This window comes from Anomaloglossus baeobatrachus, chromosome 5 (genome assembly GCF_048569485.1).
Source record: "Anomaloglossus baeobatrachus isolate aAnoBae1 chromosome 5, aAnoBae1.hap1, whole genome shotgun sequence".
NCBI lineage: Eukaryota > Metazoa > Chordata > Amphibia > Anura > Aromobatidae > Anomaloglossus > Anomaloglossus baeobatrachus.
In genome coordinates this window covers 489338217-489615196 of record NC_134357.1, presented here as the reverse complement: position 1 = coordinate 489615196, position 276980 = coordinate 489338217, and the positions used below count along the sequence as shown (strand labels likewise).

General features: G+C 48.9%; 3 protein-coding genes and 1 long non-coding RNA gene across 8 annotated transcripts; 1 reads left to right on the top strand and 3 right to left on the bottom strand.

Annotated features, from left to right (window-relative positions):
- Positions 1-320: 320 nt before the first annotated feature.
- On the bottom strand, positions 321-21269 carry TEPSIN (TEPSIN adaptor related protein complex 4 accessory protein). 2 transcript variants are annotated; one of them, XM_075347909.1, is made up of 13 exons: positions 21199-21269; positions 20686-20758; positions 18827-18918; positions 18653-18746; positions 16973-17040; positions 16366-16444; positions 16213-16275; positions 15310-15504; positions 15063-15240; positions 6168-6281; positions 5814-5892; positions 1214-1348; positions 321-981 (listed from the first exon to the last, which is right to left on the bottom strand). In XM_075347909.1, exons 1-13 carry the CDS (start codon positions 21232-21234, stop codon positions 526-528), a joined length of 1662 nt encoding a protein of 553 aa, XP_075204024.1. In that variant the 5' UTR covers positions 21235-21269; the 3' UTR covers positions 321-525. The 2 variants fall into 2 exon arrangements, with proteins under 2 accessions (XP_075204024.1, XP_075204025.1); XM_075347910.1 differs by having other exon boundaries at positions 15361-15504.
- A 19318-nt stretch (positions 21270-40587) lies between these two features.
- SLC38A10 (solute carrier family 38 member 10) lies at positions 40588-118407 on the bottom strand. 3 transcript variants are annotated; one of them, XM_075350706.1, is made up of 17 exons: positions 117403-118407; positions 114792-114909; positions 112143-112188; positions 111741-111834; positions 111341-111484; positions 107803-107927; positions 89302-89404; positions 88365-88547; positions 86710-86821; positions 70710-70816; positions 69428-69581; positions 66156-66326; positions 64107-64544; positions 49369-49458; positions 48184-48207; positions 42583-42732; positions 40588-42068 (listed from the first exon to the last, which is right to left on the bottom strand). In XM_075350706.1, the coding sequence occupies exons 1-17, from the start codon at positions 117490-117492 to the stop codon at positions 41065-41067; spliced, it is 3153 nt and encodes a 1050-aa protein (XP_075206821.1). In that variant the 5' UTR covers positions 117493-118407; the 3' UTR covers positions 40588-41064. The 3 variants fall into 3 exon arrangements, with proteins under 3 accessions (XP_075206821.1, XP_075206823.1, XP_075206824.1); XM_075350708.1 differs by lacking the exon at positions 48184-48207; XM_075350709.1 differs by lacking the exons at positions 112143-112188; positions 114792-114909; positions 117403-118407 and adding an exon at positions 112018-112132.
- Positions 77803-79117, bottom strand: LOC142310385 (uncharacterized). Its single transcript, XR_012754147.1, has 3 exons — positions 78994-79117; positions 78675-78854; positions 77803-78414 (listed from the first exon to the last, which is right to left on the bottom strand). It is a non-coding gene; the product is annotated as an uncharacterized LOC142310385 (long non-coding RNA).
- Positions 118207-242448, top strand: LOC142311890 (protein unc-80 homolog). Of its 2 annotated transcripts, XM_075350710.1 has the most exons (3): positions 118207-118687; positions 211326-211546; positions 242167-242448. In XM_075350710.1, the coding sequence occupies exons 1-3, from the start codon at positions 118682-118684 to the stop codon at positions 242300-242302; spliced, it is 363 nt and encodes a 120-aa protein (XP_075206825.1). In that variant the 5' UTR covers positions 118207-118681; the 3' UTR covers positions 242303-242448. The 2 variants fall into 2 exon arrangements, 1 of the variants encoding a protein (XP_075206825.1); XR_012754313.1 differs by lacking the exons at positions 211326-211546; positions 242167-242448 and adding an exon at positions 173439-174079.
- The last annotated feature ends 34532 nt before the right edge of the window (positions 242449-276980 follow it).

Here is a 276980-nt window from a genome sequence, read left to right as displayed (position 1 = left end):
TCTGGGTCTCCCAATGGAGCGACAAAGAAATTCCATTTTCCAGTGCGCACATAGCCTTAAAGAGTATTTTATGTATATTTTTTTTCCTTGTGGATTTTGGAGTAGAATTCACATCAAAATCCATGTGCTAAAGCAGTGTGTGAACTTTGGCTTGGGGAACAGAGTTGTTTTTTTAATATGGATTTTGAAGTAGATATATTTAAAACCCTACCTCAGACACCTTACTCTATGTCCAACCTTTGCAACTTGACAAATTTTTTTTTTTGTTTTTTTTTTTCTTCAATCCTTTTACCTCCCCCCGTAGGACATCCTCTCTGGAGTCTTGTTTGAAATATTTTAATACTGTCCGCACTGTAAGATATCATGATTTATACACAGCCTTTAACATATTAATACTTGGGCGTGCTAGTGCTTGCTGGTTTCAGCTGCATGTCTTGAACATCTTCTCCCGGTCCAATAGGCAGACACCATGCATCACCTGGCACAGGTACCAGCACACTCTATGGCACCACGTCACGCTCTAGACTAACTATTCAAGAAAGAGAAAACTGATAGACCGGGCTTAGAAGTCCTCTCCTGTGACACTGTTTGTATCGAGGGTGTATTAGGAGGCTTCAGATTTGGCATCTCACCATCCTTTCCAAGTCTCCATACTGGCGTCACCAACTCCATGCCATCAAAAAGCGATAACGGCCCATGCGGGTCAGTGTGGGCACAGTCATCCATGTCAATGGCAGCAGCCTCTGCTCCGTCCGCATGGTTTCCATTGAGGACAAGTCCGCAGCAAGCCGGTTTTGAGGGATCTGCCGCAATGGGGGAAGTAGGGATGTTTGAAGGGGTCAGTAGATCTTGGCCCCCAGTTTCTAGGAGGGAGTCCGTTAAAAGGTCCAAAGGGGTGGGTTGGTTGGAGGGCGAGGTGGGTAACTGGACGGGCTCTTGCTTAGAAGAGGTCTGCGTCAGGGCTTCAAACTGGAGGAGAGTCTTTAAACGAAAAAAAACAAAAACAAAATAAAAATGGTTAAATATGACGCAAAAAAAAGCCAGATGTCTTATATTCCAGTCACATCCAGAGCTGCATTCAAAATTCTGCTGGCTGCCTGAAGGCAGCTTTGATAGAACTTAATTTTACCACCAAATGAAAGAGGGCCAATTGTTTAAATCCCCCAATAGTATTAAGTGGCCCCCACAAATTCTATAAATCACAGCCCCCTACCTTCCTGGCTTTGTCCTTCACTGGTCCTGGAGGTCCTTGGCTCAGCTTCAGCAGATTGTTCCTGACCACCGCAAGCATGTGGTCATGTGACAGAAGGTCAGAGGTCATGAGGGAAGCGATAGCGCACATCGATCGCTGCATGGATACAGAAAGAAAGAAATTAGAATACACTATATTATTCCTTTACATGAACCTTTGCAGGGGGAGATATGTGGCTATCACTCATCTGTGCACCACTTATCCATGGAGATAAAAATACACTGGCAGGAAAAATACATTGTTTTACCCACTAACAGACCTGGGACAAGGATCTGCCACCCCCATGCACTTCAGATTGCCAGAGGATCAAAACACTAATGTCCATCTGCTCCAGGTGCGAACTCTACATCTGCTGCACTGCTCCTTCCCTCCTGCGGTCACCACTAGGGGGAGCTCTCTGTATAGGATTTATGTAGTACAGTGATAGCAAACTGGACAGGTGGCTGCAGTTGGGTCCTGTCCTTCTCTGCCCTTATTCACACTGATGTCACTGATGGGATAGGACCGATGGTTACACCTTGTCGTGGTGTGAGGGCTTTTACGCTCTTTGATCAAACAGTATTAACCAAGTGCCCTATCTTATTTAAACGTACGACTACTATTTACCGTATTTTTCAGATTATAAGACGCACTTTTCCTCCCAAAAATGTGGGAGCAAAATGAGGGGTGTATCTTAAAATCTGAATGTAGCTTACTGGGAAGTTGAGAATGGGGCGCTGTGCTGGCTGCAGTGGGCTCTGTGTGGAGCAGGGCAGTGTGGCAGGTTAGATGCTTTGTTAGTGGTGCAGGGCTGTGCTGGCTGCAGGGGGTGAGATGCTCTGTTGGCGGTGCAGGGCTGTGCTGGCTGCAGGGGGTGAGATGCTCTGTTGGCGGTGCGGGGCTGTGCTGGCTGCGGGGGGTGAGATGCTCTGTAGGCAGTGCGGAGCTGTGCTGGCTGCGGGGGGTGAGATGCTCTGTAGGCAGTGCGGGGCTGTGCTGGCTGCGGGGGGGGGGGGTGAGATGCTCTGTTGGCGGTGCGGGGCTGTGCTGGCTGCGGGGGATGAGATGCTCTGTAGGCGGTGCGGGGCTGTGCTGGCTGCAGGGGGTGAGATGCTCTGTTGGCGGTGTGGGGCTGGGCTGGCTGGGGTGGGGCACTGTATGGAGCAAGGCAGTGCGGGGGGGCGATGCAATCTTCAAATAATGCTGCCAAAAGTTGGCGCCTGCGCAGATGGAGCTCTTCGCTCAACGACAATCCGAGAACTCCATCTGCACACGCGCCGACTCGTGGCTGCATTATTTGAAGATCGCACCACCGACAGAGCATCTCACCCCCGCACTGCCTTGCTCCACATGGCCAGCACAGCGGCCGGCCATACAGCGGTCAGAATTGGCCTACTCCAGCACCCCCCCGCCTCCTGTGACCCCGCTCCACCACCGCTGTCGCCCCCCTACGGTAAGACGCCACCGGATTATAAGATGGACCTTTTTTATATATTTTTTTTTTTTAACCTCTCTATATTTGGGGTGCGTTTTCTAAAACGAAAAATACAGTACTTGTTATAGGGTATATGCTCATTTTGTGTTTTCTCTTAGTCTCATCAGTGATACCAAAGTTGTATGTTTTTTTTTTTTTTGTTTTTTTTTAATACTTTAACCCCTTCAGCCCCGGGGCACTTTCTGTTTTTGCGTTTTTGTTTTTTGCTCCCCTTCTTCCGAGAGCCGTAACTTTTTTATTTTTCCGTCAATCTTGCCATATGAGGGCTTGTTTTTTGCGGGACAAGTTGTACTTTTAAATGAAACCATAAGTTTTACCATATGGTGTACTGGAAAGCAGCAAAAAAATTCCAAGTGTGGAAAAATTGCAAAAAAAGTGTGATGGCACAATAGTTTTTGGGATGTTTTATTCACGGTGTTCACTATATGGTAAAACTGATGTGTGGGTATGATACCTGAGGTCGGTGCGAGTTTGTAGACACCAAACATGTATAGGTTTACTTGTATCTAAGGGGTTAAAAAAAAATTCACAAGTTTGTCCAATAAAAGTGGCGCACGTTTTGCGCCATTTTCCGAAACACGTAGCGTTATTTTTTGGGATCTATGGCTCAGTGACGGCTTATTGTTTGCGTCTCGAGCTGATGTTTCTAATGGTAGCATTTTTGCGCAGATGCTACGTTTTGATCGCCTGTTATTGCATTTTGCGTAAAACTTGCGGCGACCAAAAAACGTAATTTTGGCGTTTGGTAAACGGCGTAGTGGCAAAAAAATTCCAATCAGATTAATTGATTTTATATTTTGATCGGGCATTTCTGAACGCGGCGATACCAAATATGTGTATATTTATTTATTTTTTAACCCTTTAATTTTCAATGGGGGGAAAGGGGGGTGATTTGAACTTTTAGGTTTTTTTTTTTTTTTAAATTTTTTAAAACTTTTTTTTACTTTTTTTATTTTATTTTACTAGTCCCCCTAGGGGGCTATAGCGATCAGCAATCCGATTGCTGATCGCTATCTGCTGATCACAGCTATACCGCTGTAAACAGCAGAAATAGTCACTTTCTTTCTTCCTCTGCTCAGTGCCGAGGAAGAATGAAAGTGAAACTTCGTAGCAGCAGGCGTCATCACATGACCCTGTGCTACGATGGCAACCACCGAACGTCACGTGATCACTCACGTGACGTCCGGAGGGGGCGGCGGTAAGTAAAAAAGATAGTCGCGCGCATATAGATCTCGCTGCCAGACTTTGGCAGCGAGATCTAAGGGGTTAATGTTCCGGGTGGAATGCGATTCCACTCGGAACATGTAGGCACACATGTCAGCTGTTGAAAACAGCCGATATGTGTGCCGATCCACGCCGCCTGCCCGCGGCAGGGGGCGGGGTTTACCGGGACACGATCCATGACGGAAAGATCCGTCCATGGTCGTGAAGGGGTTAAAAAGGTTGTTTTTTGAGTGAGCCACCATCTTTTTTTTTTTTTTTTTTTTTAAACACGTTTTATTGAAGGTTAAGTAAATCATCATTACAAGAAAAGATAATTCAGCAATTTGTACAGTAAAAATATGTGTAAATTGGTTAATAGCTAGATTAATAATACATCAACAATCAGGACAATATCTATTGCTTTCAGCATGGCATTAGTACAGTAGATGTTTCAAAGGTGTCAGTTCGCGAGCCATATCCAACCTGGGGCAAAAAGCCCATATTGACAAGGAATGTACAACCCAAGTGTCAGGGACCACGTCACATTACTGATACAGAGTTTCATGAATTACATATTTCTCCTCTCCCATCACTGGAGCAATATCGAGTATTACTGCGACAGTAATGACTGTAGTTTATCGGTCAGGGAACCGGGTGATCCTCCGGTCAAGGGCGAACCCAACCATCTACCCCATATTTTGTCAAATTTATGTAAAGAACCTCTCGTCTTATATACAAATTGTTCTAACGGAATTATAGCATTTACCAATGCAATCCAAGAGGCTCTAGTTGGGGGATGAGTGCTCATCCAATTTAGTAGAATGCCCTTCCGGGCCAAAAACAGGACCTTTTTTATTAATAGATTCTCATCTTGGGACCAGGAGTGTACATCTACCACCCCGAATAAACACAGGATTGGGCTCATAGCAACCGCTTTTTGAAGTATGCTGGAAAGAGTCGCTACAACCTCACCCCAATAGGAGAGAATGACCCGGCAATCCCATATCATATGCCAGAAATCAGCACCGTCTCTCCCGCATCTCGGACAACCCACCCCCACCAAATTATTCATCTTTTTCATCTTTTTCAGTCTCTGGGGAGTGATATAACTCTGGTGTATTATATATAATTGGATCAGTCTATTATTGATTGCGGGAGAGACCAAAGTGTGGGATTCGACAATGTCATCCCACACTACTTTATCAATTTCAGAGATCCTGGTACTCCACTTCTCCCGGACAGAAAGAGGACTGTTCATGGCTTTGGCCCGAATGAGGGAGGAGTATAGTTTGGAAATAAGACCGCCAGGGCCCTGTGATCTGATAATTCCAATGACTGGGAAGGAAGAAAATCTAGCCCCACGACCAGAGAACTGAGCCCGAAAGACGTGCCTGATCTGGAGATACTGAAACCCATGAGATTCCGGCAGATCGAATTCCGCACGCAGTTGCGCGAAAGGGCGGAGTTCACCATCACGGACAATTGAACCCAGGGAGACTATTCCGTGATTCCTCCATTCACCAAACCCTGGCAACCCACAAAAGTGTGAAAGGTCCAGGTTATCCCATAAGGGGGTCTCAATTGGTATGTCATGATGAGCCACCATCTTTATTGATAGTACTTTGGAGAAAATTTGACATTTTGTTTGCTTCTTATTGTGTTTTTTTTATTTTATTTAGTGGAAAACCCTTGGCTTTTTTGTTAATTAAAAAATAAAAATTCTTTACTCGGTCCCTGAGATATTGTAGAGTTGAGCTCCCTCTGGTGGTGGCTTCCTAATGGAAGCTGATGCAGCATCGACCGCGGCCTTGCTGCGATACACAGTACATCCGCTTCACCTATGGCATTTTATAAATGATGATTTGTATTTGCCTCTTTTCTCACCAGTTGGACGCATGCGTCTTCCCCTTCCAACGATCGGTTTAACATCGCAAAGACGACTTCACAGTTCAGCAAGGAACACCTGGGGTGGAAATGCAGAGGTCAGCACCAGAGCAGCATCACAGGCAGCCTGACTATAATCCACCTCCACTGCTCTGCACGGAGCATGCGCCGCACTACGGCATTGTGGGGCATGTAGTGTTCCCAATAATTTTATGCAGCTTTGGATGTGAATAGAGTATAAGACGAAAGTGTTCCATCTCCATCATTTAGTAAAATCCTCCTAGGTCATCTTGGATGATTGTTCTGAATCTGGGACCCGATCGTGAATCAGTATACGCCCCACCTTGTACTCACCCTCGGATAAATTGCTGCACCTCCTCTTGGGTGAGGAACACTTTGTGCCCCTTGGTGATGGTCAAAACTAACTGCGCCTCCTGTAGACAGTCGCCTGGATGAGCAGGTTCCACCCTGTACGAGAGAGACGCACGGCCGGATTACTGAACAACTTACTGTATTTGCAGGATCCCTGCTTGCCGTCAACGACTAAGAACATTCTTGTTCCAAATCTCGAGACTGAGAACCCATACGATACCCGATACTTCAGATTCATGGAAAAGACGGGGTTTGGCGCCGCTCATATCAGCGGTATTTTCCCATAAAGCCGAATCCAGCACAAAATCATTACAGTTCCATTCCACGGCAAGATGCGGTCACGTGCATCATACACAACCGCATGTGACCGCATCTTCCCGTGATTCAATTGGAAAAGAATGGAACTAAAACGTATCTGTGCCGGATTCGGCTTTGCGGCAAAATACTGCTGATGTGAGCGGCGCCTTAAAGCTGCGCTGCCGTAATAAATTTAATAATAATGCTGGACAGTGATTTTACTCAGTCATCGAGTCTCAGAGATTCATTCTACTGAAGACACAGGCGCATCCAGACAATGCCTTAATGATGGGCGCACATATTTGGGTAAGACCCCATTGCGCTCTCTATTCCAGTTTTTTTATCCTGATACTTAACACAGATGGGGATTTGGTACAAATGCACCGGCTCTAGGAAATCTTCTGTGGGTGAAATACAACAGCGGCACAAATCCCTCCCTCATCTTGATAGTTTGTTACTATGTATCAGTGCAGGTAAAATGTAAGATGAATGCAGACTACTCAGTTTAAAAACAAAGACCCTCAGATTTGAGAAGTATTCGGTCTGTAGTTGTAAATATACACTGTGTGCAGAATTATTAGGTAAGTTGTATTTTAGAGGATTTTTTTTTATTATTGATCAACAACTATGTTCTCATCAATCAACCCAAAAGACTCAAATATCAAAGCATAATATTTTTGGAAGTTGGAGTGGGGGGGTTATTTTAGTTTTTTCTATCTTAGGAGGATATCTGATTGTGAAGGTAACCTACTGTGCAGAATTATTAGGCAACTTAATAAAAACCAAATATATTCCCATCTCACTTGTTTATTTTCACCAGGTAAACCAATATAACTGCACAAAATTTAGAAATAAACATTTCTGACATGCAAAAACAAAACCCCCAAAAATTAGTAACCAATATAGCCACATCTCTTCATGATGACACTCAACAGCTTACCATCCATAGATTCTGTCAGTTGCTTGATCTGTTTACGATCAACATTGCGTGCAGCAGCCACCACAGCCTCCCAGACACTGTTCCGATAGGTGTACTGTTTTCCCTTCCTGTAGATCTCACATTTTATGAGGGACCACAGGTTCTCCATGGGGTTCAGATCAGGTGAACAAGGGGGCTATGTCATTATTTTTTCATCTTTTAGACCTTTACTGGCCAGCCACGCTGTGGAGTAGTTGGATGCATGTGATGGAGCATTGTCCTGCATGAAAGAAGGGAATTTTGTTACTTACCGTAAATTCCTTTTCTTCTAGCTCTTATTGGGAGACCCAGACGATTGGGTGTATAGCACTGCCTCCGGAGGCCACACAAAGCAATTACACTAAAAAGTGTAAGGCCCCTCCCCTTCTGGCTATACACCCCCAGTGGGATCACTGGCTCACCAGTTTTAGTGCAAAAGCAAGAAGGAGGAAAGCCAATAACTGGTTTAAACAAATTCACTCCGAAGTAACCTCGGAGAACTGAAAACCGTTCAACATGAACAACATGTGTACCCGCAAACAAACCAAAAATCCCGAAGGACAACAGGGCGGGTGCTGGGTCTCCCAATAAGAGCTAGAAGAAAAGGAATTTACGGTAAGTAACAAAATTCCCTTCTTCTTCGGCGCTCTATTGGGAGACCCAGACGATTGGGACGTCCAAAAGCTGTCCCTGGGTGGGTAAAGAAATACCTCATGTTAGAGCTGCAAGACAGCCCTCCCCTACGGGGAGGCAACTGCCGCCTGCAGGACTCTTCTACCTAGGCTGGCGTCCGCCGAAGCATAGGTATGCACCTGATAATGTTTGGTGAAAGTGTGCAGACTCGACCAGGTAGCTGCCTGGCACACCTGTTGAGCCGTAGCCTGGTGTCGCAATGCCCAGGACGCACCCACGGCTCTGGTAGAATGGGCCTTCAGCCCTGATGGAACCTGAAGCCCCGCAGAACGGTAGGCTTCAAGAATTGGTTCTTTGATCCATCGAGCCAGGGTGGCCTTAGAAGCCTGCGACCCTTTGCGCTTACCAGCGACAAGGACAAAGAGTGCATCCGAACGGCGCAGGGGCGCTGTGCGGGAAATGTAGATTCTGAGTGCTCTCACCAGATCCAACAAATGTAAATCCTTCTCATACCGATGAACTGCATGGAGGACAAAACGAAGGCAAAAAGATATCCTGATTAAGATGAAAAGAGGATACCACCTTCGGGAGAAACTCCTGAATGGGGCGCAGCACTACCTTGTCCTGGTGGAAGACCAGGAAGGGAGCCTTGGAAGACAACGCTGCTAGCTCAGACACTCTCCGAAGAGATGTGATCGCTACCAGAAAAGCCACTTTCTGTGATAGTCTAGAAAGTGAAACCTCCTTCAGAGGCTCGAAGGGCGGCTTCTGGAGGGCAACTAGTACCCTGTTCAGATCCCATGGATCTAACGGCCGCTTGTACGGGGGAACTATATGGCAAACCCCCTGTAGGAACGTGCGCACCTTAGAAAGTCGTGCTAGACGCTTCTGAAAAAAGACGGATAGCGCCGAGACTTGCCCTTTAAGGGAGCCGAGCGACAAACCTTTTTCTAACCCAGATTGGAGGAAAGAAAGAAGGGTAGGTAATGCAAATGGCCAGGGAGACACTCTCTGAGCAGAGCACCAGGATAAGAATATCCTCCACGTTCTGTGGTAGATCTTAGCAGACGTGGGCTTCCTAGCCTGTCTCATGGTGGCAACGACCCCTTGGGATAAGCCTGAAGACGCTAGGATCCAGGACTCAATGGCCACGCAGTCAGGTTGAGGGCCGCAGAATTCCGATGGAAAAACGGCCCTTGGGACAGTAAGTCTGGTCGGTCTGGCAGTGCCCACGGTTGGCCGACCGTGAGATGCCACAGATCCGGATACCACGCCCTCCTCGGCCAGTCTGGAGCGACGAGTATGACGCGGCTGCAGTCGGATCTGATCTTGCGTAGCACTCTGGGCAAGAGTGCCAGAGGTGGAAACACATAAGGGAGCCGGAACTGCGACCAATCTTGCACTAGGGCGTCTGCTGCTAGAGCTCTTTGATCGCGAGACCGTGCCATGAAGGTTGGGACCTTGTTGTTGTGCCGGGACGCCATTAGGTCGACGTCCGGCCTTCCCCATCGGCGACAGATTTCCTGAAACACGTCCGGGTGAAGGGACCATTCCCCTGCGTCCATGCCCTGGCGACTGAGGAAGTCTGCTTCCCAGTTTTCTACGCCGGGGATGTGAACTGCGGATATGGTGGAGGCCGTGGCTTCCACCCACATCATAATGCGCCGGACTTCCTGGAAGGCTTGCCGACTGCGAGTCCCTCCTTGGTGATTGATGTATGCCACCGCTGTGGAGTTGTCCGATTGAATTCGGATCTGCTTCCCTTCCAGCCACTGCTGGAAGGCTAGTAGGGCAAGAAACACTGCTCTGATTTCCAGAACATTGATCTGAAGGCTGGACTCCTGCTGAGTCCACGTACCCTGAGCCCTGTGGTGGAGAAACACTGCTCCCCACCCTGACAGACTCGCGTCTGTCGTGACCACCGCCCAGGACGGTGGTAGGAAGGATCTTCCCTGTGATAATGAGGTGGAAAGGAGCCACCACTGCAGAGAGTCCTTGGCCGTCTGGGAAAGGGAGACTTTCCTGTCCAGGGATGTCGACTTCCCGTCCCATTGGCGGAGAATGTCCCATTGAAGTGGACGCAGATGAAACTGCGCAAACGGAACCGCCTCTATTGCCGCCACCATCTTCCCGAGGAAGTGCATGAGGCGTCTTAAGGAGTGCGACTGACTTTGAAGGAGAGCCTGCACCCCTGTCTGTAGTGACCGCTGCTTGCTCAGCGGAAGCTTCACTATCGCTGAGAGAGTATGAAACTCCATGCCAAGATACGTTAGTGATTGGGTCGGTGACAGATTTGACTTTGGGAAGTTGATGATCCACCCGAACGCCTGGAGAGTCTCCAGTGCAAAATTCAGGCTGAGTTGGCATGCCTCCTGAGAGGGTGCCTTGACCAGTAGATCGTCCAAGTAAGGGATCACAGAGTGTCCGTGAGAGTGCAAGACTGCTACCACTGCTGCCATGATCTTGGTGAACACCCGGGGGGCTGTCGCCAGACCAAATGGCAGAGCCACGAACTGAAGATGTTCGTCTCCTATCACGAAGCGCAGAAAGCGTTGGTGCTCCGTAGCAATCGGCACGGGGAGATAAGCATCTTTGATGTCTATTGATGCTAGGAAATCTCCTTGGGACATTGAGGCAATGACTGAGCGGAGGGATTCCATCCGGAACCGCCTGGCGTTCACATGCTTGTTGAGCAGTTTTAGGTCCAGAACAGGACGGAAGGAGCCGTCCTTTTTTGGAACCACAAAGAGATTGGAGTAAAATCCTCGACCCCGTTCCAGAGGGGGGACAGGGATCACGACTCCTTCTGCTCTTAGAGAGTCCACCGCCTGCAGCAGGGCATCTGCTCGGTTGGGGTGTGGGGAGGTTCTGAAGAACCGAAGTGGAGGCCGAGAACTGAACTCGATTCTGTACCCGCGAGACAAAATGTCTGTTACCCACCGGTCCTTGACCTGTGACAGCCAAATGTCGCAAAAGCGGGAGAGCCTGCCACCGACCGAGGATGCGGAGGGAGGAGGCCGAAAGTCATGAGGTAGCCGCCTTGGAAGCGGTTCCTCCATTTGCTTTCCTGGGGCGTGAGTGAGCCCGCCAGGAATCTGAGCTCCCTTGTCCTTTCTGAGTCCCTTTGGACGAGGAGAATTGGGGCTTGCCCGAGCCTCGAAAGGACCGAAACCTCGACTGCCACTTTTTCTGTTGAGGTTTACTTGCTCTGGGCTGTGGCAAGGAAGAGTCCTTACCCTTGGACTGTTTTATGATTTCAGCCAATGGCTCACCAAACAGTCTGTCTCTAGATAATGGCAAGCTGGTTAAGCATTTTTTGGAACCAGCATCTGCTTTCCAGTCCTTTAACCATAAGGCTCTGCGCAAAACCACAGAATTGGCGGCCGCCATAGAGGTACGGCTCGTAGATTCTAGGACAGCATTGATAGCATAGGTCGCAAACGCAGACATTTGCGAAGTTAGGGACGCCACCTGTGGCACTGCTGGATGCATGATAGCATCCACCTGTGCTAAACCAGCTGAAATAGCTTGTAGTGCCCACACGGCCGCGAATGCTGGAGCAAACGACGCGCCGATAGCTTCATAGACAGATTTCAACCAAAGGTCCATCTGTCTGTCGTTGGCATCTTTAAGTGAAGCGCCATCCTCTACTGCGACTATGGATCTAGCCGCAAGCTTGGAAATTGGGGGATCCACCTTTGGGCACTGGGTCCAGCGTTTGGCCACTTCAGAGGGAAAAGGATAACGGGTATCCTTAGAACGTTTAGAGAAACGCTTGTCTGGATGAGCGTCGTGCTTCTGGATTGATTCTCTGAAGTCAGAGTGGTCCAAAAAAGCACTTAATTTACGCTTGGGATACAGGAAATGGAACTTCTCCTGCTGTGCAGCTGCCTCCTCTGCTGAAGGAGCTGGGGGAGAAATATCCAACAGTCTATTAATCGCCGATATAAGGTCATTAACCATGGCGTCACCATCAGGGGCATCCAGATTGAGAGGGGCCTCAGGATTAGAATCCTGATCACCGTCCTCAGTCTCATCACAGAGAGACTCTTCTCGCTGAGACCCTGAGCAGTGTGATGACGTGGAGGGTCTTTCCCAGCGAGCTCGCTTAGGCTTCCTGGGACTGTCATCTGAGTCAGAGACTTCAGCTTGTGATGCTTGAGACCCCCTTGAAGTACGGATTAGTTCCAACTGAGGGGGACCAGAGAGCATAGCCACAGCAGTGTCCATGGTCTGAGGAACTGGCCTGGCCTGCAAGGTCTCCAGGATTTTTGTCATAGCCTCAGACATTTTATCAGCAAACACTGCAAAGTCTGTCCCCGTCACCGGGGCAGGGTTCACAGGCGTCTCTGCCTGGGCTACCACCACAATAGGCTCTGGCTGACGAAGTGCCACTGGGACTGAACATTGCACACAATGTGAATCATTGGAGCCTGCCGGTAGATCAGCCCCACATGCAGTACAAACAGTGCACACAGCCCGTGCCTTGGCAGCCTTGCGTTTTGCGGATGACATGTTGCTGCCTCCTCAGAGCAGTACAGGGTGTCCAGCCAAGAAGCGACCTTACAGTGCAACTAAATATATATATGGTACCAAGAAAAAAGTACACTAATATAATCACTGAGGCACTAGTGGGGCCAGCACTACTGTGCAGCTTACCGCCCGCTTAGGAGCGGTGTGTGGTCGCCAGAAATCCCTCTAGTCTGGGTCTCCCAGAGCCTGCTGCCTTTCCCCAGCCAGATCGCATGTGTAATGGCTGCCGGCGTCCTTGTGGAGAGGGGGGGGGGCGGGCCCTGGGCGTACACCGACGAAGAGCGGGAAGTCTGCTTCCCCCTGTGCCTAGTGAGAGGGCTGGAGCATGTAAATAAAGCTCCAGCCCTCGGCGCTGCCATTGAGCAGCGTCTCTCCCCTACCCTGATTGACAGGGTGGGGGCGGGAACGAAGCGGCGCTAGGCCGCAGAAGCCGGGGGCTAAAGTTAGAAGCGCCGCCGCCGTAAAAGCGCGGTCGGCGCAAAGCCCCCGGCGCACCACAAGTCGCAGCTGCGCCGCCGCTCCAGGAGCGGTCGGCGCAGTAGTTCCCAACACACAACGTCACTCAGCAAAGCTGCAGTGACCTAACCCCCAGCGTACAGCGCCACTGTCCCCGGCGCACTACAACGCTCAGCAAGCCCTGAGAGTGTCCGTGCCTGCCGGGGACACAGAGTACCTGAAAGTTGCAGGGCCATGTCCCTGAACGGCACTCCCGCTCCCAATCCAGCAGGTTCTATGGGTCTGTGGATGGAGCCCGGCCCCAGGGCTTGGGGGCCGGCAAGATCCCACTTCCACAGAGCCCTCCAGGGGATGTGGAAGGAAAACAGCATGTGGGCTCCAGCCTCTGTACCAGCAATAGGTACCTCAACCTTACAAGCACCACCGCGGGTGAGAAGGGAGCATGCTGGGGGCCCTATATGGGCCCTCTTTTCTTCCATCCGATAGAGCCAGCAGCTACTGCTGACTACAAACAGTGGAGCTATGCGTGGATGTCTGACCTCCTTCGCACAAAGCAGAAAACTGGTGAGCCAGTGATCCCACTGGGGGTGTATAGCCAGAAGGGGAGGGGCCTTACACTTTTTAGTGTAATTGCTTTGTGTGGCCTCCGGAGGCAGTGCTATACACCCAATCGTCTGGGTCTCCCAATAGAGCGCCGAAGAAATCATGTTTTTCTTGAACAATACCGACTTCTTCTTGCACCACTGCTTCGAGAAGTTGTCTTCCAGAAACTGGCAGTAGGTCTGGGAGTTGAGCTTCACTCCATCCTCAACCCGAAAAGGTCCCACAAGTTCATCTTTGATGATACCAGCCCATACCAGCACCCCACCTCCACCTTGCTGGCGTCTGAGTCGGAGTGGAGCTCTCTGCCCTTTACTGATCCAGCCTCTGGCCCATCCATCTGGTCCATCAAGAGTCACTCTCATTTCATCAGTCCATAAAACCTTTGACAAATCAGTCTTAAGATGTTTCTTGGCCCAGTCTTGACATTTTATCTTATGTTTCTTGTTCAAAGGTGGTCGTTTTTCAGCCTTCCTTACCTTGGCCATGTCTCTGAGTATGGCACACATTGTGCTTTTTGATACTCCAGTAATGTTGCAGCTCTGAAATATGGCCAAACTGGTGGCAAATGGCATCTTGGCAGCTTCACGCTTAATTTTCCTCAATTCATGGGCAGTTATTTTGCGTCTTTTTTGCCCAACACGCTTCTTGCGACCCTGTTGGCTATTTGCCATGAAACGCTTGATTGTTCAGTGATCACGCTTCAAAGGTTTGGCAATTTCTAGACTACTGCATCCCTCTGCAAGACATCTCACAATTTTGGACTTTTCAGAGCCAATCAAATCTCTCTTCTGACCCATTTTGCCAAAGGAAAGGAAGTTTCCTAATAATTAAGCACCCCTTATATAGGGTGTTGATGTCATTACACCACACCCCTCATTACAGAGAGGCACATCACCTGATTTACTTAATTGGTAGTTGGCTCTCAAGCCTATACAGCTTGGAGTAGGACAGAGTGTATAAAAACTGTCATGTGATCAAAATACTCATTTGCCTAATAATTCTGCACACAGTGTAGACATTTTCATTCACTGACAGCAAACACATTTTGGAAATTGTGAGAAATTGAAAATAAAAAAATAAGTAACTGCACTTTCACAAAACTTGATCGGCCTTAGGGACAAGTCAGAAGTTTTGATCAGTGAGGTCCAAAGCAAAGACCGTGATTGCTAAAATAAGGGGTCTAACCCCACCTCACTCCTTCATGTCAGTGATTTTGGGGGTCCACAGGCTGAACCCCCCCATCTATCAAAAAAGTTTGTGAATGTGCAGACACTTTTTAATCACCAAGTACTAAAAAGTTCTGCAACTTTCTAGAATATATTGCATTTCAATTCCTCTGCTTGCTGTTAATGAATGAAGGCAGTAATATTAGTCTAGTGTCAGTCCAGTGAGTCTACCTTTCAGAGTTCTCTGTGCTCTCTCGGTTGCTGCTGCGGGACTGCCCATCGCTGCCTGTTTTGCTCCCGGCATCCGAGGATAGGCTGCGTGGAGACTTGTTAGGAAAGGAGTCCTGGGAGCTATGACCACTGTCGCTGTCGTCCCATCCTCCCCCGGGGACCCCTGAGCGGTGACTGCCTGGAAGGAAAGCTACATGAGAATATAAAGCAGGCACGACCCACCCCACACCAATCAGACGTCCTTTACCCCTGTGAGTAGCAGTAGGCACCGGATGCCCTGCGGATGCATGCCGCTCACCCATGGGTACCACCACCGGCCTGTACGTGTCATCCGCCTGATCCCTGAGACAAGGGGATGGCGACCCTGCTCCGATTAGCACTTTCTGTGTCACAGCGATGGCTGCCCTCTGTATGCCGCTCAGCAGGGCTTCACTCGGGGTCCCTGGGAAGAGATAGTCACCGAAGATATAGCTTACACTGCTTGCTGTCAGTGAACATGAACTTCTCACAGCTGAGGATTTGCTACAATTGTAGTACATTAAGGGACCTGTACTGAGGATCTTCTGGTGGGAACACCCCTTTAACTGCATCTCATACTAATTGGATGTTAGATCGGTGGAGGTCCTACTCAGCCATGACCTTCTGGATGGGCAAAAAACAAGGACCAGGGTCCCTCGTTATTGCGATCCGCGAAGTTCCCATCTCTACGATAATGAATCTACCACTTACGTCATGAGTACTTCTGTCTGAATTACCCCTTTAAAGGCATGTTTTGATACCAAAAACATAGTATGTGGCAGATGTGCCTAACAGAGGGCCATCTGAATGATGGCATAAGATAGCACACATAATATGCCACATGGCTCATCCAATCAGCTGGCAGGGATCACATGACTCACATTATTTGCTTTTTGGGAAGTTTTCCAATACAATGGCGCCATCTAGTGTTAGAAATCGTGAAGGACACATATGACAGTGCAGAAGCAGCAATCAGTCCAAGAAGTTACAGGCCGAGCCTCCAGAAAACTGCACTATGGAGGTCCCAGGACTGCATGGTCCCCAATATGATGGACTATGGCTCTCTAATTCTCTGTGAGAAGAAATTCTCCCCTTTAATCTGTAAATATTATAAGAATATGTGAGAAATTACCCAAATTCTGCTTCTCCCTGGTGTAGCCAAACCCTTGGGAGCGGGACAGCTGAGACCCCATTCCTGCAAGAAATTGATAGTAGAGCAATTAGCAAAATAGGCCATTTAATTACAGAAAGGGTAACACAAATACCAGCAGTCCTCGCACATTACCGGGCTGGCACCTCTCCTTGTTTAGCACCATACTGGAATTGCGCGGTGCAGGATCTGTATACAAACTGCCCACAAGTTCCTGGACGGAGAGAAGATAATATGAGCCTGTGACTAGTCTGTGCGGCCCCCTGGAATAGATCATATCTATATAGAGTCGGACTGGCTACCGGAGGATCCGCCAGTAATACCACGCCTGGCCACGGTTACCTGCACTGCACCCCAGAGCTCTCACCTGATTTTCGGAGTGCAGCCTGGACTAAACTCGGGTTTGCAGGACTGAACCGCAAGCGCCGACTGATTCCCTGGCGATTGCGGTTCAGTTCATGACAGCTGCGGACAGGCCAGGCTGAACTCCAAAGCAGTCACCTGAGCTCCGGATTGCAGCCCGGCATGTCCGCAGCTGTGACATGAACCACAATCGCCAGGGAATCAGTCGGCACTCGCAGTCCAGTCCTGCAAACCCTGAGTTCAGTCCAGGCTGCACTCCGGAGCTCAGGTGAGCACTCCAGAGTTCAGTGCAGTAACCGTGGCCAAGGCTGGTATTACTGGAAGTTCCTCTGGTAGCCAGTCCGACACTGTATGTATATAATAAAGTGTGCAGACTTACCTGACCGGCCGCCCGCACCCTCTGGTACAGGCTGATACCATGTAAGGGGTCTGGGGGTCCACTAACAGCTATAAAGAGAAAGACAGTAAGGTTAAGGCACATTTACAGTGATGTGTACCGAGAGAGGAAATCTAGGTAGAGCCCTGCCGGGACCTTCCTTCCCAACATCACCAACTACATTTCCATAACTGCTTTGAGGGAGAGGAGAGGTGTCATGGCTATTCCTGTAGTGCAGTCTCGGCCCCCCTCGCGCAGTGCAGTTTCGGCCCGCCTCTCTGCACTTTATCAAGTCGAGAAAAAAAAACATGCACAGTAAGGCCCCTTTCACACATGAGTTTTTTAGCGTCAGTCACAATCCGTTTTCTCGACGGATCCGTCGCAAATTGTGGCAAACCTGATGCGACAAATCAGTTTTTTGACAGATCCGACTAGCTGGAGGCTACATAATAATTGCAGCAGGCTCAGTTTAAAAAAACGGAATCTGTCGCCGGATTCTGTCATTTGACAGATTACAAAGGATCCTGCGCCTATAGCATAGGCTTCCATTCTACCAAACAACGGACGACGTAGACAAAAAAAAACGTTAATTTGTTTGTTGTCTCCGTCCAACAGAAACAATTTTCGACGGATCCGTCGAACGATGGATGAAATGTGAGGCCATCTGTCACAATCAGTCGCTAATACAAGTCGATAAGAAAAAAACGGATCCAGCGGCATCAGTCGCCGGATCCGTTTTTTTTCAAAATTCGTTGGATTGTGATTGACGGCAAAAAACTGATGTGTGAAAGGGGCCCAATCACACAAGCTTGTAGGCTGAGAACAGTGGGAGACTAGACTGCAGCACTACAGATTCTTTAAAGGGGGAGATCTTCCAGGACTTTAATGTTGATAATTTTAGGATGACTCATTAACCCTTTTGCACACCTGGACATAACTGTACATCAATAAGGGAACTCTAGTATTGCATTACTGCAATAGGAATATTTGAAAAAAAAGATATTTATCTTATGTATTGGCTAAATGCATGTGAGCCCAGTCACCACGGCAAGGTGATCTCTGTATACCGGGAACCTAACAAACTATAACCAGGTTGTGTTCACTCCTCTTTATAGCTGGAATCTATCTGCCCAGACGTGGAGATTTTTAACCCAGATAGTGGCATTTTAAGTTAGGCTCCCAGTATATAGAGATTACCTTGCCGTGGTGACCGGGCTCACATGCATTGGCCAATACATAAGCTAAGTATCTCTTTTTTTTTTCTTCAAATATTCCTATAGCAGTAATGCAGTTCAAGAGTTCCCTTTTTCATTGTTAGAATTTTAGTGTGAAGCTGTATGTATTTTTGTAGTTATGTGTTTTCAGCTGGCACCTGTTCACACCTGTTGGATGTGTGGGTCAGTCTTTTTGATATAACTGCACATCAGTCAAGGTACATGTATATGGAAAGGCTCAGAAGCCTGGGAACGCTGGAAGGGAAGAGATTTGTGGCCTCCACTCTAGCCCCAGGTACCACTGACCTGGACACTGGGCCACTGCTGACCATGACAACACTTATATCAGCCTGAGTGACCTCTATGGCTTGTGACTTAGGGATTATGAATGAATCTATGATAAAGCTGAGAGGGCACAGATCACCAACAGGGACAATGACACGGGCTCCTGTATGTAGCATTCTCCTACCTGAAGCCTCCTGTATGTACACCGCGTTCCGTCTGAGATCTTGGACAATCTGATCGGAGCCGTAAGAGCAGAGATAGAGCAGGATCTTCAGCACCTGGAGACGACACAACATTGAGAGGGGCCGGAGGTCAGCACACTGCGCCCATGTACCTCACCCCACAACACTGCACCCACCTTCAGCTTCACGTGACACGAGTTGTTCTGCAGACGGTTCAGAAGATATTCCAAGAGGCACTGACAACTCCCAGAAGACTCGTGGGAGATCTCTGAATACCGGGGTTAGGGAATCAATATCATATACCAAATTATTACATGGAGGAGATGAATGGGAGCAAGTGAAAAACATGTGACCTCCACGAAAGGGTGGCCCCTGGTGGGGGAGAAAAGGGACAGAGAGGGAGGGGGAAGGGAAAAGGGACGGGGGGGGGAGGAGAAAAGGAACAGAGGGGGGGTGGGGAAAAAAGGGACAGGGGGGGGGGGGAGGAGAAAAGGGACAGAGGGGGGGGAGGAGAAAAGGGACAGAGGGGGGGGAGGAGAAAAGGGACAGAGGGGGGGGGGGAGGAGAAAAGGGACAGAGGGGGGGGAGGAGAAAAGGGACAGAGGGGGGGGGGAGGAGAAAAGGGACAGGGGGGGGAGAGGAGAAAAGGGGGAGAGGAGAAAAGGGACAGAGGGGGGGGGGGGGGAGAGGAGAAAAGGGACAGAGAGGGGGGGGGGGAGAGAGGAGAAAAGGGACAGGGGGGAGGGGGAAGAGGAGAAAAGGGACAGAGGGGGGGGAAGAAAAGGGACAGAGGGGGGGGAAGAAAAGGGACAAAGGGGGGGGAGGAAGAAAAGGGACAGAGGGGGGGGGGAGGAAGAAAAGGGACAGAGGGGGGGGAGGAAGAAAAGGGACAGAGGGGGGGGAGGAAGAAAAGGGACAGAGGGGGGGGAGGAAGAAAAGGGACAGAGGGGGGGGTTAGAAAAGGGACAGGAGGAAGGACGGGAGGAAGGAAAAAGGGACAGGAGGGAAGACGGGAGGAAGGAAAAAGGGACAGGAGGGAAGACGGAAGGAAGGAAAAGGGACAGGAGGGAAGACGGAAGGAAGGAAAAGGGACAGGAGGGAAGACGGGAGGAAGGAAAAGGGACAGGAGGGAAGACGGGAGGAAGGAAAAGGGACAGGAGGGAAGACGGGAGGAAGGAAAAGGGACAGGAGGGAAGACGGGAGGAAGGAAAAGGGACAGGAGGGAAGACGGGAGGAAGGAAAAGGGACAGGAGGGAAGACGGGAGGAAGGAAAAGGGACAGGAGGGAAGACGGGAGGAAGGAAAAGGGACAGGAGGGAAGACGGGAGGAAGGAAAAGGGACAGGAGGGAAGACGGGAGGAAGGAAAAGGGACAGGAGGGAAGACGGGAGGAAGAAAAAGGGACAGGAGGGAAGACGGGAGGAAGAAAAAGGGACAGGAGGGAAGACGGGAGGAAGAAAAAGGGACAGGAGGGAAGGGGGAGGAAGAAAAGGGCCAGGAGGGAGGGGGGAGGAAGAAAAGGGCCAGGAGGGAGGGGGGATTGAGAAAAGGGACAGAAAGGGGTAAAAGGTGTAAACGCGGTCAAAGACTGGTAGAGTGGGAAGAGGAGAGGGAGGGGAATAAAAAGGGGTAGAAATGAAGGTGTAAAAGGTGGAAAACTGTGTGGTAAGGGAGAAAATGGAGTAGAAGGTGATCCCTGACCTCAGGAGGGTGCAGTGTGCCACACATGGAACAGCTTTGTATCAAACAGAAATCTTTGCTTTTATGGGGTTTTCCAAACAGACATAAAATCCCACCGAAGAGCACATCACTCTGATCTGTCTATTGCTCCACTGAGGCATATACACAGATCTCCGGCATTTCTCTTTTATCAGTCTGGGGAACCTATTTCGGACTGTGGGACCCCTGAATCATACATCAGGCCCCTATAACAGGTGAAAGCTTTGAATTGTATAAGTATTATAGGGTTAATACGGAATGTAATGTGCATAGAGCACAGATCCCGCCGCACCGCTGGCCATCGGCAGTAAAGGATACTGGCTATTTCCTCATACAAGTATCCAGGGCAGGGGGTGTCGTCATCGGAGGTCCCCTTTAGTAGCAATGGAAGCTGTGGGAAAAAGGAGAGAATGTTAGACAAGAGCTGCTGTCACTCTGTACAGACACCAGGGGGCGCTGCAGCCAATGCAAAGCAGAAACAGGCATTTATAGGAGTCATTTAATTAAAGGGTAAGAACATGAATCACAGGGAGCGCCGGAAAATCCATCCCCAAAGTGAGATGGCTCAGATTCCTGACAGCCCAGAACACAGACCTGAGAGCAATGTAACGTAGTGTATGGAAAACGCCCGTAGCTTAGGTGTAAGTACAGCAGGACCATTGGGTCCACTTTAAAACAAAAATGTAAATAAATACATGACAAATGTTAATGATCTAAACAACATTACAGACATGGAAGATCCCTTTAAGGAGAGTTCCATGATTTCACCCAGACAGATAGAGAGCCTAGGAGAAGCAGAGAGAAGTGACAGCTCGGTGCCGGCACACTCACCTGCTGCAGGAACGTCAGCCTGCCCAGCACCGCCATCCTCCCCAGCCACCGGGACCTCACTGACAGCCGGAAGCCTCATCCACCAATCACAGCGCAGACTCCTCCCCAGCAGCCAATCAGCGCGCAATTTCCAAGAGCACGACCAATAAGCGACACTTTAAGAAAACCACCAATTGGAACGCAGGCTGGACGTTTCTGCGGCGGTGATTGGCTGGCACGTCAAATATGGCTGCGCCCTTAGAAAAATAGCTGCCGGAGCTATAATGAGTGCGAGGACGGTGACTCCGGGGAAGTGGCGGCTGGAAACCATCCCTCGGCTCTTGGTGGAGTGCAGGGTGCAAGTAAGAAAGAAAATCCGCTCCCTGGCAGCTGTCGGTGGACGACGTACAGGGCACTGCTGGGACTTGTAGTTTCACAGGTTGCAGATTACTGTATACAATAGTACACGTCCCAGCAGTCCCTTCCTGCCTGAAATGGGTCTACCCCCGACTATTTCAGCAGTTTCCTGGAAAATATCAACGTTATGTGCAATTCCTCTGTTGCTCCTCCTGAAAATATAAGAGTGTGACGCCCTGGCAAAACCAGGTAGTCACAGAGGTTGTACAAATCTCTCAGGGCAGCTTTGCACGTTGCAACATCGCTGGTGCGATGTCGTTGGGGTCAAATCGAAAGTGATGCACATCCGGCGTCACTTTCGACATCGTAGTGTGTAAATTCTAGATGATACGATTATGAGCGCAAAAGCGTCGTTATCGTATCATCGCTGCAGGCTCCGACTTTTTCATAATTTCGCTGCAGCGACAGGTACGATGTTTTTCCTCGTTCCTGCGGCAGCACACATCGCTGTGTGTAAAGCCGCAGGAGCGAGGAACATCACCTTACCTGCCGCCGGCGGCTATACGGAAGGAAGGAGGTGGGCGGGATGTTTACATCCTACTCATCGCCGCCGCTATTGGCCGCCTGCTGTGTGACGCCGCACGACCCGCCCCCTTAGGAAGGAGGCGGGTCGCAGGGCGGGTGAGTGCATGTGAAGATGGCGTAGCGATAGCTACGCAAGCTTTCACAAGATATCGTACCTGCGACGGGGGCGGCGACTATCGCGTGCGACATCGCAGCATCGGCTTGCGATGTCGCAACGTGCAAAGCCCGCCTCCGGTACAAGACTCCATCCTCCTTGGCATACCAACACAAGCCCACACCCAGGTGCACAACACCAGCCAGTAAAGCCTAGTCACCCCCCATGACAATCGGGACACACCAGTGGACGGGACTAGGCGGATGGGAGCGCCAACCTAGGGGTCTTGAGGTGTCAGGGGCGGGAACCAAGAGTCTAGTCTAGGAGTTGAGTGCTGACAGTTGAAGTGGCAGCGGTGTCAGAAGTTGGGGCCCCTGGACTACCGGACTAGGTGGCAGACGGCAAGCAGGGCCACAGGCGACTGAGATCCGGTCGCGGGAGACCTGAAGCCCGACACTGCCGACAGTGGGACTCCGGTCCGGAGGACGTGCACAGACGGGGGTGCCTGGACCCTAGGACGAGGAAGGCTGCAGCCTCTTGTCAATTGACTAGCCGGGGAAAGGTTTCAGGCCTTGTACTAGAGAAGCCCAGAGAGCGAAACGGAAGCCCAACGCAGGGTGTCCGCCAGAACCCACTGAGATCCCAAGGGTCAGATTTCGCGGGCCACAGCTCCCATACACAGTACTGGGAGTGGGCTTCCCCGTTCCAAGCGGAGTTATCCCATTGAAAACACAAACACTGAGTGCAGGAGGAAGGGACCCGTTTGCTACACCAGGGTGTGTGACCCGAATACACCCGCCGGAGGCTACCGGTCACTGGCAATTTGGTTTACGACTGGACTTTGGTATACTTACAGTTCCAAAGAATTGCACACAACCATCCCCGGTCCAACCCTGCACGTCATTCTCAGCAGTCATTGCTCCCGTACACCTGGGCCCCGGGACTACACCTCCCCTACCCGTGGAGGGGATTCCATCCTGCTGCCCCGCTCCATCAGCCCCGGGCGTCCCATCACCAAGCAGCAGTGGTGCTACCAACTCTCACCGCAACCCACGGGTGGCGTCACTGACAAAAACTCTCTCCCCAGTAAATATTCCCCTTTCCTACGGAAGTGATGACGGACGGCTATACGAGCCCGGGTCCGGTTACCACTCGAGCGGCCCCTGCAGCGGCCCGGCCCCCGTCCGCAACAACCCCACATGTGAAATTGGGCATCAGCAGTTTTCTTGTCACTTGGTGTGTGGCTCTGACTACTTTGGGGACAGGTCAAGGCCCAACCATCTAATTATTCATCCATTTCCAGGAGGAATAACAGAGGGACATTACAATTCAGAAGTTTTCTGTATAAGTTTATGGGGTTATTTTCAGTGTTTAAAAAAAAAAGTTAGAGAAGGGGGGAAAAATAATTAACCCTTATGCTTCCAGGCAGCAGCCTATGGGCGATGTGTGTCAGCGGACGCCACCGGAAAAACCGAACTGCGGAAAGGGACGTGTGCAAAGGAGTTTGAAGAGTTAAAGCGGTGCGTCACTCAGGCGGTGAGTGGTACTGGGGCAGCGATCCACACTCCCACCCCTAATGAAGGGTGGGATGGCTGGAAATGTGCACTTTTCCACCTTTTTTTTTTTTTTTACTTGCATACATGCGCTTGTGGCCAAAAATCATTTTTGTCTTTGAGAGCAAAGTTTTTAAAGAAACTCATAGGCTTGGCCGATGTATTCTCTCTTCCTTAGGCTGGTTTCAGACGTCCGTGTTTCAGGTACATGCCACATCCATTTTTAATACGGATGTCACACGTACCCATGTTATTCTATGGTGTTACTCACACGGACCGTGTGACCCTCCGTGGCCCCGCACGCTCGCGCGCACAGACACACACACAGACATGTCTGTTTTTTCTCCGGCAGCACAGGTGTCACACGGATTGCACACTGATGTGATCCATGTGACATCAGTGTGACACGTACCAGAGAAAACACGGGTTTTTGAAATAGATTTTCAATATTAACCTGTATCCAGCGCTGTCTTCTTCAGCTCTGCTGCCTCCCACTCATTATATTCACTGAATATTCACTGCACTGAGGAGCTGGAAGCCGGAGCATCGCCGGTGACAGGCGAGCATCCAGCAACCAGTGTGTGAGCAGTGACGTTCAGGAGGTCATCAGAGTTCTCAATGAACTCTGATGAACCCGTGAAGTCACCATGGTGACACCCGCTGTAGTGTGGGGGTCATCAGGATGTCATCAGAGTTCATTGGGAACTCCAATGACTTCCTGTACGTCACTGCACACACACTGCTTGCTGGATACTCACCTGTCCCCGTGATGCTCCGGCTTCCAGCTCCTCAGTGCAGTGAATAATCAATGAATATAATGAGTGGGGGTCAGAAGCAGGAGACAGCAGAGCCGAAGAAAACAGCGCTGGATACAGGTGAATATAGAAAATCTTTTTATTTCAAAAATCCGTGTTTTCTCCGGTACTTGTCACACTGTCATATATATGCACACACAGATGACACACGTTTGATACATGTATGACCATACCGATGCATGTGGCTTGTACCTAATTAAAGACGGCTGTCTGAAAGGGGCCTTATTCAGAGCACAAATCCTGGTTCCCCCTGTTTAATCAGCAGTAGATTATCATTACAGGACTACCTGTGCTGCCAGGTAGTCCAGCATATTCATGAGCTCTGTGTAACTGATAGATCTGCAGCAGAGGAAACTGATTTTATCAAAATGACAGCAAACAGCTCAGTAAGTGACATCACTGGAATCAAGGTCTGTGTCTCTACATTTTGCTGCTTTCAGATGGGGAGCAAAAACCTGGTGACTGATTCCCTTTAATATGAAATAATAAATATTAATATTGAGCAGAATTAGTTTCAGAATATTGGTTCGGCCTCCACACCAATCTCTCATGTTGTTGACTCTGAAAATTAATTGCTCACCAATGGGACCCTGCGGCGTGCGGACGGGGCCCACGTCTGGGACCCTGCGGCGTGCGGACGGGGCCCACGTCTGGGACCCTGCGGCGTGCGGACGGGGCCCACGTCTGGTGACCCTGTGGCGTGCGGACGGGGCCGCGTCGGGTGACCCTGTGGCGTGCGGACGGGGCCGTGTCGGGTGACCCTGTGGCGTGCGGACGGGGCCGCGTCGGGTGACCCTGTGGCGTGCGGACGGGGCCGCGTCGGGTGACCCTGTGGCGTGCGGACGGGGCCGCGTCGGGTGACCCTGTGGCGTGCGGACGGGGCCGCGTCGGGTGACCCTGTGGCGTGCGGACGGGGCCGCGTCGGGGACCCTGCGGCGTACGGTTGAAGACTCTGGAGACTGTGGTGATGTGACGTCCATTAATAATTGTCTCTTGTTACAGGCCAAGCGCAGCACGCGGTGACCAGACAACCCCTGGCCTCAGCCCCAGCACTGCAGCCAGACACTTTCCGCTCTGCAGCTGATGTAATAAAATACCGTATTTTCTTAAAGGGGGAGATTGATGACAGCTGCAATTTCACTCGATTACGTACATCACATAAGTATTCCAGCCTCGTCTACACATGCCAGTTTAGGCTTAATGGGGTTTTCTCATGAACAGACTTAATTTTAAATCAATACATCTTTGCAATAATTGAATGTGTTTAAATAAATGTTCCTGTGCTGAAATAATTGTATATATGTGCCCCTGCTATGTACTGTGTAATGGCTGTGTCTGACCGTACAGGGACATGGTCTGATCATACCACATCTCCTGGGCTGGGGAGGATGCAAGAGTATACAGACATTACAGAATGGTATCAGAGATGATTCTTCTTGTGAGGTAAAACATTCCCTACCTGTTTTTAGGAAATGTTTTACCCACAGAATTACACAGTACACAGCAGACACACATATATAAGATTATCTCAGCACAGGAACATTTTCTTTAAACACATCCAATTGTAGATTATTATTATTCCAAGATCTATTGATTAAAATCAACTTTGTTCGTGGGACAACCCCTTTAAGGAACAACTACATGTACACCCTGGGTTTTAATAATCTCAATGTAAAAAAAAACAAAACTGTATAAATTATGTAAAATGGCTATAAGATTTTAAAGGGAAAATGTCTTTAACTATTAAAAAAACAGACCTTGATATATCATTCTGTGATTATAGATTTTTTTTCTGTCCGTCATTATGGGGGTGGCCATTTTGCCTTCTCTGCTTAACAGAAGCCCACTGGATATAGATGCGCCAAATATTGCTCAAGATTTATTATTTCACATCCTAAGTCAGTATTCCCATACCGGCCGCTGTCTAGGTTCAAAACTACAACTCCCATGGTACATTCAGAACAGTGTGCATGATGGGAGGTTTTGCAAGAGGAGTAGACCTGGGCTGTTCACGTGCCACAATGGGTAATCTCGGCCATCTATTGCTGCACATTTCTGTCTGTCGGAGGCCACGCTCGGCCGTGTACTTTCTTGTTGGCAAATCTACACTGGCATTATAAATCAAAAGTTGTGGTCACCCCGTACACAACGTATACCAAATCAAACAAGGGGGAATCCTGATTTTTATTTTTTGGGGAGGAAAGGGAAAGATCTTTAAAAGGACCAGGGACCCATATTTTCAATCCTGGGAGTATGGAGGACGACCTGTTTTGTGACACACTCTCTGTATGAGAGGGAGAACAACATTATCTCCAATATCTTCATTAGGAGGTTCTCCTGGCAGGGCTACAGCACGCTCACATGGGCGGTCATGCAGCCATATTGTAGCTTCCTTACTACCCAGAGCAGAATTCTACTTACCCCCTCTGTTATTCTACTACACGGGTCCAGTTCAGAGGGGGATTTATGCCAGTGTCCCTGGTAGTCTAAGGCCCCTTACACATTACATTCTAACCTGCGTTCAGTGGACTCGTCGGGGCTTCCGTCTGAATCTCCCTCAAAACGGGTTTCAGACGCATGCGCCAACGGGGCCATTGACTATAATGGTGCAGGCGGAGTCACCATGTGCTCTGTCATGCAGACTACTGGGTATCAGTCACCAGAAAGCATATCCCGAAAATGGTGCAAGACAGAGCACACTGTGACTCAGTTTGCTCCATTATAGTCAATGGCCCCATTGGCGCAAGTCAGGTGACTTAAGGCCGCTTTACACGCTACGACATCGCTAAAGTGATGTCGTTGGGGTCATGGATTTTGTAACGCACATCTGGCCGCTTTAGCGATGTCATTGCGTGTGACACCTATTAGCGATTTTGAATCGTTGCAAAAACGTTCAAAATCGCTAAATGGTGACATCCCCCCTAATCTCAATTACGATGTTCTTCCTAGTTTCTGCGGCAGCACACATCGCTGTGTGTGACACCGCAGGAACGCGGAACCTCACCTTACCTGCGTCCCGCCAGCAATGAGGAAGGAGGTGGGCGGGATGTTCGTCCCGCTCATCTCAGTCTCTCCGCTTTGATTGGGCGGCCGCTTAGAGACGTCGCTGTGACGCCGAACGAACCGCCCCCTTAGAAAGGAGGCGGTACGCCGGTCACAGCGACGTCGCTAGGCAGGTAAGTAGTGTGTCGGGTCCGCGCGATTTTGTGCGCCACGGGCAGTGATATGCCCGTGATGCACAAACAATGGGGGCGGGTGCGAACGCTAGCGAGATCGCAGCGTGTAAAGCGGCCTTTAGGCAATGAATCACCAGAAAAACATCTGATCACATTACCTAACCACTGCAGCCAGTCGCAGGGTGCACCAGTCCTGCTGCCATCAAAACAGTGACCTCTCTTCTTCCAGTCTTCCAGTCTACACACAGACCATGAAGCAGCCTGAGGTAAGTGCCAATATAAATCAGGGTTTTCTCTAGCGTTTCATTGGGGGACACAGGACCATGGGTTATGCTGCTGTCACTAGGAGGCTGACACTAAGTAAACAGAAAAAGTTAGCTCCTCCCCAGCAGTATAACCCCTGAGCCGGAGGCGGGCTCAATCAGTTTTTTGCTTAGTGTAGTAGGAGGCTGATGTGGGCCGACTGGGCCCTCTTCAGCCACTTGATTTTTTGCGTATATTTTTTCATTTTTTCTCTCGTCGCTCTCATCTGTGGTAATTCTCTTTTTCTACAGGTATCGTTTCTCTACCTCAGCTCTCGCAGCCCGTGTGGGTACCACTCCCCTGGGTCGCAGAGGCTTGAGTCGTCGGGCCCTCTCCCCCGTCCAATTCCACGGTACCACTCCCGGGTTGGCACGTGGGGCTGAACTTCCTGAGCACCCCCTATTCACCCTGCGGTATCACCCCAAAGGGTGCAAGGGGCATACAGCAGGGACTGGACCTCGCAGCGCGTCTGGACTGTTTGATGGGGCCCGCAGCGCTGCTACACTACAGAGGGGCTCCCTCCCCACCAGCGTCCACCTCCCTGCCTGCCTGCCTCATTCTTCTCCTGCTGCCCGCAGTCTCCTCCGGTGTGCGGAGCACAGGGGCACGGGTGCAGAGCTCCACGCCTGCACACTGGCAGATGCGACGCCGCCGTTCAGGTAGGACACCCTCTCCTACCTTCTTCCGGGCGGATGCAATCTTTAGGCCCCGGTCCGGGCCTACTCACCGGGCGCCCCCACGTCCCCATCCGGTCACATGTATCGGGCGGCTGCTAAAATTTAGGCCCCGGTCTGGGCCTAGTCGCCTGGCACCCCGGCCACGTCCGCGGAGCTCCCTGCCGACATCCGAGGTCGGGTGGGTCCGCATCACCGCTGCGCCGCCGGCGCTGCCTCTGCCCGCGGCGGCAGCTTCCAAATTTAGTCCCCGGTCTGGGCCTAGCCGCCTGGCACCCCGGCCACGTCCGCGGAGCTCCCTGCCGACATCCGAGGTCGGGGGGATCCGCATCGCTACTGCGCCGCCGCCGCTACGTGGGTGGGTCCGCCGGCGCTGCCTCTGCCCGCGGTGGCAGCTTCAAAATTTAGTCCCCGGCTTCGGCCCTGTCTTCGGCGTCCCAGGCCCGCCTCCCGCGCAGCGCTATTGGCCGCCGTCCTCTCTGTCTCCGCCCTCCGCTCTGCTCCAGGCATCACTAGGGGGGTGGTGGATAGTTTTTCCCGCTCTCTTGGGTCCGCCTCCAGCCCCCGCAGCGTCCATTTTAAATAAAAATAAAAAAAAAAAAAAAAGAGGATCAGGGCAGACTCCTGATCTGCGGATTGCTGAGGCTGCAGCATCCCTTATCAGGGAAAAATGGGCCCAAAAAAATAGCCACAATCTTTTAACGATAGTAGGTTTTTTATGTATCATGGGTTGAGTTATTACTATATATGTAGATTGAGTTTATTAACTCTTACAGGTCTCAGCTTGAGATATTTGTGTTTGAACCGGTAAGCTCAGGTCTACGCTTCCCTCAATTGTTTTTTACATCCACCGCAGCCACTGGCACTGCACGCCCCTGCTCCCCGCCCCTGCCGAATAGTTAGCGCCTGGCTCTGGCTAAATCCCCTCGCTGGCGTTCCTCGGGTTGGTGCGCATGCGCTGTGTCCCTGGCCGACGCTCTGTCAGATCATCCACAGAACTGGCGCAATACCCTCGGGGAGGTGAGTCCCATTCCAGGGGACGGTTCTTCTGCCGGAAGCGGACCCGACAGGTCTCATCTTCTGCGGCCCCCCAGGTTTCACCTTAATCCCCAGGTCCAGACTGCCTGTCCTTCGGTAGTCTTTCGACCTCTCGGGTGATGGCCCAGGCGTTCCACCTCTGGTGAACTCCGAGCAGGACCTGGATGTTTTTGGCGCATGACAAGTAGCCTGCTAGGAATGGTGAGTCAAGCCGTAAGGCTACGGACAGCCCTCTTCTCTCTGTGCACGCAGGTCTCCTTTTAAGACATTTGAAGCGGACCCTTGATGTAATCAGTGGACATCCAGAGTTCGCCGAGTTACCACGTGATCACTGACAACAACCGGACGTTTACCAGCGGTAAGTCTTGTCAGTATCATTATTCCTTCTCCAAGGGGGTTTCGGACAGAATGGGCATGCTACACTGGAGTCGCTGTTTGATCACGAACAGCACCTAGACACTACGTTTCCAGCGGTAAGTCATGTTATTGCCATTATCATTCCCCCAAGGGGCGCCGGAGAGAGGGGGCATGCCATCTTGAAGAGACGAATGTGGCGGGCCCCTGCGGTTTACAGGGGACATCCAGAGTTCGCCGTGCTGACTGCGTGAACATGGTTATTTCCCGGGCACGACGTTTACCAGTGGTAAGTCCCTTTATTTGTCATTACCCCTTCTCGATAGGGGCTCCAAAAGGAAGGGGCGCGCTACCCTGTAATCGACCCGCCTGGGTTCCTTCTGGCTTCTCGTCCCTAACGTGACGCGCCGCAGGGACTCCGCGGACACCCTACGCGGCGGACCACGTTCCACCTATGCCGACCCTGGACTGGTTGTCATCTTCCGTGAGTACCCTCTCTTCACAGACCTGGTGTCTGACTGCGGCTCGGCCTGAGCCTCTAGCATCAGTGTGTACACCCGTCGAGACCTCTGACTCAGGATTAGGAACTGGAATCGACATCTAAGGAGTCGCTGACTTCCCTTCCGACTGTACGTGAACGCCCTTCGGAGATGGGCGGGGCCAGTTGCTCCCTAGGCTACGGCAGGGTAGAGTACTTCTCTCCCCTAGGCTACGTAAGGGAAGAGTACATCTCTTCCCGGCATCGGCCAGACGCATCAGGATCGTCCACCTACCGCTAGGTCCCAGTCCGTTCACGCCGCACCCGTCAGGGCGCCTCTATCCCTCCAACAGTCCCTCCGCCTCGCGGGACAGCGGACCGTTCCAGTTTTTTAAGAGCGCTTGCAGGGATCACTGTCCCTGCGCATACTACGCTACAGGGCTGCTAGGTTCACTCCGCCCAGAAACGACCTAGAGGACCAGAGTTCTCCCTTCAAGGGCCCGCGCTTGAGGTTTAGACCGTCATCATCACTTTTCGCTACTAGAGTAGCTGAGCCACCGGAGGGAGTCCTCTCAGATCCCTACCCGGTAGATCATCTCTTAGGCACGGTATCGAGCCCGTCCACGGGTAGCTACTCCTCACGCAGGAGTAGTTTTCTACCGGGCACAGAGTCCCGCGTACCCTTTGCCATCCGCGCCCGTTTTTTTCCATCAGTTTTTGCTATGCGAGCCCTCGGCAGTCTGTGGCGGGAATAGCGGCGGTGCACTTACCAGATTCATCCTTGACTCTCCAGCGGACCACACTGAAGAACGGAGTCAGGAAGGTTCCGTCTTCGTGGGGGACTCGCCAATCCCCTCCTTGCGGACCAGTTTTCACAACCGTCCCTTGAAGCTCCCCTTTCCTCCTCTGGAGCATGTTATCAACCGTCACCAGTCTCCCGTGCTAGGGTATCCTTCTCCCCTCCGGTTAGCCCGACCTACAATTTATTCTCTTGGTCGGGGTGGCCCATTCAGGTTCCACTCGGACCATGCCACAGCGGTGACGTGCATCATCCTCCAGGGAGATGCAGGGAGTGTCATGGCAAGGGAAGAAGCCTAGAAGATCTTCCTCTGGGACAGGTCTCTTCACTCGCTAATCTCGGCTCCACATACCTAGCGTGGACGTTTGGACGGCCGATTCTCTCGGCAAGAAGGACCTCGCTTAGGCAAATGGCTCCTCAACAGAGAAGTCACCAGCCAGTTCCCCTGCGAAGGAAGATCTCCAGTCGTGGTCCTATTGGTCTTGCAATCCATCTTTCAGGTCAACGGTGCATCGTGGGTGCCACCTGCTCTGGACTAGGTGGCGATGCCCTCGACCGGTCGTGAAGCCTATTCAGGCTCTCGTGCGTCCTCCCGCGGTTTCCCATGATCTTGAGGGTTCTCAAGATGGACCAGGACAGAGGAAGGCTCTGGAGTAGCCCAGGTGAGCATAGTTCACATAACTTACTCAACTCCTCCCAGATGCCCCGTGACTCCTTCCAGACCGCCTAGTTCATCCGTGTCGGAGCCCCTCTCTTCTACCAGGACTCAGAAGTCCCAAGTCCAACGGGCTCACCAGTGGATCCCGGGTTCTGGCCCGGTCAGGTCGGTTGTCAAGAAGTTTGCAGACAAATGGTGAGGGCCGGGGAGTCCAGTTTCCTCGAGGATTTAATTCCACTCGTACAGAGCTCCCCCGGTGGTATGAGGAGCACATATTCCCTTCTCCTCTCTCTCCCTCCCCTCCTTCTTGCTGGCATTCTTCCAGTCAGATCTGGATGCGGCCCTCTCGCGTTTCCCTGTATCGACCAGGTGGCTGCTCGATTGTTCGGGTTTTCGGAGTCCTCTCACTTCCCGTCCTTCGATCACGGCCTCCACTCAGGGAAGCGTCCATCTGGCTCGGCGGTATCTTCGGTCACTAGAAACGTGGGACCTTAATCCAGTGATGGTTTCGCTTCAAGGTACTCTTTTTCCCTGCTCCCACCTGTTTTGATAGGTGGGCTCCTCGTGGCCGTCTTTTGGTTACAGACGGCATCAGGGCGAACAGCCCTCTTGTTGCCTTTTTCCCCTTTTCCGGCTCCTCTAGCAGGACAAGGGGGGGCTCCGGCAGAACCCTTCATTCTGTCCAAGGCAGCTTGCTGTTCCTTCCAGAAGAGGAGTTTCGGTTTCGGTGTTCGGTTCTAGTCTCCTCTCTCAGCCAAAATGAGGGCCTAGTTCGTTCCAGAGCTGGTACGAGCCCTCAGTTTTTTAGGTCTGCAGGACACCACTTTTCGGTTACACCGACAGTCAGTCCATCCTTCCACTCGTTCCCAAGAGGTGCATGCCGGCGCCAAGGGCCAGAATTTCACATTGATCCATTCCTCCATATGGTTAGGCTATCGCACGAAGGACGGACTTCCGCCGCGGTCTACCGAGCAAGGGATACCCCTTGGACGGATGGACTTCAGACGTCGACTGGCCAGGTCCCCTGGGTCGCCACCTGATCTAGTCGGCATACCTTTACTAGTTTTGACCAGGGTCACACCCAAGCTTCGGTAGAGCCCAGTCTTGGCGTAAGGTTTGCGGGCGGCAGTCGCACACCTGTATCAAGGTAGGTGCTTGTAGGTCTGGGTCAAGCCCGACAGGGGGAAGCGGCTCCTTCCTATCTCTGGGGATGGTTCTCTTCCCACCCAGGGACTGCTTTTGGACGTCCCATGGTCCTGTGTCCCCCAATGAAACGCTAGAGAAAGAAGGATTTTTATGTACTCACCGTAAAATCTCTTTCTCTGAGTCTTCATTGGGGGACACAGCACCCACCCTACTTGTGTTTTTTGTTATATATTACCTGCCGGTTACCCCAGTGGCCATATTCCCATGCCACTGGTCACACGACTAATGGTCATAGTTTTTACCTTGTTTTATCCAGGATTGTTTGGTTCTCCTCCTACTGCTTGTGCACTAAACTGATTGAGCCCGCCTCCGGCTCAGGGGTTATACTGCTGGGGAGGAGCTAACTTTTTCTGTTTACTTAGTGTCAGCCTCCTAGTGACAGCAGCATAACCCATGGTCCTGTGTCCCCCAATGAAGACTCAGAGAAAGAGATTTTACGGTGAGTACACAAAAATCCTTCTTTTTTCTCTTAACCTTTCTTTTTGTTCACACAATCCCTTTAAATGTTTGCATCCCTGGTGGTATAGGTTAGTGAAAAGGTTAATTTCTTATCCTTGGTGGTCTAGAGGAGAGAAGAGATTAATGTCTATACTCTTAGTGGGCCGTAAAACCAGAATAACTACAGTTCTCGATTTGGCCGCTCCTCTGATGCATACCAAAACCTGCATTATCAACAAGCAACCCTGGCACACAAGCCTGACTAAAGAACTTAGACAAGCCTCCAGGGTTACTGTACAGAGACGGAAGCGATCCCATTCAACAGAGCACTTCATAACATATAAACAGTCCCTCACCAATTTCAAGTCTGCACTCACTGCTGCAAAAGAAACCTACTTCACATCCATCATATCCTCCTTGCCTCACAATTCTAAACTATACAACACTTTAAAATCTCCCGGCACCTCCTCCCTCTCATCGAAGCTGAAGGCTTTGCCTCTTTCTTCAAACAGAAGATCAAAAACATCATAGGAAGCTTTGTCCCTCACCCCCACCCCCAGCACCTCCCCATAACTACTGAGCCATCCTCATCCATAACCAGCTTCTCCACCAAACAGAAGACCAGCTCTCATTTCTTCTCTCCAGATCACATCTCACCACCTGTGCATTTGACCCACTCCCATCCTACCTCACTACAGTCTTCATCCCAACCCTAACACCCATCTATTCAACCTATCACTAACAACTGATGCCTTCCCCTCCTGCTTTAAACATGCCTTGATCACACTCATCTTCAAAAAGCCCTCCTTTACCCAGCCTCAGTGTTTAACTATCAACCCATATCACTTCTACCCTGTGCCTCAAAACTACTGGAACAGCATGTCCATCTTCAACTGTTCTCTTGCTCCCTCTTTGACCGGTTACTATCTGGCTTCCGACCGCATCTTTTTCACTAAAACTGTCCTAACTAAAGTCACCAATGACCTACTAACCGCCAAAGACAAGCGACACTACTTTGTCTTCCTCCTCCTAGACCTGTCTTTGACACTGTGGACCATTCCCTCTTGCTACAGATTTTCCATCTCTTGGTATCACAGACTTGGCCCTATCCTGGATCACTTCATATCTAACGGATTAGACTTTCAGCGTCTCCCACTCTTGCACCACCTCCTCATCTCTCCCCCTATCAATTGGTGTCCCCCAAGGTTCAGTTCTTGGACCCCTGCTGTTCTCCATCTACATCTTCGGCCTGGGACAACTCAGAGTCCTATGGCTTTCAGTATCAGCTCTACGCTGACGTTACACAGATCTTCCTCTCTGGACCTGACATCACCTCCTTACTAACCAAAATCCCACCATGTCTGTCTGCTGTTTCATCCTTCTTTCCTACTCGATATCTAAAACTGAAGATGGAAAAAAACAGAATTCACCATATTTCCTCCACATCACTACCACTCCACCTGACCTATCCATCAATGTCAATGACTGCTCACTCTCCGCAGTCCTGAATGCTTGCTGCCTAGGAATAACCCTCGACTCTGCTCTCTCCTACAAGTCACCTAATCCAAGCTCTTTCCATCGCCTGTCAACTCCAGCTCAAAAATATTTCCCGGATCGTTACATTCCTTGACCAAGAATCTGCAAAAATACTAATGTATGCCCTCATTTTTCCCGCCTGGACTACTGTACATCCTGCTCTGTGGCCTAATCCACCTGTCCCCTCACTATTCCCTGGCCCCTCCTCTCTGCCAATCTCTTCGCTGGCTTCCCATTTGTTTCAAAACACTAACCAGGACATACAAAGCCACCCACAACCTGTCTCCTCCATACATCTGTGACCTAGTCTCCCAGTACTTACCTGCACGGAACCTCCAATTTTCACAAGATCTCCTTCTCTACTCCCCTATTATCTCTTCTTCCCACAACTGCATACAAGATTTCTCTCGTGCCTTCCCCATACTCTACAATCACAATTTGCCCGAAGGGCAACTAGAGGTACCCTAACTAAAGACCTAAATATAAACAACCTTTATTAATTCAAATCAAACAAGGACAACATTAAAAATTGGCCTGCAGGGCAATCAAGTCCATTCACTGAATAGGTGTCCTGCCGCAGACCGGCACCAGATTATTGGATAAAGATCCTACAAATTGCTTATGAGAGTGATAGCTGAATGTTTTTAGATAGGCAGTGTAGGGCTAATAGCCTCCCAGATATGTTTCACCATGACCGGCTTCATCAGGGGGCTGAGGCTATAACCCCCTGATGAAGCCAGTCATGGTGAAACATGTCTGGAAGGCTATTAGCTGAATGTTTTTAGATAGGCAGTGTAGGGCTATCACCCTCATAAGCAATTTGTAGGATCTTTATCCAATAATCTGGTGCCGGTCCGCGGCAGGACACCTATTCAGTGAATGGACTTGATTGCTCTGCAGGCCAATTTTTAATGTTGTCCTTATTTGATTTGAATTAATAAAAAAGGGAATTTTGTTTACTTACCGTAAATTCCTTTTCTTCTAGCTCCTATTGGGAGACCCAGACAATTGGGTGTATAGCTTCTGCCTCCGGAGGCCACACAGAGTATTACACTTTTAAAAAAGTGTAACCCCTCCCCTCTGCCTATACACCCTCCCGTGGATCACGGGCTCCTCAGTTTTGGTGCAAAAGCAGGAAGGAGAAAATTCCCTTTTTCTTTGTCGCTCCATTGGGAGACCCAGACAATTGGGACGTCCAAGAGCAGTCCCTGGGTGGGTAAAAGAATACCTCAATAAAAGCCGAAAACGGCCCCCTCTTACAGGTGGGCAACCGCCGCCTGGAGGACTCGCCTACCTAGACTGGCGTCTGCCGAAGCATAGGCATGCACTTGATAGTGCTTCGTGAAAGTGTGCAGACTAGACCACGTAGCTGCCTGACACACCTGCTGAGCCGTCGCCCGGTGCCGCAATGCCCAGGACGCACCTATGGCTCTGGTAGAATGGGCTTTCAACCCTGAAGGAAGTGGAAGCCCAGAAGAACAGTAGGCCTCGAGAATCGGTTCCTTGATCCACCGAGCCAAGGTTGACTTGGAGGCCTGAGAGCCCTTACGCTGGCCAGCGACAAGGACAAAGAGCGCGTCTGAACGGCGCAGGGGCGCCGTGCGAGACACGTAGAACCGGAGTGCTCTCACTAGATCCAAAGAGTGCAAATCCTTTTCACACTGGTGAATTGGATTAGGGCAAAAGGAAGGCAAGGAGATATCCTGATTTAGATGAAAGGGGGATACCACCTTAGGAAGAAATTCCGGGACAGGACGCAGAACCACCTTATCCTGGTGAAAAACCAGGAAGGGGGCTTTGCATGACAGCGCTGCAAGCTCAGACACTCTCCGAAGTGATGTGACCGCCACCAGGAAGGCCACCTTCTGAGAAAGACGGGAAAGAGAAACATCCCGCAGCGGCTCAAAAGTTGGCTTTTGAAGAGCAGTCAGGACCCTGTTAAGATCCCAAGGTTCCAACGGACATTTGTAAGGTGGGACCATGTGGCAAACCCCCTGCAGGAACGTGCGGACCTGCGGAAGCCTGGCTAGACGCTTTTGAAAAAACACGGAGAGCGCCGACAGTTGGCCCTTGAGAGAGCCGAGGGACAAACCCTTGTCCATTCCAGATTGTAGGAATGAAAGAAATGTGGGTAAAGCAAACGCCCATGGAGACGAACCGTTATCAGAGCACCAGGATAAGAAAAGTTGCCAAGACCTGTAATAGATTTTGGCGGACGTTGGCTTCCTGGCTTGTCTCATGGTGGCAATGACATCCTGAGATAACCCTGAAGACGCTAGGAGCCAGGACTCAATGGCCACACAGTCAGGTTGAGGGCCATAGAATTCAGATGGAAAAACGGCCCTTGTGACAGCAAGTCTGGACGGTCTGGAAGCGCCCACGGTTGACCCACCGTGAGATGCCACAGATCCTTATACCACGACCGCCTCGGCCAGTCTGGAGCGACGAGAATGGCGCGACGGCAGTCGGACCGGATCTTGCGTAGTACTCTGGGCAGCATTGCCAGAGGGGGAAACATATGGCAGTCGAAACTGCGACCAATCCTGGACCAGAGCGTCCGCTGCCAGAGCTCTGTGATCCTGAGACCGTGCCATGAAGGCCGGGACCTTGTTGTTGTGTCTCGATGCCATGAGATCGACGTCCGGCGTTCCCCAGCGGCGACAGATCTCTTGAAACATGTCTGGGTGAAGAGACCATTCCCCCACGTCCATGCCCTGACGACTGAGAAAATCTGCTTCCCAGTTTTGCACGCCCGGGATGTGAACTGCGGAGATGGTGGAGCCTGTGACTTCCACCCACTGCAGAATCCGCTCGACTTCCTGGAAGGCTTGACGACTGCGAGTGCCGCCTTGGTGGTTGATGTATGCGACGGCAGTGGAGTTGTCCGACTGGATTCGGATCTGCCTGCCCTCCAGCCACCGATGGAAAGCCAATAGGGCTAGATATACTGCCCTTATCTCCAGAATATTGATCTGAAGGGACGATTCTATTGGAGTCCAGGTTCCTTGAGCCCTGTGGTGGAGAAAAACCGCTCCCCAACCTGACAGGCTCGCGTCCGTGGTGACCACGGCCCAGGTTGGGGGGAGGAAGGATTTTCCCCGAGACAGAGATGTGGGTAGGAGCCACCACTGAAGTGATGTTTTGGTTGCAAGTGAAAGAGAGATGTTCTTGTCGAGGGAAGCCGAACTCTTGTCCCATTTGCGAAGAATGTCCCATTGGAGTGGCCGTAGATGGAATTGCGCGAACGGCACTGCCTCCATAGCTGCAACCATCTTCCCCAGGAAGTGCATGAGGCGCCTTAAGGGGTGTGACTGACTCCGAAGAAGTGACTGCACCCCCGCCTGCAAAGAAAGCTGTTTGTCCCGCGGTAGCTTGACTAACGCTGGAAGGGTATGAAACTCCATCCCGAGGTAAGTCAGTGATTGGGTTGGCGTCAACTTGGATTTCGGGAAATTGATGATCCACCCGAACTGCTGGAGAGTCGCCAGAGTGACGGTAAGACTTCGTTGACACGCCACCCGAGAAGGGGCCCTGACTAGGATATCGTCCAAGTATGGGATTAGCGAGTGGCCCTGAGAGTGCAGGACCGCCACGACGGATGCCATGACTTTGGTGAAGACCCGTGGGGCTGTCGCCAGGCCGAAGGGTAATGCGACGAACTGGAGGTGTTCGTCCCCGATGGCGAAACGCAGGAAACGTTGGTGTTCGGGTGCGATCGGCACATGGAGATAAGCATCCTTGATGTCGATCGATGCTAGGAAGTCTCCTTGTGACATCGAGGCGATCACCGAGCGGAGAGATTCCATCCGAAACCGTCTGGTTCTCACATGTCTGTTGAGCAGCTTGAGGTGCAGAACGGGATGGAAAGACCCGTCCTTTTTTGGCACCACGAACAAGTTGGAGTAAAATCCGCGACCACGTTCCTGAAGGGGAACGGGAATCACAACTCCTTCCATCTTTAGAGCGTCCACCGCCTGAAACAGTGCGTCTGCCTGTGCGGGGGGTGGGGAGGTTCTGAAAAAACGAGTCGTTGGTCGAGAGCTGAACTCTATCCTGTAACCATGAGACAGAATTTCTCTCACCCATCGGTCTTGAACGTGTGGCCACCAGGCGTCGCCAAAGCGGGAGAGCCTGCCACCGACCGAGGATGTGGCTAGATGAGGCCGAGAGTCATGAGGAGGCCGTCTTGGAGGCAGTGCCTCCTGCGGCCTTTTGGGGGCGTGACTTGGACCGCCACCCATAGGAGTTCCTCTGGCCTTTCTCCGGCCGGTTGGACGAAGAGGATTGGGGCTTGGCGGAGGGACGAAAGGACCGAAACCTCGATTAGATTTTTCTCTGCTGAGCTCTCTTAGGTTTGGACTGGGGTAAGGAGGAGTCCTTTCCCGAGGATTCCTTAATAATCTCATCCAACCGTTCGCCAGAAAAAGGCAAACCAGTTAAGAACCTTTTGGAAGCAGAGTCTGCTTTCCATTCGCGCAGCCACATGGCCCTGCGGACTGCCACGGAGTTAGCGGATGCTACAGCCGTACGGCTAGCAGAGTTTCTATGAGTGGATGTGTGCCTCCTTCCACACAAAGCATAAAACTGAGGAGCCCGTGATCCACGGGAGGGTGTATAGGCAGAGGGGAGGGGTTACACTTTTTTAAAAGTGTAATACTTTGTGTGGCCTCCGGAGGCAGAAGCTATACACCCAATTGTCTGGGTCTCCCAATGGAGCGACAAAGAAAGGTTGTTTATATTTAGGTCTTTAGTTAGGGTACCTCTAGTTGCCCTACGGGCAAATTATGATTGTTTGTTTAACACTACATTGCTTGGGGGTATAAATTGAGGTGTTTGTGTTTTCCCCCATACTCTGGCACTCTCTACCCTAACACAGCTGATTCTCGCCTACCGTGGAAACCTTCAAAAGTAACCTAAAGACCTATCTCTTCCGACAAGCTTACACTCTGCAGTAACTCTCAATCTATCATAGCGTCGCACGACCCGTTCTAACCTCACCTACTGTATCCTCACCCATCCCTTAAAGACTTGAGTCCTCGCAGGCAAGGTTCTCTCTCCTCCTGTACCTGTCTATGCCTTGAAATGTTCACGATTATTGTACTTGTCTACGAATGCCCCTTTTTCACATGTAAAGTGCCATGGAATAAATGGCATAATAATAATAAAAAGAACAGAGGACTGTGTGGTTGAGAGCGAATCATTATCGGGTGCTCATAGTAGAGGTGCCAACACATAAACCACTATAGCTATAGAAGACTGGTGCAGTCGGCGGTATGGACACTACTGTACTGCGTCTATCCCCACCCTGCATCGAATACTTCCACTGACGGACGAGTCAAAATCAGGAAGCCATGTTTAATATATGGAGTAAAAAGGACAAAGGTGGAAACACAGCACAGGCCGACACAAAGGTAAAGGCACAAGGTTATAACATGATCATCTCCTCATCCTGGAAAGTACATTTCAGTTCTGAATGCGTCACCCCACGAGTGACAATGTCCTGATGGATGAGACACCTCCTGAAAAACAGGACAAGATTTCTCTTGCAATTGATACATGACCGGCGTGTGAACATGCCTTGACTGGATAGACAGAAGGCAGGACACTGGTCCCGAGCGCCATTCTTTTGCTTTTTTTATGTGCTTTTCTTAAGATCCGACCTGGGAAGTAACAATACCTGAGACCTCCAACATTAGTGGAGTTTGTAGCATAAAAAACAAGTTTCCTAAACACCAGTCCTGACCACCATTACATTCATGACTTCTTGTAAAAGTCCCATCACAACCAAGTTCCCAGTGAGCTGCACATAATGTGGAGCCGCCTTCATCGTCTTTTCTTTTGTTCCGCGACCTGCTTGATCTGCCGGCTGTACACCGCCTGGAGACCAGCCTCAGCCGCGGCAGCGTTAAGATGCGTCTCCAGGGCGGCATGAAGGTCATTCATTCTTGGGTTGGGCACGTGGTTGAACTCAATTAAACGAGTTCCATCTTTTTCCATATATTCTTCTGCCCTGACGTCTCTCTTCTTTCTTCTAAGTTCCAAGTCATCTTGTAATTTCAAGTCCCTGTTCGGTTTCCCCAGCTCGTTTTCAGGTACAGCTCCATTTTCTGGACCAGCACCTAGTTTGGTGTCTCCAACATGGAGCATTGCCTCTCCTGGTCTGGCCACTTCTTTCTCCTGGTTCACATTTTGGCCTTGATTCTGTAGGTCCTGATGTGAATGCTGAACTTGACCTGGATTGTCTTGAAGTTGTCCCTTCTGCTGCTCTAAGGCATTGGCTCCTGTTTTTAAGATTTTCTCCATAGGAGGAGGATGTTCCTTCTCCTTGACCTCCTTGTCGGGAGAGGCCACTACAACACTGTTCTCTTTTGGTTGCAATGCCTCCACTTGGTCTCTATCTTGTGGAAGAACCTGGTCTTGGCTCTTCGGCACTTCCTTCTCTTGCTGTGCAGGTTTTTGTACATTGAGGTCCAGAGATTGCTTAATGACTGGTGCAGCTGCCTGATCCAGGACAGGACCTTCATTCTTCTGCTGCTCAACTTTCTGAGGGACAGGGTTATTGTCACCCTTTTTAACCTCAGGCTTTTGAACCTTCACTGCAGTGTCCAGACCATTGTCCTTCTCCTGTTCAACTTTTTCCAGTGCTGGGTTGGCAACTTTATCCACCTCCATTTTTGGTATTTCCGGTTGTGCATCTACAGGTGGGACCTTCTTGATGTCCGAGTCTTTGTCCAGGACCTTCTTGATGTCCAAGTCTTTGTCCACTTCTGCCTTAACATCCTCTACGCTCTTCGGATGCTCCACAGCTCGTCCTTCTGGTTTGTCTCCTAGGAAAAAATTAAGTTATAGTAAATTACTACAAACATTGAAAATTGAATTCCCCCCAATTCTTCCCATGTGTAGAAATGCTTGTTATAGCAGCCTCTGGACAGAGGAGAGCACTGGACTAATATCCCAGGCCTGTCCCCTCCAATCTATCCAAGAGGTATGATAAGAGGCACTATGGAACAAGCATTTTAGGAAAATTAGACAGGTAGTCAGTTGGAGTTGGAGATTTTTAACTTGTCCCTATAGACTACTGGATATACATACCCACTGCCTGCCAAAGATATGGCCATGGACTATGCCAATGAGTTTACATAGGCCGTGCTTGGAACAATTGGTGGCACAGGCCTTCAGTCGCCAAGCTGTCATAGTAAGAGGGAGGTAGATCCTATTGCTGGACCTAAGACTCAACTAACTAACCACCTCCCGCTTTCCTTAAACCTACTGTTATCATAGTGAATGGATAAAACTGGACATTGCACTGGTGACTTTGAACAATAACCTGCTCGTTCTCACCTTGCTGCTCCTGGTGAATCTCCATGTGCTGCTCCTTGATCACCTCCAGCAGCTTCTCCTGCTGGTCAAGTAGTCGCTTCTGCTGCACCTGCTGCTCCTTGATGACTTGTAACAGGATGGCATGGTCCAACATCTCAGCTTTACCCGCGTCTGTAATCCAAGCACAGAACATTCAGAAATGGAAGTTAATAAGATACGGGCAGCTGAATATCTGCCTGGTGTTAGGTCAGGATGTTACTGGGCTTCAGATGCCAAGAAAAGCCGTCTACAAACCACTGCGGATCCAGAGCAAGATCATCCTGCTAAATAACGTACCTACATGTCTATTCCTGTACGGCCAACCTATCGATCATACCCCAGCTCCCCACCCCTGTCCCCCATATAGCCCCCAGGCACTCCCCATCGGCCGAGCGTGCCCCCCAGCCACTCCCCATCGGCCGAGCGTGCCCCCCAGCCACTCCCCATCGGCCGAGCGTGCCCCCCAGCCACTCCCCATCGGCCGAGCGTGCCCCCCAGCCACTCCCCATCATCCGAGCGTGCCCCCCAGCCACTCCCCATCAGCCGAGCGTGCCCCCCAGACTCTGCCCATCAGCCGAGCGTGCACCCCAGCCACTCCCCATCAGCCGAGCGTGCCCCCCAGCCACTCCCCATCAGCCGAGCGTGGCCCCCAGCCACTCCCCATCAGCCGAGCGTGCCCCCCAGCCACTCCCCATCAGCCGAGCGTGCCCCCCAGCCACTCCCCATCAGCCGAGCGTGCCCCCCAGCCACTCCCCATCAGCCGAGCGTGCCCCCCAGACTCTGCCCATCAGCCGAGCGTGCCCCCCAGCCACTCCCCATCAGCCGAGCGTGCCCCCCAGCCACTCCCCATCAGCCGAGCGTGGCCCCCAGCCACTCCCCATCAGCCGAGCGTGGCCCCCAGCCACTCCCCATCAGCCGAGCGTGCCCCCCAGCCACTCCCCATCAGCCGAGCGTGCCCCCCAGCCACTCCCCATCATCCGAGCGTGCCATCCAGCCACTCCCCATCAGCCGAGCGTGCCATCCAGCCACTCCCCATCAGCCGAGCGTGCCCCCAGACTCTGCCCATCAGCCGAGCGTGGCCCCCAGACTCTGCCCATCAGCCGAGCGTGGCCCCCAGCCACTCCCCATCAGCCGAGCGTGGCCCCCAGCCACTCCCCATCAGCCGAGCGTGCCATCCAGCCACTCCCCATCAGCCGAGCGTGCCCCCCAGCCACTCCCCATCAGCCGAGCGTGCCATCCAGCCACTCCCCATCAGCCGAGCGTGCCATCCAGCCACTCCCCATCAGCCGAGCGTGCCATCCAGCCACTCCCCATCAGCCGAGCGTGCCATCCAGCCACTCCCCATCAGCCGAGCGTGCCCCCCAGCCACTCCCCATCATCCGAGCGTGCCATCCAGCCACTCCCCATCAGCCGAGCGTGCCATCCAGCCACTCCCCATCAGCCGAGCGTGCCCCCAGACTCTGCCCATCAGCCGAGCGTGGCCCCCAGCCACTCCCCATCAGCCGAGCGTGGCCCCCAGCCACTCCCCATCAGCCGAGCGTGGCCCCCAGCCACTCCCCATCAGCCGAGCGTGGCCCCCAGCCACTCCCCATCAGCCGAGCGTGGCCCCCAGCCACTCCCCATCAGCCGAGCGTGGCCCCCAGCCACTCCCCATCAGCCGAGCGTGGCCCCCAGCCACTCCCCATCAGCCGAGCGTGGCCCCCAGCCACTCCCCATCAGCCGAGCGTGGCCCCCAGCCACTCCCCATCAGCCGAGCGTGCCCCCCAGCCACTCCCCATCAGCCGAGCGTGCCCCCCAGCCACTCCCCATCAGCCGAGCGTGCCATCCAGCCACTCCCCATCAGCCGAGCGTGCCCCCCAGCCACTCCCCATCAGCCGAGCGTGCCATCCAGCCACTCCCCATCAGCCGAGCGTGCCATCCAGCCACTCCCCATCAGCCGAGCGTGCCATCCAGCCACTCCCCATCAGCCGAGCGTGCCATCCAGCCACTCCCCATCAGCCGAGCGTGCCATCCAGCCACTCCCCATCAGCCGAGCGTGCCATCCAGCCACTCCCCATCAGCCGAGCGTGCCATCCAGCCACTCCCCATCAGCCGAGCGTGCCATCCAGCCACTCCCCATCAGCCGAGCGTGCCATCCAGCCACTCCCCATCAGCCGAGCGTGGCCCCCAGCCACTCCCCATCAGCCGAGCGTGGCCCCCAGCCACTCCCCATCAGCCGAGCGTGGCCCCCAGCCACTCCCCATCAGCCGAGCGTGGCCCCCAGCCACTCCCCATCAGCCGAGCGTGGCCCCCAGCCACTCCCCATCAGCCGAGCGTGCCCCCCAGCCACTCCCCATCAGCCGAGCGTGCCCCCCAGCCACTCCCCATCAGCCGAGCGTGCCCCCCAGCCACTCCCCATCAGCCGAGCGTGCCCCCCAGCCACTCCCCATCAGCCGAGCGTGCCATCCAGCCACTCCCCATCAGCCGAGCGTGCCCCCCAGCCACTCCCCATCAGCCGAGCGTGCCATCCAGCCACTCCCCATCAGCCGAGCGTGCCATCCAGCCACTCCCCATCAGCCGAGCGTGCCATCCAGCCACTCCCCATCAGCCGAGCGTGCCATCCAGCCACTCCCCATCAGCCGAGCGTGCCCCCCAGCCACTCCCCATCATCCGAGCGTGCCATCCAGCCACTCCCCATCAGCCGAGCGTGCCATCCAGCCACTCCCCATCAGCCGAGCGTGCCCCCAGACTCTGCCCATCAGCCGAGCGTGGCCCCCAGCCACTCCCCATCAGCCGAGCGTGGCCCCCAGCCACTCCCCATCAGCCGAGCGTGGCCCCCAGCCACTCCCCATCAGCCGAGCGTGGCCCCCAGCCACTCCCCATCAGCCGAGCGTGGCCCCCAGCCACTCCCCATCAGCCGAGCGTGGCCCCCAGCCACTCCCCATCAGCCGAGCGTGGCCCCCAGCCACTCCCCATCAGCCGAGCGTGGCCCCCAGCCACTCCCCATCAGCCGAGCGTGCCCCCCAGCCACTCCCCATCAGCCGAGCGTGCCCCCCAGCCACTCCCCATCAGCCGAGCGTGGCCCCCAGCCACTCCCCATCAGCCGAGCGTGCCCCCCAGCCACTCCCCATCAGCCGAGCGTGCCCCCCAGCCACTCCCCATCAGCCGAGCGTGCCCCCCAGCCACTCCCCATCAGCCGAGCGTGCCATCCAGCCACTCCCCATCAGCCGAGCGTGCCCCCCAGCCACTCCCCATCAGCCGAGCGTGCCATCCAGCCACTCCCCATCAGCCGAGCGTGCCATCCAGCCACTCCCCATCAGCCGAGCGTGCCATCCAGCCACTCCCCATCAGCCGAGCGTGCCATCCAGCCACTCCCCATCAGCCGAGCGTGCCATCCAGCCACTCCCCATCAGCCGAGCGTGCCATCCAGCCACTCCCCATCAGCCGAGCGTGCCATCCAGCCACTCCCCATCAGCCGAGCGTGCCATCCAGCCACTCCCCATCAGCCGAGCGTGCCATCCAGCCACTCCCCATCAGCCGAGCGTGCCATCCAGCCACTCCCCATCAGCCGAGCGTGCCATCCAGCCACTCCCCATCAGCCGAGCGTGCCATCCAGCCACTCCCCATCAGCCGAGCGTGCCATCCAGCCACTCCCCATCAGCCGAGCGTGCCATCCAGCCACTCCCCATCAGCCGAGCGTGCCATCCAGCCACTCCCCATCAGCCGAGCGTGCCATCCAGCCACTCCCCATCAGCCGAGCGTGCCATCCAGCCACTCCCCATCAGCCGCGCGTGCCATCCAGCCACTCCCCATCAGCCGAGCGTGCCATCCAGCCACTCCCCATCAGCCGAGCGTGCCATCCAGCCACTCCCCATCAGCCGAGCGTGCCATCCAGCCACTCCCCATCAGCCGAGCGTGCCATCCAGCCACTCCCCATCAGCCGAGCGTGCCATCCAGCCACTCCCCATCAGCCGAGCGTGCCATCCAGCCACTCCCCATCAGCCGAGCGTGCCATCCAGCCACTCCCCATCAGCCAAGCGTGGCCCCCAGCCACTCCCCATCAGCCGAGCGTGCCCCCCAGCCACTCCCCATCAGCCGAGCGTGCCCCCCAGCCACTCCCCATCAGCCGAGCGTGCCATCCAGCCACTCCCCATCAGCAGAGCGTGCCATCCAGCCACTCCCCATCAGCAGAGCGTGCCATCCAGCCACTCCCCATCAGCAGAGCGTGCCATCCAGCCACTCCCCATCAGTTGAGCGTGTGCCCCAGCCGAGCGTGGTCCCCAGCCACTCCCCATCAGCCGAGCGTGCCCTCAGCCACTCCCCATCGGCTCCACATAAGCTGAGCGTGCCTCGAGCCACTCCCCATAAGCCGAGCATGCTAATGTGCTAGAGGTGGAATTCCCATCCATCAGTACTATACATAAGCATATGCCTTATTTCACTATGGTCATACTACTAGGAAGACCACATGGACTCAAACTCAAAAATATTTCCAGAATCCGCCCTTTCCTCAATTTGCAATCTACTAAAATGCTAGTGCATGCCCTCATAATCTCCCGCCTCGACTACTGTAACATCCTCCTCTGTGGCCTCCCTGCCAACACGCTCGCCCCTCTCCAGTCCATCCTTAACTCTGCTGCCCGACTTATCCACCTCTCTCCTCAATACCACCCCGCTTCTCCCCTCTGCATGTCCCTCCACTGGCTTCCAATCTTCCACCGTATCCAATTCAAACTTCTAACACTGACCTACAAAGCTGTGCATAATCTTTCCCCTCCGTACATCTCCGAACTACTCTCCCACTACACTCCAACACGTCACCTCCGGTCCTCCCAAGATCTCCTCCTCTCCTCCTCTCTCATTCGCTCCTCACGCAACCGACTCCAAGACTTCTCCCGAGCATCCCCAGTCTCCTGGAACTCGCTGCCTCAACACGTCAGACTATCCCCTACCCTTGCAAACTTCAAACGGAACCTGAAAACTCATCTGTTCAGAAATGCCTACAATCTACAATGAACTCGCTGCCGCCCGACCACCGTGCGGAGCTGCCGCCCGACCACCGTGCGGAGCTGCCGCCCGACCACCGTGCGGAGCTGCCGCCCGACCACCGTGCGGAGCCGCCGCCTGAACTACACCCCACCTATTGTCTCCTCCCCATAATCCTATAGAATGTAAGCCCGCAAGGGTAGGGCCCTCTTCCCTCTGTACTAGTCTGTCTACTGTAACTTGTATACGTATTTTGTATGTAACCCCCTTCTCATGTACAGCACCATGGAATTAATGGTGCTCTATAAATAAATAATAATAATAATAATAATGGACTCCTCTGCGGCACAGACTCATTCCTTAGCAATTTCAGGATTAACTCCTAATGTTTTCCCTTAAGTTTTGCTTTTTAAATTTAAATTCAAAATGTTAAAAAGATCTGAGGGTGGAAAAGAAACCCAACAGCAACAGAAACCAAAATGGAATTTAGACGGTAAATCAAGGACACATGAACATGAAATCACGGAGATTAGTCCTAATAGAAGAGGCTGACTAAGTCCTAAGAAGGAAAGGCTCACACAGCTCTACACTACACATACGTCAAGTAGCCATGCTTACGTTCTGCTAGCCTCCTAAGATCAGCTGTGGGAGATCCAGGAAAGCATGGAGGAAGGAGACAGAGAAAAGGCATCAAGGGACGGAAGAAGCAAAGCTAAGCTGCACACAAAGGCAATGAAAGCACCCGTACACAATATCCTTCTAATTAGGGGCAGCATTATAGTAGTTATATTTTTGTACATATGGGCAGTCAAAGTAGTTATATTCTTGTACATAGGGTCAGTACTATAGTAGTTATATTCTTGTACATAGGGGTAATATTATAGTAGTTCTATTCTTGTACATAGGAGTAGTATTATAGTAGTTATATTTTCAAATGTAGGAGCAGTATTATAGTAGTTATATTTTTGTACATATGGGCAGTCAAAGTAGTTATATTCTCATACATAGGGGCAGTAATATAGTAGTTATATTCTTGTACATAGTGACAGTATTATAGTAGCTATATTCTTGTACATAGTAGGCAGTATTATAGTAGTTATATTTTCAAATGTAGGAGCAGTATTATAGTAGTTATATTATCATACACAGGGGCAGTATTATAGTAGTTAAAGTGTTGTACATAGGGGCAGTACTATAGTAGCTATATTCTCATACATAGGGGCAGTCATAGTAGTTATATTCTCATACAGAGGGGCAGTATAATAGTAGTTCTATTCTTGTACATAGGGGGTAGTATTATAGTAGTTCTATTCTTGTACATAGGGGCAGTATTATAGTAGTTCTATTCTTGTACATACTGTAGGGGCTGTATTATAGTAGTTCTATTCTTGTACATAGGAGCAGTATTATAGTAGTCCTATTCTTGTGGCTATGGAGCTGTATTATAGTAGTTATATTCTTGTACATACTGTAGGGGCTGTATTATAGTAGTTCTATTCTTGTACATAGGGGCAGTATTATAGTAGTTCTATTCTTGTACATAGGGGGTCAGTGTCACACTACTTACAATATTGTACATTGGGCACTCAGACATATATGCCACTCAGGAGTCTAGAAAAGCTGATCACGCTGTAATAGTGGCCATATTAGTTGTTGGTAGGTAACATAAGCTTAGATCTTGACTTTGGAGCGACATCGCTGCGGCCCAAGCAGACCTGTGTGATCAGGAGCCGTGCTCGGCAATGCGGAAACCTCCTCCCAGGGCTGAATGTTTCATGGCAGGGGAGAGAGAAAAGCACCAACCTTCCTGGGTATCAACAGCCTTCACTTCAGCATTTCTCACATCGCGCTGCTCCAGTCCGGTGTCACCAGGTGCCTGCTCTTTCTTCTCTTCTGGAAAGGCAGTGAAAAGGTCACAATCTGAGCAGCTCTTCTCTGTAAAGATCTAATCTTGTTAAAAGGGAGCCAGTGCGCAGCGAGGGAGAAACATATGCAGACTGTCATAGGATACAGCGCCCCCTATTGATGGCAAAGCACAACTGCAGTACCTTTTAACCCCTACCAATTCGCAGCCAAATTTCCTTTTTGCCCTTAAGATTTTTCCTTGAATCTTATTATTATTACTATTATTATTATATTTCAGGTGTCTGTTTTAAAGGGCACCATTCATTTTGTTCCCATTTAATGTACAGGAAAAAATTTCAAATTAAATGCTGGAGAAAAAAAAAAAAGCAATCTCACCAAAATATATTCTGAGACCAGAGCCTTTTACTTTTCTGATCATGGTACTGTGTAAGGCCTTGACATTTTTATTGGCATCATTTTGGGGTAAATACAAGGTTGTGATCAGTTTTTATAGCATTTTTTTAGGGAGGTGTAGTGACTGAGAAACATCAGCCCTGGCGCTGCAAAATTTTTTTCTCTCATGTAATTTTCCATATGTGTTAAAGGATTCGGTCACCAGGTTTTTGCTACTTAATCACACAGTAGCATAACATAGGGGCAGAAATCCTGATTCCAGTGATGTGTCATTTACTGGGCTGTAGTTATAGTGTTATAAATATAGCTATAGTGTTATAAAATCACTGTTTAATCAGCAGGAGATTATCATTAGAGGACTACTTGGCGTGCTGCAGGTAGTCCAGCATATTCATGAGCTATGTATAACTGCTAGATCTGCAGCAGAGAAAACATTGATTTTATCAAAATGACAGCAAACAGCTCAGTAAGTGATACATCACTGGAATCAGAGTCTCTGTCTCTACTTAATGCCTCTCTCAGATGAGGAAGCAAAAACCTGGTGACAGTTTCCCTTTAATTTAACCCCTTTACAACCGAGAACGTACCAGTACGTCCTTGGTCATGTCTGAGTAATCACCACGATCCACCCACGCCTGTTAACCCCTTAGATCACACTGTTAAAATGTGACAGCTCAATTTAAATGACCACCGTTGCGATCACGGGGAGCTGATGGTTGCCATGGTAGCGACGAGTCATGTGATGTCTCCTGTCGCTATCATGACGTATTTCCTGTTAGTGCCGACAGAGCGCCGGCTCACACATGAACGGTGTATTTCTGCAGCTCTGATCAACAGAAATGAAAAAGAGATAGACTGCTGATCCTTATAGTCCCCTAAGGAGACTATTAAAATTTAAATAAAATAAATAAAAAAAAAAAAATTTCAAATCACCCCCATTCACCCCTTTGAAAATTAACCCCTTGACAACCACGGGCAGTAAAATTATGTCCCAGCGGTCATCGTGTTAATCCCACCCGGCTGGCGCGGGCAACTGGGGGGGATCCGCGCACATGTCAGCTGATTTGTACAGCTGACATGTGTGCCTAACAGGCATGAGCATATCCATGATCTGCCTGTACCTGTTAACCCTTTAAATGACGCTGTCAAAATATGACAGCATCATTATAATCGCGGTCGCCGTTAAAGTTCACTCACTCCCTCGAAACCGGAAGTCACGTGACTTGATCACATGGCTCCAATGGTTGTCATTGTAGCAGAGGGTCATGTGATGACTCCTGTAGCTCACATGGCTCACTTCCTGTTTCACCCGGCCAAAAGCTGTTTGAGATAGGAGATGAGCACATCTGGTGTTCACAGCTGTGTAGCTGGGATCAGCAGACATGGAAAAACGATCAGACTGCTGATCCTTATAGTCCCCTAGGGGTACTAGTAAAATTTCAAAAAAATAAATAAAAAACAAAAGTTTTGAAAAATAAAAAAAAAAAACAAAACATAAAAGTTCAAATCACCCCTCTTTCACGCCATTGAAAATTAAAGGGTTAAAAAAAAAATAAAAATACACACATTTGGTATTGCGCGATCAGACGGGCCCAATCTATCAAAATATAAAATCAATTCATTTGATCGGTAAACGGCGTAGCGGCAAAAAAAATTCCAAATGCCAAAGAAGGGAATTTTGTTTACTTACCGTAAATTCCTTTTCTTCTAGCTCCTATTGGGAGACCCAGACAATTGGGTGTATAGCTTCTGCCTCCGGAGGCCACACAAAGTATTACACTTTAAAAAGTGTAACCCCTCCCCTCTGCTATACACCCTCCCGTGCATCACGGGCTCATCAGTTTTGGTGCCAAAGCAGGAAGGAGGAAACTTATAAATTGGTCTAAGGTAAATTCAATCCGAAGGATGTTCGGAGAACTGAAACCATGAACCAAAAGAACAATTCAACATGAACAACATGTGTACACAAAAGAACAACCAGCCCGAAGGGAACAGGGGCGGGTGCTGGGTCTCCCAATAGGAGCTAGAAGAAAAGGAATTTACGGTAAGTAAACAAAATTCCCTTCTTCTTTGTCGCTCCATTGGGAGACCCAGACAATTGGGATGTCCAAAAGCAATCCCTGGGTGGGTAAAAGAATACCTCGATAAAAAGAGCCGAAAAACGGCCCCCTCTTACAGGTGGGCAACTGCCGCCTGAAGGAGTCGCCTACCTAGGCTGGCATCTGCCGAATCATCGGCATGCACCTGATAGTGTTTCGTGAAAGTGTGCAGACTCGACCAGGTAGCCGCCTGACACACCTGCCGAGCCGTAGCCTGGTGTCGCAATGCCCAGGACACAGACTGCTCTGATAGAATGGGCCTTCAGCCCTGCAGGAATCGGAAGCCTAAAAGAACGGTAGGCTTCAAGAATCGGTTCCTTGATCCACCGAGCCAAGGTTGACTTGAAAACCTGAAATCCCTTACTCTGGCCCGCGATAAGGACAAGAGCGCATCAGACCGGCGCAGGGGCGCCGTGCGAGAAATGTAGAGCCGGAGTGCTCTAACCAGATATAATAAATGCAAATCCTTTTCACATTGGTGAACTGGATGCGGACCCAAAGAGGGTAAGACGATATCCTGATTGAGATGAAACGGGGATACCTTAGGGATAAAGTCCGGGACCGGACGTAGAACCACCCTATCCTGGTGAAACACCAGGAAGGGGGCTTTGCATGACAGCGCTGCTAGCTGAGACACTCTTCTGAGTGATGTGACTGCCACTAGGAAGGCCACCCTTTGCGAAAGGCGAGATAGAGAGATCCCGCATCGGCTCGAAAAGTGGCTTCTGAAGAGTCGTCAGCACCCTGTTGAGATCCGAGGGTGCTAACGGACGCTTGTAAGGTGGGACCGGAAAGCGCCGAAACTTGTCCCTTGAGAGAGCCGAGAGACAAGCCCTTGTCCATTCCGGATTGAAGGAAAGAAAAAAAGTGGGCAAGGCAAACGGCCAGGGAGTAAAACCCTGATCAGAGCACCAGGATAAGAAGATCCTCCAAGTCCTGTGATAGATCTTGGCGGACGTTGGTTTCCTGGCCTGTCTCATGGTGGCAATGACATCTGGAGATATCCCTGATGACGCTAGGAGCCAGGACCCAAGGGCCACACAGTCAGGTTTAGAGCCGCAGAATTCAGAAGGAAATATGGCCCTTGAGGCAGCAAGTCTGGTCGGTCTGGGAGTGTCCACGGTTGACCCACCGTGAGGTGCCACAGATCCGGGTACCACGATCACCTCGGCCAGTCTGGAGCGACGAGGATGGCGCGGCGACAGTCTGACCTGATCTTGCGTAACACTCTGGGCAGTAGTGCCAGAGGAGGAAATACATAAGGCAGTCGAAACTGCGACCAGTCGTGAACTAGCGCGTCTGCCGCCAGAGCTCTGTGATCCTTGGACCGAGCCATGAATGCCGGGACTTTGTTGTTGTGCCGAGACGCCATTAGATCGACGTCCGGCGTTCCCCAGCGGCAACAGATCTCTAGAACACGTCCGGGTGAAGAGACCATTCCCCTGCGTCCATGCCCTGGCGACTGAGAAAATCTGCTTTCCAGTTTTCTACGCCCGGGATGTGAACTGCGGAGATGGTGGAGGCTGTGGCTTCCGCCCACAGCCGAATCCGCCGAACTGCTCGGAAGGCTTGACGACTGCGTGTGCCGCCCTGGTGGTTGATGTACGCAACCGCCGTGGCGTTGTCCGACTGAATTCGGATCTGCCTGCCCTCCAGCCATTGCTGGAACACCTTTAGGGCTAGATCCACTGCCCTTATCTCCAGAACATTGATCTGAAGGGAGGACTCTGTCGGAGTCCAGGTTCCCTGAGCCGAGTGGTGAATAAGACCGCTCCCCACCCTGCCAGACTCGCGTCCGTCGTGACCACAGCCCCGGCTGGGGGCCGGAAGGATTTTTCCTTCGCCCAGGAAGTGGAAAGAAGACACCACTGAAGAGAGGTTTTGCTGCAAGGGAAAGAGAGACGTTCTTGTCTAGGGACGTCGACCTCCTGTCCCATTTGTGGTGTCCGATAGAATCGGACGCAGACGAAACTGCGCAAGGGAACTGCCTCCCTTGCTGCCACCATCTTCCTTAGAAAGTGCATGAGGCGCCTCAAGGGGTGACTGGGCCCGAAGGAGAGATTGCACCCCTGTCTGTAGTGAACGCTGACTATGCAGCGGAAGCTTCACTATCGCTGAGAGAGTATGAAACTCCATCCCGAGGCAAGTCAGTGATTGGGTCGGTGTCAGTTTTGACCTTGGAAATTTGATGATCCACCCGAACCCCTGGAGAGTCTCCAGAGCAATGGTCAGGTTGTGTTGACATGCCACCCAGGGGGGTGTCTTGACTAGAAGATCGTCTAGGTAAGTGATCACCGAGTGGCCCTGAGAGTGTAGGACCGCCACCACTGCTGCCATGACCTTGGTGAAGACCCGTGGGGCTGTCGCCAGGCCGAATGGCAGTGCCACGAACTGAATTTGTTCGTCCCTGATGGCGAAACGCAGAAAGCGTTAAAGCTCGGGTGCGATCGGTACATGGAGATAAGCATCCTTGATGTCAATTGATGCTAGGAAGTCTCCTTGTGACATCGAGGCTTCAGAATGTTCACCGCCTGAAAAAGTGCATCGGCTCGCTCGGGGGGCGGAGATGTTTTGAAGAAACGAGTCGGAGGACGAGAGCAGAGCTCTATCCTGTAACCGTGAGACAGAATGTCTCTCACCCATCGGTCTTGGACATGTGGCCACCAGGCGTCGCAAAAGCGGGAGAGCCTGCCACCGACCGAGGACGCGGTCTTGGTGAGGCCGAAGTCATGAGGAAGCCGCCTTGTGACTTAGACCGTCATGCAGAAGAGTTCCTCTAGCCCTCCTCTGACCTGTTGGACGTGGAGGAACGGAACTTTGCTGATGACCGAAATGACCGAAACCTTTGGACTGGGGCAAGGACGAGACCTTTCCCTTGGACTGTCTAGTAACTTCATCCAATTGCTCGCCAAACAAACGGTCGCCAGAAAATGGCAAACCGGTTAAGAACTTCTTGGAAGCAGAGCCTGCCTTCCATTCACGTAGCCACATGGCCCTGCAGACTGCCACCGAATTGGTGGATGCTACCGCTGTACGGCTCGCAGAGTCCATGAACGGCGTTCATGGCGTAGAACGAAAAAACCTACGCCTGAGAAGTGAAGGACACAACCTGCGGGGCAGAGGTATGTGCAACCGCAATAATCTCAGCCAGAGAAGCTGAGATAGCTTGGAGTGCCCTCACGGCTGCGAAGGCTGGAGCAAAAGATGCGACTATGGCTTCATAGATGGATTTCATCATAAGCTTTATTTGCCTGTCAGGGCATTCGTGAGAGATGGACATCTGCCACTAATACTACGGATCTAGCCGCCAGCCTAGAGACTGGAGAATCCACCCTGTGACACTGAGCCCAACCCTTAACAACGTCAGGGGGGAAAAGGGTAACGCGTGTCCATAAGGCGCTTAGTAAGCGCTTGTCCGTAAAGTTCTGTGCTTCTGGACGGCCCCTCTGGAGTTAGAGTGATCGAAACACGCACTCCTGATGAAGTCGGGGAAGGTTCCCAGCGGGCCCGCTTAGCCTATCAGAGGCCGCGGTCCGTGACGGAGTTCTCACCGTGGGATCTGGGTGTTACCCCAGGAGCCCCTTGTTGTACCGACCCAGAGGGACCCGGGAGCGATGAACTCACAGCTCCCTGGCCCTGTGTTCTCGGTCTGGACTGCAAGGCTTCCAATATCTTAGCAGACCCTCTGTCCATAGACTGAGTCCTGGAATGTGAAAGCTACTCAGAGATTTGCTGTTTCCAACATGCAAACTCTGTCCCTGTCATCTGTGCAGTGGAAACCGGCGGTACCACCTGGCCGAGGGTCCCACTAGTGCCGGAGGCTCCGGCTGAGTGAGTGCCCTCGGGGCCAAGCATTGTACACAATGAGGGTATGTGGAACCTGCCTGTAATATGGTACAGGTTGCAAAATAAGCCAGTGCCTTGGCACCCCTACTCTTTAAGAGCAGACAACAGCATGTCGTCCGCAGAGTATTCAGTGAGGGTATACAGCCAAAAGCAAATAATGCTGCCGGACAGTGAGATCATATACCATATAAATAAACATATATATATATATATATATATATATATATATATATATATATATATATATATATATATATATATATATATATACACACTGCGGCACCAAGGGGGGTCAGCACCTGAAAACTGGTGCCCCACAGTGCTCAGTGAGGGGGAAGGAGGATACCAACGTATGCTCCAGCCCTCCCTGCCGACGTCCAGTCGGCCGTCCCGTCGTTACCCCTGACTGGCAGGCCTGAGAACGGGAGTATATGGTACTAGGCCGCAAGAGCCGGGGACTAAATTTAAAAACGCGGCCGGCAAACATGGCGCGGTCGGCGCGGTAGTCCCAGTCTCACAAACCACTCAGCAACCGCTGCGGCATTTGTAACACAGATGCTGCATGCACCGTCCCTCAGGGGACACAGAGTACCTTATGATGCAGGGCTCTGTCCCTGATGATGTCCAGTCTCCTGTCCGTCAGAATCCCCCAGGGGCTGCGGATGGAGCCCGGTCCCTGCATGGCGACCGGTTAGGATCCCCCTCTCCCAGAGCAGTGGGAAACCTTTGCAGATTCTGAGATCCTCCACCGGCAGAATTATAACAATGGCTGCCGGCGTTCCGAGGGGAGGAGAGAGCCGTGGGCGGCACCGCAAAAGTGCGGGAACCTGGTGGCCCATAGAGATCAGTGAGGGGGGCGGAGGACAGCGAAGTGTGCTCCAGCCCTCACTGTCGGCATCATACCGACCGTCCCGCCTTTCTCCCTGACTGGCAGGCTCAGGGGCGGGAGTTTAACACAGTAGGCCGCAAAAGCCGGGGACTAAAGTATAAACCGCGGCCGACAAACAGGCACGGTCGGCGCGGTAGTCCCAGACAAAAAATCCACACCGCAGTCGCAGCTGCGTCTGAGGCCAAGGTGCTTCATGCGCCGTCCCAACGGGGACACAGAGTACCTGTAGATGCAGGGCCATGTCCCTGACGATACTCCGTCTCCTGTCCAGCAGATTCCCCCAGGGGCTGCGGAGGGAGCCCGGTCCCAGTGGCTGGATGACCGGTTACGATCCCACTTCCCCAGAGCCCCTAAGGGATGGGGAAGGAAAACGGCATGTGGCTCCTGCCTGTGTACCCGCAATGGGTACCTCAACCTTAACAACACCGCCGACCTGAGTGGGGTGAGAAGGGAGCATGCCGGGGGCCCTGTTAGGGGCCCTCTTTTCTTCCATCCGATATAATCAGCAGCTGCTGCTGACTAAAATGTGGAGCATTGTGTGCATGTGTGCCTCCTTCAACACAAAGCATAAAAACTGATGAGCCCGTGATGCACGGGAGGGTGTATAGCAGAGGGGAGGGGTTACACTTTTTAAAGTGTAATACTTTGTGTGGCCTCCGGAGGCAGAAGCTATACACCCAATTGTCTGGGTCTCCCAATGGAGCGACAAAGAAATTACGTTTTCTGGTCGCCGCAGATTTTTCGCAAAATGCGATAACAGGCGATGAAAACCTAGCATCTGCGCAAAAATGGTACCACTAAAAAAAGTCAGCTCGAGACAAACAATAACTGAGCCAACACTGAGCCCCATATCCCAAAAAATGAGAACACTATAGGTCGCGGACAATGGTGCAAAGCGTATGCCCCTTTTTTTGGACAAACTTCAGAATTTTTTTTTAACCCCTTAGATAAAAATAAACTTATTTAAGTATGGTGTCTACGAACTCGCACCGCCCTCAGCCATCATACGGACACATCAGTTGTACCATATAGAGAACAGGGTGAATAAAATACCCCTAAATCAATCGTGCAATTGCACTTTGTTTTGCAATTTTTCCGCACTTGGAACTTTTTTGCCGTTTTCCAGTACACTACAAGGTAAAACTCATGGTTTTGTTTAAAAGTACATCTCGTCCCGCAAAAAAACAAGCCCTCATGGTAGCATTGAAGGAAAAGAAGGGAATTTTGTTTACTTACCGTAAATTCCTTTTCTTCTAGCTCCAATTGGGAGACCCAGACAATCTGGTGTATAGCTACTGCCTCCGGAGGCCACACAAAGTATTACACTTAAAAGTGTAAGGCCCCTCCCCTTCTGGCTATACACCCCCCCGTGGGATCACGGGCTCCTCAGTTTTAGTGCAAAAGCAAGAAGGAGGAAAGCCAATAACTGTTTTAAATACAAATTCAACCCGAGAAACAGCCTCGGAGAACTGAACTTGTTCAACATGAACAACATGTGCACCCGAAAAAAACAAACTTCCTAAGAAAACAGGGCGGGTGCTGGGTCTCCCAATTGGAGCTAGAAGAAAAGGAATTTACGGTAAGTAAACAAAATTCCCTTCTTCTTTGTCGCTCCTAATTGGGACGTCCAAAAGCAGTCCCTGGGTGGGTAAAAGAATACCTCGTGATAGGGCCGTCAAACAGCCCTTTCCTACAGGTGAGCCACCGCCGCCTGAAGGACTTGTCTACCTAGGCCGGCATCCGCCGAAGCGTAGGTATGCACCTGATAATGCTTGGTAAAAGTGTGCAGACTCGACCAGGTAGCCGCCTGGCACACCTGCTGAGCCGTAGCCTGGTGCCGTAATGCCCAGGACGCACCCACGGCTCTGGTAGAATGGGCCTTCAGTCCTGATGGAATCGGAAGCCCAGCCGAACGGTAGGTGTGAAGAATTGGTTCCTTGATCCACCGCGCAAGGGTGGATTTGGAAGCTTGCGACCCTTTACGCTGACCAGCGACAAGGACAAAGAGTGCATCCGAGCGGCGCAGAGACGCCGTGCGGGAAATGTAGATCCTGAGTGCTCTCACCAGATCCAATAAATGCAAACCCTTTTCAAATTGGTGAACTGGATGCGGACACAAAGACGGTAAAGTGATATCTTGATTGAGATGAAAGGAAGATACCACCTTGGGAAGAAATTCTGGAATTGGACGCAGAACTACCTTGTCCTGGTGAAACACCAGGAATGGAGATCTGCATGATAACGCCGCCAGCTCGGACACTCTCCGAAGAGACGTGACCGCCACTAGAAAGGCCACTTTCTGTGAAAGACGAGAAAGGGAAACCTCCTTCATAGGCTCGAAAGGCGGCTTCTGGAGAGCAATTAGAACCTTGTTCAGGTCCCAGGACTCCAACGGCCGCTTGTAAGGGGGGACGATATGACAAACCCCTTGCAGGAACGTGCGTACCTGAGGAAGTCGCGCCAGGCGTTTCTGAAAAAATACGGATAGCGCGGAGACTTGACCTTTAAGGGAGCCAAGCGACAAACCTTTTTCCAACCCAGACTGCAGGAAGGAAAGAAAAGTAGGCAATGCAAAAGGCCAGGGAGAAACTCCCTGAGCAGAGCACCAAGATAGGAATATCCTCCACGTCCTGTGGTAGATCTTGGCGGAGGATGGCTTCCTAGCCTGTCTCATGGTGGCAACCACTTCATGAGATAAACCTGAGGCCGCTAGGATCCAGGACTCAATGGCCACACAGTCAGGTTCAGGGCCGCAGAATTCAGATGGAAAAATGGCCCTTGAGACAGCAAGTCTGGACGGTCTGGTAGTGCCCACGGATGGCCTACCGTGAGGTGCCACAGATCCGGGTACCACGACCTCCTTGGCCAGTCTGGAGCGACGAGAATGGCGCGGCGGCAGTCGGACCTGATTTTGCAGAGCACTCTGGGCAACAATGCCAGAGGTGGGAACACATACGGTAGCCGGAACTGCGACCAATCTTGAACTAAGGCGTCTGCCGCCAGAGCTCGGTGATCGTGAGACCGTGCCATGAAAACCGGGACTTTGTTGTTGTGCCGTGACGCCATCAGGTCGACGTCTGGCATCCCCCAGCGGCGACAGATCTCCTGAAACACGTCCGGGTGAAGGGACCATTCCCCTGCGTCCATGCCCTGGCGACTGAGAAAGTCTGCTTCCCAGTTTTCTACGCCTGGGATGTGAACTGCGGATATGGTGGATGCCGTGTCTTCCACCCACGTCAGAATCCGCCGGACTTCCTGGAAGGCTTGTCGACTGCGTGTTCCCCCTTGGTGGTTGATGTATGCCACCGCTGTGGAGTTGTCCGACTGAATTCGGATCTGCTTGCCTTCCAGCCACTGTTGGAAGGCTTGTAGGGCAAGATAGACTGCTCTGATTTCCAGAACATTGATCTGAAGGGTGGACTCTTTCCGAGTCCACGTACCTTGAGCCCTGTGGTGGAGAAACACTGCTCCCCACCCTGATAGACTCGCATCTGTCGTGACCACCGCCCAGGATGGGGGTAGGAACGACTTTCCTTTTGACAATGAGGTGGGAAGAAGCCACCACCGGAGAGATTCCTTGGCTGCCTGAGAGAGGGAGACCTCCCTGTCGAGGGACGTCGACTTCCCGTCCCATTGGCGGAGAATGTCCCATTGTAATGGACGCAGATGAAACTGCGCAAAAGGAACTGCTTCCATTGCTGCTACCATCTTCCCTAGGAAGTGCATGAGGCGCCTCAAGGGGTGCGACTGGCCCTGCAGGAGAGATTGCACCCCTGTCTGTAGCGAGCACTGTTTGTCCAGTGGAAGTTTCACTATCGCTGAGAGAGTATGAAACTCCATGCCAAGATATATTAGTGATTGGGTCGGGGTTAGATTTGACTTTGAAAAGTTGATGATCCACCCGAAACTCTGGAGAGTCTTCAGTGCCACGTTCAGGCTGTGTTGGCATGCCTCTTGAGAGGGTGCCTTGATAAGTAGATCGTCTAAATACGGGATCACAGAGTGACCTTGCGAGTGCAGGACTGCTACTACTGCTGCCATGACCTTGGTGAAGACCCGAGGGGCTGTCGCCAGCCCGAAAGGTAGAGCTACGAACTGCAGGTGTTCGCTTCCTATAACGAAGCGTAGAAAACGCTGATGCTCTGGCGCAATCGGCACGTGGAGATAAGCATCCTTGATGTCTATTGATGCTAGGAAATCTCCTTGAGACATTGAGGTGATAACGGAGCGGAGAGATTCCATCCGGAACCTCCTGGTTTTTACGTGTTTGTTGAGCAGCTTTAGATCCAGGACGGGACGGAACGACCCGTCTTTCTTTGGCACCACAAACAAATTGGAGTAAAAACCGTGGCCTTGTTCCTGAAGAGGAACGGAAGTCACCACTCCTTCCGCCTTTAGAGCGGACACCGCTTGCAGCAGAGCATCGGCTCGGTCGGGCGGTGGAGAAGTTCTGAAGAAACGAGTTGGAGGACGAGAGCTGAACTCTATCCTGTACCCGTGAGACAGAATGTCTCTCACCCAACGGTCTTTGACCTGTGACAGCCAAATGTCGCCAAAGCGGGAGAGCCTGCCACCGACCGAGGATGCGGAGAGAGGAGACTGAAAGTCATGAGGAAGCCGTCTTGGTAACGGTTCTTCCGGCTGGCTTTTTTGGGCGTGATTGAGTCCGCCAAGAATCTGAGCTCCTCTGATCCTTTTGAGTCCTTTTGGACGAGTAGAATTGGGACCTGCCTGAGCCTCGAAAGGACCGAAAACCAGACTGTCCCCTCCTCTGTTGGGGTTTGTTTTGTCTGGGTTGCGGTAAGGATGAATCCTTACCCTTGGAGTGTTTAATGATTTCATCCAAACGCTCACCAACAATCGGTCACGAGAAAAAGGCAAACTGGTTAAGCACTTCTTGGAAGAAGAATCTGCCTTCCATTCTCTCAACCACAGGGCTCTGCGTAAAACCACGGAGTTGGCTGACGCCACCGCCGTACGGCTCGTAGAGTCTAGGACAGCATTAATCGCGTAAGACGCGAATGCAGACATTTGAGAGGTCAATGGTGCCACCTGCGGAGCAGATGTACGTGTGACCGTGTCGACCTGTGTAAGGCCAGCTGAAATAGCTTGGAGTGCCCATACGGCTGCGAATGCTGGCGCCAACGACGCTCCAATAGCTTCATAGATGGATTTTAACCAGAGCTCCATCTGTCTGTCAGTGGCATCTTTAAGTGCCGCCCCATCTTCCACTGCAACTAGAGATCTGGCTGCAAGCCTGGAGATTGGAGGGTACACCTTGGGACACTGTGTCCAGCCCTTGACCACGTCAGGGGGAAAAGGATAGCGCGTATCTTTAAGCCGTTTGGAGAAACGCTTATCTGGATAAGCGTGGTGTTTCTGGATTGCGTCTCTAAAGTCAGAGTGGTCCAGAAAAGTGCTTAATTTACGCTTGGGATACCTGAAATGGAATTTCTCCTGCTGTGAAGCTGCCTCCTCCGCAGGAGGAGCTGGTGGAGAAATATCTAACATCTTATTGATGGACGCTATAAGATCATTCACTATGGCGTCACCGTCCGGGGTATCTAGATTGAGAGCGGCCCCAGTATCAGAATCCTGATCAGTTACATCCGCCTCATCACACAGAGAGTCGTCCCGCTGGGACCCTGACCAGTGTGATGAAGTTGAGGGTCGCTCATAGCGAGCCCGCTTAGGTTGTCTGGGACTGTCGTCCGAGTCAGAGCCGTCACCCTGGGGTGCATGTGCCACCCCCGGAGCTAGGAAGTGTTCCAGCTGAGGGGGACCAGGGGGCAATGAATCAACAGTGCCCATGGTCTGAGTTACTGGTCTAGACTGCAATGTTTCAAGAATTTTAGACATAGTCATAGACAATCTGTCAGCAAAAGCTGCAAACTCCGTCCCTGTCACCTGGACAGCATTCACAGGTGGTTCTCCCTGGGTCACCTCTAGCAGAGGCCCCGGCTGAGCAATTGCCACAGGGGCCGAGCACTGCACACAATGGGGGTCAGTGGAACCTGCCGGTACAGCAGCCCCACATGCGGTACAGGCAGCATATAAAGTCCGTGCCTTGGCACTTTTGCTTTTTGCGGACGACATGCTGTTGTCTCCTTGAGAAATCTAAGGAGGGTATATATCAGAAATCACCAGCGACCGTACAGTGTAAAGTATTGCCAGCACAAAATACAAAGTACACTATGGCACAAGTGGGGGAGAGCCCTTGAGGGCTGCTTACCGCCCGCTGAAAAGCGGGTGTGAGGTCGTAGAATCCCTTGTCTGGGTCTCCCAGCCTCCCCTCTGCAGCTCAGCGTGCAGGCAGGAATGGCTGCCGGCGTCCTGTGAAGAGGGGCGGACCGTGGGCGTGCCACAAACAAAAGTGCGGGAAACTGCGTCCTACTGTGCCTAGTGTAAGGGCTGGAGTATGTAAAACAGACTCCAGCTCTTAGCGCTGCTGGTCTGTACAGCGTCCCGCCCTCCTCCTGACTGGCAGGTCTGGGGGCGGGAACGATACGAACTAGGCCGCAAAAGCCGGGGACTGTAGTAATCTAGCGCGGCCGTCATATATGCACGGCCAGCGCGGAAGTCCCCGGCGCACCACAAATCCCAGCCGCGACGCAGTAAACACTGACCCCCGCGGCCGGATCGGCCGATCGTACTAAGTCTCCTCACTCAGCAGAGCTGTAGTGAGTAACGGCACAAGCGCAGCAGCGCTGTTTACCCCGGCACACTAACACACCCAGCAATGCTGCAGTGTGCGTGCGGTAAGCACGGGGACACGGAGTACCTTAATGAAGCAGGGTCCTGTCCCTGAGGAAACTCCGCTCCGTATCCAGCAGGTCCTCCAGGGGCTGTGGATGGAGCACGGTCTCAGTGCCCGGAGACCGGTAAAGTCCCACTTCACCCAGAGCCCTAATGGGGATGGGGAAGGAATCAGCATGTGGGCTCCAGCCTCCGTACCCGCAATGGGTACCTCAACCTTAACAAACACCGCCGACAGCAAGTGGGGTGAGAAGGGAGCATGCTGGGGGCCCCCGTATGGGCCCTCTTTTCTTCCATCCGACATAGTCAGCAGCTGCTGCTGACTAAACAGTGGAGCTATGCGTGGATGTCTGACCTCCTTCGCACAAAGCATAAAACTGAGGAGCCCGTGATCCCACGGGGGGGTGTATAGCCAGAAGGGGAGGGGCCTTACACTTTTAAGTGTAATACTTTGTGTGGCCTCCGGAGGCAGTAGCTATACACCCGATTGTCTGGGTCTCCCAATTAGGAGCGACAAAGAAATTAAAAAAAAAAAAAAAAAAAAAAGTTACGGCGCCCGGAAGAAGGGGAGTAAAATACAAAAAAAAAAATAAAAAAAAAAAATCGCCCAATCCTTACGGGGTTAATATTTTGACTGGACAATATCATTTTTTTTTTTCCCCGCAGGTATTTAGCGTGTCAGCACTTCGTACCTTCTCTGAGCTGTTTCTCAAGGACTTTCTCGGCCAAGGCTAGATCGATTTTTGGCGGCTCTCCTGCTACAATCTCTATGTTCTTGAGGTCATCGGCGTGGTCGGCTTTGTTTGCTGGCTGCTGGTCTCTGTCTGCTGGATGGACAGCCGGCTCTTCTTTTATTTGGTCCTTCTCTGGCTCGTTAGGTAGTCCTTCCTGCTGTGGGGGCTGCTGGGGGGCCGCGACGTTATCCTTCACCATTTCTACTGGAGGGAGCTCTTTTAGTTCAGGTTTATCTTTATTTTCAGGCTGTTTTCCATCCTTTGGAGCGACGTCGACGTCCGGTAGGTTCTTCTGGTGGGACTCATCCTGGTCCTTCTGTTCATCCACAAGGACTTCATCCCTTGGGACAGGAGGTTCATGTCTATGCGCTTCACCAACCGGAACGGCAATGCCCGCTGACAAGAGAAGATGATGAGAGAATGATCGGGGTGACACCGCTGACTGAGAACCGTAATCTGTATTAATTCTCCTGCAGCACCTCCACAGGAAAACTGAGGCATAACACATCTCCCATTGGAATCAGTGGGCTATCTAATGCACGGATGTGCTGGGTTCTCCAGAGCAACCCCCACCTCTTATTTCCTATTGGAGCATTTAGTAAAAAAAAAAACAAAAAAAACTAGACATTCCCTTTAATTTTCAAGTTCATCTTTAAGGACCCCAATAGTGGACTCACTGCTTGTTTTTGCCATTTTTTTTTTCTTAAATCCTATTAGCTTTTGTTTTGGTACATACTTTTACAAAATTGGGCTGTTCCTCTACTATTCCTCCTGAAAACATAGGAAGAAACTTGACAACTAGACCCCTTAATACAGGGGTGGGGAACCTTTTTACCGCCGGGAGCCATTTGCAAATTTCTGCCAAGCTTCGGGGGCCGCACACAATTATCAACCTGAAAATTACCCAGCTACATTTGGTCAATTAAGTCAGCACTACTGTAGTGGCTGGAGCTGCTTCTCTTTGGTGCGGCCGTGATGTTACGTGATATTGATCATGTTGTTTCTCACAACTGGTTTTCCAGGTTTGTCTCGGTCTGGAAAGGCTGGGGGCATAGACATTACAGGAGGAGCTGGGGGCATGTACATAGCAGGAGAGGCTGGGGCCATATACATCACAGGAGAGGCTGGGGCCACATATATCACAGCAGGGGCTGGGGGATAGACAGCCAGGGCGGTGGCACGGACAGCACTGGACAGCTAAGGTGGGCACGGACAGCACTGACCATGACATGGACAGCACTGGCGGTGGCAGGGACAGGACCGGGGGAGCATAAACATTACCAGAGTGGCACAGACAGCAGTGAGGGTTACACAGCACTGAGGGGGTACACACAACTTGCGGGCACACAGCACAGGGGGTGGCACACAGTACTAGGTAGTAATACACACAATACTAGGGGTTATAGAGCACTGGGGGGAGACAGCACTGCGTTGCGGACTCACAGTACTGGGGGGGGGGGGCGGGGAGGGAGGAGTAACACAGCACAGGTCCAGGAGGCAGGCTGGTAACAAGCCAGGCCAGTAATACTGCTGCTCCTCTTCTTCTGTGGGGCTGAAGGGCACCGAATCACAAGGTAAGCCCTGAGCACGCTGACACAGGCGTAAGGACCTTACAGTATGCGCACACAGGCTGTGTGTGCGTCCTCACATCATGCATTGGGATTTAAAGGACTGGCAGCCGGCAAAAGCGTGGCTGTCGCCCGAGTACTGCTGTCCAAAGGAATGTGTACGGGGGCCGCAGAAAAAGTCATCACGGGCCGCAAACGACCCGTAGGCTGGAGGTTCCCCTCCCTGCCTTAATAGGATGTGTCTCTACCTGGTCACACACTGACTGGAAACATTAAAAAGGAAATGGTTGCTGGCTAGTTATACATTTCCAGGAGGAATAACAGAGGAACAGCACAATAAAAGATCTATGTAAAGATGCCCTGGAATTATTTCATAGCAAATACAAATATTTACTAAAACTAATATGTCAGGAGAGAGACGCCGTCTTAGGAAAGGTACCTTGATCAGGTCTGTCCAGTTGTACTTCTTGCTGTTTCCTCTTTCCCTCCTCCTCCTTTTGTGGAACATCAATAGGTCCTTTAATTTGAGGCTGCTCCACCTCTACCTGTTTTGGAGGGAGCTTAGGTTTGTCCCGGTCATCGTCTGCTTCTTCCACAATTGGTTTCTGGACTGTAGATAGAAGAAGGGGACAGTTTTGAGATTGCAGCTGTGAAGGCAGCAGAATAGTGAGTGCAGCTCTAGAGTATAATACAGGATGTAACTCAGGATCCATGCAGGATAAGTAATGTAATGTATGTACACAGTGACTGCACCAGCAGAATAGTGAGTGCAGCTCTGGAGTATAATACAGGATGTAACTCAGGATCAGTACAGGATAAGTAATGTAATGTATGTATGTATACAGTGACTGCACCAGCAGAATAGTGAGTGCAGCTCTGGAGTATAATACAGGAGGTAACTCAGGATCAGTACAGGATAAGTAATGTAATGTATGTACACAGTGACTCCACCAGCAGAATAGTGACTGCAGCTCTGCAGTATAATACAGGATGTAACTCAGGATCAGTACAGGATAAGTAATGTAATGTATGTACACAGTGACTCCACCAGCAGAATAGTGACTGCAGCTCTGCAGTATAATACAGGATGTAACTCAGGATCAGTACAGGATAAGTAATGTAATGTATGTATACAGTGACTGCACCAGCAGAATAGTGAGTGCAGCTCTGGAGTATAATACAGGAGGTAACTCAGGATCAGTACAGGATAAGTAATGTAATGTATGTACACAGTGACTCCACCAGCAGAATAGTGAGTGCAGCTCTGGAGTATAATACAGGGAGTAACTCAGGATCAGTACAGGATAAGTAATGTAATGTATGTACACAGTGACTGCACCAGCAGAATAGTGAGTGCAGCTCTGGAGTATAATACAGGGAGTAACTCAGGATCAGTACAGGATAAGTAATGTAATGTATGTACACAGTGACTGCACCAGCAGAATAGTGTAAGGGAACGCATTGCTAAATCAGTGCATTTTCTCCTTCAATCTCAGGATGCCCCCACAATCATAGTGATGGCAGCTCTTATCGATCTGCTGTCAGCAGGGCAGGTATTCAATACACACACAGTACAATGGCAGCGCTGTTTGCAGTGTCAGAGGATGAAGGGACTTGCCTTATTAAAGAGTAACACCAGTTGTCAATGTATTCCTATATTTCCATGAGTAATACCAGAGGAACAGCTTACTATGTGAAGTTCTAAAATGTTACAATCAAGATCCAATATCTATAGGTTTGCCATGTATGTCCAAGACCGATTTTACCATCTTATGCCTCCGTAGCAGCACTTTTGGGCTGTGGTGCCATACGGGCCAGTAGAACCAGTATACACACATATACCGGTCCTTATATAGGGAGATATATAATAATTCACCAGCCTGAGATAAACTATCTGGGGGAAAGGGGGTAAACAGGACACCGGTGATTTTCCCTGGTGTTCTCCACAGCATTATTTGAGGATATCCAGGTAGCAGCTCTGACCTCCGTTTCCTCGCTGTATTCTGCACAATGTCAGGAAGCAGCTGGAAAGCCCTGATAATAAACACTGATCTGAGAGCAGACCAATCCCCAGAGCTCCTTACATCAATGCCGTGTCCTGCTCCCATCGCACACAAACCACATTATAGATCAGCTCGGGATATTTTAAGACACAAACAACTAAACGATGTCCCCGTCCCACGGCGATCGTCTGATAACTCTATGACAACCCGACATAAACAGGCAGTGTGTCCCCGACATAAACATATGTAATGCGGACTGCAAGATTACACTACATAATAAAGCCTGTTGGATTTCGGGGATGCCCTTGAAGTTTAAAAGAGCTAAAGTACCTAGAATAGGATATTACCGATTCGCTGCACCCCATCCCCAGGGGTTTACCCAGGAGCAGCACCATCCATTACAGTTATGGAAACTAAGCGTAGAAAGTAGCTGGGGCGCATTACATCCAATGCAATTCCATGCAAAAAATGTTCCGGAACACAAATGTTCCAATAACTGCAGAGACCACCAGAGAATAATATATAGAACCCCCCAAGACCACCAGGAGTATGAACCACCACCATATACTAAAAGATCACCCGGGAATATGAAACTTGTAACGCTCATAGCCGGTGTAAGGGCAGTGAGCGGGATTAGTAGACCCACTGGACCACAGGGGTAACCCGGGCTTACCCTTTAGTGAGAGGGGCTTAACGAAGCGCCTACCATGATGCGAACGCCAGGTACCACTTCCAGGGCAGTGACCGGGACTGTAGCAACTGACCACCAGGACAGGAGACGGATGTAGGTACCAACACAAATGCAGGCAGGTACAGATTGAATGACTGAGGCAGGCGGGTAAGTGCAGATATGGTGGGCATGGCAGGAACAGATAGGTATGAGAAGGCAGGTACAGGCACAGGGATAATGGGACAGAGATCGGGACCTGACAACTATCTAGTTAACAGACTGAAGACTAAATAACTAAAGGCATTGCGCAGGCACCTCCCCTAATAGGAGGGTGCCTTAAATACATAGTGCCTCTCAGCCACAGTGCCCTAAGCACACGCCTGGGAGAGCTGACCTGCGCACACAGGCCCCGGGAGGAGAAGGACATGCGGATGGCTGCAGGACAGCAGGGGAGGAAGTAACCCGGTCGGGGCAGTGAGTAAGTCGGCGTCCCTGTAGGGATGCTGGTGCTACAAAACCCTCAATCATATGCCCTAGACCACCAGGAAATAAAATGTAACCCCCATACCATATAACTTAAGACCACCAGGAAATAAAATATGGGACTTGGCTACATTCCCTTTAACACCAGGGAATGTGAACCACCAACAAATACATAAACTTTCAGGGAATATGAACACCCACCATAAACCCCGGAGCATTACAGAATGAAATATAAACTCTCACCATATGGCCCAAGACCATATGAACCCCCACAATATCCTAAATCATCAGGGTATAAAATATGATCTCTGTGATTTACCCTATACCACTGGCAAATATTAACCCTTCTTCTACACAAGAGGTAGAGACCTTAAACCCTCCACTTCCCTAGACCACCAGGGAAGTGTTAGTAAGATTGTATGCCTTATATGTAGTTCCCTTTCATACATGTGCACTGTCACTCAGATTGCTGAATGGGGCCAGGAGCGTCTGTCAAAGCAAAGAGAGCAATAATCCAAGATATTCGCTCAGGTAATGTAGTGTGGGAAGCCTCACCTGATATTTTGGGAATGAGATCCTCTGGCTCTGCCTCTTTGAACCCTTCTTTTCCTTGTAGATCGGATTTGACTTGTACGGGCGGCTCCTCTGGGACGGTCAAAGTCGCGTAAGTGCTGATCACGAGAATCACCAAGCCGACTCCAAATATAAACTGCATAAAACCACAAGGTGAGACATAGAGCCACCCACAGGCTGCAGAATGCGCAGTCACGTGTGTCACCCTAATGCTGGTCAGATTCTCTAATCTGCACCTTTTGAGCCGGAGACTCATTTGCATTTACATGGGTGACATGGCGGCCCAGGAGGTGGCTACTGCCCTCACTCATATGCATCCTGATGTATTCTCTCCTGGCCCTGAAGGGTTAATGGTCGCCTGTAGTATTTCCTTTGGGATGCCGTTTTGGCTGTGTTACGTCGGCCCGTCCTCCCATGGTGTAACGCGGCCCGAACGCTATTAGTGCCCTGACCTAAATTTCCTAAGACGAAGGCTGTGGTTTCCCTTTGCCCTGTTCAGCTGCAAATGGGATGTGAAGGTAAATTAAGGTCAGCGGAGCACAGAGGCAACTTCAGCCCGGGCCTGCTGGGAGTTATGGTGCAAGACTGCAAACTTAGCCGAGCCGCTCCACAAGTAGGTGAACAGTGGGTGTCCATGCTTTAAGACCCTCATGTCTTGGCCAGAAGTAAGTGAGGAACTGTCTTGTATTACACAGACAACCCAATAATTTCAATGTCAGCTGTAATCCCCTATTTCCCCTGTGGTGGCGCTATGGGGAGACTGAACATTTACTAGTGGGATTTCCTGCAGATTGCAGCATGTCACTGGGGGTCCCAATGAGAAGACACTTTGTGATCAGCATATTATCATAATATCCTGGTAACAGGAATTGTCCAAAGAGGACGTTCCTAAATCAGACAACCCCTTTAATGAGTGCATTTCCAGGTTCCTCATCACCAGGATCCTGTTGTCGTTGCCTTCAGGGGTCACCAATGTTGTCAGCTGGAAATAAGGTCAATTAAAAAGGAAAAAGGACAATCGCGGGTTCTCATCTCCTCACAGCCCTGATAATTTGCCCTTTTCAACTTCCGCTTGCCTGCGTGGTCACTCGGCCTCTTAACTAAGCCAGTCAGGGCCGAGGGCTTCCTGGATAACGCAATTAACTACTTGTTGGCAGAATTATAAGGCGTTGGTGGTAACATCTGTACTGCACGGGGTCTGGGGTGCTGATCGAGCTCACAGGACACAGGTACACAGCCTCCTGTGTGATGCCGGGGCACGGACCTGGGATGTGAGGCCGTTCTTGTGGATCTTCTTATAGATGATGGCGGGGCAGATGAAGCAGATCAGGCTCCCCATGGTGGCTCCTGTCAGTCCGAGGATGGTCTCCACTGGAGGGGGCAGAAAAGCAGGGTCATTGTACATATACAGATAATAATGCAGAAGTATTAGACCCTGTGACACCAGACAGTGGAGCAGAAGCAGCGGTATCCCATACATCACTATGTACTAGATCGGTGGGGTTCCCACAGCTGTCACCTATCACCAACACTGGCCCTAATTAGCCCATCACCCCCTTCCTTTAGTAATTGCGGTTTATTGACTCAGATTTCCCCCCCCCCCCCCCCCCGTCTCCAGTAATAGCAATTATTCCGGGACTTTTTCTTAAGTTGAGCAAAAGTTGACCCGTCCTGAATATCCCAGTGTGTCCAGCTGAGTAACGCAATGTCATGTTATTAATTGTCTATGTCAGGCGCGTGTTGTAACCTCACAGATCAGATTCCCGGAGCCAAATCACAAAAGCTCTGGCACGGGCAGGAGTACGGCTATGTTCTCACCCTTTTGCACAGTGTAGGAGATGTGGACACACTAGAAACACTTACATTGTGCAGCCTTTCCTTGGTGCAATATCTGGAGGATTCTCCACTGTTTATTATTGATCCCACCGATTGTTGGCAGTAAAAAGTAACCTTCGGCACGTGTAGATGTGGTTGGACCCCCGTGGAGCAGTATGTTATCCCCAGTCTGGAGTCACTCACTTTCCCCTGGTGGTGAGCGGCGTTGATGAAATTGTGTCAGCTGGTACATGCCAATCCTGGGAGACATCTGGCAATGTATCACCGTCACCACCACTCACCTCCCAAGGAGGAAATGAGAACACTTAAGATCTGAAATTCAGGACCACTGCTTACTAGGGTGACCGCAAAAAATCGATGTCGGAATTTTGTCCGTCTGGACCCCACAAAACGATTCCCCTTTACAGATATTGAGATAGCCAAAATTTGAGCTCGATCAAAATGACGTTAACCCGTGCCGCTCGTCGCTCAAAGTTTGAAAAAAAGGGAATTTTGTTTACTTACCGTAAATTCCTTTTCTTCTAGCTCCTATTGGGAGACCCAGACAATTGGGTGTATAGCTTCTGTCTCTGGAGGCCACACAAAGTATTACACTTTAAAAAGTGTAACCCCACCCCTCTGCCTATACACCCTCCCGTGGACCACGGGCTCCTCAGTTTTGGTGCAAAAGCAGGAAGGAGAAAACTTATAAATTGGTCTAGGGTAAATTCAATCCGAAGGATGTTCGGAGAACTGAAGACCATGAACAAAAAGAACAATTCAACATGAACAACATGTGTACACAAAAGAACAACTAGCCCGAAGGGCACAGGGGCGGGTGCTGGGTCTCCCAATAGGAGCTAGAAGAAAAGGAATTTACGGTAAGTAAACAAAATTCCCTTTTTCTTTGTCGCTCCATTGGGAGACCCAGACAATTGGGACGTCCAAGAGCAGTCCCTGGGTGGGTAAAAGAATACCTCGATAAAAAGAGCCGAAAACGGCCCCCTCTTACAGGTGGGCAACCGCCGCCTGAAGGACTCGCCTACCTAGACTGGCGTCTGCCGAAGCATAGGTATGCACTTGATAGTGTTTCGTGAAAGTGTGCAGACTAAACCACGTAGCTGCCTGACACACCTGCTGAGCCGTAGCCCGGTGCCGCAATGCCCAAGACGCACCCACGGCTCTGGTAGAATGGGCTTTCAGCCCTGAAGGGAGCGGAAGCCCGGAAGAACGGTAGGCCTCGAGAATCGGTTCCTTGATCCACCGAGCCAAGGTTGACTTGGAGGCCTGAGAGCCCTTACGCTGGCCAGCGACAAGGACAAAGAGCGCATCTGAACGGCGCAGGGGCGCCGTGCGAGACACGTAGAACCGGAGTGCTCTCACTAGATCCAAAGAGTGCTCTCACTAGATCCAAAGAGTGCAAATCCTTTTAACACTGGTGAATTGGATTAGGGCAAAAGGAAGGCAAGGATATATCTTGATTTAGATGAAAAGGGGATACCACCTTAGGGAGAAATTCCGGGACAGGACGCAGAACCACCTTATCCTGGTGAAAAACCAGGAAGGGGGCTTTGCATGACAGCGCTACGAGCTCAGACACTCTCCGAAGTGATGTGACTGCCACCAGGAAGGCCACCTTCTGCGAAAGACGTGAGAGAGACATCCCTCAGCGGCTCGAAAGGTGGTTTTTGAAGAGCCGTCAGAACTCTGTTAAGATCCCAGGGTTCCAGCGGACGTTTGTAAGGTGGGACCATGTGGCAAACCCCCTGCAGGAACGTGCGGACCTGCGGAAGCCTGGCTAGACGCTTTTGAAAAAACACGGAGAGCGCCGATACTTGGCCCTTGAGAGAGCTGAGGGACAAACCCTTGTCCATTCCAGATTGAAGGAATGAAAGAAAAGTGGGTAAGGCAAACGGCCATGGAGAAAAACCGTTATCAGCGCACCATGATAGGAAGATTTGCCAAGACCTGTAATAGATTTTGGCGGACGTTGGCTTCCTGGCTTGTCTCATGGTGGCAATGACAGCCTGAGATAACCCTGAAGACGCTAGGAGCCAGGACTCAATGGCCACACAGTCAGGTTGAGGGCCACAGAATTCAGATGGAAAAACGGGCCTTGTGACAGCAAGTCTGGGCGGTCTGGAAGTGCCCACGGTTGACCCACCGTGAGATGCCACAGATCCGGATACCATGACCGCCTCGGCCAGTCTGGAGCGACGAGAATGGCGCGACGGCAGTCGGACCTGATCTTGCGTAGTACTCTGGGCAGCATCGCCAGAGGGGGAAACACATAAGGCAGTCGAAACTGCGACCAATCCTGGACTAACGCGTCCGCCGCCAGAGTTCTGTGATCCTGAGACCGTGCCATGAAGACCGGGACCTTGTTGTTGTGCCGTGATGCCATGAGATCGACGTCCGGCGTTCCCCAGCGGCGACAGATCTCTCGAAACACGTCTGGGTGCAGAGACCATTCCCCCGCGTCCATGCCCTGACGACTGAGAAAATCTTCTTCCCAGTTTTCTATGCCCGGGATGTGAACTGCGGCAATGGTGGAGCCTGTGTCTTCCACCCACTGCAGAATCCGTCGGACTTCCTGGAAGGCTTGACGACTGCGAGTGCCGCCTTGGTGGTTGATGTAGGCGACGGCAGTGGCGTTGTCCGACTGGATACGGATCTGCCTGCCCTCCAGCCACCGATGGAAAGCCAATAGGGCTAGATATACTGCCCTTATCTCCAGGATATTGATCTGAAGGGACGATTCTATCGGAGTCCAGGTTCCTTGAGCCCTGTGGTGGAGAAAAACCGCTCCCCAACCTGAAAGGCTCGCGTCCGTGGTGACCACAGCCCAGGTTGGGGGTAGGAAGGATTTTCCCCGCGACAGAGATGTAGGTAGGAGCCACCACTGAAGTGATGTTTTGGTTGCAAGGGAAAGAGAGACGTTCTTGTCGAGGGAAGCCGCACTCTTGTCCCATTTGCGGAGAATGTCCCATTGGAGTGGCCGTAGATGGAATTGCGCGAACGGCACTGCCTCTATAGCTGCCACCATCTTCCCCAGGAAGTGCATGAGGCGCCTTAAGGGGTGTGACTGACTCCGAAGAAGTGATTGCACCCCTGCCTGCAGAGAAAGCTGTTTGTCGCTCGGTAGCCTGACTAACGCTTGCTGGGTATGAAACTCCATCCCGAGGTAAGTCAGTGATTGGGTCGGTGTCAACTTGGATTTCGGGAAGTTGATGATCCACCCGAACTGCTGGAGAGTCGCCAGAGCGACGGTAAGGCTTTGTTGACACGCCACCCGATGTCGATCGATGCTAGGAAGTCTCCTTGTGACATCGAGGCGATGACCGAGCGGAGAGATTCCATCCGAAACCGTCTGGTTCTCACATGTCTGTTGAGTAGCTTGAGGTCCAGAACGGGACGGAATGACCCGTCCTTTTTTGGCACCACGAACAAGTTGGAGTAAAATCCGCGACCACGTTCCTGAAGGGGAACAGGGATCACAACTCCTTCTTTCTTTAGAGCGTCCACTGCCTGAAAAAGTGCGTCGGCCTGAGCGGGGGGCGGAGAGGTTCTGAAGAAACGAACCGCAGGACGAGAGCTGAACTCTATCCTGTAACCATGAGACAGAATGTCTCTCACCCATCGGTCTTGAACATGTGGCTACCAGGCGTCCCCAAAGCGGGAGAGCCTGCCACCGACCGAGGATGCGGCTAGGGGAGGCCGAGAGTCATGAGGAGGCCGTCTTGGAGGCAGTGCCTCCTGCGGCCTATTGGGGGCGTGACTTGGACCGCCACGCATAGGAGTTCCTCTGGCCTTTCTCCGGCCTGTTGGACGAAGAGGATTGGGGCTTGGCGGAGGGACGAAAGGACCGAAATCTCGATTGGATTTTTCTCTGCTGAGGTCTCTTAGGTTTGGACTGGGGTAAGGAGGAGTCCTTTCCCTTGGATTCCTTAATAATCTCATCCAATCGTTCGCCAAACAAACGGTCGCCAGAAAAAGGCAAACCAGTTAAGAACCTCTTGGAAGCAGAGTCTGCTTTCCATTCGCGCAGCCACATGGCCCTGCGGACTGCCACGGAGTTAGCAGATGCTACAGCCGTACGGCTAGTGGAGTCCAGGACGGCGTTCATGGCGTAGGACGAAAAGGCTGATGCCTGAGAGGTCAAAGACGAAACATGCGGAGCAGAATTCCGTGTGACAGCATTAATCTCAGTCAGACAAGCCAAGATTGCTTGGAGAGCCCACACGGCTGCAAAGGCCGGGGCGAAAGACGCGCCCGTGGCCTCATAGATGGACTTCACCAAGAGCTCTGTCTGTCAGTGGCATCCTTCAGGGATGAGCCATCTGCAACAGACACAACGGACCTAGCAGCCAATCTGGAGACTGGAGGATCCACCTTGGGAGAGTGAGCCCAACCCTTAACGACTTCAGATGGAAAGGGGTAACGCGTGTCAGTGTGACGTTTAGCAAAGCGCTTGTCCGGGACCGCTCTGGGCTTCTGGACAGCATCCCTGAAGTTAGAGTGATCAAAAAACGTATTGCGCGTACGTTTGGGGAACCGAAACTGGTGTTTCTCCTGCTGAGACGCCGACTCCTCTACAGGAGGAGGCGGAGGTGAGAGATCCAACACCTGGTTGATGGACGAGATAAGATCATTTACTAAGGTGTCCCCCTCAGGTGTATCAAGGTTAAGGGCGAAGTCAGGGTCAGAGCCCTGAGCTCCCACTTCCGGCTCGTCTTCCTGAGAGTCCTCAAGCTGGGATCCCGAGCAGCGTGAGGAAGTCGGGGAAGAGTCCCAGCGAGACCGCTTAGCCGGTCTGGGACTGCGGTCCGGGCAGGAGTCCTCCGCCTGAGACCTAGGGGCCAACCTGGGAGCGTGCTGCGGCGCGGACAGAGAGGGGCCTGGAGGAGACAAGCTAACAGGGGCCGGGGCCTGTGGAAGGTCCGGTCTGGACTGCAATGCCTCAAGGAGTTTAGAAGACCATTTGTCCATAGACAGTGCAATGGATTGGGAAAGTGACTGAGAGAGTTTCTCAGCAAAAGAGGCCAACACCGGTGACTCTGTCCCTGCAGCCTGCTCAGGGGGAGCAGGGGGTCTACATGAGCCGAGGGGCCCACCAGTGCCCGAGGCTCCGGCTGAGCAAGCGAGGCAGGAGTCGAGCATTGCTCACAGTGAGGGTAGGTGGAACCCGCAGGTAACATAGCCCCACAAGAGGTACAGGCCGCGAAAAAAACCTGTGCCTTAGTAGCTTTGCTCCTTGTGGACGACATGCTGTTGTCTCCTAGGAGAGTGACCACTGAGGGTATATGGGAAAAGGGTATACAGCCTGACCGAACAGAGATATATATATCAGCTGTTCACTGAGAAGCATCCACCGGCAGAATGCCAGAAAATGGCCGCCGGAGCTCTCAGGGGAGGAGTGGGGCCGGGGTGGTGCCAGCAAAGAGCGGGAATCTGAAGTCCCCACAGTGGTCAGTGAGGGGGGAGGAAGACATGCAGGATGCTCCAGCCCTCACATCCGACGTCATGTCGGTAATCCCGCCCTTACCCCTGACAGGCAGGCCCGGGGGCGGGATTTTCGCGACTAGGCCGCGGTGAAGCCGGGGACTAAATTTGAAGCCGCGCCCGACAAGCAGGCACGGTCGGCGCGGAAGTCCACCGGCCTCCTCAATTTCACAACTACCGCGGCTTCCGGGAAGAAGGTGCGCTCCCTGCACAGTCCCCTATGGGGACACAGAGTACCTTTAAGTTGCAGGGCCCGGTCCCTGAGGTTGAAGAGGCTCCGGTCCGGCAGGTTCCACCAGGGGCTGCGGATGGAGCACGGTCCCAGCAAATGGATGACCGCTCTGGATCCCACTTCTCCCAGAGCCGCATAAGGGATGGTGAAGGAGACGGCATGTGGCTCCAGCCTCCGTACCCGCAATGGGTACCTCAACCTTAACAACACCGCCGACATAGTGGGGTGAGAAGGGAACATGCCGGGGGCCCCGTGGGGGCCCTCTTTTCTTCCAACCGACATAACTAAGTATGAGAATGCATGAGTGGATGTGTGCCTCCTTCCACACAAAGCATAAAACTGAGGAGCCCGTGGTCCACGGGAGGGTGTATAGGCAGAGGGGAGGGGTTACACTTTTTAAAGTGTAATACTTTGTGTGGCCTCCAGAGGCAGAAGCTATACACCCAATTGTCTGGGTCTCCCAATGGAGCGACAAAGAAAATCCAAATTTTTGGCCAAAAAGCTGACATATGGAGCCATAACTCCAGACCGGTAAATAATAAAAACATGCTTAATATCTCAAAAGAAAGCTAATGTTGTTCTTCAAAATTTATATTTTATACATAATTGTTGTTATTTTCAAACTGAGTTACAACAGCTTTTAGCCCCAAGAACGTGACCTGGTACCACTAGGAGCATACTTCGTATATTTTGTTATTAAGTGATAAATTTTGGGGGTTTTTTTTGGTATATTTTTGAGTTTAAAGTAGCAATATAACAAAAAACAAGTAATACTGATAAGTCTAATGACATTTTTTATTTTAAAATATAAAAATGAGGTATATAATACATACAAAACAGACACAGAAAAGATACAGACGTAGTACCTACATGAGTTGATAATTTTACATAGTCATCTAATCTATTCTAGAGCTTTTGTTAAAGTAATTTTTGAAACGTCAGAATATAATGCTCAGCATTTGCTTACAACTTGCAGGACATATTGCTTTTGTTCTTCATCTTTTGTCAGAAGGTCGTTAAAGTCGGTTATTAATTTAACACCACGCTCAGCCATATCATTAACTACTTTTAATGTTTTGACAATTTTCAATCCTTCTTGGAAGTCATTATTTTGAGGCCAGGTGTTTGGATTTTGTGTTAGGAAATCTGTTTTTATATTAAATCGGTCAAAGAATGTGAATGTTTCTTTGGTAAGTAAATTTACCAATCCTCCATCAACTACCTCTTTTAATTTTTCTTTCCTAACTTTTGGATTTACAACCCTAGCGTGCTTTGATGGTTCATCTGTGCTACTGAGCAATTAGCCATTAACAACTTTTCACTGTCTGTAATGGTGGGATCAAAAAACGATAATCCCACCAACTCTGCATTCAAATACCAATATCTTTTCCTTCTTCGAGCTTGTCTTCATCATCCGTCTCTAAGAAGCAACAAAAGAAAGTAAAAAAAAAAAAAAAAAAAAAAAAAAAAAGACTATAAAAACTTGTCATTTTAGCAGAATAGTAATACATAGGTACTAAATTACCTACTTCTAATTATCAATAGGTATTATTTTAAGAATATAAACTCAATCATAAAGATGCCAAACGATGCTCTCATGTACAATTTTCTTTCAATTATAATGAAACTATTTACTTATTTGTTTATCTACTTTTTAGAATAATAATAAAATAAACTCACCAATATCAAAAGTTTCTTCTTGGATTTGTCGGTTCATTTTTGCAAGTTCCTTTTGCGCCTTGATTTCTTCAGCTCGAGACAACTTGAGATCCACTTCAGCCATGGAACCTAGGCGGCCCTTCTGCCTCTGTTTCACGAGAAATGCCTTATCTTCTTCCGATTTCATCAGAGCCAAGGCATCTTGTTGAGCAAAACCAAAGAGATCATTCAACTTTTCAACAAACTGTTTAAATTTGTTCTTATAGATCTGAAAATAAGGAGCGCTGATAGTGTAACACCAAAGTGATCAGTGGGGTATACCTGGAAAATATACACTCACCTGGATCAGTTGTGACAGTCACAACCACTAGTGCGCATGAGATAATGGCGTCTGCTGCAGCCCCACGTGGATGAGCATACAAGATAGGGTAGAGAAGGGGTTAATGCCGCGCATCAGCCAAATGAAGACGTATAATGTTGATGAAGATGAGTATTCTTTTATTTCATAGGTCTACGCGTTTCGAGGTGAAAACCTCTTCCTCAGGACCAGTGCATCAACAACAAGTCAAACTTGTTGTTGATGCACTGGTCCTGAGGAAGAGGTTTTCACCTCGAAACGCGTAGACCTATGAAATAAAAGAATACTCATCTTCATCAACATTATACGTCTTCATTCGGCTGATGCGCGGCATTAACCCCTTCTCTACCCTATCTTGTATGCTAAATTTGTTCTTGGCAGTTTCCGATGTTTTCTTCCGATCTTTTTGAAAACTTCTCCACTCGGCGTGAAGTTTTTCCAGCTTAGTAATTGCATCTTGCTCATGTTTAGTCGGGATTCGAGCTTTCCCCCAAAAAATGAACACTTCTCGTATGGTCAGTTTTGCTGATTCTCTTACAGTTAATTTCACAGTACGTAAATTATTAAATAAAGCACATAAGACTTGACGATTTGAGGGTAGTTTACAACCGGTGATCTGGTGAATGGGATAGCCCACAAGAAATATTTTATCCTTGTTCCGGCTTTGTACACCTGATGTGAATGCCATTTCAGAGTCCAATAGGTAAATAACAGTTAACTAGAAAAACGAAACAAAATATATTACAAACTTTAATTTCAATAAAATATTTTCAAATATCTTTTAAAATAATACTATAATAGCTATAAAAACAATAAACACACACACTTGGAAAATTTTAAAAAAAACCATTAAAATATCTTCACTGGATAATTGTTCAATCTAACCAGCTCAAAGGCACTTTAGAAACTAAACTGAATAAATAAAAGGTCGGTTGTACGCTGAAGTAAAATCACCATCCCTAAAATAGACATTACATGCACCCTGTGTGTAACATATAAATTTTGAAGAACAGCATTAGCTTTCTTTTGAGATATTAAGCGTGTTTTTATTATTTACCGTTCTGGAGTTATGGCTCCATATGTCAGCTTTTTGGCCAAAAATTTGGATTTTTTTCAAACTTTGAGCAACGAGCGTGCCGGGTTAACGTCGTTTGACCAAACTCAAATTTTGGCTATCTCAATATCTGGAAAGGGGAATCGTTTTGTGGGGTCCACACGAACAAGATTCCGACATTTTTTCCCCCCCTATGAGAGCCGGTCACCCTACTGCTTACAAATGAGGCGTCCATACAGATGAGAACAACGGCGGCTAAACCTGGAGAATCGGGCAGGACCGGACGGCCATCTAATGTGAAAGGGGGCATCCAGGCTCTTCCCTAGTGAAAGGCGTCAGGGAAAAGAAAAATCCTTACGAGAAATAATCACATGTGTCCAACGGCTGCTGACTCCCCACAGCCCAAAACAGCCTGGGAGAAGAGTCTGCATGTGTATGGGAGGAACAGCCATAGGCCAAAGAAGGGAATTTTGTTACTTACCGTAAATTCCTTTTCTTCTAGCTCCTATTGGGAGACCCAGACGATTGGGTGTATAGCTACTGCCTCCGGAGGCCACACAAAGCACCACACCAAAAAGTGCAAGGCCCCTCCCCTTCTGGCTATACACCCCCAGTGGGATCACTGGCTCACCAGTTTTAGTGCAAAAGCAAGAAGGAGGAAAGCCAATAACTGGTTTAAACAAATTCACTCCGAAGTAACATCGGAGAACTGAAAACCATTCAACATGAACAACATGTGTACCCGAAAACAACCAAAAATCCCGAAGGACAACAGGGCGGGTGCTGGGTCTCCCAATAGGAGCTAGAAGAAAAGGAATTTACGGTAAGTAACAAAATTCCCTTCTTCTTCGGCGCTCCATTGGGAGACCCAGACGATTGGGACGTCCAAAAGCTGTCCCTGGGTGGGTAAAGAAATACCTCATGTTAGAGCTGCAAGACAGCCTTCCCCTACGGGGAGGCAACTGCCGCCTGCAGGACTCTTCTACCTAGGCTGGCGTCCGCCGAAGCATAGGTATGCACCTGATAATGTTTGGTGAAAGTGGGCAGACTCGACCAGGTAGCTGCCTGGCACACCTGTTGAGCCGTAGCCTGGGGCCGTAATGCCCAGGACGCACCCACGGCTCTGGTAGAATGGGCCTTCAGCCCTGATGAAACCGGAAGCCCAGTAGAACGGTAGTCTTCAAGGATTGGTTCCTTGATCCATTGAGCCAGGGTGGATGTTGCAGCCTGCGATCCCTTGCGCTGACCAGTGACAAGGACAAAGAGTGCATCCGAGCGGCGCAGGAGCGCCGTGCGGGAATGTAGATTCTGGGTGCTCTACACCAGATCCAACAATGCAAAGCCATTACATATCGATGAAATGGAGAAAAGGAAGGTAAGGAGATATCCTGATTGTGATAAAAAGGGGATACCACCTTAGGGAGAAACTCTGGGATCGGACGCAGCACTACCTTATCTTGGTGAACACCAGGAAGGGAGCTCTGGATGACCGCGCTGCTAGTTCTGACACTCTCCGAAGAGACGTGACCGCTACCAGAAAGGCCACTTTCTGTGAAAGTCGAGAAAGTGAAAACAACCCTCAGAGGCTCGAAGGGCGGCTCCTAGAGAGCAATTAATACCCTGTGCAGATCCCATGGGTCTGACGGCCTCTTGTACGGAGGGACAATGTGATAATCCCCCTGCAGGAACGTGCGTACCTGAGGAAGTCGTACTAGGCGCTTCTGAAAGAATACCGACAGCGCTGCGACTTGTCCTTTAAGGGAGCCGAGCGACAAACCTTTTCCCAATCCAGATGCAGGAAGGGGGGAAAAAGGAGACAATGCAAATGGCCAGGGAGACACTCCCTAAGCAGAGCACCAAGAGAAGAATAACTTCCACGTCTTGTGGGAGATTTTGGCAGACGTCGGCTTCCTAGCCCGTCTCATGGTGGCAATGACGTCTTGAGATAATCCTGAAGACGCTAGGATCTCGGACTCGATGGCCACACAGTCCGGATCAGGGCCGTAGAATTCAGTGGAAAGAACGGCCCTTGGGACAGTAAGTCTGGCCGGTCTGAGAGTGCCCACGGTTGGCCGACCGTGAGATGCCACAGATCCGGGACCACGACCTCCTCGGTCAGTCTGGGACGACGAGGATGGCGCGGCGGCAAGCGGAGCTGAGCTTGCGTAGCACTCTGGGCAACAGTGCCAGAGTAGGAAACACATAGAGTAGCTGGAACTGCGACCAATCCTGAACTAGGGCGCCTGCCGCCAGAGCTCTTTGCTCGTGAGACCGCGCCATGAAAATCGGGACCTTGTTGTTGTGCCGAGACGCCATTAGGTCGACGTCCGGCATCCTCCAGCGGCTATAGATTTCCTGACACCATACTGGGTGCAGAGGCCATTCCCCTGCGTCCATGCCCAGGCGACTGAGGAAGTCTGCTTCCCAATTTTCTACGCCCGGGATGTGAACTGCGGATATGGTGGATGCTCTGTCCCCCACCCACATCAGAATCCGCCGGATTGCCTGGTAGGCTTGGCGATGCGTGTTCCGCCTTGGTGGGCGATGTCTGCCACCGCTGTGGAATTGTCCGACTGAATTCGGATCTGTTTTCCTTCCAGCCACTGCTGGAAGGCTTGCAGGGCAAGATGCACTGCCCAGATTTCCAGAACATTGATCTGAAGGATGGACTCCTCTGAGAGAGTCCTTGACCGTCTGAGAAGGGAAACGTTCCTTTCTAGGGACGTCGACTCCCCAACCCATTGGCAAAGCATGTCCCATTGAAGTGGACGCAGTGAAACTGCGCGAAAATGACTGCCTCTGCATGAGGCGTCTTAAGGGGTGTGACTGGCCTTGAAGGAGAGACTGCACCCCCGTCTGTAGTGAACGCTGCTTGTCCAGCGGAAGCTTCACTATCGCTGAGGGAGTGTGAAACTCCATGCCCAGATATGTCAGCGATTGGGTCGGTGCCCGATGTAACCTTGAAAAGTTGATGATCCACCCGAAACTCTGGAGAGTCTCCAGCGCCACGTTCAGGCTGTGTCGGCATGCCTCTTGAGAGGGTGCTTTGACAAGTGGATCGTCCAGTAAGGATCACAGAGTGACCCTGAGAGTGCAGGACTGCTCCCACTGCTGCCCTGAACTTGGTGAAAACCCGTAGGGCTGTCGCCAGACCGAAGGGCAGGGCTACGCACTGAAGATGCTCGTCTTCAATAACGAAACGTAGCAAACGCTGGTGCTCTGGAGCAATCGGCACAAGGAGATAAGCATCCTGATGTCTATTGATGCTAGGAAAATCTCCTTGAGACATTGAGGCAATGACGGAGCGGAGGGTTACATCCGGAACCGCCTGGCCTTCACGTGCTTGGTGAGCAGTTTTAGGTCCAGAACGGAACGGAAAAAAACACCCTTTTTTGGCACCCCAATAAGATTGGAGGAAAAAAACGTGTCTTGTTCCTGAAGAGGAACTGGGATTACCACTCCTTCTGCCTGCAGAAGAGCATCGGCTCGGTGGGGGGGGGGGGGGGGAAGTTCTGAAGAATCGAGCCGGAGGACGAGAACAGAGCTCTATCCTGTACACGTGAGACACAATGTCTCTCACCCACCGGTCTGTGACCTGTGGCAGCTAAATGTACCCAGAAGCGGGAGATTCTGCCACCAACCGCGGATGCGGGGAGAGAGAGCTGAAATACATGAGGAGATCGCCTTGGCAGCGGTTCCTCCTGCTGCCTTCCTTGGGCGTGAATGAGCCCGGCCGGAAACTGAGCCCCTCTGAGCCTTTTGAGCCCTTTTAGACGAGTACAATTGGGACTTGCCCGAGCCTGGGAAGGACCAACCTCGACTGTCCCCCCAGGACAGCATTACTAGGGTAAGTCGCAATGCAGACATTGCGAGGTTAAGGACACCACCTGCGGCACAGATGTACATGTGCTCAAGACCAGCTGCGCAAGACCAGCTGAAATAGGTTAGGGTGCCCATACGGCTGCGAATGCCGGAGCAACCGACACGCTGATAGCTTCACAGACAGATTTCAACCAGAGGTCTGTCTGTCAATGGCATCTTTAAGTGAATTCCCATCTCCCCTGCAACTATGGATCTAGCCGCAAGCCTGGAGATTGGGGGATCCACCTTTGGACCCTGGGTCCAGGGCTGTACCACATCAGGGTAAAGGGATAACGTGCATCCTTAATACGTTTGGAGAAAACGTTTATCTGGTAGCGTGGTGTTTCTGAACTGCGTCTCTGAAGTCAGCGTGGTCAGAAAAAGTACTCAATCTACGCATGAGTACTGAAAAAGGATTTCTCCTGCTGTGAAGCTGACTCCTCCACTGGGGGAGCTGAGGGAGAAATATGCAACATTCCATTGATGGACGCTATAAGATCCTTCACTATGGCGTCCCCATCCGGTGTATCCGGATTGAGAGCGGTGTCAGGACCAAAGCCCTGATCAGCTACGTCTGCCTCATCATACAGAGAGTCGTCCTGCTGGGACCTTGACCAGTGATGAAGCCTAGTGTCGTACCCAGCGAGCTAGCTTAGGCTGTCTGGGACTGCCGTCCGTGTCAGAGCCTTCACCCTGGAATGCCTGGGACCCCCCCGGAGTACTGAGTACGTTCCAAATGAGGGTGGCCAGGGAGCATTAATCAAGATTGCCCATGGCCTGTCTGGAGTGCAAAGTCTCCATCCCATGACAATCTCCGTCCCTGTCCCTGGACAGGGTTCACAGGTGGTTTCTTTGGCCACTTCTAGTAGAGACCCCGGCTGACCAAGTGCTACAGGGGAGCATTGCCCACAATGGGGGTCAGTGAAACCTGCCGGTGGAACAGTATCTGCAGGAAAAGCAGCATAGAAAGCCTGTGTTGCTTTTTTGCTGCTGTATTCTAGTCATCTATGCAATGTACAACATACAAGCATAAACACTTCAGCACATGCAATACAAGCAGCATAGAAAGCCTGTGCCTTGGCACCCTTGCTTTTTTGCTGCTGTTGTCCAGCCATCTAGGCGAATATAGCCCAGAGTAGCGACCGTACAGTGCAATGTATAGCATACAAGCATATATACAAATGAACACTTCAGCACATGCAGTGCAAGCAGCCTATAAAGCCTGTGCCTTGGCACCCATGCTTTTTTGCTGCAGTTGTCCAGCCCTCTAGGAGAATATAGCCAAGAGTAGCGACCGTACAGTGCAATGTATAGCATACAAGCATAAGTACAAATGAACACTTCAGCCATGTAATACAAGCAACCTAGAAAACCTGTGCCTTAGCACCCTTGCGTTTTTGCTGCTGTTATCTCGCCATCTAGGAGGGCATATAGCCAAAGACAGCGACCTACAGTGCAGTGTATAGCATACAAGCATAAAATACAAATGGACACTTCGGTATTTAGTGGGGTCAGCACTTCAGGTGCTGCTTACCGCCCGCCTATAACGCGGGTGTGTGGTCGCCAGAGCCCTGTGTTGGTTGCCCAGAGCATGTCTCCGTTCCCCAGCTCGGACGGCGTGCAGGAATGGCTGCCGGCGTCCTTCTCCAGCTCGTGTGACGAGGGGCGGGCCGTGGGCGTGCCCCAGACAAGAGCGGGAAACTGGCGTCCCACTGTGTCCAGTGAAGGGGGCTGGAGAATGCAAAGCAGACTCCAGCCCTCGGCGCTGACTGTCTGTACAGCGTCCCGCCTCTCCCCTGACTGGCAGGGCTGGAGGCGGGAACGAAACGAAAACTAGGCCGCAAAGCCGGGGACTCGAGTAATAAGCGCGGCTGTCCATGTGCACGGCCAGCGCGGAAGTCCCCGGCGCACCACAAGTCCCAGCCGCGCCACAGTGTAAAAAACACCCAGCAACGGCCGGCGCGGCAGTTCCCAATACATAAAGTCACTCAGCAAAGCTGTAGTGACTAATAGCACGAGCGCTCTGCGCTGTTGCCCCCGGCGCACTAACACTCCCAGCAATGCTGGTGTGTGTGTGCGCGCTTGCCCGGGGACACAGAGTACCTTAATGTAGCAGGGCCTGTCCCTGACGATACTCAGCTCCATATCCAGCAGGTTCTCTGGGTCTGTGGATGGAGCCCGGTCTCAGTGCCTGGAGACCTGTAAGATCCCACTTCACCCAGAGCCCTGAGGGGGGATGGGGAAGGAAAACAGCATGTGGGCTCCAGCCTCCGTACCCGCAATGGGTACCTCAACCTTACAAACCGCAAGTGGGGTGAGAAGGGAGCATGCTGGGGACCCCATATGGGCCCACTTTTCTTCCATCCGACATAGTCAGCAGCTGCTGCTGACTAAACAGTGGAGCTATGCGTGGATGTCTGACCTCCTTCGCACAAAGCAGAAAACTGGTGAGCCAGTGATCCCACTGGGGGTGTATAGCCAGAAGGGGAGGGGCCTTGCACTTTTTGGTGTGGTGCTTTGTGTGGCCTCCGGAGGCAGTAGCTATACACCCAATCGTCTGGGTCTCCCAATGGAGCGCCGAAGAAAGAGCGTGTGTGGCTAGAATAAGACCCCCGATTAGTCAAGAAGGCTAAACATGTGGCTAGCTCAATGACCAAACTGACTCAATTAGAGGGGACTGCTGCCTGGATCGATGGTTGGATCAGATAGGCTACTCAGCCCCGTTTTGTAGTAATTTCGGTTTGTTGACTCCTCGTAGGTTCTAGCCCTGCTCCAAGACTCACCATTTGGTATCAGAATTCCTCCCATCATGGTGCCAAACACAACAACTAGGGTCAAGACTTTGAAGCGTAATGGGGGCATATATCCTCCAGCAGTGAAGGTGCCATCTTTTTGCTGCAGGAAAAGAAAAACATGAGTGACAAGCATATAACCAATAATGGCTGATAACAGGGAGCAATAATTTGCCTCTCTCTTGTAGACGAGGACTACACAGAATTAGGGCACACTTTACAGCGCTTAAACTAGCATAAATCTGCAAAGTGATCACAGGAAATCTGACCCTCTGCATCTAGGGTGAGGTCTGCACGGCATAAACCTTTGGCTCGGAGCCGCACGAGGACTAATACGATCCTCGCATGACTCTCAGCTAACGCTCGCAGTACAGCAGGAGCCGAGTGTCATTGCGACTGAGGTCTGATCGTGCGATCGGACCTCAGCTGCGGAAGGGGGGGGGGGGGCGGCGTCACGGAGGAGGGGCAGGCCAGCGCTGAGGAGGAGAGGGAGGGATTTATCTCCCTCTCTCCTCCGTTGCCGGCTATTGCCATTCTCGCACTGCACTTGCGGTACACCGGTGTACTGCGTGTGAAGTACGATTTTTCTCTCGACCCATAGACTTGAATGGGTGCGAGAGAAACAATGATCGCATTACAGTCGCAGCATGCTGCGACTATTTTCTCGTTCTGATTAGGGCTGAGAAAATAATCGCTCATGGGTGCTGGGACATAAGTTAATATTGGTCCGAGTGGAATGCGATGTTTTATCACATTCCACTCGCTCAGATTTTCATGCCGTGTGTCTTAGGCCTTAAAGGGGTTATCCAGTGCCTCTCACGTCTACATCAAGAGACGCTGCAGATGTGGTATCTCCCGTTGCTTGCCAGGTATCAATAGGTTTCGGCCACCTGTATATTATCAGCAAAGCAGGAGACCTGGCACCGGCAGCAGTGACTCACATGTCATGGTGTGAAAGTGAGAGAACCTGGGTGACCCCCTTTAATACCTCCACGACTGGTCAATTTGTTATTTTTGTGCTTTCATTTTTTCCTCCTCTTCTTGCAAAGGGCCCTAACGATAACTGTGCTGCTGTTATAGTACAAGTCAGGTTCTTCTTTGAAGTGCAGTAGGACTAAGATGGCAGCGGTGGGGGTCCTGAGTATACCTACCCATTGTCATGGGGAGACTATGGGATCTGGTACTCAAACCCTGCTGTCAGAATGACGGCAGCATCTAACTAGTTAATAACTACGACCGCCACTCATCTCCAGTTGCAGCTGTTAGTTTAGATGTTGGCTATTTTATACAGTCGGCATCAGCCACATGTGGACGGAGCACAGATCCTGAGTCCCCTCCACATGTGGTCATCCCAGCGCAGATGTACAGCTACACCTATATGTGTGAAAGGGTTAAAGGAAATGAGTTACATAGTTCAGACCCCTCCCTATCAGGAGAATGAGGGTCCTTGTCCCCCGATGCAATCCATCCACTTCCCTGCTCGCAAGGCAGCTCTGGGTGCTCTGCCATAGACTTCAGTGGGGAAGTTGCAGTCTCCATTGAAGTCCATGAAATTGACAATCAATTTGCATCAGCAAACGGAGGTCAGTAAATAGGCAGGGGTCCGAGCAATGCTGGTTACATCTTGTTTCATCCCTTGTACTCACTTGTTGCTCGAACAGTAATGTGTTCAGGGCTTGTCTGCAAGGCAGGATCATCATAGGAAAGCCGACCGCCACGGACATCATGAATCCCACCCGGATCATCTCCGTCACCAGGTTTGAGGGAAAGTTCACCAGTACATTACCGGCAATGGTTTCAGTAAAACTGACGTAGCCGAAGAAACCAACCTGAGAACGAGCGCAGCGGGCATAAATATGTAGATGGGATGAAGAAAAGTCAATGTAACTCTCAGCATCAGGTATAAATCCAGCATTTCATGAACATCCTGCAGTATCACAATATTTACTGAAGGGGGCGATGTTGTCATTTAAGAAATGCATGAGGCATCATGTATGAAAATGATATCCATTTACTTTCTTGTTAAATAGTGACATCGAGATGATGATTGCCCATTTTTTAATGATCACTAGGACAAATATGCTACCACACGGGCAGATCAGAATTGTAATGACTTCCATAGGAGCCGTTATATACCCCAGATAGCAGCTGCTGTTGGGCCTGGGGAGTGGCACCCCCGATCATCAGTCCCTAGAAGTGCTTGCTGTGATCATGTCCTGCCATTTAAACGGGTGCCATGTAATGTTGCATTTCCCTGCAGTGCAGCCCGAGACGTCCCTTTAAGCTGTGACCGCTTTCCTAAGAGTACTAGGTGGGCTGAGGAACTTGAATGGACTCTGGGCTGCCTGCCCATATAAGGTATTCTCTGATGACATCATAGGGAACCTCTGACACATCCAAGGGCATCCCCACCTAGTGTCTCCTTTTGTATGCTGTGACATAACATTATTCATCAGTATAAAGCACCAATGAAGCCATCAAAACTAACTATATCTCTTCTGTGTGTGCTCTGGGTTGAGGAGTATGGCTGACGTGGCAGCACTATCATAGGCCGGAGCATCATTCTGCTGTACATGATCTTACCAGGACGTAGAAGCCGGTCACCACATTCAGAGACAAGGCAAAAATGGAGCTCATGGTCTTGACTGAGGGCTCATCCAGGCTGTCGTACGTGGGAAGGACTTGCCTACAGAAACAAAAAGGCGGCGATTACTTAGAAAGTACCCCCAAAAATTATACAGAGGACTCCCCACTGTCTATAGGATCATTAGTCCCTTCCCTTTCTCCTTTACTTCCGCTTTGCATCAATCGTGCTGCTTTTGTCTAGGAAAACAATTTGACATGCACTGATACCTACAAAGATGTCCCCATTCACTCATGGCAAGCAGAGGTCTTGAAACCAGTTAAAAACTGATATTTACAGAACATTCCATTGCTGGAATACCCTAAACCCCAGATCTAGCAGTGTCCCTCCCCCAGTACCCTCTGCAGCTCAGCGTTCACCCTCTTTTCCTCCGGAGATTTAGAGTGACTGTGCAATGTTAACATTTCATTATCAACGTGTGAGAAAATGTACGAGCTGCCGCTGGATGGAGGGGCCGGGGCAGGCGCTGACAGACGACGGCCGGACGACACCGGGAGAACGAGCAGCTACACAGGACGGGACAGCAATGCAGCGCCGAGGATGTGCACGGTGCAGGGGTAACATCCCCACATTAGTAGGGGTTATCCTATCAATAACATTAGATTGGTGGTGGTCCGACACTCAGCAGCCCCTCATCTTAGTAGCTGTACAAGGTAATGCTGCGTGTAATCACAGCCATTGCACAGTACACAGATCTGTGCCGGATTATCAGATTCCGAGCTAAAAGGAATCACATCGGCAGTAAGATATATAGGGAATACTACGAGCTGAGACCCCCCACTTATCACCAGTGATCGGGGCAAATTGTTTGATACTTAGCACCTATGGAGGAATGAGACAATCTTGCGAGGCAGGGCTGCCAGTATGTGTAGATGTGGTGGGGGCTGTCAGCGAGACTTCCAGGATTGTGAACACTTAGTGAAGGTGCTGAGAGACATACGGCATCTACCAACCCCCCATCGTAAAGTCCTGATCCCTTTTACAATCAAAGCCCGGGAACAGGATGGAGATCTACAATCCTGGCCGTGAAATCCGAGCTTGGTGACACCAAACGGGAAGCGCGCCCACGGCTGTGCCACCGGGAGACCCCATAAAGCTATCACTCTGGAGAACTTTCTAATCCTTTTATGGCCTTGGCTCCAGGAATGAGGGTCTCACTGTTCCGGCCTGTGAGCGTTGATGTGTGACAGACGCCCTGGGCTGGGGGACGTCACCAATAGGTTCAGGCTACAGTGAATTCAGTCACATATGTCTTCTCAAGTTCGATAATGCGACAAAGACCACCACGTGGCTCTAACCTAACCCTAGAACATAAGGAGTAACCCGTCTGTGCCAGGGTCCCAATGTATAAAGTGGGCTAAAAAGCAGAGTCTGCTCCACATGCGGCCGATACCGGCTGCATCACACAGCCAGCATCAGCAGTGACCGAAGCTTGCACCAGAAGCTGCTGTTTAACCATTTAGATGCAGCATTTACATGGTGTGACTACCGATGCATGTGCTCCGACCTCAATCAGCTCCCCATGATGCATCAGTGCGATTCTGACAAGATACCAGGACAGTCAGGGGCTGCTGAAGACCCCATGGATCATGGACCCCATGCCATCTTGATATGCCTGTGCGACAGGGCTTCATGGAAAAACTTACTGCCTTTGTGTAGTATTGCATTATATACAACAAGCAATCAAACAATCTCTGGGTCAAGACTTAAAAAAAGAGAATTTTGTTTACTTACCGTAAATTCTTTTTCTTATAGTTCAGTATTGGGAGACCCAGACCATGGTGTTTAGCTTCTGCCTCCGGAGGACACACAAAGTACTACACTTAAAAGTATAGCTCCTCCCCCTGGAGCTTATACACCCCCTGGTGAGCAGACGCAGCCAGTTTAGTGCAAAAGCTGAAGGAGAATAGCCACCCACAAGTAGAACAGAGCAAAAACCGGAACAACCGGAGACTCTGTCCACGACAACAGCCGGTGATAACACGCGGAACAAGAAAATTGCCAACAGGCAACAGGGAGGGTGCTGGGTCTCCCAATACGGAACGATAAGAAAAAGAATTTACGGTAAGCAAACAAAATTCTCTTTTTCTTTATCGTTCCTTTGGGAGACCCAGACCATGGGACGTTCCAAAGCAGTCCCTGGGTGGGAAATAAACCGAAAAAAGGCAAGACGTAGGCAGAACCTAACTTCACAAATGGGCGACAGCCGCCTGAAGGATGCGTCTGCCCAAACTCGCATCTGCCGAAGCAAGAGCATGCACTTGGTGCTTCGAAAAGGTATGCAGGCTAGTCCAAGTGGCAGTCTGACAGACTTGTTGAGCCGTAGCCTGGTGCCTGAAAGCCCAAGAGGCACCAACAGCTCTGGTCGAATGTGCCTTGATCCCCGGCGGGGGAGGCACCTGAGAACTCTGGTAGGCGTCCGAAATGGTCGATCTAATCCAACAGGCCAAGGTCGGATTAGAAGCAGAGAGGCCCTTGCGCCGACCTGTGGTTAGCACAAAAAGAGAAGTGCACCGCCTAAGAGCAGCGGTGCGAGACACATAGATCCGGAGTGCACGCACCAGATCCAGAGTATACAGCGCTTTTTCAAAGCGATGAACAGGAGCCGGACAAAAGGAAGGTAGGGTAATGTCCTGGTTAAGGTGGAAAGGAGAGACCACCTTAGGAAGAAAATCCGGAGTCGGACGGAGAACCACCTTGTCTTGATGAAAAACTAAAAAAGGTGACTCCGAAGAGAGCGCGGCCAAATCAGAGACTCTCCTGAGGGAAGTTATGGCCACCAGAAAAACCACTTTCTGGGAAAGACGATGCAAAGAGACCTCCCTAAGAGGCTCAAAGGGGGGTTTCTGCAAAACCGTGAGAACTAAATTAAGGTCCCAGGGATCCAAGGGCCGCCGGTAAGGCGGAATGATGTGAGAAGCGCCTTGCATGAAGGTGCGGACCTGAGCCAGCCGAGCGAGACGCCGCTGGAACAGAACTGACAGAGCTGACACTTGTCCCTTGAAAGAGCTGAGGGACAGTCCTAGCTGCAGACCGGACTGTAGAAAAGACAGAAGGGTCGGCAAGGAGAATGGCCAAGGAGGATGGTCAGTAGAGCGACACCAGGACAGGAAAATTTTCCAAGTCCTTTGATAGATCTTAGCGGAGGAAGACTTACGGGCCCGAGTCATAGTGGAGATGACTTCAGGAGGGATACCAGAAGCCGTCAAGATCCAGGACTCAAGAGCCACGCCGTCGGAGCCGCAGAATTCAGGCGGAAAAACGGACCTTGTGAGAGTAGGTCTGGACGGTCCGGGAGATGCCACGGCATCTCTACGGACAGATGGAGCAGGTCTGGATACCAAGCTCGCCTGGGCCAGTCCGGTGCAATGAGGATGACTTGACAGCCCTCCATTCTGATCTTGCGCAGAACTCTGGGCAAGAGAGCTAGAGGGGGAAACACGTAGGACAGACGAAACGGTGACCAGTCTTGAACCAGTGCGTTCGCGACGAATGCCTGAGGGTCGTGGGAGCGAGCCACGTAAACGGGAACCTTGTTGTTGTGACGGGATGCCATTAGGTCCACGTCCGGAGTGCCCCATTTGCGGCAGATTGACTGAAACACTGCCGGGTGCAGGGACCACTCGCCACCGTCCACGGTTTGACGACTGAGATAATCTGCCTCCCAGTTTTCCACGCCTGGGATGTGGACTGCGGATATGGTGGACTTGGAGTCCTCCGCCCATTGAAGGATGCGTTGTACTTCCAACATCGCCAGGCGGCTGTGTGTCCCGCCTTGGTGATTGATGTAGGCAACCGCTGTTGCGTTGTCTGACTGGACTCGAATGTGCCTGCCCGCCAACAGGTGGTGAAAAGCTAGGAGAGCTAGAAGCACGGCTCTGGTTTCCAGCACATTGATTGAAAGGGCTGACTCGGACGGAGTCCAAGTGTCCTGCGCTCTGTGGTGGAGATATACCGCTCCCCAGCCGGATAGACTGGCATCCGTGGTGAGAATCACCCAGGACGGGGCCAGGAAGGAGCGCCCCTGGGACAGGGAGAGGGGCCGAAGCCACCACTGAAGAGAGCTCTTGGTTTGTGGCGAGAGAGCCACTAACCTGTGTAAGGAGGAAGGCCGCTTGTCCCAACAGCGGAGAATGTCCAGCTGCAGGGGGCGCAGATAGAACTGGGCAAAGGGAACAGCCTCCATGGACGCCACCATTTGACCCAGCACCTGCATCAGACGCCTGAGGGTATAACGGCGGGGCCTCAGCAGAGAGCGCACCGCTAGCTGGAGGGACTGCTGTTTGACTAAGGGCAACCTCACAAGTGCAGTCAAGGTCTCGAACTACATCCCTAGGTACGTGAGACTCTGGGTCGGAGTCAGAGTGGATTTGGGCAGATTGACCAGCCACCTGAATTGAGCTAGAGTGGAAAGAGTGAGCGAGACACTCCGCTGACAGTCTGCGCTGGATGAAGCCTTGACTAGAAGGTCGTCCAGGTAAGGAATCACTGCCTACCCCTGGAGGTGCAGAACTGCAATCACTGCTGCCATGACCAATACCCGAGGGGCCGTGGCCAACCCGAAGGGGAGAGCCACGAATTGGAAGTGATCTTCTCCTACTGCAAAACGTAGCCAACGCTGGTGTGACACTGCAATTGGCACATGCAGATAGGCATCTCTGATGTCGATGGATGCCAGGAAATCCCCTTAGGACATAGAGGTAATGACTGATCGCAGAGACTCCATGCGAAAGCTCCGCACCTGAACATGCTTTTTGAGAAGCTTCAGATCCAGGATGGGCCGGAAGGTACCGTCCTTTTTGGGAACTAGGAAGAGATTTGAGTAGAAACCTCTGAACCGTTCCCGGGCGGGAACCGGTACAATTACTCCATTGGCCTGTAAGGCTGCCACGGCCTGTGAGAAGGCCTTGGAGCAGGGGGGAGTTGAGAGAAAAAAATCTGTTTGGCGGACTGGAAGAGAATTCTATCCTGTAGCCGTGGGAGATGATATCTCTCACCCACTGATCGGAGACGTGTTGAAACCAAGCGTCGCCAAAGTGGGAGAGCCTGCCACCGACTAAGGACGTTGCTGGAGCGGGCAGATAGTCACGAGGAGGCTGCCTTAGTGGCAGCAGTTCCTGCGGTCTTCTGTGGACGCGCTTTTGTGCGCCAGTTGGATTTCTGGTCCTTGGCTGAGTTAGCGGACGAGGCCGAGGGCTTAGAGGACGACCAGTTGGAGGAACGAAAGGAGCGAAACCTCGACTGATTCCTACCCTGGACAGGTTTCCTGGCTTTAGTTTGAGGCATGGAAGTACTCTTCCCGCCAGTAGCTTCCTTAATAATTTCATCAAGCTGTTCTCCGAACAGCCGGGACCCAGCAAAAGGGAGCCCAGCAAGGTACTTCTTTGAAGAAGCATCTGCCTTCCACTCTCGAAGCCACAAGATTCTGCGGATAGCGAGGGAATTAGCCGAAGCCACCGCAGTGCAGTGAGAAGCCCTGGCAGACATTGCATAGGATGAAAAGGCCGAAGCTTGGGAAGTTAAGGCATCCATTTCGGGCATAGATTCCCTGGTGAGGGAATGCATCTCCTCTAGAGAAGCAGAGATGGCCTTGAGAGCCCACATTGCTGCAAAAGTCGGAGAAAACGCGGCCCCCGCCGCTTCATACACGGATTTGGCCAGAAGGTCAATCTGGCGGTCAGTGGAATCCTTAAGGGAAGTGCCATCAGCCAACGACACAACGGTCCGGGCTGCGAGCCTAGACACCGGAGGGTCTACCTTTGGGGACTGAGCCCACTCCTTGACCACCTCAGGTGGAAAGGGAAAACGGTCATCAGAACCACGCTTTGGGAAGCGCTTGTCAGGACAGGCCCTGGGCTTGGTCACAGCGGCCTGAAAACTGGAGTGGTTAAAGAACACACTCTTTGCTCTCTTAGGCAAGGTAAACTGGTGCTTTTCTGCCAGAGAGGGTTGCTCCTCTGATACTGGTGGATTGAGATCCAGTACAGAATTAATAGAAGCAATCAAGTCACTAAGATCTGAGTCACTTTCGGACAGATCAATGGGGCACATGGAGTTAGCCTCCAAGCCCCCTGTAAAAGGCATCCTCCTCATCCTGCGAGTCAGCTCTGGAATCAGAGCCACGGGAGGAAGAGGGAGAGGGAACCCTGCGTCTCTTCTTAGGAGGACAGGGTCTGGGCCCTGATGATGAATCTTCTGTGATCTCCGGTCCTGAGAGACCCCTAGCAGCAGAGGCACCCTGTGAGGGGGGCTGATGCATATTCAGCAAAGTCCTGGACAGAAGTCCCATGGACTCAGCAAAAGACTGGGAGATAGACCTAGAAAAGGATTCTACCCAAGCCGGGGGTTCAGCCACAGGAGCAGGAGCAGCCTGAGAAACCACTGGGGGTGAGACTCCAGGCTGTGGCACCGCCAAGTTAGAGCAGGCATCACAATGTGGGAAGGTGCTCGGTTCAGGCAGCAGGAGCTTACATGCAGCGCATACAGCATAAAGCTTTGGGGCCTTGCTCCTCGTGTGAGACATGCTGCTGGAGTGGGGGCTCTGCCAGAGAATGAACCCCAGAGAGTATATACAGGGGTCCACAACCGGAGACCGGTTGTGGCTTACCAGACCGCTGGAGCGGTGTTGTGTGCCCTCCAGATCACGAAGCCCGGACCCCCAAGCACAGCACCTCAGCAGAGATGCTGCAGACCAGCGCTGCAATGACTGATCGCAGAGAGAACGCTGAGAAAATGGCCGCCGGAGCGAAGAGAGGGGGCGGGACTTGCTTGAGGAGCGGGATCTGAAGGGCCATAGAGACCTACAGGGGAGGGGACACACACTGCATGTGTGGATGTATGCCTCCTGAACACAAAGCGATAAACTGGCTGGGTCTGCTCACGAGGGGTGTATAAGCTCAGGGGGAGGAGCTACACTTTTAAGTGTAGTACTTTGTGTGTCCTCCGGAGGTAGAAGCTAAACACCCGTGGTCTGGGTCTCCCAAAGGAACGATAAAGAAAAAAAATATATAGTTTCTAAAGAAATATTAATAATAAATTAAGATTTGATTCCCTCCCCATCGTCACCCTTTAAAAAGAAATACCATATTTTTCGTTGTTTTATAAGACAGCACCGGATTATAAGACGCACCCCAAATTTAGAGATTAAAGGGAACCAATCATCAGGATTTTGGTGTATAAGCTGCAGCCAGTGCAGCACTGGCACTATCAGGCACAGTGTGTACATACCATTGGGGTGCAGCTCGGGTGTTTAGGCAGTGAAATTCATCTTTATAAAGTTTGAAATTTCGTGCACTTTTTGATTGACGTGTGCACCTCTGCAGATAATGTCCGGGCGGGTTATGCAGGAGTTCCCCGCCCCCCCACCAGCCTGTTCCTCCCTCTCTCCTGATGTCCGGGCGGGTTATGCACGTGTTCCCCGCCCCCCCGCGCCGCCTGTTCCTCCCTCCCTTCCTCCCTCTGGCTGTATGTAAATATCTAATCTTCAGAAACATGGCGCCGGAGTGGGCCTCCGCGCACAGCGCTTATCTCCGGCGCCATGTTTCTGACGCCCGCATCACACAGCTTGGTGTTAGAGGGCGGCGCATGCGCCCTCGCTCCTTCAGATCCCGTTGTGACCGCAGGAGCGAGCGCGATCACAACAGGACTGCAGAACAGCTGATCGGAGGACGCGATTATCTGCTGCTCCTGTATCGTGCCGCCCCAGGACACCGGGCCAACACACCAGCCGGTGTGAAATCGCTGTGGCGCCGCCCTCTCAGACACCAAGTTGTGTAATGCGGGGGCTTCAGAAACATGGCGCCGGAGATAAGCGCTATGCGCAGAGGCCCACTCCGGCGCCATGTTTCTGAAGATTAGATATTTACATACAGCCAGAGGGAGGGAGGGAGGAACAGGCGGCGCGGGGGGGCGGGGAACTCCTGCATAACCCGCCCGGACATTATCTGCAGAGGTGCACACGTCAATCAAAAAGTGCACGAAATTTCAAACTTTATAAAGATGAATTTCACTGCCTAAACACCCGAGCTGCACCCCAATGGTATGTACACACTGTGCCTGATAGTGCCAGTACTGCACTGGCTGCAGCTTATACACGAAAATCCTGATGATTGGTTCCCTTTAAAAAAAAAAAAAAAATAAAAAAAATAAAAATGGGGTGCGTCTTATACTCCGGTCTTGTCTTACCGGAGAGGGGAAGCAGTGGGGTCACAGGAGACAGAGGTTGCTGGCAGCCGCAGCAGGTCAGTAGCGTCTGCCGAGGCGGCATCCGTGGCGGCGGGTGAGTGGTGGTGCAGTGAGTGTTTCAGTGTGTCCACGGTCCCGGTTCAAATGATGGCGCCTGGAGCATTGCATGAGTAGATGGAGCTCTCATCCAAGAACTCCATCTGCGAACGAGCTGACTCCTGGTGCCATCATTTGAAACTGGGACTGCGGACACACTGGGACAGCGAGCAGGCCGCCCACCTGCCCGCACGCACAGAGGGGCAGCCGGCACAGGCAGACACCCGGCCGCCCACACGCAGCCACGGGCACCCGGCCGCCCGCACGCAGCCACGGGCACCCGGCCGCCCGCACGCAGCCACGGGCACCCGGCCGCCACACAGACAGCCCCCCCCGGTAAGCTATATTCGGATTTTAAGACGCACCCCTCATTTTCCTCCCAACTTTTTGGGAGGAAAAGTGTGTCTTATAATCCGAAAAATACGGTAATCCTAGAAAAAGGATCGGCATTCGTAGATTTTTCGTTTTTTTATCGCTTTATTTCAAGCCATCAAATGAAACGAAAAATTCTACGAGTTCCGATCCTTTTTCTATGATTATTCCTGTGGCGTCCATCCAGTGATTCGAGCACTGTGGTGCTGGGAGTGCCTACCTGCTTCTAAAAGTGGCCTTTAAAAATAAGGACACGAAAATAAAAAATATTCAGTATTGCTGTAGCTATAAAAACATAAAATTATTAAACCCATATGGGATTCCTCTGGATTCTCCGGTGTCCTCTCACACTCCCAACACAAAGTATAGGGAAATTAGATTGTGAGCCCCAATGGGGACAGTGATGTTGACGTCTGTAAAGTGCTATATAAGTGAATAAAATAAAAATAAATACCATAAACAATGCAAAAACCACAGATGCACCAGAAGTACTAATATTCAGTCTCCGCACCTGCTCCCCCCCAAAATGGAAAAGAAGGGAATTTTGTTTACTTACCGTAAATTCCTTTTCTTCTAGCTCCTATTGGGAGACCCAGACAATTGTTTTTGACAATTGGGGTGTATAGCTACTGCCTCCGGAGGCCACACAAAGTATTACACTTTAAAAAGTGTAACCCCTCCCCTCTGCTATACACCCCCCCGTGCATCACGGGCTCCTCAGTTTTGGTGCAAAAGCAGGAAGGAGGAAACTTATAAATTGGTCTAAGGTAAATTCAATCCGAAGGATGTTCGGAGAACTGAAAACCATGAACCAAAAGAACAATTCAACATGAACAACATGTGTACACAAAAAAATAAACAGCCCGAAGGGAACAGGGGCGGGTGCTGGGTCTCCCAATAGGAGCTAGAAGAAAAGGAATTTACGGTAAGTAAACAAAATTCCCTTCTTTGTCGCTCCATTGGGAGACCCAGACAATTGGGATGTCCAAAAGCAGTCCCTGGGTGGGTAAAAGAATACCCCGATAAAAAGAGCCGACAACGGCCCTCCTCTTACAGGTGGGAACCGCCGCCTGAAGGACTCGCCTACCTAGACTGGCATCCGCCGAAGCATAGGTATGCACCTGATAGTGTTTCGTGAAAGTGTGCAGACTAGACCACGTAGCTGCCTGACACACCTGCTGAGCCGTAGCCCAGTGTCTCAATGCCCAAGACGCCCCTACGGCTCTGGTAGAATGGGCTTTCAGCCCTGAAGGAATCGGAAGCCCTGAAGAACGGTAGGCTTCAACCATCGGTTCCTTGATCCACCGAGCCAAGGTTGACTTGGAAGCCTGCGAACTCTTACGCTGGCCAGCGACAAGAACAAAGAGCGCATCAGAACGGCGCAGTGGCGCCGTGCGAGACACGTAGATCCGGATTGCTCTCACTAGATCTAACAAATGCAAATCCTTTTCACATTGGTGAATTGGATGAGGGCAAAAAGAAGGTAAGGAGATCTCCTGATTGAGATGAAAAAGGGGACACCCCTTAGGGAGAAAGTCCGGGACCGGACGCAGAACCACCTTATCCTGGTGAAATACCAGGAAGGGGGCTTTGCATGATAACGCTGCAAGCTCTGACACTCTTTGGAGTGATGTAACTGCCACTAGAAATGCCACCTTCTGCGAAAGACGTGATAGAGAGACATCCCGCAGCGGCTCAAAGGTGGTCTCTGAAGAGCCCGTAGAACCCTGTTGAGATCCCAGGGTTCCAGCGGCCGCTTGTAAGGTGGGACTATGTGGCAAACTCCCTGCAGGAACGTGTGGACCTGCGGAACCTGGCTAGACGCTTTTGAAAAAACACGGAAAGCGCCGATACTTGTCCCTTGAGAGAGCCGAGAGACAAACCCTTGTCCCTTCCGGATTGAAGGAAGGAATGAGACGTGGGTAAGGCAAACGGCCGGGGGGTAAACCCCTTATCAGGGCACCAGGCTAAGGAGATCCTCCAAGTCCTGTGATAGATCTTGGCTGACGTTGGTTTCCTGCCCTGTCTCATAGTGGTAATGACCTCTTGAGATAACCCTGAGGACACTAGGAGCCGGGACTCAATGGCCACACAGTCAGGTTGAGGGCCGCAGAATTCAGATGGAAAAAATGGCCCTTGAGACAGCAAGTCTGGTCTGCCTGGGAGCGCCCACGGTTGACCCACCGTGAGGTGCCACAGGTCCGGGAACCACGACCTCCTCAGCCAGTCTGGAGCGACGAGGATGGCGTGGCGGCAGCCGGACCTGATCTTGCGCAACACTCTGGGCAGAATTGCCAGAGGAACGCCTTTAGGGCTAGATACACTGCCCTTATCTCCAGACCATTGATCTGAAGGGAGGACTCTGTCGGAGTCCAGGTTCCCTGAGCCCTGTGGTGGAGAACAACCGCTCCCCACCCTGACAGACTCGCGTCCGTCGTGACCACAGCCCAGGATGGGGGCAGGAAGATTTTCCCTTCGCCAGAGAAGAGGGAAGAAGCCACCTCTGAAGAGAGGTCTTGGCTGCCAGAGAAAGAGAGACGTTCCTATCTAAGGATGTTGACCTCTTGTCCCATTTGTGGAGAATGTCCCATTGGAGTGGACGCAAATGAAACTGCGCAAAGGGAACTGCCATTGCTGCCACCATCTTCCCCAGGAAGTGCATGAGGCGCCTGAAGGGGTGTGACTGGGCCCGAAGGAGAGATTGCACCCCTGTTTGCAGCGAACGCTGTTTGTCCAGCGGTAGCTTGACTATCGCTGAGAGAGTATGAAACTCCATCCCGAGGCAATTCAGTGATTGGGTCGGATTCCATTTTGACTTTGGGAAATTGCTGATCCACCCGAACCTCTGGAGAGTCTCCAGAGCAACGGTCAGACTGTGTTGACATGCCACCCGGGAGGGTGCCTTGACTAGGAGATCGTCTAAGTACGGGATCACCGAGTGGCCCTGAGAGTGTAGGACTGCCACAACGGATGCCTTGACCTTGGTGAAGACCTGTGGGGCTGTCACCAGGCCGAAAGGCAGTGCCACAACTGAAGGTGTTCGTCCAATGGCGAAACGCAGGAAGCGTTGATGCTCTGGAGCGATCGGCACATGGAGATAGGCATCCCTGATGTCGATTGATGCTAGGAAGTCTCCTTGAGACATCGAAGCGATGACCGAGCGGAGGGATTCCATGCGAAACCGCCTGGTTCTCACAAGTCTGTTGAGCAATTTGAGGTCCAAAACGGGACGGAATGAACCGTCCTTTTTTGTTGGCACCACGAACAGGTTGGAGTAAAAATCGCGACCACGTTCCTGAAGGGGAACGGGGATCACAACTCCTTCTGTCTTCAGAGTGTCCACCGCCTGAAAAAGTGCAACGGTTCGCTCGGGGGGCGGAGATGTTCTGAAAGAAACGAGTCGGAGGACGAGAGCTGAACTCTATCCTGTAACCGTGAGACAGAATGTCTCTCACCCATCGGTCTTGGACATGTGGCCACCAGGCGACGCAAAAGCGGGAGAGCCTGCCACCGACCGAGGATGCGGTTTGGGGAGGCCGAAAGTCATGAGGAGGCCGCCTTGAAGCCGGTGCCTCCGGCGGTCTTTGGACATGACTTAGACCGACATGCAGAAGAGTTTCTCTGGCTCTTCTGTGGCCTGTTGGACGATGAGGATTGGGATCTGGCTGAGGGCCGAAAGGACCGAAACCTCGCTTGAATTTTTCGTTGCTGAGGTCTCTTTGGTTTTGGCTGGGGTAAGGACGAGTCCTTTCCCTTGGATCCAATTGCTCGCCCAACAATCGGTCGCCAGAAAAAAGGCAAACCGGTCAACAACTTCTTGGAAGCAGAGTCTGCCTTCCATTCGCGTAGCCATATGGCCCTGCTGACTGCCACCGAATTGGCGGATGCTTCCGCTGTACGGCTAGTCGAGCGGAGCGGAGGTACGGGTGACCGCATTAATCTCAGACCGACAAGTTGAGATAGCCTGGAGTGCCCACACTGCTGCAAAGGCTGGGGCAAAGAACGCGCCTATGGCTTCATAGATGGATTTCATCATGAGCTCTATTTGCCTGTCAGTGGCATCCTTGAGCGATGATCCATCTGCCACTGATACTACGGATCTAGCCGCCAGTCTAGAGACTTGAGGATCCACCTTGGGACATTGAGCCCAACCCTTAACTACGTCAGGGGGGAAGGGGTAACGTGTGTCATTAAGGCGCTTAGTAAAGCGCTTGTCCGGAAAAGCCCTGTGCTTCTGGACAGCATCTCTGAAGTTAGAGTGATCGAAGAAAGCACTCCGAGTACGTTTGGGAAACCTAAACTGGTGCTTCTCCTGCTGTGAGGCCTACTCCTCTATAGGTGGAGTGGGGGAGAAAGATCTAGCACCTGGTTGATGGACGCTATAAGGTCATTTACTATGGCGTCCCCTTCAGGTGTATCAAGATTGAGAGCAACGTCAAGATCAGAGTCCTGGGCTGCGACCTCCGCCTCATCCTCTAGAGAGTCCTCAAGCTGAGACCCCGAACAGTGTGATGAAGTCGGGGAAGATTCTAAGCGAGCCCGCTTAGCCGGTCTGGGACTGCGGTCCGTGCCGGAGTCCTCCACGTAATAACTAGAGGCCACCCCAGGAGCACGCTTCGTCGCAGACCGAGAGGGGCCTGGGGGCAATCCCGCAGTGCCCGGGGCCTGTGTAAGGGCCGGTCTGGACTGCAAGGCTTCTAGTATCTTAGCAGACCATTTGTTCATAGACTGAGCCATGATTGTGACAGTGACTCAGAGAGTTTCTCAGCTAAAACTGCAAACTCTGTCCCTGCCACCTGGACGGGGAAAGCCGGCGATTCTACGTGGGCCGAGGGTACCGCCAGTGCCCCAGGCTCCGGCTGAGCGAGTGCCACCGGGCCCGAGCATTGCTCACAATGAGGGTAGGTGGAACCTGCAGGTAGCATAGCCGCACAAGAGGTACAGGTTGCAAAATAACCCTGTGTCTTGGCACACTTGCTCCATGTGAACAACATGCTGTTGTCTCCCAGGAGAGTGATCCCTGAGGGATATATAGCCACAAGCTAACAGTACAGCCGAACCGAGAAAAAGTATACAAATATAATATATATATATCCACAGTTCGGCACTCTAGGGGGACCAGCACCGACCGCTCAAGCGGTGTGTGGCCACCAGATTCCCTGCCTCTGGCCTTCCAGGGCTGCAGCCAGAAGTCCTCCACCGGCAGAATGTGCTTAAAACATGGCTGTCGGCGTTCACAGGGGAGGAGGGAGCCGTGGGCGTAACTAAAAAAGTGCGGGAAACTGGTGCCCCAGAGTGATTAGTGAGGGGGGAGGAGGACAGCTAAGTGTGCTCCAGCCCTCACTGTCGGCGTCAGACCGACCGTCCCACCCTTACCCCTGACTGGCAGGCCTGGGGGCGGGAGTTTAAGGCACTAGGCCGCAAAAGCCGGGGACTAAAGTTAAAACCGCGGCCGGCAAGCAGGCGCGGTCGGCGCGGTAGTCCCGGTCTCATACCAACACCGCAGTCGCTGCAGCGTCTGAGGCCAAAGTGCTCCATGCACCGTCCCCAAGGGGACACAGAGTACCTGTAGATGCAGGGCCCTGTCCCTGATGATACTCAGTCTCCTGTCCGTCAGATTCCCCCAGGGGCTGCGGAGGGAGCCCGGTCCCAGTGCCTGGATGACCGGATAGGATCCCACTTCTCCCAGAGCCCCTAAGGGATGGGGAAGGAAAACGGCATGTGGCTCCAGCCTGTGTACCCGCAATGGGTACCTCAACCTTATAAACACCGCCGACTCAGTGGGGTGAGAAGGGAGCATGCCGGGGGCCCTGTTATGGGCCCTCTTTTCTTCCATCCGATATAATCAGCAGCTGCTGCTGACTAAAATGGGAGCATGAGTGAATGTGTGCCTCCTTCAACACAAAGCATAAAAACTGAGGAGCCTGTGATGCACGGGGGGGTGTATAGGCAGAGGGGAGGGGTTACACTTTTTAAAGTGTAATACTTTGTGTGGCCTCCGGAGGCAGTAGCTATACACCCCAATTGTCAAAAACAATTGTCTGGGTCTCCCAATGGAGCGACAAAGAAAGCATATATTTGGTAACGCTGTAATTGCAGAAATCAGAAGAATCAAGTTTCCAGGTCATTTTTACAGCTCAATGAATGGTGGAAAAGCAAAATCCCAAAAAATAATGTTGGAATTGTTTTACTTTTACCATTTCAGCTCACATGGAATTTTGTCCCATTATTCAGAACATTATATGGTAAAATGAACGGTGCCATTCAAAAGTACAACACATTCCCCAATAAACATAAGATTTAAAAAAAAAAAAAAAAGCGATGGCTTTTTTTTTAAAAAAAAAAAAAAAAAAAAAGCCGAGGAATAAAAAAAATTAAAGCCCAAAACTGAAAATTGTCTGCGGTGGGAAGCGGTTAAGTGTAGGTACCCATTACCCTTCTAGTACTTTGTCACTTGACCCTCATATAGTACACATAGCCCCGACCTTCCCTCTCTACAGTCACATAGTATACGCCATGGAGACCCTCATATAGTACACATAGCCCCGACCTTCCCTCTCTACAGTCACATAGTATACGCCATGGAGACCCTCATATAGTACACATAGCCCCGACCTTCCCTCTCTACAGTCACATAGTATACGCCATGGAGACCCTCATATAGTACACATAGCCCCGACCTTCCCTCTCTACAGTCACATAGTATACGCCATGGAGACCCTCATATAGTACACTTAGCCCCGACCTTCCCTCTCCAGTCACATAGTATACGCCATGGAGACCCTCATATAGTACACATAGCCCCGACCTTCCCTCTCTACAGTCACATAGTATACGCCATGGAGACCCTCATATAGTACACATAGCCCCGACCTTCCCTCTCTACAGTCACATAGTATACGCCATGGAGACCCTCATATAGTACACATAGCCCCGACCTTCCCTCTCTACAGTCACATAGTATACGCCATGGAGACCCTCATATAGTACACATAGCCCCGACCTTCCCTCTCTACAGTCACATAGTATACGCCATGGAGACCCTCATATAGTACACATAGCCCCGACCTTCCCTCTCTACAGTCACATAGTATACGCCATGGAGACCCTCATATAGTACACATAGCCCCGACCTTCCCTCTCTACAGTCACATAGTATACGCCATGGAGACCCTCATATAGTACACTTAGCCCCGACCTTCCCTCTCCAGTCACATAGTATACGCCATGGAGACCCTCATATAGTACACATAGCCCCGACCTTCCCTCTCTACAGTCACATAGTATACGCCATGGAGACCCTCATATAGTACACATAGCCCCGACCTTCCCTCTCTACAGTCACATAGTATACGCCATGGAGACCCTCATATAGTACACATAGCCCCGACCTTCCCTCTCTACAGTCACATAGTATACGCCATGGAGACCCTCATATAGTACACTTAGCCCCGACCTTCCCTCTCCAGTCACATAGTATACGCCATGGAGACCCTCATATAGTACACATAGCCCCGACCTTCCCTCTCTACAGTCACATAGTATACGCCATGGAGACCCTCATATAGTACACATAGCCCCGACCTTCCCTCTCTACAGTCACATAGTATACGCCATGGAGACCCTCATATAGTACACATAGCCCCGACCTTCCCTCTCTACAGTCACATAGTATACGCCATGGAGACCCTCATAGTATACATAGCCCCGACCTTCCCTCTCCAGTCACATAGTATACGCCATGGAGACCCTCATATAGTACACATAGCCCCGACCTTCTCTCTCCACAGTCACATAGTATACGCCATGGAGACCCTCATATAGTACACATAGCCCCGACCTTCCCTCTCTACAGTCACATAGTATACGCCATGGAGACCCTCATATAGTACACATAGCCCCGACCTTCCCTCTCCAGTCACATAGTATACGCCATGGAGACCCTCCGATAGTACACATAGCCCCGACCTTCCCGCTCTCCAGTCACATAGTATACGCCATGGAGACCCTCATATAGTACACATAGCCCCGACCTTCCCTCTCTACAGTCACATAGTATACGCCATGGAGACCCTCATATAGTACACATAGCCCCGACCTTCCCTCTCTACAGTCACATAGTATACGCCATGGAGATCCTTATATAGTACACATAGCCCCGACCTTCCCTCTCCAGTCACATAGTATACGCCATGGAGACCCTCCGATAGTACACATAGCCCCGACCTTCCCGCTCTACAGTCACATAGTATACGCCATGGAGACCCTCATATAGTACACATAGCCCCGACCTTCCCTCTCTACAGTCACATAGTATACGCCATGGAGACCCTCATATAGTACACATAGCCCCGACTTTCCCTCTCTACAGTCACATAGTATACGCCATGGAGATCCTCATATAGTACACATAGCCCCGACTTTCCCTCTCTACAGTCACATAGTATACGCCATGGAGACCCTCATATAGTACACATAGCCCCGACTTTCCCTCTCTACAGTCACATAGTATACGCCATGGAGATCCTTATATAGTACACATAGCCCCGACCTTCTCTCTCCAGTCACATAGTATACGCCATGGAGACCCTCATATAGTACACATAGCCCCGACCTTCCCTCTCCAGTCACATAGTATACGCCATGGAGACCCTCATATAGTACACATAGCCCCGACCTTCCCTCTCCAGTCACATAGTATACGCCATGGAGACCCTCATATAGTACACATAGCCCCGACCTTCCCTCTCTACAGTCACATAGTATACGCCATGGAGACCCTCATATAGTACACATAGCCCCGACCTTCCCTCTCTACAGTCACATAGTATACGCCATGGAGACCCTCATATAGTACACATAGCCCCGACCTTCCCTCTCTACAGTCACATAGTATACGCCATGGAGATCCTTATATAGTACACATAGCCCCGACCTTCCCTCTCTACAGTCACATAGTATACGCCATGGAGACCCTCATACAGTACACATAGCCCCGAACTTCCGTCTCTACATGGAGACCCTCATATAGTACACATAGCCCCGACCTTCCCTCTCTACAGTCACATAGTATACGCCATGGAGATCCTTATATAGTACACATAGCCCCGACCTTCCCTCTCTACAGTCACATAGTATACGCCATGGAGACCCTCATACAATACACATAACCCCAACCTTTCCTCTCCACATGGAGACCCTCATATAGTACACTAGACCCCGACCCTCTCTCTCCACGGTCACATAGTATACGCCATGGAGACCGTCAGATAGTACACATCACCTGTCCTTCCCTCTCCACGATCACATAGTATACGCCATGGATCTCTCCTATATACTGCATCCTTGGGTTTTCTGGACAGGACACATGGAGTGATCGGTCCCTACTCCCTGTAACATGTGACCGAGGTCATGCACTTGCTTTTACAATGTGGCGGCCTGGATGTGGATTACATTGTATTATTAATAAAATGATGCTCCTAGACCAAAGACACGACGACTAATGTGTATTGAGACAACTAGATTCAGCATCACTTCTCTGTCTCCAGTCAGGATATACAGCCGCAGCCATCCAGGGGGAACACGTACAGCTTTACATACCTGATCGGCATCTTGAATACTCTGCTGTTTGTGACGCCGGCTACATGACCTGTATATAGGACTCGGCACATGTCCTATGTTATATAGATGAAGGTTGGGGTTCACTATAAATGGTGAAAAACTCTTTTCTGCAGAAATCCTACAAATCCCATTATAAGTCAACCGGGTATCAAAACATAGCTACTTACGATTGGCAGGCAAAGGACATGCCAAAGATGGGTATGCAGCGGAAGACGCCCTCGAAGCGGACATAACTGACCTCCTTCGTCCACTCGCCCCCGAAAAGGCCATGCTTGAAAGAGGAGAGTATGATCTGTGTGCAGAGAGAGTGGAGATAAGACTGCGGAGCGACACCAGAATAATATACCGCTATCCCCCTGCTGTAAACCTTTGCTGACACCTTGGCTGATGCGACACGCTTCACACGGGTCACAGACCAATCACTGACTGCACCAGTATGGAGGCTTAAAATACAAACCCATACATCTAAAAGCGCTAAAACTTCCTGAAGGATCTAGGTTGCTAAATAATATGCCTGTCATCCAGCTGAAATAGATATGAGGAAGCAGTCCTTTCCAGCTAGATGACAAGCATAAAACACCCCTATAGCAACAATGCCTGTAACTGCGATGGGAAATATTTTGTATCTGTAAACAGTTTGTTTCCCTCCGCTCTTTCCCAGTAGCATTGGCGGACCAGTAACTACAAGTAAATAGGAACATCTGTCAACCCAGCATTAGGTTCATTACAAACACTGATCCTCTATATTTAGCCTCCAATATTTGTCCTGATATTGGAGGGTGCAGGTTACACTAAACTTTGGACCCATTCTTCATCATGACGACCTGTGATATTGATTTTATTTGCACCCGTTATGTTTTCCAATGGTGATTCTTGGCAATATTATTGGCTCATTAGTATCAATCCTGGGACTCAGCACATCGCTTACCATGGCAGTATAGATATGACTTGCAGATGGTATACAGGCTTTAGCCAAATTATGTGCGGATGACCCTTCTCCATTCACTACTAAAGCGGGAGGCAAAGATACACAACTCCTGATCACATCAGCTGGCATATACATGTATACTACTACATAGAGGCAGTATTATAGTAGTTATTTTTGTACATAGGAGCAGTATTATAGTAATTATATCCTTATACATAGGAGCAGTATTATAGTAGTTATATTCTTGTACAGAGGAGGCAGTATTATAGTAGTTATATTCTTGTACATAGGGACAGTATTATAGTAGTTATATTCTTGTACATAGGGGCAGTATTATAGTAGATATATTCTTGTACAGAGGAGGCAGTGTTAAGGTGGTGTCACACACAGCGACGACAACGACGTCGCTGCTACGTCACCATTTTCTGTGACGTTGCAGCGACGTCCCGTCGCTGTCGCTGTGTGTGACATCCAGCAACGAGCTGGCCCCTGCTGTGAGGTCGCCGGTCGTTGCTGAATGTCCAGCTTCATTTTTTCGTTGTCGCTCTCCCGCTGTGAAGCACACATCGCTGTGTGTGACAGCGAGAGAGCGACGAAATGAAGCGAGCAGGGAGCAGGAGCCGGCGTCTGAAGACCTTTCCCTGGTTACCCGATATTTACCTTCGTTACCAGCCTCCGCCGCTCTCGCTGCCAGTGCCAGCTCCTGCTCTGTGCACATGTAGCCGCAGTACACATCGGGTAATTAACCCTATGTGTACTGTAGCTAGGAGAGCAAGGAGCCAGCGCTAAGCAGTGTGCGCGGCTCCCTGCTCTCTGCACATGTAGCGACGTTATGATCGCTGCTGCTGTGTTTGACAGCTAAGCAGCGATCATAACAGCGACTTACAAGGTCGCTGTTACGTCACAGAAAATGGTGACGTAACAGCGATGTCGCTGTCGCTATGTGTGAACCCAGCTTTATAGTAGTTATATTCTTGTACAGAGGAGGCAGTGTTATAGTAGTTATATTCTTGTACAGAGGAGGCAGTGTTATAGTAGTTATATTCTTGTACAGAGGAGGCAGTATTATAGTAGTTATATTTGTGACGACATGGACACCCAATGCCTAGCATGGGCTAAAGTTTCTTAAAATTCAGCCAGACGTATTGTTCTTCTGTGTGCTAACTCATGTTTGCTAAACCATTGTGTCTACCAGGCCCCTCTGAGCATTCATTGTAATGTAGTTGAATATTGCTAATCTAATGTAAATTACCTTAGTAGCCATTGTCTAGTCTGTGACTTGCAGATTTCATGTAAAAACCCTCAGTCTTTCTATCCACATCATTTAAATGAACATTATCCATGCAGATTGAAATTCATCCAATAAAAGAAGCAACCTTGTACAACCAATCCGATAAGGGCACAGTATATCCAAAGGAAAGGCTATGGCTATAAAAAAGGGGACTTCCTTAAGTCACCAGTTGATGGATGTGCATGATCCAGTCTAAGCTCTTAGGAGCTGGCTTAGGGGGATCAGGACCAAGATACCTTGTGGACTCGGTTTAGGGACTTTGGCTCCGACTAGAGGATCACTTGGCTACATGGCTTCAACCTAGGGACTCCGGTTCCGATTGGAGACCATATCCACAGTCTAGGGATTTCGACTCCGGCTGCCAGGATTATATCATCATACCAGAGACTACTGAAGGAAGAAACCCAGGTTGGGACAATTCGGTCACCTGGTACAGACGTTTGCATACCTCAGCCAGCTTCCTAAATCTGGCGTTATTCCAGTCTCAGTGGGTGCCCGCCGAAAGCGGAGTGCTGCTGGATTGGAGTAAATAGCCCTGGAACCTCTGAAGCACGGACATTCAAATCCCTGGTGAGCCAGCGGAAGGGTGAGACTCTGTTGCCTGTTACATTCTGTGGTTTTGCAGGTTATGTGTTATGTGCCGTTAATATTTTGGGGATCCAATAAAGTCTTAATATTGTGATTCCCTCACCCTGTGTTGTCTGAGTAGTGTTCCGCCCACGGTTAAGGAGGTTGTGCGTTCAGTTGGGATGAGCCCTGGGCCATGCTGTCTTTCTAAAGGCGGCTGGGCCAGTGGACGAGAGCACCCACTGACCCCCGTGTCTCCACAATATTCTCATACACAGGAGCAGTATTATAATATTTATATTCTTGTACATAGAGGGCAGTCTTATAGTAGTTATATTCTTATACATAGGAGCAGTATTATAGTAGTTATATTCTTGTACATAAGGGCAGTATTATAGTAGTTATATTCTTGTACATGGGACAATATTATAGTAGTTATATTCTTGTACATACTGTAGGGGCAGTATTATAGTAGTTCTATTCTTGTACAAATGGGCAGTATTATAGTAGTTATATTTTTGTATATCGAGGCAGTATTATAGTAGTTATATTCTTGAACGTAGGGGCAGTATTATAGTAGTTATATTCTTGTACAAATGGGCAGTATTATAGTAGTTATATTCTTGAACGTAGGGGCAATATTATAGTAGTTATATTCTTGTACAAATGGGCAGTATTATAGTAGTTATATTCTTGAACGTAGGAGCAGTATTATAATAGTTATATTCTTGTACATAGGGGCAGTATTATAGTAGTTACATTCTTATATATAGGAGTAGTATTATAGTAGTTATATTCTTCTACATAGGAGTAGTATTATAGTAGTTATATTCTTGTACACAGGAGGCAGTATTATAGTAGTTATCTTCTTATCACCAATATCATCGCGTTGCCCAGTAGAGTTGAGTCTAATACTTACCACAAACATGAAAACTGTGTAAAACATAAGCGCCATGGCGCTAAAAGACTGGATGGAAGCCATCATGTTGCGTTGCAGACTGAGTGGCAGGACAATGCACAGTGAAACCGCAAACAAAAGGAATATGCGAAAACTTTCCGTTGCCTGCAAAAAGAAAGAAAGCAGATTCAGAGGGAAACTGAATTACCCCAATGTAAAAAATTAGAATACGGCCTCTGTCTGCCACATTGCTTTAAGAAATGACAAATCTGTGATGGGGATAGTGGTAAGATTACGTGTCACTGATTCCTGGGGAATATCCTAGGGACATAGACCGCTCAGTGGAGGGGCTGTGGCCACCGTATATCTGATGCACTCAGCTTGATCCTGAGCATTATTACAGCGATACACCCAAATTTACCTGCAGTCCAAGCAGTCGGGCGAAGAAGGAGGAACCGAGGTCTCCGATCACAACATAGAATGCGATGCAGGTCCCCAACATGAGGCCAATCATACTGTGAACAAGAAAGGACAGTGGGGCAAATTCAGCTAAATATATCATATATAGCCAAGATCTGATGAGGTTATACGCGAAGCCTCCTGTCCAGGATCATCATCTTGTGCCTCATCACTGGAGAACCTGCCAGGTACATGCATTGCACAGCAAGACCGCGAGTTATTTAAGCACTATGTAATACCTCATTTCCCCTCTGGGGGTGCTGTAGGGAAACTGAACACTTGCTGGCAGGTTCCTCTGCCGATTGTTGAATGACACAGTCACAAAGCAACTTGCAATCCATAGAAAGTAACAGTCTCTGCTCACCTGGTCTCCACCAGCATCTTCCCTGCTTTCCCATAGGCGTGAAATGCTGCAGAAAATAGAGGAGAATCACAACGTTACAGGACAGCAAGGGGAAAATCTCAGCAACATGGGGACTAAAGGCCCCGTCACACACAGAGGTAAATCTGCGGCAGATCTGTGGTTGCAGTGAAATTGTGGACAATCAGTGCCAGGTTTGTGGCTGTGTACAAATGGAACAATATGTCCATGATTTCACTGCAACCACAGATCTGCCAAAGATTTATCTCTGTGTGTGACGGGGCCTTAAGAATCACAGAACCCCGGTCTGGTGTCGGCTTCGTTAGCCAGAGCAGTGCGAAAATTATCGGCCAGGACTTGAATGGCAGCATCCTGGGCACCTCTTGTAATTACCAGGCCCCAGCAACATCACGGGGGTCTATTAACCAAAAGAGGAGTCCAGGATGCCGATATTCAAGTGCCATGTGAGAATTTCTGCACTGTCCTGGTCTGGATGAAACAGGGTAATGAAGCGGACACGGGATCATTGTCCTGACAACGTTTTTGCTCATCTCTATCAGTTTTGTTATCGAAACTAATGTTATGGTGCCCACCTAGGCAGATCGCAGCCTTACTATACTACGTAGTTAGGCTTAAGCCACACGGCATGAAAATCGGAGCGAGTGGAATGTGACGTTTTATCGCATTCCACTAGGACCAATATTAGCCTGTGTCTCAGCACCTATGAGCGATTATTTTCTCAGCCCTAATCGGACCGAAAAAACAATTTCAGTATGCTGCGATTGTAATGCGATTCTTGTTTCTCTCACACCCATTCAACTCTATGGGGCGAGAGAAAAATGGCACTGCACTCGCGGTACACTGGTGTACCGTGAGTGCAGTGCGAGAATGGCAATAGCCGGCAACGGAGGAGAGAGGGAGATAAATCCCTCCCTCCCCACCTCAGGACCAGTCCGCCCCCCGCAGCTGAGGTCCCATCGCATGATCGGACCTCAGTCGCAGTGACACTCGCATGACACTCGGCTCCTGCTGTGCTGCCAGCGTGAGCCGAGTGTCATGCGAGGATCGTAGTAGATGCCCGTGAAGCCACGGCCTTACTCCAGTGGTTGGTACAGTCCTCTGTTGGTCGGGACGGACGTACAAACGGCAAAAGTCACTATTTTTATATAACTACAAGAAGAGTTGCGCTTACGTTTTGTGACATTTATATCAGTTGTGCACACAAAACACTGGCAAAACAGTTTGCTGGTGGTCCATGGTACAGTATATCACAAAAGTGTGTACACCTGCTACCTTGTAGTACATATTTTATTATATCTTTTCATGGGACAACACTGAAGATCTGACACTGAGAATGTACAGTAGTCAGTGTGCAGCTTGTATAAGGGTGTAAATTTGGTGCCCTCTAAATAACTCACAGAGCCATTATTGCCTAAACCACTGGGAACAAAAGTGAGTACACCCCTAAGTGAAAATTGTCAAATTGTGGCCATAGTGCCAATACATTGGGTGGTCATCATTATTTTCAAGAACTGCTTTAACTCTCTTGGGCATGGAGCTCACAGGAGCCACTAGATCCTCTTCTATCCTCCATGACGATATCACGGAGCTGGTGGATATTAGAGACCTTGCACTCCTCCACCTTCCATTTGAGGAGGCCCCACATATGCTCAATAGGGTTTAGGTCTGGAGACGCTTGGCCTGTCCAGCACCTTTACCCTTGTTGTTTGTTTTGGTTTTTTTTTTTTAGCAAGGATGTGGTCGTCTTGGAGGTGTTTGGGATTGTGATGTTGGAATACAAAAGGAGGGGTTTGTGCTCTGCTTCAGTAGTCACAGAACATGTTGGCATTCGTGGTTCCCTCAAACTGTAGCTCCCCAAAGCCGGCAGCATTCATGCAGCCCCAAACCATGACACTCCCATCACCATTCCAGACTGTAGGCAGGACACACTTGTCTTTGTCCTCCTCACCTGGTTGACACCATCTGACCCAAATAAATTTATCTTGGTCTCATCAGACGACAGGACGTGGTCCCAGTAACCCATGCTTTTAGTCTGTTTGTCTTCTGCAAACTGTTTGCAGACTTCCTTGTGCATCATCTTTAGAAGAAGCTTCCTTCTGGGATGACAGCTATGCCGACCAATATGATGCAGTGTGCAGCCTACAGTCTGAGCACTGACAGGCAGATCCCTCACCCCTGTAACCTCTGCAGCAATGCTGGCAGCACTCATACGTCTATTTTCAAAAGACAACCTCTGGATATGACGCTGAGCACACGCACTCAGCTTCTTTGGTCGATCATGGCAAGGCCTGATATACGAACTGTACACTAACTACTTTACATTGTATCAAAGTCTCAGATCTTCACTGTTGTTCTATGAAAAGATATGATAAAATATTTACAAAAATGTGAGGGGTGTACTCACTTTTGTCATATACTGTATATGGGGAAGGATTTTTCATCATTTAGTGGCGTAGGAGCAAAAATCATGTGTAGAGCTGAATGGGGAGGAGAAAATCTCAGCACGGCCTTTATAAAGGGAGCCAAATATCAGGCTGAGTACAGAGCTCCATCTCATACCAGGCCGTGATCAGAGTCGGTGGTTTACTATGGTGGGGGGGTACAGTAGTGATGATCGTAGGTGGTTCTTACCGAGACCCGCATAGGTCCGCCGCTTGGTCATACTGGCCGTTTTCACAAGGAACATGCAGGACTGGTGGGTCATCCAGCAACACAGCATGAGAAGTAGGATGCCCAGCACAAAACCGCACTGTAAGACAAGAGACAGTAGCGTTAGGATCACCAATGAGTATGGTCGCCACCCGGTACCACCCCGTATGGGACGTTAGGATCACCGCTGAGTATGGATGCAGTAAGCCTATGTGCGCACGTGTGCGCTCTGCACCGCACACAAAAGGTCCGCTTCAGAGCGCAGCTGAAAGCTCCGTTCTGAAGCGCCTGGTGCCTGCAGAATTCGTGCGCTCTGCATGCTGCCTCTCCCTAACCACAAAAAACCATTAGGGACGGTGTATAACCTTAAAAAACTATACTTTATTGTATTCAATATAAAACATCTATTAGCAACCATATATGTCAATCAAGGATCATCAAAAATATCACACTGGACATGTCATCATACCAAAATTTACTACAGTGAAAGCCCACCGCCTAAAACATCCACACATATATATATATATATATATATATATATATAGCACCTCCGTGTTGGCATAAAACTGTATTGCTGGTGTCTGCCTGTCATATCATGCAACCACCACTCATTGCAACCCAGGATCAGAATGCGACTCAGTGAATTATCAACCCCACTAGGTGCTCAGAGTTAGAGCATCACCGAGTCCTAGTTAAATCAATTGTAAACAATAGAATTGGCGTGACTGTCCTTAATCCCGAAGCGCGTTTCCCACTTCTTCATACACACGTCCCCTGAAGAAGTGGGAAACGCGCGTCGGGATTAAGGAGAGTCACGCCAATTCTACGTAACAGTCAGGTCAGTCTATCGCTGTAACCATTTACCTTGGATCCAGCTTCTCATGTGGAGGTACGGTCCTGCTACGTGAGACTCTGAATCCAGCTTGTGATACTATTGTTTACAATTGATTTAACTAGGACTCGGTGATGCTCTAACTCTGAGCACCTAGTGGGGTTGATAATTCACTGAGTTGCATTCTGATCCTTGATTATGTTATTTACAGCATTATGTTAATATGGTTACCCAAGCATAAATAAAAACAACTGGGTTGCAATGAGTGGTGGTTGCATGATATGACAGGCAGACACCAGCAATACAGTTTTATGCCAACACGGAGGTGCTATATATATGTGGATGTTTTAGGCGGTGGGCTTTCACTGTAGTAAATTTTGGTATGATGACATGTCCAGTGTGATATTTTTGATGATCCTTGATTGACACATATGGTTGCTAATAGATGTTTTATATTGAATACAATAAAGTCTAGTTTTTTAAGGTTATACACCGTCCCTAATGTTTTTTTGTGGTTATGGTATATCATTGGTGTAATCCCTTGGTATGAGGGTCATGGTCTAAGGACAAATGATGCAAATGCTGCCTCTCCCTATAGACAGCATGCAAAGCGCACAAAAGTAGTGACATGTCACTTCTTAGAACGCACGCTTCGGGCAGCAGCTGAATCGCTGCGTTCTAATACGCCACGTGGGCACGTCTCATGCACAATCTTCATAGATTGTGCAGGGGACGCAGGACGCATGCAGTTACGCTGCGGTGCAGATCGCAGCATAACTGCATGCAATACGCACACGTGCGCACATAGCCTAAGGATCACCAACTGGTGTACAAGCACCACAGTTAGGATAAGGTACAGGCACAATTATGATCATCACCCAGTCCGCTCCCAGTTAGGATCTCCTCTGGGTACGGGCACAGTTAGGATCACTGACAGGTGTGGGGCTAGTTAGGATCACCATCGGGTACAGACAAACCTTCTAAATCATCTATTAGGTTATTTTTTTTCCCCAATCTGTGGCAATACTACAATTCCCCAGGATGGTGACCACTGTAATAAACTCTCTACCAAAAGTAAATTAGAGGGGTGCAACCTTTAATAATTAACACATAAAGGGGTATTCCTATTTCAGTAAGTAATGATATTCTGCTAAGATTTGCTTGATTGCCGTGGATCGGACCTCTGATCATGAGGGCGCAGCACTATATAATGAATGGGTTACCTGCAGTTCCCTACACACCCAGGAGTGGCGCCGCTGTGCAAAGAACACAGTGAAAAGGAAACAGCACTATGATGCCCCCTGGATCCCAGAAGTAACTAGAGAGTCACACATTTCTGCACCGGAAGCGAGAGGAGTGGATGACCCCACACACCTGCACGCTCAGGAGGTATCATGCACGTGTCCTGTGTAATAAACAGGACACGTGCATACGTCTGTGCGGGGGTCGTAACGTCATTGATTCCTTTGACTTCAGATGCAGAAGTGAATGGCGACAAATAACCCCTTTAAGTGATAATCTGTGAACGCCCCTTTAAGAAGCCAGAAGGAGCAGTGAGCACAGCGTGACTGCAGAAGAATTGCGGCCAGTCTACAGACAGTGGGTGTCTGAATTGGGTCTTACTCCAGCGTCTTCCTGTAATGAGCCCTGCAGCTGTGTGAGCAGGATGAGGACCGGATGAAAACAAGGATGTTTCTATTCACTGACAGCAAGCAGATACCAGAAACTTATTCTCCATAGAGTCAACCCCCAGAGACTCACCTCCTTGAAGCAGAAGGGCATGGTCAACACGCTCACCCCCACAATGCTGTTCACAATGTTCATGATCAGCCCCCAGTTAGACGCCGCCATGTCCGACACCCGGAAATACGTCCTGATATAACGAATATTTATAAAGGGATCTCCAAAAATATAAAAATATTTTCTCAGCTATGAACTATAAAATAATAAAAATAAACAAATGAAAGAAAAAACTACTAGGAAGAAAATACTCTGCAAAAATAAAACCATCAGGAGCGTCCAAAATGGCAAAATTAACCTCATTAGCGCTGGACAGAATGATCACAACAGGTCTGGACGGCTTATTATTGGCTCAATATCCACAAGGAGGGCAAAAATCCGGCCCGGAAAAATGACCCCGGCAGGAACGGAAAACAAATGGAAAGAAAAATTATTTTTAATTTTTTTTGCAAAAGTAACTTTTTTTTGCTTAGGTAAAGAATAGCTGATGGGTGACTATTTATTTTAAATAATTCAGATTACAAAAATAATTTAAAAAAAAAACACAAAAAAGTGCAAGTTATTATTGGGCAGTCCCAAACTAAATAGGCAAAAATAAAAAAAAAAAATCTCAATTGGGTTTCATTGAGTGGACAAAAATAAAAAAGGAAAAGTTTGTAAATTTAGCGAAAATGAAAAAAAAAAATAGGAAAACACAAAGGATTTGGTCCAATCTTCTCGCCGTCGGTGGAGGGAGCACAGGCGCTGCTGCTGGTGAGGTAGGTGGCGCCCCCTCGTGGTGGGGCAGCCCTGTAGGGAGCGAGCAGTCACATGACGAGCCAAGAGATGACGTGTCTGCTGTAAACACACACTGACGTGGCGCCAGATGCGACGTTTCCGGGACGAGGTGCCGCTCCCGTCGCCCGGAGACCCCCTGCCCGTCCTCAGGTCACCATGCGCGGCTCGTTATGCCCTGTCATGAAGCGGCAGCCCCGGTGTCTGCTCCTCACACCTCCAGACCTTCCTGCACCGACTGTATCCAGGAAGTGTATAGAACCAGCGAGCGGCAAGCGCGGGGATAGAGTGTCATAAGGAGAGAGGAGGCGGAGGAGCGACACCTGGCGTCTGGGAGGAGATACTGCAGGAAGTCTGACTTCTGAACAGCAGGGATTAGTGATGGGCGGGAGCCATGGATGTTCGGGTTCAGCCGGACTTTACAGAAAAATTCAGTTTGGTTCTCACACTTGACCAGAACTTGACCCCGGACAAGTCAATGGAGACCCAAACCTCTGTGCTGTAAAATAGTCTCAGTAGCTGCAAAATGGAGGTAAGAGGACAACTGTACCGCAAATGTGGATAGGTAAATGACTTATTAACCCACACGGCCCCTCAGGCTGCTTTTTGTGGCCAGCAGGCACGTGCCCCCCTTGACAATCGCGGTCAGTGCAGGGGCCGCAGCCGTCACTACTTTATTTCAGATGAATGGTTTATTGGCCTTGCGCAGAGGCAAGCACTATCTGCACTAGTCCAAAGGCAGCCACTGGCCAATCAGAGGCAAGCAGCTAAGGCTAAGTTCACACTTCCGTTGTTTTGCATCAGTCACATGCGTTGCTTGACGCATGTGACTGATGCGCTGTACAACGGATAACAAAGAACAGAATTCTTTGTCGGATTCGGTTGTGTGCGGGGGGCGGAGTTCGGGGTGGGTGGAGCCGAGCGGGGCCGTGGCATTGAGTACGTCAGTGCCGCGGGGACTGCAGAACAGGTGAGTGTAAGTGTGTGTGTGTATATGCTGAGTGCGGGAGGGGGCGGAGCCGGGTGGGGGCGGAGCCGAGCGGTGAAGTGTCTGGCTCCGTGCACAGCCAGGGTAAATATCGGGTAAAAGTAAAATACTTTTTGCTTGGTTACCCGATATTTATCTTGGTTACCAGCATACACCGCTCAGCGCTGGCTCCCTGCACCCGTAACCAGTGTAAATACTGGGTAACTAACCAAAGCGCATTGCTTGGTTACCCGATGTGTATCCTGGTTACGGGTGCAGGGAGCCAGAGAGCGCATGCGCAGCGAAATCCAACGGATTCCACTGCACAAAAAACGTTACATGCTGCGTTGCTCCCGCCCGGCGGTCAGTCAAAAAAAACGACTGACCGCGACGCAGCGGATGCAACGCAGCATCATCAGTCACAATTCGTCGCCAATAGAAGTCTATGGGGAAAAACTGGAATCCTGCAAAATATTTTGCAGGATACCGTAATTCCTCAAGGCGACGGATTGTGACTGATACAAAACAACGGAAGTGTGAACTTAGCCTAATGCGTATGACGTCACCTGCTTGCCTCTGATTGGCTGGCGGCTGTCAGTGGAAGAGTCCACAGAGAGCTTGACTCTGCACGGCGGCAAAATGTTCAGCTGAATTTTAGATGAAGCAGCCACGATCATCAAGGGGGGCTTGTGCCTGCGGGCCGCAAGAAGAGGATGCCGAGGGAACAGAGGACAGGTGAGAAGAGTGTGTGTGTGTGTGTGTGTGTGTGTGTGTGTGTGTGTGTGTGTGTGTGTGTGTGTGGCATGGCACAACAGGAAACCAGGAGGGGACATTGCTACAAGGAGAGGACCAGTAAAGGGGACATTACTGCAAGAAGAGGATCTGCATGGTCACATTAGTGAAAGGGGACAAGGATGGGCACATTACTACAGAATGGGCCAAGGATGGGGCATATTTCTACAGGATGGGGACAAGGATGGGGCACATTTTACAGCATAGGGACAAAGATGGGGCACATTTTTAAAAAGGCACAAGGATGAGCACATTACTACAGGATGGGGACATTACTTCAAGAAGAGGAACCGGATGGGGGACATTACTAAAAGATTTGTCCAAAATTACTATATGGTGCAAATTGTAAAACTATATTACTTACAAGAAAGGGATAGAATGTAAAGAAAAAAAATAAAGCCTGAAATTTTTTTTTACCATCAAAAATGTTTTTTCTATGTATATATACATATATACAGTAAAGACCAAAATTTTGGACACACCTTCTCATTCAAAGAGTTTTTCTTTATTTTCATGACTCTGAAAATTGTAGATTCACATTGAAGACATCAAAACTATGAATTAAAACTTGTGGAAAGAAATACTTAACAAAAAAGTGTGAAACAACTGGAAATATGTCTTATATTCTAGGTTCTTCAAAGTAGCCACCTTTTGCTTTGATTACTGCTTTGCACACTTTTGGCATTCTCTTGATGAGCTTCAAGTGTTAAGCCTGCTTTACACGTTGCAATTTCGCATACGATATCGTATGCGATTTGCAACGCCCCCATCGTATGTGTGGCACGTTCAACTTGTTGAATGTGCCGCACAAATGATTAACCCCCGTCACACGTACTTGCCTTCCATACGACCTCGCTGTGGGCGGCGAACGTCCACTTCCTGGAGTGGGAGGGACGTTCGGCGCCACATCGACGTCACGCGGCAGCCACCCAATAGAAGCGGAAGGGCGGAGCGGAGTGGGACGTAAACATCCCGCCCACCTCCTTCCTTCCACATTGTGGGTCGGGAGCCGCAGGACGCTGGTAAGGTCTGTTCATCGTTCCCGGGGTGTCACACACTGCGATGTGTGCTACCCCGGGTACGATGAACAATCTGACGTGCAATTCTAGAGACAGGTACGATGTGTATGCGATGAACGTTTTAACGTTCAATCGCATGTACCTGTCACACACTGCAATGTACCTTACGATGCCGGATGTGCATCACTTACGACGTGACCCCGCCGACACATTGTAAGATACATTGCAGATTGTAAAGCAGGCTTAAGTCACCAGAAATGGTTTTCCAACAGTCTTGAAGGAGTTCCCAGAGATGCTTAGCACTTGTTGGCCCTTTTGCCTTCACTCTGCGGTCCAGCTCACCCCAAACCATCTCGATTGGGTTCAGGTCTGGTGACTGTGGAGACCAGGTCATCTGGCGTAGCACACCATCACTCTCCTTCCTAGTCAAATAGCCCTTACACAGCCTGGAGGTGTGTTTGGGGTCATTCTCCTGTTGAAAAATAAATGATGGTCCAACTAAACGTAAACCAGATGGAATAGCACGCTGCTGCAAGATGCTGTGGTAGGCATGCTGGTTCTATATGCCTTCAATTTTGAATAAATCCCCAACAGTGTCACCAGCAAAGCCCCCCCACACCATCACACCTCCTCCTCCATGCTTCACGGTGGGAACCAGCCATGTAGATTCCATCCGTTCACCTTTTCTACAAAGACACGGTGGTTGGATCCAAAGATCTCAAATTTGGACTCATCAGAGCAAAGCACAGATTTCCACTGGTCTAATGTCCATTCCTTGTGTTCTTTAGCCCAAACAAGTCTCTTCTGTCTTCTGCTTGTTGCCTGTCCTTAGCAGTGGTCTCCTAGCAGCTATTTTACCACGAAGGCCTGCTGCACAAAGTCTCCTCTTAACAGTTGCTCTAGAGATGAGAAGGTGTGTCCAAACTTTTGGTCTGTACTGTGTATATATATATATATATATATATATATATATATAAAATATACGGTACTAATAAAAATGTCACTTTGTCCTGCAATCAATGCGGTCCCCCCAAATTATTTTTTTTCTTTGTGCGGCCCATACACCCAACCGATTTTGAGACCCCTGAGTTAACCCCTTTATGAACAAGGACGTAACTGTATGTCGTTGATCGTCTCTGCCTGGTACCATGGGCTCCAGCGACGAGCCCGTGGTAATCCCCCGCACATGTCTGCTGATCTGATCAGCAGAGATGTGTGGCTAACAGGCGAAGGTGGATTGGAGACCCACCCCCGCCTATTAGCCCCTAGATTACGCTGTCAAATACTGACAGCGCGATGTTAATGGCCGTTGCGTGGATCGGCGGTCTTGTGGCGTGATGAAAGGGCGCCTTCGTGTTGCTATGGTAGTGCGGGGTCAGCTGATGGCCCTTGACACTAACATGACTCACTTCCTGTAAGAGCTGACAGAGCACCGTCACGCACAAGAACACTGCATTTCTGCTGAATAGAGCGATGCTGCAGATCAGCAGAAATGAATAGGCGATCAGACTGTGCAGTGATAAAGTTCCCTATGGGGACTAGTAAAATCAATAAAAAAATGTAAAAACAAAGTTATTAAAAATATGAAAAAATAAAAACAAAAAAAAAAGTTCAAAACACCCACCATTTGCCCCGTTGAAAATAAAACAGTTAAAAAATATACACTTATTTGGTATCGCCACTTTTAGAAATGCCCGAACTAGCAAAATCTATATATATAATTGCCTTATTCTGTCTGTCTTGTTCAAAAATTGTGTCACCGTGACCGTGTCGTTACAGTTACAACTGTCGGATTGGCCGCTTGGCTCGGCCTGGCCCCGGCCCCCCCCCCACGGATTGGCTGCTCGCCTCGGCCTGGCCCCGCCCCTCGCATGGAATGGCCGCTCGCCCCGGCCCTCCGCACGCATCGCCCGCTCCAGCGCACACCGGCTCCCGGTACACATGTGCAGGGAGCCGGCATACGCTGACACCTCGCCCCCGCAACATGTTGGCACACTCGGCCCCGCCCCCGGCGTACATAACCTTGCGATGCTGGGATCATGACGGAGCCGGTGTACGCTGGTAACCATGATACACATCGCGTAACTATAGGAAGCGCTTCCCTTAGTTACCCGATGTGTATCATGGTTACCAGCGTACAGCGGCTCCCGGTACAGATGTCGGATATAGATATATATATATATATATATATATATATATATCTCAAAAATCATACATTAACTGCACAATACGTAAATTCTAGAATACCAGATGCGTTAGAATCGGGCCACCTTCTAGTCTAATATATAAAGGTGTGTGTGTGTGTGTGTGTGTGTGTGTGTGCGCTCGCGTCCGGGATTGGCATCTGCACAGTCACAGCTACAGCCACAAAATTTTGCACACTCACACGTCTGGACCCCGAGAGCGTCATAGGCTATGTTGTAAGGCGAAATTTTAACCCCGCGTGTTCCAATTTACCAATCAATTTTGCCCCTATCTACATAATGGGGAAATAGTGAAACGAAAAGTGTATCCGCACCGTCGCATTTACAATCACGAAATTTTGCACAGACACCTCATGTGACCCAGGGAACATCGTAGACTATGTTTTGACAGGAAAATTTAACCCCGCGCTTTACAGTTACTCCAAAAAACATGGCTCCATTAAAGTAAATGGAGCCTGGAACTGCAGGTTATTAGTAGGAGCTGTGATTGGTTGCTATAGGAACAAAAGACATTCATAGTATAAGAAGCTTATATGTGAGGTAATAAGATGTCGGTGGGGAGACGGATAGAGAGAGACAGACAGAGAGAGACAGACAGAGAGAGACAGACAGAGAGACACAGACAGACAGAGAGACACAGACAGACAGAGAGACACAGACAGACAGAGAGACACAGACAGACAGAGAGAGAGAGACACAGACAGACAGACGGGGAAAGAGACAGACGGGGAAAGAGACAGACGGTGAAAGAGACAGACGGAGCACATTACTTGGCCAATTTAGTTAAATCTGTGTGGAATATCTGTGGTGTTGAAATATCTGTTGTGAAATGCTTCTATTAGCTTAGTTGTTGCCTTTTAATAATTACATTTCTATCTATTTGTTTTGTGGTTTTTGTGTGCAGAATACATTTTTGTTAATGCATTCTATTTTGTTAACAACAGTTATTAACCCGGGCGAAGCCGGGTAGTACAGCTAGTATAAAATAAATCTGATCAGGACACGGCATGGCGAGAAAAAAAATTCCAAACACCAAAATTAAATTAATTTTTGGTCGCCGCAAATGTTTTTTTAACTGCAATAACAGGTGATCAAAACATCAAATCTCCATAAATATGATATAATTAAAAACAGCAGATTAAGATGCAAAAAATAACCCATCACTGAGCCCTAGGTCCCGAAAAATGAGAACGTTACGGGTCTCAGAAAATGGTGACAAAAGCGCAGTTCTTTTTTTTTTTTTTTTTTTTTTTTTTAACAAACTTCTGATTTTTTTTTTCACTCCTTACATAAAAGTGAGATTATACATGTTTGGGGTCTATGAACTCATACCGATGTGAGGCATCATAGAGACACTTTAGTTTTACCATATAGTGAACACTATGAATAAAAGACCCCAAAAACAGTTGTGCAATTTCACTTTTTTTGCAAGTTCACCGTGCTTTGATTTTTTTTTTCCCATTTTCCAGTACAATATATGGTAACACTAACGGTTTCATTCAAAAGTACAACTTGTCCCGCAAAAAAAAAAGACCTCACATGGCAATATTGATGAAAAAATAAAAAATGCATGGCTCTCGGAACAAGGGGATCAAAAACCAAAAATCAAAAACGGAAAATCGCCAAGGGGTTAAGGGTGTTCTGTCTCAATAGGAATCATGACGCAAGAAATAAATTAATACCCTAAACATTTTAAGAGTGTCTGCCCACAGAGACTGAGTTCACAGTTTCCCCACAGAGCAACAATTCTCAAAAAAGCCACTACAGAGCCTGTTTTCCCAGTTTACCCACACAGTCAAAATTGACAGAGTTCCCCCCACAGAGTAACTATTCCCAAAAAAAAAACCATACAAAGTCTGTTTTCTCTGTTCACCCACACAGTCAGGATTATTAGAGTTCCCCCACAGAACAAAAATTCTCAAAAAGGCCCCTACATAGCCTATTTTCAGACTTGAGCCACAGAGCCAAGATTGTTCTCCACAGAACAACTTTTTTTTTTTTTTTTTTTTTAAAGAAAAGGCCCCTACAGAACCTTTTTTCACTTTTCCCCCACTCAGTTAAGATGGTTAGAGTTTCCCCGCAGAGCAACAATTCTCAAAAAGGCCCCATGCAAAGCCTGTTTTCCCAGTTCACCAACACAGTCAAGATTGTTAGTGTTCTCCCACAGAGTAACAATTCTCAAAAAGGTCTCCACAGAGCCTGTTTTCCCAGTTCACCCACACGGTCAAGATTGACAGAGGACCCCCCCACAGAGCAACAATTCTCAAAAGGGCCTTATGCAAAGCCTGTTTTCCTAGTTCACACACACAGTCAAGATTGTTAGAGTTCCCCTAATTTCAACTCCAGTAGCGTACTCTACAGCTGCAGTAGTTAAAAAGCTCATAGTTGGATTTGGGGTTGAGCTATCAGTCCACCAGCTAGCCTTGCTACCACCAGTCCGCGCCACTTTGCCATTAGACGCCTCCCCGATGCTGTTAACAGAGTGTCCTGGGGGCTCAAATCGTTTAGTTTGAAAACTGTATTGTTCAAATCAGGCAGCCACGCCTGAATACTGCAACTAGGGATAATGTAATCGGACTCAGTTTCTATTTTGCTTGTTGTCGGTACTGAGGCCATGATGAAGAGGGGAGTTGGTGGAAGCCCAAGTGAAGGAACTGGAACTAAACGTGGAAGAACCATCACTCAGTACGTGGAGACGTGTGGACCTAAACTCTTCCACCATGTTGTTGAAACGCTGCCTCCTGCTAATACAGAGCGTATCAGAGGGTGATGCTGGATGTTGTGGTGTGCTGAGGAACGTCCTGTTGCCTGTGGTGTGCACCAGGGGAAGGTGTTTGATTTGGGTACGTAGCAGGCACAGGCAACTACACCACCAACACCACGGCTACATTCATGTCCCCTGTTTAATGCTCTCATGGTTTTACCCCACAAAACAAATTTAGAGAAGAGGCTGTATTAGGGCTATATGCACAAAGCTAGATTAGACCAGTATGCACCAGGGGTTATTAGCGCTGTATGCACCAGGCTATATTAGAGCTGTTTGTATCAGGCCGTATTAGAGCAGTATTGAACCAGGCTTTACTAGAGCTGTTTGCATGAGGTAGTGTTAGGCTATGTGCGCACGTGTGCGCTCTGCACCGCACCTAGAAGGTGCGCTTCAGAGTGCAGCTGAAAAGCTCCGTTCTGAAGCGCATGGTGCCGGCAGAGGACGTGCGCTCTGCATGCTGCCTCTCCCTATAGACAGCATGCAAATTGCACAGAAGAAGTGACATGTCACTTCTTAGAACGCAGCGATTCGGGCAGCAGCCGAAGCGCTGCGTTCTAATATGCCACGTGCGCACGGCTCCTGCACAATCTCCATAGACTGTGCAGGGGACGCAGGACGCATGCAATTACGCTGCGCTGCAGATCGCAGCGTAACTGCATGTAATACGCACACGTGCGCACATAGCCTTAGAGCTGTTTGTTCCAGATAGTTTTAGAGCTTTTTGCACCACGAAGTATTAAGCCTGCTTTATATGTTACGATTCTGCATACGTATGCAGGGGGCGTATGCGATCGTAACTGCCCCCATCGTATGTGCGGCACGTTCAATTTTGTGGAATGTGGCGCACAAACGATTAACCCCCGTCACACGTACTTACCCGTCCATACGACCTCGATGTGGGCGGCGAACGTCCACTTCCTGGAGTGGGAGGGACGTTCGGCGTCACATCGACGTCACGCGGCAGCCGGCCAATAGAAGCGGAGGAGCGGAGCGCCCACCTCCTTCCTTCCACATTGCTGGCCGGGAGCCGCTGGAAGCAGGTAAGATCTGTTCATCATTCCCGGGGTGTCATACACTGCGATGTGTGCTACCCCGGGTACGATGAACAACCTGACCTTCAATGTATGAGGAATGAATGACGTGTATGCGATGAACGTTTTACCGTTTAATCCCAATCGCACGTAGCTGTTACACACTACAATGTACCTTACGATGCCGGATGTGCGTCACTTACGACGTGACCTCGCCGACACATCGTAAGATATATTGTAGTGTGTAAAGTGGGCTTAAGGGAAGTGTGCACCTCGCTATACTTGATCTGTTTGCACCAGGAGGTATTAGAGCTCTTTACACCAGGTAGCATAAGAGCAGTATTTCACCAGGCTATATAAGAGCTGTGTGCAGCAGGTCATATTAGAGCAGTATTGCACTAGGCAGTATTAGAGCTGTTTACACCAGGCTATATTAGAGCTCTTCGCACCAGGCGGTATTAGAGCTGTTGAACCAGGAGGTATTCGAGCAGTTTAAACCCACCAATATTGGTGTACTCCTTACTGCGCCAGGATCAGAACGCAAAATGGTGGCACAATCCGTGAGCCTGCAGGACAGTCACATGGTGCGCCGGCCAATGACAGCCATTACAATACTTAGCATGGCTGGGATGGTTTTGGAAGTGCTGACAGCCTAAAAGCTTGTTCATTGGCTGCGCTGCAGCATTTAAACAAGACTTATTAAGCTGGCGAACCCAAACAGTAACACAGACCTCCGGTTGGAAGTCCGTGTTCTGGGTTCTGCACCGAACATTGTGTCCAGTACAAACCCCGAAGTAGGGATGAGCAGACCTGTGGATGTTCGGGTTCAGCCAAACTGTAGTTAAAAGTTCGGTTCGGTACCCAAACTTGCCCCCGACCTTATAGAAGTCAATGGGGACCTGAACTTTTGTGCTGTAAAATAGTCATAGTAATAGCTAGGGGGCTGCAAAATGGGGCTAAGCGCAGGACAATTGCCTTGCAAACAAATGTGGATAGGGAAATGACATATATAGGGGTTCTGTCACCAAAGCAATCATGGTCACATAGGAAGTAAATGAATGAAATACCAATTTTAAAAATGCCACAGCGCCTGGTGCAGAGCCGCCCCCACAGCGCCTGGTGCAGAGCCGCCCCCACAGCGCCTGGTGCAGAGCCGCCCCCACAGCGCCTGGTGCAGAGCCGCCCCCACAGCGCCTGGTGCAGAGCCGCCCCCACAGCGCCTGGTGCAGAGCCGCCCCCACAGCGCCTGGTGCAGAGCCGCCCTCACAGAGCCTGGTGCAGAGCCGCCCCCACAGCGCCTGGTGCAGAGCCGCCCCCACAGTGCCTGATGCAGAGCCGCCCCCACAGCGCCTGGTGCAGAGCCGCCCCCACAGCGCCTGGTGCAGAGCCGCCCCCACAGCGCCTGGTGCAGAGCCGCCCCCACAGAGCCTGGTGCAGAGCCGCCCCCACAGAGCCTGGTGCAGAGTCGCCCCCACAGAGCCTGGTGCAGAGTCGCCCCCACAGAGCCTGGTGCAGAGTCGCCCCCACAGAGCCTGGTGCAGAGTCGCCCCCACAGAGCCTGGTGCAGAGTCGCCCCCACAGAGCCTGGTGCAGATTCGCCCCCACAGAGCCTGGTGCAGAGCCTGGTGCAGAGCCGCCCCCCACAGAGCCTGGTGCAGAGCCGCCCCCACAGAGCCTGGTGCAGAGCCGCCCTCACAGAGCCTGGTGCAGAGCCGCCCCCACAGAGCCTGGTGCAGAGCCGCCCCCACAGAGCCTGGTGCAGAGCCGCCCCCACAGAGCCTGGTGCAGAGCCGCCCCCACAGAGCCTGGTGCAGAGCCGCCCCCACAGAGCCTGGTGCAGAGCCGCCCCCACAGAGCCTGGTGCAGAGCCGCCCCCACAGAGCCTGGTGCAGAGCCGCCCCACAGAGCCTGGTGCAGAGCCGCCCCACAGAGCCTGGTGCAGAGCCGCCCCCACAGAGCCTGGTGCAGAGGGCCCCCACAGAGCCTGGTGCAGAGGGCCCCCACAGAGCCTGGTGCAGAGGGCCCCCACAGAGCCTGGTGCAGAGGGGCCCCACAGAGCCTGGTGCAGAGCCGCCCCCACAGAGCCAGGTGCAGAGCCGCCCCCACAGAGCCAGGTGCAGAGCCGCCCCCACAGCGCCTGGTACAGAGCCGCCCCCACAGCGCCTGGTGCCGAGCCGCCCCCACAGCGCCTGGTGCCGAGCCGACCCAACAGAGCCTGGTGCAGAGGGTCCCCACAGAGCCTGGTGCAGAGCCGCCCCCACAGAGCCTGGTACAGAGCCGCCCCTAGAGCGCCTGGTGCAGAGCCGCCCCCACAGCGACTGGTGCAGAGCCGCCCCCACAGCGCCTGGTGCAGAGCCGCCCCCACAGCGCCTGGTGCAGAGCCGCCCCCACAGCGCCTGGTGCAGAGCCGCCCCCACAGAGCCTGGTGCAGAGCCGCCCCCACAGAGCCTGGTGCAGAGCCGCCCCCACAGAGCCTGGTGCAGAGCCGCCCCCACAGAGCCTGGTGCAGAGCCGCCCCCACAGAGCCTGGTGCAGAGCCGCGCCCACAGAGCCTGGTGCAGAGCCGCCCCCACAGAGCCTCATAGTTCTATGAGGCTTTCCCGCCCACCACAGGAGAGCCACTGCCAGTCCCTGCATTCTGGTTTGTTCACGGACCGTGCTGCATGGATGTCTGAAAGAGCCCCAATACTGCTCCTCACTCAAGCAGCGTCCTGTCTCTACCAACAGGCAGAGCACAATGGCGGCCCCTCCCATGATCCGGCAGTTATACAGGTCGGGTCACATTATGCGCCAGCCAATCACAGCCATACCAATACTCAGCATGGTTGTTTCTGAGCATAGCTGAAATGCTGGCTGATTGTTTTTTCTGAGCTTTATTCAGCATCGAAATCGAACATGGATTTCCCTGAGAAGTTCGTATTCAGATTTGAGCCCCAAACACTAGGTGTCGGGTACGAACACCAAACGGTCCAGTTAGGGTCCTCTCATCCCTAATGATCAGCATTTCACCCTGGAGGCAGCAGTAGTCTCAATAGGAGGCGGCGCGGCCACAGTCACATCACAGAAAGCTGCCTGCAGGACATGCTGGAGTTTGTAGTGCAACATTGGAAGAGACTGAAATCAGAGAAGCACTGGATCTCGTTTGTCTCTGCCTCAAAAGGGCTCACAAGTTTTACTGGCAGTTGTAGTTTCCTAAAGTTTTCAATGGAGGACTGCAAGTATATTAATGCCGCATGTATCAGTCCAACTGCTCTTCCTGTCACACATATATCACTACTCTTGCCCCTCCTTTACTACATGTATTGCGCCTCTTGCGCCTTCACACAGGAATACCTTCTTCTGTTCCTCCTATGAAACATGTACCCCTCCACCTGCCCATCCATTCATACATTTATCCCTCCTGTCACACATGTATTCCTCCATCTGTCACACATGTATCCCTCCATCTATCCCTCCTGTCACACATGTATCCCTCCATTTATCCCTCCTGTCACACATCTATCGCTCCATCTGTCCCTCCAGTCACACATGTACCCCACCACCTTCCCCTCCTGTTATACATGTACCCCTCACATGCCCCTCCTTCCATACATTTATCCCTCCACTTTCCCCTATTGTCACACATGTATCCCTCAATCTGTTCATCCTGTCACATGTGTATCCCTCCATCAGTCCCTCCGGTCACACATGTATCCCTCCATCAGTCCCTCCGGTCACACATGTATTCCTCCAACTGTCACTCCGGTCACACGTACCCCTCCACCTGTCTGTCTTGTCATACATTTACCCCTCTGTCGCGGGCGGAGGAGGGGACGCTGCGCTCACCCACTGCTCGGGTCCGGCTGCTGCTGCTCGGTGGTGGCTCGAGCGGTGGGCCGGATCCCGGGGACTCGAGCGGCGTTCCTCGCCCGTGAGTGAAAGGGGGGTGGTGTGTGGTTTTGGGGATATTGTCCTTGACTCCACCCACGGTTGTGGTGAAGTTGTGACACCACCGCTGCTCTGGACGGGGATCCCGGGAGCAATGACAGGGAGCAGCTTGGATGTTGTTTCTCCCCTCCGTGGGTAGGGGGGTTGGTTGTCCCGGGGCCCCGGTGAGGGTTAGAGATGACAGGCGGGTTATGGGGCCTGGTGAGGTGCAGGGTCGCGGGGGCAGCGCTGTGCCGCACGGCACGGTGGTACTCACTCAGCCAGTAATTTACACGGAGTCTCTGGTCAAACAAACGGCTGGATGGACGGGTCCCACAGACGGCTGCGGTTGTTCTCCTCCCGGTAGGTTGATGATGACTGCCTTTCCCTGCACCTGTGTTGTGTTTACGGTTCCAATGGCTTCCCACCGGTAACCCGCTCCCCAGCTTGGATGGATACTGAGGGAGCCCCTTTTGCCCGCAGGCTCTGGCCCTGGGAACTGTAGCCTTGGCGGTGACTGTGTTTCCCTTTACGGTGTGAGCTTTTGCCTTCAATCGGGTCTTGACTGCTGTGAAACCCCGGAGGTTCCCTTCGCTAACGGATTTGACCAGTTTTACGGCGACTCCTAGCCTGGTTGGGGTCCGTAGGCCCTGCCGAATGGTGCTGGCTTCTCTTCACTCCCCGATCCGGTACCGGCGGGCTACCGCCTGTCCCTGGTCCTTACGGTTCACGCCAATCAGCCTCTCCTGCAGACGGTCACCACCGTCTGCCAACCTTGCTGTATATGCCCGGGCCACACACCTGGACACAGTCAGGCTGCTCCTCTACCACTTCACCTCTCCAACTCCAAAACTAATCTGCCTCCTTTTTCCGCCTCCAGGACTGTGAACTCCTCGGTGGGCGGGGCCAACCGCCTGACCCACCCCCTGGTGTGGACATCAGCCCCTGGAGGAAGGCAACAAGGATTTGTGTTTGACTTCGGTGTGCCTAGCCGGGGTGTGGGGTGTGTTGTTGTAGTACCTGTGACGTCCTGGCTTGTCCAGGGCGCCACACCTCCATCTGTCCCTCCGGTCACACATTTATCCCTCCACTTTCCCCTCCTGTTTTACATGTACCCCCCACATGCCCCACCTTCCATACATTTATCCCTCAACTTTCCCCTACTGTCATACATGTATCCCTCAATCTGTTCATCCTGTCACACGTGTATCCCTCCATCAGTCCCTCCGGTCACACATTTATCGCTCTACTTTTCCCTCCGGTCACACATGTAGCCCCTCCATCTATCCCTCCGGTCACACATGTAGCCCGTCCATCTGTCTCTCCGGTCACACATGTAGCCCCTCCATCTGTCTCTCCGGGCACACATGTAGCCCTTCATCTATCCCTCCGGTCACACATGTAGCCCTCCATTTGTCCGTTCTGTCACACATGTAGCCCCTCCATCTGTCCCTCCGGTCACACATGTAGCCCCTCCATTTGTCCCTCCTGTCACACATGTAGCCCCTCCATCTGTCCCTCCTGTCACACATGTAGCCCCTCCATCTGTCCCTCCGGTCACACATGAAGCCCCTCCATCTATCCCTCCAGTCACACATGTAACCCCTCAATCTGTCCCTCTGGTCACACATGTAGCCCTTCATCTATCCCTTTGGTCACACATGTAGCCCTTCATCTATCCCTTTGGTCACACTTGTAGCCCTTCCTCTTACACATATTGTTGTCATCCAACTGTTCCTCCTGTCACACATATATTCCTCCACCTGTCCCTCCTGTCATCCATCCATCCATCCATGTGGGATAAACAGCCTCTAAATTGCTCTTGTGCTACTTCTGTTTTTGATAACCGAGGATTAGTCATTCTGACCCCGAATACGTTAGATCACATCATGTGAAAATGAACATTTGCTTACAGTGATAAATGCCATAACGCCAAAGTGCAAATACAGCAACAGGTAAACCGCGAAGATGGCTCTGAATCTACCTCAATATTAGAAAGGTGTGGCATCAGAAGGAAATGAGTCGGACGCCTGTCTTCTTCCTTGGCACCCAAGCTCCTGGCATTGTCCCCAGCCTCATACATGTACTTGGAATACACCATGTCTCCACTGTGTTTATATAGTATATTAATGTGTGCAGTGTAATGAGGCTAGTGATTAATAAGGAGGCTTTATACCCGAATTCCCACTTCATCATCTTCTGGTGGGCATCAGTGGGGGTGTAAGGGTTATTAGTGAGTTTCCATTAACGTTTTCCGGGTTGCGGTAATGAAGGGGTGAATTGTAATTATCCAGGGCAGTAAAAAGTTTCCATAATTTAATTGTATTTAATATTAATGGGTTCAGATTATTTTAGAGCTCGGTTTTACTACAGTGATCCAAATCCTCTGCACAAGCCTTTTGAGTGATAACAAAAGCATTCTGCTGTTGCCACCAGAGGGAGCTCTCTACATAGAGATTTGTACAGATCCTATTGAAGTCAGTATACAGCGGTATACAGAGAGCTCCCTCTAGTGGCAGCAGCTAGAATGTGTATTTGCGCCCTAGTTCTCCATTAGCTGCACCCAATACTGATGCAAATCACATTTTATGTCATACTTACCAAAAGGTGAAAATGTTTAATACAGTTATGTACAGAAATATTTGAACAGTGACCTAATCTTCATGATTTCAGCTCTGCAGGCCACTATTTTTGGTTTAAAATGAAACAACTGAGATGCAATTAAAGTGGAGACTTTCAGGTTTAATTAAAGGGGTTGAACAAAAATATCCTGTGAAACGTTTTGCAACTATTTTTGTACAAATCCTCCTCATTTCAGAGACTCAAAAGTAATTGGACAAATTTACTTTACCATAAAAAAAAATGTTTATTTTTAATTCTTCGTAGAGAATCCTTTCCAGGAAATGACTGCCTGAAGTCTGGAAGCCATGGACGTCACCAAATGCCAGGTTTCCTCCTAAGTGATACTTTGCCGGCCTTTACTGCAGTGACTTCAGTTGCTTGTTTGTAGGTCTTTAGATGCTTTTTGACAAAATCTAATATGGTCTTTCTATTTTTAAGGCTGATTAATGGTTTGCACCTTTTTGGTGAACTCTTTGTAATTGCTCTCATGAAGTCTTCTCTTTATGGTAGACTTAAGCGGGTTTCACACGCTGCGACATCGCTAGCATTTGCTGGCGATGTCAAGCGCAATTGCACCTGCCCACGTCGTTCGGCCGATATGTGGTGATCGCTGCCGTAGCGAACATTATCGCTACGGCAGCGTCACACGCACATACCTGCTCTGCGACGTCGCTCTGGCCGGCGATCCGCCTCCTTTCTAAGGGGGGCGGTTCCTTCGGCATCACACGGCAGGCGTCCAATAGAATTGGAGGGGCGGAGATGAGCGGGACGTAACATCCCGCCCACCTCCTTCCTTCCGCATTGCCGGTGGACGCAGGTAAGGAGATGTTAGTCGCTCCTGCGGTGTCACACACAGTGATTTGTGCTGCCGCAGGAACGACGAACAACATCGCTAATAAGCAGAAAACGATTTTTTGTTTCAGGACGACCTCTCCACGGCAAACGATTTTGACCGCTTTTGCGATCGTTTAAGGTCGCTCATAAGTGTCACACACTACGATATCGTTAATGACGCCAGATGTGCGTCACAAACACCGTAACCCCGACGATAATTCATTAACGATATCGTAGCGTATAAAGCCCGCTATAGATACTGAAACACACCAACCTCCTGGAGAGTTTTCTTCACTTGGATGGATGTTGTGAAGGGGTTTTACTTCACGAAGGAAAGGATTCTGTGATCATCCACAACTATATTTTTCCTTGGACATCCAGGCCTCTTTGAGTTCCCAAGCTCATCAGTGTGCTCATTTTTCCCCAGAATGTACCAAACTCTTGATTTGGCCACCCCTAAATTTCTGCTATCTCTTTGATGGATTTTTTTCTTTTTTTTTTTTTCAGTCCAATGATAGTCTGTTTTTCCTCCATTTAGAGCTCCTTTGATCGTATGTTATAGGTTCACAACAACAGCTTCCAAATGAAAATGCCGCACCTAGAATCAGCTCCAAACCTTTTAACTGCTTAATTGATGATGAATTAATGATGGAATAGTCTATACAACCCATTAAAGAGCTTTTGAGATATATATCCAATTACTTTTGGTCCCTTGAAAAAGAGGCCGCTACAATGTTAAAGCTGTAATTCCTAAACCTGTACTCCAATTAGGATGTGAATATCCTCAAATTAAAGCTGAGAATATCCACTTGAAAATGCATATTGATTACATAACTGTATATTGAATAGATTTTGGTAAACAGGTAAAATGCCAAAATTTGTGTCACTGTCCAAATATTTCTGGACCTAACTGTATTTTACGTTTACAGCCAAAAAATACATTTTTTATTTAACCCAATTTATGTCTGATTACAGCAACTGTACATTGTATTTTATTACTTTCAGGCAGTGCTGTATTCTCCAAATCTGAACCTTTTAAAATGACGCAAACTATAAGCCTAATTGAAATTTTTGGGGACTGGGATATAAAATACTTGTGCCAATAAATGTGCCTCAGTGTATTGTCCTCAGCTGCTGATAGGGTTCTTTCTAGGGCATCATCAGGGACAGACATACCCTATGGGTGGCCTGCGAAACTGCACAGGTGCCAGTAGGTTAAAGGGCCAAGTGCTACCTAATACTGTGCCTGAGTATAACAGTGCCAGTGACACAATACTTGCCCTCCCAGATGTGCTGGATCTCCCTTTTGTCTTTTTACTCTCCTGATTTCTTTAACAATAATGTGATCACAAGGTCTCCCCCTGCTGGGACCCCCAGAGATCATCTGTAATCTGTAAAGAAAGCTGGCGAAATTAGGAATTACACAGTGCTGATTTAATCATTCGATTGTCTGTGAAGTGCCATAAAGGACAGGTCTTCCAGAACAAGAGGCAATATTTTTATTAGCTCTCCATTCTACCCAAGAGATGAGGATCCTGACCAGAAGCCCCCCTCCCCCGCTACCTCGAAACTTCCCAATTTATAGGGTATGTGAAATGTTATCCTGAAGGCTGTGGCTTCTTAGAGACTTTGACCACTAGCCAATGTGTTCTCACTTGCTCACTTTCGGGTCATTCCACATCAAGTGGACCAGTTTTAAAAATCGTCCCCACTCGACCTTCTCCGATTTTGTTGAAAATTTATAAGGATGTACATGTATGTTTGAAAAGAGGTTCTGTAAATTTTTAGGGCCAGATCTCAAATATATTGGGCACTGTTGACCTTTCACTGGAGGTTCCACCAAGCCTGCGGCTTCAGCTAAGAGGATTTTGCAAACTTTGGCACGTAGCCATTAGAGTTCTATACTGGCTATGATGGTGAAATTTGGCATACTAGCTCAACTTTTGCTGCTAAACACAATAAAATTATTACCGGCTATGACAAAACAATATTTCGGCCGCAATTTTGTGTCAAAGTAGCTTGTAAAACGCCTCGCATAAAATGTATGCCTAACTTTGCCCATATATAACTCAAGACCAAAAACCAATAGTAACTGGTGCTTTACCCTGTACACCAAACATCTACATGACTTTGCATTGCTGCAATATCACGGTCAAAGCATATGTATTTGTGGAAATATTCACACCCACATATGATGACAAACTTATAAAAACGAATTTTACCTATTTTTAGGTCAAATTTCTCAAAAAGGGTACCCCTAAAATATATTAATTCTGATATCATTAGAGCACATTTTTCTCTACAAGGATCATTGTTTTTTTTTTTGGAGTCTCTCAGTTTAAGAAAAGAAAAATGCCACTGAACATGGTGTTATTAATACGCAATGAATGGTAACTGCACTATTCAAACCCTTGCGTTGGTCCATGGTGGTTATACCACAACCAATTCCCTAAGAATTGGTCTCATAATCCTATTAAGAATTGTAATAATGCTGTCTTTCGAGAATTGGCAGCCCCATCGCCTAGGAGCCATGGCCGATAGCCGTGCAAGGCCAGCCGCGGGCTGTCTCTTTATCGCAGGTTCCGAAGCCTGAGGGTGGGTGTCTTTGCCTAGGATCCCAAGCCTAATATTGGGTATCTTTTGTTGGTTCCCAAGCCATAATGTTCAGTCTAAGTAAGTGGTCTGGAATTGTTGCTGAATTTGCAACATAATGGGTTCAGAGAAGCTGTATTGTCGGCCCATTGCTGTTGCAGCTGGTGCTGGAATTATTGCAATGATCGACTGCTCGGGAATCCAGCATGTATCATTTCTCACAGGCCAGTGAAAGAAGCTAGCTGGTCCATGAGGATGCATAAAATGTTATTAATGCATCATGGTCGTCGACTGAAATTTCAGAAATATTTCCAATCCACCAGTTCCTATCGTAAATGCAGGCAATGTATTGCCCTGGCTGGAGGTTTGCAATTGGCACAAAAGGCATTTCTGATCTGACATCTATCTACATGGGCAATGAAAGATGATGGGTCATTTGACACCCTTGAAATGCAAATCTTTTTGTCATCAATTGGCACAAACTGGTGATTTTCTCTTGTTCCAGCAATTGTATGTCCATCTTTGAACTTTTCCTCTTGAACTACCCGTATTTCGTCAATTTTTTCTTTTGGAATAAAAAAACCCCTTGATTCCATGCAGTTGCTCGTTGCAAAAGTTGAATAAATCCACCGGGGTCAGTATTTGGTTTTCAGTTGGGCATTGAAGACTGGCACGAGCTGCCAACCTCACAAGTTGAGAAAAGTTTTGAAATTTTTGTACTGGGCTGCAGATCCATCACTGAAGTAGTGGATATGACGAATCCCATAGATGAGTCTTGAGATACTCCACAATTACTGTTAAGAAAGTGTGGACTGCAACTGTGTCATGTCGTGAGCAATCACTGATTAGTTATTATTAGTTATTATTATTAGCCAATAACTTTTCCTAAATAAAAAGGTTTATAGGTTTTTGATTATAATAGACATTGCTAGCAACAATACAACTCTGTAACATGTGATAAGAATCTGAAAATCAAACACAAAATCAATAAATAACACCATGTTCAGTGGCATTTTTCTTTTCTTAAACTGAGAGACTCCAAAAAAAAAAAAAGAATGATCCTTGTAGAGAAAAATATGCTCTTTCTAATGATATCAGAATTAATATATTTTAGGGGTACCCTTTATGAGAAATTTGACCTAAAAATAGTTAAAAAATCGTTTTTTTTAAGTTTGTCATCATATGTGGGTGTGAATATTTCCACAAATACATATGCTTTGACCGTGATATTGCAGCAATGCAAAGTCATGAAGATGTTTGTTGTACAGGGCAAAGCACCAGTTACTATTGGTTTTTGGTCTTGAGTTATATATGGGCAAAGTTAGGCATACATTTTATGCGAGGAGTTTTACAAGCTACTTTGACACAAAATTGCGGCTGAAATATTGTTTTGTCATAGCCGGTAATAATTTGATCGTGTTTAGCAGCAAAAGTTGAGCTAGTATGCCAAATTTCACCATCATAGCCAGTATAGAACTCTAATGGCTATGTGCCAAAGTTTGCAAAATCCTCTTAGCTGAAGCCGCAGGCTTGGTGGAACCTCCAGTGAAAGGTCAACAGTGCCCAATGTATTTGAGATCTGGCCCTAAAAATTTACAGAACCTCTTTTCAAACATACATGTACATCCTTATAAATTTTCAACAAAATCGGAGAAGGTCGAGTGGGGACCACTGGTCCACTTGACATGGAATGACCCTTTCTCTGTCTTATTACAATCCAGGTGGGGCTACTTATACTCTCCTGATACTAGCCTTCTCTGCTAGCTATATTCCTATGTGGCTTCTGCTAAGGCATTCCAGCCCCATTGCGAGAGCTTTATTGCCTGTTAGACAGAGAAAAGGATAGTATTTGCTCTGAGCTTCCTTCTTTATCTAGCCTACACCATTCTCCTGTTTGCAGTTAGGTTGTAGGAGGCAACCCAACCTTTTATTTGCTATTTCACCTTCTCCACATGTTTTATCTTTCTGCGCTATTCCTATGGGTTATAGTGCATAGCAACCTCCCCTTTGGTTCCTCAGGAGGTACGAGGAACAACTCGACGGCCTTTTACGCAGACAGGTCCAAGTTCTGGGTTTCAAGTGTTGTGGCTAGGGTTATTTCAGCCTGTGCAGGAGCCATCAAGGACTGTGCAGCTAGGGATACTAGTCTGTATAGGAACCAGTAGGGTGCAAGAGTGGCTGCATTGAGATATGCTTTATTTTTGTGTTGGAATGCTTATGGGCATAAAATTAGAGCCTGCCCACTCCATCAGTGTGTGTTGAGAAGTCATTATGGAGCCTGTGGACGTCTTCGCTGCGCAACTATGGGCCTTGTCTCTGAAAGTGAAAGATATCAAGCAGCAGCACACACTTTTTGTTGCTACAGAGGATTCGGTCCATCAGAAAATGACATCTGAACCAAAGATAAAATTGCCTGAATGGTTTGACTGACCGAAGTAAGTTTTCAATATTTTCTTGCCTCATGCAAATTGTACTTTTGTCTCCATCCTGTTTCCTTTGGGGGGGAGAGTCAACAAGAGGGTATTGTTTTGTCCTTGCTCTGGTGGGATCCTCAGACTTGGGCATTTTCTTTGCCTGAGGACACTCCGTCATTTTACTCGATTGAGGCATTTTTCTAAGCTCTTGACCTCATCTTTGATGACCCTGACAAAATCACGGTTGATGAATCTAAGATCCGCAAGCTGGTTTAAGGAAACTGTTGAATTGACGACTAATGCTCTCAGTTTAGATGTTGGGCAGTGGAGTCCTACTGGAACGACCCTGCATTCCGGGTCAGTTCTGCCAGGGGCTTTCGGGTCAGATTTGAACCATGATGGCTTACAGTGCCTGCCCGGTGTCTCTGGAGTAAGCAATGTCTCTGGCTGTTCATTTGGATAGACACCAAAGAGCTAAATACATTTTAAAGGCGTATCAATGATGTCTTCCTCCCTATCAGTAGACACTGGTGAACCTGTAAAAATTGATGTTTGCAGAGAGACCAGAGAGGGAACTGCACTCGGAGCACCTCCTCATTTTTTATTATACTGTGGTCATTATGACCATGTCATGGTTCAATGTTTCCACTATAATAAGGAATTTCTTAAGAAAGAAAAAAGAAGAGACTCTAAGGTGTAGGGATGCAGTTTTCTATAGGGGGCTTTACACGCAACGACATCGCTAACGAGATGTCGTTGGGGTCACGGAATTCGTGACGCACATGCGGCCTCATTAGCGACGTCGTTGCGTGTGACACGTACGAGCGACCGCTAACTATCAAAATTACTCACCTAATTGTTGATCGTTGACACGTCGTTCATTTCCCAAAAGTCGTTGCTGGTTCAGGACTCAGGTTGTTGGTCGCTCCTGAGGCAGCACACATCGCTATGTGTGATACCCCAAGAACGACGAACAACACCGTACCTGCGTCCTCCGGCAACGAGGTGAGCGTGACTTTCATGCGGCTGCTCTCCGCTCCTCCGCTTCTATTGGACGCCTGCCGTGTGACATCGCTGTGACACCGCACGAACTGCCCCCCTTAGAAAAGAGCCTGTTCGCCGGCCACAGCGACGTCGTTAGGAAGGTAAGTATGTGTGACTGGTACTAGCGATTTTGTACGCCACGGGCAGCGATTTGCCCGTGACGCACAAATGATGGGAGCGGGTGCTTTCACGAGCGACATCGCTAGCGATGTTGCTGCGTGTAAAGCAGCCTTAAAAGTCTGAGATTGTCTCTCATACATACATACATCTGTTTTTTTTCTTGCACATGTCCCTGGGGACAAAATCTGGGTTTATTGTTACTTCTGTATTTGTAGATTCAGGCTCCGCCTTGAATTTTAATGACTGTGATTTCATTATAGCCTGTGATTACAATGTTTCCACTCTCGGTCTTGTCATTCAAGCTACAGCGATTGATAATTCTACCCTTTCTAAAAGTCATGGTATTTCTAAGGTCGAGAATGTATGCATTAAGGTTGGTGCGTTACATTTGTAATCTATTTCATTCATGGTTTTTCCTTCTTTACCTGCTATATTAATGTTAGGTATGCCTTGGATAGTTAAGTACCAGCCTACTATCAGACCCATGAGATCAGGTCCTGAGGTGACCCTTGTTTTTCTGGATGTCTATCGGGATCTTTGACTTCTGTGAGATCTCGCCGTCCAGAATTCATTAAGGACTAAAGGTGGCTTTACACGCTACAAGATCGCTACAGCGATCTTGTTGGGGTCACGGATTTTGTGACGCACATCCGGCCGCTGTAGCGATCTCGTGTGTGACTCCTAGGAGCGATTTTGGATCGTGGCAAAAACGTCCAAAAATCGCTCCTCGTTGACATGGGGGTCCTCTCCCAATTATCGCTGCTGTCGCTTGGGCGAAGTTGATCCTCGTCCCTGCGGCAACACACATCGCTACGTGTGACGCCGCAGGAACGAGGAACCTCTCCTTACCTGCCACACGCCAGCAATGAGGAAGGAAGAAGGTGGGCGGGATGTTCGTCCCGCTCATCTCCGCCCCTCCACTTTGATTGGGCGGCCGCTTAGTGACGTCGCTGTGACGCTGAGCGAACCGCCCCCTTAGAAAGGAGACGGTTCGCCGGTCACAGCGACGTCGCCGAGCAGGTAAGTACGTGTGACACTGCCGTAACGATAATGTTCGCTACAGCAGCAATCTCCACATATCGGCATAACGATAGGGGCGGGTGGTATCACGCTCGCCATCGCTAGCATCGGCTAGCGATGTCGCAGCGTGTAAAGCCCGCTTTAGTGTGATGTTCTTCCGCCACATAGGACATATGATTGCACTATTTACTTTATACCTGGTGCTTAAATATCTAAATCTCATTTGTTACCTCTCTCTTCCTTAGAGGGAAGCTTTGAAAGAGTATATTGAAAAGAGTCTGGCTAAAGGTCATATATGGCTTTCCACCTCTATAGTCGCCGTAGGGTTCTTTTTTGGCAAAAATAAAAATGGTGAGTTGCATCCATGTTTGGAGTTTAGAGAGCTAAATAAGAATACGACCCATAATCCTTATCCTTTTACTCCTTATACCTGACCTGTTTATTCAACTAACTGGAGCTAAATGGTTTTCTAAGCTTAACTTGAGAGGTGCATATAACCTCATCCGTGTTCCGCAGGGTGATGAATGGAAAACCGCCTTCAATATGCCTGAAGGTCATTTTGAAAATTTGGTGATGCCGTTTAGGTGTACCAATGCTCCCGCATTTTTTAAAACTTCATAAACTCAATTTGTTTTTCTCTGGTGGGTAGATTTGTTAGCGATTTATTTGGATGACATATTGATTTACTCGCATTTTTGAGAGAAGCATGTTCGACAGGTTCTTCAAGTTCTATGTGACAATCATTTATTTAATAAACTGGAGAAATGGCAATTTGAGGTTAAGCAAGTACACGAGGACATTTGGTCTCTGCATCAGAGTTTCAGATGGATCCCGTTAAGGTTCCATCCGTCCTTGATTTTCCGTCCGTCCTTGATTGGGTGCAATGACTAAGTATTGCAGAGGTTCTTTGGCTTTCGAAATTATTATCATACGTTCATTAAGAACTTCTTTGTCATAGTTAAGCCTTTAACTGATGTGACCAAAGAAGTAAACAGTGTTCTTCTCGTGGTCTACTTGGGCTTTAAATGTCTTTTCTGCCTTCAAGACCGCTTTCTCTAATGTTCCTCTTTTAAGTCAACTTGAGGTCAATTTGCCTTTCCTGGTCGTCGTAGACTATTCTTCATTGCTGATGGGGGTTGTTCTTTCTCAAAGAAAAGATGGGTACCGTCATCCTTGTGCTCTTTATTCCTAAAAGTTCTGTCAAGCTGAGTATGATATAGGTGACAATAAGCTTCTGGCAGTTAAAGGGGCCTTTGAGGAATTTAAACATTGGTTGGACGGGGCTAGACGTAGGGTAACAGTGCTGACTAATCATAAAAACCTGCCATATGTTGATGCCGCAAAATGCTTAAACACTAGACAGCTCACCTGGGCTTTTTTTGCCCAGATTGATTTTACAGTGACTTATTTCCCTGGATCTAAGAATGTTAAGGCTATGTGCGCACGTTGCGTAATTGCATGTAGTTACGCTGCGATCTGCACCGCAGTGTAACTGCATGCGTCCTGCGTCCCCTGCATAATCTATGGAGATTGTGCAGGAGACATGCGCACGTGGCGTCTTAGAGCGCAGCAGCTGCCCGAAGCGTGCGTTCTATGAAGTGACATGTCACTTCTTTCGTGCACTCTGCATGCAGTCCCTGCTCTGTCTATGGCAGGGGCTGGGAGGGGCTACATGCAGAGCGCATGAAATCGGCTTTTGTTTCTGCAGTGATTTGAAGCGCACATGTGCTGTTCAAATCGCTGCAGAAATTTCTGCAGGGCCAGTACGCAACGTGCGCACATAGCCTTAGGCTGATACTTTGTCTTATAGCTTTGTTCCACAGTTGAGGGCCGCAATTCCTGTCAAGATTCTTAGTGAAGGGGTGGTGGTGAGTGCTCTGGGGTTAGATCTCAGACAATGCTTCCAGGATGCTGAGGATAGTGCGCCAGAGGGTATGCCCCCTGAACAAGCTTTATGTACCATCATCGCTATGCACAGATATTCTGAATGAAGTGCATGATTCTGTTTTGGCTGGACATCCAGGTTCTTCTGCCTCTTGGAGATCTCTTTCCAGGTCCTTTTGGTGGCAGAATGCTCGTAAGGATGTTGATGAGTGTGTCCATAAATGCAGAGTTTGTGCCAGGGATAAAGCCTCTCATCAGGTCCCAGTAGGTTATCACTTTCCTGACATGGTCCTGTAACAGCCTTGGGCTCACTTGTCCATCGACTTTGTCATTGATTTGCCTAATTTGGCAGTGATACTGTGTGTGTGTGGGTGGTGGTGGACATTTTCAACAAGCTGGTTAATTTGGTTCCACTTCAAACATTCCCCATGGTTAAGAGTTTAGCCACGTAGTTCATCTCTCATATGGTTAAATTACATGTAGTTGCCAAGAACATTATTTCTGATAGGGGGGTTCAGTTTTTAGCCATCTCTTGGCTTAGTTTTTGCTCCCGAGACTAATGAGCAGACAGAGAGGATGAACCACGAGGTAGAACAGTATTTGAGATGTTTTGTTTCATCCAGTTTGAGAATTTTTCAGGGTTGCAGTCCTCCCTGTCAGAGCAGGAGACATTTCCTTCCCAATTGATTAAAGTCTGGAGGGAGGTCAAAAAGGGTCTTTTGGTAACAACTGACCGGACCAAGAAAAGTGCGAACAGAAGACGTAGGAAGGCTCCGTTGTTCCATTGTGTGGAAGAGTGTAACAATTATAATGGATTACTCAGGAATCTCTTTGCATGGAGCAATTACACAACTGAACCCAGTTTATAGGTTATAATAAAGTTTATATTGTAACACACGTGATAAACAACAAGTGCAAAAAACAAGTAGCAGAGCAATTTGCAAGTGTCCAAAAAACAAGTATAAGAGCAATTTGCAAGTGTCCAAAAAAGAAGTAGCAGAGCACTTTGCAAGTGTCCAAAAAACAAGTAGCAGAGCAATTTGCAAGTGTCCAAAAAACAAGTAGAAGAGCAATTTGCAAGTGTCCAAAAAACAAGTAGCAGAGCAATTTGCAAGTGTCCAAAAAAACAAGTAGCAGAGCAATCCGGCTTACGTGAAAACAAAGCAGATCAGGCAACAACCGCAGCAGGGGCTAGGCATCACAAGCAGGAAGCAACAGGAGGGCAAAAGTTGGCAGAACCACTGATGAGCTGCAACAGGCAAGTCACACAGACTTTGCTGGGGTAGATGGAGAAACTTGAGACACCACTAGGAGGAAACCAGGCAGAATACTCAAGCACAGGACTAAAGGCTGGACTGGAATTAAAAAGGCAAGAGAATGCAGAACACATGGAGAAGAATGAAGCAGGGGACACCATCTTGGAAAAGGGCAAAAAGCCCAAAAAGGATAAACAGAAAAACCAGAGTCCTGACAAAGTTTGTATAGTTGTCCTCAAAAAAACGTACATCTTTAAGTAGCCTATAAAAAATTGGCTCCCAAATTTGTAGGTCCTTTTAGGATTATTAAAATCTTGAATCCAGTGATGGTTAAACTTCAACTCCCTGTAGCTTGGAAGATCAATAACTCTTTCCATTCTTCTCTACTTAAGAGGTACAGTGTAGGGGACACCTGATCCTTGGGACATACAGTAATTGAGGTGGATTTAGAGGAGAATCGGGAGTATGAGGTGGAACGACTTCTGATTTCCAGGCGTGTCAGACGCCGGTTGCAGTATCTCGTCAAGTGGAATTGTTATGGTGCGGAATATAACTCCATGTTAACGCGGAGGATCTTCATGTGGACTACCTTCTGAGAGAGTTCCATCAGCGATGTCAGAAGATGGGGATCTCTGAGGTTCCCCGTGGCTCATCGTAGAAGGGGGGTAATGTGATGCCTTGGGTTTAAGATTTACTCCAGTGACCTTGTTCTGCGTGTCAGTTTCCTTCTATTCTGAGCCACAGCCTGATTTGTCCCTGTCCAAATGCTGATGGTCTTTTACCTTTGCTTGTATCCTTTTTTTTTTTATGGTTATCAGTTGTCCTCACTTGCTCATTTTCTCTGTCCTATCGAATCCTGGGTGGGGCTATTTATACTCTCCTGATAATATAGCCTTTTCTGCTGGCTGGAATCCTATCTGGATTCTGCTAAGGTGTTCCAGCCCCGCTGCTAGAGATTTATTGCTTGTTGGACATAGACCAGGGTGCGCTGTGCTTTCTCCAACTTTAACCTTTATTCTCTTTGGTGTTAGTTTGTATGCAACCCTAGCTTTCATTTGCAATTTCACCTTCTCCATTTGAAAAGTGTTTTATGTTTCCTCACTTTTGGTACCTACCTGTTTATGTACGCTTTTCCTATATTGGTTTATAGTGCGTTACAACCTCCCCTCTGTTTCTCAGGAGGTACAAGAAAAAGTTTGACTGCCTTTTAGTCAGACTGGTCTGAGTTGTGGGTTTCTAGTGTTGCGGTTAAGGTTATTCAAGCCTGTGCAGAAGCCATTGGGGGCTGTAGATCTAGGGATACTAGTCTGTACTGGAACCAATAGGATGCAGGTGTTGCTTCATTGAGATATGCTTTATTTTTCCTTCTTACCCATTTTGGAATACTTCTGTGCATAACATGTAGCCAAAGCCACTGTGTAATCACAGGTTTAAAGGGGTTTTCCACTACATTTTTTTTATGGTGATCTAATAAATATACAGTACAGACCAAAAGTTTGGACACACCTCATTCAAAGAGTTTTCTTTATTTTCATGACTCTGAAAATTGTAGATTCACATTGAAGGCATCAAACCTATGAATTAACACATGTGGAATGAAATAACTGAAAATATGTCTTATACTCTAGGTTCTTCAAAGTAGCCACCTTTTGCTTTGATTACTGCTTTGCACACTCTTTGCATTCTCTTGATGAGCTTCAAGAGGTAGTCACCGGACATGGTCTTCCAACAGTCTTGAAGGAGTTCCCCGAGATGCTTAGCACTTGTTGGCCCTTTTGCCTTCACTCTGCAGTCCAGCTCACCCCAAACCATCTCGATTGGGTTCAGGCCTGGTGACTGTGGAGGCCAGGTCATCTGGGATAGCACCCCATCACTCTCCTTCTTAGTCAAATAGCCCTTACACAGCCTGGAGGTGTGTTTGGGGTCATTGTCCTGTTGAAAAATAAATGATGGTCCAACTAAACGCAAACCGGATGGAATAGCATGCCGCTGCAAGATGCTGTGGTAGCCATGCTGGTTCAGTGTTCAGTATGCCTTCAATTTTGAATAAATCCCCAACAGTGTCACCAGCAAAGCACTCCCACACCATCACACCTCCTCCTCCATGCTTCACGGTGGGAACCAGGCATGGAGAGTCCATCCGTTCACCTTTTCTGCATCGCACAAAGACACGGTGGTTGGATCCAAACATCTCAAATTTGGACTCATCAGACCAAAGCACAGATTTCCACTGGTTTAATGTCCATTACTTGTGTTCTTTAGCCCAAACAAGTCCCTTCTGCTCGTTGCCTGTTCTTAGCAGTGGTTTCCTAGCTGCTATTTTACCATGAAGGTCTGCTGCACAAAGTCTCCTCTTAACAGTTGTTCTAGAGATGTGTCTGCTGCCAGAACTCTGTGTGGCATTGACCTGGTCTCTAATCTGAGCTGCTGTTAACCTGCAATTTTTGAGGCTGATGACTCGGATAAACTTATCCTTTGCAGCAGAGGTGACTCTTTGTCTTCCTTTCCTGGGGCGGTCCTCATGTGAGCCAGTTTCTTTGTAGCGCTTGATGGTTGTTGCCACTGCACTTGGGGACACTTTCAAAGTTTTCCCAATTTTTCGGACTGACTGACCTTCATTTCTTAACCCCTTAACGACCGCCGATACTACTTTTAACAGCGGTAAATAAGGGTACTTCTTCCGATCCGCCGCTTTTTAACGGCGGTCAGAAAAAAGGGTATAGCGCCCCCCAGAGTCAGAAAATCTCTGGGATTTCAGCTACCGGGGGTAGCTGAGACCCTGGAGATCACGATCACCGTTACAAACCGTGTAACAGCGACGACATGAAAGTTAATGTCGCGCCGGTAAAAAAATAATTCTTCTCCCATCTGGCATGATCAAACATGTCAGATGGGAGATGAATGTCCTCCCCCGGTCCCCAGTGTGACCAAAATCTCCTCACTCCCCCGGTCCCCGTCCCCGTCCTCCGATCTAAAATGGCCGCCGCCGCACGAGTTGTGTCCCGCCGCATTGATTCTTCTTTGATTTCTGTGCCATCTGACATGTCAGATGGCACAGAAAGATCCTCCCAGGTCACCCCCTGTCAGGCTGTCACCCCGGTCTCCCTCGGTCTCCGTCATTCTCCCTCGTTACCTCCTGCAGCTTCGGCCCCCCGCGCCCCTCCTTCTCCTTGTCTTCAGGGAAATGCTGGCCGCATGCGCAGAGCGGCTGTAAGCCGGCTCTCTGAATGCAGGGACACAGCTTGCTGCAGGTTCACACTGCTGTGCTGTGGACGCGGGGAGCGTACTGGGGAGCGTGAGTGCAGTATCACTGCACTCACACTCCTCACATGGAGTGCCTGCACTTCCAGAAAATGGTGGATACATTCCCTGAGCGTATCCCCATATCCTGAAACACAGAGTCGTCGTGGGACCTCCAAAATGGATTATGGTGGACCAGATTTTTTTTTTTAATTTATTCAATAAATTGGTGAAAGAGGGAATGTGTTGGAGAGTGTTTGTTTTTTCAAATAAATTTTTTTTGTTGTCTTTTTTTTATTATTGACTGGGTTTTGATGTCTGGTATCTGATAGACGCCGTGACATCACAAACCCCAGGGCTTGATGCCAGATGACATTACACAGCTGGTATCAACCCCATTTATTACTCCGTTTGCCACCGCACCAGGACAACGGGATGAGCCGGGGAAAAGCACCAGGATTGGCGCATCTAATGGATGCGCCACTTCTGGGGCGGCTGCGGCCTGCTATTTTTAGGCTGGGAATGGCCCATAACTATGGACCTTCCCATCCTGAGAATAGCAGACCACAGCTGTCCACTTTACCTTGGCTGGTGATCCAATTTGGGGGGGACCCCATGTTTTTTTTTATTATTATTTATTTATAATTTTATATTAATAAATTATTTTATTATTTTTTATAATAATTTATTTGGGGACCCTCCAAATTGGATCATCAACCAAGGTGAAGCTGCCAGCTGTGGTTTGCAGGCTGCAGCCGTCTGCTTTACCCGAACTGGCTATCAAAGATGGGGGGAACCCCACGTTTTTTGTTTTTTTTTTAAATTATTTTTTTGGCTAAATACAAATCTAGGCACCCTTTAGTGCCACATGAAAGTCACTAAAGGGTTCCAGCTTTGAATATGTAGGGGGGTGGGACATTATGTATGTGTTTGACATCTGTGTGTCCATCCATCCATCCTAGCTTTTTAGGCTGCGTGCCCGCAATTAGGGTTTCAATCGTTTTGGATGCTGAGTTTTCGCTGCATCCATAACGCTGCGTTTGTACAGTAGAAGTGGAGTGGGAGAATTTTTAGAAATCTCCTGCTCGCGGTGCTTATTTTCTCCATAGCATAAACTGACATATGGTGCTGCAACATGTCAATTTATGCTGCGGAGACGAGAGTTCTCTACGAAGAGAATAGCGCTAAAGTCAGCAGCAGCCTGAACCTGGACCGTGGCCGTGGCAATCATTCACATCTCTACAGACTCAGTATCGCTGGATCGTGGGCACATAGCCTAAAAGTGAGAAATTTGCTGCTAGAGCAACATTTTTGTGATGCCCCTGGGGGTTCAAAATGCTCACTATACCCCTGAATAAAACCCTTAAGGGGTCTAGTTTCCAAATTGGGTTCACTTGTGGAGGGTTTCTGCTGTATATGTACCCTAGGGGCCCTGAAAATGCAACAATGTGCTCGCAATCTATTTCAGCTTTACCAAAATTCAAATGGTGCTCCGTCCATTCCAAGCCCTCCTGTTTGTCCAAACAGAGGTTTTTGTCCACATGTGGTGTATCCCTGCGCTCATAACAAATTAGATAACAAACTGTGGGGTCCATTTTTTGGTGTTTCCTCTTGAAAAAGTGATAAATTTAATGCTAAAGCAAGATTTTTGTGGAAAAAAATGAAAATTTTCAATATGACGACCTAAGGTTATCAAAATCTGTGAAGTACATGTGGGTTTAAAATGCTCACTATACCACTGGATAAAATCCTTGAGGGGTCTAGTTTCCAGAATGGGGTCACTTGTGGGGGAGGTTCACTGTTTAGGCATCTCAGGAGCTCTCCAAACGCGACATGGCGCCCACTAATGATTCCAGCAAATTTTGCAGTCTAATGGCGCTCCTTCCCATCCAAGCCCTGCCGTGCACCCAAACATTTGATTTCCAGCACATATGAGGTACTGGCGAACTCAAGAGAAATTGCACAATACATTTTTGCTGCATTTTTTCCTGATACCCTTCTAAACAAAAAGCTACTTGGTTGAAGTAACAATTTTGTGGTAAAAATTTATTTTTTTATTTTCACAGCTCAACGTTATAAAATTCTCACCAAACATCTAGATAAATTCCTTGAGGGGTCTAGTTTCCAAAATGCGGTCACTTGTGGGAGGGTTTTGCTGTTTAGGTACCTCAGGGGCCCTACAAATTCAACATGGTGCCCGCAATCTTTTTCAGCCAAATTTGCTTTCCAAAATTCAAATATTGCTCCTTCTGTTTCGAGCCCTCCCATTTGTCCAAACAGAGGTTTCTGACCACATGTTGGGTATCAGCGTGCTCACAAGAAATTTGGTAACACATTTTGAGTTCCATTTTGTTGTGTTACTTCTTTAAAAAGTGAATAAATTGGCGCAAGAGCAACATTTTTAGGTAAAATATATATATTTCCACATTGCTTTTGTTCTGGTGAGGCAAATGAAGGGTTAATAAACTTCTTGGATGTGGTTTTGAGTATTTTGGGGGGTGCAGATTTTAGAATGGTGTCACTTTTGGGTATCTGTCACTTCGGCCTCTCAAAGTCACTTCAAATGTGATGTGGTTTTGTAAATTTTGTTGAAAAAATGGGAAATTGCTGATGAACTTTGAACCCTTCTAACTTACTAACCCCAAAAAATTTTGTTTCAGAAATTGCGCTAATGTAATGAAGACATGTGGGAAATGTTATTTATTAACTATTTTGTCTGACATAACTCTCTGGTTTAAGGGCATAAAAATTAAAAGTTTGAAATTGCAAAATTTTCATCAAATTTCCAATTTTTTCACAAATAAAAGCAAAAAAATATTGTTCTAAATTTATAACTGTCATGAAGTACAATATGTCACGAAAAAACAATCTCAGAAGCTGTTGAAGCATTCCAGAGTTATAACCTCATAAAGGGACACTGGTCATAATTGCAAAAAATGGCCTGGGCATTCAGTACAAAACTGGCTTCATTCTTAAGGGGTTAAAGTAATGATGACCACTCGTTTTTGTTTACTTGGCTGCTTTTTTTCTTGCCATAAGGCCTGCGACACACATCCGTGCCTCCGGTACGTGTTTGTCAGTTTTTTTCCGTACTGGCGGCATGGAGACACGTGGACCTATGTTTTTATTATTGTTTGGAGACATGTTAAGTATTTTGGAACGGAACTTGTGTCCACTCCGTACTTACATGCGTCCGTGATTTTTTCACGCTGACATGTCCACGTATTCTCCGGCAGCACGGGTGTCACACGGCCCGCACCCGTACCACACGGATGTAGTGTGGATGCGGTTCCGTGTGACACGCGCCGGAGAACACGTGTCATTAATTCAAAAATAAAAAAACACATACTCTCCTCCTTATTACCTGCAGAATCTTCCGCTGCTAAATGTTCCTGCCGGCCGCCACTCGTTATAAGCGTGTTAAGGAGATGGGCGAGCTGTCACGGGCGCTAATCTCCGCCCCTCCGCTCGACCGGAAGCAGCGTCAGCGGGGAGTGGGCGGGGCTGGAGCCGAAGATCAGAACCATGGACAGCAGCGCGGACCACATGAGTATGCAAATTAACGGTTCTCCGTGTGCTATCGCGGATAGCACACAGAGAACACACGTGACCCGCACGTACCTGAGACACGTACTTACCACACGCAACTTGCAGGGTAAATACGTGTCTCGAGGCACGTGTGTGATTTTCACGTGAGTGTGTTGGAGGCCTAATACAAATTCTAACAGTCTATTCAGTAGGACTATCAGCTGTGTATCCATCAGACTTCTGCACAACACAACTGATGGTCCCAACTCCATTTATAAGGTAAGAAATCACATTATTAAACCTGACAGGGCACACCTGTGAAGTGAAATCCATTTCCGGTGACTACCTCTTAAAGCTCATCAAGAGAATGCCAAGAGTGTGAAGGTGTGTCCTAACATTTGGTCTGTACTGTATGTAAAAAAAAAAAAGTAATGACCTCCTTTGCAACACCTGTCTCTTATCTTCCCCACCGGTCTCTTCTGTTCTTCTGGCAGGGAATGTCACCTGAATGCTGCATTGATGGGTTATGTCCAGCCTGATCAAACAGTTACAGCTAACAGACTAGTTCTTTGCCTGCAGCAGTCACAAGCCATCAGAAGTTAATCAGTGGCCCCTGATTGACTGCAGTGGTCATTTGATGACCTCTGCTCTTAAGATGAAATATGTCCAGTGGAGGACATGGGCAGCGGATTGGATAAGCAGTGGGGGTCTGAAATCTGAATGCTCTTTTTTTTTTCTTTTTTAATACTACCATGGGTCCAAATTTTTTTTTTTTTTAATGAAGATCAGACGACACCCCTTTAAATGTATTTTGTGACATTTTCCCTTTATGACCCCCCACAGCTTCTCATATCTCAGTTTTCACATCGTATCTGACTCTTCTGGTTTTCTAAGGTGCACTTTTCAATCTCCTCTTGCTCCAGTGACCGTAATAATCTTCTTTTTCCCAGGTTTAGCTGGCACGGGAGGGGTCAAGCAGATCACCAGTCCTGCAAGTTTTCCAAATTCCTGATCTCTAATGAGCCAGATAACGCAGTTTTATTATTAATCATCGGTGCTTTCAGAAATTGCCTCGGAATGATCCGACTTCAGAGGAGAAATCAATAGGAGACTGGAATTGCATGTATGCAAATGACACGGTAACAAAAGCAGTCATCTGTATAATGAACACTTAGACTTCATTTACTCAATTATGTTTCTCAAAAGGCTTTCTCTCCCCCAAAGATTTCACTTCACATCGCTCCGACATCAACTTGCAGCTATTTCCCTGCATAAAATTATTTGTTCAGTGTGAAATTGAGCTCCTGCTAATGGCGCGCTCAGAGCCTCTCCCTGAATTTCCCAGAATCTGCGGGAAATCCAGTCTCTTGGGTCCACCCCGGTGTATAGCAGAGCTGGCGGAGAGCAATCGTACAAGGTACGGGACGCCACGGTGCCTTGGGGCTGTATTGGCCTTCTTGAGGGCTTGGAATATAGGATAGGGGGTCATGATGAGGTTCAGCGTGAAATTCCCATATTGTAAGCCCTTTCCAAAAAGAGACAACCTTTTAATTTTTCTCTCCAGTGTTCCAAGCTAGAGGGGTTAGAGACAAATGGCCTACCCTCGAAGCATCCCTCAGACTTCAGAGATAGGTAATGAATCTGATCTACCATCTTGGACAAAAAGCCAGAGAAGAGAGATGATGCCTTGCTCTGGTGGACTCCGCACATACATCTCTAGCCCATTGATTTCCATGTAAACCATGTAATGCTAAGCTTCCCCTGTGGAGGCGCTGCAGAATATTTAATCACCTGCCAGGCATCTCTACAGAGTATAGCTGAGCGCTGGAGGTCTCTACAGACAGGGATCTCACGATCCGCCCTACTGTGGAGGGACCATTGAGATAAAAAAGGATTGTCTGTGATGTAAATACATCAGAAATCTATCTCCTGTCCTTGGGGTGTGCTACAATGTGTCAGTAATGAAAAATGTATCTGTCTGGGATGTTTAGCTCGCAGGTGATTGTGTAGACTAGATGCAATTGGAACAAACTCTCAGCTATGAGAATTATCAGATCTTTACGGATTTTCAGTATCTAGTAGTAAACAAGAAAGTCCCAACTAAAGGTCCAGTCACACTAAGCAACTTACCAGCGATCCCAACAACGATAGGGATCGCTGGTAAGTTGCTAGGAGGTTGCTGGTGAGATGTCACACTGCGACGCTCCAGCGATCCCGCCAGCAACCTGACCTGGCAGGGATCGCTGGAGCGTGGCTACATGAGTTGCTGGTGAGCTCACCAGCAACCAGTGACCAGCCCCCAGCGCCGCGTGGAAGATGCTGCGCTTGGTAACTAAGGTAAATACCGGGTAACCAACCCGATATTTACCTTGGTTACCAGGGCACGGAGCTACACGTGCAGAGAGCAGGGAGCAGCGCACACCGCTTAGCGCTGGCTCACTGCTCTCCTAGTTACAGCACACATCGGGTTAATTAACCCGATGTGTCCTGCAGCTACATGTGCACAGAGCAGGGAGCAGCGCACAATGCTTAGCGCTGGCTCCCTGCTCTCCTAGCTACAGCACACATCGGGTTAATTAACCCGATGTGTCCTGCAGCTACATGTGCACAGAGCAGGAGCCGGCACTGACAGTGAGAGCGGCGGAGGCTGGTAACAAAGGTAAATATCGGGTAACCAAGGACAGGGCTTCTTGGTTACCCGATGTTTACCGTGGTTACCAGCCTCCGCAGAAGCCGGCTCCTGCTGCCTGCACATTTAGTTGTTGCTGTCTCGCTGTCACACACAGCGATCTGTGCTTCACAGCGGGACAGCAACAACTAAAAAATGGCCCAGGACATTCAGCAACAACCAACGACCTCACAGCAGGGGCCAGGTTGTTGCTGGATGTCACACACAGCAACATCGCTAGCAACGTCACAAAAGTTGTTCGTTAGCAGCGATGTTGCTAGCGATGTTGCTTAGTGTGACGGGGCCTTAAGAGCAAGCAGAGATCTAATCACTAATTAAAACACCACCACCCTCCCCTTTAAGTCGTATGGCTGCTTAGCTTGGAAACCTTCCCTCATTAGGGAGTCATCTCTCTGATGCCATCCCTAATAGGAAAACCCTAATGATTGGACAGAGCAATGGTAAAGCAATCTGCTCAATCATAAAGAGAATGGTGTGGTGGCCTGCTTTGTCTCCTCACACTCATCCCTATAATCAGTGCAAGAAGGAACAAGGAAGCTGTGAAATATGGGTTCAGTTTCCTAAGCTTGTAAATAGTGTGATTGAATAGGATAACTGAAGTGAGCACATATATATATATATATATATATATATATATATATATATATATATATATATATATATATATATATATATATATATATATATATATATATATATATATATATATATATATATGAGTGCAAGCCAAAAAATACATACTATATAAGAATAAGGCTGCACATCAAACTTAGATAATGGTATAATGCCTCAAGCATATGGAAAAATATTGGAATATACAATGAAAAATGCTACTTGCTAATTTGAACATGTGAATAATGAATTGCATACCTGCCATGAATATTAGGAAAAAGGAGATATTTAGCAATCGCATTGATCAATGTAACTGAGTCCCAAGACCTCGTCAAGGTATATCTCTATATTGGGGTCCCTAGCTCTGTGACCCTAACTGTGTGTCATCTCATTGCAATTAAAAACTGCTATGGGTGGAGAGGGGTAACTAAGGACTTTCTTATATAGGAGATGGAAAAAACATGGCCGAAAGGGGCGGAGCTGTGTTCACATTCAGAAAAAAACTACATATAACTGAATAGGATAACTGAAGTGAGCACTAATATATATATATATTATGAGTGCAAGCCAAAAAATACATACTATATAAGAATAAGGCTGCACATCAAACTTCGATAATGGTATAATGCCTCAAGCATATGGAAAAATATTGGAATATACAATGAAAAATGCTACTTGCTAATTTGAACATGTGAATAATGAATTGCATACCTGCCATGAATATTAGGAAAAAGGAGATATTTAGCAATCGCATTGATCAATGTAACTGAGTCCCAAGACCTCGTCAAGGTATATCTCTATATTGGGGTCCCTAGCTCTGTGACCCTAACTGTGTGTCATCTCATTGCAATTAAAAACTGCTATGGGTGGAGAGGGGTAACTAAGGACTTTCTTATATAGGAGATGGAAAAAACATGGCCGAAAGGGGCGGAGCTGTGTTCACATTCAGAAAAAAACTACATATAACTGAATAGGATAACTGAAGTGAGCACTAATATATATATATATATTATGAGTGCAAGCCAAAAAATACATACTATATAAGAATAAGGCTGCACATCAAACTTCGATAATGGTATAATGCCTCAAGCATATGGAAAAATATTGGAATATACAATGAAAAATGCTACTTGCTAATTTGAACATGTGAATAATGAATTGCATACCTGCCATGAATATTAGGAAAAAGGAGATATTTAGCAATCGCATTGATCAATGTAACTGAGCTCCAAGACCTCGTCAAGGTATATCTCTATATTGGCGTCCCTAGCTCTGTGACCCTAACTGTGTGTGTCATCTCATTGCAATTAAAAACTGCTATGGGTGGAGAGGGGTAACTAAGGACTTTCTTATATAGGAGATGGAAAAAACATGGCCGAAAGGGGCGGAGCTGTGTTCACATTCTTATGTCTTATCCTTGTATAGTATGTATTTTTTGGCTTGCACTCATAATATATATATATTAGTGCTCACTTCAGTTATCCTATTCAGTTATATGTAGTTTTTTTCTGAATGTGAATACAGCTCTGCCCCTTTCGGCCATGTTTTTTCCATCTCCTATATAAGAAAGTCCTTAGTTACCCCTCTCCACCCACAGCAGTTTTTAATTGCAATGAGATGACACACAGTTAGGGTCACAGAGCTAGGGACCCCAATATAGAGATATACCTTGACGAGGTCTTGGGGCTCAGTTACATTGATCAATGCGATTGCTAAATATCTCCTTTTTCCTAATATTCATGGCAGGTATGCAATTCATTATTCACATGTTCAAATTAGCAAGTAGCATTTTTCATTTGCCATTAATTTTTCTCTGCCTTTTACCCCAGGGATTGAAAAGCACCAATGTCCTTAACTTCCCCACACACTAGCTGCAAAGGCTTAGAGCAGGGGTGGGGAACCTCCGGCCCGGGGGCCGTATGCGGCCCGCGATGACATTTAATGCGGCCCCCGGGCACATTCCAGGCTACCCTAGTGCTTGAGCGGCACTCGAGCTTTTGCCGGCCGCCGGCCCTTTAAAATCCCAGTGCGTTCTGGGTAGATGCTAGAATGTACAGGCTTTTTCCAGATCCTGATTGCAGCCCGTACTAGAATGTACGTGCTCTTTTCGGGACCTGACTACAGCCCGTACATTCTAGACTGAACCCGGGACTGTGCTCGAGTGCTGAGAGTTTACCTTGTGGGCGGGGTAAGCAGCGCGCTGTGCTCCTGTCACAGCAGAAGAGGTGCAGCAGATGCCTCCCTGCTGTACATGCCTCCCGGACCTGTGCTGTGTGACTCCTCCTCCCCTAGTATTGTGAGTATACAACCCATCGCTGCCCCTCATCCAGCGCTCTGTACCCCCCCTAGTACTGTGTGTAGCCCCAAATGCTGTGTACCCCCTAGTACTATTTGTAACCCCTCAATACTGTGTAATCTGTGCAGCCTCCTAGTGCTGTCAGTGTTGCCACATAGTGCCTCTCCCTGCTGCCTCCAAGTAGTCACCTAATGCTCTCCGTGTTGCCTTCTAATGCTGTCACTGCCAGTGCTCTTTGTGCTGCCACCTAGTGCTCTTTGTGCTGCCACCTAGTGCTCTCCGTGCTGCCACCTAGTGCCCAAGCCGGCTGCCACCTAGTGCTCTCCGAGCTGCCACCTAGTGCCCCCGCCGGCTTCCACCTAGTGCTCTCCGTGCTGCCACCTAGTGCTCTCCGTGCTGCCACCTAGTGCTCTCCGTGCTGCCACCTAGTGCCCCCACCGGCTTCCACCTAGTGCTCTCCGTGCTGCCACCTAGCGCTCTCCGTGCTGCCAACTAGCGCTGTCTGTGCTGACAGCTAGCGCCCTCTGTGCTGACAGCTAGCGCCCTCTGTGCTGCCACCTAGTGCTCTCTGTGCTGCCAACTAGTGCTCTCTGTGCTGCCAACTAGTGCTCTCTGTGCTGCCAACTAGTGCTCTCTGTGCTGCCAACTAGTGCTCTCTGTGCTGCCAACTAGCGCTGTCTGTGCTAGCAACTAGCGCTGTCTGTGCTAGCAACTAGCGCTGTCTGTGCTAGCAACTAGCGCTGTCTGTGCTAGCAACTAGCGCTGTCTGTGCTAGCAACTAGCGCTGTCTGTGCTAGCAACTAGCGCTGTCTGTGCTAGCAACTAGCGCTGTCTGTGCTGACAACTAGCGCCCTCTGTGCTGCCAACTGGTGATCTCTGTGCTGCCAGCTAGTGCTCTCTGTGCTGCCACCTAGTGCTGTCCGTTGTGCCAGCTAGTGCTCTCTGTGCTGCTAACTAGTGCTCTCCGTGCTGCCAGCTAGCGCTGTCCGTGCTTCCAGCTAGCGCTGTCCGTGCTGCCACCTAGCGCTGTCCGTGCTGCCACCTAGCGCTGTCCGTGCTGCCACCTAGCGCTGTCCGTGCTGCCAACTAGCGCTGTCCGTGCTGCCAACTAGCGCTGTCTGTGCTGCCAACTAGCGCTGTCTGTGCTGCTAACTAGCGCTGTCTGTGCTGCCAACTAGCGCTGTCTGTGCTGCCAACTAGCGCTGTCTGTGCTGCCAACTAGCGCTGTCTGTGCTGCCAACTAGCGCTGTCTGTGCTGCCAACTAGCGCTGTCTGTGCTGCCAACTAGCGCTCTGTGCTGCCAGCTAGTGCTCTCTGTGCTGCCACCTAGTGCTGTCCGTTGTGCCAGCTAGTGCTCTCTGTGCTGCCAACTAGTGCTCTCCGTGCTGCCAGCTAGTGCTCTCTGTGCTGCCAACTAGCGCTGTCTGTGCTGCCAACTAGCGCTGTCTGTGCTGCCAACTAGCGCTGTCTGTGCTGCCAACTAGCGCTGTCTGTGCTGCCAACTAGCGCTCTGTGCTGACAACTAGCGCCCTCTGTGCTGCCAGCTAGTGCTCTGTGCTGCCAGCTAGTGCTCTCTGTGCTGCCAGCTAGTGCTGTCTGTTGTGCCACCTAGTGCTGTCCGTTGTGCCACCTAGTGCTGCCCGTTGTGCCACCTCGTGCGGTCCGTTGTGCCGCCTAGTGCTGTTCGTGCTGCACCTAGTGCTGTCTGTGCCCGCCACTAGTGCTGTCCATGCTCAGCATCTCCTGTGATGTATACACCCCTCCTGTGATCTATACGCTCCTCCTGTGATGTATACGCCCCAACCTCTCCTGTGATGTATATGCCCCAGCCTTTTCTGGGATGTATATGACGCAGCCACGCCTGTGATGTATATGCCTCAGTGTCTCCTGTGATGTGTATGCCTCAGTGTCTCCTGTGATGTGTATGCCTCAGTGTCTCCTGTGATGTGTATGCCATAGTGTCTCCTGTGATGTGTATGCCTCAGTGTCTCCTGTGATGTGTATGCCTCAGTGTCTCCTGTGATGTGTATGCCTCAGTGTCTCCTGTGATGTGTATGCCTCAGTGTCTCCTGGGATGTGTATGCCTCAGTGTCTCCTGGGATGTATATGCCTCAGTGTCTCCTATGATGTGTATGCCTCAGTGTCTCCTGTGATGTGTATGCCTCAGTGTCTCCTGGGATGTATATGCCTCAGTGTCTCCTATGATGTGTATGCCTCAGTGTCTCCTATGATGTGTATGCCTCAGTGTCTCCTGTGATGTGTATGCCATAGTGTCTCCTGGGATATATATGCCCCAGCTTGTTCTGTGATGTGTATGCCCCCAGCCTCTCCAGACCAAGACAAACCTGGAAAAGCAGTTGTGAGAAACAAAATGATCAATATCACCAAATATCACAGCCGCTCCGGCCACCACATTAGGGGTGAGTTCATTAATTGTTTGACCAAATATAGCCTGGTCCTTTTCAAGTTGATAATTTTGTGCGGCCCCCGAAGGTTGGTAGAAAATTCCATATGGCCCCCGGCAGTAAAAAGGTTCCCCACCCCTGGCTTAGAGAAATCCTAGCTTTACCATTTGCAGACTAGGTTGCTAGATTACACCAAGAGGCCACATAGACTCACCTGGAAGTTAAACTTTTGTACTACAGCACATGAACCTTTGCGTTTTTCAGTCTCTAGATGTAAGCCAGGATGTTTCATTCACTGACAGCATGCATACTGTACATCATGAAAATAGTGATGAATGAAACATATAGTATATTGGACATTTTCATTACTTTTTATTATACAGTGATAAAACTTTTTTGTAACACTGCAAGTAAAGATATTTTGTAAAGGACCAATATAGTTTAGCAAGTTGAGCATAAGGAGACGTCCCTGGACCTGTGCGCATTAGACCTGGATCATTGAGCTAAGGAAAGCACCATCTGGATGAAGGAATCTAGATGTGAACATTGAAGCGTACATGTTACATGGAGTGCGTCGTGGAGATGTGGGCAGAATACAGTGAATCGTGACTGGTGTTAGGGTTGGGTGGGCATCTCAAACTTGAATCAGCCATGTAATCTCCACAGACAAACATTGGTACTAGTATGGGTTGCATTGAAGAGCTTCGTCATAATAGACATTGCACTGTGAAAAGTTTCACCATTGCAAAAATTAAAGGGAAGGTGCCATAAAAAAATAATAATAACAATAACTGAAAAATATAAATTATTAATGTTTTAATGTCTTGTTTAAATATTATCATTTGTTTTTTAATGGAGCAAAATATGAAAAAAAAAAGTAAAAGTTTGATATGTTCCACTTTTAAACACTAGGGAGAGGAGCTTCTGAAAGCCAAGTGTAAAACTAGCCTGGATTACAACTGCAGTAAAAGTGGGCAGAATCTGCTCTCCTTTGTGTGATGTCACCTCCCCATCCCCTTCTGGGTGTTTCCAACAGGATAAGGGAGAATGAAACTAAGGGACCGTCACACTTTAGCAACGCTCCAGCGATCCCACCAGTGATCTGACCTGGTCAGGATCGCTGGTGCGTCACTACATGGTCGCTGGTGAGCTGTCAATCAGGCAGATCTCACCAGCGACCAGTGACCAGCCCCCAGCCAGCAGCGACGCGTGGAAGCGATGCTGCGCTTGGTAACTAAGGTAAATATCGGGTAACCAAGCATTTGGTTACCTGATATTTACCTTGGTTACCAGCGCACACCGCTTAGCGCTGGCTCCCTGCACTCCTAGCCAGAGTACACATCGGGTTAATAAGCAAACCGCTTTGCTTATTTACCCGATGTGTACTCCGGCTACTTGTGCAGGGAGCAGGGAGCCGGCACTGGCAGCCTGAGAGCGGCGGATACTAGTAACCAAGGTAAATATCGGGTAACCAAGCAAAGGACTGGTTACCCGATATTTACCTTGGTTACAGCTTACCGCAGGCTACCAGACGCCGGCTCCCTGCTCCCTGCACATTCAGATCGTTGCTCTCTCGCTGTCAAACAGCGATGTGTGCTTCACAACGGGAGAGCAACGTCCAAAAAATGAACCAGCACTGTGTGTAACGAGCAGCGATCTCACAGCAGGGGCCAGATCGCTGCTCAGTGTCACACACAGCGAGATCGCTAATGAGGTCACTGGTGCGTCACAAAAACCGTGACTCAGCAGCGATCTCGCTAGCGATCTCGCTATGTGAAAAGTACTTCTTAGGGACTGTGCAGAGCCATTTTGTTGGTGACTACAAACTGATCCTAAACTGTGGAACGTGTCACCAAGGACGACTATCATAGTGGTCCACTGTATAATGTGCCCCGCTGTATAATGTGCCCCATGTACTCTGCCCCAATGCTTTTTGTGCCTCCAGTGCTCTCTGTGCCCTCCAGCATCTCCCAGTGCTCTCTGTGCCCCCCCAGCATCCCCCCATGCTCTCTGTGCCCTCCAGCATCCCCCAGTGCTCTCTGTGCCCTCCAGCATACCCCAGTGCTCTCTGTGCCTTCCCATGTACCCCAGTGCTCTCTGTGCCTTCCCGTGTACCCCAGTGCTCTGTGTCCTCCAGCATCCCCAGTGCTCTGTGTCCTCCAGCGCCCCCAGTGCTCTCTGTGCCCTCCAGCGCCCCCGAGTGCTCTCTGTGCCCCTGCACCATGAATACATGCTGCAACAGGGAGCGTTGATCACAGCCTGCCATCTCCTGTCAGCCTGGTGTCTCTTGGCAGCTCCTCCTAGCAGCGCACAGAGCGTTGACACTAGTAGCTGCCGAGAGTGGAGCTCCGAGGTGAGTACATGCTGCGGCGAGCCGTGATCACAGCTTACCATCTATAATACAATACCAGGCTCATGCTGCAGATCGCCGCTTGCCACTATGCTCAGTGGGGAAGTTGAATGCAACAGATAAGCTGTAAGTGTTCCTATTGGGCGGCACGGTGGCTCAGTGGTTAGCACTGCAGCCTTGCAGCACTGGGGTCCTGTGTTCAAATTCCACCAAGGACAACATTTGCAAGGAGTTTGTATGTTCTCCCCGTGTTTGCATGGGTTTCCTCCGGGTTCTCCAGGTTTCCTCCCACACTCCAAAGATATACTTATATGGAATTTAGATTTTGAGCCTCAATGGGGACAGTGTTGTCAATGTATGTAAAGCGCTGTGGAATCAATAGCGCTATATAAAAGAAGAAATATTATAATTTTATTGTGAAGTGGAATAATCTTGGGCAACAACTCAGTGTGTTTGTTTAACTGCTGCAACTAAAGTCCCCCACGCACCATAGTTGGCTGTTAAGGCCCCGTTACACGCAACGACATCGCTAATGAGATGTCGTTGGGGTCACGGAATTCGTTACGCACATCCGGCCTCGTTAGCGACGTCGTTGCGTGTGATATGTACGAGCGACCGCTACCGATGCAAAATACATACCAAATTGTTGATTGTTGACACGTCGTCCATTTTCTAAATGTCGTTGCTCGTTTAGGACGCAGGTTGTTCGTTGTTCCTGAGGCAGCACACATCGCTACGTGTGACACCCCAGGAACGACGAACAACACCGTACCTGCGTCCTCCGACAACGAGGTGGGCGTGACTTTCATGCGGCTGCTCTCCGCCCCTCCGCTTCTATTGGACACCTGCCGTGTGACGTCGCTGTAACGTCGCATGAACCGCCCCCTTAGAAAAGAGGCTGTTCGCCGCCCACAGCGATGTCGCTGGGAAGGTAAGTATGTGTGACGCGTACTAGCGATATTGTGCGCCATGGCCAGCGATTTGCCCGTGATGCACAAACGACGGGGCGAGTTCTTTCACGAGCGACATCGCTAGCGATTCAGAGGTCTCTAGTGGAGATATTATCAAGACGTAGCTTAATTGCAAAAGGAACTTGTTAAAGAGACCATCCACAGTCCACCCTAGGAGAGACCATCCAAATATTACTTTTGCAAAGACCATCTAGAGGCATTTATTGCCAATACTATTTGGAGGCAGCGTTTGGATTGACCATCCAAAGTAAACTCTGGAGTTACCTTCTGGAGAAACAATCTGGAGCCAACTGGTGGACAAAAAAAACAAGACAAAAAAAGAATTCTTGGCTAGATCACCAAGATCCAACTCTTGAAGAGACAATGCAGAATCAAATGTTAGAAAAACAATCCATAGTCAACTGGCACTGAATTTTTTTTGTGTGAGAACACATTCACCCTAATCAAACCTTCACTCATCATCTTTCACCTCCCAGGAGGACTCTACCAGGTATAGCAACAGATCCCAAAGAGGTTTACAGAAGCTCGAAGGTTTGATGGATACAAGTCCTATTGTGTATTCACTATCCACATCCAGATAAGTGTGTTCCACATGTGTAATACATCAACACTTTTAAGCCGTTCCTTGCCAGTGGAGGAATCATTAATTCTAGCAGTGTTCAGATTCATAAGAAGAAGGGAGTGAGTCCACAAGGACATCAGTGATGTGCTGAGCCTTGCAACACGTGATTGATTTCATTGCAATGAACAAATCACTCATACAGCAGCTTGGTATGAAAGCCGCAGCCCACACTGGAGACATGGTTTCTATGCTGTTCCCTTCCCACAATTAAAGTCAGGCTACAAAAAAATCTTGTGTGTTTTCTGTAAGAACAATGTTTACTCAGTTTAAGTGAAATTTAGCAAAGTGTTTTGCTTGGATTAATGTTTATGCGTCATTCTCCAGTAAAACGCGTCTGGTATTTTTAAAATCTGTAGAATGTCAGCTAAGGATTTGTATATCACAGGGGGTAGAGCACAGAAAAAAAATAACAGAGAAAGGACATTTCCTGGTAATTTTTTACCACCCATTAACACCAGCCTCAGACGCCTTTGGTCAACCCTTGCTCACAGTCAGGGCTGGATTAAGGTTCGTAGAAGGTTCCTATTCCAAAAAAATGTATTGGAGACCCCTACATCATCTCTGGCATTCCTGACCTTACCTGACCCTTATAGCAGTCACATATAGGATAGGTGGTGGTGGTGGCACTATCGACTGAAGTATATGGAAACATGAGTCACATACCCATGTCCATATTTCCACTTCTCCCTTAAACGGTAATGAGGGCTCCCCATTTTCCAAGAGGGGTTAGAGAACACTATCACAAATGTTACTACGGTAGAACAAAATTTGTAATAGGCCGGTCTTTGTGAGATCTGGATTATTAAAATTTCAGTGTATTAGAAGAATGCTTAAAAACAATAAAAGGTCAAAGGGGTGTTTGCCCCTCAGTCACATCAGCCCAGTCCACCATACGCTACTACCAAGTTGGCAACAACCTGTGGTTTTGATAGCCTATGTACTACTATGCCTTAGGATGATCTTTGGGTTGAGGGAACATGTAGTCAGGAAGTGGTCTTTTCAGGTCTTTTGAATCATTGTGTTACTCACCTGTCCTGACTGAAGTGCCGGGCTCTGTTCCCTTCTCCTATGGCTGCCTCCCTTTGCAGTAGTCCCTTCAAGGTTTGTCAGGTAACCCAGTAAACTCCTCTGAAATTATCACCCTAGATCTTTTAAGGTCATATCAGGCAGAGCCAAGTGTTTGAGTGGTTAGAAGCGTTGTCCACAGTGCCTTAAGTTGATCAGGAGTTTGTTTCTACTTCTCTTGGCTCAGCTCCAGCCAGTTGCCTATCTTCACTTCTTCTACTCCTAACTTCCATGCTACAACAAGCATTATTTCGAACCTTAGTCCAGCTTACTAGGTGTTCTCCACACCAACCACACAATCTACCAATTTTATGTAATTGTTCTCAGTGATGTTCACACCTTGCCTCTGCAATCAAGGTAATGCATATATTTAACTGAGTCTCCAGTTTGCCTATACTACTTTGCTAACCTGAGGTTAACCACTTCCTTACTACATCTTCTAGTTTGCATGTTCTAGCTTTCTTTAACCATTTTCCTGCTGGAAGATTTCAGACTGGTTTCCTATGATTCACTGCATTTCTGCTGGAAGATACCAGTTGCCTACACAATTACTGTTCCTATGTGTATCCACAAACCTAGCTCTGCTTCTTTGAGCTACCTACTTTGCTTGTTTGGTTGCCATCCTGCAGATTCTGTTGTCCTGGTTTTTGCTGATTCATATGTCGTCCATCAACATCCGCTCTGCTGGACCATTGCATTAGTCCTTGATGCCACCCACGGTTGTAGTGAGGTTGGGACACCACCGCTGCTCTGGACGGGGATCCCGGGAGCGATGACAGGGAGCAGCCGAGATGTTTTTCTCCCCTCCGTGGGTTGGGTGGTTTTTGTGTCCCGGGGCCCGGTGATGGTGACTGGAAAGTGGATGACGGGGTTTGGCGAGGTGCAGGGTCGCGGGGGCAGCGCAGTGTCAGACGGCACGGTAGTACTCACTCAGCCAATAACGTATACGGAGTCTCTGGTAAAACAAACGGCTGGATGGGCGGGTCCCGCAGCCGGCTGCTGTAGTTTCTCCCCTGACTCCAGGCTAATAGTGTGCGTCCTTCCCTGCACTTTCTTTATATGCTCCTCCTGTGCTCCGGTTTCCAGCTGGCTCCCCGGTTTGGTACCGGACGGGCCACCACCCTGTCCCGGCTACCTACGGTTCCACCAGGACTGTCTTCCCGGCCCCTGCAGACGGCCACTACCGTCTGCCTGACTGACTACAAGAGGGTCCTAGGCTCCAAGCTAGGCCCCAGTCTGCGTCTGCCTCTCTGCACACCTCCTCTCCCTTCCTCTGCCTGGACTTGTCTCTCTTGTTTCCTGCCTCAGACCAGCTAGACTCCTCTGTGGGTGTGCCCATCTGCCTGACTCCGCCCACCTGGTGTGTCTGTCTGAACCCGAGGGAGGAAATCAGGTCTCACTGGAGATGACTGCTGTGACTTGCTGGGGGTGGGGGTGTGTGTGTGTTGTTACCTGTGGCCCCTGGCTAGTCCAGGGCGCCACACTATGATGGTGCTTGGTCTACTGCTTTGAGGAACTACTCTGATGCAGTGTCATGTCAGTCCAATCTGGCACGCCATGTGCACCGCTGTCTTCTTTTAAAGCACCAGCACGTCATTTCCTTGGAAGTACCTCTTAGATTATCGCTAAAAGGCAAAAGGGGAGGTACCTGATGAATATGATTAGTTAGTGGTTTGTTCCCTAGCTAGAAATTTTTCAGGTCCCCTTGTCCACTGTGCTTCCCCCGATACAGTGTACAGTGTCCTTGCCGGCCTCTTGGTCCTGTCGGTATCTCGGTGACCGTCCTTCCTAGCCGTGCCATCTATCTCAGCTACCCCGGAGGTCCCAGCTTTACTAATGACTGTGTCCGTCCACCCTGGCTGTGGCATCTGCCTCAACTAACCCCCTGGTCCCAGCTTTATTGGTGACTGGGTCCGTCAGTGAATGTCTGCCTGAATGCTCCAGCTCCTGCTCCGCTTGTACCCGTACTTTGTGTACCGCCCCGCGGGCTCTGCTGCGACCGCCGAGCCGCTCGGATCCGTGCTCGTATGGTGGGTGGTGGCTCGAGCCTCTCACGGACCCGGGGGTCACGTCGCTCTGCAAGGGAGTTGGCGCTACACGCAGGGACTTAACGGGGAAGTTCCACGGCCGGGGCCGCAGTGGTTTGGTTTGGGATGTAAGTTCGTGACGCCACCCACGGGTTGTGGTGAACTGATGGACACCACTGCTGCCGTTAACTAGGCCTCCCGGGGATGGTATTGTGCAGCTTGGTGTTGACCCCTCTGTGGGTAGGGGAGCGATGGTCCTGGGGGCACGAGGGAGGTGCTGAGGCGTGAGAGCGGGTGCGTGCTGGGTACTGGTGCGGTGCGGTGCGCGGCCCGAAGGCACTGGTGTACTCACTATGACACAATACACTGGAGTCTCTGGTAAACCAAACGGGGCCCGCAGCCGGCTGCAGCTTCTCACAGAATAGGTTGGTGGTTTCCGCCTTTCTCCTGCACCTCTTTGTATGTATGTTTGACTCCTATGCCTAAGCAACAGTAGTCCGCTCCCCGACTGGTATATGCCGTAGGAGCCCGTTTGCCCGCAGACGCTGGCCCTTTGGGTCTCTATGCCTTGGTGGTGGCTTTACCCTGTATGGTTGGGCTGTTGTCTTCTAACAGGTCTTGTGTGGGAAAGGTCCTTAAGTCCAGTCCTCAATCAGTTGATTTGACTCGGCCCTGTCGGTTCAGGGCTTTGTACTGGGTCTGAGTACCCCTCCTGGTGCTTCGGTTTCCAATTGGTTCCCCGGTTCGGTACCGGCGGGCCACCCTCCGACCCCGGTCCCTACGGTTCCACCAGCTGTAATCCCAGCTCCTGCAGGCGGCCACCACCGTCTGCCTCCTTGCCAAAGGTGACTGGGCTCCAACCCAGCCACCGGAGTAGTCTGTTGGCAGGCCTGGTCACAGGTCTGCCCTTGAACTCGTCCTCCCTCCTTCACTGTCAAGGTTACTCCTCACACTGCTCTAGAACTTCTGTCTGAACTTGTGTCTTTCCCGCCTCCAGGCCTGTGAACTCCTCGGTGGGTGGAGCCAACCACCTGGCTCCGCCCCCTTGGTGTGGACATCAAACCTGGAGGGTGGTGACAAGGGTTTCTTGGTTGGCTGCTGTCACCTACTCGGGGAGGGGGTGGTGTGTGTGTGTGTGTGTGTGTGACTACCTGGGACGACCTGACTAGTCCAGGGCGTCACACTTGTTTGTTTGCCCCACTTCACTTTGACGGCGACCCCAAGCAATGTCAAGGTTTCATCAACCAGTGTACCCTGCACTTTGAGCTGCTGGCCCACCAGTTTTCTTCAGACCAATCCAAACTGGCATTCCTGGTATCGTACCTCAGTAGATAATCTCTCGCTTCGGTCAATCCCCTGTGGGAAAAAATGACCCAATTACCGTTGACATTCTGAAATTTCTGCAGGCCTTCCAAAACGTTTTTCATGAGCTGGGCTGTGTCGTGTCTTCTGCAGTTGCGCTATGGAGAACAGACTGTGGGTCATTATTTGGTTCAGTTCCACACTTTCTCTTCTGAACTTGGATGGAATAATCAGGCACTGATGTCCACATTTTGGGAAGCATTATCCCGGAGATTCAAGGACGAACTGGCAGTCCCGTTACTTGGGATGATCTTATCTCCTTAGCCACACGGGTCGATCGCAGGTTTCAGAAACGATCCAAGGAAATCTCCCATGAAAGTATACCTACGTGCCTGGCTCCAAACTTTCAGAGACTGTTGGCTCCTCAGGCTCCAGCTTCCACTCCGGTTCCTGAACCCTTGCAATTGGATGAAATCAAGATGTGTGAACAACGATGAGGATATTGCGGAGCCTTGGGGATGTGCTTCTACTGTGGAGGAGCAGAGCAATTCATCCAGGCCTGTCTTTTGAGACCGGAACCCTCTTACCTTGGCTCAGTAGGGGAGGTTTCCCTCAGCGAAAGCAGTTCCTCTTCTACATTGGCCTTGTCTGTGTCCATATCGTAACATGGAGTTAATTTCTCTGAAATGGCTCACCTGGACTTCGGTTTTGTTGAAAGTTTCGTTCAGCGACCTGTGGTGGATCATTACCAGATTCCCACCTGACGCCTTCTGAAGCCCTTGTTTGTGTCGTCCATGAATGGAATGCTCCTGTCCGAACCCATACGCTTAGTTTCTGAGCCCGTGGAACTGCGAGTGGGAGATACGCATTTTCATAAGATCTCCGTGCTTGTTCTTCCAAATTTGTCTTGTCTATTTATTCTAGGTCTGCCTTGGCTTCGTGCTCATGAGCCCGTTCTGGATTGGAAATCCGGTGAAGTACTCCATTGGGGGCAGAGATGCCATGAAAAGTGTCTGGTTTATGTCCATCCGTCCAGGTCTTCTGAGGTACCATCTTGCTATCTGGTGCTGTCTTCTTCATGTCAGCCAGCTACCATTGACTTTGTTGAGAGGAAAGAGGAATCTCAAGGTGTCCCTGAATCCTCTGTGATGTATGTCATGGTTACTGGTTCCGTATCTTGGAGTAAGCCTCCTAAACAAAGCTCATCCAGCCTACCCCTTGAACCAGCCATCTCTTCTTCCATCAACTCTGAGGACATCATTCTGGAGAAGAGACCTCCTTCTGGCCTGGTGAAGAGGAGGTGTAAGGGGGGTACTGTAGCGCTAGCGTCTCTGCACTGCTCGCCCTGCTCCCTATAGGGATGCCCATTCACTCACCAACGTATCCGGCCTGCATAAAGCTGTATGGCTTGCCCGCGGTCCTCCACGTGGGTGTTCTCTGCTTCTCTCTCCTGGGACCTCTGCACACCGCACAGGCCCTCCAGGAGTGCTCCTATTGTTTGCGTGTGGACCGCTGCCCTACTTTTAAAGGGCCAGAACATCATTTCCTGGAAGTGTCTCTCCACCTATCGTTGAGAGGCACTAGGTACTTCACCTCTTCACGACGTACTGGGTATGTCATGGATCATGTCAGGGCAATCCCCGCCGCCTACTGCAGGCAGCCAGCAGAGATCCCCGCACATGTCAGCTGATTTCAACAACTGACATGTGTGCCTCCCAAGCACGAGTGGATCCACGATCCACCCGCACCTGTTAACCCCTTACATCGGGCTGTCGAAGTGCGACAGCCTGATGTAGATGCCTGGCGCGGTAAGGAGCGTACTCACCGGCTACCATTGGAAGTCACGTTGGTTGCCATGGTAGCACTGAGTCATGTGATGACTCCTGTAGCTATCATGAGTCACTTCCTCTCAATGCCTGCAGAGATCCATGTGTGAGAGGAAAGCAGCATTTCAGCAGATCTCAGCTGTGTAGCTGTGATCTACAGAAATGCACAAGCAATCAGACTGCTGATTCTTATAGTCCCCTAGGGGGGCTAGTAAAATAAAAAAAAAAAGTTAAAAACAAAGTTAAAAAAATTAAAAAATAAAAGTTCAAATCACCCCATTCGCCCATTTAAAATTAAAGCGTTAAAAAAATATATAAAAATATACACATATTTGGTATCGCCGCTTTCAGAAATGCCCAATCTATCAAAATATAAAATAAATTAATCTGATCAGTAAACTAGTTGTCAAGTCCCCTTGTCTACTGTGCTTCCCTGTTAGTGTCCTTGCCTGTCTCCGAGTCCTGTCGGTACCCCGGTGTCCGTCCTTCTCAGCTGTATTATCTGCCTCAGCTACCCTGGTGGTCACTGCCACCCCAACCATGCCATCTTGCTCAACTACCCCAGTGGTCCCAGCTTTACTAGTGATTATTTGTCCACCACAGCCATGCCATCAGCTTCAGACGTCCCAGTGGTCCTTGCTGCACTAGAGACTCTGCCCGTTTGTCCCCCCCATTCATCCCTGCCCTGGGGGTCAGCTGCCACAGTCCCAGACACTGCCCTGGGAGTGGCACCTGGTGTCTGCCTTGCAGTGGGCACTTGGGCAATCCCCTCCCACTAGAAGGCAAGCCTGGATTCCCCCTGTGATCCAGTGGGTGCTTTACCATATCTAGTGGTGAGCGTTACAGTTGCAATCTGGTGCCCCGGTTTTGGCTTTGGTTGTTCAGTAAAAACATATTTTTAGGAGGTTCAGGTATCTACGTCATGTATTGACATTTTAGTTTTTCTTAGTGGTAGGTGATTTCTTTTACTACTGTGTCATTTTCATCTATATATCTATGACCTTTACAGAAAGAACAAACAGACAGCTGAAGTTCAATCCATCCATGGTCATAATCAAGGAAACTGTTTTTTTGTTATGGCAGTGAGGAATGTCTGCCAAATCCTTTACAGGACATCTATTAAGTATATGACCACATGTTGAGGCACGCTCAAATTAAAGAATGTGCACTACGGGGTGAAAGAATGTAGGATGATTCCGCTTGGATTTACTGACGCAGCAAAAATGTCTTCTCATAGGCAACATACAGGTCGTGTGTAGGCTGCCCCACGGCTGGAAAGTTTACCTTTACCCCTACTATAGTCTGATTAGTGTTTCTATTGAATGATGTGACCCCCGGGGCTTTAACAGATCTGAAGAACAATGTCATTTTGGGTCTCACTGTAGACATAAAATGACCTGGTACTGGGGGCCATAAAGGGGCGATGAATGATAAGTCCTGGGGCAGCAGAAGACTTGGATAATTATTTGTTTTTTTGGAAAATGATCTGGTTTTTGGTGGTGGCTGGGGACATGGAGAATGTTTGGAAGGTTTGCAGGAAACAAGATGGATGATCTGATTCGTGGTCCTTGACAACTCTTGAGGAACATGTGACCCTGAAGACGTGACAGGGGCATGGGGAGCAATCTGATCCCGATTCTTGGTAGGGTATTTAAAATAATTTGATTTTTGGGAGACATTTAGCATTGAAACATATTGGAAGTTCTAGGTAAAATGAAATAATTTGGAAGTCCTTGTAGTATCCTTATATGTTGTTTGAACATTATATCACAACGACCCTAAATGATAACTTTTTTTTTAGTTTTGCAAATACATAACTCAGAGCAAAATTGGAATCCTTGACCCCTTTCAATGTAAAACTACTTGTCAGCTGCATACAAGGCTTGTATAACATGAATGAGCCTGGGGGGACCTTTTTGATGCAGAAATAAAAATAGGTGCAACCTAAATGCTGTAAATTGTGTAAATTCCTCTCTATATTTTGATATTTTGCTCTGACTTGATGCTGTGATAGGTGAAGGGAGAGCAGCATTATTTACCTAGTGATAGGCATGACTGCTGCAGAGATTGGCAAATGAGAAACGGTCTTAAGGGGTCTTTACACGGTAGCGATATCACAATTTGTATCGATAGCGAGCGTGTAAGTACCCGCCCCCGTCGCGCATGCGATTGTTTGTGATCGCTGCCGTAGCGAACATTATCGCTACGGAAGCGTCACACGTACTTACCTGGTTGGCGGCGTCGCTGTGACTGCCGAACATTCCCTCCTTCAAGGGGGAGGGACGTTCGGCATCACAGCGACGTCACCGCAACGTCACTAAGCGGCCGGCCAATCAAAGCGGATGGGTGGAGATGAGCAGGACGAAATATCCCGCCCACCTCCTTCCTTCTGCATTTTGACCGGCGGCAGGTAAGGAGAAGTTTCTTGCTCCTGCGGTGTCACACACAGCGATGTGTTCTGCCGCATGAGCGATGAACCACCTGGAAAAACAACCCTTACCGATTTTTGAGTTTGGGACGACCTCTCCATGGTGAACGATTTTCACCATTTTTGAGGTCGCTTAAGGTCGCTGGTCAGTGTCACACGCTGCGATATCGTTAATGACACCGGATGTGCGTCACTAACAACTTGACCCCGACGACCAAACATTAACGATATCGTAGCGTGTAAAGCCCCCTTAAGAGTAGTGTTAATAGAATTGGAAAAATCAGTATAATTACACATCTAACCACAAGGCCAATAAGTTGAAGAAAAGCTAAGCAGGCAGTTGTCCAAGCCATAGAGGGCACACAAGACCTGGAAGTCCCTGCTGGTGTGAAAGGTTAATATAGTGCTGGTCATAGTGTGAGGAGGTGATTTGTAGGAGGTAGTCCTATACTGTGACACCACAGCCCTTAGTTACCACAAGTCCTGGGTTTGGATCGTTCTTTCCAATGTCATTGGACACTAATGTATGAATGCCATATCTGCCCTGGCATCAAGTTCAGTGACCTTCTAAGAGCCTCACAATCATTCATGCATTACTCACCACGTTTTTGAAAGCTGGCCTGAATCCATTTGGCTTGGTTATAGTCTACATGTGCATGGTTGTCCAAAGCGATCAGGTTGAGTTATTATACGTCTGAGCTGAACTGCAGGATCTCATCAACGGGAAAATCCGAGCAATGACTTTTCCAAAATGATCATTGACCCGCGATCCAATTGCTTATGTAAAATGTTTTAGAATTATTTTCTTACGTTTTCAATGTTTTTGTAAAAAAAAAAAAAATGCAATGTCTTCCTAATACTATATAAGGGATGGGAGGAAGGTTTAAGATGTGAAATATTTGAGAAGGGCAACCACCTTGGGCACCAATTAAAGGATTATACTGAACATTAAAAGCTATCACCTATCCAACTTCTGAGACATCCAAGTCATAAAATCATGATAAATCCATCATAGTCATACAGTTAGGTCCAGAAATATGTCACGCTCCCCAGCTCCCGTGCCACGCTCCCCGGCTCCCCTGCCACGCTCCCCGGCTCCTCTGCCAGGCGTTCCCCGCTCCACGGCCTCCATACTCCCTCACCTGCGTCCTCCAGGCAACCCGGTCCCCGGTCCCGGCGCCCATCTGCGATGCTGAGCACTCCTGCCTCCTGTGCACCGCTCCCTGCTCTGGCTTCTGGCACCCGGGCCTCGCGCATGCGCATTAGGGCGCGCGCGCGGTCATTGACCCTCTCTTAAAGGGCCAGTGTCCTCAAACAGGATATTGAGGAATCAGGTACGGGGTATATAGGGGGATCCTTTCCAAGTGGGCCGGGCCTGTTCTTCGTGTTTGCTAAGCTAGGAGTCAGGTCTTTTTGTGTCTTGTGCCATACTTACCTATCTCTCTCGTAGAGCCGCTCCTGCCTCGCCAACCGGTCCTGACGATACCCGAACCCCGAACGGTGACTGTCTGCCATCCCGTCAGTTCCTACCATCTCCGATCCCTGTGGTGACCCACCTTCTCGCTCCGTTGGTTCCGGACTCTGCCTGACGTCATCTCGGCCTCCGAACCTGAGCTCCGTCACCCGGACTACCTTCAGAGACCCCGTGGTCCCAGGGACTTCTTCACTCCACTCCTCTGAACGGACTGTCCTGCTACCCGTAGTGCTCCGGCTACCGGGCACCTTGCCCTCGGTGAGGTGTTCAGCCCAGTGGATCCACCTCCTGGGTCTGCCCGTCCACCTGGTCCTAACAAAATATTTGGACAGTGACACAAGTTTTGTTATTTTAGCTGTTTACAAAAACATGTTCAGAAATACAATTATATATATAATATGGGCTGAAAGTGCACACTCCCAGCTGCAATATGAGAGTTTTCACATACAATTCGGAGAAAGGGTTTAGCAATCATAGCTCTGTAATGCATAGCCTCCTCTTTTTCAAGGGACCAAAAGTAATTGGACAAGAGACTCTAAGGGCTGCAATTAACTCTGAAGGCGTCATCCTCGTTAACCTGTAATCAATGAAGTAGTTAAAAGGTCTGGGGTTGATTACAGGTGTGTGGTTTTGCATTTGGAAGCTGTTGCTGTGACCAGACAACATGCGGTCTAAGGAACTCTCAATTGAGGTGAAGCAGAACATCCTGAGGCTGAAAAAAAAGAAAAAATCCATCAGAGAGATAGCAGACATGCTTGGAGTAGCAAAATCAACAGTCGGGTACATTCTGAGAAAAAAGGAATTGACTGGTGAGCTTGGGAACTCAAAAAGGCCTGGGCGTCCACGGATGACAACAGTGGTGGATCATCGCCGCATACTTTCTTTGGTGAAGAAGAACCCGTTCACAACATCAACTGAAGTCCAGAACACTCTCAGTGAAGTAGGTGTATCTGTCTCTAAGTCAACAGTAAAGAGAAGACTCCATGAAAGTAAATACAAAGGGTTCACATCTAGATGCAAACCATTCATCAATTCCAAAAATAGATAGGCCAGAGTTAAATTTGCTGAAAAACACCTCATGAAGCCAGCTCAGTTCTGGAAAAGTATTCTATGGACAGATGAGACAAAGATCAACCTGTACCAGAATGATGGGAAGAAAAAAGTTTGGAGAAGAAAGGGAACGGCACATGATCCAAGGCACACCACATCCTCTGTAAAACATGGTGGAGGCAACGTGATGGCATGGGCATGCATGGCTTTCAATGGCACTGGGTCACTTGTGTTTATTGATGACATAACAGCAGACAAGAGTAGCCGGATGAATTCTGAAGTGTACCGGGATATACTTTCAGCCCAGATTCAGCCAAATGCCGCAAAGTTGATCGGACGGCACTTCATAGTACAGATGGACAATGACCCCAAGCATACAGCCAAAGCTACCCAGGAGTTCATGAGTGCAAAAAAAGTGGAACATTCTGCAATGGCCAAGTCAATCACCAGATCTTAACCCAATTGAGCATGCATTTCACTTGCTCAAATCCAGACTTAAGACGGAAAGACCCACAAACAAGCAAGACCTGAAGGCTGCGGCTGTAAAGGCCTGGCAAAGCATTAAGAAGGAGGAAACCCAGCGTTTGGTGATGTCCATGGGTTCCAGACTTAAGGCAGTGATTGCCTCCAAAGGATTCGCAACAAAATATTGAAAATAAAAATATTTTGCTTGGGTTTGGTTTATTTGTCCAATTACTTTTGACCTCCTAAAATGTGGAGTGTTTGTAAAAGAAATTGTAGGAATTGTACACATTTCATCAGATATTTTTGTTCAAACCTTCAAATTAAACGTTACAATCTGCACTTGAATTCTGTTGTAGAGATTTCATTTCAAATCCAATGTGGTGGCATGCAGAGCCCAAATCGTGAAAATTGTGTCACTGTCCAAATATTTCTGGACCTAACTGTATGTCATCATTTTTTAAGATGAAAAACCCCTTTGAAGGTGTTGGCCAGTGAAAAATGTTACATGGATAGGTAATGACTTGCTAATTGATGGGGTCTGATCGCTGGGACCCACAGAATATTTATCCTCATTAGAATGGGGCAGCATGTGTACGCTTGACCTGCACCCCCTTCATTCCCTACTGGGCAGCTGTGCAATGAGCTTGGCATTTCCATGAAGCCTCATAGTGAATGAATGGAGTGGGGCTCAGGCATCCAACATGCTGTGCCATTTTGGAGTTGGGCTCAAAATTTCCCAGTGCGGGTTCCAGTAGTGGGACCCCAAGCAGTCGGCAAGTTATCACTTTTCCTGAGGACAAAATAAAAATGAATAGATCTGAGTGCCCTCTAGCACTGATCACTTGCTGATTATGCCCCGTCAGCCTCACTCTATTAATGAGGCACACATTGTGCCACCAGATACTAGTGTACGCCCAACTAGGATGTTATTAAGTATTGGAGCTAAGTGACCTGAATTTTTTAATGTGGTCAATCAAGCCATCCACAAATTAATTACTTGAATTTCTTCTGCTTGGTCATCAGGCCACCTCTAATTCTAATGAGCTGAATCTCCTCTAGAGATCAGATCAATCCACAAATTTCATGGACCCTCTTTCTGGTGACTGAATTCTACTATTCTTGTGACTATGGTGGGGTGGTTACATTATCCAGAGACTGAAGTCTACTCTTCTCATGACTATTTTGGTTATCTTATGTGGGGACTGATGTCTACTAGTGATGAGCAAGCATGCTAACCACTGCTCGTTATTCGATTGTGCATTGGAATTTAATAATGCTCGAGTTTTGCATTGACTTCCATCATATTCTGTTGTCGAGTCGTGCCCGAGAACCCCTAGGCACAATCGAGTAATGAGCAGTGGCGAGCACGCTTGCTTATCACTAATGTCTACTCTACTTTGCCCTTGGTGGTTATATTATCCAGGGACTGAAGTCTACACTTATTGTGACCATGGTGGCCAATTTATTCAGGGACCGAAGTCTATTCTTCTTGTGACCTTGGTGGTTATATTATCCAAGGACTATAGTCCACCATGGTGGTTGTATTATGTGCTGATTGAAGCCTACTCATCTGACCATGATGGCCATATTATCCAGGGACTGAAGTCTACTGTTCTCCCAACCATGGTGGCCATATTATCAGTGGATCACAGTCTAAATTTTTCCCGACCATGGTGGCCATGTTATCCGGGGACTGAAGTCTACTGTTCTCCTGACCATGGTGGCCATATTATCTGTGGATGAAATTCTACTCTTCTTACTTTGGTGGCCATATTATCTGGTATATGAAGTTTTCTCTTCTTCTGACCATGGTAGGCATATTATATTGGGATTGAAGTCTACTCTTCTCTTGACCATGGTGGCCATATTATCTGTAGATCGAAGTCTACTTTTCTCATGACCATTGCCGCCAAATAATCTGGGATCTAATGTCTACTGTTCTTCAGACTATTGTTGCCTTATTATCTGTGGATCGAAGTCTACTCTTCTCCTGACTGTGGTGGCCATATTATCCTGGGACTGAATCCTACACTGCTTGTGACCATGGTAGTTATATTATCCATGGACTATAGTCTACCATGGTGGTCATATTATCTGGTGACTGAAGTCTACTCTTCTCCTGACTAAGGTGGCGATATTATCCAGAGACTGAAGTCTACTCTGCTTCATACTATGTTGCCCATATTATCTGTGGATTAAAGTTTACTCTTCTCCTGACCATGGTGGCCATATCTGTGGATCGAAGTCTACTCTTCTTCTCACCATTGTGGCCATTTTATTTAAGGCCTGAAGTCTACTTTTCTGTTGACCATGGTGGCCATATTATTCAAGGACTGAAGTCTACACTTCCTGTGACCATGGTGGCCATTTTATTCAGGGACTGGTCTATTCTTCTTGTGACCATGGTGGTCATATTATCAAGGGACTAAAGTTTACCATGGTGGATATATTATTTGGGGACTGTAGTTTACACTTCTCGAGACCATAGTGGTTGTGAAGATTTGAGGTTGTGAGCTGTATTAATCACTTATGCAGGTTAACGAGGCAACAATTTTCTTCCGTACACGGTCTTACAACAACCATAGTCCTTATGCTCAGCAAGACAATGGAAATCATGACCGTAGAGTGGGTATCCGGTTGCAGCCAGCAACAATAGTCCTTAGGATAGTTCCTCAATCCAGAGGATGGATATCACGACCGTAGCACGGGTATCCAGCTGCAATCTCTGTAATCCATTCATGTGCACCACAACCTGGCCACAGCGACAGAGTCTCGCCCTTCCACGTCACAGCGCCAACTACATCCAGACATGTCTTCTCGCTTTTCTATCTCTTTTGGGATCATCCTCCTGGAGGAAGAGAGGTGATCACATCCTACTCCTTTAAACATTTATTTCATGTAAGTCCAAGTATGAAGGAGGGTATGGAAGTCCAGTCTCCGGCCAGTCTGCAGGATTACGTATCAGGGAGTGCCCCTGCAAAGGGGAACAATAAATGCACAAACCGCCACCAGGGTAAAAAGAATGAATCCTACTGCAGGCCTGATTACATTAGAGTCCATGGAGGCCAACTAGGATAGACACATTAAGGCTGGGTTCACACACTGTGTTTTTTTTGACGCTGCGTTTTTATGCGTTTTTTTGCGGCAAAAACCGCACAAAAACGCACCCGCGGCAAAAAACGCACGCGTTTTGCCGCGATTTGGTGCGTTTTTTTGCTGCGTTTTGCTGCGTTTTTGCTCACTGCGTCTTTATGCGGTTTTTATCAGTGAACAAAAAAAAAAAGGTCTGATGTCATTTCCTTCTTCAATATGTTCTTCATTCTCCACTAGTGTATGCAGGAGAGCAGACATCTGCAGAACTACAAGGCTCCATCCAATAGTGTATGCAGGAGAGCAGACAGCAGCTGCAGAACTACAAGGCTCAGCATCCTCCATCCAATAGTGTATGCAGGAGAGCAGACAGCAGCTGCAGAACTACAAGGCTCAGCATCCTCCATCCAATCGTGTATGCAGGAGAGCAGACAGCAGCTGTCGAACTACAAGGCTCAGCATCCTCCTTCCAGGACTGTATGCAGGATTTCTTTGCCCCCCAAACAAAAAAAAATGACGTGGGCTTCACCATATTTTTGTATGCTAGCCGGGTACAGCAGGCAGGTACGGGCTGCCCCCAACCCCCAGCTGCCTATTTGTACCCAGCTGGGAACCAAAAATATAGAGAAGCCCTTTTTTTTTAATTATTTCATGAATTTCATGAAATAATTTAAAAAAAAAAAATGACGTGAGCTTCGCCTAATTTTTGTGTCCAGCCGGGTACAACTAGGCAGCTGGGGATTGGAATCCACAGTGCAGGGTGCCCATGCTTTCTGGGCACCCCCGCTGCGAATTGCAGTCCGCAGCCACCCCAGAAAATGGCGCTTTCATAGAAGCTCCATCTTCTGGCGCTGTATCTAACTCTTCCAGCTGCCCTGATGCCGGGTGGCTCACTGGGTAATAATGGGGTTAGGGCTAGCTGTATATTATCAGCTGGCCCTAAGCCCGAAATTCATGGTGTCACGCCAATATTAGGCATGGCCACCATGAATTTCTAGTAAAGATAAAAAAACCACAACACACAGAAAAATATTTTTATTAGAAATAAAACACAACACAATTAGTGACTCCATCTTTATTGAAATAAAGAATCCCCCCCCTCCGCAGTAATTCTGGGGCAGGGTCCCGCGCCGTCCAATCTGGATCCAATATCATCTGATCGGTTTGCTGGAAGACAAAGCGATCGGATGATGTGTCAGGATCAAGTTCCTGAATCACATCACACATCAGCTGATTGTATAAAAGCCATTTATACAATCAGCAGATGCATCGGTGCAAAAGAAAAAAAAAAATACTCACTTATGTGCTGATTACCGGCAGCTCCTGCAGCGGAGTCTAATCCCGTCTGATCGCTGCAGGAGCTGCCGGTAATCAGGGATGAAGTCTCCTGACGCATCCGCTGATAGGTCAAACCGGAGGGGCGCTGGCGTCAGCCCGAGACTTACGATCAGCTGATGCGTCAGGTGACTGCATCAGGTGATCCATCGCCAGGTCCTGCATCCTGCAGGCACACGTACCCGGGGAGACTGCACACAGCCGGAGCGGCGGTGGTACCGGGAAGAGGAGATGGGAGCAGGCATGGCACCGGCAGTCTGAAGACAGGTGAGTATGATTTTTTTTTTTTTCTACTGTTCACTTTTGATTTTGCAGCTGCCTCCACCGCCCGCCCAGACATGGCGCCGCACGGCAGCATACATGCACGGGACGGGAGGTGGATGCAGCGGTGACGGTACCGGGAGGATTCACGCTTCTGTGTTTACTGACAGAAGGAATCCTCTTCCTGTACATGTCACTTTACTACCCACCTCCTGCGTTTATAGCTGCGTTTTTGGTCTTAGTAACGCACCAAAACGCAGCTATTTGCGTTTCTCATTGCGTCTTTCAACATCCCATTGCACTCAATGGATGAAAAGCGCAGTGAAAAACGCGGGAATAATTGACATGCTGCGTTTTTGTGGCACCACAAAAACGCAGCTGAAAAAAAACGCTGTGTGCAGACAGCAAAAATGAAAACTCATAGACTTTGCTGGGGAAGCAAAGTCATGCAGTTTTCTGAGCAAAAACGCACCCGAAAACTGCGCAAAAACGCCGCAAAAAACGCACTGTGTGAACTTATTCTAACAACCCCTTCCTTGTTGTGTGCCTTAAACTAACGAGCAAGCTAGCTCTAGTAAAACACAATTAGATTTACGTAACCGTCGCTCAGTGCTGTAAACAGTCGAAATCCCTTAGAACAGTGGACTGCACTCTACGTCTCTACGTCCATTGGTCCAATAGTCTTTAGTCTGCAGCCAGCTCCTCACAGTGGTCATATTATTTCTGGACTGAAGTCTACTATTCTCATGACCATGGTGGCCATATTATCCGGGAACTGAAGTTTACTTTTCTTGTAACCATGTTGACCATGTTATCAGAGGACTAAAGTCTACTCTTCTCATGACCACAGTGGTTATATTATCTGGGGACTGACATTTACTGACAACATAGACTCCAGACCATATTTTCTTTTTGTTATTTCACGCTTGTCATATTCTAAGTCTTGAAATGACCTTGTCCCCGGTAAACCAGGTAATCAGAACACGGGTGGAACTTGTCAAGGCAGGTGGGTCAAATCATTGTGCTTCATGATGAAGAGCCAGGTCTGAATTTGGAAATGGTGAGATAGACCTTGGGTTGGTTTCAACTGACTGAAACAATTAACGAGCATTGACAATCCGACAAGTTCACACAACGGAGGTGCATTGTTCTAAATGTCAAGACGTTCCATCACTCACCCCCCTACATGAGGACTTAAGAAAATCATCGATGACAAATCTAAATATTATTATAAAGTCCATGAATGGTGGGAGAGTAAGAAGGTGAAGATGAGATTAAGAAACCAAGTTTCTTCAAGAATGTGTGAATCATCAAAACATTCCATGGTTTCAAGCTGGAGCTTGAGCTTGTGTTATTGCCTCATTCTACCAGTAGGGGGAGGTGTGTGTTCATTTTACCAATCTTTAACCCCTTTGGTGTCAAATTAATGTTTATCTGCTGTAATCACTTTGATGCTCCGCATATTTATTTTGTAGCCTGTGTTTGAATTTTCGGGCCACTGCTTTATAAATTGTGTGGCTCAACTTGTATTCATTAGGGAAACTGTAATAAATAATTACAATGGGATATTCTCTATTTTTTTATTGGAGTTTCCCTTTAAATATTAAAGGGACAGTATCATAATTTATTTTAGGATTCTACTAGGCTGCTTTGTTTTATACTATCTGTAAAATTAAAGGACTTTATTTTATTCAGTTTTTTCATATCTAATTTTTTTCTCTTTGCTATTTTTTTCTCTGAAATGGCCCTTATAATATGGATTTGAATGAAATCTTCTGTGCTATCAGTCATTTCAGGTAGGAGACAGATTCATTTCAGGTAGGAGACAGATTAAACTGTGGTCATTAATGGTGTCCAGAGCTAACCTAATAATGGAAGTACTATTTAGGGGAAGATTGCAGGCAGCAGAGGCAGGAATTGGGCTTCACCACATAGCCCCTACATCTAAAGGTACCGTCACACTAAGCAACATTGCTAGCAACATCGCTGCTGAGGCACAACTTGCTAGCGATGTTGCTGTGTGTGACATCCAGCAACAACCTGGCCCCTGCTGTGAGGTCGTTGATTGTTGCTGAATGTCCTGGACCAATTTTTAGTTGTTGCTCTCCCGCTGTGAAGCACACATCACTGTGTGTGACAGCGACAGAGCAACAACTAAATGTGCAGGCAGCAGGAGCCGGCTTCTGCGGACGCTGGTAACCAATGTAAATATCGGGTAACCAAGAAGCCCTTTCCTTGGTTACCCGATATTTACCTTTGTTACCAGCGTCCGCCGCTCTCAGCTGTCAGTGCCGGCTCCTGCTCTCTGCACACGTAGCTGGAGTACACATCGGGTAATTAACCTGATGTGTACTGTGGTAGGAGTTCAGGGAACAGGGAGCCGGCACTGGCAGTGTGAGAGCGGCGGACGCTGGTAATGAAGGTAAATATCGGGTAACCAAGGGAAGGGCTTCTTGGTTACCCGATGTTTACCGTGGTTACCAGCATCCGCAGAAGCCGGCTCCCTGCTGCCTGCACAAGTAGCAGAGTACACATCGGGTAATTACCCCGATGTGTACTGTGGCTAGGTGTGCAGGGAGCCAGCGCTAAGCAGTGTGCGCTGGTAACCAAGGTAAATATCGGTTTGGTTACCCGATATTTACCTTAGTTACCAAGCGCAGCATGCTTCCATGTGTAGCGACGCTCCAGCGATCCCTGCCAGGTCAGGTTGCTGGTTGGATCGCTGGAGCGACGCTTAGTGTGACATCTCACCAGCGACCTCCTAGCAACTTACCAGCGATCCCTATCAGGTTGTATCGTTGTTGGGATCGCTGGTAAGTTGTTTAGTGTGACTGGGCCTTAAGCTTCTTGTGAGTGTGACTTGAGAGAGAAATAATAGGATTAGTTGCAGTCACCTCTAATTTTTTTTTTATTCTTCGGATTTTAATGAAACAGGAGGCTCAGGATGAACACTCCTTTATGATAGGAGGCAAGTCCTCTAGTGCGTAGAATTGCATGGGATATTAGGTGAAGATGATGAACCAGTGACCACACTGACCTCTTTATGTCACAGGGACAGCTAAAGAAGCCCTATAGTATTGAGGAATTCATCAAACAGGACCTCATATCTCATCATCCTTAAATCCTGTAAGTATAACATAATGGGCAAAATATTGCAATTTCATTAATATGGTTAGATTTTGAGTGGAGTTAGGCTTTAGCGAACCAGGAGGCTCAGGATGAACACTACTATAAATCTACAGGACCTGTAACAGAATTTGTGATAATAAGTTTTGTTGATGACTTAGTTCTTGTTCAGCATCTTCCAAGAACATTCCTTCTGCTCCTTACTGTAATATACACGAATGCATGAGGCCGTAACAACCAAATGCTGCCAATAATAGAAGGGTTGTTGTGAAAATCAAACATTGCAGTGTAAATAGTAGATCCCGGGGGGCTGGCGGTCTCCACAAAGCTAAGGATGCAGTGAATCAAAGGAGAAGATATAACTAGAAGATAATGGAATAAAGTCAGGTCCAAATCATAACTTGAAGCTTGTGGGCCCCAATCCAAAATCTTCTACAGGTCCCTCAAGGGCGTTAATAGAACTGGTCTTCTTATATGGGCCAAAGGGAACTTTTTGGCTTCTTTATGCCCCTGGGAACGAGTGTTACTTCAGCCCTTGCATCTACTATAGTTATGTCCCTGCCTACAATGCAAAATCTGTAACAGGGGCCCCAACCTCTAGTCTGCCATTAGTAATACCGGTAACTATTTATTTGGAAGAGGGTGTCTTTGGGCTCCCTCAAGGAACCAAAAATACTCCTATTCTCACTGTTTCTAATCTCCCTTGTACTCCCAAATGCCCGGGAAGCTGAGCTATAGGGAGCTATTTGTTGGGGAACCTCACACTTTATGGCACCATGCACACACTGCAGTTTTTGATGCGTTTTTGGTGCATTTTGTGGTGACCTTTTGGTGCATTTTGTGGTGATCACAAAAATGCAGCATGTCAATTCTTTTTGCGTTTTAACCTGCGTTTTTCACCCATTGGTGATAAAAACGCATAAAAAACACATGGTTAAAAAGGCATTAAAAACGCACCGAAAACGCATGTGTTTGTTGATGCGTTTTTTGGCCACAAGATGAGATTTTTTTTTTTTGGTTACCACAATAATGCAGTGTGTGGACGTAGCCTATATCGGGTTTATATGTCCCTGGTTGTGGAGGTATAGAAAGGAAATCGTGATCTCTTGATTTTATAAAATAATACCTCTCCAGGGTCAAGGAAACAGCTCCTCATATCTCAGCTTCCTGGGCCTTTGTGAATGAGATATGAACTTACTTGTAGTAACATTTTAGAGTTTTAAGGGTTCATAATCATTTTAATTACCAGTAATCACATTGACCCATGGACCCACAAGCAATATTTATCGCCTATGCATGATCCAGGGGAATGAGGGTCCTGTGTACCCCATTAGAATGGAGCAGTGTCTGTCCTTGAGCACTACTGCAGCACCAGTGTCTCTGCAGGGAAGCCGACTTACTCGTGGACCCCGCCGGGTTGTGTCTTCCCCCGTAGCTCCGCTGCCTCCCATGTGCTTGTCTGCCTCCCTTTACCCGTGGGTCCTGTTCACGCCGGTCCTCCTCTTAAAGGGCCAGCGCGCTATTTTCAGGTAATACCTCTCAGCCTATGGATTAAGGCAACAATGTATTTAAGGCACCCTCCCATTAGGGGAGGTTCCTGCACAATGCCTTCTGTTAGTATACGAGTCTGCTAGCCTAGTTGTCAGGTCCCTAGTTCCTGTCCTGTTATCCCTGTGTCGGTCACCCGTACCTGCCTTCTCATACCTATCTACCCTGCTGTGCCCACCATATCTGTGGGTACCTGCCTGCCTGTCTGTCTGCCTCAGTTATCCCGTCTGTACCTGCCTATACCTGCGCCCTTACCAGTGTTTTGTACCTGCCCTAGGGGTCAGCTGAAACAGTCGTCTCGGTCTCTGCCCTGGGAGTGGTACCTGGCGTCTGCTTTGCGGTAGGCGCTTAGTTAAGCCCCTCCCACTAAAGGGTAAGCCCGGGTCCCCTTGTGGTCCACTGGGTCCATTAACCCTGCTCGCTGCCATGGCCATAGACTTCGTTGACTCTGCCACATTTTCGCTGCTAACACTGTTCCGTAGATGTCGTAGATGCGGGAAAAGCAAGAACAGATCTTGTCCTTCCTGCAGACCATTAACACCTGTCTGAATGACCTGGGTCCGAATGATTCTTCGGCACCCGTCCATCCTGCTATTTCGGCACCGACAGCATCTTGACCCTGTTTGTCTGCTCCACCACGTTTTGACGGCGATCCCAAGCAATGTTGATGGTTCATCAACCAGTGCTACTTGCACTTTAAACTTTTGTCACATCGGTTCACTTCAGAGTGGGCCAAAGTGGCTTTCCTCATGTAACACCTCGGTGGGGAAGCTATCGCTTGGATCAATCCCCTGTGGGAAGAAGCGATTCGGTCACCTCTAACGTCCTAGACTTTCTGGAAGCCTTTTAGAAGGTTTTCGATGAACCGGGTTGTGTCGCTGCAGCTGCGTCTTCCCTCCTGCAGTTACGTCAAAGCACATAGACTGTCGACCATTATGTGGTTCAGTTCCGCACCCTGTCTTTCCAGCTAGGCTTGAATATCCAGGTGGCCGCCTTTTGGGAAGGCTTGTCTGGTTAAAAAAGGATGAACTATCTGGCTGTGATATTCCAGTTTCTCTGGATGACTTGATTTCCTTGGCTACCCAGGTCAACTTTAAGTCCCAGGAGCGATCCATGGAGGTGAAACATGATAGGGGATCTATACATCTAGAAGAAAAAATTTAGGTTCAGCTCACCTTTGGCTTAGGTGTGGCTGATTTTAGATGATCAGAGCATGGACAGTAAGCGGGCCGGTTCCCGGGAGCTCAAACAAGAAAGGGATGTTAGTCCAGAACCTGAAGATTAATTATTCCGGTTCCAGAGTATTCAGAGACATGATAAAATCATTAATGTTTTATTGGTGTATAAAAATACAAAAAATTTAAATCATTGCGTCTAGACTAAAATCCTTTTTCTTGTTTGATCTATACATCTGGCTCCATTCCTCCAGAGGGTGCCAATGTCCCAGTTTCTGGTTGCCAATCCGGCTCTTGAGCTCATGCATATCGACCATGTCAGGATCTCGGATCAACGTCAAGACTACCATCGAGTCATGGGACTGTGTTTCTACTGCGAAGGTGCAGAACACTTCATTCATGCATGTTCCATGAGGCCGGAATGACGTTTGGTTCCTGGAGCTCCAGTGAGGCCTACCTTGGAAGTCGGTGTCATCTTACTTTCAGGGTCCAGGAAGGAGTCCCTCCAGCATTCACCATCCAGTCCTTCTCATCCACTGGACATGTCTTCACCTACCATCTTTGAAGACTAGTTGCTAGAGAAGAAATCTCCTTCAGGCCTGGAGAAGAGGAGGCATCTGCCCAATGCCTTTGTATCACCCCAGGGTTGCCAAAGTAACAACACAAAGGGTTAACTCCCCACACAACACTAGCACCTCCTGGCTAGAAGGGGGAGACCAAGCTGCTTCCCTATATATTCTGGTGTGGAGAGGAAGTGGTCAGTTTGTTCAGTCAGTTCAGTGCAGTGAGTGCAGTTCAGTTCCTGGGAGGACTGAGGAAGAAACATCTGCAGGTTGGAGCTGGCTCAAGCTCCCCACAGGATCCGCTGACCAATTCCAGGCCTAAGCTAAGGGTCTGAGTAAAGGAGACAGATAAAACAGAGGAACATACCTGGGAGAAAGAGTATTGCTGAACTCACCCCAGTGGAGCACACAGAACGGATGCCGGATCCGAGGCTGTGCAGATTACACACCGCACAGTTAACACCGGAGAAGTGAAGATTCCACATTCTTCATCTGTACCACAGACACAGCAACACTGCAGAGTTCAGGAACACTACAAGGAAGGACTCGAGTTGCCTGTCAGGTCGGTACCAGGGAGGAAAACAGGGCCGGCTGCCTAGTTTACACAGCAGCAGGGCCACACACACATAGTGCAGATAAGGAAGCCAAAACGGCCCGGCTGGGTGGGAGAAACCCTGAACCCTTCACAGGCTCCATGGACAGTACTCTGCTGAATATTATCATCAGTAAAGGCCAAAGAAACTGCAAAACCGTGAGTCTGCTTGTTTGTTGTGCTCGTGTCTTGCACTCCCCCATAGAGTATCACTCTGCCCCGGGGAGAAGGCTCTACCCGTGGGGAGCCGTCCCATCTCAAGCTGCCATCCATCACCCCTGGAGGTTCTGCAGCAGCGGTGGTCATCTCTGATCACATTCCACGGGTGGTGTCACGTACATACCCCCCTTTTTATTGTGGTACCAGGGATCACAGACCGGGTTACGGCACCGTGATCTCCTTTCCAGAAGCGATCCCTTGGCCCGGTTCTAAGTATCCCCGAAACCCCTGGCGACACACCTTCAGTTAGTCAGTATATTAGTATGCTAGCTAGTTGTCGGGTTCTGAGTTCCTGTCCCGTTTTCCCTGTGTTCATCACCAGTACCTGCCTTCCCATACTTATCTACCCTGATGTGCTCACCATATCTGTCCATGCCTGCCTGTCTGTCTGTCTCAGCCATCCTGCCTGTACTTGCCCATACCTGTGTCCGTACCTGCCCTGGGGGTCAGCTTCAACAGTCCTGGTCACTGCTTAGTTAAGCTCCTCCTAATAATGGGTAAGCCCGGGTCCCCCCTCTGGTCCAATAGGTCTAATAACCCCGCTTGCTGCCCCTACACCGGTAGTGTGCATTACAACTACTACTCCATTCAGAGTCTAATGGGCTGACTGAAATCTCCCACGGTCCCGAACACATTATGGCCCTGTTCAATGTCAGTATTTTGCATCAGTGTTTCATCAGTATTTAGATGCCAAAAGCAGGAGTAGAACTTACAGAGAAGAACTATAATTGAAAGACTGACAACTGTTCTGTGTTTTGGAGACACTCCAGGTTTTGGCATCCAAATACTGATGAAACACTGATGCACAATACTGACGTGTGAAAGAGGCCTAAGTATGCATGCATAACCACCGCCATTATCCTGGTCAGTGGGTAGATGATGGATGTTAATCACAGGCCAACCTCTTTAAGGACTTGGCCATTTTAGACTATGAGACCACGTCAGCAGGGTGCTCTCTCCTCCTGTACCAGTCTGTGCCTTGTACTGTTCAAGATTAATGTACTTGTTTTTATTATATATTCCCCTTTTCACATGTAAAGCGCCATAGAATAAATGGTGCTATAATAATAAAAAATAATAATTTTAAGACTTGGCCATTTTGTGCTCAAGAACGAGATTAGTTTTTTTGTTTTTTTTTTGTTTGTATTGTTTAGAGTTTTTTTGTGTACGAAGTGGCTAAAAGAGTTTTTGTTCTTCTGAACCTCTAGGCCAGGGGTGGGGAACCTTTTTTCTGTCGGGGGCCATTTGGAAATTTCTACCAACCTTCGGGGGCCGCACAAAATTATCAATGTTTAAATGACCCTGCTATATTGGGTGAAGCAATTAATTAACTGGGGGCATGGGGCTGGGGGCACAGACACCACACGCGGGGCTGGGGGCACAGACACCACACGCGGGGCTGGGGGCACAGACACCACACGCGGGGCTGGGGGCACAGACACCACTGGAGGGGCTGGAGGCACAGACACCACTGGAGGGGCTGGAGGCACAGACACCACTGGAGGGGCTGGAGGCACAGACACCACTGGAGGGGCTGGAGGCACAGACACCACTGGAGGGGCTGGAGGCACAGACACCACTGGAGGGGCTGGAGGCACAGACACCACTGGAGGGGCTGGAGGCACAGACACCACTGGAGGGGAGGCACAGAAATCACTGGAGGGGAGGCACAGACATCACTGGAGGGGAGGCACAGACATCACTGGGGGGGAGGCACAGACATCACTGGGGGGGGAGGCACAGACATCACTGGGGGGGAGGCACAGACATCACTGGGGGGGAGGCACAGACATCACTGGGGGGGGAGGCACAGACATCACTGGGGGGGGCTGCACACAGGACTGGGGGGGGCTGCACACAGGACTGGGGGGGGCTGCACACAGGACTGGGGGGGGCTGCACACAGGACTGGGGGGGGGCTGCACACAGGACTGGGGGGGGCTGCACACAGGACTGGGGGGGGCTGCACACAGGACTGGGGGGGGCTGCACACAGGACTGGGGGGGGGGCTGCACACAGGACTGGGGGGGGGGCTGCACACAGGACTGGGGGGGGGGGCTGCACACAGGACTGGGGGGGCTGCACACAGGACTGGGGGGGGCTGCACACAGGACTGGGGCGGGCTGCACACAGGACTGGGGGGGCTGCACACAGGACTGGGGGGGGCTGCACACAGGACTGGGGGGGGCTGCACACAGGACTGGGGGGGGCTGCACACAGGACTGGGGGGGTGCACACAGGACTGGGGGGGGTGCACACAGGACTGGGGGGGTGCACACAGGACTGGGGGGGGTGCACACAGGACTGGGGGGTGCACACAGGACTGGGGGGGTGCACACAGGACTGGGGGGGTGCACACAGGACTGGGGGGGTGCACACAGGACTGGGGGGGTGCACACAGGACTGAGGGGGTGCACACAGGACTGGGGGGTGCACACAGGACTGGGGGGTGCACACAGGACTGGGGGGGTGCACACAGGACTGGGGGGGTGCACACAGGACTGGGGGGGTGCACACAGGACTGGGGGGGTGCACACAGGACTGGGGGGGTGCACACAGGACTGGGGGGTGCACACAGGACTGGGGGGTGCACACAGGACTGGGTGATGGGCTGCACATAGGATTGTGTGGGGGTGCACACAGGACATTGGGGGGCTGCACACAGGACTGGTGGAGGGGTGCACACAGGATTGGCGGGGTGCAAACAGGACTACTGGGTGATGGGCTGCACACAGGACTGGGGGAGGGGTGCACACACGACATTGGGGGCCACACTGCGCTGAGAGTTTCATGCAACTCTGGGGGAGAGGGTTTACAGAACTGGTGTGGGGAGGCACAAAGCATTGGGCAGGGCACATAGCAGCAGAGGGTCGGCGCTGGACTCACAGCAGCATTGCACTCACATCACCGGAGTGCAGGAGCCGGACACACTGCATCAGAAGGAGAAGGCGGGCACTGATCTCCGGAGGGCAGGGGGCGGATACACAAGGCTAGAAGTTGTGAGGCTGCTGTGGACCCGCCCACAATTGGCACTGGCCGACGGGAGAACACATTGCAGCACAAACAGCAATGTGTGGATTTAAAGGGCCGGCGGCAGCAAACCGCAGTGACAGCACCAGCACTGCCTCCCCCGGGAATCTGCCCGGGGGCCACATAAAAGGTCATGGCGGGCCGCATGCGGCCCGCGGGCCGGAGGTTCCCCACCCCTGCTCTAGGCCATTCTATGTTTTTTCTTTAGGTATCTGCCTTTTATTCCACATTTACCTTCTGTGATTGGAACTTCAAATTTTCAAGACTGTATCTCATAGTCCTTCTTCTGGATCCTTCCAAACCATCATTCTGGGCTACATGCACATTCCCCATAATAATAATCACCCAATTATGACCACCTTAGGTACTCCCACCACCTCAGTTGGCCTTGTACTATGCACAGGCCTCCCTGTAGGATCAGAATATAGGGTATCCTCATTGATTTCCATATCCCTTCTACTCACCCAATCCCCTGATCCAACTCGATCTCCCATTATTTATCCTCTTTAACCCCAGACAGTGCAGATGGGTTTTTTTTTGTTTTTTGGGGGTTTTTTTTACAATTTTACACTTAGGCGGGCTTTGCACGTTGCGACATCGCAAGCCGATGCTGTGATGTCGCACGCGATAGTCCCCTCCCCCGTCGCAGGTACGATATCGTGTGATAGCTGACGTAGCGAAAATTATCGCTATGCCAGCTTCGCATGGACTCACCTGCCCTGCGACCGTCGCTCTGGCCGGCGACCCGCCTCCTTCCTAAGGGGGCGGGTCGTGCGGCGTCATAGCGACGTCAAACGGCAGGCAGCCAATAGCGGCGGAGGGGCGGAGATGAGCAGGACGTAAACATCCCGCCCACCTCCTTCCTTCCACATTGCCGCTGGCGGCAGGTAAGGAGATGTTTCTCGCTCCTGCGGCTTCATACACAGTGATGTGTGCTGCCGCAGGAACGAGGAACAACATCGTATCTGTCGCGGCACCGGCATTATGAAAATGTCGGTGAATGCAACGATGATAACGACGTTTTTGCGCTCGTTCATCGTATCATCTAGCATTTACACAGTACGATGTCGAAAGTGACGCCGTATGTGCGTCACTTTCGATTTGACCCCACCGACATCGCACGTGCGATGTCGCAACGTGCAAAGCCGCCCTTATATTTGCCCTTCTGCCCATTCATGTGCGCACGCTGCGTAATTTCATGTGTTTACACTGCGTATTGCACTGCAATGTAAACGCATGCGTCCTGCACATCTATTCTGCAGATACACTGCATCCATTACGCAGTGTTTCTGCAGCGATTTCAAGCGCACATGCACTGCCAAATCGCTGCAGATTTTTCAGCATGGACACTACGCAACGTGCGCACATAGCCTTAAGGGTGCTTTACACGAGACGACGGATCGTGCGATGCATCGTCGGGGTCACGGTTTTGGTGACGCACATCCGGCATCATACACGACGTCGTCTCGTGTGAAACCTCTGAGCGACGCAGTATCGCTCACAAATCGTGAGTCATGTACTCGTCGCTCAGTTTCATAATATCGTTTATTTTTACTTGTGCTGGTTGTTAATCGTTCCCGTGGCAGCACACGTCGCTCCGTGTGACACCACGGGAGCGATGAACTCTGCTTACCTGCGTCCCACGGCTCCCGCTGGCTATGCTGAAGGAAGGAGGTGGACGGGATGTTTACATCCCGCTCATCTCCGCTCCTCCGCTTCTATTGGCCGGCGGCTGTGTGATGTCGCTGTGACGCCGAACGTCCCTCCCCATTCAGGAAGTGGACGTTTGCCGCCCACAGCGAGGTCGCTCAGCAGGTAAGTACATGTGACGGGGGTTTCACGACTTTGTGCGACACGGGCAGCGATTTGCCTGTGACGCACAAACGACGGGGGCGGGTACGATCGATTGTGAAATCTCACAATCAGTCGTCCCATGTAAAGCAAGCTTTAGGCTATGTGCGCACGTTGCATTTTTCAAGCATTTATGCTGCGTTTTAAACTTCAGCGGAAACTCATGCGTTCTGCGTCGCCAGCAAAGTCTATGAGAATTTAGCAAATTCCATGCGCACGTTGCGTTTTTAAACGCAGCGTTTTTCATACCAAATTTTTGACAAAATCGATGCATTCTAAAAAGCAACATGTCACTTCTTTTGTGCGTTTTGGATGCTTTTCCCACTCTGTCTATGGCAGCGCAAGCATCCAGAACGCATGAAATCTGCATTCAAAATACATCCAAAAAGCAGCTTTTTGGCTGCGTTTTGAAACGCACATGCAGTGACAAAACGCTGCAGAATATTTGTCACTGCAGAATTCAACGTGCGCACATATCCTAGCTCTTCTTCAGTTTTCTTTGTGTCTGGCTTCCAATCTCACCACTTCGTTGAAGATTGTCTTACCAAAATAAAACACAAATTCTTCAAAGTCCTCCTCTTAAGGTACTGTCACACATAACGAGATCGCTAGCGAGATCGCTGCTGAGTCACGGTTTCTGTGACGCAGTAGCGATCCTGTTAGCGATCTCGTTATGTGTGACACCTACCAGCGATCAGGCCCCTGCTGTGAGATCTCTAGTCGTTGCCGAATGCTCCAGGCCAGTTTCTTCAAAGGCGATGTCCTGCTGGGCAGGACACATCACTGTGTTTGACACTGTGTGACAGGGTCACAGTGACTGCTGAGATCGTTATACAGGTCGCTACTGCGACCTGTATCGTTCCTGCATCGCTGGTAAGATCTGACTGTGTGACATCTCACCAGCGACCTCTCAGCGACTTACCAGCGATCCCTATCAGGTCGCATCGTTTTCGGGATCGCTGGTAAGTATTTGTGTGTGACTGGGCCTTCGAACAGTCATTCTAGACTGTGTAGTATTGTTGTCTAATCCTCCAGTCTTGACCACCAACAGATTATTTTAGAGGATAAGTATGTTTGGTATTGTTGAATCTCAATGCCTGATCTTTTGTTCTAAGCCACCACAAGAAGTGAATAGAAGAAGCTCATTTACTTCTACACATTGAGAATACCTGAATGCCCAGGTGAGAGAGCATGTTTGTGTATGGCAGAGTTGGTAGGAATAGCTATAATCCAAATGAGCATTTGGCCCATAGCTATTGAAGGTGAATAGGCAGTGGAGTAACTTAAGTGTTATGGGCTCCGATACAAAATTTGGGCCTGGCCCCCCACCCCACATATGTTGGTCAGATGTATGGGCCCTTGCAAAGTTCTAAATCCTATAAACACTTAAGTGTTGCCTCGCCTCCCCCTTCATTATGTACTAATGTCCCCCGTCCTTCACCACTTCCTAGTAAATACACTGTTTGCAGAATTATTAGGCAAATGAGTATTTTGATCACATGATACTTTTTATACATGTTGTCCTACTCCAAGCTGTATAGGCTTGAGAGCCAACTACCAATTAAGTAAATCAGGTGATGTGCATCTCTGTAATGAGGAGGGGTGTGGTGTAATGACATCAACACCGTATATAAGATGTGCTTAATTATTAGGCAACTTCCTTTCCTTTGGCAAAATGGGTCAGAAGAGAGATTTGACAGGCTCTGAAAAGTCCAAAATGGTGAGATGTCTTGCAGAGGGATGCAGCAGTCTTGAAACTGCCAAACTTTTGAAGCGTGATCACCGAACAATCAAGCGTTTCATGGCAAATAGCCAACAGGGTCGCAAGAAGCGTGTTGGGCAAAAAAGGTGCAAAATAACTGCCCATGAATTGAGGAAAATTAAGCGTGAAGCTGCCAAGATGCCATTTGCCACCAGTTTGGCCATATTTCAGAGCTGCAACGTTACTGGAGTATCAAAAAGCACAAGGTGTGCCATACTCAGGGATATGGCCAAGGTAAGGAAGGCTGAAAAATGACCACCTTTGAACAAGAAACATAAGATAAAACGTCAAGACTGGGCCAAGAAATATCTTAAGACTGATTTTTCAAAGGTTTTATGGACTGATAAAATGAGAGTCACTCTTGATGGGCCACATGGATGAGCCAGAGGCTGGATCAGTAAAGGGCAAAGAGCTCCATTCCGACTCAGACGCCAGCAAGGTGGAGGTGGGGTACTGGTATGAGCTGGTATCATCAAAGATGAACTTGTGGGACCTTTTCGGGTTGAGGATGGAGTGAAGCTCAATTGCCAGACCTACAGCCAGTTTCTGAAAGACAACTATTTAAAGCAGTGGTACAGGAAGAAGTCGATGTCGTTCAAGAAAAACATGATTTTCATGCAGGACAATGCTCCATCACATGCATCCAGCTACTCCACAACATGGCTGGCCAGAAAAGGTCTAAAAGATGAAAAAATAATGACATGGCCCCCTTGTTCACCTGATCTGAACCCCATAGAGAACCTGTGGTCCCTCTTAAAATGTGAGATCTACAGGGAAGGAAAACAGTACACCTCTCGGAACACTGTCTGGGAGGCTGTGGTGGCTGCTGCACGCAATGTTGTTCAGAAACAGATCAAGCAACTGACAGAATCTATGGATGGTAGGCTGTTGAGTGTCATCATAAAGAAAGGTAGCTATATTGGTCACTAATTCTTTGGGTTTTGTTTTTGCATGTCAGAAATGTTAATTTCCAAATTTTGTGCAGTTATATTGGTTTACCTGGTGAAAATAAACAAGTGAGATGGGAATATATTTGTTTTTTATTAAGTTGCCTAATAATTCTGCACAGTAATAGTTACCTGCGCAAACAGATATCCTCCTAAGATAGCCAAATCTAAAAAAAACCACTCCAACTTCCAAAAATATTAAGCTTTGATAGTTATGAGTCTGTTGGATTGATTGAGAACAAAGTTGTTGATCAATTAAAAAAAATCCTCTAAAATACAACTTGCCTAATAATTCTGCACATGGTGTATATCCTCCATCCTGGTATATACAGTGCCTACAAGTAGTATTCAACCCCCTGCAGATTTAGCAGGTTTACACATTCGGAATTAACTTGGCATTGTGACATTTGGACTGTAGATCAGCCTGGAAGTGTGAAATGCACTGCAGCAAAAAAGAATGATATTTCTTTTTTTTTTTTTTTTTTTAAATCGTGAAAAGTTTATTCAGAGGGTCATTTATTATTCAACCCCTCAAACCACCAGAATTCTGTTTGGTTCCCCTAAAGTGTTAAAGTATTAAGAAGTATTTCAGGCACAAAGAACAATGAGCTTCACATGTTTGGATTAATTATCTCTTTTTCCAGCCTTTTCTGACTAATTAAAACCCTCCCCAAACTTGTGAACAGCACTCATACTTGGTCAACATGGGAAAGACAAAGGAGCATTCCAAGGCCATCAGAGACAAGATCGTGGAGGGTCACAAGGCTGACAAGGGGTACAAAACCCTTTCCAAGGAGTTGGGCCTACCTGTCTCCACTGTTGGGAGCATCATCCGGAAGTGGAAGGCTTATGGAACTACTGTTAGCCTTCCACGGCCTGGACAGCCTTTGAAAGTTTCCTCCCGTGCCGAGGCCAAGCTTGTCCGAAGAGTCAAGGCTAACCCAAGGACAACAAGGAAGGAGCTCCGGGAAGATCTCATTGCAGTGGGGACATTGGTTTCAGTCAATACCATAAGTAACGTACTCCACCGCAATGCTGTCCGTTCCAGACGAGCCCGTAAGGTACCTTTACTTTCAAAGCGTCATGTCAAGGCTTGTCTACAGTTTGCTCATGATCACTTGGAGGACTCTGAGACAGACTGGTTCAAGGTTCTCTGGTCTGATGAGACCAAAATCGAGATCTTTGGTGCCAACCACACACGTGACGTTTGGAGACTGGATGGCACTGCATACGACCCCAAGAATACCATCCCTACAGTCAAGCATGGTGGTGGCAGCATCATGCTGTGGGGCTGTTTCTCAGCCAAGGGGCCTGGCCATCTGGTCCGCATCCATGGGAAGATGGATAGCACGGCCTACCTGGAGATTTTGGCCAAGAACCTCCGCTCCTCCATCAAGGATCTTAAGATGGGTCGTCATTTCATCTTCCAACAAAACAACGACCCAAAGCACACAGCCAAGAAAACCAAGGCCTGGTTCAAGAGGGAAAAAATCAAGGTGTTGCAGTGGCCTAGTCAGTCTCCTGACCTTAACCCAATTGAAAACTTGTGGAAGGAGCTCAAGATTAAAGTCCACATGAGACACCCAAAGAACTTAGATAACTTGGAGAAGATCTGCATGGAGGAGTGGGCCAAGATAACTCCAGAGACCTGTGCCGGCCTGATCAGGTCTTATAAAAGACGATTATTAGCTGTAATTGCAAACAAGGGTTATTCCACAAAATATTAAACCTAGGGGTTGAATAATAATTGACCCACACTTTTATGTTGAAAATTTATTAAAATTTAACTGAGCAACATAACTTGTTGGTTTGTAAGATTTATGCATCTGTTAGTAAATCCTGCTCTTGTTAGAAGTTTGCAGGCTCTAACTTATTTGCATCTTATCAAACCTGCTAAATCTGCAGGGGGTTGAATACTACTTGTAGGCACTGTATGTCACCCATCTTAGGCTCCATCCTGGTAAATATGTTCTCCTTCCTCGTATATATACTCCCCACCCTGTTATATATGTCCTTATACTGGTATATTTCTTGCCCATCCTTGTATATATATCCCCATCCTAGGCCTCATCCTGGTATATATGTACCTAATGCTGGGCCTATTCTGGTAAATATGTTCTCCATCCTGGTATATGTGCTCCCCATCCTGGTATATATGTTCCCATCTTGATATATATGTCCCCAATCCTGGGCCCATCCTGATATATATGTCCCCCATCCTGTTGTATATGTTTCCTATCCTAGTATATATGTTTCCCATCGTGGTGTATATGTCCTCCATCCTGGTATATTTGTCCCAAACCTGGTATATATGTCGTCATCCTGGTATACAGTATGTGCTCCCTATCCTGGTATATATGTCCCTCACATTGAGCCCATTCTGGTAGGTATGTCCCCTATTCTGATACATATGTCCTCATCCTGGTATATATTTCCCCATCCTCATATATATTTCCTCAGCCTAGGCCCGTCCTGGCATATATGTCCCTATTCTGGACCCCATCCTAGTATATATGTCCCCATCCTGGTATATATGTCGTCTTCCTAGGCCCTTCATGGTACAGATGTCCCCATCCTGGTATATATATTACCATTCTGGGCCCCATTTTGGTGTATATGTCACTCATCATAGGCCCATCCTTGTGTGTATGTCCTCATCCTGTACCAATCCTGGTATATATATCATCATTTTCAAGCCCTTCCTGGTATATACTGTGACGACAGTGAATGCCTAGCATGAGTTAAGTTTCTTAACATTCAGCTGGACATGAAGATATTTTGTTTATGAACTGGGGATAAGCCCTCATTGTTTCTGACTCAGGAGTCTATTGTTGAAGTTCTTGTTGACTTGTGTAATTACCATGGCCAGAGAGGATCAGATACCCAGACAAATCAATTGTGCTAGATCCTTTGGCCCATCACATTGCGTGAAGGTACAGGAAAACCAATTAGTTACCAGATGGTATGTATCACCTTCTCAAACTAGCACATGGTTCCCTTCCTCTTCAGAGTCATGTTGGAGGTGCAATATAGAACGAGGTACATACTTCCACATTTGGTGGCAGTGCGACCAGTTGCAGCCCTTCTGGGAAAATGTAATTACCTACACCAAGCGGATCTGTAAACTGTCCTTTAACCCCCAACCAGCCTAATCTTCCTGAACTTTGTCAGCAACCCACAAAACACTCCAAACAAAACTCTCCTCCTATTTCTACTAGCGGCGGCCAAACTGCTCATCTTCCCCCTTTGGCGCTCGACAAGTATACCTACTATCCAAAATTGGATGCTCAAAATCGACCAATTATATCATATTGAAGAGCTGGCAGCTTTAGCTTATCACTCTCAAGATAAATTTGGACTCATCTGGGCCCCCTGGTTGAATTTCCGAGAATCCTCCGAGTACTTTGAATTGGTGGCGTCTTGACCTGCTCCCACCCCCCTCCCCTGAGCCAGCCATGATATATTTCTCAACTAGATTAAACCCCACTCACACCTCCTGTCTCTCAATATCTTCTTGAAACCATCCTTACCTTTCTTTACACCCCCCATCCTACTATTGACATGTTTTACATATGTTCATTTCACTAATGTTAATTATTCCCAAAAGTTTATTGTTGATTTCACATGGACTGCAATGGTAAACACACCTAACTAAGGTACATCCGACAAGGGAAGAAAAATTATCCAGAACTGTGGACCGAACTTTGGATCTAAATCCTTCCCTCCAGGATTCGAGTGCCTTATATTTTCTCTTTATTCATTGTTTTATGTTACGTTATATTAATTTTTTGCTCTGAACAATACTTGGAAGGTGTGCATTATGTTTCATATGCTATTTTTCACTATAATAAAAAGAATATTGAAAAGAAAAAGAAATCAATTGTGCGAACCTCCATTGTATTGCTATGTGTATTTGGATGAGATGTGGCTTGGCTGTTTCTCCCTCATCTCTGTCAGAGACCATTACTGCTGGGGATGTTTTGCATACGGCTTGAGATCTAGCCAATAAGAGCCCAGTCTCATCCACCAATCGTGAAAACCCCGGTGGTCTGTATGGAGAGCTCAGGGGTATAAGAAGGAAGACTGTGTATTGCCCGGGATGACTCTTGCTACTTGATACCAATCTAGGATCTGTGGATCCGATTGGCAAACCATAGCTGAACCTGGATTATAATACTACATGGACTTCAGCATTGAATACAAGGATTCGGCTGAGATATCAAAGACTACCTAAGGAAGGAATCCAGCTTGGGACAATCCAGTCACCTGACTAAAAGCTTTGTGGTCCTCAGCCAGCTTCCTAAATCTGGCGTTATTCCATTCTCGGTGGGTGCCCGCCGAAAGCGGGGTGCTGCTGATTTGGAGTAAGTAGCCCTGGAAGCTCTGAGGCACGGATATTCTAATCCCTCGTGAGCCAGCGGAAGGGTGAGAAACTGTTGCCGGTTACATTCTGTGGTTTTGCAGGTTATGTGCCATATGCCGTTAATTGTTTGGGGATCCAATAAAGTCTTAATATTGTGATTCCCTCACCCTGTGTTGTCTGGGCATTCAGTTGGGATGAGCCCTGGGCCATGCTGTCTTTCTAAAGGCGGCCGGGCCAGCGGACGAGAGCACCCACTGACCCCCGTGTCTCCACATATACATTCCATATTCTGTCTCTAATGCAAAAAACAAAGACATTCAACTCACCTCCATCTGCTACAACCCTGCACAGCTTACTCTGTAGCCAGCATGCAGTGGTTGGCAGCTGACATCGGCATGCATGTCATGGTGCATGACATCATTGTCCTGCACTCCAGTCACATGCACACCGATGTAAGCTGCCGACTTCAGTTTGGCCTGTAGCTTTTATTGCAGCACAGGGAGCTGACGGGTCTCTGTGCTGCAATGTATTTGTGACACCCTGGCAAAACCAGGTAGTCACAAAAGTAGTCCACCCTCCTTGTTACCACCAAAAACCCACACCCAGGTACAACACACAGGCATTAAAGCCTAGCCACCCCCTCATGGCAATAGGGACACAGCAGTGGGGGGGATCAGGCGGATGAGAACGCCCACCTAGGGGTCCTGAGGTGTCAGGGGCGGGAACACAACAGGACGGTAGAAGAGAGTTGACAGTGGAGGAGTGAGGAAGTGAAGTGGAGTCAGGGGTAGGGGCCCCTGGACAACCTGGCTAGGTAGCAGACAGTGAACAGGGCCACAGGCGATGGAGATCCGGTCGCGGGAGACCTAAAGTGAACCAGGGCAGGGTTGTAGCCCGCCGGTGCCGACAGCGGGAATCCGGTCCGGAGGCCGTGCACAGACGGGGTGCCTGGACCCTAGGACGAGGAAGGTTGCATGCCCCTTGTTAATCAACCAGCAGAGGACGAGGTTTCAGGCCTTGTTCTCCAGAAGCCCAAAGAGCGAAACGGAAGCCCAACGCGAGGGATAGGGTGTCCGTCAGAACCCACAGAAATCCCAAGGGTCAGATTTCACGGGCAACAGCTCCCAACATACACAGTACTGGGAGTGGACTTCCCCGTTCCATACGGAGTTGTCCCAGAGAAGACTGAAACACAGAGTGCAGGAGGAAGGGACCCCTGTTTACTACACCCGGGTGTGGGACCCGAATACACCCACCAAAGGCGGCCGGTCACTGGCAACTTGGTTTACCACTGGAATTGTGTGTGATTACTGAACTGTGAGTACACCATTGATCCCCGCTCCCGCCCGGTGTGCCCCCTCCAGCAGCCATTACTCCCATGTACCGAAACCGGGCCCCAGGACTACATCTCCCCTACCCGTGGAGGAGATCCAATCTTGCTGCCCCGCTCCATCAGCCCCGGGCGTCCCATCACCAGGCAGCGGCGGTGTCACCATCTCTCACCGCAACCCACGGGTGGCGTGACAGACACATCAAACCCCCCTGTAAATATACCCTTCTGACGGTTGTGAGGACGGACGGCCGTGCGAGCCCAGGTCCGGTCACCACTCGAGCCGCAGCAGCGAACCCGGATCCGAGCGGCTCCAGAAGCGGCAGCGCCCCCCCCCCGCAACATATTTCAGCTGGATGTGCGTCCGAGGGTGCTGTGGTTGGTGGGCCCTCTGTACCCCTGCGATCCTTACGCCCCTGTACATAGGTGCCAGAAAATTTCTCATACCAAGGTCAATGATGCTATTGATGACGCCATCATCTTGTCAAATTTTGGGACTCATCTTCTGTACTTCTGTAATTTATCATGTATGAATACTTTGAATAACAATCAATCGACATCTCTCCATTGTTCCCCCCCTCGACCTGTCTTCTGGATTACTCACTATTACTACAGAGCATCTTTTTCCTGGACATCAAAGACTTGCCCTCCTCATATCTGACTTGTCTATTAACCACTTGCCTTCTACTAAGCCACTAGGTTTTACAAATAACTTTCATAAATGCAAACCATGTTAATTTGTATGATTTAGTGATGAAAGAGCGCCAAAATTCTTGAGTGCTCGGTATTTCAATCAAGTAGGTTGGACTCTCGGATGGGCTCGACTCGAGTACTGAGTATAATGAAAGTCCATGGGAAACTCGAACATATTTCCGGAACCCCCTAACTTAAAGCAAAATCTCTCGCTCTCTCTCTCTGCCTCGCTCTCTCTTTTAGCCTCTTGGCCTCTCTCTCTCTCTCTACATCTAAAATTCAAATGGGTTTTATTGGCAGAACTAAGTACACGTTAAGGCCATGTAAGTTGGTGGCTTGGTCAGGCTGGTCCTCCAGTTAGGGACTTACGGAGAAATGAGAGAGAGAGAATATGGCAGCCAGGAAATCGAGCTTCTCGATCACCTTGCTACTTGATCGATTTTCGAGCAGTGCTGTCCAGCACACTCGCTCATCACTAGTATGCATGCCTGCTGTGTTAATTTGCTGCCACCCGATGGTTTTGCAGTACTATAGATATAGGTAAGCTTGAAGTGAGTCAGTCTGTTGGTCTGTGGCTGAAGCCACATGAGAGACAGGAGTCCCCTGTCCTGGGGAAAATGGAGAGTTATCCTACAAGCATAGAGCTGTTCCCAAAGAAAGGTTTTTGCCAAAAGCAGAACCAAGCCCTAAAGCTGGGTTTACACACTGCAACATCTCAAACGACATCGCTGTAACGTCACCGGTTTTGTGACGCAATAGCGATGTTGTTTGCGATGTTGCAGTGTGTGAAACCTATCAGCGACCCGGCCCCTGCTGTGAAGTTGTAATCGTTACAAATCGTTCAGGACCATTCCTAGGTCCTTTGTTTCCCGCTGTGCAGCATGAAGTTTCAGTGTGTGAAGACTTTGCAGCGACTTTGTTAGCAACTTCCCTTTCAAAAGGCTGCTTATCAACGTCCCCAACAACCAGCTAGGTCGCTCTGCAGGTCCGGATCGCTGTTGCGTTGTTGGCCAGGTTTGCCTGTTTGAACGCTCACCAGAGACTTAACAGAGACTTAGGGAGGTCGGTATTGCGTCACAAAACCGGTGACGTTACAGCGATGTCCTTTGCGATGTTGCAGTGTGTAAACCCAGCTTAAGGCTATGTGCCCACGCTGCGGATTTACCGCGGATTTTGCCGCGGATTTGCCGCGGATTTACCGCGGATTTGCCGAAAATCTGCAGCAGCGGCACTTCCAAGCCATTTCAATGGCATTTTGGAAATGCTGTGTCCATGCTGCGGATTTTTCCGCTGCGGATTTGCCGCGGATTTTGATGCGGAAAAATCTGCAGCATGTCAATTGTTTGTTGCGGATTTTGGTGCGGATTTGGGTATAGAATGGGAAAAAAAAAAAAAAAATCCGCATCAAAATCCGCGGCAAATCCGCGGTAAATCCGCGGGTGCGGATTTGCCGCGAAAGTCGCGGATTTTCAGGCAGAAAAGTCCGCAGGTACATTCTACCGTGGACACATAGCCTAAGCGTTCTGAAAGACACACCCAAAGATAAGTGGTGTCATTGTATACTATGTGCTGTGAAGTGTTACTCTATATAGGAACAGGAGTCCCACATTGACACAAAAGATTTGCACTGTTTAACTAAGAGACCACTCTCTGCACAAACTACAAACGTGGATAGCGTGCCCAATACCAAGCACATTAGACATATGATCAAGTGTATTCTGGAGATGGGTAGTGACATCAGAAATCCTGTAGGTGCCAGGGCATTCTATTCAAATTGGTAGTGCAGCCTAATAGATACCGTAATGCTTATGTCAGGTATAGTTGGATACAATGGGCAGGCACTTTCTTTAGATCCATGGCAGCACATAAGCTTTGTACAATTTGTAAATTATGACTCTAAAATTATTCCATCTATACCGAAGAACCTAAAACTCAGACCTCACACTAGACTCCAGAATTTGGATCCCAATTTTTAGATGCTAGAACCCAAAATTCAAACTCCAAGCCAAACCCCTATCTCCAACATTCAGGTCCAAAAATTCATACAATGTAATTTACACCCCAAACCAATCCCCATAATTAAAACTCCAGAGACCATAATTCAGATCCCAGACTACTCGTTCCCCCTCCACAGTTCCAGCTGCTCCTTTTGGTCGGCCCTTAATCTGCCTTTGCAGGACATGGCCCCACACAAGCATTTCCCAAGATTGCCTTTAATGAATGTAGATAATCCTACAAATTTGGGGTTATTGGTAACTATGTTTTCCTCTAATAGGGACTATCCCCTCTCAGCTAACTGACCCTGCCTGAATCTAGCGCTATGTCTCCTCTCCTCCTCTGCATCAATCTTTGTTGATTGGCTGCAGTGGTAAAGTCATGTCCACGACACTGCAGCCCATCATCAACAAAAAACAAAGCATTTGAGGTGACACAGAGCTGGATCTAAAGCCCGCTTTACACGCTACAATATATCTTACGATGTGTCGGCAGGGTCATGTCGTAAGTGACGCACATCCAGCATCGTAAGGTACATTGCAGTGTGTAGCAGCTACGTGCGATTGCGATTGAATGGTAAAACATTCATCGCACGCACGTCGTTCATTCCTCATGAATTGAATGTCAGATTGTTCATCGTACCCGGGGTAGCACACATTGCAGTGTGTGACACCCCTGGAACGATGAACAGATCTTACCTAAGTCCTGCGGCTCCCGCCGGCAATGCGGAAGGAAGGAGGTGGGTGCGATGTTTACGTCCCACTCAGCTCCGCCCCTCCGCTTCTATTGGCCGGCTGCCGCGTGACGTCGATGTGACGCCGAACGTCCCTCCCACTCCAGGAAGTGGACGTTCGCCGCCCACAGCGAGGTCGTATGGAAGGGTAAGTACGTGTGACGGGGGTTAATCGTTTGTGCGGCACATTCAACAAAATTGAACGTGCCACACATACGATGGGGGCGGTTACGATCGCATACGATATCGTATGCAAAATCGTAACATGTAAAGCAGGCTTTAGGCTGTGTCCGCACTTTGCTTTTTTACCTGCTTTTCCGCTGCTTTTTCAACTGCAGCGTTTTAATGCCAAAATGCTTGTGTTATGCTTTTCAAGCAAAGTCTATGGGAATTTGGGATTTCTTGTGCGCACTATGCTGTTCAAAACGCTGTGTTTTTGTTGCAGAAATTTGGGCAAAAACTCTGCTTTTTAAAAAAGCAACATGTCAATTGTTTTTGCCATTTGCGTTTTGAACTGCAAGTACCTCGACGCAAAGTGCGCACATAGCCTAAAGCAGAGTTTTTGCCCAAATTTCTGCCACAAGAACACAGCGTTTTGAACAGCAAAGTGCGCACAAGAAATCTCAAATTCCCATAGACTTTGCTTGAAAAGTATAACACAAGCATTTTGGCATTAAAACGCTGCAGTTGAAAAAGCAGCGGAAAAGCAGGTAAAAACGCAAAGTGCGGACACAGCCTTAGGAGGGTAAGTAAAGCTTGGTTTGTTTTTTAACCCATTACTGAGCCTTAGGTGGGCTTTGCACGTTGCGACATCGCAAGCCGATGCTGCGATGTCGCACGCGATAGTCCCCGCCCCTGTCGCAGGTACAATATCTTGTGAAAGCTGGCGTAGCGAAAATTATCGCTACGCCAGCTTCACATGCACCTGCCCTGCGACCGTCGCTCTGGACGGCGTCCCGCCTCATTATTAAGGGGGCGGGTCGTGCGGCGTCACTGCGACGTCACACGGCAGGCGGCCAATAGGAGCGGAGGGGCAGAGATGAGCGGGATGTGAACGTCCCGCCCACCTCCTTCCTTCCGCATAACCTACGGAAGCCGCGGTGACGCCGGTAGGAGATGTTCCTCGCTCCTGCGACTTCACATACAGCGATGTGTGCTGCCGCAGGAGCGAGGAACAACATCGGACCGTCGCGTCAGTGTAATTATGGATTACGCCGACGCTGCACCGATGATACGATTACGACGCTTTTGCGCTCGTTAATCGTATCATCTAGGCTTTACACACTGCGATGTCGCATGCGATGCCGGATGTGCGTCACTTTCAATTTGACCCCACCGACATCGCACCTGCGATGTCGTAGTGTGCAAAGCCCTCCTTAGTGTTATAGTTAGTTGAAAGGGAACAACCCCTTTAATCCATTATATGCCAGATTAGCAGGATTTCTGGATCACCACTTTCCATATGACTGGATTAGAGAATCGTAATATTTGGTTACCCCTCTTCTTCTTCATAGAGAAGCAGCATTTCCTGGAGAGATGACTGGTTTCAGGATATATATTATATATATATATATATATATATATATATATATACAGTTAGGTCCAGAAATATTTGGACAGTGACACAATTTTCGCGAGTTGGGCTCTGCATGCCACCACATTGGATTTGAAATGAAATCTCTACAACAGAATTCAAGTGCAGATTGTAACGTTTAATTTGAAGGTTTGAACAAAAATATCTGATAGAAATTGTAGGAATTGTACACATTTCTTTACAAACACTCCACATTTTAGGAGGTCAAAAGTAATTGGACAAATAAACCAAACCCAAACAAAATATTTTTATTTTCAATATTTTGTTGCGAATCCTTTGGAGGCAATCACTGCCTTAAGTCTGGAACCCATGGACATCACCAAACGCTGGGTTTCCTCCTTCTTAATGCTTTGCCAGGCCTTTACAGCCGCAGCCTTCAGGTCTTGCTTTTTTGTGGGTCTTTCCGTCTTAACTCTGGATTTGAGCAAGTGAAATGCATGCTCAATTGGGTTAAGATCTGGTGATTGACTTGGCCATTGCAGAATGTTCCACTTTTTTGAACTCATGAACTCCTGGGTAGCTTTGGCTGTATGCTTGGGGTCATTGTCCATCTGTACTATGAAGCGCCGTCCGATCAACTTTGCGGCATTTGGCTGAATCTGGGCTGAAAGTATATCCCGGTACACTTCAGAATTCATCCGGCTACTCTTGTCTGCTGTTATGTCATCAATAAACACAAGTGACCCAGTGCCATTAAAAGCTATGCATGCCCATGCCATCACGTTGCCTCCACCATGTTTTACAGAGGATGTAGCGTGCCTTGGATCATGTGCCGTTCCCTTTCTTCTCCAAATTTTTTTCTTCCCATCATTCTGGTACAGGTTGATCTTTGTCTCATCTGTCCATAGAATACTTTTCCAGAACTGAGCTGGCTTCATGAGGTGTTTTTCAGCAAATTTAACTCTGGCCTGTCTATTTTTGGAATTGATGAATGGTTTGCATCTAGATGTGAACCCTTTGTATTTACTTTCATGGAGTCTTCTCTTTACTATTGACTTAGAGACAGATACACCTACTTTACTGAGAGTGTTCTGGACTTCAGTTGATGTTGTGAACGGGTTCTTCTTCACCAAAGAAAGTATGCGGCGATCATCCACCACTGTTGTCATCCGTGGACGCCCAGGCCTTTTTGAGTTCCCAAGCTCACCAGTCAATTCCTTTTTTCTCAGAATGTACCCGACTGTGGATTTTGCTACTCCAAGCATGTCTGCTATCTCTCTGATGGATTTTTTCTTTTTTTTCAGCCTCAGGATGTTTTGCTTCACCTCAATTGAGAGTTCCTTAGACCGCATGTTGTCTGGTCACAGCAACAGCTTCCAAATGCAAAACCACACACCTGTAATCAACCCCAGACCTTTTAACTACTTCATTGATTACAGGTTAACGAGGGAGACGCCTTCAGAGTTAATTGCAGCCCTTAGAGTCCCTTGTCCAATTACTTTTGGTCCCTTGAAAAAGAGGAGGCTATGCATTACAGAGCTATGATTCCTAAACCCTTTCTCCGATTTGGATGTGAAAACTCTCATATTGCAGCTGGGAGTGTACACTTTCAGCCCATATTATATATATAATTGTATTTCTGAACATGTTTTTGTAAACAGCTAAAATAACAAAGCTTGTGTCACTGTCCAAATATTTCTGGACCTAACTGTATATATATATATACACTCTTCTCATCCAGTATCTCTTGCACTGTGAGATATTTCATAAAGTCGAGCCTAAGTCCCATTTAAATATCAAGCTATTATTGCCCCATCTCAGCAAACATCCCAGTAAGACGCTCAATCCAGTCAGTGATTGCGGAGATGGTGGGGATGGGCCGCCGCAGCATAGGCAAGAGACTGCACAGCTGTGTAAATGGCACATCGGCACCTGCAATATTGCACCCACCTCTGCCAGCCGAGAACTAGTGTTCATCCAAGAGGGAGGAAGGACCACAAGCCTTCCAGCAAGGCAGCCACAGGGGGTGGGAAAGGGGGTAAAGACCGGCACCAGGCAATATAATAACCAATTCCTTAGGTGTGTAGACTTGCGCAACCAATTTTTTATTAATCACTTCCTAACCTGAAAGTAAAAATGAACCATATTTGTAAACATTGTTTAAAAAACCAGTAACAACCGTTTGGTGTATACAGCTCCTATGCAGACCTATGTGTTGCCATGGTTACATAATTCAAGCCCTATGAGGAGTCTGATCTGGCCGTCATGTGTTATGCTCCTTTATCAGGTCTATAGACAGAATGGACACATATTTTTGCAGAGGAGCTATAGGCACAAAACAATATTTTAAAATTAAAACTATTTTTTTATATAGCCGCTTCATCTGGAGCAATAAAAAAAAGGTTGCAAAAGTGTTCATTTTTGATAAACCATTCCCAGCCCAAATACCACAATTTTGTAATATTGTAATATATAGTATATAATCCTCCTAAGGGGACTAAAAAAATAACATAAAAATAAAGAAAATGTTTTTAAAAAATTATATAAAAGCTTTAATCACCCCCCCTTTACCCACCTTTTTAATCTCCAAAAATGTCAGATTTATCAAAATATGAAATTAATTTAAACTGTACGTTAAATACCAAAATTGGAACATTTTTATAATGCCAGAATTGCCATTTTTTTGGTCGCAGAATCAAAAAAATGCAATAAAAAGTGATCAAATCATCATATGTACCCTAAAAATGGTATCAATAAACAGGTTAGCTCAGGACGTAACAATCAGCAGCAGGAAAATAAAAAAACGGAGAAGTTCAGAAGTTGCCAAAAAACAATTTAAAAAAAATAAATAATAAAATTCAGAATTTCGAAATTTTAACCACTAAATTAATAAAAATAATTGGACAAGTTTGGTATCCCCATGATCGTAGTGAGCGGGAAATTCATTTTGACCGATCAATATTACCATAGAGTAAATGGACCTCATAATAATAATAATTTTTCATTTATATAGCACTATTAATTTCACAGCGCTTTACATGCAACACTGTCCCCATTGGGGCTCACAATCTAAGTTCCCTATTAGTATGTTTTTGGACTGTGGGGGAAAACCCATGCAAACGCAAGAACATACAAACTCTTTGCAGATGTGTCCTTGGTGGGATTTGAACCCAGGACCCCAGCGCTGCAAGACTGCAGTGCTAACCACTGAGCCACCATGCCTCCTATAAGGGGATATTGATTGAAAAATATAAAGGTTATGACTTTTGGAGGAAAGGGAAAAATGAAAGCTATATGCAGCAATATTGTCGAATTTCTGTATATACAGTGCCTACAAGTAGTATTCAACCCCCTGCAGATTTAGTAGGTTTACACATTCGGAATTAACTTGGCATTGTGACATTTGGACTGTAGATCAGCCTGGAAGTGTGAAATGCACTGCAGCAAAAAAGAATGTTATTTGTTTGGTTTTTTTTTTTAAATTGTGAAAAGTTTATTCAGAGGGTCATTTATTATTCAACCCCTCAAACCACCAGAATTCTGTTTGGTTCCCCTAAAGTATTAAGAAGTATTTCAGGCACAAAGAACAATGAGCTTCACATGTTTGGATTAATTATCTCTTTTTCCAGCCTTTTCTGACTAATTAAGACCCTCCCCAAACTTGTGAACTGCACTCATACATGGTCAACATGGGAAAGACAAAGGAGCATTCCAAGGCCATCAGAGACAAGATCGTGGAGTGTCACAAGGCTGGCAAGGGGTACAGAACCCTTTCCAAGGAGTTGGGCCTACCTGTCTCCACTGTTGGGAGCATCATCCGGAAGTGGAAGGCTTATGGAACTACTGTTAGCCTTCCACGGCCTGGACAGCCTTTGAAAGATTCCTCCCGTGCCGAGGCCAGGCTTGTCCGAAGAGTCAAGGCTAACCCAAGGACAACAAGGAAGGAGCTCCGAGAAGATCTCATGGCAGTGGGGACATTGGTTTCAGTCAATACCATAAGTAACGTACTCCACCGCAATGGTCTCCGTTCCAGACGAGCCCGTAAGGTACCTTTACTTTCAAAGCATCATGTCAAGGCTCGTCTACAGTTTGCTCATGATCACTTGGAGGACTCTGAGACAGACTGGTTCAAGGTTCTCTGGTCTGATGAGACCAAGATCGAGATCTTTGGTGCCAACCACACAAGTGACGTTTGGAGACTGGATGGCACTGCATACGACCCCAAGAATACCATCCCTACAGTCAAGCATGGTGGTGGCAGCATCATGCTGTGGGGCTGTTTCTCAGCCAAGGGGCCTGGCCATCTGGTCCGCATCCATGGGAAGATGAATAGCACGGCCTACCTGGAGATTTTGGCCAAGAACCTCCGCTCCTCCATCAAGGATCTTAAGATGGGTCGTCATTTCATCTTCCAACAAGACAACGACCCAAAGCACACAGCCAAGAAAACCAAGGCCTGGTTCAAGAGGGAAAAAATCAAGGTGTTGCAGTGGCCTAGTCAGTCTCCTGACCTTAACCCAATTGAAAACTTGTGGAAGGAGCTCAAGATTAAAGTCCACATGAGACACCCAAAGAACCTAGATAACTTGGAGAAGATCTGCATGGAGGAGTGGGCCAAGATAACTCCAGAGACCTGTGCCGGCCTGATCAGGTCTTATAAAAGACGATTTTTAGCTGTTATTGCAAACAAGGGTTATTCCACAAAATATTAAACCTAGGGGTTGAATAATAATTGACCCACACTTTTCTGTTGAAAATTTACTAAAATTTAACTGAGCAACATAACTTGTTGGTTTGTAAGATTTATGCATCTGTTAATAAATCCTGCTCTTGTTTGAAGTTTGAAGGCTCTAACTTATTTGCATCTTATCAAACCTGCTAAATCTGCAGGGGGTTGAATACTACTTGAAGGCACTGTAGTGCAGCCAATCAAACAATTCCTTAAAAGGACTAAAAAATACACCAAAAAGTAAAAAGTAAAAAAAAGTTTTTCAAAAATATGAAAAAAATAAATCACTTAGTTTAGCCCCATTAAAAATAAAGATATATAAAAAATAGTGTTATCATTACATTATTATTATTATTAAAAAAATAAAAGTTTTTCAAAAAGTTTTTCAAAAATATGAAAAATAAAATAAAAAAATCACTTAGTTTATCCCCATCTAATATATAAAGCTGAATGTGTGTGTGTGTGTATGTATGTATGTCCGGGATTGGCATCTGCATTGTCGCAGCTACAGCCACAAAATTTTGCACACTCACACGTCTGGACCCCGAGAGCGTCATAGGCTATGTTTTGAGGGGAAATTTTAACACCGCGCTTTACAGTTAATCGCCAAACAAACCTGCCTCCTTTAAAGCGAATGGAGCTGGGAGCCACAGTGCAGCCAGAACTTCAGAAGAATGCGCAACCACGCCCTTATATGGAATGTTTGCGTGTCACAATGCAGCCAGGGAAAGAGACAGACACAAACAGGGTAAGAAACAGACATAGACAGGGTAAGAGACAGACACAAAAAGACAGACAAAGAGACAGACGGACAGGGAAAAAGACAGACAGGGAAAGAAAGGGAAAGAGACAGACAGGGTAAGAGACAGACAAAGACAGGTAAAGAGACAGACAAAGAGACAGACACAGCGAAAGAGACAGAGGGAAAGAGACAGACAGGGAAAGAGAGGGAAAGAGACAGACAGGGAAAGTGACAGAGATAGACAGACAGACAGGGAAAGAGATTGAGACAGACGAAGAAAGAGACAGTCAGAGACAGACAGGGAAAGAGACAGACAGACATAGAGACAAGAGATAGAGAGATATATACAGAGGGGGAGACAGACAGAGAATGGGAGAGAAACAGAGAGACAGTTACTATCCCGGGCGTTAATACATTCTATTTATACATTCTATCCCGGGAATGTTAATACATTCTATTTTGTTAACAACAGTTATTAACCCGGGCGAAGTCGGGTAGTATATATATGTATATAGTTTAGAAAGTTGACCAAAAAGCTATAAAAGGTTATATTGCATTATTTTTAGACCTATGACTGCTCCTCAAATGAGCCGAGGTGACCAGGGCCACAAAGGTGCAACAACGGCCAATCACACAATGTCAGCTGAAGTCAACTTGTTAGCTACCTAAATATCTCAATACTTGTACTACTGTGTGTCAAAAACAATATTTAATACCTTCCTATATTTCAGAGACAACCTTCATCTACTGGAAGAAGGCCAAGGGCTACCGAGAGAGAGGAGATGGATGAAAGAATTGCAAGGGAAGAGTTTCGGAGACCTCGAGAGTCCCTGCTTAATATTTGCACAGAATTTTACAAACATTGTAGTCCTAGATTAAAAGTTCTGCAAAATCTGGCTAGAGAGCCACTGGTCACCTCGCTAGAACTCCTAGATGTCAAGTCACACATGAGGTATGTGTTCTATTGAATGATGAAGCACTAGTTAAAAATAAAGATATTAAAAAATAGTGGTATCATCACATTATTATTATTATTATTATTATTATTATTTTAATAATAAAAAAAACCAAATATGAAAAAAAATCACTTAGTTAAGCCCCATTAAAAATAAAGATACTAAAAAAATAGTGTTATCACATTATTATTATTATAAAAAAACGTTTTTCAAAAATATGAAAAAAATAAAAAAAATCACTTAGTTTAGCCCCAGTAAAAATAAAGATATATAAAAAATACAGTGCAGTCATTACATTATTATTATTATTATTATTATTATTATTATTATTATTAAAAAAATAAAAAAAGTTTTTCAAAAATATGTAAAATAAAATAAAAAAATCACTTAGTTTATCCCTATTAAAAATAAAGATATTAAAAAATAGTGGTATCATCACATTATTATTATTATTATTATTTTAATAAAAAAGTAAAAAAAAAACAAATATGAAAAAAGATCACTTAGTTAAACCCCATTAAAAATAAAGATATATAAAAAGTACAGTGCGATCATTACATTATTATTATTATTATTATTATTATTAATAATAATCATAAAGTAAAAAAAAAAAGTTTTTTCACTTAGTTTATCCCCATTAGAAATAAAGATATTAAAAAAATAGTGGTATCATCACATTATTATTATTATTATTAAGAAAGTAATAAAAGTATGAAAAAAAATCACTTAGTTTAGCCCCATTAAAAATAAAGATACTAAAAAAAAGTGTTATCGCATTATTATTATTATAAAACAAGTTTTCCAAAAATATGAAAAAAAACCCCTAAAAAAATCACTTAGTTTATCCCCAATAAAAATAAAGATATTATAAAAACAGTTATCATCACATTATTATTATTATTATTATTATTATTATTACAAAAATAAAAATAACACATTTTTCAAAAATATGAAAAAAAAGTAACTTAGTGTAACCCCATTAAAATAAAAATATAAAAAGATAAATACAAATGTATTATCATCACCTTTTCCATAAAAGATCAATCTATCAAAATATACACAATTAACGCCATCAGTAAACACCGAAGACAAAAAAAACCCCGCTAAAGTTGCATTTTATTTTATTTTTGCTCACTCTAATCCTGCAAAATAATTCTGTAAGAAGGAATCGAAATGTCATATCTGTCCCAAAATGATATCGATAAAAAACATTTTCTCTCCACACAAAAAAACCCCAAGCTTTAAAAATGAAAACGTTACAGGTTACGGAAAATGGTGACACAGCCTAAAAATGTATTTTTTTTTTTTTTATTTTTTTTTTAGAAATTCCCATTTTTTTCCACTAATAATAATAATAATTATTATTATTATTATTATTATTATTATTATAAAACTGGATAAAATTGGGTATCGCTGTAATATGTGATGAGGAGAATCAATTTGCCAGGTCTTTTTTTGTCACTCCGTGTACACTGTAAAATGTCAGAATAGCTTTTTTTTTGTGGGTTTTTTTCACAATTTCACCACACTTGGAATTTTTTTTCTCATTTTCCAGTACACTATATGGTAAAATGGAAAGTACAAATCTTCCTGCAAAAAAGAAGCCATGATACAGTAATGTAGACCAAAAAATTAAAAGAAAGCTCTAGTCTCTATAAAAAAAGAGAGAAAAAAAACAAAACAAAAAAAACAGAAATTTGCCGCTGTGGGGAATGTTTTAAAGGTAACCCTTTCCACTATTCAAATAGCGTGTTCACTTTAGTCTGTAGATCAGTGCAATTACAGCAATGACAAGTTTCTAGAGGGTTTTTTCTTTAGGTATTACTATTTTTACACAATAAATCCAATCCGTATGTTTTTGAGTTGTGAAATTCTGAGAGCCAAAAGTTTTACAATTTTTCATCGACTGATCTGTATGAGGACTTATATTTTGTGAGAAGATATATCGCTTTCATTGGTGCCATTTTGTGGTCATTGTGACTTTTTCATCACTTTTTCTGACACTTTTGGAGGTAAAAAAAAGGCAAAAAAAACCCATAAAGTCTACATTTATCTTATTATTTTTTTTTATTTTTTTTTTAAACATTGTTGTATAATTGACACAATTTCCTTCTTCAGCAAGTTGATACAATTAATACAAAACCAACATTTAGGCCCTGTGAGCACACTGCAGTTTTTGCTGTGTTTTTGGTGCAGTTTTGGGTGCAGTTTGTTGCCCTATACTTACTGCATGTCTCTTCTTCTCCCAGCAAAGTCTATGAGAATTGAGAAAGGCTGTGTGCACGTTGCTTCTTTTTTGCCTGCAGTTTTGGGTGCAGAAAAAGGAGCAGCATGTCACTTCTTTTTTTGATTTTCCCTGCGTTTTTCCATCGAATATAGTAAAAAAATGTACAGGCAAAAACGCACTGAAACACGACAAAAACGCACCGAGACATGGCAAAAATGCACCGAAACATGTCAAAAACACACCAAATCTTGGCAAAAAACGCACCAAAACACGGCAAAAAAACACCAAAACACGGCAAAAAATGCACTAAAACACGGCAAAATTGCACCAAAACACACCAAGACACAGCAAAAAACGCACCGAAACACGGCAAAAACGCACCGAAACATGGCAAAAACGCACCGAAACACGGCAAAAACGCACCAAAACACGGCCAAAACGCACCGAAACATGGCAAAAATGCACTGAAACACGACAAAAACGCACCGAAACATGGCAAAAATGCACTGAAACATGACAAAAACGCACCAAAACGAATTCCTTTTTTTATGTGTTTTTCTGTCAGAGGGTGCATTTTTTGCTGAAGAAACAAAACTGCAGTGTGCGCACAAGGCTTTATAGGTTCTTTTCATGTTTTGCTACATTTGCATAAAATTCACTTAAAAAAAACTTATTTTTTTGGGGTTACCATATTCTAAGACCTGTGTGTGAGGACTTTTGTTTTTTGGTTTGTTTAGGGTTTTTTGCTGCATAATCTATAGTTTACCACTCTTTCTGGTCACAAACAATTTATAAACACTTTTTTTTAAAAGAAATAAATAATACTTATAGAAAGGATTAAAAAACAAAAACAATAAATCTCGAAGTTTTTTATTGGATTTTTTCATGGAGTCCACTGTGCAGTATACTTAGCTTTATTCTGTATAGCTATCTATCTATCTATCTATCTATCTATATATATATATATATATATATATATATATATATATATATATATATATATATATAATTTTCAGATTTATTTAGGGTATTACTTACTTTATTTGTACCTTCTTCCCTAGAATAAAATTAGGTATACTGCACAGAGAACTGCATAAAAACATAAAAACCTTCCAGATTTATTTTTTTTTATCCTTCCTATACATATTTATTTTTTTTGCATAAAAAATACCTTTTGAATGCTCTTTGTATAAGAGCAGATTGTAAGAGTAATTCTTTTAAAATTAATAAAATTAAAATTAATAAAAAAATGTTAAAAAAAAGAAAATACCTTTTTTTAAGAATTTTATTTTTTTTGTTCTTTTTATTTGTTTCTTATTTTTTCTTATTTTTTAATTCTCATTTTCTCAGAAACAAAAATGTTGATAGATATATGGGGTATTTTTTGTGCATCAAGTGATAGTTTTTATTGCAAGAGTGGTGCGGTTTCATAAAAAAAAAAGACTGTAAAGCTGTTGTCTCACCGTGTTAAATGGATTATATTGCAAGGCGCATGTAATAACAACCAACTTTGCGATTTACCCCTTACTAAAATTCCCCTCCATTATCAAGAGCAGAGGGATTTGTAATTCTACCGACCACTTCTGCAGTCTATCAGAGGTGGCCATTTTTCTATGTGTTTGCATGCTCTATGTTTTAGAGCTGCTCTGAAGTTGACCAGATCATTGGATCTCACCAGCTTCTATGCCCCCCACGCTCCTCCGATGCTGCAGGGGCAAAGTGGTCTATGCCAGCAGCATGGGAGAGCGCACAGCTCAGATTAGCTTCACGTCAATGCCACTAAACCGAACTGTGGCAACACCTTCCTGGCATGTTGGAACTGGGCAGAGAACCATTGCGATCCTAAGGAAAGAAGATGACGCCACCCTTTTAAGGAGCACACATGCAGACTGCCTATGAAGTATGTTAAGCCATTAGCATGCATGTAAGTGGTGACATGGATAATTTTTTTTTAACATATTTTAACTCTTTATATTTGGGTCAGTTGGTACCAATGTGCTTGGTCTTATCTGGTGTACAGGGGTGTTTTCTTTTCTTATCTGGGTGCAGGCGTCGTACACAGCAGCACAGAGGCTCTGTGTGTCCATAGGGCGCAGTAATGCCGGCCAGGTGCTTTCTGGACAATGACCCAATATATTCCAGCAGCTCGCACTCATCCCTATGGCCTATCCACATTAACCACGCAATAAAGAGGCGAGCTGTGAGCAGCCAGCACTGGGAACAAGGCGTCTTTCTTCTGGAGCCGCTGCCCGCGGGCCTGAGTTCTGCCTTCCCTTTTCAGCTACTCTGGTCCTCTGGAAGAAGTTCTCTGTGACTCCTGAATGGACCCTTGTTTTCCGGGATGGAGCAGGAGCGATGTGAAGGGAGACAGGAAATGTCAGGCTTGACCCTTTCTCTCTTTCTACTTTTCTGGGATTTTGTAATAAAATGGCGAATGTCACACATTTATAGGATTATAAAATATTCCCATCGCGCACTGGGGTTCATGCGGGGCAGTTTTGGCCCCGTGGGAATTTACCACTACTTTATTTTTGTATATATGAATTTACGTTCATGTTTATTCACTATATTAGTATATCATGAAATTGTAACCTGGAAGTTTTCTTGGCAGCTGCCCTCACACAGCGGTGTAGAGCGTCGTGCTAGCGTGCGGGGCAAGGAAAGTATTGTGGTCTCAAACAAAGTTGATGCAATCCAGAATTGGTAACAGCCGCTCTCAAAGAAGCAAGTTAGAGTGTTTCTGGGCATTGAGGGCTACTACCGTCTGTTCATCCTCAACTTTGCCATGATATCCGCACTCCTGATGGGCCACCTTAAGGGTAGAAAGTTGACTATGGCCAACTGGGCTCCAGAAGCTGAGGCAGCTTCCCAGGTACTGAAGATAGCCAGTGTTGGTGGCACTGGTTTTCAGTTTTCAGAAAGGTATTTGTGGTCCAGATGGACGCATTAGAGGTCGGGTCATGTGCCGTCTTGTCTCAGGAAATGAACAGAGCGTTTGGCCATCAAATTGTCATTGGACATGTTAAGGTACTACCTATTAGGCTGGAGATTTAGGCTAGTGTCAGACCATGCCTGCTGAGATCGATGTGGGAAAAGAAAAGGAATAATGACTGAGTGACCAGGTGGTTCCTGGAACTTTTAAGATTTTAGATTCCATGTAAGGAAACTTTGCTCATGCCAGAGCATAGGCTCGGGAAACTTCATAGTAATGGTGATGCTCTGTCAAGGATCCACTGTTTGAAGGTGGAAGGTGACCAGATAGAGGGAGGGGTGTGTAAGATGGCCATCAGACAGGTTTTCAAGGGGAGATATGCAACATCAAGGATGGTAGCCTCGGTGATGAAAAGCGCAAAAGCAGGCTTCAGCTTGTATAGTGCTAAGTTAATAGGTCGTGTCTGAGCTGGGTTTACAAGCAGTTAGAGAGATGGGTGAGACTGGATGCTCACTGTGAGGTAAATCCGGAGAGATGACGATAAATCATGATATTCAAGTATGTCAGGAAGCCCTCTCCTGGTGTCAACCCCCCTTTCCCCCACACAACTGGTTTAGCAACAAACTCCATGGCCATGTCCTGTGATATGGAAATTAGGTGGCTTTGGGACAATGGACACAGGATGGCTCCCTGCCGTCACCCTGTAGTAGGAGCTGCTATCTAATTAGCAAGGCTCTGGAAATAGCCAGACAGAACGACTCCAGTAAAAAATGGTTCATATCTCGCAAGCCATATTTCCGATAAATATGGCAACCATAAAAATGGTGTCTCCGCATGTGGACGATGCCGGCACCCCCTTTTTATGGGAACAGGACATTGGGAAATGCCCCAGGCGTGATATCAGCCAATGGGGAACTGGCAGACAGGTCATGAGTCCCCTCGTTCTGTAGCTAAATTCATAACTGTCACAATGAGAGCATTGGCGTCTGCCTACGACGCTCCCAGGCAAAGTTATAGCCAAAATCCCCTTTGCTGGATAATTCTGATCCATGCAGGGGGAGTGGCAGTGCTTCCCTGTGAGGTCACTAAGGTAGGAGGGGACCTGGATCTGCCCAGGTTGATAACCCTACTTCGGCCATTTTCCAGCGTTCTTCTGCTCGGGGGCCTGGTTGGGACAGACCTGTGAGAGAGTTCCTGGAAACCTGGTCTACAGCGCCCCCCTGTGGCCAGACACACAAGGTAACTGATGTAATTGTATACCTGTTTGTAACCCATGCTTTGCTTGTAACTGTACTCTGACATAACTGTATATTCTGTAGATTCCCTATTGTATATATTGTAGTTTCTAGTGTGCTTTAGGCGATTAAATTATATAATTAATCCTGGGCTGTTCTGTTATCTCGATCTTGAATCCCACGTCTGTGTGTTCGGCTAATAGTTACCGTAAATCGGTTGGTGGCAGCGAGTTGTGCCAAGGATTATTGTGGGGAGGCCAGTGAGATTCGGGAAGATATTATATATTCCGCCCGCGGAGGTCGGGGGAATATATACCCTACTCTCACCGGGGACCCTTCAATAATCGGCAGAAGTAGTATAGCGGCCTCCTTGCTTATTGTCGGGCAATTCCATAATTGGCCTGACTATAAGAGGGGCGCTAGAGAGCGCGTCACGTGCTCTGTCTGTCGGTCGGGAGGTATAAAGTAGGGGTGACCCCCACTTGTTACCCCCCGATTGTGACGTACTGGTAGCCAGCGCGGGGGATTTCTGAGTGACCCCCCCGGTGGTTTGTGACATATTGGTGGCAAGCGGTGGGATCGAGATAATAGTGTGTGTGAGTGTGAGACCCATACTCCCAGACACTAAAGACTGCCTGCAGCAGCTGTGGCTGCTGGGGTCTTCAGACCAGCTCAACACTAGAGTGTCAGAGTGCAGATACTGTAAGGTGTGTGGAGGCATCAGGTGTCAGTTCTGTGTCAGTGACCAAAGTCTGCAACAATGGCTGATAGCACCAGGAGCAAAGCCAAAGGAATGGCCGATGCTCAGGCCAGAGACGATGAGGAGGTTGTCCACGAGCCCTCCAGGAGCCCGACGCCAGAGAACAGCTCTGCAGAGGACATCGCACAACCTGGGACTGCTGGACAAGATGAGGAGGAGCTCGCCCAAGGTTCCTCAACGAGCCAGATGCCAGCCCTCCGCTCTGCAATGGACAGTGAAGCACCAGGCTCCGCAGCGGGCCGCAGATCACCACGTGCCATTCCACCGAGCCTGGGAGGCTCGGATAGCCTTCTTCAAATGGCTATGGCCCTTCTCCAGGCTGGAGACCGGGATACCTACGAGATACTCATGGCAGAGCGCAGGGCAGAGCGGCAGGCAGCGCGTGAAGAGCGCCAGGCAGAGCGTGACTACCAGCTGCAGCTAGCTCAGCTCCGGCCCTCATCAGCCACACGTGACCTTCAAGACACCAAACTTCCAAAGGTCCGTGTTGAGGACTTCCCAGTGCTGGAGAAGGATGGAGACTTGGACTCTTTCTTGACTGCTTTTGAGCGGACTTGCTTGCAGCACCATCTGAACAAGGACCAGTGGGCCAAATACCTGACCCCCCGTTTAAGGGGTAAGGCCCTGGATATCCTTGGGGACTTGCCTGCTGAGGCAGATCAGGGCTACGACACCATCAAGCGGGCCCTGATCCAACAGTACAACCTCACCCCGGAGTCCTACCGCAAGAAGTTCCGGACGCTGCAGAAGGGACCAAAGGACTCCTGGGCTGACCACCGGCGGGCACTTGCCCGAGCTGCCGACCACTGGACCCAAGGCCTGCAGCTTTCCACCGGACCGGAGATCCTGGACTTGTTCATCACGGAGCAACTCTTGTGGAACTGCCCTGAGGATCTCCGCCAGTTCATCCGAGACCAGAAGCCAAAGGGGTCCACGGCTACAGCTGCCCTTGCCGATGACTACACCAACAACCGGGCCCCTGAGGCCAGGAGAGCGGCCACCAGCAGCACCTGGAGAGGGGGTAAGATGAATTCTGCGACTGCCCCACCTGCCCCTAGACTGCAGGGGGTGTCCCCCTCAACTCCCCTCTCCAGGCCCGTGGCGGAACCAAGACGGTGCCACCAGTGCAACCTACCTGGACACTTCAAGGCCATGTGCCCTCAGCGTCCCAAGGCCCCGGCTCCGTCCCCGTCCCAAGGGCCGCCCAAGGTGTATTGTGTGGGTGGGGGTGGTGGTAGGTCCCTGGACAGCTTCCAACCTGTCACCGTCGGCCAGTCTGTGACCATAGGACTGCGAGACAGCGCCTCGGAAGTGACTCTGGTGCGGCCTGAGATGGTGTCCCCCCAAGACTTGATCCCTGGAAAAACCCTCGCTGTCTCCGGGATTGGAGGCATTGACCCGGCGCTGCCTGTTGCTGACATTTATGTGGACTGGGGCGCAGGGCGAGGGGTGAGGGAGGTGGGGGTAACTGATCGGATCCCTGCAAACGTGCTACTTGGGACAGATTTGGGGCAAATAACCTCCCAGTTTGGGCCCCAACCGAGGGCTGAACCTTCAGCCAGTACTGACATGCCTCCGGACAATGTTAATGTGTTATCTATGAATGATGTAAGGGAGGAGGGAGTGAACTCTGATATTTCTGCTTGCATAGACACCATAGACACACACACAGCTGCAGCTGTGACAGGGGAGGGGGTCAGAGAAAGGTGTGACAATGCCTCTACAAGTAACCAGCCTGTGAGCTGGGATCTGTTGCCCTCTGCAGGGATAAGCAGAGAGCAGGGTGCTGCAGGGGGAGGACCAGTGTGTGGGGTGGGGGCTACCACAGCAAATGTGGGGTCCCCAGAGATTTCACAGCGGGGTTCTGTTGCTGCAGGAGGGGAACAGGCAGGTGAGATTGGGGCCGGTCCAGGAGCGGAAGTGCTCCCAGGTAAGATCTCGGTGCATGGTTCCCCCACAACCGGGGTGTCAGGAAGCCAGGTAGGTCTGCCTGAACCGGCGACTTGGTCAGGAACGGAGGAGGAGCAGGCACGACCCACGGTCGCAGCGGCTGTGGCCGCTGTCACCCGCAGTGGGAGTGCTGGGAGCCAAGGGGCCTCCCGGAGGTCCGATAGCTCTTCCCCTTCTGACCAAGTGGCAGCCGAGTCAGGTGGAGGCCAGGACACAGGTCCCGGGGTACTGACTGAAGATGTGACAGTCTCGTCGATTCTGGCCACATCTAGTCAGGGGTTTCAGGCAGCGTTAGAAGCTGACGACAGCCTGAAAGCTCTTAAGGAGCAGGCGGCACAGCCTCCCTCGGACTCGGACCCGGAGCGAGTGGTCTGGGACCAAGGACGGCTGTACCGGGCCACGGTCCAGCAGGGTTCACCGGAGGCGTGGCCCAGGGACCGACAGTTGGTGGTACCCTATCCGTTCCGGACGGAGTTGTTGCGGATCGCACATGAGATTCCGATGGCCGGACACCTAGGGATCGCTAAGACCAAGGCCAGGTTAAACCAGCATTTCTACTGGCCAAAAATGGGGGCCGATGTGGCTGCCTACTGCCGTTCGTGTGAAACCTGTCAGAGAGTGGGGAAGGCGGGGCCACGCCCCAAAGCCCCACTGGTATCTCTGCCAATCATCGATGAGCCTTTCAGGAGGGTGGCTGTGGATCTGGTCGGCCCGCTGGCCATCCCCAGCAGCTCCGGGAAACGCTTCATACTGACGGTAGTGGACTATGCCACCCGGTACCCAGAAGCCGTGGCCTTGTCGTCCATTCGGGCTGACAAGGTGGCCACCGCATTGCTGGAGATTTTCTCCCGAGTGGGTTTTCCCCAGGAAATGCTCACTGACCGGGGGACCCAATTCATGTCCCAGCTGATGGAGACCCTCTGTAAGCAAGTCCAGGTGCGACATCTGGTGGCCAGCCCGTACCATCCACAGACTAATGGCCTGTGCGAGCGGTTCAATGGCACCTTAAAGCAGATGCTTAAGATGTTGGTCGACTCCCATGGGCGTGACTGGGAGCGGTATCTCCCACACCTGTTATTTGCTTACCGGGAGGTTCCACAGGCCTCAACAGGATTCTCACCGTTTGAGCTCCTGTACGGGCGACGTGTGCGGGGCCCCCTGGCTCTGGTGAAAGAGGCTTGGGAAGGGGATTTGGCCACCCCTGGAGTGTCGGTTATCGAGTATGTCATGCGCTTCCGGGACAAAATGCAGGCCTTGACGCAACTGGTACACGACAATATGGCTCAAGCCCAGGCCGATCAGAAGCGTTGGTACGACCAGAACGCTTGTGAGAGGACCTACCAAGTGGGTCAAGAGGTGTGGGTACTGGTCCCCGTACCACAGGACAAGCTTCAGGCAGCCTGGGAAGGCCCATACCTCGTGTACCAGCAGCTCAACCCTGTGACGTACCTGGTCACCCTGGACCCTGCCCGTGGAAGGCGGAAGCCCTTCCATGTGAACATGATGAAGGCACATCATGAGCGGGAGGCATGTGCACTCCCTGTGTGCAACCTGCCCGAGGAGGGAGAAGCGGAAACCCTCTTGGATATGCTAGCCCAGGTCCGGGCAGGCGGATCCATTGAGGATGTGGAGGTTGGCCACCAGCTCTTGGAGGACCAACGGTCCCAGCTGTGGGCCACCCTACACCCCTTCCGGGGGTTGTTTACCAACCAGCCCGGAAGGACTGACTTGGCTGTCCATCACGTGGACACTGGGGATCATCCCCCGATCCGGCGTTCAGCATATCGGGTCTCCCTGGAGGTGCAGCAACACATGCGCCAGGAGATTGACGAGATGCTGGAGCTGGGGGTGATCCAGGCATCCAACAGCGCTTGGGCCTCGCCTGTAGTCCTCGTCCCTAAGAAGGACCGAACCACTCGGTTCTGCGTGGACTACAGGGGGCTCAATGCTGTCACGGTCGCCGATGCGTACCCAATGCCACGCATCGATGACCTGCTCGATCAGTTGGCCGGGGCTCAGTACCTGACCATCATGGATCTGAGCCGGGGATATTGGCAGATCCCCCTGACTCGCAAGGCCAGGGAACGCTCTGCCTTTATTACCCCATTTGGACTGTACGAGTCCACGGTGATGCCATTCGGGATGAGGAATGCCCCTGCCACTTTCCAGCGGATGGTCAACACCCTGCTCAAGGGACTTGAAGGGTACGCGGCCGCGTACCTGGATGACATTGCCGTCTTCAGTCCCACCTGGGAGGACCACCTAGAGCATCTAGCACAGGTGCTCAGGCGGATCCACCGGGCAGGTTTGACCATCAAGCCGGGAAAGTGTCAGCTGGCCATGAGCGAGGTCCAGTACCTCGGTCACCGGGTAGGCGGGGGAACACTGAAGCCCGAGCCTGAGAAAGTGGAAGCCATCGCATCCTGGCCCACCCCCAGGACCAAGAAGCAGGTGATGTCCTTCTTGGGGACCGCTGGGTACTATAGGAGGTTTGTTCCATGCTATAGTAGCCTGGCAAAACCCTTGACGGACCTCACCAAGAAGAAGCTGCCCTCTGCAGTCGATTGGACAATGGACTGCGAGACAGCCTTCCGGGCCCTAAAGGACGCCCTGTCCAGCCCGCCCGTGCTACAGGCAGCCGACTTCACGCGGCCGTTTGTAGTACAGACCGACGCCAGTGACTTCGGCCTCGGTGCGGTGCTCAGCCAGGTGGACTCTGCGAGCCAAGAGCACCCGGTCTTGTACCTGAGCAGGAAGCTGTTACCAAGGGAAGTTGCCTATTCCACGATGGAGAAGGAGTGCCTGGCCATAGTGTGGGCCCTGCAGCGTCTGCAACCCTATCTATACGGGCGCCACTTCATCGTGGAGACGGACCACAATCCCCTCAGCTGGTTGCACACCGTCTCTGGGACGAATGGGCGATTGTTGCGATGGAGCCTTGCGCTCCAGCAATACAACTTCACCATTCGCCACAAAAGGGGCCGTGACCACGGTAACGCAGACGGGCTGTCCCGACAAGGAGAGGTCGCGGACGGGCGCACGGGGGAACACCGGAGTGTGCTGCCCCCTAGCGCCCTCAAAAGGGGGGAGGTGTGAGGTAAATCCGGAGAGATGACGATAAATCATGATATTCAAGTATGTCAGGAAGCCCTCTCCTGGTGTCAACCCCCCTTTCCCCCACACAACTGGTTTAGCAACAAACTCCATGGCCATGTCCTGTGATATGGAAATTAGGTGGCTTTGGGACAATGGACACAGGATGGCTCCCTGCCGTCACCCTGTAGTAGGAGCTGCTATCTAATTAGCAAGGCTCTGGAAATAGCCAGACAGAACGACTCCAGTAAAAAATGGTTCATATCTCGCAAGCCATATTTCCGATAAATATGGCAACCATAAAAATGGTGTCTCCGCATGTGGACGATGCCGGCACCCCCTTTTTATGGGAACAGGACATTGGGAAATGCCCCAGGCGTGATATCAGCCAATGGGGAACTGGCAGACAGGTCATGAGTCCCCTCGTTCTGTAGCTAAATTCATAACTGTCACAATGAGAGCATTGGCGTCTGCCTACGACGCTCCCAGGCAAAGTTATAGCCAAAATCCCCTTTGCTGGATAATTCTGATCCATGCAGGGGGAGTGGCAGTGCTTCCCTGTGAGGTCACTAAGGTAGGAGGGGACCTGGATCTGCCCAGGTTGATAACCCTACTTCGGCCATTTTCCAGCGTTCTTCTGCTCGGGGGCCTGGTTGGGACAGACCTGTGAGAGAGTTCCTGGAAACCTGGTCTACAGCGCCCCCCTGTGGCCAGACACACAAGGTAACTGATGTAATTGTATACCTGTTTGTAACCCATGCTTTGCTTGTAACTGTACTCTGACATAACTGTATATTCTGTAGATTCCCTATTGTATATATTGTAGTTTCTAGTGTGCTTTAGGCGATTAAATTATATAATTAATCCTGGGCTGTTCTGTTATCTCGATCTTGAATCCCACGTCTGTGTGTTCGGCTAATAGTTACCGTAAATCGGTTGGTGGCAGCGAGTTGTGCCAAGGATTATTGTGGGGAGGCCAGTGAGATTCGGGAAGATATTATATATTCCGCCCGCGGAGGTCGGGGGAATATATACCCTACTCTCACCGGGGACCCTTCAATAATCGGCAGAAGTAGTATAGCGGCCTCCTTGCTTATTGTCGGGCAATTCCATAATTGGCCTGACTATAAGAGGGGCGCTAGAGAGCGCGTCACGTGCTCTGTCTGTCGGTCGGGAGGTATAAAGTAGGGGTGACCCCCACTTGTTACCCCCCGATTGTGACGTACTGGTAGCCAGCGCGGGGGATTTCTGAGTGACCCCCCCGGTGGTTTGTGACACTCACATATCCCCATCCTGGGGCATGGTTTGGAAGGTAAGATGGAGACCAGTTGTCTCATTCAGGGTCTGTGTGTGTGGAGGTGTGCAGACCTCCAGTGTTGTTTTTCCTTGCTAATTAATATGGGGTGCACATTATCTTGACCGAGCTAACCTGCACTTTTGTATTAAGTATGTGCTTTATGTTTTCTCTTTGTGCCGGAAAAAGCTGTTTTTGGTTTCTTATCCTAAGCAGTTTATATGGTGTAAATAAACTAGCCCAGACGTTTTACTGATTTTAATCAATATAGATTAGAATTTTTACCAGAACTGTTTTTAACCCATAACATGAAAGTAATGTTAATAATATGTTTTATTATAATATCTTCAGTTTTGCTTAAATATTTAATGAAAAAAATGCATACATCTAGTATTTTGCATGACCCCCATGCTTTTTGATGACAGCACCATGTCGTCTAGGCTTGGAATGAACAACTTGGCAACATATTACAATTAGTGATGGGAGGACTCACAGATATCTGGGATTGGCAGATTTCACCGGATTTAAAAAAAAACAAATAAAAAACGGTTCCAGCCCAGAATTGACCCCGGATATCTAGCCAGATGCCAGTCCCCATATAAGTCTATGGGGACGAGAATCCGGCGCTTAAAAATGATGATAAAATAGATATGGGGATTAGAGCAAGCACACTATACTTACTGAGTCTCTGACGCTGCTGTAACTGCTTCCGGGCCACTCACTTCCAGAAGGTGTAGATTGGGTGCAGGAATATGGTGTAAAAATTTCAGCACCAAATTTACATCTCTTGGCATCATCTCCCAGGAGATGCAGGTCTGTGAACTCAGTGACCTCATTTTACTTGAGGTCACTGAGTTTAATGAGGTTACCTGAGGCCAGGTTACCTGCTATCACAGGTGAAGGACCGTGGGAACCTCCATCTGTGACCGCAAATAACCTGAGCGGGTGGTCATGTTTTATGGCCACCCCCTGTCACTTAAAAAAAAAAAAAAAAAAAAAGCTGCATGAGTTCCCTTTTATTTTAATACACAGCTAAGATAAGCACAAGCTTTATCTGTGCTAAGTATCATAATATGGGGGGACACTATGACAATTTATTTATTTTTACCCCAATCTACAGTGACCTGCAGACATGGTCTGTGATTGCAAGCAGTTAGACACGCTGTCACTCACTGTGGGGGCACTGTCTGACTGCAACCAATCGCAGTGATCAGTGGTGTCGTCACTCAGCATAGCCGTGGCCAGAGCTGGAGTTTCTCACGGTCCTCAACCTGTGACCACAGGTAACTTGATCTGAGGTGACTTCAGTGATCTCACCTGAGTTCATTTTGGTCCTTGAGGTCACAGGTGGAGGACTGCTCACTGTTCATCACGCAGCTCACTCAGTCTCTGCCTGAACCTAACAGCGGGCAGTCATGTTCTATGGCCACTCAGTGTGAATTCACATATAGCAGAGCTGGAATCGTCGTGGGACCTCTTGTGGATTACGTCGGACCTGGATATTTTTGGGGTTAATAAAGGGATGAAAGAGGGTGTTTTTTTGTATGTTATTTCAAATTAAGGATCTTTTGAGTGTTTGTCTATATTTCTTTTCACTTACAGAATAGTGATAGGGGATCTCATAGACTCCTCCCATTACTAATCTAGGGCTTATTGGCAGCTATGAGCTGACATTAACCCGTTATTACCCTGATTGCCGCCGCACCAGGGCAATCGGGAAGCTAATGGATGTGACAACGCTGGATGGCTGCAGGCTGATATTTTTAGGAAGGGGGGCCAATAAGTATTGGTCTCCCCAGTCTGAGAATACCAGCCCCCAGCTGTCTGGCTTTATCTTGGCTAAGTATCGAAATTGGGGGGAATGCATGCCGTTTTTTTTTAATTATTTATTTAAATAATGACATTATCTTCATCAAGTCCCATGAGGTAGTCTTAGACAAGGACTTATTACACTCTGTTCTAATTTGGCCTGACGTTGCCTTTTTTGGGACTTGTGGGGGGAAAGGGAATTGCTGGGTTACTTGTACAACAGCCATGGCACATCTAAAGAAACCCCATCACAGCCTGAGTCTGTGTTTCCCTTCTGTGTACAGGTTGGCCATGAATAAGAGCCCAACCACCCTGAGGCCAGCATTCCTGAGCAGAGGGTGTCCAGAGGGAACTTTGGAACCGCCCAACTCAGGGACCTGGCTTTTGATTCGTGACGGGGTTGCTCAAGAACCAGAGGCGTCTGACACCAGGTACCCATATTTTGCTGTAAATGGGGAGTTATTATATCGTGTCAGCAAGCAGTTGTTAGTACCAGAACCTTACAGACACAGGGTTTTAGACATGTCCCATTTTCACGTCTTAGGTGACCATCTGAGGATGGAGAAAACACAGGAAAGGATCCTCCGGAGGTTCTACTGGCCCAGCTGTCACTGAGAAATTTTGAATTATTGCAGATTTGATCCCATCTGCCAGCTAACCACTCCAGTTACTCACTTCCATAGCCCTTTTGTGCTATTACACATCATTGTTGTCCCATTTGATCGCATAGCAATGCATTAAGTAGGACCCCTAGTCAAGTCCTTCAGAGTATATTAGTATATCCTAGTGGTCACGGAATATACTACCCGGTATCCGGAGGCAGTACCTATGAGAAATTCCTCTGCTAAGAGCATAGCCAGAGAACTCGTCCAGATCATTTCCAGAACCGGACTACCAAGAGAGAACCTGACGAACCAAGAGACCCCATTCATGTAAAAGGTCATGAGGGAATTATGCAAAGCCCTGCAGATCACACAACTCAGGATCTCAGTATATCAACCACAGACAGATGGACTCGTGCAATGGTTTAATAAAATATTGAAGGCAATGCTAAAGAAGGTTGTGGAAAAGTACAGCCTAAACTGGGACTTTCTACTACTGTACCTGTTATTCTCCATCAGAGAAGTCCCGCAGGCCTCTACGGGATTTTCAGCGTTTGAGCTGTTGTATGCTTGACACCAACATAGACGCCTGGATAAAGCGAAAGAGACCTTGGAAGCAGAGTCTACACCCTACAAGAGCGTAATCGAGCAAGTGGCCCAAATGCAAGAAAGAATTGCTGAAGTGATGCCCTTCATGAGAGAGCACCCCTTCCGGGCGCAAGAGGCCCAGTTAAGTTGTGCAATTGTCAGCAAGAGTGAGACAGTTAAGCCCGGGAGATCGTGGACTTGTGCTCGTACAGTAGAAATCAAATTTCTGGCCAAGTTGCAAGGTCCTTTGGAACTGGTGAAAATTTGGGAAAAGTTAATTATAAAATCCACTAACCAGGGAGTAGGAAGCCCTACCAGAGATGTACCACATCAATCTAATCAAGCCATGGCAAAATAGGGAACCTATGGAAGACCAGTGTTTAGTGGCTAAGTCCGGATCTGACCTTGAATTTGTCCAGGTGACAGAGATGATGTCACCTGCCTAAAAGTATCAGTGCCGAGAATTTCTTCATCAGAACATAGATTTATTCTCAGAACTGCCAGGTCATAGAACATGAAATCATCATGTCTGTGTGAGTTTGAAGCCATAGCGGATTCCTGAGTCCCGTCAAGAAGTAATATCGAAGAAGATGAAGTGGATGTTGGACCTAGGAGTGATTGAAATCACTGGTCCAGTCCCATTGTCTTGGTACCAAACTACTATAGGAAACAGATCAAGTTTTCCAAGTTCAACACATATCCAATACACCATGTTGACGAGCTCATTGAGAGGCTAAGGCCAGCCTGTGACATCACCACACTAGACCTCACAAAAGGCTATTGGTAGATTCCCTATTCCAAATATGCCAACTAGAAGACAGCCTTTTCAATGCCAGATTAGTGTTTCGAGTATGTTTGCATGCCATTTGGGCTGCAAGGAGCTCCCGCCACCCTCCATAGGGACATTGACCAAGTCCTAGCTCCCCCAAGAAATACATAGTGGCCTACCTGGATTACTTTGTGATCTTCAGCCAAGATTGGGGAAGCCATCTGGGCAATGTCCAAGCAATTTTTGATGCCTTAAGGAAGGCAGGGTTTTTTATCAACCCGAAGAAATGTGCTGTCGGGATGGAAGAAGCCAGATACTTAGGCTATGTCGTGGGCAGGGGTGAGATCAAGCCCTAAGTGAATAAGGTGGATGTCATCCAAAACTGACCACAACTGCTCTCAAAAAAACAAACTTGGGCATTCCTGGGCATAGTTGGCTACTACTGTCATTGCATCCAAATATCACCATGGTAGCTGCACCCCTTAAAAACCTCCTAGGAATGGTAAAAAGTCAGCTATGACGAAGTGGTCTCCAGAAGAGACAGCCTTACAAAAACTGAAGTTAGTCCTGTGTAAACAGCCGATGTTGGTGGCACCAGACTTCAATTAGGAATTTGTGGTCCTGACGGATGCATTGGGGTTGGTCTAGGTACCATCTTGTCCCAAAAAGTGAATGGCGAAGAACACCCATTATTGTAGCTGAGTAAGAAACTGTCTTCCTGTGAGATGAATTACTCCATTGTGTAGAAAGAGTGTTTAACCATCAAATGGGCCTTGGACACTTTAAGGTACTACCTATTAGGCAGGAAATTTAGGTTAATGTCAGACCATGCCCCGCTAAGATGGATGACAGAAAATAAAGGGAATCATTCCATTGTAATCAGGAGGTTCCTGGCATTTCAGGACTTTAACTGAAATGTAGCGCATATGCCTGGGAAACTACATGGCAATGAGGATGCGCTGTGAAGAGACCACTGTTTAATGATGAAAGGTGGCAAGCCCTGCGGCTTTGGGCAGAGGTGGAAGTGTGTAAGATGGCCGCCGGATATGTCATGGAAGGGAGATATGTATCATAGATGTGGTTATACTCTGTAATGTAAGCCTGGAAACTAGCTCCAGTACGTATAGTACTGAGAGGGTTTATAGGGCTGACAATGACCACGTTTACGAGCAGTCAGAGAGATGGGTGGGACAGGCTACTCACATATTCCTACCCCAGGGCGTGGTATGGTGGACATAAGAAAGTCCAGTTTGATTCATTAGCTGTCACGCTAGGTACAGGGGAGAACTAAGCAAACGGCGAAAGGGAAGGGAATCCTTGCATCTAGGGAAGGGGGAGATGGTGACCCGTGACCAAACCCACTGCTGGTCCCTCACCACCCTAGATAAGTTCTGCACCAATGCGCCGGGCCAGACCCTAGGAAAATGCTAGAGCTAGGCCCTAGATAGGGAACGGGTGAGATGAGCTTTTCGTCAACCCCACTAAATACTAAAGAAGACACAATGAGCACACATATGAGGAAAGCACATGAACAACCTATCTCCAGATGCCTCAGGAAGAAGTTCAGCAATGATCCTACAGATGAGTGCAAGCCACCTGCTTGCATCCAGAGTTTGTGAAGGAACTGAATATCACCAGCACAAGTCCAGGGAAAATGAGAGTATTTAAATCCAAGGAGAAATACAGATAAATAGTAGCTGAAGGGAAAAGGAGCTCTGCAGGGTCTTAAAGGGAGAAGGATGAAAACCCAGCAGAGGAGATACCTAGTACACTGAATACTAACAGCAGGAATAATAGAAAGTCAGGGAGCATTTTGCGAAGCCAAACACTATGACCTTCTATTGCTGGACACCACAGGACTGTCTGTCACCCGTGACACGCCTGTGACATTAGCTGTCTGTGTGTGGAGGTAAAAAGCCCTTCTGTGTGAAGTCACCAAGCTTGGACTTGTGTGCTGGGTTAACACTGTAGTGCCTTTGCTACGACTGTGCATCCCGTTTCCCTACAAAGAAGGGCTGCTTATTTTCCTTGTGTGTGGCTTACTTTATGGAGCTTTAATAAAGCAGTCTGGATGTTTTTGTTTAAAGTTCCCTCCCGTGCCTGCCTCAACGTCACCGAGTAAGACATATCCTTTTATTATGTATACAAGTTTTAGGCAGGTGTGGAAAAAATTGCTGCAATGTAAAAATGCTTTCCAAAATCGAAGTGTTAATAGTTTATTTTTATCAGCTAAAAAAATGCAAAGTGAATGAAAAAAGAGTTTAATGGTTCACTGTTGATGTCTCTATGTGATCAGTCGTTCACTTTCCCTTTTCTTCTCTATACTGCCCAGACCCTGATGATGACTTTTTCCATCCATGACTCATCTATAGAATGTCACACACATACATTTTTGAAACAACTCTTTTCCAGAGTACGTTTTCCCCACCTCTACACAAACTCCATACTGCTATAACCCTCCTATAGTACCCTAAACAGTAATAACGCTGCATGCCTAATGCCTCACACAATAGAAGTGAACTTCTCTGTGCCTCCATATAGTATCAATGACCCTTCTGTGCCTCCATATAGTGAAAGTACCCCCCATTGTGCTGCCACATAATAGTAGTGCCTACGCTGTGCCTCCATAAAATAATAGTGCCTTCCTTTATTGTGTCTGAAAATAATAGTCCCTTCCCCCTCTGTGTAAAATAACAGTGACCTACTGTGCCTCCATATAATAATGGTCTAAAATAACAGTGACCTACTGTGCCTCCATATAATAATAGTGCCCCCTTTGTGCCTCTGTGACGCCCTGGACTAGCCAGGTAGTCACATACATAGCAACACACACACCCCCACCCTAGGCAGTCACACCAGCCAAACCAAAAACCCTTGTTGCCTCCCTCCAGGGCCTGATGTCCACACCAGGTGGGGCTGTGCCAGGCGGTTGGCCCCACCCACCGAGGAGTTCACAGGCCTGGAGGCGGGAAAAGTGACAGTTCAGTCTTGGAGGTGAAAGTGAGAGAAGTGAACACTTGAGGTGTCTGGGTTGGAGCCCAGACACTGACAGCAAGGTTGGCAGACGGTGGTGGCCGACTGCAGGAGTTAGTGGAACTCCGCAGAGCCGTAAGGACCGGGGTCGGGCGTCGGCCCGCCAGTACCGGACCGGGGAACGGAGTGAAGCTAATCACATAGGTAGGGCCATCGGACCCCGACCAGGCTTGGAGCCGCCGTCAATAATCACATCCGAGTGTGACAGGAACCCCAGGGGTTTCTCAACTACTAAAGTCCCGATTGAAGGCAACCGTCCACCCAGAGAGGATATACAGCCACCGCCACAGGCTAGAGATCCAAGGGTCATCGCCTGCAGGCAAAACGGGCTCCTACGGCACCTATACGCCGGGGAGTGGACTACCGGTGGGCAACCACAGGAGTCAAGAACATTCTCAAAGGTGCAGGGAAAGACAGCCACCATCAGCCGTCTGGGGAGAGCACAACAACAACACTGCAGCCGGCTGCGGGACCCGTCCATCCGGCCGTTTTGGTTTACCTACGACTCTGTCAGTGATTGTCTGAGTGAGTACACCAGTGCCGTCCGGCACCGCGCCGCGCAGTCCCTGCACCCCAGCCATCCGGCCTCCCCGTTACACCATCAGGCCCCGGGATCACCAACCCCTGCCCACGGAGGGGACAACATCTCAGCTGCACCCTACCATCTCTCACGGGATCCCCGTTACCAGCAGCGGTGGTGCCATTATCACCACGACCCGTGGGTGGTGTCACGGACTAAATCCCCAAACAAACCACCCCCTTTTCACTCACGCCGCTCAAGTCCCTGGATCCGGCCCACCGCTCGAGCCACCGAGCAGCAGCAGCAGTGCCGGACCCGAGCATTAGCGAGCGCAGCGCCCCGCCGACCGTTACACCTCCATATAATAATAGTACCCCCCTTTGTGCCTCCATATAATAATAGTACCCCCTTAGTGCCTCCTCATAATAATGGTGCCCCCCATTGTGCCTCCGTATGATAATAGTGCCCCCCTTTGTGCCTCCATATAATAATAGTGCTCACTTTGTACCTCCGTATAATAATAGTGCCCCCCTTTGTGCCTCCATATAATAATAGTACCCCCCTGTGTGCCTCCATATAATAATAGTACCCCCTTTTGTGCCTCATTATAATAATGGTGCCCCCCTTTGTGCCTCTATATAATAATAGTGCTCACTTTGTACCTCCGTATAATAATAGTGCCTCCCTTTGTACCTCCGTATAATAATAGTGCCTCCCTTTGTACCTCCGTATAATAATAGTGCCTCCCTTTGTGCCTCCATATAATAATAGTACCCCCCTGTGTGCCTCCATATAATAATAGTACCCCCCTTTGTGCCCCATTATAATAATGATGCCCCCCTTTGTGTCTCCGTATAATAATAGTGCTCCCCTTTGTGCCTCCGTATAATAGTGCCCCCCTTTGTGGCTCCAGATAATAATAGTGCCCCCCTTTGTGCCTCCGTATAATAATAGTGCCCCCCTTTGTGCCTCCGTATAATAATAGTGCCCCCCTTTGTGCCGCCATATAATAATAGTGACCCCCTTTGTGCCTCCATATAATAATAGTGCCTCCCTTTGTGCCTCCATATAATCATATTGCCTCCTGAGTCGACAACGTTTCTGGATGCAAGCTGGAAGATAGAAGCAGACGAAGTAAGGAAAGGCTGAGATATTTGGTGCCAGCTACATGTACGCAAGACAAAGTGAAAAGTGTTAAAGGGGGCTTTACACGCTACGATATCGTTAATGTTTTATCGTCGAGGTCACATTGTTAAGGGAGCTTTACACGGTAGCGATATCGCTAGCAATTTCTAGCGATAGCGACCGTATAAGTACCCGCCCCCGTCGCGCATGCGATTGTTTGTGATCGCTGCTGTAGCGAACATTATCGCTACGCAGCGTCACACATACTTACCTGGTCGGCGGCGTCGCTATGACTGCCGAACAATCCCTCCTTCAAGGGGGAAGGACGTTCGGCATCACAGCGACGTCACCGCAACGTCACTAAGCGGCCGGCCAATGAAAGCGGAGGGGCGGAGCTGAGCGTGATGTAAAATCCGCCCACCTCCTTCCTTCCGCATTGGGGCCGGCGGCAGGTAAGGAGACGTTCCTCGCTCGTGCGGTGTCACACATAGCGATGTGTGCTGCCGCATGAGCGATGAACCACAACGCTAAATAACCCTTACCGATTTTTGACTTTGGGACAACCTCTCCATGGTGAACAATTTTCACCATTTTTGAGGTTGCCTAAGGTCGCTGGTAAGTATTACACGCTGCGATATTGTTAATGACGCAGGATGTGCGTCACTAACAATGTGACCCCGACTATAAAACATTAACGATATCGTAGCGTGTAAAGCCCCCTTTAGTGACGCAAATCCGGCGTCATTAACAATATCGCAGCGTGTAATACTTACCAGCGACCTCAGGCGACCTCAAAAATGGTGAAAATCGTTCACCATGGAGAGGTCGTCCCAAAGTCAAAAATCGGTAAGGGTTGTTTAGTGTTGTGGTTCATCGCTCATGCGGCAGCACACATCGCTATGTGTGACACCGCATGAGCGAGGAACGTCTCCTTACCTGCCGCCGGCCCCAATACGGAAGGAAGGAGGTGGGCAGGATGTTTACATCACGCTCAGCTCCGCCACTCCGCTTTTATTGGCCGGCCGCTTAGTGACGTTGCGGTGACGTCGCTGTGATGCCGAACGTCCCTCCCCCTTGAAGGAGGGATTGTTCAGCAGTCACAGTGACGCCGCCGACCAGGTAAGTATGTGTGACGCTGCGTAGCAATAATGTTCGCTACGGCAGCGATCACAAGCAATCGCATGCGCGACGGGGGCGGGTACTTACACGCTCGCTATTGCTAGAAATTGCTAGTGTGACGCCCTGGACAAGCCAGGGGTCACAGGTAATTACACCACCACACCCTACACCCTGGATAGGCACATCTAAGCTAGACCCAAAAATCCTTGTTGCCTTCCTCCAGGGGCTGTTGTTCACACCAGGGGGTGGGCCAGGCGGTTGGTCCCGCCCACCGAGGAGTTCACAGTCCTGGAGGCGGGAAAAGAGAGCAGATGAGTTTTGGACGTGAGAGTGTGAGGAGTAAAGTGGTAGTAGAGCAACTATCTGACAGCGTCCGGGTGTGTGCCCCGGACAGAGACAGCAAGGTTAGCAGACGGCGGTGACCGTCTGCAGGAGTGGCCTATCTGAGTTGCCGTAAGGACCGTGGACGGGCGGTGGCCCGGCGGTACCGGAAGGGTACACAAGGAGAAGCCAGCACCATTGACAGGGGCTTTTCGGACCCCGGCAAGGCTTGGAGTCGCCGTGAATTTGCCAAATCCGTCAGTGAAGGGGACCTCCTGGGTTTCCAAACAACTAAGTCCCGATTGAAGGCAACAGTCCGACCGAGTGAGAGGGACACCGCCACCGCCAAGGCATCAGTTCCTCAGGGCCAGCGCCTGCGGGCAAAAAGGGGGCTCCTCCAGCCCATATCCAAGCCGGGGAGCGGGTTACCGGTGGGAACCCATTGGAACCAGCAGTAGTACTTAGGTGCAGGGAAAGGACAGTCACCGTTAACCTACCGGGGAAAAGCATCAGCAGCCATCCGTGGGACCCGTCTTTCCAGCCGTGTGTTTTACCGAGAACTGTGTCATCGTCTCAGGCTGAGTGAGTACCACCGTGCCGTGCGGCACAGCGCTGCCCCCGCGACCCTGCACCTCGCCAGGCCCCGCAACCCGCCTGCCATCACCCATCCTTACCCTATCACTGGGCCCCGGGACAACCAAACCCCCTACCCACAGAGGGGAGAACCAACAACTAAGCTGCTCCCTGTCACCGCTCCTGGGATTCCCGTCCAGAGCAGCGGTGGTGTCCACACAATCACCACAACCGTGGGTGGCGTCACGGACAATATCCCCAACACCAAACCACCCCTTTTCACTCACGGGCGAGGAGCGCCGCTCGAGTCCCCGGGAGCCGGCCCATCGCTCGAGCCACCGAGCAGTAGCAGCCGCAGAGCAGCGGCAGCCGGACCCGAGCAGTGGGAGAGCGCAGCGTCCCCTCCTCCGCCCGCGACACTAGTGATATCGCTACCGTGTAAAGCCCCCTATAGTCTCGTGCTTTCAGACAGAGGGGCTAAATAGACCGTGGCACCACGCCCACCTGTGGAGGTATAGCAGCATGACCGTCAGTGTCTGCATGTAGCCTGCAGATCTGGAGCACCTGGCCAGGACACCCAGGCATGTGCTCTGCCCCAGTCCAGATCTTTAGTCCTAGCAAAAATGTTCCACCCAGAGCAACCACCTGAGTGTCGCGCCCCCATGTGACACCACTGCCTTCGCATGAAATGGTAACAAGTAGAAATGAAGAGAAATTTCCAGAACTCATTCTTTAAAAAAATATGTTTTCCATAAAGAGCGCCCCTCTTCTCCAGAGGCGGTCTCTGGCACTGCTGCTCTCCTCTATTGATCTAAATGGGGCTGGGCTGAAACACCACAAGCAAACCGTGGAAAAGAGTGGCGTTGTTTCTGGAAGCAGACCCTTTTTTGTAATCCTGGGAAGCTCTTTCACGATGTACTTGCCAACCCTCCCAAAAGAAGGGAAAATCCCTTGGACTCCCAAAATGGCAAAACTCTTGGGCATCATCAAAACTCATATTTTTGGACGTTTTCTTGCGCATAAAAGTGATCTAAACGAATATTCAAGAGGCGTGATATGAGAAAGGAGACGGCTTGGCATGAAAAAAGGGGAATTGGTCAAGAAAACATTTCCTCAATTCTCATTCCTTTAGGGCGGCTTTGCACGTTGCGACATCGCACGTGCAATGTCGGTGGGGTCAAATCGAAAGTGACGCACAGCCGGCGTCAGTTTCGACATCGTACTGTGTAAATGCTAGATGATACGATGAACGAGTGCAAAAACGTCATTATCGTATCATCGTTGCATTCACCGACATTTCCATAATGCCGGTGCAGCGACAGGTACAATGTTGTTCCTTGTTCCTGCGGCAGCACACATCGCTGTGTGTGAAGCCGCAGGAGTGAAGAACATCTCCTTACCTGCCTCCACCGGCAATGCGGAAGGACGGAGGTGGGCGGGATGTTTACATCCTGCTCATCTCCGCCCCTCCGCCGCTATTGGCCGCCTGCCGTGTGACGTCGCTATGACGCCGCACGACCCTCCCCCTTAGGAAGGAGGCGGGGCGCCGGCCAGAGCGACGGTCGCAGGGAAGGTGAGTGCATGTGAAGCTGGCGTAGCGATAATTTTCGCTACGCCAGCTATCACAAGGTATCGTACCTGCGACGGGGGCGGGGACTATCGCGTGTGACATCGCAGCATCGGCTTGCGATGTCGCAACGTGCAAAGCCTGCCTAAGCCTTTTTAGTCCTGGTTGCCCAAGTTTACCATAAGGATATTCTCTGCAATGGCTCCTGCGAGTCTCGAGGGCTGCCAGCTTCAGGATCGAGGACACGTAAGTATCTGCAGAACCTGGTCTGGGGTCTATATTTATTAAGGGGTGTTGATGTGGGGTCTGTATATAGGTGGTCTGGGGTCTACATTTATCTAGGGATTTTGGTGTTGGGTGCAGTATATAAATGTTCTAGTCTGTGGTTTATATTTTTATAGGATGTCTGGTCCGTGGTCTATATTTATCTAGTGGTCTGATTTAGGGACCATGTTTATTTAGGGGCTTACAGTAAATCTGTATATGAATGAAGTCAGTATATAGGTAGTGTGAGACTGTGACCGGGGTTATCTATGACGGCCGGTATGTCTCGCCCCGGTTGTACTCACTCCATGATAGAAAGTAAATCCACTATAGGGTTAATGCTGTTTCCTTACAGGCTGAAGGAAGGGTTAAATAGAATCAGGAACAAGGGCAGGTGTGCCGGGTGTGAGGGAGTGAACAGAACTCCCTGAGTTTTCTGCTGGAGAGGCACATGTATTGTGTTATGGACTTTTGTTTGGACATTAAACCGTGTGCTGTGAACCTTAATGCCTGGATCCCGTGTCTTCTGCCGCGCAGCCGACCGTGCTACCTCACAGTAGTTTAGGATCTACAGTATATGTTATTGGTCTGGGTCCTATATTTAGGGGGTCTGGTGTGGTCTCTGTATATTGCTGATCAGGGATCCATATATAGGTGATTTGGGGTCTATGTTTAGCAGGTTAGTCTGAGGTCTCTATATTGAGAGTTTGTCTGGGGACATATAGATATATTTATTTAGAGGACTGGTCTGGGGGTTCTAAAATGAGGATGTCTGGTATGGACTTGGTAAATAGAAGGTCTAGGATCTACATTTAGGTGGTCTGAGGTCTATATTTAAGAGGTTTTGTCTGGGGTCCGTATTTATGGACTTTGGTCTGAGGGTTCTTAAATTAGGATATCTGGTCTGGAGTATGTGTCTAGGATCTAAATTTGGATGATCTGGGGGTCTATATTTAGAGGATCTGACCTGGGGGGTTTATTTCTTTTGAGGGTCTGGTCTGGGAGATTTATATTTAAATAGGATATCTGGCCTGGGGTTTGTATATAGAAGGTCTAGGATTTACATTTAGGTGATCTGGGGGCTTTATTTCTTTTGAGAGTCTGGTCTGGAGTCTATATTTATTTAGGGGTTTGGTCTGGGAATTTTATTTATTTAAGGGTCTGGTGTTATTTATTTAGGGGTCTGCTCTGGGGGATTTATATTTAATTAGGATGTCTGGCCTAGGGTCTGTATATACGGTAGCTGGTTTTGTCTTGGGTGCGTATTTATTTAGGGTGTCTTGCCTGGGGTCTGTATATAGGTGGTTTTGTCTTGGGTGTGTATTTATTTACGGGGTTTGGCCTGTGGTCTATATTTAGGTGGTTTTGCCTTGGGTGCGTATTTATTTAGGGGGTCTGTGCATATTTTTATTAAGGGAGTCTGGCCTGAGCTCTGTATATAGCTGGTTTTATTTTGGGTGCATATTTATTTAGTGGGTCTGGCCTGGGGTCTATATTTAGGTGGTTTTGTCTTGGGGCTAGTCTTGGGGATTTATATTTAATTAGGATGTCTGGTCTGGGGTCTGTATATAGAAGGTCTGGGGTCTGTATATAAGTGGTTTTGTCTTGGGTGCGTATTGATTTAGGGGGTCTGGCCTAGGGTCTGTGCGTATTTTTATTATGGGGGTCTGGCCTGGGCTCTCTATATAGCTGGTTTTATCTTCTGTGCATATTTATTTAGGGGGTCTGGCCTGGCGTCTGTATATACTGTAGGTGGTTTTGTCTTGGGTGCATATTTATTTAGGGGGTCTGGCCTTCGGTCTGTATATAGGTGGTTTTGTCTTGGGTGTCTATTTATTTAGGGGGTCTGGCCTGGGGTCTGTATATAGAAGGTCTGGGGTCTGTATATAGGTGGATTTATCTTGGGTGTGTATTTATTTAGGGGGGTTGGCCTGGGGTCTGTATATAGAAGGTCTGGGGTCTACATTTAGGCATTTAGGTGGTTTTGTCTTGGTTGTGTATTTATTTAGGGGGTCTGGCCTGGGGTCTGTATATCTGTATATAGGTAGTTTGTCTTGGCTGCGTATTTATTTAGGGGGGCTGGCCTGGGTTTTGTATATCTGTATATAGGTGGTTTGTCTTGGCTGCGTATTTATTTAGGGGGGCTGGCCTGGGGTCTGTATATCTGTATATAGGTGGTTTGTCTTGGCTGCGTATTTATTTAGGGGTGCTGGCCTGGGGTCTGTATATCTGTATATAGGTGGTTTGTCTTGGCTGCATATTTATTTAAGGGGGCTGGCCTGGGGTCTGTATATAGGTGGTTTGTCTTGGCTGTGTATTTATTTAGGGGGTCTGTATATCTGTATATAGGTGGTTTGTCTTGGCTGCATATTTATTTAGGGGGGCTGGCCTGGGGTCTGTTTATCTGTATATAGGTGGTTTGTCTTGGCTGCGTATTTATTTAAGGGGGCTGGCCTGGGGTCTGTATATCTGTATATAGGTGGTTTGTCTTGGCAGTGTATTTATTTAGGGGGTCTGGCCTGGGGTCTGTATATCTGTATATAGGTGGTTTGCCTTGGCTGTGTATTTATTTAGGGGGTCTGGCCTGGGGTCTGTATATCTGTATGTAGGTGGTTTGTCTTGGCTGCGTATTTATTTAGGGGGTCTGGCCTGGGGTCTGTATTTCTGTATATAGGTAGTTTGTCTTGGTTGCGTATTTATTTAGGGGGTCTGGCCTGGGGTCTGTATATCTGTATATAGGGGGTTTGTCTTGGCTGTATATTTATTTAGGGGGGCTGGCCTGGGGTCTGTATATCTGTATATAGGTGGTTTGTCTTGGCTGCGTATTTATTTAGGGGGTCTGTATATCTGTATATAGGTGGTTTGTCTTGGCTGCGTATTTATTTAGGGGGGCTGGCCTGGGGTCTGTATATCTGTATATAGGTGGTTTGTCTTGGCTGCGTATTTATTTAGGGGGGCTGGCCTGGGGTCTGTATATCTGTATATAGGTGGTTTGTCTTGGCTGCGTATTTATTTAAGGGGGCTGGCCTGGGGTCTGTATATCTGTATATAGGTGGTTTGTCTTGGCTGCGTATTTATTTAGGGGGGCTGGCCTGGGGTCTGTATATCTGTATATAGGTGGTTTGTCTTGGCTGCGTATTTATTTAGGGGGTCTGTATATCTGTATATAGGTGGTTTGTCTTGGCTGCGTATTTATTTAGGGGGGCTGGCCTGGGGTCTGTATATCTGTATATAGGTGGTTTGTCTTGGCTGCGTATTTATTTAGGGGGGCTGGCCTGGGGTCTGTATATCTGTATATAGGTGGTTTGTCTTGGCTGCGTATTTATTTAAGGGGGCTGGCCTGGGGTCTGTATATCTGTATATAGGTGGTTTGTCTTGGCTGCGTATTTATTTAGGGGGTCTGGCGCGGGGTCATTTTATAATCTGGTGTGCGGTGTGTACTGGATTAGACGGTCTGTATTTTAGGGTGTGCTGTACCATCTGTGAGTGGCAGGCCATAGGTTGGGGTGCCCCACATCCTTGGGCAGGGCACACAGCCCTCTCACTTCCGTTCCCAGCCCGGCTTCAGGCGCACACAGGCGAGTCTCGTCTCTATCAGGTGCTCTTCCCTTTGAATCGCTTTTCCCACAGTCATGAAAGAGAAGTCAATGGGATAACATTATGTGTAATGCGGTAAGAAGTGGCAGAATGCGATCTGAAAAGCATAAATTAAAAACGATTGTGTTTTATACGGCAAATAAAGGCGGCTTTATATCTTATATTGCATGACAGCCAATGACAAAGGACTCTTCCTGGCTGCCTTAATTGCATAAGGAGAATGCTCCGCCGTCTATAAAACCTCCTCTTCCAGGCGGCCTGTCTGCGCGTTCTCTAATTCACCTGTCCTTGCTCTGTCATTCCCATTATTGTCTGCCTGTCACATTCTGCTATACAAAGTCCCACATTTCTCCGCCGCGGCACAAAAACACAACTTACTGCTCTACAACAGGCGCCGCTGATTACTTGTTTGTTACGATCAGCCTTTATTTGGAAAGTGCCTACTCCTTCTGCGGAGCGGCACTACAGGAACGCACGGGGCTGGTGACGCTATGAAACCGCCACACAATGCCAGCCCCGGGATTGTCAGACAGTCTGGAAAACCGAGCAGGCACAGTACCACGTCACGGCCTAAGGGGGCGCCTCAGCTGGCCTTGGCAGTCAAAACTACGATCCACCCAGCTCATTTGGACTATATATTTTATTGGTTTTATTCCCCTAAAATTCACCATTTTGATGTTCCTCTGTTATGCCTCCTGGAAATGTATAAATCAATTATACACTATAATTCCTCTGATTAATAGGTCGGGCCCCTATATAGTAAAAACAGCTCGTCTCACAAGCAAATACTTGCTCATCTTTTGTGAGTACTCTGCATTGTGCTGTTCCTCTGTTATGCCTCCTGGAAATGTATAAATCAATTATTCACTACAATTCCTCTGATTAATAGGTCGAGCCCCTATATAGTAAAAACAGCTCGTCTCACAAGCAAATACTTGTTCATCTTTTGTGAGTACTCTGCATTGTGCTGTTCCTCTGTTATGCCTCCTGGAAATGTATAAATCAAATATACACTACAATTCCACGGATTAATAGGACAAGCCCCTATATAGTAAAAACAGCTCGTCTCACAAGCAAATACTTGCTCATCTATTGTGAGTACTCTGCATTGTGTTATGCCTCTTGGAAATGTATTAATAAATTGACAATTCCGCTTGTCAGTAGGATTTGACAGGTAAACACCGACACAGTAAAAACAACTCATCTCACATACAAATCTTTGTTTATCTTTTTTTTAGGACCCTGCATTATGATGGACCTCTATTGTTCCTCCTGGAAACCTATGAATCATTTGACTATTGCATGTTACAATTCCTTTTATCCATAAGGCTATGCCCCTACATGGTAAAGACAGCTCACTTCCCAAGAGAATGATTCTTAAGCTTTTCTTAGAACTTTGCATTATGCTGGTCCTCTATTATTCCTCCTGGAAAGATATGAATAAATTGAAAACTGTGATACAATTCCTCTTGTAATTTTTTTTTGCAATAGACTGAAAAGACAACTCATTTTGTAGGAATATACTTGTTCATCTTTTCTTAGATCTAATTCTTCTGTTATTCCTCCTGGAAATGAAAACAATAACTTGACAAATGTGTGATACAATTATTTTTGTCAGTATGGTGTTTCTACCCAGTAAAGACAGCGGATCACGCAAAAACATACTGGTTCATTGTTTCTTATAACTTTTTTATGATGTTCCTCTGTTATTAATCCTGGAAGTGTATAAATACGTCACATGTTGTGCTGCTCTAAACTCACCGTGTGTCATGATGGCATCAGACGCTGTTAAGACTTCAGACGCTGACACTCCTCACTATACTTTCTTTGGTGCTTCTGAGTTGCACAGACAGGCTCGGGTGTTGACCAGCTGTGTGCTCATTAGTGATCGGACTAGCAGGAGTTAATATCTGCTAGCCTGCTGGTTACCTTTTGGATTACATGTTGCCGGAGACCTATCACAGGTACTCCTCGCCTTTTTAAGATAGAGGAATTTGTCTTCCTGTGCCGTCTATAGCTTTCTGCTAAACCGGTCCATGTGCTGTTGTTTTCCAGTCTGGTGAGTTACTGCATGTTGCTGGTGTGCTGTGGAATTCCTCCTATCATCTGGTTATATCCTCCTTGCTTTATTTTCCTCCTTATCGCTAGTTGTCTGATTACTCTGTGTGATAGAGTTTTATCAGTATTGCTGTTTACACGCTCTTGTCCTGGCCCCCCTTTGGGGTTGGGAGGGTTTGAGTACTAGATAAGGGCTGGTCAGGAGCAGGGGTAGGAAGGCGACCCAGACATCTTCACCATCAGACATATCTCTGAGAACAGGGATAGCTAGGGCCCCTTAGCCTGAGGAGCAGTTTAGGAGCCCCAGTTGTTGTGAATGTCAGTTATGCTTTTGCTGCTGTGAGGCTCCCTCTTGTGGCCAGGAATGGTTTGGACAGAGACCAGGTGTGCTGGAGCAATGGGCGTTTCCATTGCTAACTATCTGCCTATTAAACCCTGGCAGGCTGAGCCGGTTATCATTGTCCTGTAGCTCTCCAGCCTTTTCATCTTGATCCAGACCACATCTACCCCAGATAAGTGCTTGGTTCTTTCTTAAGTTGTTTTGTTCTTTTGTTCTTATCTGGGTTGTCAATTATTGTGGTTATTGTCAGTTTATTTGCATGCAGGAATCTTCCCTCTCTGTTGCTTTGCTGGGAAGCTCCCTGAAGCTATGTTTGGAGTTTTGCTCCTATAAGTCCATGTGTTTGTTGCTTCTTGAATTTGTAATTGTTCCTGTTTTCTGTTCATTGGTATGACAAGAGCGCCTGATATAGGATGGAGTGCAGATCGTGTGATCTGAGGACCTTTTTGTACTATCAGGTTTTTGAGTTTTTGTATAGTTTTTCTCTGGCCACCATCAGCCACTTTCCTATCCTTTCCTATTTAGTCAGTGGGGCCTCACCTTTGCTGATCCTATCATCCATCTGTGTATTGTATTTTCCTATCTCACCGTAGTCTATGAATGTGGGGGGCTTGCTATACTTTTTCCGCTTTTCCGCTCTATTTCTGAGGCAGAGAGTTATTCATCCTTCCTTCCTTCCTTTAGGATAGCTATTTCTCTGGCTGGGTTCGCAGTGCAGAGGAGGTTAGTTCACCCCTCAGCTACTTCTAGTGTTGATGGTTAGTAAGGGGATGGTGGCCAGATTAGTTGCCAATGCTCTTGTCACCTTTTTGCCAATGATCTATTGTGATCTTCCATGGTTCCGGATCATAACATCGAGTCTCCTGTTATCCCCTGCCACACCATGGCAAAATACAATTACGCGTTACAACTTTTGATTGTTAGTAGCATGTGTCCTTATACAGGAAGATTGTCAGCGCTGATTGGACAATGGAGAGAAACTCTATTCATATTACATATTTACAGTGGTGCATGAACGTTTGTGAACCCTTCAGAACTGTCCTTATTTCTGCATAAATGTGACTTTAATGGGAATCTGTCAGCTGGTTTTTGCTATCTCATCTGAGAGCAGCATGATGTTGTCCCGCTAGGTACGGGGGAGTACCAAGCGAACGGCGAAAGGGAAGGGAAACCCTGTGTCTAGGGAAGGGGGAGATGGTGACCCGTGACCAAACCTACCGATGCTCCCTGGGATCCCTCACCACAGATAGGTTCCGCACTGAGCCAGATACATTTGTACCACCCCACGGCCTTGGCTGCGGCCGACGAGCCGCTCGGATCTGTGCTCGTGTACTGCACGTGGTGGCTCGAGCCTCTCATGGACCCGGGGGTCACGTCGCTCTGAAAGGGGGGTAGTCGTGGTGCACGCAGGGGTTTGGTGGAATAGGTAAAGTTCGTGACGCCACCCACGGGTTGTGGTGATTGTATGATGGACACCACCGCTGCCGTTGACTAGGCCTCCCGGGGACGGTGTTATGCAGCTCGGTGCCCGGGGGCCCGAGGGAAGGGTGCTGAGGCGAGGGAGTGTGGGCGTACTGGACGCAGGTGCGGTGCAGTGCAGTGCGCGGCCCGAAGGCGCTGGTGTACTCACTCTGACACAAGATACTGGAGTCTCTGGTAAACCAAACGGCAGAATGGACGTGGCCCGTAGCCGGCTGCAGTGTTCTCCCTGGACGGGTTGGTGATGGCTGTCGTTTCCCTGCACCTGTGTTATGTAGATGTTGACTCCTGTGCCTGGACACTGGTAGTCCGCTCCCGGTGTGTAAATGTCATAGGAGCCCGATTGCCCGCAGACGCTGGCCCTTTGGATCTCTTGCCTTTGGCGGTAGCACTTATCCTGGATGGTTGGGCTGTTGCCTTCAATCGGGACTTGGGTGGAAATGAACCTCTGAGGTCCAGACCGCAATCAGTGAATTCGACTATCAGGTCGGCTTCTAGCCTGGTCGGGGTCTGAGTACCCTGCCTGGTGCTTGGCTCCCAATCGACTCCCCGGTTCGGTACCAGCGGGCCACCGCCCGACCCCGGTCCTATGGTTCCACCGACCGTGCTGCCAACTCCTGCAGACGGCCACCACCGTCTGCCGACCTTGCTGGAGGTGCCTGGGCTTCGACCCAGACACCTAGCAGTTCCACTGGCGGGCCTGGTCTCAGGTCCGCCTGTGCGTGACTTTCCTCCTCTCCTTCCACTCTCCTCCACTCAACTCCACTCAACTGAACTGAACTGAACTGTGTTTTCCCGCCTCCAGGCCTGTGAACTCCTCGGTGGGCGGGGCCAACCGCCTGGCTCCGCCCCACCGGGTGTGGACATCAGACCCTGGAGGGTGGCAACAAGGGTTTTTGTGTGACTGATGTCACCTGTCCGGGAGAGGGGTGTGTGTGATGTTGTGTCTGTGACCCCCTGGCTAGCCCAGGGCGTCACACATTACCCTAGAGCTGGAACACAGATAGGGAACAGGTGGGATGAGTGCTTTGTAAACCCCACTAAACACTAAAGAAGACACAGGGAGCACATACATGGGGAAAGCGCACACCTTATGTCTAGATGCCTCAGGAAGAAGTTCAGCAAAGAGCAGCAACGATCCTACAATTGAGTGCAAGCCGCCTGCTTGCATCCAGAACTTGAGAAAGAACTGAATATCACCAACACAAGTCCAGGAAAATTAGAGTATTTAAACCCAAGGGGAAATACAGTTGATTAGCAGCTTAATGTAAGAGAATCTCGGCTGGGTCATAAAGGGAGAAGAATGAAAACGCAACAGAGGAGATACCTAGTACACTGAATACTGGCAGCAAGATTGATAGAAAGTCAGGGAGCATTTTGCGAAGCCAAACGCTGTGACCTTCCATTGCCGGACACCACAGGACCATCTGTCACCCATGACACACCAGTGACAGATGTTGGAAAAGAGACAATGAATCCAACAATGTATCCCTTAGTTTACTGAGTGCAGCAATTCTGAAACAATCAGAGTTCTTAGATTTAGCAATGCAGCATAGCTGAGAGAGTTGACCCCTTCCACATCAGGATATCTGTGTACAAAGTCTATAGACAGTCAGCTGCTAATCAGAGCAGGGGGTGCCCAACTAAATAACCTCTAGTCCGGCAATGATAATTTCCTTACTGTAAAACAAATATTGCAGGTAAACAACTGCACACAATGTCATACGAGATGCATCGCTGAAATTTGTCTGTTAACCCTTACAACATACTATCTTTAGATTACATAGCAAAAACCTGCTGACAGAGTCCCCTTAAAGTTTTATCATATTTTTACATAATTCCTCAAAGTAGATAGAACCAAATCAAACAAATGAGTAAAAATATTTGACTTTATCATTTTTTTATTAAGGAAAATCCAATAACACATTTCTGTGATAAAAGAATATGAACCTTTAGGATTAGCAGATAATTTTTAGGTGACATTAAAGTCTGGTGTTTTCAATCAGTGGGGTGATAATCGGATGTGAGTGGGTGACCTGTTTTATTTCAAGAACAGAGATTTGATCTTCACAACACATTTCACATGTATCACGGCAGGAACAAAGTAGATTTCTGAGGACCTTAGAAGAAGAGTTGTTGACGCTTATGTAGCACCCCACGGGACCTGCAGAGCATAACTCGTCACTGGGTCAGTGGTTTTGTGGGTTTGCTGTGAATGGTCTGACCCGGCACCGTGGCCCCATCGGCTACAGGCAAAGAGAGAGTCAAAAGGAGGGATGGGGGGGGGTTGGTTTGCAGCGCCACCCATGGTGCGCGGCCAGAGATTATCCGCCGCTGTGAGATGTCGCTCTCCTCCAGGGCTGATGTTACCGCAGCCCTGATAGTCCAGCTCCCCACAGGTGGAGCGAGCCCCAGGGAGGACAGTGATGACGGGGGAAGAGCTGTTGGCGCCGAAGCGCGGGGCAGCGGCACCGGCAAATCAGAGTCTCACATGGGCTGCGGTTCCACGTGTTTTACACACAGTTCGTGTGCTGCGCTCGTAGAGTACCGGTCATCGCCGTGATGGGCCCCAGCCGATCCTGGGTGAAGCAGAGGTCACCACCGGTGTTGTGAAGCTTGCGAGACCTTCTTCCTTGCACCTTGTAGTGTGGATCCCCGTGGCGTGAAGCTACTTGGGGACCCCAGTGTCCCTGGCTTTAGTTGCCGTTCCATACGCAGGCAGCTGGAAACTTGTTATGGACCCAACCATGGCCGTGGCTCTTGTCTCTATCTGCTGCTGTGCCCCAGGACTGGGACGTGAAATCCCCTTTCCCTGCGGATTTGTTAGTCTATGAAGGGTCCCCTAACCGAGGGCTCTGCACTCTGACTGGCGCCGGTCCCGAAGGGGCTGGTGGGGGCTCGCCCTCCGGCTACCGAGTTGCTCCTCTGTCTCACAGCTCCACTCGGTCGTCTCCTGCTTCTCTTTCTGTCCGTCCTGTGCAAACTCAGTGTGGTGTCATGGCCCCTGGTCCTGGGACTAATTCCTCCAGCCTCCCGTCCCCAGGATCAGCCTGCTAAACGCTGATCTCCTAAGGTTGTCTGTTCCAAAACTGTTCTGAGATAAAAACCCTTCTAAAGTGAAACTTAGTTGGTTCGCTCACTTCCCAGGCAGCCCCCACCTTTTTGATGACTCATCCTGCCCAGGAATTTCCCAGCCTGGCTTCCTGAGAAATGTAAGTGCTGGGTCACTAACTGGGTGTTTATGTAAGTGTATTGTGTAAGCTACAAGCACCAGCGGTTAACCTCCTCTTACCCGGGATAAGCATTACATCTTAAGACAGAAGCAATACTCTGTGGCGACTGAAGCCTCAGGGGCGCCACACTTATAAGGCAGAAGGTTACAAAACTATCTCTAAACAGTTTGGACTCCATCAATCCACATTCAGACAGACTGCGTACAAATGAGGGAAATTCAAGGCCATCATTACCCTCCCCAGGAGTGGTCGACCAACAAAGATTGTTCAAGGCAAGGTTCACCTAACCATATAAAAAATCGAGTTTCATCCATAAAAAACAAGACCGTTTACAGTTTTTAATTTTCAAGACTTTAATGTCTTCACTAATCCTAAAGTCCTCACTAATCTTCTAATCTCATCCTAAAATTGGATGCTCTACTGTAGCACTGTAAGGCATCTGATTTTTTTTTTTTTTTGCGCACCCAAACACTTGACTGGGCGATTCTCATACGATTTACAGAAGAAACTAGTGCATGCTGCAATTTTATTCACACGCAAATTTGATTACTGAAAAAAATATCACTCATCTGCACTGCTGTCACAGGTGTATCACGGGTGACAGACAGTCATGTGGTTTCTGACAATAGAAGGTCACAGCGTTTCACTTTGCAAAATGCTCCCTGACTTTCTATTGTTTCTGCTGTTAGTATTCATTGCATTAGGTAGCTTTCCTGCTGGGTTTTCATCTCTTCCCCTTTAGGACCCAGCGGAGCTCTCCTTCCATCCAGCTGCTGATTATCAGTATACTCCATGGCTTAAATACTCCCATCTTCTCTGGACTTGTTTTGGTGATATTGTTCAGTTCATTCACGCTCTGGTTGCAAGCAGCAGGCTTGTATTCATCTGTGGTATTATTGCTCAAACTTTGCTGAACTCCTGCCTGAGTGATATGTGGATAAGCAGTTCATGCATTTCCCCCTGTGTGTCCTCCTTGTGTCTTCTCTAGTGTTGTTCTTGCAGACCGATTCCCTTTAATAATGTTCCCTGTCCTGTAATAATGTTAAAGGAGTTATCTGGTCCACAATGAAAACTCTGAAGTCACTCTGTTTGCCACTCTATGTGACTTCGAACTTGTGAATCCTCTCAGCGCATGCACTGTACACTGCAAGAATTCATCAGTGTAAGGGCCAGGAACGGCGGCCAAATTTGTGATATGCAAACTCCTAGCCAGAACCCGACTAGTACATGTGGCCTCAGTATGAGCCCACACATAGCCCCAAATATACAGTATATGTACCACATAGCCCCATATGGACAGTTTGCGCCGTCGCATAGTCTCCTATATACTTAGCACCCTATTTACAGTGTGAGCCCCCACACATGCCCCTATATACAGCATGAACCCACACACAGCCTCTTATATACAACATAAGCCCCCACATAGCCCCCATAGGATAAGCCCACACATAGCCACCTATATACAGCATGAGAATTGTACATAGGACAGTATTATAGTAGCGATATTATTTACATAAGGACCAGTAGTATTATAGTAGTTATATTCTTGTACATAGGGAGCAGCATTATAGTAGTTATATTCTTGTACATATGGGGCAGTATTATAGTAGTTATATTCTTGTACATATGGAGCAGTTTTATAGTAGTTATATTCTCATGCATAGCAGTATTATAGTAGTTGTATTCTTGCACAAAGGGGCAGTATTATGGTAGTTCTATTCTTGTACATAGCAACAGTATTCTTGTAGTTCTATTCTCATACATAGGGGCAGTATTATAGCTTTTATATTCTTTTACATACTGTAGTTGCAGTATTATAGTATTTATATTCTTGTACATAAGGGCAATATTATAGTAGTTATATTCTTGTTTTTAGGGACAGTATTATAGTAGTTACATTTTATTTTTTACATAAGGGGCGTAATTATAGTAGTTATATTCTCATACATAGAGAACAGTATTATACTAGTTATATTCTCATACATAGAGGGCAGTATTATTGTAGTTATATTCTTTTAGATCTGGAGCAGCAGTATTATACTAGTTATATTCTCAGACATACAGTGCCTACAAGTAGTATTCAACCCCCTGCAGATTTAGCAGGTTTACACATTCGGAATTAACTTGGCATTGTGACATTTGGACTGTAGATCAGCCTGGAAGTGTGAAATGCACTGCAGCAAAAAACAATGTTATTTCTTTTTTTATTGATTTTTTTTTAAAATTGTGAAAAGTTTATTCAGAGGGTCATTTATTATTCAACCCCTCAAACCACAAGAATTCTGTTTGGTTCCCCTAAAGTATTAAGAAGTATTTCAGGCACAAAGAACAATGAGCCTCACATGTTTGGATTAATTAGGATTAATTATCTCTTTTTCCAGCCTTTTCTGACTAATTAAGACCCTCTTCAAACTTGTGAACAGCACTCATACTTGGTCAACATGGGAAAGACAAAGGAGCATTCCAAGGCCATCAGAGACAATATCATGGAGGGTCACAAGGCTGGCAAGGGGTACAAAACCCTTTCCAAGGAGTTGGGCCTACCTGTCTCCACTGTTGGGAGCATCATCCGGAAGTGGAAGGCTTATGGAACTACTGTTAGCCTTCCACGGCCTGGACAGCCTTTGAAAGTTTCCACCTATGCCGAGGCCAGGCTTGTCCGAAGAGTCAAGGCTAACCCAAGGACAACAAGGAAGGAGCTCCGGGAAGATCTCATGGCAGTGGGGACATTGGTTTCAGTCAATACCATAAGTAACGTACTCCACCGCAATGGTCTCCGTTCCAGACGAGCCCGTAAGGTACCTTTACTTTCAAAGCGTCATGTCAAGGCTCGTCTACAGTTTGCTCATGATCACTTGGAGGACTCTGAGACAGACTGGTTCAAGGTTCTCTGGTCTGATGAGACCAAGATCGAGATTTTGGTGCCAACCACACACGTGACGTTTGGAGACTGGATGGCACTGCATACGACTCCAAGAATACCATCCCTACAGTCAAGCATGGTGGTGGCAGCATCATGCTGTGGGGCTGTTTCTCAGCCAAGGGGCCTGGCCATCTGGTCCGCATCCATGGGAAGATGGATAGCACGGCCTACCTGGAGATTTTGGCCAAGACCCTCCGCTCCTCCATCAAGGATCTTAAGATGGGTCGTCATTTCATCTTCCAACAAGACAACGACCCAAAGCACACAGCCAAGAAAACCAAGGCCTGGTTCAAAAGGGAAAAAATCAAGGTGTTGCAGTGGCCTAGTCAGTCTCCTGACCTTAACCCAATTGAAAACTTGTGGAAGGAGCTCAAGATTAAAGTCCACATGAGACATCCAAAGAACCTAGATAACTTGGAGAAGATCTGCATGGAGGAGTGGGCCAAGATAACTCCAGAGACCTGTGCCGGCCTGATCAGGTCTTATAAAAGACGATTATTAGCTGTAATTGCAAACAAGGGTTATTCCACAAAATATTAAACCTAGGGGTTGAATAATAATTGACCCACACTTTTATGTTGAAAATTTATTAAAATTTAACTGAGCAACATAACTTGTTGGTTTGTAAGATTTATGCATCTGTTAATAAATCCTGCTCTTGTTAGAAGTTTGCAGGCTCTAACTTATTTGCATCTTATCAAACCTGCTAAATCTGCAGGGGGTTGAATACTACTTGTAGGCACTGTAGAGGGCAGTATTATAGTAGTTATATAATATTCTTGTACATGGAGTAGTATTATAGTGCTTATATTCTTATACATAGGCACAGCATTATAGTAGTTATATTTTTTACTCCTGGGGCAGTACTATAGTAGTTATTTTCTCGTACATGGGGGCTGTATACTAGTTGTATTCTTTTATGTTAGGATCAGTATTATAATAGTTATATTTTTCGCACATAGAGGGCAGTATTATAATAGCTATATTCTTATACATTGTATTATAGTAGTTTTATTATTGTGCATATTCTTATACATAGGAAGCAGTATTTTGGTAGTTAAAATGCTTTTCTATGAGCGACAGTATTATAGACCTTAGTACTCATGTACTAAATATATATTTTAATTAGTATGTCAGCACAATGGCTGAATTGCCCAGAGAAGTGCTGGGAAGCTGTTGAAAGGTTTGTAAGTAAGGTATAAAACCTTGAGATATTGTGATTTGTGGCTACTTTAAGGCTTTAGATTTAATTTCTGTAGCCACTAAATTCTGTAGATTAAGGTGAAGGTTCACATACACCCCGGGGCTCCAACGAAATGGTTAGACAGACAAGCAAAACCAGTGTTTGACTAGCGAGCACTAGATTCATATCTGTATTTTGGCCAGGAGTCACAGATGTCCATCATCAGCCAATCTCAGGAATGTCTCGCTGTATATTTTCTTTCAGAATTTTTAAAATAATTTTCATTACCCTTAAAGGCAAAAGAAAGTAACCAATTCCATACATCTAGGGGGCCCTGACGTCTTGTCATATGTAATAGTAGGTAGGGGGGTTGTTTTTTTCTCTAGTGCCATGTTATTGACAGTATTGCTATGCAAATCCATTTGGCTGTAATGTTTGGCATCATGGAAATATGGGAGCCCCATAAAATTGGTCAAGATGGGCCAATATTATGTTTTCTTAGCCTAGAACATAGTGCCCTTTGTTGCTAACAATGCAGTTATACACAGGTTTTGTCACCTAATAGTAAAGGCTTTTTCAGCAGTCTCCTTTTCAGCATCTTGGGTCTTTTTCTTCATGTCTCTTGTACATGTAATCACCATATTTAAGTTTATCTGCATGCTTCTCCCCTGTCAGTGTCCCATGGGGCCCTATGTATCTTCAGAGCCTAGTTAGAGGGACCAAAGAGGGCTTTATTCTCTTTTTCCCTGGCACTCGTGGAAACCACATTAGTTGCCTTTATAGTATGAACATCCATAGTTTCCATACTGGTGGTTGAACAGTTCGCCAATACATAGTGTCGCGGGCGGAGGAGGGGACGCTGCGCTCTCCCACTGCTCGGGTCCGGTCGCTGCGGCTGCTGCTGCTCGGTGGTGGCTTGAGCGGTGGGCCGGATCCAGGGGACTCGAGCGGCATTCCTCGCCCGTGAGTGAAAAGGGGGAATTGATTGTGGGGATTTGATATTGTCCGTGACGCCACCCACGGTTGTGGTGAGGTTGGTGACACCACCGCTGCTCTGGACGGGGATCCCGGGAGCGATGACAGGGAGCAGCCTGGATGTTAGTTCTCCCATCCGTGGGTAGGGGGTTGGTTGTCCCGGGGCCCGGGATGGATGGCAGGCGGGTTACAGGGCCCTAGTGAGGTGCAGGGTCGCGGGGGCAGCGCTGTGCCGCACGGCACGGTGGTACTCACTGAGCCAGCAACACACACGGAGTCTCTGATGAAACAAACGGCTGGATGGACGGGTCCCACAGGCGGCTGCGGTGTTTTTCCCCTGACCCCAGGTTGGTAATGTAAGTCCTTTCCTGCACCTTCCGTACGCTCCTCCTGCGCTCCGCTTTCCAGCTGGCTCCCTGGTTCAGTACCGGTGGGCCACCGCCCAGCCCCGGCTACCTACGGTTCCACCAGACTGTCTTCCCGGCTCTCGCAGACGGCCACTACCGTCTGCCTGACTGCTACACGAGGGCCCTAGGCTCCAACCTAGGCCCCAGTCTGCGTCTGCCTCTCTGCAGACCTCCTCTCTCTTCCTCTGCCTGGACTTGTCTGTGCTTGTTTCCTGCCTCAGGCCAGCTAAACTCCTCGGTGGGCGTGCCCATCTGCCTGACTCCGCCCACCTGGTGTGTCTGTCTGAACCCGAGGAAGAAATCAGGTCTCACTGGGGATGACTGCTGTGAACTGCTGAGGGTGGGTGTGTGTGTGTGTGTTGTTACCTGTGGCCCCTGGCTTGTCCAGGGCGCCACAATAGTATAAAAATTCATGTTCAAGGCACCACCACGTTAGAACACTTAACCAGGGTTCACTCGTTGCCTACTGCCTGATTCTAATTAATGTTGGATTGAGTGCATGCTAAGGCACCACCACATACACTCAGTATTGTTACACATGGAGACCATTTGGGGGTCTGCAGTCATCGGATCCTCCTTTAACATTGCCTAGTGGTTCTCCAGACATGTTCAGAGTCTACCAACACTCTGGTTGTGACCAAAGTTTCTCTCCAATGTCCCCATTGTCTTTCTCAATGGTATGGTGGCTTAGCATGGTGGCTCAGTGGTTAGCACTGCAGCCTTGCAGCGCTGGGGTCCTGGGTTCGAAATCCCACCAAGGACAACATCTGCAAGGAGTTTGTATGTTCTCCCTGTGTTTGCGTGGGTTTCCTCCAGGTACTCCGGTTTCCTCCCACACTCCAAAGACATACAGATAAGGAATTTAGATTGTGAGCCCCAATGGGGACAGTGTTCCTGATGTATGTGAAGCGCTGCGGAATATGTTAGCGCTATATAAAATAAAGATTTATTTATTTATTAGCCCTAATGGTCGTTAACTAGTTAACCAAGAGATAGTCCAAAGAATCCATCCATATGGCACTGTCCCATTACTCTTTGCTGTAGCACATGATGTCTCGTCAGTATTAGATAAAAAGAAATCCATCCTCATTGACCTCATCCTACGTTTGATAGACTTTGAAGATAATGGGAACACCACAGGACCATCTCTGTATATCCACACCCAATAGCCCCATTGTCTTTCTCAATGTTATGGTGGCTTAGCCATAATGGTGGTTAACTAGTTAACCAAGAGATAGTCCAAAGAATCCATCCATAAGGCACTATAGCACATGATGTCCCATCAGTATTAGAAAAAAGGAACTCCATCCTGATTGACCCCAACCTAGGTTTGGATAGACCTTGAAGATACTAGGTGCACCACAAGACCATCTTTGTATATCCACACCCAAAGTTAGGGCAAACCATGTCTAAGTCCTCTCTTTCTAAGTTTTTCTATGGCATGGAAGCTTAACCATAACTGATGGTCAACTAATTAACCAAGGAATAGTATAAGGGTCCATACATAAGGCACTTCCCCATGACTCTGTACTGGAGCACATGATGTCCCTTCAGCATTGGAGAAAGAGAGCTTCGTTCCGTTTGGCCCCAACCAGAGTGTTGGTAGATATGGATGATACCACAATAGTCTACTACCACCTAAGGGTTGGGATCTTTCATGTCTGAGTCACCTCTACCAAAGTGCCCTATTGCCTTTCTCAAGCTAATGGTGGTTTAACCATACTGGTGGTCAACTACCGTGTTTCCCCGAAAGTAGGACCCCCCCGAAAGTAAGGCAGGGTGGGGGTTTCGGGGGGGTCTGCCAATGTAGGGCACCCCCCGATTGTAAGGCAGGGTAGCGGGGGGGCCGGGGAATGTAAGGCCGCCTATGGGTGGTGGTCGCGGCGTAATGTAAGGCCGCATATGGGTGGGGGTCCCTGGGGAAAGTACAGGAACTTACCGCTGCCGCTGTTCCCTCGCTCCATCCAGGCCTTCTCCAGTCTCGTGCCACCCGTGGTCTGCCTCCGGTGAATGGCCCCCGCAAGGCTCCCTGCTGGCCATCAGCTCGAGCTGTGATTGGGCAGTCAGCCGGCTCGCAGCTGATTGGCCCTCAGCTCGAGCTGCGATTGGCCAGTCAGCCGGCTCGCAGCTGATTGGCCCTCAGCTCGAGCTGCGATTGGCCAGTCAGCCGGCTCGCAGCTGATTGGCCCTCAGCTCGAGCTGCGATTGACCAGTCAGCCAGCTCGCAGCTGATTGGCCGAAATCAGCCGCGACGTCACCGCCTGCAGGCTCGCTCCGATTTCGGTAAGTTCCGAAACTCGTGTGTGTGTGTGTGTGTGTGTGTGTGTGTACGTACGGTATGTGTATGGGTGCCGTATGGGGCTGTATGTGTCAGTGTGTGTGTGTGTACGGTACCGGTACGATATGTGTGTGGGTGCCGTGTGGGGCTGTACCGGTACCGTATGTGTCAGTGTGTGTGGTGGCAGAGTGGGGGGCAGAACCACTGTATGGGGAGGCTGCAGGGGGGAGGAAGGGGTGGATGCCGGATCTCAAACAATGGGGAGGCTGGAGGGGGGAGGAAGGGGTGGATGCCGGATCTCAAACAATGGGGAGGCTGCAGGGGGGAGGATTGTCATTTTTTTTCCAATGTAAGGCCTCCCCCGAAAGTAAGGCAGGGTGGGACTTTTGGGGGTTAAATTAATGTAAGACAGGGCCTTACTTTCGGGGAAACACGGTAGTTATCTAAGAAATCATATGAAGGTCCATAAGAGGCTTAGGCCAGGTTGACTACAGCTAGACTCTGAATATAGACCAACAGACACTTTTTGGGCCACTGAATTCTCTAGTAAAACTAATGGTGCTAGGGATGAATACCTCTCTAATTCAGCATCCAACTGAGCAATGCAAATTTTCACAGGTTTCATAATTAAAATATGTTTGTGTGTGGAAGATATGAATGTTTTGGCATATAGCAGGCAATAGGCACATTATTACATTAATCTGTAATACTACAGCAAACAGTTCCTTGAAAAAGTATTCATACCATGTGACGTTTTCCACATTTTTTCACGTTACACTCACAAACTTAAAGGGAACCTGTCACCGGTTTTTCAGTCTATAAGCTACGGCCACCACCACTGGGCTCTTATATACAGCATTCTAACATGCTGTATATAAGAGCCCAGGCCGCTGTGTAGAATGTAAACAGCAATTTATAATAATCACCTAAACGGTCGCTGCGGTGTAGTTGGGTCAGATGGGCGTCTCTGTTCTACGGTGACGGCGCCGCCTCTTTCGGCCATCTTTGTCCTCCTTCTTCTCTAGTTGCGGTGCATGACGCGTCCTACGTAATCCACACTTGACGGCATTGAGGTCCTGCGCAGGCGTACTTTGATCTTCCCTGAGGGCAGATCAAGTATTGCAGTGCGCTTGTGCAGGACCGGCAAATGTGTATGACGTAGAATGCATCACACACACAGGCTTCAGAAGGAGGACAAAGATGGCCGAAAGAGGAGGCGCCGGCACCGGACAACGGAGACGCCCATATGGCCCAACTCCACTGCAGCGCGACCGTTAGGTAAGTATTACAAAGTGCTTTTTACATTCTACACAGCGGCCTGGGCTCTTATATACAGCATGTTAGAATGCTGCATATAAGAGCCCACTGGTGGTGGCCGCAGCTTATAGGCCGAAAAACCGATGACAGGTTCCCTTTAAATGTATTTTATTGGAATTTTATGTAATATACCAAAATTAAGTAGCAAGTATTTGTGAAGCGTAAAAGAAATGATACATGGTTTTCTAAATACTTGAAAAATTTAAATCTGAAAATTCTGACATGCATTTGTATTCAGCCTCCTAAGTCAATATTTTGTAGGACCACCTTTCACTCCAATTTCTGCTGCAAGTCTTTTGGGGGATGTCTATACCATGAAAAGCAATTTTCAAGTCTTGCCACTGATTCTCAATGGGATTTAGGTCTGAACTCTGACTGGGCCATTCACACACATGAGTACATTTTCATCTAAACCATCTATTGTAGCTCTGGCAGGATATTTAGGGTCATTGTCCTTCTGGAAGATGAACCTACACCCCAGTCTCAAGCCTTTTGTAGCCTCTAACAGGTTTTCCTCTAGGATTGCCCTGTTTTTAGCTCCATCCATCTTCCCTTCAACTCTGACCAGCTTTCGTGTCCGTGCTGAAGAAAAGCGTCCCCACAGCATGATGCTGCCACCACCATGTGTGACTGTGGGGATGATGTTTTCAGGGTGATGTGCAGTGTTGGTTTTCCACCACACATAGCCTTTTGCATTTAGCCCAAAAGGTTCTACATTGGTCTCATGTGACCAGACCACCTTCTTCAAATGCTTGCTGTGTCCCCAAATGGCTTTTTTAAAACTGCAAACCGGACTTATGTCTTGCAAAAATGTCTTTTTTTACCACCATTCTTCCATAAAGGCCAGATTTGTGTAGTTCACGACTTGTTGTCCTGTAGACAAATTCTCCCACCTGAGCTGTGGATCTCCACAGCTCCTCCAGTGACCATGTGCCTCTTGGCTGCTTCTCCAATTAGTGCTCTCCATGCTGGGGATGTCAGTTTAGGTTGATGGCCATGTCTTGGTAGGTTTCCAGTTGTACCATATGCCTTCTATTTTTGGATGATTGATTGAACAGTGCTCTGTAAAATGTTCAGAGTTTGGGCTATTTTTTTTTTTTATAGCCTAACCTTGCATTACTCTTCTCAACAACTTTATCCCTAACCTGTCTGCTGTGTTCCTTGTTTTTCATGATGCTGTTTGATCCCTAATGTTGTCAAAGACATCTCAAAAGCATTCACGTAACAGTTGTAGTTATACTGAGATTGAATTACATGCAGGTGAACTCAATTTACTAATTGAGTGACTTCTGGAGGCAATTGGTCACTCAGGATTTTATATAAGGGGGCTTAATACAAGTGCACGGTTTATATTTTTAGAATAGTTAGAAAACCATGCATTGTTTCCTGTACACTTGACAAATACTTATATAACATTTCAATAAAATACATTTAAGTTTGTGGGTGTAACGAGAAAAAAATGTGGAAAAGTTCACGGGGTATGAATACTTTATCAAGGCACTGTACATCAGTCCTAACTCAAAGTCCTATATTTACTATTTGTAAAAGGGTGAAAAGTCCTCCCAGTAGTGGTAATGAAATTCTTGGAATATACAGAAAATGCAGCTCTGCAGTAAGGTCCAACAAAGGGAGGCTTCGGATTTATTACGAGGGCCTGCTGAGAGCTTTGAAAGTCAACAAGAAGGTCTTAAAAGCCATTCTTCCTTTACAGGCAGATCATAGGATGATACGAGTGGCATTGATAGGTCTGGTAGGTTGGTTAGCTCCCAATATAATCAATGCGTCATCTCGTGTCCAGATAGACCAGACACCAGCATCTGCAGGTTATCTTCATTGCCTGTTAATAACCACCATAAGTTCATGCTTTCTTGAGCTTTTGGGTCACCTCTGACCTTCTGGTTGCCTTAGACTGCTCTATTATAGGACTATTTCCCAATGCTGCAGGGGGCTGGGCCTCATTACTCTCTGGGAAGCGTAAAAGGTGGAAAACACTTGTAAAAAGTGATTTGTAGCATATGCTTGTAAATGTGAGTGCACCTTTTAGTCTTGTGTTTAGGACACTTGAACAATTTGTATTGGTCTTAGGATGGAGGTCTGTTTATAAGGATCGTACAAATGTTTGCATTATGCTCACTCACTGTGCTTTTAACCCCCCCTCCTTACAGCCTCCTAACAGTTTCCATATGTCCTCCGTGCTATAAAGGAGGCTTCTGATAGAAAAGTCTAAAGAAAACAGCTGCTATGGATTTTGGGAAGGAGTAACTGCTGGATACAATCCTATGGTAGATATGTTCCTCACACACACAGTACAGTAGGAACTTGGAAAATTACCATGAACTAGATCTGGGATCTGGAACACTTGTTGGTTGACCCATAAATATTTTTTTAATTAAGACATTTTGTTCCCAAAGTGAAGATCTGATGACATAATGCAGAGATCTAAGAGTCACCGAATTATGATGACGGAGCATAGAGGTCGAAAAGCCCCCCCTTGGTATCAACTCTGGAACCCACACTGAAGATTTGATACTGATCTGTTGATCATTTTAATAACAGCCAGGGCTATATATATTGGTGTCATAATATATTGCAGGAACACTGGAATCCCTGAATTATGAGGGTGAAGAATATTGTTTTTCCAGGACATTTATCACTATAGTCATTATGCTCATATCAACTCCTGGACCACCGATGAAGGTTTGACTAGTTCAAAAATAGCTAGTATAGATATTTAGACAATGACAAGGTTCAGATACACTGAAATCACTGAATTATGAGTGAGAAGCATAGTGTGCCACCAGAACATTTATTGCTATAGTAATTGTAGTGGTATCAACTCCTGGACCACCAGAACACTTACCGTACTCTTCTAGTATGGTGGTATCAGCTCTTGGACTTCTGATGATATGTCACTGAACTGACTAGTTCAAAAACGGTGTTGTCTTACTGAAGGGGGCTGGCAGCGATGGTGGAATGGAGTCACAGGAGGCAAGGGCGGTGCTGGTGGGGTCTGTACTGGCAGCAGTGGAGTCTGTCCTGGCAGCGGAAGCTGTGCTAGCAGCGGAAGCTGCGGTGGCTGTGTGGCGCAGGCCTGTGCGGCAGGTGTCCTAGATGCTCTGTTTGCGGTCCTGGCTTCAAAGAAATGGTGCCCGGAATGGTGCTTGCGCAGATGGAGCTCTCATTCGAGAGCTCCTGTGGTGCCCCTGAGGCTTCAGTCGCCACAGAGGTACTGCACCTCAGCCAGAGGTGTGGTATTCCATCCTGGGTATGAAACAGGTCATCCACAAAATACACAACACTCTCACTCAGCAACACATCATCAGACATGGTAAGGGCATGGTGAACCCGAAGCCAGGCAGGGGGGTGGAGTCTAGTTAGTGGGAGCAGACTGTAGTGTCAGGGAGTCGAGAAGGAGCAGTTGAAGAGTGAAGACCTGTGGCTTGGAGCTGGCGCAGCTCGGCCCGGGCACAAAACAGAAGGGGTCCTAGGGATCACGGAAAGTGCGTCATACTCCCGTGACCCCGTTCCTCATAAAACATCAGAGTGGGGTGACTTGGTCACATAATGGGGACTGGTCCCTAGACTAGAGGAGAATAACCTACGTACTCCGCTAGTAAAGCCAGAGGCTGAGGGCCCATCTAGTACCAAAGCCGAACCCGCACACGAATCCGCTGGAAGGTGACCACATAGGGCAAGGGATAGAGCTTCACGCAACCCAACAAGGTCCGCAGACACCGGCTCAGGGCACTGTGTGTGAGGACGCAAGGCAGGAGGAAGAATCAAGAGCAGGAAGACGACCAGGGAAGGTGTCACAAACCACCGGGGGGGTCACTCAGAAATCCCCCGCGCTGGCTACCAGTACGTCACAATCGGGGGGTAGCAAGGGGGTGTCACCCCTCCTTTATACCTCCCGACAGACAGAGCACATGACGCGCTCTCTAGCGCCCCTCTTATAGTCAGGCCAATTATGGAATTGCCCGACAATAAGCAAGGAGGCCGCTATACTACTTATGCCGATTATTGCAGGGTCCCCGGTGAGAGTAAGGTATATATTCCCCCGACCTCCGCGGGCGGAATATATAAAATCTCCCCGAATCTCACTGGCCTCCCCACAATAATCCTTGGCACAATTCGCTGCCACCAACCGATTTACGGTAACTATTAGCCGAACACACAGACGTGGGATTCAAGATCGAGATAACAGAACAGCCCAAGATTAATTATATAATTTAATCAGCCTAAAGCACACTAGAACTACAATATATACAATAGGGAATCTACAGAATATACATATGTCAGAGTACAGTTACAATCAAAGCATGGGTTACAAACAGGCATACACAGTTCCAGCAGTTACCTTGTTGCGTCTGGCCACAGGGGGGCGCTGTAGACCAGGTTTCCAGGAACTCCCTCACAGGTCTTTCCCAACCAGGCCCCCGAGCAGAAGAACACTGGAAAATGGCCGAAGTAGGGTTATCAACCTGGGCAATCCAGGTCCCCTCCTACCTTAGTGACCTCACAGGGAAGCACTGCCACTCCCCCTGCATGGATCAGAATTATCCAGCAAAGGGGATATTGGCCATAACTTTGCCTGGGAGCGTCGTAGGCAGACGCCAATGCTCTCATTGTGACAGTTATGAATTTAGCTACAGAACGAGGGGACTCATGACCTGTCTGCCAGTTCCCCATTGGCTGATATCACGCCTGGGGCATTTCCCAATGTCCTGCTCCCATAAAAAGGGTGTGCCGGCATCGTCTGCATGCGGAGACACCATTTTTATGGTTGCCATATTTATCGGAAATATGGCTTGCGAGATATGAACCATTTTTTACTGGAGTCGTTCTGTCTGGCTATTTCCATAGCCTTGCTAATGAGATACAACTCTTGTTACAGGGTGACGGCAGGGAGTCATCCTGTGTCCATTGTCCCTAAGCCACCTAATTTCCATATCACAGGACATGGCCATGGGATTTGTTGCTAAACCAGTTGTGTGAAGGAAAGGGGGGGTGACACCAGGAGAGGGCTTCCTGACATACTTGAGTATCATGATTTATCGTCATATCTCCGGATTTACCTCACACCTCCCCCCTTTTGAGGGCGCTAGGGGGCAGCACACTCCGGTGTTCCCCCGTGCGCCCGTCCGCGACCTCTCCTTGTCGGGACAGCCCGTCTGCGTTACCGTGGTCACGGCCCCTTTTGTGGCGAATGGTGAAGTTGTATTGCTGGAGCGCAAGGCTCCATCGCAACAATCGCCCATTCGTCCCAGAGACGGTGTGCAACCAGCTGAGGGGATTGTGGTCCGTCTCCACGATGAAGTGGCGCCCGTATAGATAGGGTTGCAGACGCTGCAGGGCCCACACTATGGCCAGGCACTCCTTCTCCATCGTGGAATAGGCAACTTCCCTTGGTAACAGCTTCCTGCTCAGGTACAAGACTGGGTGCTCTTGGCTCGCAGAGTCCACCTGGCTGAGCACCGCACCGAGGCCGAAGTCACTGGCGTCGGTCTGTACTACAAACGGCCGCGTGAAGTCGGCTGCCTGTAGCACGGGCGGGCTGGACAGGGCGTCCTTTAGGGCCCGGAAGGCTGTCTCGCAGTCCATTGTCCAATCGACTGCAGAGGGCAGCTTCTTCTTGGTGAGGTCCGTCAGGGGCTTTGCCAGGCTACTATAGCATGGAACAAACCTCCTATAGTACCCAGCGGTCCCCAAGAAGGACATCACCTGCTTCTTGGTCCTGGGGGTGGGCCAGGATGCGATGGCCTCCACTTTCTCAGGCTCGGGCTTCAGTGTTCCCCCACCTACCCGGTGACCGAGGTACTGGACCTCGCTCATGGCCAGCTGACACTTTCCCGGCTTGATGGTCAAACCTGCCCGGTGGATCCGCCTGAGCACCTGTGCTAGATGCTCTAGGTGGTCCTCCCAGGTGGGACTGAAGACGGCAATGTCATCCAGGTACGCGGCCGCGTACCCTTCAAGTCCCTTGAGCAGGGTGTTGACCATCCGCTGGAAAGTGGCAGGGGCATTCCTCATCCCGAATGGCATCACCGTGGACTCGTACAGTCCAAATGGGGTAATAAAGGCAGAGCGTTCCCTGGCCTTGCGAGTCAGGGGGATCTGCCAATATCCCCGGCTCAGGTCCATGATGGTCAGGTACTGAGCCCCGGCCAACTGATCGAGCAGGTCATCGATGCGTGGCATTGGGTACGCATCGGCGACCGTGACAGCATTGAGCCCCCTGTAGTCCACGCAGAACCGAGTGGTTCGGTCCTTCTTAGGGACGAGGACTACAGGCGAGGCCCAAGCGCTGTTGGATGCCTGGATCACCCCCAGCTTCAGCATCTCGTCAATCTCCTGGCGCATGTGTTGCTGCACCTCCAGGGAGACCCGATATGCTGAACGCCGGATCGGGGGATGATCCCCAGTGTCCACGTGATGGACAGCCAAGTCAGTCCTTCCGGGCTGGTTGGTAAACAACCCCCGGAAGGGGTGTAGGGTGGCCCACAGCTGGGACCGTTGGTCCTCCAAGAGCTGGTGGCCAACCTCCACATCCTCAATGGATCCGCCTGCCCTAACCTGGGCTAGCATATCCAAGAGGGTTTCCGCTTCTCCCTCCTCGGGCAGGTTGCACACGGGGAGCGCACATGCCTCCCGCTCATGATGTGACTTCATCATGTTCGCATGGAAGGGCTTCCGCCTTCCACGGGCAGGGTCCAGGGTGACCAGGTACGTCACAGGGTTGAGCTGCTGGTACACGAGGTATGGGCCTTCCCAGGCTGCCTGAAGCTTGTCCTGTGGTACGGGGACCAGTACCCACACCTTTTGACCCACTTGGTAGGTCCTCTCACAAGCGTTCTGGTCGTACCAACGCTTCTGATCGGCCTGGGCTTGAGCCATATTGTCGTGTACCAGTTGCGTCAAGGCCTGCATTTTGTCCCGGAAGCGCATGACATACTCGATAACCGACACTCCAGGGGTGGCCAAATCCCCTTCCCAAGCCTCTTTCACCAGAGCCAGGGGGCCCCGCACACGTCGCCCGTACAGGAGCTCAAACGGTGAGAATCCTGTTGAGGCCTGTGGAACCTCCCGGTAAGCAAATAACAGGTGTGGGAGATACCGCTCCCAGTCACGCCCATGGGAGTCGACCAACATCTTAAGCATCTGCTTTAAGGTGCCATTGAACCGCTCGCACAGGCCATTAGTCTGTGGATGGTACGGGCTGGCCACCAGATGTCGCACCTGGACTTGCTTACAGAGGGCCTCCATCAGCTGGGACATGAATTGGGTCCCCCGGTCAGTGAGCATTTCCTGGGGAAAACCCACTCGGGAGAAAATCTCCAGCAATGCGGTGGCCACCTTGTCAGCCCGAATGGACGACAAGGCCACTGCTTCTGGGTACCGGGTGGCATAGTCCACTACCGTCAGTATGAAGCGTTTCCCGGAGCTGCTGGGGATGGCCAGCGGGCCGACCAGATCCACAGCCACCCTCCTGAAAGGCTCATCGATGATTGGCAGAGATACCAGTGGGGCTTTGGGGCGTGGCCCCGCCTTCCCCACTCTCTGACAGGTTTCACACGAACGGCAGTAGGCAGCCACATCGGCCCCCATTTTTGGCCAGTAGAAATGCTGGTTTAACCTGGCCTTGGTCTTAGCGATCCCTAGGTGTCCGGCCATCGGAATCTCATGGGCGATCCGCAACAACTCCGTCCGGAACGGATAGGGTACCACCAACTGTCGGTCCCTGGGCCACGCCTCCGGTGAACCCTGCTGGACCGTGGCCCGGTACAGCCGTCCTTGGTCCCAGACCACTCGCTCCGGGTCCGAGTCCGAGGGAGGCTGTGCCGCCTGCTCCTTAAGAGCTTTCAGGCTGTCGTCAGCTTCTAACGCTGCCTGAAACCCCTGACTAGATGTGGCCAGAATCGACGAGACTGTCACATCTTCAGTCAGTACCCCGGGACCTGTGTCCTGGCCTCCACCTGACTCGGCTGCCACTTGGTCAGAAGGGGAAGAGCTATCGGACCTCCGGGAGGCCCCTTGGCTTCCAGCACTCCCACTGCGGGTGACAGCGGCCACAGCCGCTGCGACCGTGGGTCGTGCCTGCTCCTCCTCCGTTCCTGACCAAGTCGCCGGTTCAGGCAGACCTACCTGGCTTCCTGACACCCCGGTTGTGGGGGAACCATGCACCGAGATCTTACCTGGGAGCACTTCCGCTCCTGGACCGGCCCCAATCTCACCTGCCTGTTCCCCTCCTGCAGCAACAGAACCCCGCTGTGAAATCTCTGGGGACCCCACATTTGCTGTGGTAGCCCCCACCCCACACACTGGTCCTCCCCCTGCAGCACCCTGCTCTCTGCTTATCCCTGCAGAGGGCAACAGATCCCAGCTCACAGGCTGGTTACTTGTAGAAGCATTGTCACACCTTTCTCTGACCCCCTCCCCTGTCACAGCTGCAGCTGAGTGTGTGTCTATGGTGTCTATGCAAGCAGAAATATCAGAGTTCACTCCCTCCTCCCTTACATCATTCATAGATAACACATTAACATTGTCAGGAGTCATGTCAGTACGGGCTGAAGGTTCAGCCCTTGGTTGGGGCCCAAACTGGGAGGTTATCTGCCCCAAATCTGTCCCAAGTAGCACGTTTGCGGGGATCCGATCAGTTACCCCCACCTCCCTCACCCCTCGCCCTGCGCCCCAGTCCACATAAATGTCAGCAACAGGCAGCGCCGGGTCAATGCCTCCAATCCCGGAGACAGCGAGGGTTTTTCCAGGGATCAAGTCTTGGGGGGACACCATCTCAGGCCGCACCAGAGTCACCTCCGAGGCGCTGTCTCGCAGTCCTATGGTCACAGACCGGCCGACGGTGACAGGTTGGAAGCTGTCCAGGGACCTACCACCACCCCCACCCACACAATACACCTTGGGCGGCCCTTGGGACGGGGACGGAGCCGGGGCCTTGGGACGCTGAGGGCACATGGCCTTGAAGTGTCCAGGTAGGTTGCACTGGTGGCACCGTCTTGGCTCTGCCACGGGCCTGGAGAGGGGAGTTGAGGGGGACACCCCCTGCAGTCTAGGGGCAGGTGGGGCAGTCGCAGAATTCATCTTACCCCCTCTCCAGGTGCTGCTGGTGGCCGCTCTCCTGGCCTCAGGGGCCCGGTTGTTGGTGTAGTCATCGGCAAGGGCAGCTGTAGCCGTGGACCCCTTTGGCTTCTGGTCTCGGATGAACTGGCGGAGATCCTCAGGGCAGTTCCACAAGAGTTGCTCCGTGATGACCAAGTCCAGGATCTCTGGTCCGGTGGAAAGCTGCAGGCCTTGGGTCCAGTGGTCGGCAGCTCGGGCAAGTGCCCGCCGGTGGTCAGCCCAGGAGTCCTTTGGTCCCTTCTGCAGGGTCCGGAACTTCTTGCGGTAGGACTCCGGAGTGAGGTTGTACTGTTGGATCAGGGCCCGCTTGATGGTGTCGTAGCCCTGATCTGCCTCAGCAGGCAAGTCCCCAAGGATATCCAGGGCCTTACCCCTTAAACGGGGGGTCAGGTATTTGGCCCACTGGTCCTTGTCCAGATGGTGCTGCAAGCAAGTCCGTTCAAAAGCAGTCAAGAAAGAGTCCAAGTCTCCATCCTTCTCCAGCACTGGGAAGTCCTCAACACGGACCTTTGGAAGTTTGGTGTCTTGAAGGTCACGTGTGGCTGATGAGGGCCGGAGCTGAGCTAGCTGCAGCTGGTAGTCACGCTCTGCCTGTCGCTCTCGCTCTCGCTCTTCACGCGCTGCTTGCCGCTCCGCAGCCTCACGCACTGCTTGCCGCTCCGCAGCCTCAGCATCACGCGCTGCCTGCCGCTCTGCCCTGTGCTCTGCCAGGAGTCCCTTGTAGCCCTCCTGGTCTCCAGCCTGGAGAAGGGCCATAGCCATTTGAAGAAGGCTATCCGAGCCTCCCAGGCTCGGTGGAATGGCACGTGGTGATCTGCGGCCCGCTGCGGAGCCTGGTGATTCACTGTCCATTGCAGAGCGGAGGGCTGGCATCTGGCTCGTTGAGGACCCTTGGGTGAGCTGCTCCTCCTCTTGTCCAGCAGTGCCCGGTTGTGCAATGTCCTCTGCGGAGCTGTTTTCTGGCGTCGAGCTCCTGGAGGACTCGTGGGCAACCTCCTCATTACTGCCCACAGCACCGTCCTCCCTCTCTTCGGCTCCTGCTTTAGCATTGGCCAGTTGCATAGCTCTGCTCCTGGTGCCATCAGCCATTCTTGCAGACTTTTGGTCACTGACACAGAACTGACACCTGATGCCTCCACACACCTTACAGTATCTGCACTCTGACACTCTAGTGTTGAGCTAGTCTGAAGACCCCAGCAGCCACAGCTGCTGCAGGCAGTCTTTAGTGTCTGGGAGTATGGGTCTCACACTCACACACACTATTATCTCGATCCCACCGCTATGCCACCAATATGTCACAAACCACCGGGGGGGTCACTCAGAAATCCCCCGCGCTGGCTACCAGTACGTCACAATCGGGGGGTAGCAAGGGGGTGTCACCCCTCCTTTATACCTCCCGACAGACAGAGCACATGACGCGCTCTCTAGCGCCCCTCTTATAGTCAGGCCAATTATGGAATTGCCCGACCATAAGCAAGGAGGCCGCTATACTACTTATGCCGATTATTGCAGGGTCCCCGGTGAGAGTAAGGTATATATTCCCCCGACCTCCGCGGGTGGAATATATAAAATCTCCCCGAATCTCACTGGCCTCCCCACAATAATCCTTGGCACAATTCGCTGCCACCAACCGATTTACGGTAACTATTAGCCGAACACACAGACGTGGGATTCAAGATCGAGATAACAGAACAGCCCAAGATTAATTATATAATTTAATCAGCCTAAAGCACACTAGAACTACAATATATACAATAGGGAATCTACAGAATATACATATGTCAGAGTACAGTTACAATCAAAGCATGGGTTACAAACAGGCATACACAGTTCCAGCAGTTACCTTGTTGCGTCTGGCCACAGGGGGGCGCTGTAGACCAGGTTTCCAGGAACTCCCTCACAGGTCTTTCCCAACCAGGCCCCCGAGCAGAAGAACACTGGAAAATGGCCGAAGTAGGGTTATCAACCTGGGCAATCCAGGTCCCCTCCTACCTTAGTGACCTCACAGGGAAGCACTGCCACTCCCCCTGCATGGATCAGAATTATCCAGCAAAGGGGATATTGGCCATAACTTTGCCTGGGAGCGTCGTAGGCAGACGCCAATGCTCTCATTGTGACAGTTATGAATTTAGCTACAGAACGAGGGGACTCATGACCTGTCTGCCAGTTCCCCATTGGCTGATATCACGCCTGGGGCATTTCCCAATGTCCTGCTCCCATAAAAAGGGTGTGCCGGCATCGTCTGCATGCGGAGACACCATTTTTATGGTTGCCATATTTATCGGAAATATGGCTTGCGAGATATGAACCATTTTTTACTGGAGTCGTTCTGTCTGGCTATTTCCATAGCCTTGCTAATGAGATACAACTCTTGTTACAGGGTGACGGCAGGGAGTCATCCTGTGTCCATTGTCCCTAAGCCACCTAATTTCCATATCACAGGACATGGCCATGGGATTTGTTGCTAAACCAGTTGTGTGAAGGAAAGGGGGGGTGACACCAGGAGAGGGCTTCCTGACATACTTGAGTATCATGATTTATCGTCATATCTCCGGATTTACCTCACAGAAGGTATATACGAAAGGTGCACCGGACTTTACCTCCGAACTATCTGGGAACGGCTGGGGCCCTTCACAGTTGAACCCAGCACTCCAAGGGCAGTCACTGACATCGTGTTTCTGTAGCGCCCCTAAAGCCATCAGGAACTACAAGGAACTGCATCCTGTCAAATATGGAGGGCCTATTCCCAGGGACCCAGAAGACCAGTGCCAGTGACACCAAAATATTCATTATAATCCCTGCCCCCCCCCCCCCCCGAAACTGGTGACGGGCTAGGGTTGGACCCAATTAATGACCACTTAGGGGTGGAACTGATCCAGTCCACTAGACCAAAGCCAGGGAGGCAAGGCCAGACAGTCAGTAAGTGGAAGTGGGAGTACTGAAGGGAGAGTGTAACAGTGACCTGTCAGGCGGAGGCTTGTGTTTTGCCGAAGGAGTACTCTCGGAACCATAGCACAGACGGGGTACAGAGCCCTAGTTCAGGAAAACGCTCCAGGCAGACCTGATAAAATCTGCATGGTGAGGGGACCATCCAGAAGCTCACCGAACTAAGAGTTCGGGGCACAGTAACGACAAGAGAACCTGGGAATGAGACAGAGATCTGATCTAACAGGGTTCAAGTTATCTGCCGTATGGACTAAGACTGAAAGACAACCAGGAGGGGACCCCCAGACGCTCCAAGCAATGGGGACCCATCAACCAGAGACAGGTGCAGGGGAAGAAAGCCACCAGGTCACCACACCGGCACTGGAACTAAGGGGACCAGTGGTGAGGACCAGCCTTCATCGGGTTGACAGCCATAACAACGCTGTGAGTAAAGAAACCAATTACATTGCAATCCCTTGTGTGGCCTATCTTCTTTCCGCGCCCGACACCATCATCTATCCCCTGGGGTCTGGCCCTACTTGCGGAGGGCCTAACATCCAGGCTGCCATTAACATCAGCCCCAGCAGTGAGAAACTGTGCAGCGGCGGCTCCATCTAAATAGCCACAACCCGCAAGTGGCGTCACGGCAAAAACTTTATTAAATATCCCCTGTAAATACCCCCTTTTTAAAAGCGACCCCTAGGGTCACGGAACCAGGTGCCGGCCATTACACCCGTGACACTTCTCCAGTGAAAATCAGGCCCGGGACCGAGTACCCCATAGTCCTGGGGTGCGACTTTACCTTGGAACCTGCTACATTGAGTAAACATCTTGAGACTGCATCCCTGTGTCGCTCCGTTATTTGCCTGCGCCTCTGGCCCTGCAATCACTGCCATCACCTACTACAACCCCATCCGCCCTGAGGCCCAGCTCTGCCTGTGGAGAGCTGTACCATCTCAGTTGCGTTACCATCTTCCCCAGAGGTCCCCATCCCGCAGCGGCGGCATTTAAATTGCCTCGTACCACAGGTAGCGTCACGAATAAACTGTCATCATCCCCTTTATATTTAAATGACACAACCGGGGTCACAGAACCGGGTCTTGCCACTGTGGCGTCCCAGAAGCAGAACCGAGGCCCGGTAACGAGTGCCACACGGCCCCAGCACGGGCGAGTCACTCCATCTGCGCACACGCTGACTCCGGGCGCCATCATTTGAACCCAGAGCATCTAGGATACCCGCTGCACCAGCCTGCTCCATACAGCCACCGCAGCCCGCCGGCCACTTGCCCACACAGAGAGGCAGCCCGCTGCCTGCCCATACATAGAGGCAGCCAGCCGCCTGCCTGCTCAGAGAGGCAGCCTGATACCTGCCCGCTCAGAGAGGTAGCCTGCCGCCTGGCCGCACAGAGAGGCAGCCGGACGCCTGCCTGCACAGACAGCTGCCCGCGCCAATTCTCCACCTTCCATTAAGCTCTATTCGGATTTTAAGCAGCACCCCTCATTTTCCTCCCAAATTTTTGGGAGGAAAAGTGTGTCTTATCATTATGATCCGAAAAATACAGTAGTTCAAAAACAGTCCGTATAGATATTGAGACAATTACATAGCTCAGATATACTGAAATCACAGAATTCTGAGGAAGAAACGGAACACTTGGTCTTCTAGTATGGTGGTATCATCTTTTGATCTGTTGATTATTCCCAAAACAGTTGAAGATATAGATATTGGGATAATTACATAATTAAGATGCACTGGAATCACTTAATTATGAGGGACGAAAACAGAATTCTGCCAGCTCCCTTTGTTATGGTGGTGTTAACTCATAATCCCCCTACTGAAGAGTTATGACTGACCTGCTGAGCATTTAAAAAATAATCAAAGATTTCAACATTCGGATAGTGAGTGACGTAGCTTGGATACACTGCAATCGCTTAATTATGAGGAAGAAACATACTGTTCTACCTTATTCTTTGATTCTAGTTATTGTGGCCGTCCCCCACTGAAGATTTGTCATTGATCTGCTAGTCATTGCAAAACATTTGTAATTGATCTGCTAAGCATCACAAATAGTGATGGGCGAACTTGCACATATCTGGGATTGGAGGGACTAATCGGACTTTAAAAAGAAAAAAACAAAAAAACAGTTCCAGACTGCAATTGATCCTGAGTATCTGGCCGAACGCCGGTCCCCATATACAGAGGGTATGGAAACTATTCAGACCCGTTTAAATTTTTCACTCTTTGTTTCATTGCAGTCATTTGGTAAAGTCAAAAAAGCTCATTTTTTTCTCATTAATGTACACTCTGCCCCCCATCTTGACAGACAAAAAAACCAGAAATGTAGAAATTTTTGCAAATTTTTTTTCAAAAAGAAAAACAGAAATATCACATGGTCATAAGTATTCAGACCCTTTGCTCAGACACTCATATTTAAGTCACATGCTCTCCATTTCCTTGAGGTGGTTCTACTCCTTCATTGGAGTCCAACTGTGTTTAATTAAAGTGATAGGACTTGATTTGGAAAGGCACACACCTGTCTATATAAGACCTCACATATATAAGACCTCACAGCTCACAGTGCATGTCAGACCAAATGAGAATCATGAGGTCAAAGGAGCTCAGAGACAGAATTGTGGCAAAGCACAGATCTGGACAAGGCTGCAAAAGAGTTTCTGCAGTACTCAAGGTTCCTAAGACCACAGTGGCCTCCATAATCCTTAAATGGAAGAAGTTTGGGACCACCACAACTCTTCTTAGACCTGGCCATCCAGCCAAACTGAACAATTTTGGGAGAAGAGCACTGGTGAGAGAGGTAAAGAATAACCCTAAGCTCACTGTGGCTAAGCTCCAGAGATGCAGTAGGGTGATGGGAGACAGTTGCAGAAAGTCAAAATCACTACAGTCAGGCTTTTATGTCAGAGTGGCCCGACGGAAGCCTCTCCCCCGTGCAAGACATGTGAAAGCCGGCATAGAGTTTGCAAAAAAAAACACATGAAGGACTCCCAGACTGTGAGAAATAAAATTCTCTGGTCTGATGAAATGAAGATAGAACTTTTTGGTGATAATTCTTGGTGATAATTCTAAGCTGTATGTGTGGAGAAAACCAGGCACTGCTCGTCATCTGCCCAATACAATCCCAACAGTGAAACATGGTGGTGGCAGCATCATGCTATGAGGGTGTTTTTCAGCTGCAGGGACAGGACGACTGGTTGCAATTGAAGGAAAGATGAGTTTGGCCAAGTACAGAGATATCCTGGAAGAAAACCTCTTCCAGAGTGCTCTGGACCTCAGATTTTGCCAAAAGTTCACCTTCCAACAAGACAATGACCCTAAGCGCACAGCTAAAATAACAAAGGAGTGGCTTCAGAGCAACTCTGTGACCATTCTTAACTGACCCAGCCAGAGCCCTGACCTAAACCCAATTGAGCATTTCTGGAGAGACCTGAAAATGGCTGTCCACCAACGTTCATCATCCAACCTGACAGAACTGTAGAGGACCTGCAAGGAAGAATGGGAGAGGATCCTCAAATCCAGGCGTGAAAAACTTGTTGTATCATTCCCAAGAAAACTCATGACTGTACTAGCTCAAAAGGGTGCTTTTACTCAATACTGAGCAAAGGGTCTGAATACTTATGACCATGTGATATTTCACTTTTTCAGTTTTAAAAAAATTTCAAAAAAGTCTACATTTCTGTTTTATTTCTTTCAAGATGGGGTGCAGAGTGAACATTAATGAAAAAAAATAAACTTTTTTGAATTTACCGAATGGCTGCAATGAAACAAAGAGTGAAAAAATTAAAAGGGTCTGAATACTTTCCGTACCCACTGTAAGTCTATGAGGACCAGAATCTGGCACTTAAAAATGGTGGTAGAAAGGATAGGGTGATTAGAGACAGCGCGCTATACTGACAGAGTCTCCGGCGCGGCCCTAACTGCTTCCCGGCCACTTACTTTTCTTCCAGGGCTGCTCATTTATGCATATTCACTGCTTCCCCGCACAGTGGCAGTTCTGGCGTCTGTGATTTGTTGCAGTCAGACGTGCCCCCAGCCTGTGTGACAGCGTCCAACTGCTTGCAATCACAGACCCTGTCTGCATGTCTATATTGTGGTATCAAAATAAATAAATTAGAGTAGGGGTTGTATTTTATAAAGGATTTTTTCGGTGTTTGTGTTTACTTCTCTTCAATTAAAGATTAGTAATGGTGGGGTCTCATAGACGCCTCCCATTACTAATCTAGGGCTTAGTGGCAGCTGTGGGCTGTTATTAACCCATTAATATCCTGATTGCCACCGCACCAGGGCAATCAGAATGAGCTGGGTAAAGTGCCGGGATTGTCACATCTAATGGATGCAATCCTATCTGTCGTGGGTATCATAATACGAGGGCACCCTACATCTATTTGTTTATTAATTTTATGTTTAATCTTTCTTTATTAAAGTAAACAAGAGAATTTACAGGAAGAAAAAAAAAAGAAGATTCAAATACGTGATTACTTCATGTCAACTTACAGAGAAGAGTATAAGCCACATCCTAACTAACACCCCTTCTCTTACTATCATAAGGCACGCATATGACATGTAACCACCTTTTATAATACAGACAATCTCCTTCCAAATGAGAACTACACCTCAAACAAAGCGAGGCTACTGCCGAAAACAAAAAAGAAAAGGAAAAAATTTGAAGATTTAACGAGAACCAGAGAGAAAGGAAAGTAGCAAGGGGGAAAGATAAGAAAAAGAAGGGAAGGAAAAGGGGGAGAGAAGAGCAACAGAAAGAGAGGGAGGGAAGGCATGGTAGGGATTACTTCCCCAGTACTCGGGCCACTACATTGGACTAACGTAACACGCGTCATGCGTTACTAATAAGGTTCTGAAATGGTAGAGAATCAAGAGCCAGGGTCCAGGGGGTCCAGATCCTAAGAGATTTATCCACTGAGTCATTGGTTTCTGCCGTTAGGGACTCCATCCTGTGAATGATGGCCATCTCCGCAAACCACTCCCTCACAGATGGCACCCCAGTCGATCTCCAGTATCTCGGGATCACCATGCGTGCCGCCGTAAGACAGTATCTCAGAAGGCCCGCTTTCTGTGATTTAAGCGATCCCGGGAGAATTGAAAGCAGCACCATCTGAGGGGAACCCACCAACTGCTCTCCACAAATCACAGCGTATGCTTTGCTTTGAACACGGACCTCCAGAAAGGTTGTATCAATGGGCAGTCCCACCAGATATGCAGCATTGTCCCCCTTCCCCTTCCGCACCTCCAGCAGCTATCTGAGATCCCAGGAAATATTGCGTGTAGAGTATCCGGGCACCTGTACCAATGGGTCAGAATCTTATAATTTTTTTCCTGTGCTGCACAGGCGATGGAAAATTTATGAGTGAGGATAAAGGACTTTTTCCAGTCCTCCTCAGGAATGAAAGTCCTAAAATCTCTATTCCTCTTCTCGATATATTTAAGGTCTCCCATGTCCGCCTCTGTAATCAGGAAGGAATAAACCAGAGACAAGAGATGCCCGGGAGAAGCCTCCCGCAAAAACAATTGTTCAAATTTTGTGGGCTGAGCTGCAAAAAGCCCAAGTCTGTTGTCAACCATCAAGAAGGACCTAAGTTGAAGGTATTCCAGCCAAGCCGTGGGATGCCGACCCTCTGGGAGCAAAAGGGCCGAAAAGGGGGGTACTTCCAAACCGTGCAAAGTCTGGGCTATCCGTGTGTCCTCACCCCTCCTCCAACATAAGAAACGCTCGACTCCCATCCCTGGGGGGAACTCCGGGTTAGAGAAAAGCGGTGAGAGTGGACCAGGACCCCTTGAGAGAGCTCCGCGTCTGCACTTAATGTCCCAGACCCTCAGGGATGCCCTGAGAAACTCCGCCTCTCCATTTATCCGTCCCCTCCGCAGCGGTGTGATCCACGGGAGGAACCGCAGGAACGTTTTGGAGCAAGCCTGCTCCAGACTCACCCATTGTTTAGTGCTCCTATTAAATTGCCAATCCAGTAGTCTCAGCAGAAGGGATGCCTTGTGGTACTTTTTAAAGTCTGGCAACCCTGCCCCCCCCTCTCCCTTACCTCTACTCAACACTCTCCTCCCCACCCGAGAGCTCCGCCCTCCCCACACAAATTTGTTAATAATTGACTGTATTCTGGTAAAGAAAAACGATGGTAGTGCTATAGGGGCCGTTTGAAAGATATATAGAAAACGAGGGAGAACATCCATCTTGATGACATTAATACGTCCAAACCAGGACAGTTTCTGTCTATCGATTTGTTTAAGATCTCTTCTAGTGCGTTCCAACAAAGGGAGGTAATTGAGGTGAAAAATCTTGGTACTGTCCCGTGGTACCGCCACCCCCAGATAAGTCAGGGCCGATGTCTGCCATCTAAAAGGAAAGTTGGATGCAATAAGGTCTACTTCCCTGACCGGCAGAATGAAATTCAAGGCTTCTGATTTATTATCGTTAACTTTAAAGTTGCTTATATGTCCGAAGTTCTCAATTTCCTTAACCAAGGAGGGAAAGGATATGTGGGGCCGTGTAATGTATAGGAGGAGGTCATCTGCATATAAGGCCGCTTTACAATGATGCTCTCCCACCTCTATTCCTTTTATATCTGGGTTCTGTCTAATGGTCAAAGCCAAATGCTCCATTACGAGAACAAATAGGAGGGGGGATATGGGACAACCCTGTCTGGTACCATTTTTTATGCTAATTGGCGCGGACAAGGACCCATTTACCTTTATTCTGGCAGTCGGTGTACTATAAAGGGAGGCCACTCCTCTAAGGAACCTGTCACCTATCCCCACCTGTCTCAACGCTGCCAACATGAAACTCCAGCTGACCCGGTCGAAGGCTTTCTCCACATCTATGGAAAGTAAACACATAGGTAGTGCCTTTGCCTTCGCCCGAGCCAGCAGAAGAAACGTCTTATTCGTGTTGTCTCTTGCCTCTCGGCCCCCCACAAAACCCACCTGGTCCATGTGTATCACTTTTGGGAGCAAAGGTGCCAGTCTATTGGCGAGAGCTTTTGAAAAGAATTTGACATCTATATTAATCAATGATATGGGATGGTAATTGGAGACATTAACCGGGTCCTTCCCTGGCTTCGGAATTACACATATGCGCCTCTAGAGACTGAGGAACAAAAGATGCTCCAGCAGGCACCGAGTTAAAGACACGTGTCAAAAAGGGGACAATCTGTTCCCTAAAAACTCTAAAAAATTTAGTTGTAAAACCATCCGGTCCCGGGCTCTTACCTACTGGGGTGTCTCTGATAACCGAAGATATCTCCTCTTCCGTAAAATCTGACTCCAGCGTCTCAATTTCTGATTGCGCTAGCCTAGGCAAGGCAGTCCGCTGGACATAGTCCTCGATCTTATTATTGAGTGCCGTCGGTGACATATCAGTAAACTGACCCTTTATGTTGTATAGTTCCCCATAAAAGGCCCGGAACTCTTCAGCTATTTTAACCGGGTCCTGAATCATATGTCCTCCTCTGTCCTTAATTTTCGGGATATGATTTGTGAGTTTCCTCGGGTGAATAAACCTGGCTAATGCCCTTCCGCACTTGTCTACATGTTCATATAAGTATCTCTGTAAACGTACCCTCTGTGCATAGTATTTTTGATCTAAGAGCCCCCTAAGTTCCTCCCGGGATCCCACCAATTCAGCATACACCGAGGCCGATAGGGATTTTTTGTGGGATGCCTCCAAGGTCTGTATTCGCTGAACCAAAGAGGTAATCAGAGAGGCCCTCTCCCGTTTAAGTCTTGATCCATGCTTTATTAATATACCCCGCACCACACATTT

Excerpts from the sequence above, each read along its gene's own strand:
- TEPSIN (XM_075347909.1), bottom strand. The coding sequence starts at position 21,234 with ATGGCGGTGCTGGGCAGGCTGACGTTCCTGCAGCAG. Across the intron at positions 15,505-16,212 it reads CAGGGAGAAGCAGAATTTGG|GGACCCCGAGTGAAGCCCTG; the intron begins GTAATTTCTCAC and ends ATCTCTTCCCAG. Across the intron at positions 6,282-15,062 it reads AGCACAGAGAACTCTGAAAG|GGTGGAACCTGCTCATCCAG; the intron begins GTAGACTCACTG and ends TCTCTCGTACAG.
- SLC38A10 (XM_075350706.1), bottom strand. The coding sequence starts at position 117,492 with ATGGCGGCGTCTAACTGGGGGCTGATCATGAACATTGTGAACAGCATT. Across the intron at positions 114,910-117,402 it reads TGCCCTTCTGCTTCAAGGAG|TGCGGTTTTGTGCTGGGCAT; the intron begins GTGAGTCTCTGG and ends CTTGTCTTACAG. Across the intron at positions 49,459-64,106 it reads TGAGAAACAGCTCAGAGAAG|AAGAGAAGAAAGAGCAGGCA; the intron begins GTACGAAGTGCT and ends CTGCCTTTCCAG.
- LOC142311890 (XM_075350710.1), top strand. Across the intron at positions 211,547-242,166 it reads GATGTCAAGTCACACATGAG|GACCCTGCATTATGATGGAC; the intron begins GTATGTGTTCTA and ends TCTTTTTTTTAG.